Source organism: Heptranchias perlo, chromosome 24 (genome assembly GCF_035084215.1).
Source record: "Heptranchias perlo isolate sHepPer1 chromosome 24, sHepPer1.hap1, whole genome shotgun sequence".
Classification (NCBI taxonomy): Eukaryota; Metazoa; Chordata; class Chondrichthyes; order Hexanchiformes; family Hexanchidae; genus Heptranchias; species Heptranchias perlo.
Genome location: NC_090348.1, coordinates 50,446,170 through 50,734,527, shown reverse-complemented (window position 1 = coordinate 50,734,527; position 288,358 = coordinate 50,446,170). Strand labels below are relative to the sequence as shown.

The 288,358-nt window shown below is 45.4% G+C and overlaps 1 protein-coding gene across 8 annotated transcripts; it reads left to right on the top strand.

Moving 5' to 3' along the window:
* The first annotated feature begins 48,311 nt into the window (after positions 1 to 48,311).
* On the top strand, positions 48,312 to 284,404 carry dennd6b (DENN/MADD domain containing 6B). Of its 8 annotated transcripts, none has more exons than XR_010967118.1 (21): positions 48,312 to 48,491; positions 72,898 to 72,936; positions 74,310 to 74,352; positions 77,937 to 78,049; positions 93,679 to 93,759; positions 111,238 to 111,343; positions 130,502 to 130,581; positions 139,130 to 139,204; positions 153,246 to 153,301; positions 153,746 to 153,868; positions 179,489 to 179,584; positions 209,719 to 209,813; positions 222,778 to 222,843; positions 234,998 to 235,062; positions 240,928 to 241,017; positions 242,940 to 242,993; positions 244,972 to 245,081; positions 263,960 to 264,062; positions 268,093 to 268,114; positions 269,666 to 269,740; positions 283,970 to 284,059. XR_010967118.1 is itself a non-coding variant. In XM_068005276.1 (20 exons), exons 1-20 carry the CDS (start codon positions 48,345 to 48,347, stop codon positions 284,090 to 284,092), a joined length of 1,728 nt encoding a protein of 575 aa, XP_067861377.1. In that variant the 5' UTR covers positions 48,315 to 48,344; the 3' UTR covers positions 284,093 to 284,404. The 8 variants fall into 8 exon arrangements, 5 of the variants coding, with proteins under 5 accessions (XP_067861379.1, XP_067861380.1, XP_067861377.1 ...); XR_010967117.1 differs by having other exon boundaries at positions 268,090 to 268,114; XM_068005276.1 differs by lacking the exon at positions 268,093 to 268,114 and having other exon boundaries at positions 48,315 to 48,491; positions 139,130 to 139,192; positions 283,970 to 284,404.
* The last annotated feature ends 3,954 nt before the right edge of the window (positions 284,405 to 288,358 follow it).

Below are 288,358 nucleotides of genomic sequence, written 5' to 3'. Positions count from 1 at the left end.
CCAGGAGAAATACCACCAGGAAGACCCATTGTGTCAGACTGTGGTAGTGAATCCTACAGGATAGCAGAATACATTGACTCATTCCTAAACCCCTTATCACAGAAGCACCCTAGCTACATTAAAGACACTTACCACTTCATAGAAATAGTGAACTCACTGACCGTACCCCCGAACGCAATACTCTTTACCATGGACATTGAAAGCCTATACACAAACATAGAAACAGACAGAGGCATACAGGCAGTGGAAAATATCCTTAGAAAGTTCCCCCAACCCCACAGACCAGATGCAGCCATAATCCAGCTATTACACCTAGGACTAACAAAAAATGACTTTGAATTCCAGGAGCAATTCTACCTACAGATTAAGGGCACGGCTATGGGCAAGAAATTTGCCCCGGCCTACGCAAACATATACATGGCAGACTGGGAAAACACAGTCTTTGAAAAGTGTTCCAAGCTCCCGATGTGTTATTACAGATACCTGGATGACATATGGGGAGTCTGGACTCACACAGAAACAGAATTGCAAGAATTTGTAGGTATTCTCAACAGTCACCACCAATCTATTAAACTTAAAGTTACAACACATAGAGAAAGTGTGGATTTCCTGGACACCACAGTATTTAAATTACAACAGGAGAATAACAGCCACAAGCTAGCAACAAAGGTATTCTTTAAAGAAACAGACACACACACACTCCTGCACATAAACAGCCACCATCCAAAACATACCTTTCGGGGGCTGGTGAAGTCACAACTGACACGTTTTCACCGCATATGCACAAACGGAGAGGACTTTAGGGAAGCCACCACAACCCTATTTACTGCACTGAGACAGAGAGGTTACACAAAAAGGTTCCTCAGGCACCTTAAGTCTGATTTCCTGAGGGGACTGAATAGCCCACGGCCAAACAGAGAAGTAGCAAGACTACCACTGATAACGACATACGATACAATGACCAAACTAATACACGGAGTGATTAAAACCCAATTTGGGAAACTAAAAGAGGATGTTGACACACTTAGTCGATACCACATAACGTCGGCATACAAAAGAACTCGGAACCTTCGCGACATGCTGGTTCGGAGTAGGATAAGAAAACAGACAACCCAGAACTGCACAAACCCAAAATGTGGGACGTGTAAATACCTAATAATCCGCAAAATGATACAAAATAGACACACAGGAAAAGCAGCCCTAATTAAACAAAGAATTACATGTGAACAGCACAATGCTGTTTATGCAATTCGATGCAAACAATGCCACATCTTGTATGTAGGAGAAACAGGGAATAGTCTAAGGATGAGGCTCACAGGGCACCTCAGTGCTATTAGAACAAAGGATGTATACAAACCTACCTCCCGACACTTCATGGAGCATGGTCTTGAATCCCTGGAATTTATGGGGTTGGAGACCAACATGAACTGGACAACCTCACAAAGGAAGAGGAGGGAAAAACACTGGATAACAACCCTACAAACTCAGTTACCAAAGGGCTTAAATCAGATCTAAAATGGGGGAAATCCAACATCAAAAAACAAAACTGCCCCGACCTTAATTACCACAAATCCCAACCCCAACTTGATAAACCTCCCAAACCGCAACCACACCACACCCTACCCTAATCACAATAAACAGAGCTAACCCCTACTGTTTAAGCTAACCAAAACCACTAAACCCCACACTGCCCACAACAAACAGACCAAAGCCCCAACCCTAACTACAAACAGACCACATCCATATCCCAAATCCTAACTCCAAATGCACCCCACTCTACCCCTAAAGCCTAACCGTAACTCTAATACAGCAAACCTAATCTCCCACCCCACCCCTAAAATCTAAGCCTAACACACCCCACCCTACTCCTAAACCCTGACCCTCACTTAACCCTACCCCTAATGCAACCCTAACCCATAACTCCAACCCCCCAGCCCTGAATCTAATCACAACTCTCCAAATGCACCCCACTCTACCCCTAAAGCCTAACCGTAACTCTAATACAGCAAACCTAATCTCCCACCCCACCCCTAAAATCTAAGCCTAACACACCCCACCCTACTCCTAAACCCTGACCCTCACTTAACCCTACCCCTAATGCAACCCTAACCCATAACTCCAACCCCCCAGCCCTGAATCTAATCACAACTCTCCAAATGCACCCCACTCTACCCCTAAAGCCTAACCGTAACTCTAATACAGCAAACCTAATCTCCCACCCCACCCCTAAAATCTAAGCCTAACACACCCCACCCTACTCCTAAACCCTGACCCTCACTTAACCCTACCCCTAATGCAACCCTAACCCATAACTCCAACCCCCCAGCCCTGAATCTAATCACAACTCTCCAAATGCACCCCACTCTACCCCTAAAGCCTAACCGTAACTCTAATACAGCAAACCTAATCTCCCACCCCACCCCTAAAATCTAAGCCTAACACACCCCACCCTACTCCTAAACCCTGACCCTCACTTAACCCTACCCCTAATGCAACCCTAACCCATAACTCCAACCCCCCAGCCCTGAATCTAATCACAACTCTCCAAATGCACCCCACTCTACCCCTAAAGCCTAACCGTAACTCTAATACAGCAAACCTAATCTCCCACCCCACCCCTAAAATCTAAGCCTAACACACCCCACCCTACTCCTAAACCCTGACCCTCACTTAACCCTACCCCTAATGCAACCCTAACCCATAACTCCAACCCCCCAGCCCTGAATCTAATCACAACTCTCCAAATGCACCCCACTCTACCCCTAAAGCCTAACCGTAACTCTAATACAGCAAACCTAATCTCCCACCTCACCCCTAAAATCTAAGCCTAACACACCCCACCCTACTCCTAAACCCTGACCCTCACTTAACCCTACCCCTAATGCAACCCTAACCCATAACTCCAACCCCCCAGCCCTGAATCTAATCACAACTCTGACCCTGGACCCTAACCCTGATGCACCCTACCCTACCCCTAAACACCTAACCCTAACCCTGATGCACCCTACCCTACCCCTAAACACCTAACCCTAACCCTGATGCACCCAACCCTACCCCTAAAACATAACCCTAACCCCACCCCACCCCTAAACACCTAACCCTAACCCTGATGCACCCCAACCTAACCCCAATATAGCCCTGACCCTCACCTAACCCCAACACTAACCCCAGTGCAGCAACCCTAACCCTAACCTGAACCCCCCAACCTCAATACAACATAACCCTAACACTACGTAAAATAAAGGGTAGAGTTCCAACACCAATAATAATAACTAAATACGACATAGAGGCCATAAATTGGCAAAACCCAGGAACTGATTATAACCCCAGAGGGGGATCAAAGGATTACGGATCAAGAAATTACTAAGAAGCGATCGGCAAGAAAAAGAAGCCAGGTGGTAAGGTAAAGCGTGGGCCAACCAAAAGTGGCAGGTATAAGTGACAAGAAGCTCAAGGGATGAGTGAGAATACGAACACAAGAGGGTGTAACTACCCTCCTGCCCACACCATACAACCTAACCCTAACCCTAACCCTAACCCTAACCCTACCCTAACCCTAACCCTAACCCTAACCCTAACCCTAACCCTAACCCTAACCCTAATGCAGCGTAACCCTAACCCTAACCCTAACCCTAACCCTAACCCTAACCCTAACCCTAATGCAGCGTAACCCTAACCCTAACCCTAACCCTAACCCTAACCCTAACCCTAACCCTAACCCTAACCCTAATGCAGCGTAACCCTAACCCTAACCCTAACCCTAACCCTAACCCTAACCCTAACCCTAACCCTAACCCTAACCCTAATGCAACGCACTAAGGACTTGGTCTGTTTGTTTATAGCTCCCTGATGAGCCGCAAGATGGCGAAACCGGTCGGAGTGTTCCAAGAAGGAACGATGGATGGTACTTAAGGCTGCAGGACGGGACACATTCAGTAGTAGCCAAGCAGGAACTCTGGATGGTGCCTAAAGCTAAAGCACAAGGTGCATTCATTTGGACAACAGCGACAGTCTGAGGTGCGGGCCAGAACCAAGAGGCAGACAACATAGGGAGGGCGTTTCCCCCCTCTGCCCACCATTTTAAAACCTAACTTTTGCAAGTGACGCACTAAGGACTTGGTCTGTTTGTTTATAGCTCCCTGATGAGCCGCAAGATGGCGAAACCGGTCGGAGTGTTCCAAGAAGGAACGATGGATGGTACTTAAGGCTGCAGGACGGGACACATTCAGTAGTAGCCAAGCAGGAACTCTGGATGGTGCCTAAAGCTAAAGCACAAGGTGCATTCATTTGGACAACAGCGACAGTCTGAGGTGCGGGCCAGAACCAAGAGGCAGACAACATAGGGAGGGCGTTTCCCCCCTCTGCCCACCATTTTAAAACCTAACTTTTGCAAGTGACGCACTAAGGACTTGGTCTGTTTGTTTATAGCTCCCTGATGAGCCGCAAGATGGCGAAACCGGTCGGAGTGTTCCAAGAAGGAACGATGGATGGTACTTAAGGCTGCAGGACGGGACACATTCAGTAGTAGCCAAGCAGGAACTCTGGATGGTGCCTAAAGCTAAAGCACAAGGTGCATTCATTTGGACAACAGCGACAGTCTGAGGTGCGGGCCAGAACCAAGAGGCAGACAACATAGGGAGGGCGTTTCCCCCCTCTGCCCACCATTTTAAAACCTAACTTTTGCAAGTGACGCACTAAGGACTTGGTCTGTTTGTTTATAGCTCCCTGATGAGCCGCAAGATGGCGAAACCGGTCGGAGTGTTCCAAGAAGGAACGATGGATGGTACTTAAGGCTGCAGGACGGGACACATTCAGTAGTAGCCAAGCAGGAACTCTGGATGGTGCCTAAAGCTAAAGCACAAGGTGCATTCATTTGGACAACAGCGACAGTCTGAGGTGCGGGCCAGAACCAAGAGGCAGACAACATAGGGAGGGCGTTTCCCCCCTCTGCCCACCATTTTAAAACCTAACTTTTGCAAGTGACGCACTAAGGACTTGGTCTGTTTGTTTATAGCTCCCTGATGAGCCGCAAGATGGCGAAACCGGTCGGAGTGTTCCAAGAAGGAACGATGGATGGTACTTAAGGCTGCAGGACGGGACACATTCAGTAGTAGCCAAGCAGGAACTCTGGATGGTGCCTAAAGCTAAAGCACAAGGTGCATTCATTTGGACAACAGCGACAGTCTGAGGTGCGGGCCAGAACCAAGAGGCAGACAACATAGGGAGGGCGTTTCCCCCCTCTGCCCACCATTTTAAAACCTAACTTTTGCAAGTGACGCACTAAGGACTTGGTCTGTTTGTTTATAGCTCCCTGATGAGCCGCAAGATGGCGAAACCGGTCGGAGTGTTCCAAGAAGGAACGATGGATGGTACTTAAGGCTGCAGGACGGGACACATTCAGTAGTAGCCAAGCAGGAACTCTGGATGGTGCCTAAAGCTAAAGCACAAGGTGCATTCATTTGGACAACAGCGACAGTCTGAGGTGCGGGCCAGAACCAAGAGGCAGACAACATAGGGAGGGCGTTTCCCCCCTCTGCCCACCATTTTAAAACCTAACTTTTGCAAGTGACGCACTAAGGACTTGGTCTGTTTGTTTATAGCTCCCTGATGAGCCGCAAGATGGCGAAACCGGTCGGAGTGTTCCAAGAAGGAACGATGGATGGTACTTAAGGCTGCAGGACGGGACACATTCAGTAGTAGCCAAGCAGGAACTCTGGATGGTGCCTAAAGCTAAAGCACAAGGTGCATTCATTTGGACAACAGCGACAGTCTGAGGTGCGGGCCAGAACCAAGAGGCAGACAACATAGGGAGGGCGTTTCCCCCCTCTGCCCACCATTTTAAAACCTAACTTTTGCAAGTGACGCACTAAGGACTTGGTCTGTTTGTTTATAGCTCCCTGATGAGCCGCAAGATGGCGAAACCGGTCGGAGTGTTCCAAGAAGGAACAATGGATGGTACTTAAGGCTGCAGGACGGGACACATTCAGTAGTAGCCAAGCAGGAACTCTGGATGGTGCCTAAAGCTAAAGCACAAGGTGCATTCATTTGGACAACAGCGACAGTCTGAGGTGCGGGCCAGAACCAAGAGGCAGACAACATAGGGAGGGCGTTTCCCCCCTCTGCCCACCATTTTAAAACCTAACTTTTGCAAGTGACGCACTAAGGACTTGGTCTGTTTGTTTATAGCTCCCTGATGAGCCGCAAGATGGCGAAACCGGTCGGAGTGTTCCAAGAAGGAACGATGGATGGTACTTAAGGCTGCAGGACGGGACACATTCAGTAGTAGCCAAGCAGGAACTCTGGATGGTGCCTAAAGCTAAAGCACAAGGTGCATTCATTTGGACAACAGCGACAGTCTGAGGTGCGGGCCAGAACCAAGAGGCAGACAACATAGGGAGGGCGTTTCCCCCCTCTGCCCACCATTTTAAAACCTAACTTTTGCAAGTGACGCACTAAGGACTTGGTCTGTTTGTTTATAGCTCCCTGATGAGCCGCAAGATGGCGAAACCGGTCGGAGTGTTCCAAGAAGGAACGATGGATGGTACTTAAGGCTGCAGGACGGGACACATTCAGTAGTAGCCAAGCAGGAACTCTGGATGGTGCCTAAAGCTAAAGCACAAGGTGCATTCATTTGGACAACAGCGACAGTCTGAGGTGCGGGCCAGAACCAAGAGGCAGACAACATAGGGAGGGCGTTTCCCCCCTCTGCCCACCATTTTAAAACCTAACTTTTGCAAGTGACGCACTAAGGACTTGGTCTGTTTGTTTATAGCTCCCTGATGAGCCGCAAGATGGCGAAACCGGTCGGAGTGTTCCAAGAAGGAACGATGGATGGTACTTAAGGCTGCAGGACGGGACACATTCAGTAGTAGCCAAGCAGGAACTCTGGATGGTGCCTAAAGCTAAAGCACAAGGTGCATTCATTTGGACAACAGCGACAGTCTGAGGTGCGGGCCAGAACCAAGAGGCAGACAACATAGGGAGGGCGTTTCCCCCCTCTGCCCACCATTTTAAAACCTAACCCTAACCCTAACCCTAACCCTAACCCTAATGCAGCGTAACCCTAACCCTAACCCTAACCCTAACCCTAACCCTACCCTAACCCTAACCCTAACCCTAACCCTAACCCTAACCCTAATGCAGCGTAACCCTAACCCTAACCCTAACCCTAACCCTAACCCTAATGCAGCGTAACCCTAACCCTAACCCTAACCCTAACCCTAACCCTAACCCTAATGCAGCGTAACCCTAACCCTAACCCTAACCCTAACCCTAACCCTAACACTAACCCTAACCCTAACCCTAACCCTAACCCTAATGCAGCGTACCCTAACCCTAACCCTAACCCTAACCCTAACCCTAACCCTAATGCAGCGTAACCCTAACCCTAACCCTAACCCTAACCCTAACCCTAATGCAGCGTAACCCTAACCCTAACCCTAACCCTAACCCTAACCCTAACCCTAATGCAGCGTAACCCTAACCCTAACCCTAACCCTAACCCTAATGCAGCGTAACCCTAACCCTAACCCTAACCCTAACCCTAACCCTAACCCTAATGCAGCGTAACCCTAACCCTAACCCTAACCCTAACCCTAACCCTAACCCTAATGCAGCGTAACCCTAACCCTAACCCTAACCCTAACCCTAACCCTAATGCAGCGTAACCCTAACCCTAACCCTAACCCTAACCCTAACCCTAACCCTAATTCACTAACCCTAACCCTAACCCTAACCCTAACCCTAACCCCAACCCTAACCCCAACCCTAACCCTAACCCTAACCCTAACCCTAACCCTAATGCAGCGTAACCCTAACCCTAACCCTAACCCTAACCCTAACCCTAACCCTAATGCAGCGTAACCCTAACCCTAACCCTAACCCTAACCCTAACCCTAACCCTAATGCAGCGTAACCCTAACCCTAACCCTAACCCTAACCCTAACCCTAACCCTAACCCTAACCCTAATGCAGCCTAACCCTAACCCTAACCCTAACCCTAACCCTAACCCTAACCCTAACCCTAATGCAGACAACATAGGGAGGGCGTTTCCCCCCTCTGCCCACCATTTTAAAACCTAACTTTTGCAAGTGACGCACTCAGGACTGGGTCTGTTTGTTTGTAGCTCCCTGATGAGCCGCAAGATGGCGAAACCGGTCGGAGTGTTCCAAGAAGGAACGATGGATGGTACTTAAGGCTGGAGGACGGGACACATTCAGTAGTAGCCAAGCAGGAACTCTGGATGGTGCCTAAAGCTAAAGCACAAGGTGCATTCATTTGGACAACAGCAACAGTCTGAGGTGCGGGCCAGAACCAAGAGGCAGACAACATAGGGAGGGCGTTTCCCCCCTCTGCCCACCATTTTAAAACCTAACCCTAACCCTAACCCTAACCCTAACCCTAATGCAGCGTAACCCTAACCCTAACCCTAACCCTAACCCTAACCCTAACCCTAATGCAGCGTAACCCTAACCCTAACCCTAACCCTAACCCTAACCCTAACCCTAATGCAGCGTAACCCTAACCCTAACCCTAACCCTAACCCTAACCCTAATGCAGCGTAACCCTAACCCTAACCCTAACCCTAACCCTAACCCTAACCCTAATGCAGCGTAACCCTAACCCTAACCCTAACCCTAACCCTAACCCTAATGCAGCGTAACCCTAACCCTAACCCTAACCCTAACCCTAACCCTAACCCTAATGCAGCGTAACCCTAACCCTAACCCTAACCCTAACCCTAACCCTAACCCTAACCCTAATGCAGCGTAACCCTAACCCTAACCCTAACCCTAACCCTAACCCTAACCCTAACCCTAATGCAGCGTAACCCTAACCCTAACCCTAACCCTAACCCTAACCCTAACCCTAACCCTAATGCAGCAACAACAGCAACAGTCTGAGGTGCGGGCCAGAACCAAGAGGCAGACAACATAGGGAGGGCGTTTCCCCCCTCTGCCCACCATTTTAAAACCTAACTTTTGCAAGTGACGCACTAAGGACTTGGTCTGTTTGTTTGTAGCTCCCTGATGAGCCGCAAGATGGCGAAACCGGTTGGAGTGTTCCAAGAAGGAACGATGGATGGTACTTAAGGCTGGAGGACGGGACACATTCAGTAGTAGCCAAGCAGGAACTCTGGATGGTGCCTAAAGCTAAAGCACAAGGTGCATTCATTTGGACAACAGCAACAGTCTGAGGTGCGGGCCAGAACCAAGAGGCAGACAACATAGGGAGGGCGTTTCCCCCCTCTGCCCACCATTTTAAAACCTAACTTTTGCAAGTGACGCACTAAGGACTTGGTCTGTTTGTTTGTAGCTCCCTGATGAGCCGCAAGATGGCGAAACCGGTTGGAGTGTTCCAAGAAGGAACGATGGATGGTACTTAAGGCTGGAGGACGGGACACATTCAGTAGTAGCCAAGCAGGAACTCTGGATGGTGCCTAAAGCTAAAGCACAAGGTGCATTCATTTGGACAACAGCAACAGTCTGAGGTGCGGGCCAGAACCAAGAGGCAGACAACATAGGGAGGGCGTTTCCCCCCTCTGCCCACCATTTTAAAACCTAACTTTTGCAAGTGACGCACTAAGGACTTGGTCTGTTTGTTTGTAGCTCCCTGATGAGCCGCAAGATGGCGAAACCGGTTGGAGTGTTCCAAGAAGGAACGATGGATGGTACTTAAGGCTGGAGGACGGGACACATTCAGTAGTAGCCAAGCAGGAACTCTGGATGGTGCCTAAAGCTAAAGCACAAGGTGCATTCATTTGGACAACAGCAACAGTCTGAGGTGCGGGCCAGAACCAAGAGGCAGACAACATAGGGAGGGCGTTTCCCCCCTCTGCCCACCATTTTAAAACCTAACTTTTGCAAGTGACGCACTAAGGACTTGGTCTGTTTGTTTGTAGCTCCCTGATGAGCCGCAAGATGGCGAAACCGGTTGGAGTGTTCCAAGAAGGAACGATGGATGGTACTTAAGGCTGGAGGACGGGACACATTCAGTAGTAGCCAAGCAGGAACTCTGGATGGTGCCTAAAGCTAAAGCACAAGGTGCATTCATTTGGACAACAGCAACAGTCTGAGGTGCGGGCCAGAACCAAGAGGCAGACAACATAGGGAGGGCGTTTCCCCCCTCTGCCCACCATTTTAAAACCTAACTTTTGCAAGTGACGCACTAAGGACTTGGTCTGTTTGTTTGTAGCTCCCTGATGAGCCGCAAGATGGCGAAACCGGTTGGAGTGTTCCAAGAAGGAACGATGGATGGTACTTAAGGCTGGAGGACGGGACACATTCAGTAGTAGCCAAGCAGGAACTCTGGATGGTGCCTAAAGCTAAAGCACAAGGTGCATTCATTTGGACAACAGCAACAGTCTGAGGTGCGGGCCAGAACCAAGAGGCAGACAACATAGGGAGGGCGTTTCCCCCCTCTGCCCACCATTTTAAAACCTAACTTTTGCAAGTGACGCACTAAGGACTTGGTCTGTTTGTTTGTAGCTCCCTGATGAGCCGCAAGATGGCGAAACCGGTTGGAGTGTTCCAAGAAGGAACGATGGATGGTACTTAAGGCTGGAGGACGGGACACATTCAGTAGTAGCCAAGCAGGAACTCTGGATGGTGCCTAAAGCTAAAGCACAAGGTGCATTCATTTGGACAACAGCAACAGTCTGAGGTGCGGGCCAGAACCAAGAGGCAGACAACATAGGGAGGGCGTTTCCCCCCTCTGCCCACCATTTTAAAACCTAACTTTTGCAAGTGACGCACTAAGGACTTGGTCTGTTTGTTTGTAGCTCCCTGATGAGCCGCAAGATGGCGAAACCGGTTGGAGTGTTCCAAGAAGGAACGATGGATGGTACTTAAGGCTGGAGGACGGGACACATTCAGTAGTAGCCAAGCAGGAACTCTGGATGGTGCCTAAAGCTAAAGCACAAGGTGCATTCATTTGGACAACAGCAACAGTCTGAGGTGCGGGCCAGAACCAAGAGGCAGACAACATAGGGAGGGCGTTTCCCCCCTCTGCCCACCATTTTAAAACCTAACTTTTGCAAGTGACGCACTAAGGACTTGGTCTGTTTGTTTGTAGCTCCCTGATGAGCCGCAAGATGGCGAAACCGGTTGGAGTGTTCCAAGAAGGAACGATGGATGGTACTTAAGGCTGGAGGACGGGACACATTCAGTAGTAGCCAAGCAGGAACTCTGGATGGTGCCTAAAGCTAAAGCACAAGGTGCATTCATTTGGACAACAGCAACAGTCTGAGGTGCGGGCCAGAACCAAGAGGCAGACAACATAGGGAGGGCGTTTCCCCCCTCTGCCCACCATTTTAAAACCTAACTTTTGCAAGTGACGCACTAAGGACTTGGTCTGTTTGTTTGTAGCTCCCTGATGAGCCGCAAGATGGCGAAACCGGTTGGAGTGTTCCAAGAAGGAACGATGGATGGTACTTAAGGCTGGAGGACGGGACACATTCAGTAGTAGCCAAGCAGGAACTCTGGATGGTGCCTAAAGCTAAAGCACAAGGTGCATTCATTTGGACAACAGCAACAGTCTGAGGTGCGGGCCAGAACCAAGAGGCAGACAACATAGGGAGGGCGTTTCCCCCCTCTGCCCACCATTTTAAAACCTAACTTTTGCAAGTGACGCACTAAGGACTTGGTCTGTTTGTTTGTAGCTCCCTGATGAGCCGCAAGATGGCGAAACCGGTTGGAGTGTTCCAAGAAGGAACGATGGATGGTACTTAAGGCTGGAGGACGGGACACATTCAGTAGTAGCCAAGCAGGAACTCTGGATGGTGCCTAAAGCTAAAGCACAAGGTGCATTCATTTGGACAACAGCAACAGTCTGAGGTGCGGGCCAGAACCAAGAGGCAGACAACATAGGGAGGGCGTTTCCCCCCTCTGCCCACCATTTTAAAACCTAACTTTTGCAAGTGACGCACTAAGGACTTGGTCTGTTTGTTTGTAGCTCCCTGATGAGCCGCAAGATGGCGAAACCGGTTGGAGTGTTCCAAGAAGGAACGATGGATGGTACTTAAGGCTGGAGGACGGGACACATTCAGTAGTAGCCAAGCAGGAACTCTGGATGGTGCCTAAAGCTAAAGCACAAGGTGCATTCATTTGGACAACAGCAACAGTCTGAGGTGCGGGCCAGAACCAAGAGGCAGACAACATAGGGAGGGCGTTTCCCCCCTCTGCCCACCATTTTAAAACCTAACTTTTGCAAGTGACGCACTAAGGACTTGGTCTGTTTGTTTGTAGCTCCCTGATGAGCCGCAAGATGGCGAAACCGGTTGGAGTGTTCCAAGAAGGAACGATGGATGGTACTTAAGGCTGGAGGACGGGACACATTCAGTAGTAGCCAAGCAGGAACTCTGGATGGTGCCTAAAGCTAAAGCACAAGGTGCATTCATTTGGACAACAGCAACAGTCTGAGGTGCGGGCCAGAACCAAGAGGCAGACAACATAGGGAGGGCGTTTCCCCCCTCTGCCCACCATTTTAAAACCTAACTTTTGCAAGTGACGCACTAAGGACTTGGTCTGTTTGTTTGTAGCTCCCTGATGAGCCGCAAGATGGCGAAACCGGTTGGAGTGTTCCAAGAAGGAACGATGGATGGTACTTAAGGCTGGAGGACGGGACACATTCAGTAGTAGCCAAGCAGGAACTCTGGATGGTGCCTAAAGCTAAAGCACAAGGTGCATTCATTTGGACAACAGCAACAGTCTGAGGTGCGGGCCAGAACCAAGAGGCAGACAACATAGGGAGGGCGTTTCCCCCCTCTGCCCACCATTTTAAAACCTAACTTTTGCAAGTGACGCACTAAGGACTTGGTCTGTTTGTTTGTAGCTCCCTGATGAGCCGCAAGATGGCGAAACCGGTTGGAGTGTTCCAAGAAGGAACGATGGATGGTACTTAAGGCTGGAGGACGGGACACATTCAGTAGTAGCCAAGCAGGAACTCTGGATGGTGCCTAAAGCTAAAGCACAAGGTGCATTCATTTGGACAACAGCAACAGTCTGAGGTGCGGGCCAGAACCAAGAGGCAGACAACATAGGGAGGGCGTTTCCCCCCTCTGCCCACCATTTTAAAACCTAACTTTTGCAAGTGACGCACTAAGGACTTGGTCTGTTTGTTTGTAGCTCCCTGATGAGCCGCAAGATGGCGAAACCGGTTGGAGTGTTCCAAGAAGGAACGATGGATGGTACTTAAGGCTGGAGGACGGGACACATTCAGTAGTAGCCAAGCAGGAACTCTGGATGGTGCCTAAAGCTAAAGCACAAGGTGCATTCATTTGGACAACAGCAACAGTCTGAGGTGCGGGCCAGAACCAAGAGGCAGACAACATAGGGAGGGCGTTTCCCCCCTCTGCCCACCATTTTAAAACCTAACTTTTGCAAGTGACGCACTAAGGACTTGGTCTGTTTGTTTGTAGCTCCCTGATGAGCCGCAAGATGGCGAAACCGGTTGGAGTGTTCCAAGAAGGAACGATGGATGGTACTTAAGGCTGGAGGACGGGACACATTCAGTAGTAGCCAAGCAGGAACTCTGGATGGTGCCTAAAGCTAAAGCACAAGGTGCATTCATTTGGACAACAGCAACAGTCTGAGGTGCGGGCCAGAACCAAGAGGCAGACAACATAGGGAGGGCGTTTCCCCCCTCTGCCCACCATTTTAAAACCTAACTTTTGCAAGTGACGCACTAAGGACTTGGTCTGTTTGTTTGTAGCTCCCTGATGAGCCGCAAGATGGCGAAACCGGTTGGAGTGTTCCAAGAAGGAACGATGGATGGTACTTAAGGCTGGAGGACGGGACACATTCAGTAGTAGCCAAGCAGGAACTCTGGATGGTGCCTAAAGCTAAAGCACAAGGTGCATTCATTTGGACAACAGCAACAGTCTGAGGTGCGGGCCAGAACCAAGAGGCAGACAACATAGGGAGGGCGTTTCCCCCCTCTGCCCACCATTTTAAAACCTAACTTTTGCAAGTGACGCACTAAGGACTTGGTCTGTTTGTTTGTAGCTCCCTGATGAGCCGCAAGATGGCGAAACCGGTTGGAGTGTTCCAAGAAGGAACGATGGATGGTACTTAAGGCTGGAGGACGGGACACATTCAGTAGTAGCCAAGCAGGAACTCTGGATGGTGCCTAAAGCTAAAGCACAAGGTGCATTCATTTGGACAACAGCAACAGTCTGAGGTGCGGGCCAGAACCAAGAGGCAGACAACATAGGGAGGGCGTTTCCCCCCTCTGCCCACCATTTTAAAACCTAACTTTTGCAAGTGACGCACTAAGGACTTGGTCTGTTTGTTTGTAGCTCCCTGATGAGCCGCAAGATGGCGAAACCGGTTGGAGTGTTCCAAGAAGGAACGATGGATGGTACTTAAGGCTGGAGGACGGGACACATTCAGTAGTAGCCAAGCAGGAACTCTGGATGGTGCCTAAAGCTAAAGCACAAGGTGCATTCATTTGGACAACAGCAACAGTCTGAGGTGCGGGCCAGAACCAAGAGGCAGACAACATAGGGAGGGCGTTTCCCCCCTCTGCCCACCATTTTAAAACCTAACTTTTGCAAGTGACGCACTAAGGACTTGGTCTGTTTGTTTGTAGCTCCCTGATGAGCCGCAAGATGGCGAAACCGGTTGGAGTGTTCCAAGAAGGAACGATGGATGGTACTTAAGGCTGGAGGACGGGACACATTCAGTAGTAGCCAAGCAGGAACTCTGGATGGTGCCTAAAGCTAAAGCACAAGGTGCATTCATTTGGACAACAGCAACAGTCTGAGGTGCGGGCCAGAACCAAGAGGCAGACAACATAGGGAGGGCGTTTCCCCCCTCTGCCCACCATTTTAAAACCTAACTTTTGCAAGTGACGCACTAAGGACTTGGTCTGTTTGTTTGTAGCTCCCTGATGAGCCGCAAGATGGCGAAACCGGTTGGAGTGTTCCAAGAAGGAACGATGGATGGTACTTAAGGCTGGAGGACGGGACACATTCAGTAGTAGCCAAGCAGGAACTCTGGATGGTGCCTAAAGCTAAAGCACAAGGTGCATTCATTTGGACAACAGCAACAGTCTGAGGTGCGGGCCAGAACCAAGAGGCAGACAACATAGGGAGGGCGTTTCCCCCCTCTGCCCACCATTTTAAAACCTAACTTTTGCAAGTGACGCACTAAGGACTTGGTCTGTTTGTTTGTAGCTCCCTGATGAGCCGCAAGATGGCGAAACCGGTTGGAGTGTTCCAAGAAGGAACGATGGATGGTACTTAAGGCTGGAGGACGGGACACATTCAGTAGTAGCCAAGCAGGAACTCTGGATGGTGCCTAAAGCTAAAGCACAAGGTGCATTCATTTGGACAACAGCAACAGTCTGAGGTGCGGGCCAGAACCAAGAGGCAGACAACATAGGGAGGGCGTTTCCCCCCTCTGCCCACCATTTTAAAACCTAACTTTTGCAAGTGACGCACTAAGGACTTGGTCTGTTTGTTTGTAGCTCCCTGATGAGCCGCAAGATGGCGAAACCGGTTGGAGTGTTCCAAGAAGGAACGATGGATGGTACTTAAGGCTGGAGGACGGGACACATTCAGTAGTAGCCAAGCAGGAACTCTGGATGGTGCCTAAAGCTAAAGCACAAGGTGCATTCATTTGGACAACAGCAACAGTCTGAGGTGCGGGCCAGAACCAAGAGGCAGACAACATAGGGAGGGCGTTTCCCCCCTCTGCCCACCATTTTAAAACCTAACTTTTGCAAGTGACGCACTAAGGACTTGGTCTGTTTGTTTGTAGCTCCCTGATGAGCCGCAAGATGGCGAAACCGGTTGGAGTGTTCCAAGAAGGAACGATGGATGGTACTTAAGGCTGGAGGACGGGACACATTCAGTAGTAGCCAAGCAGGAACTCTGGATGGTGCCTAAAGCTAAAGCACAAGGTGCATTCATTTGGACAACAGCAACAGTCTGAGGTGCGGGCCAGAACCAAGAGGCAGACAACATAGGGAGGGCGTTTCCCCCCTCTGCCCACCATTTTAAAACCTAACTTTTGCAAGTGACGCACTAAGGACTTGGTCTGTTTGTTTGTAGCTCCCTGATGAGCCGCAAGATGGCGAAACCGGTTGGAGTGTTCCAAGAAGGAACGATGGATGGTACTTAAGGCTGGAGGACGGGACACATTCAGTAGTAGCCAAGCAGGAACTCTGGATGGTGCCTAAAGCTAAAGCACAAGGTGCATTCATTTGGACAACAGCAACAGTCTGAGGTGCGGGCCAGAACCAAGAGGCAGACAACATAGGGAGGGCGTTTCCCCCCTCTGCCCACCATTTTAAAACCTAACTTTTGCAAGTGACGCACTAAGGACTTGGTCTGTTTGTTTGTAGCTCCCTGATGAGCCGCAAGATGGCGAAACCGGTTGGAGTGTTCCAAGAAGGAACGATGGATGGTACTTAAGGCTGGAGGACGGGACACATTCAGTAGTAGCCAAGCAGGAACTCTGGATGGTGCCTAAAGCTAAAGCACAAGGTGCATTCATTTGGACAACAGCAACAGTCTGAGGTGCGGGCCAGAACCAAGAGGCAGACAACATAGGGAGGGCGTTTCCCCCCTCTGCCCACCATTTTAAAACCTAACTTTTGCAAGTGACGCACTAAGGACTTGGTCTGTTTGTTTGTAGCTCCCTGATGAGCCGCAAGATGGCGAAACCGGTTGGAGTGTTCCAAGAAGGAACGATGGATGGTACTTAAGGCTGGAGGACGGGACACATTCAGTAGTAGCCAAGCAGGAACTCTGGATGGTGCCTAAAGCTAAAGCACAAGGTGCATTCATTTGGACAACAGCAACAGTCTGAGGTGCGGGCCAGAACCAAGAGGCAGACAACATAGGGAGGGCGTTTCCCCCCTCTGCCCACCATTTTAAAACCTAACTTTTGCAAGTGACGCACTAAGGACTTGGTCTGTTTGTTTGTAGCTCCCTGATGAGCCGCAAGATGGCGAAACCGGTTGGAGTGTTCCAAGAAGGAACGATGGATGGTACTTAAGGCTGGAGGACGGGACACATTCAGTAGTAGCCAAGCAGGAACTCTGGATGGTGCCTAAAGCTAAAGCACAAGGTGCATTCATTTGGACAACAGCAACAGTCTGAGGTGCGGGCCAGAACCAAGAGGCAGACAACATAGGGAGGGCGTTTCCCCCCTCTGCCCACCATTTTAAAACCTAACTTTTGCAAGTGACGCACTAAGGACTTGGTCTGTTTGTTTGTAGCTCCCTGATGAGCCGCAAGATGGCGAAACCGGTTGGAGTGTTCCAAGAAGGAACGATGGATGGTACTTAAGGCTGGAGGACGGGACACATTCAGTAGTAGCCAAGCAGGAACTCTGGATGGTGCCTAAAGCTAAAGCACAAGGTGCATTCATTTGGACAACAGCAACAGTCTGAGGTGCGGGCCAGAACCAAGAGGCAGACAACATAGGGAGGGCGTTTCCCCCCTCTGCCCACCATTTTAAAACCTAACTTTTGCAAGTGACGCACTAAGGACTTGGTCTGTTTGTTTGTAGCTCCCTGATGAGCCGCAAGATGGCGAAACCGGTTGGAGTGTTCCAAGAAGGAACGATGGATGGTACTTAAGGCTGGAGGACGGGACACATTCAGTAGTAGCCAAGCAGGAACTCTGGATGGTGCCTAAAGCTAAAGCACAAGGTGCATTCATTTGGACAACAGCAACAGTCTGAGGTGCGGGCCAGAACCAAGAGGCAGACAACATAGGGAGGGCGTTTCCCCCCTCTGCCCACCATTTTAAAACCTAACTTTTGCAAGTGACGCACTAAGGACTTGGTCTGTTTGTTTGTAGCTCCCTGATGAGCCGCAAGATGGCGAAACCGGTTGGAGTGTTCCAAGAAGGAACGATGGATGGTACTTAAGGCTGGAGGACGGGACACATTCAGTAGTAGCCAAGCAGGAACTCTGGATGGTGCCTAAAGCTAAAGCACAAGGTGCATTCATTTGGACAACAGCAACAGTCTGAGGTGCGGGCCAGAACCAAGAGGCAGACAACATAGGGAGGGCGTTTCCCCCCTCTGCCCACCATTTTAAAACCTAACTTTTGCAAGTGACGCACTAAGGACTTGGTCTGTTTGTTTGTAGCTCCCTGATGAGCCGCAAGATGGCGAAACCGGTTGGAGTGTTCCAAGAAGGAACGATGGATGGTACTTAAGGCTGGAGGACGGGACACATTCAGTAGTAGCCAAGCAGGAACTCTGGATGGTGCCTAAAGCTAAAGCACAAGGTGCATTCATTTGGACAACAGCAACAGTCTGAGGTGCGGGCCAGAACCAAGAGGCAGACAACATAGGGAGGGCGTTTCCCCCCTCTGCCCACCATTTTAAAACCTAACTTTTGCAAGTGACGCACTAAGGACTTGGTCTGTTTGTTTGTAGCTCCCTGATGAGCCGCAAGATGGCGAAACCGGTTGGAGTGTTCCAAGAAGGAACGATGGATGGTACTTAAGGCTGGAGGACGGGACACATTCAGTAGTAGCCAAGCAGGAACTCTGGATGGTGCCTAAAGCTAAAGCACAAGGTGCATTCATTTGGACAACAGCAACAGTCTGAGGTGCGGGCCAGAACCAAGAGGCAGACAACATAGGGAGGGCGTTTCCCCCCTCTGCCCACCATTTTAAAACCTAACCCTAACCCTAACCCTAACCCTAACCCTAACCCTAACCCTAATGCAGCGTAACCCTAACCCTAACCCTAACCCTAACCCTAACCCTAACCCCTAACCCTAACCCTAACCCTAACCCTAACCCTAATGCAGCGTAACCCTAACCCTAACCCTAACCCTAACCCTAACCCTAACCCTAACCCTAATGCAGCGTAACCCTAACCCTAACCCTAACCCTAACCCTAACCCTAACCCTAACCCTAATTCACTAACCCTAACCCTAACCCTAACCCTAACCCTAACCCTAACCCTAACCCTAACCCTAACCCTAATGCAGCAACAACAGCAACAGTCTGAGGTGCGGGCCAGAACCAAGAGGCAGACAACATAGGGAGGGCGTTTCCCCCCTCTGCCCACCATTTTAAAACCTAACTTTTGCAAGTGACGCACTAAGGACTTGGTCTGTTTGTTTGTAGCTCCCTGATGAGCCGCAAGATGGCAAAACCGGTTGGAGTGTTCCAAGAAGGAACGATGGATGGTACTTAAGGCTGGAGGACGGGACACATTCAGTAGTAGCCAAGCAGGAACTCTGGATGGTGCCTAAAGCTAAAGCACAAGGTGCATTCATTTGGACAACAGCAACAGTCTGAGGTGCGGGCCAGAACCAAGAGGCAGACAACATAGGGAGGGCGTTTCCCCCCTCTGCCCACCATTTTAAAACCTAACTTTTGCAAGTGACGCACTAAGGACTTGGTCTGTTTGTTTGTAGCTCCCTGATGAGCCGCAAGATGGCGAAACCGGTTGGAGTGTTCCAAGAAGGAACGATGGATGGTACTTAAGGCTGGAGGACGGGACACATTCAGTAGTAGCCAAGCAGGAACTCTGGATGGTGCCTAAAGCTAAAGCACAAGGTGCATTCATTTGGACAACAGCAACAGTCTGAGGTGCGGGCCAGAACCAAGAGGCAGACAACATAGGGAGGGCGTTTCCCCCCTCTGCCCACCATTTTAAAACCTAACTTTTGCAAGTGACGCACTAAGGACTTGGTCTGTTTGTTTGTAGCTCCCTGATGAGCCGCAAGATGGCGAAACCGGTTGGAGTGTTCCAAGAAGGAACGATGGATGGTACTTAAGGCTGGAGGACGGGACACATTCAGTAGTAGCCAAGCAGGAACTCTGGATGGTGCCTAAAGCTAAAGCACAAGGTGCATTCATTTGGACAACAGCAACAGTCTGAGGTGCGGGCCAGAACCAAGAGGCAGACAACATAGGGAGGGCGTTTCCCCCCTCTGCCCACCATTTTAAAACCTAACTTTTGCAAGTGACGCACTAAGGACTTGGTCTGTTTGTTTGTAGCTCCCTGATGAGCCGCAAGATGGCGAAACCGGTTGGAGTGTTCCAAGAAGGAACGATGGATGGTACTTAAGGCTGGAGGACGGGACACATTCAGTAGTAGCCAAGCAGGAACTCTGGATGGTGCCTAAAGCTAAAGCACAAGGTGCATTCATTTGGACAACAGCAACAGTCTGAGGTGCGGGCCAGAACCAAGAGGCAGACAACATAGGGAGGGCGTTTCCCCCCTCTGCCCACCATTTTAAAACCTAACTTTTGCAAGTGACGCACTAAGGACTTGGTCTGTTTGTTTGTAGCTCCCTGATGAGCCGCAAGATGGCGAAACCGGTTGGAGTGTTCCAAGAAGGAACGATGGATGGTACTTAAGGCTGGAGGACGGGACACATTCAGTAGTAGCCAAGCAGGAACTCTGGATGGTGCCTAAAGCTAAAGCACAAGGTGCATTCATTTGGACAACAGCAACAGTCTGAGGTGCGGGCCAGAACCAAGAGGCAGACAACATAGGGAGGGCGTTTCCCCCCTCTGCCCACCATTTTAAAACCTAACTTTTGCAAGTGACGCACTAAGGACTTGGTCTGTTTGTTTGTAGCTCCCTGATGAGCCGCAAGATGGCGAAACCGGTTGGAGTGTTCCAAGAAGGAACGATGGATGGTACTTAAGGCTGGAGGACGGGACACATTCAGTAGTAGCCAAGCAGGAACTCTGGATGGTGCCTAAAGCTAAAGCACAAGGTGCATTCATTTGGACAACAGCAACAGTCTGAGGTGCGGGCCAGAACCAAGAGGCAGACAACATAGGGAGGGCGTTTCCCCCCTCTGCCCACCATTTTAAAACCTAACTTTTGCAAGTGACGCACTAAGGACTTGGTCTGTTTGTTTGTAGCTCCCTGATGAGCCGCAAGATGGCGAAACCGGTTGGAGTGTTCCAAGAAGGAACGATGGATGGTACTTAAGGCTGGAGGACGGGACACATTCAGTAGTAGCCAAGCAGGAACTCTGGATGGTGCCTAAAGCTAAAGCACAAGGTGCATTCATTTGGACAACAGCAACAGTCTGAGGTGCGGGCCAGAACCAAGAGGCAGACAACATAGGGAGGGCGTTTCCCCCCTCTGCCCACCATTTTAAAACCTAACTTTTGCAAGTGACGCACTAAGGACTTGGTCTGTTTGTTTGTAGCTCCCTGATGAGCCGCAAGATGGCGAAACCGGTTGGAGTGTTCCAAGAAGGAACGATGGATGGTACTTAAGGCTGGAGGACGGGACACATTCAGTAGTAGCCAAGCAGGAACTCTGGATGGTGCCTAAAGCTAAAGCACAAGGTGCATTCATTTGGACAACAGCAACAGTCTGAGGTGCGGGCCAGAACCAAGAGGCAGACAACATAGGGAGGGCGTTTCCCCCCTCTGCCCACCATTTTAAAACCTAACTTTTGCAAGTGACGCACTAAGGACTTGGTCTGTTTGTTTGTAGCTCCCTGATGAGCCGCAAGATGGCGAAACCGGTTGGAGTGTTCCAAGAAGGAACGATGGATGGTACTTAAGGCTGGAGGACGGGACACATTCAGTAGTAGCCAAGCAGGAACTCTGGATGGTGCCTAAAGCTAAAGCACAAGGTGCATTCATTTGGACAACAGCAACAGTCTGAGGTGCGGGCCAGAACCAAGAGGCAGACAACATAGGGAGGGCGTTTCCCCCCTCTGCCCACCATTTTAAAACCTAACTTTTGCAAGTGACGCACTAAGGACTTGGTCTGTTTGTTTGTAGCTCCCTGATGAGCCGCAAGATGGCGAAACCGGTTGGAGTGTTCCAAGAAGGAACGATGGATGGTACTTAAGGCTGGAGGACGGGACACATTCAGTAGTAGCCAAGCAGGAACTCTGGATGGTGCCTAAAGCTAAAGCACAAGGTGCATTCATTTGGACAACAGCAACAGTCTGAGGTGCGGGCCAGAACCAAGAGGCAGACAACATAGGGAGGGCGTTTCCCCCCTCTGCCCACCATTTTAAAACCTAACTTTTGCAAGTGACGCACTAAGGACTTGGTCTGTTTGTTTGTAGCTCCCTGATGAGCCGCAAGATGGCGAAACCGGTTGGAGTGTTCCAAGAAGGAACGATGGATGGTACTTAAGGCTGGAGGACGGGACACATTCAGTAGTAGCCAAGCAGGAACTCTGGATGGTGCCTAAAGCTAAAGCACAAGGTGCATTCATTTGGACAACAGCAACAGTCTGAGGTGCGGGCCAGAACCAAGAGGCAGACAACATAGGGAGGGCGTTTCCCCCCTCTGCCCACCATTTTAAAACCTAACTTTTGCAAGTGACGCACTAAGGACTTGGTCTGTTTGTTTGTAGCTCCCTGATGAGCCGCAAGATGGCGAAACCGGTTGGAGTGTTCCAAGAAGGAACGATGGATGGTACTTAAGGCTGGAGGACGGGACACATTCAGTAGTAGCCAAGCAGGAACTCTGGATGGTGCCTAAAGCTAAAGCACAAGGTGCATTCATTTGGACAACAGCAACAGTCTGAGGTGCGGGCCAGAACCAAGAGGCAGACAACATAGGGAGGGCGTTTCCCCCCTCTGCCCACCATTTTAAAACCTAACTTTTGCAAGTGACGCACTAAGGACTTGGTCTGTTTGTTTGTAGCTCCCTGATGAGCCGCAAGATGGCGAAACCGGTTGGAGTGTTCCAAGAAGGAACGATGGATGGTACTTAAGGCTGGAGGACGGGACACATTCAGTAGTAGCCAAGCAGGAACTCTGGATGGTGCCTAAAGCTAAAGCACAAGGTGCATTCATTTGGACAACAGCAACAGTCTGAGGTGCGGGCCAGAACCAAGAGGCAGACAACATAGGGAGGGCGTTTCCCCCCTCTGCCCACCATTTTAAAACCTAACTTTTGCAAGTGACGCACTAAGGACTTGGTCTGTTTGTTTGTAGCTCCCTGATGAGCCGCAAGATGGCGAAACCGGTTGGAGTGTTCCAAGAAGGAACGATGGATGGTACTTAAGGCTGGAGGACGGGACACATTCAGTAGTAGCCAAGCAGGAACTCTGGATGGTGCCTAAAGCTAAAGCACAAGGTGCATTCATTTGGACAACAGCAACAGTCTGAGGTGCGGGCCAGAACCAAGAGGCAGACAACATAGGGAGGGCGTTTCCCCCCTCTGCCCACCATTTTAAAACCTAACCCTAACCCTAACCCTAACCCTAACCCTAATTCACTAACCCTAACCCTAACCCTAACCCTAACCCTAATGCAACCCTAACCCTAACCCTAATGCAGCAACCCTAACCCTAACCCTAACCCTAACCCTAACCCTAATGCAGCGTAACCCTAACCCTAACCCTAACCCTAACCCTAATGCAGCGTAACCCTAACCCTAACCCTAACCCTAACCCCTAACCCTAACCCTAACCCTAACCCTAACCCTAATGCAGCGTAACCCTAACCCTAACCCTAACCCTAACCCTAACCCTAATGCAGCGTAACCCTAACCCTAACCCTAACCCTAACCCTAATGCAGCGTAACCCTAACCCTAACCCTAACCCTAACCCTAACCCTAACCCTAACCCTAATGCAGCGTAACCCTAACCCTAACCCTAACCCTAACCCTAACCCTAACCCTAATGCAACACTAACCCTAACCCTAACCCTAACCCTAACCCTAACCCTAACCGTAATTCACTAACCCTAACCCTAACCCTAACCCTAACCCTAACCCTAAACCCTAACCCTAACCCTAACCCTAACCCTAACCCTAACCCTAACCCTAACCCTAATGCAGCGTAACCCTAACCCTAACCCTAACCCTAACCCTAACCCTAACCCTAACTTTTGCAAGTGACGCACTAAGGACTTGATCTGTTTGCTTATAGCTCCCTGATGAGCCGCAAGATGGCGAAACCGGTCGGAGTGTTCCAAGAAGGAACGATGGATGGTACTTAAGGCTGGAGGACGGGACACATTCAGTAGTAGCCAAGCAGGAACTCTGGATGGTGCCTAAAGCTAAAGCACAAGGTGCATTCATTTGGGCAACAGCAACAGTCTGAGGTGCGGGCCAGAACCAAGAGGCAGACAACATAGGGAGGGCGTTTCCCCCCTCTGCCCACCATTTTAAAACCTAACTTTTGCAAGTGACGCACTAAGGACTTGATCTGTTTGCTTATAGCTCCCTGATGAGCCGCAAGATGGCGAAACCGGTCGGAGTGTTCCAAGAAGGAACGATGGATGGTACTTAAGGCTGGAGGACGGGACACATTCAGTAGTAGCCAAGCAGGAACTCTGGATGGTGCCTAAAGCTAAAGCACAAGGTGCATTCATTTGGGCAACAGCAACAGTCTGAGGTGCGGGCCAGAACCAAGAGGCAGACAACATAGGGAGGGCGTTTCCCCCCTCTGCCCACCATTTTAAAACCTAACTTTTGCAAGTGACGCACTAAGGACTTGATCTGTTTGCTTATAGCTCCCTGATGAGCCGCAAGATGGCGAAACCGGTCGGAGTGTTCCAAGAAGGAACGATGGATGGTACTTAAGGCTGGAGGACGGGACACATTCAGTAGTAGCCAAGCAGGAACTCTGGATGGTGCCTAAAGCTAAAGCACAAGGTGCATTCATTTGGGCAACAGCAACAGTCTGAGGTGCGGGCCAGAACCAAGAGGCAGACAACATAGGGAGGGCGTTTCCCCCCTCTGCCCACCATTTTAAAACCTAACTTTTGCAAGTGACGCACTAAGGACTTGATCTGTTTGCTTATAGCTCCCTGATGAGCCGCAAGATGGCGAAACCGGTCGGAGTGTTCCAAGAAGGAACGATGGATGGTACTTAAGGCTGGAGGACGGGACACATTCAGTAGTAGCCAAGCAGGAACTCTGGATGGTGCCTAAAGCTAAAGCACAAGGTGCATTCATTTGGGCAACAGCAACAGTCTGAGGTGCGGGCCAGAACCAAGAGGCAGACAACATAGGGAGGGCGTTTCCCCCCTCTGCCCACCATTTTAAAACCTAACTTTTGCAAGTGACGCACTAAGGACTTGATCTGTTTGCTTATAGCTCCCTGATGAGCCGCAAGATGGCGAAACCGGTCGGAGTGTTCCAAGAAGGAACGATGGATGGTACTTAAGGCTGGAGGACGGGACACATTCAGTAGTAGCCAAGCAGGAACTCTGGATGGTGCCTAAAGCTAAAGCACAAGGTGCATTCATTTGGGCAACAGCAACAGTCTGAGGTGCGGGCCAGAACCAAGAGGCAGACAACATAGGGAGGGCGTTTCCCCCCTCTGCCCACCATTTTAAAACCTAACTTTTGCAAGTGACGCACTAAGGACTTGATCTGTTTGCTTATAGCTCCCTGATGAGCCGCAAGATGGCGAAACCGGTCGGAGTGTTCCAAGAAGGAACGATGGATGGTACTTAAGGCTGGAGGACGGGACACATTCAGTAGTAGCCAAGCAGGAACTCTGGATGGTGCCTAAAGCTAAAGCACAAGGTGCATTCATTTGGGCAACAGCAACAGTCTGAGGTGCGGGCCAGAACCAAGAGGCAGACAACATAGGGAGGGCGTTTCCCCCCTCTGCCCACCATTTTAAAACCTAACTTTTGCAAGTGACGCACTAAGGACTTGATCTGTTTGCTTATAGCTCCCTGATGAGCCGCAAGATGGCGAAACCGGTCGGAGTGTTCCAAGAAGGAACGATGGATGGTACTTAAGGCTGGAGGACGGGACACATTCAGTAGTAGCCAAGCAGGAACTCTGGATGGTGCCTAAAGCTAAAGCACAAGGTGCATTCATTTGGGCAACAGCAACAGTCTGAGGTGCGGGCCAGAACCAAGAGGCAGACAACATAGGGAGGGCGTTTCCCCCCTCTGCCCACCATTTTAAAACCTAACTTTTGCAAGTGACGCACTAAGGACTTGATCTGTTTGCTTATAGCTCCCTGATGAGCCGCAAGATGGCGAAACCGGTCGGAGTGTTCCAAGAAGGAACGATGGATGGTACTTAAGGCTGGAGGACGGGACACATTCAGTAGTAGCCAAGCAGGAACTCTGGATGGTGCCTAAAGCTAAAGCACAAGGTGCATTCATTTGGGCAACAGCAACAGTCTGAGGTGCGGGCCAGAACCAAGAGGCAGACAACATAGGGAGGGCGTTTCCCCCCTCTGCCCACCATTTTAAAACCTAACTTTTGCAAGTGACGCACTAAGGACTTGATCTGTTTGCTTATAGCTCCCTGATGAGCCGCAAGATGGCGAAACCGGTCGGAGTGTTCCAAGAAGGAACGATGGATGGTACTTAAGGCTGGAGGACGGGACACATTCAGTAGTAGCCAAGCAGGAACTCTGGATGGTGCCTAAAGCTAAAGCACAAGGTGCATTCATTTGGGCAACAGCAACAGTCTGAGGTGCGGGCCAGAACCAAGAGGCAGACAACATAGGGAGGGCGTTTCCCCCCTCTGCCCACCATTTTAAAACCTAACTTTTGCAAGTGACGCACTAAGGACTTGATCTGTTTGCTTATAGCTCCCTGATGAGCCGCAAGATGGCGAAACCGGTCGGAGTGTTCCAAGAAGGAACGATGGATGGTACTTAAGGCTGGAGGACGGGACACATTCAGTAGTAGCCAAGCAGGAACTCTGGATGGTGCCTAAAGCTAAAGCACAAGGTGCATTCATTTGGGCAACAGCAACAGTCTGAGGTGCGGGCCAGAACCAAGAGGCAGACAACATAGGGAGGGCGTTTCCCCCCTCTGCCCACCATTTTAAAACCTAACTTTTGCAAGTGACGCACTAAGGACTTGATCTGTTTGCTTATAGCTCCCTGATGAGCCGCAAGATGGCGAAACCGGTCGGAGTGTTCCAAGAAGGAACGATGGATGGTACTTAAGGCTGGAGGACGGGACACATTCAGTAGTAGCCAAGCAGGAACTCTGGATGGTGCCTAAAGCTAAAGCACAAGGTGCATTCATTTGGGCAACAGCAACAGTCTGAGGTGCGGGCCAGAACCAAGAGGCAGACAACATAGGGAGGGCGTTTCCCCCCTCTGCCCACCATTTTAAAACCTAACCCTAACCCTAACCCTAACCCTAACCCTAATGCAGCGTAACCCTAACCCTAACCCTAACCCTAACCCTAACCTAACCCTAACCCTAACCCTAACCCTAATGCACTAACCCTAACCCTAACCCTAACCCTAACCCTAATGCAGCGTACCCTAACCCTAACCCTAACCCTAACCCTAACCCTAATGCAGCGTAACCCTAACCCTAACCCTAACCCTAACCCTAATGCACTAACCCTAACCCTAACCCTAACCCTAACCCTAATGCAGCGTAACCCTAACCCTAACCCTAACCCTAACCCTAATGCACTAACCCTAACCCTAACCCTAACCCTAACCCTAATGCAGCGTAACCCTAACCCTAACCCTAACCCTAACCCTAACCCTAATGCAGCGTAACCCTAACCCTAACCCTAACCCTAACCCTAATGCAGCGTAACCCTAACCCTAACCCTAACCCTAACCCTAGCCCTAACCCTAACCCTAATGCAGCGTAACCCTAACCCTAACCCTAACCCTAACCCTAATGCAGCGTAACCCTAACCCTAACCCTAACCCTAACCCTAACCCTAATGCAGCGTAACCCTAACCCTAACCCTAACCCTAACCCTAATGCAGCGTAACCCTAACCCTAACCCTAACCCTAACCCTAATTCACTAACCCTAACCCTAACCCTAACCCTAACCCTAATGCAGCGTAACCCTAACCCTAACCCTAACCCTAACCCTAACCCTAATGCACTAACCCTAACCCTCACTAACCCTAACCCTAACCCTAACCCTAACCCTAATGCAGCGTAACCCTAACCCTAACCCTAACCCTAACCCTAATGCAGCGTACCCTAACCCTAACCCTAACCCTAACCCTAATGCAACTAACCCTAACCCTAACCCTAACCCTAACCCTAATGCCTAACCCTAACCCTAACCCTAACCCTAACCCTAATGCAGCGTAACCCTAACCCTAACCCTAACCCTAACCCTAATGCACTAACCCTAACCCTAACCCTAACCCTAACCCTAATGCAGCGTAACCCTAACCCTAACCCTAACCCTAACCCTAATGCAGCGTAACCCTAACCCTAACCCTAACCCTAACCCTAATGCCTAACCCTAACCCTAACCCTAACCCTAACCCTAATGCAGCGTAACCCTAACCCTAACCCTAACCCTAACCCTAATGCACTAACCCTAACCCTAACCCTAACCCTAACCCTAATGCAGCGTAACCCTAACCCTAACCCTAACCCTAACCCTAATGCAGCGTAACCCTAACCCTAACCCTAACCCTAACCCTAATGCAGCGTAACCCTAACCCTAACCCTAACCCTAACCCTAATGCAGCGTAACCCTAACCCTAACCCTAACCCTAACCCTAACCCTAATGCAGCGTAACCCTAACCCTAACCCTAACCCTAACCCTAACCCTAATGCAGCGTAACCCTAACCCTAACCCTAACCCTAACCCTAACCCTAATGCAGCGTAACCCTAACCCTAACCCTAACCCTAACCCTAACCCTAATGCAGCGTAACCCTAACCCTAACCCTAACCCTAACCCTAACCCTAATGCAGCGTAACCCTAACCCTAACCCTAACCCTAACCCTAACCCTAACCCTAATGCAGCGAACCCTAACCCTAACCCTAACCCTAACCCTAACCCTAACCCTAATGCAGCACTAACCCTAACCCTAACCCTAACCCTAACCCTAATGCAGCGTAACCCTAACCCTAACCCTAACCCTAACCCTAATGCAGCGTAACCCTAACCCTAACCCTAACCCTAACCCTAATGCAGCGTAACCCTAACCCTAACCCTAACCCTAACCCTAATGCCCTAACCCTAACCCTAACCCTAACCCTAACCCTAATGCAGCGTAACCCTAACCCTAACCCTAACCCTAACCCTAACCCTAACCCTAATGCAGCGTACCCTAACCCTAACCCTAACCCTAACCCTAACCCTAATGCAGCGTAACCCTAACCCTAACCCTAACCCTAACCCTAACCCTAACCCTAACCCTAACCCTAATGCAGCGGCTCACAGGGCACCTCAGTGCTATTAGAACAAAGGATGTATACAAACCTACCTCCCGACACTTCATGGAGCATGGTCTTGAATCCCTGGAATTTATGGGGTTGGAGACCAACATGAACTGGACAACCTCACAAAGGAAGAGAAGGGAAAAACACTGGATAACAACCCTACAAACTCAGTTACCAAAGGGCTTAAATCAGATCTAAAATGGGGGAAATCCAACATCAAAAAACAAAACTGCCCCGACCTTAATTACCACAAATCCCAACCCCAACTTGATAAACCTCCCAAACCGCAACCACACCACACCCTACCCTAATCACAATAAACAGAGCTAACCCCTACTGTTTAAGCTAACCAAAACCACTAAACCCCACACTGCCCACAACAAACAGACCAAAGCCCCAACCCTAACTACAAACAGACCACATCCATATCCCAAATCCTAACTCCAAATGCACCCCACTCTACCCCTAAAGCCTAACCGTAACTCTAATACAGCAAACCTAATCTCCCACCCCACCCCTAAAATCTAAGCCTAACACACCCCACCCTACTCCTAAACCCTGACCCTCACTTAACCCTACCCCTAATGCAACCCTAACCCATAACTCCAACCCCCCAGCCCTGAATCTAATCACAACTCTCCAAATGCACCCCACTCTACCCCTAAAGCCTAACCGTAACTCTAATACAGCAAACCTAATCTCCCACCCCACCCCTAAAATCTAAGCCTAACACACCCCACCCTACTCCTAAACCCTGACCCTCACTTAACCCTACCCCTAATGCAACCCTAACCCATAACTCCAACCCCCCAGCCCTGAATCTAATCACAACTCTCCAAATGCACCCCACTCTACCCCTAAAGCCTAACCGTAACTCTAATACAGCAAACCTAATCTCCCACCCCACCCCTAAAATCTAAGCCTAACACACCCCACCCTACTCCTAAACCCTGACCCTCACTTAACCCTACCCCTAATGCAACCCTAACCCATAACTCCAACCCCCCAGCCCTGAATCTAATCCCCTACCCTGATGCACCCTACCCTACCCCTAAACACCTAACCCTAACCCTGATGCACCCTACCCTACCCCTAAACACCTAACCCTAACCCTGATGCACCCAACCCTACCCCTAAAACATAACCCTAACCCCACCCCACCCCTAAACACCTAACCCTAACCCTGATGCACCCCAACCTAACCCCAATATAGCCCTGAACCTAACTGCGACCCTGACCCTCACCTAACCCCAACACTAACCCCAGTGCAGCAACCCTAACCCTAACCTGAACCCCCCAACCTCAATACAACATAACCCTAACACTACGTAAAATAAAGGGTAGAGTTCCAACACCAATAATAATAACTAAATACGACATAGAGGCCATAAATTGGCAAAACCCAGGAACTGATTATAACCCCAGAGGGGGATCAAAGGATTACGGATCAAGAAATTACTAAGAAGCGATCGGCAAGAAAAAGAAGCCAGGTGGTAAGGTAAAGCGTGGGCCAACCAAAAGTGGCAGGTATAAGTGACAAGAAGCTCAAGGGATGAGTGAGAATACGAACACAAGAGGGTGTAACTACCCTCCTGCCCACACCATACAACCTAACCCTAACCCTAACCCTAACCCTAATGCAGCGTAACCCTAACCCTAACCCTAACCCTAACCCTAATGCACTAACCCTAACCCTAACCCTAACCCTAACCCTAATGCAGCGTAACCCTAACCCTAACCCTAACCCTAACCCTAATGCAGCGTAACCCTAACCCTAACCCTAACCCTAACCCTAATGCACTAACCCTAACCCTAACCCTAACCCTAACCCTAATGCAGCGTAACCCTAATGCAGCGTAACCCTAACCCTAACCCTAACCCTAACCTACCCTAACCCTAACCCTAACCCTAACCCTAATGCAACCCTAACCCTAACCCTAACCCTAATGCACTAACCCTAACCCTAACCCTAACCCTAACCCTAATGCAGCGTAACCCTAACCCTAACCCTAACCCTAACCCTAATGCAGCGTAACCCTAACCCTAACCCTAACCCTAACCCTAACCCTAATGCAGCGTAACCCTAACCCTAACCCTAACCCTAACCCTAATGCAGCGTAACCCTAACCCTAACCCTAACCCTAACCCTAATGCAGCGTAACCCTAACCCTAACCCTAACCCTAATGCAGCGTAACCCTAACCCTAACCCTAACCCTAACCCTAATGCAGCGTAACCCTAACCCTAACCCTAACCCTAATGCAGCCTAACCCTAACCCTAACCCTAACCCTAACCCTAATGCAGCGTTACCCTAACCCTAACCCTAACCCTAACCCTAATGCACTAACCCTAACCCTAACCCTAACCCTAATGCAGCGTAACCCTAACCCTAACCCTAACCCTAACCCTAATGCAGCATTCACTAACCCTAACCCTAACCCTAACCCTAATGCAGCTTTCACTAACCCTAACCCTAACCCTAACCCTAACCCTAATGCACTAACCCTAACCCTAACCCTAACCCTAACCCTAATGCAGCGTAACCCTAACCCTAACCCTAACCCTAATGCACTAACCCTAACCCTAACCCTAACCCTAACCCTAATGCAACCCTAACCCTAACCCTAACCCTAACCCTAATGCAGCGTAACCCTAACCCTAATGCAGCGTAACCCTAACCCTAACCCTAACCCTAACCCTAATGCAGCGTAACCCTAACCCTAACCCTAACCCTAACCCTAATGCAGCGTAACCCTAACCCTAACCCTAACCCTAATGCAGCGTAACCCTAACCCTAACCCTAACCCTAACCCTAATGCAGCGTAACCCTAACCCTAACCCTAACCCTAACCCTAACCCTAATGCAGCGTAACCCTAACCCTAACCCTAATGCAGCGTAACCCTAACCCTAACCCTAACCCTAACCCTAACCCTAATGCACTAACCCTAACCCTAACCCTAACCCTAACCCTAATGCAGCAACCCTAACCCTAACCCTAACCCTAATTCCCTAACCCTAACCCTAACCCTAACCCTAATGCAGCGTAACCCTAACCCTAACCCTAACCCTAACCCTAACCCTAATGCAGCGTAACCCTAACCCTAACCCTAACCCTAACCCTAACCCTAATGCAGCGTAACCCTAACCCTAACCCTAACCCTAACCCTAATGCAGCGTTAACCCTAACCCTAACCCTAACCCTAACCCTAATGCAGCGTAACCCTAACCCTAACCCTAACCCTTACCCTAACCCTAACCCTAACCCTAACCCTAATTCACTAACCCTAACCCTAACCCTAATGCAGCTTAACCCTAACCCTAACCCTAACCCTACCCTGACCCTGACCCTGACCCTGACCCTAACCCTAACCCTAACCCTAACCCTAATGCAGCCTAACCCTAACCCTAACCCTAACCCTAATGCAGCGCAACCCTAACCCTAACCCTAACCCTAACCCTAATGCAGCGTAACCCTAACCCTAACCCTAACCCTAACCCTAACCCTAATGCAGCGTAACCCTAACCCTAAACCTAACCCTAACCCTAATGCACTAACCCTAAGCCTAATGCAGCGTAACCCTAACCCTAACCCTAACCCTAATGCACCCTAACCCTAACCCTAACCCTAACCCTAATGCAGCGTAACCCTAACCCTAACCCTAACCCTAACCCTAATGCAGCGTAACCCTAACCCTAACCCTAACCCTAACCCTACCCTAACCCTAACCCTAACCCTAATGCAGCGTAACCCTAACCCTAACCCTAACCCTAACCCTAATGCAGCGTAACCCTAACCCTAACCCTAACCCTAACCCTAATGCAGCGTAACCCTAACCCTAACCCTAACCCTAACCCTAATGCAGCGTAACCCTAACCCTAACCCTAACCCTAACCCTAATGCAGCGTAACCCTAACCCTAACCCTAACCCTAACCCTAATGCAACCCTAACCCTAATCCTAACCCTAACCCTAACCCTAATGCAGCGTAACCCTAACCCTAACCCTAACCCTAACCCTAATGCAGCGTTACCCTAACCCTAACCCTAACCCTAACCCTAATGCAGCGTAACCCTAACCCTAACCCTAACCCTAATGCAGCTACCCTAACCCTAACCCTAACCCTAACCCTAATGCAGCACTAACCCTAACCCTAACCCTAACCCTAACCCTAATGCAGCGTTACCCTAACCCTAACCCTAACCCTAACCCTAATGCAGCAACCCTAACCCTAACCCTAACCCTAATGCAGCGTAACCCTAACCCTAACCCTAACCCTAATGCAGCGTAACCCTAACCCTAACCCTAACCCTAACCCTAATGCACTAACCCTAACCCTAACCCTAATGCAGCCTAACCCTAACCCTAACCCTAACCCTAATGCAGCGAACCCTAACCCTAACCCTAACCCTAACCCTAATGCAGCGTAACCCTAACCCTAACCCTAACCCTAATGCAGCAACCCTAACCCTAACCCTAACCCTAATGCAGCGTAACCCTAACCCTAACCCTAATGCAGCGTAACCCTAACCCTAACCCTAACCCTAATGCACCCTAACCCTAATGCAGCGTAACCCTAACCCTAACCCTAACCCTAACCCTAATGCAGCGTAACCCTAACCCTAACCCTAACCCTAATGCAACCCTAACCCTAACCCTAACCCCTAACCCTAACCCTAACGATAACCCTAATCCTAATGCAGCGTAACCCTAACCCTAATGCAGCGTAACCCTAATCCTAACCCTAATGCAGCCCTAACCCTAACCCTAATGCAGCGTAACCCTAACCCTAACCCTAATGCAGCGTACCCTAACCCTAACCCTAATGCAGCGTAACCATAACCCTAAACTAACCATAACCCCAACCCTAATGCAGCATTCACTAACCCTAACCCTAATGCACTAACCCTAACCCTAACCCTAATGCAGCCTAACCCTAACCCTAATGCAGCCTAACCCTAACCCTAATGCAGCCTAACCCTAACCCTAACCCTAATGCAGCTTAACCCTAACCCTAATGCAGTGTATCCCTAACCCTAATGCAGTGTATCCCTAACCCTAATGCAGTGTATCCCTAACCCTAACGCAGCATACCCTAACCCTAATGCAGCGTAACCCTAATCCTAATGACCCTAACCCTAACACTTATGCAACCTAACCCTAACCCTGACCCTGACCCTAACCCTAATGCAGCGTAACCCTAACCCTAACCCAAATGCAGCCCTGAACCTAACCGCAACCCTGACCCTCACCTAACCGTAACACTAACACTAACCCTAATCCTAATCTTAACACCCCAACCTCAATACAGCATAACCCTAACACTACTCCAAATAAACTAAAGGGTATGATTCCAAAACCAATAACAAAATAGAAAATATACAAGTAAGCAAATAATAACAACTACATCGAGACCATAAGTTGGCAAAACCCAGAATCTGTTTGTAACCCCAGAGAGGGATCAAAGGATTATTGATCAAGAAACTACTAAGAGATCGGCAAGAAAAATAAGACAGGTCGTAGGTAAAGCGTGGGCCAACCAAAAGTGGCGGGTGTAAGTGACAAGAAGCTCAAGGGCTGAGTGAGAATACGAACACAAGAGAGTTCAACTACCATCCTGCCCACACTCAACAACCTAACCCTAATGCACTAACCCTAACCCTAATGCAGTGTCACTAACGTAACGCAGTGTCATTAACCCTAACCCTACTCTAACCCTAATGCACCCTAACCCTAATGCAGCAACTCTAACCCTAATACAGCGTAACCCTAACCCTAATGCAGCATACTCCAGCCCTAACCCTAATGCAGCATACCCTAAGCCTAACGCAGTGAGAATACGAACACAAGAAGGTGTAACTACACATGAGCCCACACTAAACAACCTAACCCAAGTGCAGCGTACCCTAACCCTAATGCAGCCTAACCCTAACCCCGCATTTCCCTAACCCTAACGCAGCGTTACTCCAACCCCTAACCCTATTGTCACTAGCCCTAATGCAGCTTAACCCTAACATAGCATAACCCTAACCCTAATGCAGCGTACCCCCTCACCCTGTTCCCACCCATGCCCAAAATGCTAACCCTAACATTATGAGTGACACACTTTGGATTCGGCTTGTTTTTGTCTCTCCCTAATGAGCTGCAAGGGCGTCGAAACCGGTCGGAGCAGTTCCAGGAAAGAACAATGGATGATGCCCAAAACTACAGGTCAAGGTACATTCATTTGGACAGCAGGAACAATCCAAAGTGTGGACCAGTAGTCCACAATGGCAGACAACACAGGGCGGGCCTGTTCTCCCCCCACCCCGCCCAAAATGCTAACCTTAACCCTAATTCAGCGTAACCTTAATGTTGCATTGCCTCAACTCCAACCCAGCGTTCCCCCAATCCATTTTCAGCGAAACTGGTCAGAAAACTTCCAAGAAGGAGCAGTAATCAGTGCCTGAAGCTAAGAAAGGTACACTTATTTTGACAACAGGAAGAATCTGAAGTGTGGGCCAGTCACAGGAGGCAGACAATACAGGGAGGGTATTCCCTCATGCAGTGTCCCTAACCCTTAACACCCAGACCCTGGTTGTCCTTCATGTAGTCTCCTGGGAAGCACAGAGATCAGATAAGAACAGAGGGCCAATAACAGAGAAAATACTCTGGAAGGTTCCTCTCCAGCTGCTTCAAGTGATCAGGACTGGTTCAGGAGATCAGATTGATCATGTGTCAATCTCTGCCTCATTCAAGAACATTCCAGCTCTACCACATGATCCAGTCCTTTAATTATTTAATGCACCTCTGTTGATACTGCTGTTAAGAAGCCAAGGGATACCACGTCAATAACAATAATACAAGCAAACAACCACCATATATGGAGCCACAATTTGGTAAAACCCAGGAACAAGCCCAGCATCATAACCTCAGTGAATGATCAAAAGAACCACCGACTGAAGCTGCCAAGAGATCGGCAAGAAAAACAGGACAGGTGGTAATGTAAAGTGTGGGCCAACCAAAAGTGGCAAGAGTAAATGACAAGACGCTTAAGAGTTAAGTGAGAATACAAACACAAGAGGGCATAACCATCCTCCTGCCCACACTGAACAACCAAACTCCAACCAGCCACTTAAACCCATAATCTCATCGGAAGCAAAAATCAGAAAAACACCAAGGGCCATTAACAGAAAAAATATTCTGGAAAATTCTTCTCCAACCCCTCAGGCAATTAAAGCTAGTTCAGGAGATCATATTGGCTATGTTCTATCTATAAAATTAACTTCATTATGATCCAATCGCTGCCCCAATAAAAATCACACCACACTATCCAGCTCCTCAATTATTTTATGCACCTGTAAGTTTACACTGCTCTAAAGAAATCAAGGGACACAATTCCAACACCAATAATAAAAGACTAATATACAAACACTACCCTACCAACCGATAATAAGTATAAAGCACTCAATAGACAAAGACTAGCTGCCGAGAGCTATAATAAGTGTAAAACACTCAATACAAGCACTAACATACCAACAGCTATAATAAGTGTAAAACACCACTTTGCGCTTCCATTCTCGCCCCTCAGCCGACGCTCCGGTATAACTCCTGCCGGGGACAGGGCGGGCCCCTCCGAGTCGCGGCCTCAGCCTCCCGTTCAACAGGATAACAAATTCAGTAAGAACTAGGAGTCGGAAATAAACCACTTCCGCTCACACGGATGGTAAATTATTAAAAGCAAGCCCGCCTTTCTCGGGAAACGATTTTAAGAGTCGGCGTTTACTCACTTTCCGCAAAGCTCGAGCCTCACACGCAGCTGTCAGCGGGAAATTACCATCCACCAATGGGGGAGGAGTAAAGTACCCCACGTGACTCATCCCCGCTGCGCCGGCATCTGGTGTCCATCAATAGGGCTGCAGAAAGTAAACCACGTGACTCCACCTCAGCTTATCGACACCTGGTACTTCAGACATGTGCACATGGTGTGTTTTCTGGCCATTTGTGGAATACTTGGTAAACACTGGGCATGATCCAATTCCACCGAGCCCCAAATCAAAAAATGCACATACAACTAGGGTTGGCAAAGGCTCTGTATTTACCTTATACCTTGGGTTCCCTGTACAGAATCATAGAATGGTTACAGCACAGAAGGAGGCCATTCAGCATGTGGAGCCAGTGCCGGTTTTCTGCAAGAGCAATCCAATTAGTCCCACTCCCCTGCCCTTTCCCTGTAGCCCTGCAAATTTTTCCCCTTCAAGTACTTATTCAATTCCCTTTTGAAATCCACAATTGAATCTGCCTCCACCACCCTTTCAGGCACTGCATTCCAGGTCATAACCACTCTGCATAAAAAAGGTTTCCCTCACGTCGCCTTTGGTTCTTTTGCCAATCACCTTAAATCTGTAACATCTGGTTCTGGACCCTTCCGCCAATGGGAACAGTTTCTCTCTATCTACTCTGTTGAGTTTATTTGCCCCCATGAGCCCATGAAAAATATTTTTACTCACTGGCAGGGACGGACCGGGTATGAGGAAATCAGGAAATTTCCTGAGTGCCCTGTGAATGGTTTCCTAGCACCACCAAGCATTGTGCTCTCTGACCTACCCAACCATCACCCTAACAACAACAACTTTCATTTCTATAGCGACTTTAACATAGTAAAACACCCCAAGGTGCTTCACAAGAGCGATTTTCAAACAAAATTTGACACCGAGCCACATAAGGAGATATTAGGACAGGTGACAAAAAACCTGGTCAAAGAGGTAGGTTTTAAGGAGTGTCTTAAAGGAGGAGAGAGAGGTTGAGAGGTTTAGAGAGGGAATTCCAGAGTTTACAGCCTAAAATCGGGGATTCTCGAGGCAAGAATTGGGTGACTGCAGAGATCTCGGAGGACTGTAGGGCTGAAGGAGGTTACAGAGATAGGGAGGGGCGATGCCATGGACAGATTTGAAAACAAAGATAAAAATGTTAAAATCAAGCTGTTCCCGGACTGGGAGCCAATGTAGGTCAGTGAGCACAGGGGTGATGGGTGAATGGCTCTTGGTGCGATTTAGGATATGGGCAGCAGAGTTTTGGATGAGCTCAAGTTTAAGAACAGTGAAAGATGGGAGGCTGGCCAGGAGAGCATTGGAATAGTCAAGTCTAGAGGTAACAAAGGCATGGATGAGGGTTTTGGCACCAGATGAGCTGAGGCAGGGGCTGAGACAGGCGATGTTATGGCATCTCCGCCTCTCTCTTCTCCTTCAAGACACTCCTTAAAACCTACTTCTTTGACCAAATTTTTTGTCACCTGTCCTAATATCTCCTTATGTGGCTCGGTGCCATTACACGACTGGGTTTATCCTATAGGCCACCAACTAGTGGGAAGGATATAAGGAAACAAATTTGCAGGGAAGTTACAGAGAGGTGCATGAACCATAGAGTAATTATAATGGGGGACTACAATTATCCTAATATAGACTGCAATAGTAATAGTGTAAAAGGCAGAGAGGGGGAAGAATTTCTGAAGTGTGTTCAGGAGAACTTCCTTGATCAGTATGTTTCCGGCCCAACGAAGAAGGAGGCTTTGCTGGATTTGGTTCTGTCGAAAATAACTTAATTACCTATTATACACAATGCATTAACTCCAAAACACTTATTTTCAGACAAGTAAGAATTTATTACCAAGAAGCTTGTATACAAGGGAAGTCCACCTCAATCAAAGGTTGAGGCTACGACTTCGAAAGACAAAGGATTTAGCTTTCTTTTTATACACTTACTTTAGTAATGTTTGTCTATCATTGAATATAGGCGTACATGTACAATCTCATTGGTTCAAGTGTTTTAGTCAATCAAAAATAGGGACCCAACCCCCAGGCCCCCATCCCCCTCGGTGGCCTCTCACAGGATCTGGGAAAGGTACGTTGCTCTAGCAACACAGCTCCCTTATCAGTAGAGACTGTCTTGGTCTCAAGGTTATGTGGTCATTAATTTCTGTTAGTTAGACAGTTATCTCATAAGCAAAGACAATAGCCCTTCTCTGTGTCTTTGCTGGGGAAGTGTCTTTGCTGGGAAAGTGTACACTCCAAGCTTCTCATTATATTCAGCTGGTTAGCTAACATGGTCAACTTATTCCATCATGCTTTGCTTCTTTAATGGTTCAATATTTCTACATTAATATGGTCAGCTTTATGGTTTAAGTGTATTAGAAAGTCAATTTAGTAAGGCAAAGCTTATAGTTTTCCACAGTTCTGGGGAATGAGATGGGTCAAGTGGAACAAGTGTCAGTGGGGGAACATTTAGGGAACAGTGATCATAGGGTTTAGATTAGCTATGGAAAAGGACAAGGAGGTGTTATTTCAGTGGGTTGAGAATGAATCTGGACTGGTTAAATTGGAATCTAAGATTGGCAGGTAAAACTGTAATTGAATAATAGGCAGCCTTTAAAGAGGAGATGGTTCAGGTACAGTCTAGGTACATTCCCACAAGGGGGAAAGAGAGGGCAACCAAAGCTAGAGTTCCCTGGATGACAAAAGAGATAGAGAGTAAGATGAAGCAGAAAAAGGGGGTGTATGACAGATGTCAGGTTGATAATACAAGTGAGAACCAGGTTGAATATAGAAAGTTCAGATGGGAAGTGAAAAAGGAAATGAGAGGGGCAAAGAGAGAATATGAGAATAAACTGGCAACTAACATAAAAGTGAATACAAAAGTCTTCTATAGGCATATAAATAGTAAACTGGTAGTAAGAGAAGGGCTGCGGCCGATTAGGGACTAGGATTGCAACGGGATCTTGATAAATTGGGCCAGTGGGCCGATGAATGGCAGATGGAGTTTAATTTAGATAAATGTGAGGTGATGCATTTTGGTAGATCGAATCAGGCCAGGACCTACTCCGTTAATGGTAGGGCGTTGGGGAGAGTTAAAGAACAAAAAGATCTAGGAGTACAGGTTCATAGCTCCTTGAAAGTGGAGTCACAGGTGGATAGGGTGGTGAAGAAGGCATTCGGCATGCTTGGTTTCATTGGTCAGAACATTGAATACAGGAGTTGGGATGTCTTGTTGAAATTGTACAAGACAGTATTCCAAGTGTAAGGCCACACTTGGAATACTGTGTACAGTTCTGGTCACCCTATTATAGAAAGGATATTATTGAACTAGAAAGAGTGCAGAAAAGATTTACTAGGATGCTACCGGGACTTGATGGTTTGACTTATAGGGAGAGGTTGGATAGACTGAGACTTTTTTCCCTGGAGAGTAGGAGGTTAAGGGGTGATCTTATAGAAGTCTATAAAATAATGAGGGGCATAGATAAGGTCGATAGTCAAAATCTTTTCCCAAAGGTAGGGGAGTCTATAATGAGGGGGCATAGATTTAAGGTGAGAGGGGAGAGATACAAAAGGGTCCAGAGGGGCAATTTTTTCACTCAAAGGGTGGTGAGTGTCTGAAACGAGCTGCCAGAGGCAGTAGTAGAGGCGGGTACAATTTTGTCTTTTAAAAAGCATTTGGACAGTTACATGGGTAAGATGGGTATAGAGGGATATGGACCAAGTGCAGGCAATTGGGACTAGCTTAGTGGTATAAACTGGGTGACATGGACATGTTGGGCCGAAGGGCCTGTTTCCATGTTGTAAACTTCTATGATTCTATTCTATGATTCTAAAAAGGAGACCTACTCATAGAATCATCTGCCATTCATCGGCCCACTGGCCCAATTTATCAAGATCCCGTTGCAATCCTAGATAACCTTCTTCACTGTCCACAATGCCACCAATCTTGGTGTCATCTGCAAACTTACTAACCATGCCTCCTAAATTCTCATCCAAATCATTAATATAAATAACAAATAACAGCAGACCCAGCACCGATCCCTGAGGCACACCGCTGGTCACAGGCCTCTGGTTTGAAAAACAACCCTCTACAACCACCCTCTGTCTTCTGTTGTCAATCCAATTTTGTATCCAATTGGCTACCTCACCTTGGATCCCGTGAGATTTAACCTTATGGAACAACCTACCATGCGGTACCTTGTCAAAGGCTTTGCTAAAGTCCATGTAGACCACGTCTACGACACAGCCCTCATCTATCTTCTTGGTTACCCCTTCAAAAAACTCAATCAAATTCGTGAGACATGATTTTCCTCTCACAAAACCATGCTCACTGTTCCTAATCAGTCCCTGCCTCTCCAAATGCCTGTAGATCCTGTCTCTCAGAATAGCCTCTAACAACTTACCCACTACAGATGTCAGGCTCACCGGTCTGTAGTTCCCCTGCCGCCCTTCTTAAACAAAGGCACAACATTTGCTACCCTCCAATCTTCAGGCACCTCACCTGTAGCTGTCGATGATTCAAATATCTCTGCTAGGGGACCCGTAATTTCCTCCCTGACTTCCCATAACGTCCTGGGATACATTTCATAAGGTCCCGGAGATTTATCTACCTTGATGCGCGTTAAGACTTCCAGCACCTCCCTCTCTGTAATATGTACACTCCTCAAGACATCACTATTTATTTCCCCAAGTTCCCTAACATCCATGCCTTTCTCAACCGTAAATACCGATGTGAAATATTCATTCAGGATCTCACCCATCTCTTGTGGTTCCGCACATAGATGACCTTGTTGATCCTTAAGAGGCCCTACTCTCTCCCTAGTTACTCTTTTGCCCTTTATGTATTTGTAGAAGCTCTTTGGATTCTCCTTTGCCTTATCTGCCAAAGCAATCTCATGTCCCCTTTTTGCCCTCCTGATTTCTCTCTTAACTCTACTCCGACAATCTCTATACTCTTCAAGGGATCCACTTGATCCCAGCTGTCTATGCATGTCATATGCCTCCTTCTTCTTTTTGACTAGGGCCTCAATCTCCCGAGTAATCCAAGGTTCCCTACTTCTACCAGCCTTGCCCTTCACTTTATAAGGAATGTGCTTACCCTGAACCCTGGTTAACACACTTTTGAAAGCCTCCCACTTACCGGACGTCCCTTTGCCTGCCAACAGACTCTCCCAATCAACTTCTGAAAGTTGCTGTGTAATACCATCAAAATTGGCCTTTCCCCAATTTAGAATTTTAACTTTTGGGCCAGACCTATCATTCTCCATAACTATCTTAAAACTAATGGAATTATGATCACTGGTCCCAAAGTGATCCCTCACTAACACTTCTGTCACCTGCCCTTCCTTATTTCCCAAGAGGAGGTCAAGTTTTGCCCCCCTCTCTAGTCGGGCCATCCACATACTGAATGAGAAATTCCTCCTGAATACACTCAACAAATTTCTCTCCATCCAAGCCCCGAATGCTATGGCTGTCCCGGTCAATGTTGGGAAAGTTAAAGTCCCCTACTATTACCACCCTATTTTTCTTGCAGCTGTCTGTAATCTCCTTACATATTTGCTCCTCAATTTCCCGTTGACTATTTGGGGGTCTGTAGTACAATCCTATCAAAGTGATCTCTCCCTTCTTATTTTTCAGTTCTACCCATATAGACTCAGTGGGCGAACCCTCGGATATATCCCCTCTCACGACTGCCGTGATGTTCTCCCTAATCAAGAACGCAACTCCCCCTCCTCTATTACCTCCTGCTCTATCTTTCCTATAGCATCTGTACCCTGGAACATTGAGCTGCCAGTCCTGCCCCTCCCTTAGCCATGTTTTAGTACTAGCTGTAACATCCCAGTCCCATGTACCCATCAATGCCCTGAGTTCATCTGCCTTGCCCATCAGACTTCTTGCATTGAAATAAATGCAGTTTAATCTAGACTTCCCTTGGTCTTTGTCCTGCTTTCTCAGACCATCTGTCCGGTCATGTTTTGTACACTCTCCCTTACTGCCTTTTGTTTCTGTCACCACTTTACTTCCCACTGACTTCCTGCATCGGTTCCCATCCCCCTGCCACATTAGTTTAAACCCTCCCCAACAGCACTAGCAAACACTCCCCTTAGGACATTGGTTCCAGTCCTGCCCAGATGCCGACCGTCCAATTTGTACTGGTCCCACCTCCCCCAGAACCGGTTCCAATGGCCCAGGAATTTGAATCCCTCCCGCTTGCACCATCTCTCAAGCCACGTATTCATCCTAGCTATCCTGTCATTCCTACTCTGACTAGCCCGTGGCACTGGTAGCAATCCTGAGATTACTACCTTTGAGGTCCTACTTTTTAGTTTAACTCCTCACTCCCTAAATTCAGCTTGTTGGACCTCATCCCGTTTTTTACCTATATCGTTGGTACCTATATGCACCACGACAACTGGCTGTTCACCCTCCCCCTCCAGAATGTCCTGCAGCTGCTCCGAGACATCCCTGACCCTTGCACCAGGGAGGCAACGTACCATCCTGGAGTCTCGGTTGCGTCCGCAGAAACGCCTGTGTATTCCCCTTACAATCGAGTCCCCTATCACTATAGCTCTGCCACTCTTTTTCCTGCCCTTCTGTGCAGCAGAGCCAGCCACGGTGCCATGAACCTGGCCGCTGTCACCTTCCCCTGGTGAGCCATCTCCCCCAACAGCATCCAAAACGGTATACCTGTTTGAGAGGGGGATGGCCACAGGGGACCCCTGCACTATCTGCCTGCACCTCTTACTCTGCCTGGTGGTCACCCATTCACTTCCTGCCTGTACTCCCTTTACCTGCGGTGTGACCAACTCACTAAACGTGCTATCCACGAGTTTCTCTGCATCGAGGATGCTCCACAGTGAATCCATCCGCAGCTCCAGCTCCGAGATACGATCGGTCAGTAGCTGCAGGTGGACACACTTCCTGCACACATGGTCGGCAGGGACACTGGTAGTGTCCATGACTTCCCACATCTTGCAGGAGGGGCATATCACGGGTGCGAGGTCTGCTGCCATGACTTGCCTTAGCTTAGTTACCCCTTTTAAATTACGTTGAAATTAGAAAATGTTAACTATGCTAGGGACCTAGGTTCACCAAAAAAAAACACTACCTGCTATAAAACCTGCAGACCTTCCCTTTCTTATTACTTTACTTACAGTAAAATGGTAGAAATACTCACCTGAACCTACTCACCAATCAGCTCCGGTCTCACCAATCACCAACCCGCTTCACCTGTGACATCACTCTTTGATTTTTATCGGAACGCGGTCGTTCCACTCCCGCTCTCGCTGTGCGCTGTTTTTAACCTCGCTCCGCTCTCACTGTTTCCCGCCGCTCCGGTGAACTCCCGCTCTCGCTGTGCGCTGTTTTTAACCTCGCTCCGCTCTCACTGTTTCCCGCCGCTCCGGTGAACTCCCGCTCTCGCTGTGCGCTGTTTTTAACATCGCTCTGCTCTCACTGTTTCCCGCCGCTCCGGTGAACTCCCGCTCTCGCTGTGCGCTGTTTTTAACCTCGCTCTGCTCTCACTGTTTCCCGCCGCTCCGGTGAACTCCCGCTCTCGCTGTGCGCTGTTTTTAACCTCGCTCTGCTCTCACTGTTTCCCGCCGCTCCGGTGAACTCCCGCTCTCGCTGTGCGCTGTTTTTAACATCGCTCCGCTCTCACTGTTTCCCGCACTGGTCCCTCATGGAGGCAGAGGACATGGCCAAGCTACTAAATGAGTACTTTGCATGTGTCTTTACCAAGGAAGAAGATGCTGCCAAAGTCACAATAAAAGAGGAGGTAGTTGAGATACTGGATGGGCTAGAAATTAATAAAGAGGTGGTACTAGAAAGGCTGTCTGTAATTAAAGTAGATAAGTCACCAGGACCAGATGGGATGCACCCTAGGTTGCAGAGGGAAACATAGAAACATAAAAACTTAGAAGATAGGAGCAGGAGTAGGCCATTGGGCCCTTCGAGCTTACTCCGCCATTCAATATGATCATGGCTGATCCTTTATCTCAACACCATATTCCCGCTCTCTCCCCATACCTCTTGATGCCTTTTGTGTCTAGAAACCTATCTAGTTCCTTCTTAAATATATTCAGTGACTTGGCCTCCACCGCCTTCTGTGGTAGAGAAATCCACAGGTTCCCCACCCTCTGAGTGAAGAAATTTCTCTTCATCTCAGTCCTAAATGTCCTACCCCATATCCTGAGACTGTGACCCTTCATTCTGGACCCCCCAGCCAGGGGAAACATCCTCCCTGCATCCAGTCTGCCTAGCCCTGTCAGAATTTTATATGTTTCAATGAGATCCCCTCTCAGTCTTCTAAACTCGAGTAAATACAGGCCGAGTCGACCTAATCTCTCCTCATATTACAGCCCTGCCATCCCAGGAATCAGTCTGGTGAACCTTCGCTGCACTCCCTCGATGGCAAGTATATCCTTTCTTAGGTAAGGAGACCAAAACTGCACACAATACTCCAGATATGGTCTCACCAAGGCCCTGTGTAACTGCAGTAAGACATCCTTGCTCCTGTACTCAAATCCTCTTGCAATGAAGGCCAACATACCATTTGCCTTCCTAACTGCTTGCTACACCTGCATGTTTGCTTTCAGTGACTGGTGTCCAAGGACACCCAGGTCCCTTTGCACATCAATATTTCCCTATCTATCACCATTTAAATAATACTCTGCCTTTCTGTTTTTCCTTCCGAAGTGGATAACTTCACATTTATCCACATTATACTGCATCTGCCATGTATTTGCCCACTCACTCAACTTGTCTAAATCGCCTTGAAGTCTCTTTGCATCCTCCTCACATCTTATGATCCCGCCTAGTTTTGTGTCATCAGCAAACTTGTAAATATTACATTTGGTTCCCTCATCCAAATCATTGATATATATTGTGAATAGCTGGGGCCCAAGCACTGTTCCCTGCGGTACCCCACTAGTCACCGCCTGCCTGTTTCCTGTCTGTTATCCAATTTTGAATCCATGCCAGTATATTACCCCCAATCCCATGTGCTTTAATTTTGCACACTAACCTCTTATGTGGGACTTTATCAAAGGCCTTTTGAAAATCCAAATAAACTACATCCACTGATTCTCCCTTATCTACCAGCTACATCCTCAAAAAACTCCAGTAGGTTTGTCAAACATGATTTCCCATTCATAAATCCATGTTGACTTTGTCCAATCTGGCTGATATTTTCTAAGTGTCCTGTTATCACATCCTTTGTCATAGACTCCAGCATTTTCCCTACTACTGATGTTAGGCTAACTGGTCTACAGTTTCCTGTTTTCTCTCTCCCTCCTTTTTTAAATAGTGGGGTTACATTTGCCACCCTCCAATCTGCAGGAACTGTTCCATAATCTATAGAATTTTGGAAGATGACAACTAATGCATCCACTATTTCCGTGGCTACCTCTTTTAGTACTCTGGGATGCAGATTATCAGGCCCTGGGGATTTATTGGCTTTAAGCCCCATTAATTTCTCCAGCATTATATTTTTACTAATACTAATTTCCTTTAATTCCTCCTTCTCACTAGCCCGTTGGTTCCTTAACATGGCATGGCAGCCAGGAGCATGATTCCCAAAGGCTATGTTGCCTACCCAGTGCCAGGGTTAAGGACATCTCCTCCGGGCTGGAGAAGAACTTGGAGTGGGAGAGGGAGGATCTAGTTGTCGTGGTCCATGTAGGTACCAATGGCATAGGTAGGACTAAGAAAAAGGTTCTGCTGAAAGAGTTTGAGCAGCTAGGGACTAAATTAAAAAGCAGAACCACAAAGGTAATTGCAGAGGTACTGGCCATAATCTTCCAATCCTCTTTAGATACGATGGTGGTGCCAGAGGACTGGAAAATTGTAAATGTTATACCCTTGTTCAAAAAAGGGTGTAAGGATAAACCCAGCAACTACAGGCCAGTCAGTTTAACCTCGGTGGTGGGAAAGCTTTTACAAACAATAATCTGAGACAAAATTAACAGTCACTTGGACAAGTGTGGATCAATTAAGGAATGCCAACATGGATTTGTTAAAGGCAAATCGTGTTTCACTAACTTGACTGAGTTTTTTCATGAGGTAACAGAAAGGGTTGATGAGGGCAATGCGGTTGATGTGGTGTATATGGACTTCCAAAAGGCATTTGATAAGGTGCCATATAATAGGCTTGTCAGCAAAGTTGAAGTCGATGGAATAAAAGGGGCAGTGGCAGCATGCATATGAAATTGGCTAGGTGACAGGAAGCAGAGAGTAGTGGTGAATGGTTGTTTTTCGGACTGGAGGGAGGTGTACAGTGGTGTTCCCCAGGTGTCGGTACTAGGACCACTGCTTTTCTTGGTATATATTAATGACTTGGACTTGGGTGTACAGAGCACAGTTTCAAAATTTGCAGATGACACAAAACTTGGAAGTGTAGTGAACTGTGAGGAGGATAGTGATAGACTTCAAGAGGACATAGACAGGTGATGGAATGGGTGTACACATGACAGATGAAATTTAACGCAGAGATACATTTTTAGCAGGAAGAACGAGGCAAGGCAATATAAACTAAAGGGTACAAATTCTAAAGTGGGTGCAGGCATAGAGAGACCTGGGTGTATATGTGCACAGGTCGTTGAAGGTGGCATGGCAGGTTGAGAAAGCGGATAAAAAAGCATACAAGATCCTGGGCTTTATATATAGAGGCATAGAGTAGAAAAGCAAGGAGGTTATGATGAACCTTTATAAAACACTGGTTCGGCCACAACTGGAGTATTGCGTCTACTTCTGGGCACCGTACTTTAGGAAGGATGTGAAGGCCTTAGAGAGAGCACAGAAAAGATTTGCTGGAATGGTTCCAGGGATGAGGAACTTCAGTTACGTAGAGAAATATTGGGGCCAGTGTGTATACCCAAGCTACAATTTCATGTTCCACTCCAATCTCAGCATAAACAATTGGTGATGCTGAGATTGGAATTGAACATCTTCAGGCATCTGTTTTAACAGAAAAGGGACTGAATTGTGATGCCAAAATGTTGGAGAAAATCCAGCAAACCCATGTAATGAAACAAAGTGCAATTTATTTTGTCACCATTAATTAATAGCCTTGTATCAAATACTTAGATCCAGGGATGTTTTCGATCGGTTGGTTATTGATGTCAGCTTTCCTCATGTTTCTAGGTCTGCTTGATTCTGGTTTGTTTCGATTTTTTGATCTTGTTGGATGTGCTGTTTAATTATAATCTGTTATGCAAGTGACTTGAATCAACCGGATTGCAGTGCTGATGTTGCCTTCCCTTTGCACAGTACACAGGGGATGTCTAAAGTTGCTCGGAGACATTGCACTGCGGTTTCCGGCTGAACACCTCGCTCCGCCTCGCGCCTTTTTCCGTGCTCCAATGCTTAGTGCGACAGCATATACGCATGCGCCAACGGGCTGCCCTCCCACAGCGTGTGTTGCGTTCGGGGCTGCGAAGTCTGAAAGAGTTTGCGCATGCGTCAGTACTAGAACGCGGCGCCGTTGTCATGGAACTATTGGAGACTGGGGGCCGGGCTCGGAGGGTTAAACATTACCCGGCCTCGAGGCTAGCGCTTCCTTGGGACCGCTTCTCCGCCTGGCTCGAGTGCGTCTGTGTGGTCACATTCGACTTGGAGCTGGGACAAGCGATAGAGGTGAGGGTAGGCCGCGCCCAGAGCTCGGGCTGAGAGAGACGGTAACAGGCGGCGGGAGATGGAGCCCGAGGAGGGGCGGCGACTTGGGCCGTGGGATGTGGAGCCCGAGGAGGGGCGGTAACAGGTCATAGGAGATTGAGCCCGAGGAGAGGCGGTAACAGGCGGTGGGAGATGGAGCCCGAGGAGGGGCGGTGACCCGGGTGGTGAGAAATGGAGGTGGAGGAGGGGCAGTAGAAGACAAGAGAGGGGGCGGTACTGGACCTAATTCTAGGGAATGAGTCCGGCCAAGTGGAAGAAGTGCTAGTAGGTGAGCACTTTGGTGACAGTGACCATAATTCGGTGAGATTTAAGGTGGTCATGGAAAAGGACAGGGAGGGGCTGGAAATAAAGGTTCTAAATTGGGGGAAGGCTGATTTTAATAGGATAAGGCAGGATCTGGCCAAAATGAGCTGGGATCAGCTGCTTGTAAGAAAATCTGCATCGGAGCAATGGGAGTCTTTCAGAAGGGAGATTGAGACCATACAATGGCAACATGTTCCCGTAAAGGTCAAGGGTGGTTCCAAGAACTCCAGGGAACCTTGGATGTCAGGGGATATACGAGAATGGATTAGGAAAAAAAGGAGGGCTTTTGGCAGATACAAAAGGCTAAGGACGGAGGAAGCCCTAGAGGAGTACAAAAAGTGCAGGGGAATACTTAAAAAAGAAATTAGGAGATCAAGGAGGGGCCATGAAAAAACTCTGGCGAGCAAAATAAAGGAAAATCCTAAGATGTTTTATAAGTATATTAAGGGTAAGAGGATAACTAGGGAAAAAATAGGGCCCATTAGGGACAAAAATGGCAATCTGTGTGTGGAGCCGGAAGATGTAGGAGGGGTTCTAAATGAATTTTTTGCATCTGTTTTCACTATGGAGAAGGACGACGTAGACAGAGAAATACGACAGGGGGACTGTGATATACTCGAACATATTAACATCGAGCGGGAGGAGGTATTGGCGGTTTTAGCAGGCCTAAAAATGGATAAATCCCCAGGCCCGGACGAAATGTATCCCAGGCTACTGTGTGAGGCAAAGGAGGAGATTGCGGGGGCTCTAACACATATATTCAGAACCTCTCTGGCCACAGGGGATGTGCCAGAGGACTGGAGAACCGCTAATGTAGTACCATTATTCAAGAAGGGGAGTAGGGAAAAACCGGGGAACTACAGGCCAGTGAGCCTAACATCAGTGGTAGGAAAGTTATTGGAAAAAATTCTGAAGGACAAAATTAGTCTCCACTTGGAGAAGCAAGGATTAATCAGGGATAGTCAACATGGCTTTGTCAAGGGAAGATCATGTCTGACTAATTTGATTGAATTTTTTGAGGGGGTGACTAGGCGTGTGGATGAGTGTAACGCAGTGGATGTGGTATACATGGATTTCAGTAAGGCCTTCGATAAAGTCCCGCACAGGAGACTGGTCAAGAAGGTACGAGTCCAGGGTGCCGTGGCACTTTGGATTCAAAACTGGCTTAGTGGCAGAAGGCAGAGGGTGATGGTCGAAGGTTGTTTTTGTGACTGGAAGCCTGTGGCCAGTGGGGTACCACAGGGATCTGTGCTGGGGCCCTTGCTGTTTGTGGTCTACATTAACGACTTGGATATGAATGTAAAAGGTATGATCAGTAAGTTCGCTGATGATACAAAAATTGGTAGGGTGGTAAATAGCGAGGAGGATAGCCTCAGTCTGCAGGACGATATAGATGGGTTGGTCAGATGGGCGGAACAGTGGCAAATGGAATTTAACCCGGAAAAGTGCGAGGTGATGCACTTTGGAGGGACTAACAAGGCAAGGGACTACACAATGAATGGGAGGACCTTAGGCAAGACAGAGGGTCAGAGGGATCTTGGTGTGCAAGTTCACAGATCCCTGAAGGCGGCGGAACAGGTAGTTAAGGTGGTAAAGAAGGCATATGGGATACTTGCCTTTATTAGCCGAGGCATAGAATATAAGAGCAAGGAGGTTATGATGGAGCTGTATAAAACACTGGTTAGGCCACAGCTGGAGTACTGTGTGCAGTTCTGGTCGCTGCACTACAGGAAGGATGTGATCGTTTTGGAGAGGGTGCAGAGGAGATTCACCAGGATGTTACCAGGGCTGGAGCGCTTCAGCTATGAAGAGAGACTGGGAAGATTGGGTTTGTTTTCCTTGGAGCAGAGGAGGCTGAGGGGGGACATGATTGAGGTGTACAAAATTATGAGGGGCATAGATAGGATGGATACTCAGGAGCTTTTTCCCTTCGTTGAGGGTTCTATAACAAGGGGGCATAGATTCAAGGTAAAAGGCAGGAGGTTTAGAGGGGATTTGAGAAAGAACTTTTTCACCCAGAGGGTGGTTGGAGTCTGGAACTCACTGCCTGAGAGGGATGTGGAGGCAGGAACCCTCACAACATTCAAGAAGCATTTGGATGAGCACTTGAAATGCCATAGCATACAAGGCTACGGACCAAATGCTGGAATATGGGATTAGATTAGACTGGGCTTGATGGCCGGCGCGGACACGATGGGCCGAAGGGCCTCTATCCGTGCTGTATAACTCTAAGATGGAGCCCGAGGAGGGACGGTGACCCGGGCCGTGGGATATGGAGCCCGACGAGGGACCGTAACAGGCAGCGGGAGATGGGATCTCAAGGTGGGGTTGGTAACAGGCGGTAGGAGATGGGGCAGTAGGAGATAGAGCCCGAGGAGGGACAGTACCTTTTGCCATTCTGAGTAATTCCCCTTAACCCGTACTCTGTTTGTTTTCTGTTTCATAGCCAGCTTGCTATCCATTCTGCTACTTGTCCCCTGACTCCACCTTAGTCTACCATGCGGTATCTTATCGAAGGCCTTTTGAAAATCCAAATATATTGCATCTACTGCATTACCCTTGCCTACCCTTTCTGTTACTTAAAAGAATTCAATAAGGTTGGTCAAGCATGACCTTCCCTTTTGAAATCAGTGCTAGCTATTTATTACTTTTTCGGTTTCTATATCCGTTTTTCTATTACATCTTTGAGTAAGGATTCCATTATCTTTCCTACCACTGATGTTAAGCTAATTGGTCTATAGTTCCCTAAACTTGTTCTATCTCCCTTTTTAAATATAGGAATCACATTAGCTGTCCGCCAGTTTTCTGGCACTATTCCCTTTCCTAATGAATTTTTATATATATGTATATGTGTCTTCCCTAATTTTTTTTTTTAATATGCACGGATACAATTTATCTGGGCCAGGGGTTTTATCCTCTCGAAGATTGGCTAGTTTATCAATTTTCTCCCGTCTTTCTATCTTAAATATCTCTATCTTTTTGATCTCTTCTAATATCATACCCACCATGTTAGTCTCCCTGGTAAATACTGACGCAAAGTAATTATTTAATATTTTTGCCATTTCGCTGTCATTATTAGTGAGTTTATTGTGTGTATCCCATAGTGGCCCTATCCCTACCCTGATTTTTTTTTGTTATTTGTCTCTATACTTTATTTCTTTTTAATTTAATTTTGTAGCTTCTCTTTGTCTTCCTAATTGTTTTTTAAACTACTTTCCTAACCTTATCTTCCCTTTTGTTATCCTCTCCTTTGTTGTCTATTTACTTAGTGTATGCCTTTTTCTTTCATTTCAATTTTGCCCTTATTTCTTTATTCATCCATGTTGTATCATTTTATTGGCTAGTTTAGGAACAGAGGAACAGGAGTAGGCCATTCAGCCCCTCGTGCCTGCTCCACCATTTGATAAGATCATGGCTGATCTGTGATCTAACTCCATATCCCCGCCTTTGGCCCATATCCCTTAATACCTTTGGTTGCCAAAAAGCTATCTATCTCAGATTTAAATTTAGCAATTGAGCTAGTATCAATTGCCGTTTGCGGAAGAGAGTTCCAAACTTCTACCACCCTTTTGTGTGTAGAAATGTTTTCTAATCTCGCTCCTGAAAGATCTGTCTCTAACTTTTAGACTGTGTTCCCTACTCCTAAAATCCCCAACCAGCGGAAATAGTTTCTCTCTATCCACCCTATCTGTTCCCCTTAATAGCTTTTAAACTTCAATCAGATCACCCCTTAACCTTCCAAACTATAGAGAATACAACCCCAATTTGTGTAATCTCTCCTCGTAACTTAACCCTTGAAGTCCGGGTATCATTCCAGTAAACCTACGCTGCACTCCCTCCAAGGCCAATATGTCCTTCTGAAGGTGCGGTGCCCAGAACTGCTCACAGTACTCCAGGTGCGGTCTAACCAGGGTTTTGTATAGCTGCAGCATAAATTCTGCCCCCTTGTACTCTAGTCCTCTAGATATAAAGGCCAGCATTCCATTAGCCGCCTTGATTATTTTCTGCACCTGTTCGTGACACTTCAATGATCTATGTACCTGAATCCCAAAGTCCCTTTGGACATCCACTGTTTTTAACTTTTTACCATTTAGAAAGTACCCTGTTCTATCCTTTTTTGATCCAAAGTGGATGACCTCACATTTGTCTACATTGAATTCCATTTGCCACAGTTTTGCCCATTCACCTAATCTATCAATATCACTTTGTAATTTTATGTTTTCATCTACACTGCTTACAATGCCACCCATCTTTGTGTCATCGGCAAACTTAGATATGAGACTTTCTATGCCTTCATCTAAGTCGTTGATAAATATTGTGAATAATTGAGGCCCCAAGACAGATCCCTGTGGGACACCACTAGTCACATCCTGCCAATGTGAGTACCTACCCATTATCCCTACTCTCTGTCGCCTTTCGCTCAGCCAACTTCCTAACCAAGTCCGTAATTTTCCCTCGATTCCATTGGCTTCTATCTTAGCTAACAGTCTCTTATATGGGACCTTATCAAATGCCTTCTGGACCTTATCAAATGCCTTCTGGAAGTCCATATAAATTACATCCATTGACATTCCCCTGTCCCACTACTTTAGTCACCTCTTCAAAAAAATTCAATCAGGTTTGTCAGGCGCGACCTACCTTTCACAAATCCATGCTGGCTCTCTCTGATTAACTGAAAATTCTCGAGGTGTTCAGTCACCCTATCCTTAATTATAGACGCCAGCATTTTCCCCACAACAGATGTTAGGCTAACTGGTTTATAATTCCCTGGTTTCCCTCTCTCTCCTTTCTTAAAAAGCGGAGTGACGTGCAATGTTTGTTCTTGATTTTTTTTTCGGATATATTTCTCTTAGACTCTATTGATCGCTGTTTTAAATGTTTCCCACTACTGTTCTGTTTCTTTGTTTATCAGTAAATTTTTCCAGTTCATTTTCCCTAGTTCCATTCTCATCCCCTGAAAATCAGCTTTTTTCCAATTTATTACTTTGGTCTTTGTCTTACTTATGTCCTTCTCAATTTTTATCTTAAACCTTATTATGTTGTGATCACTGTTGCCTAAATGTTCCCCTATGCTTACTACTTTTATCTGTTCTGGTTGATTTCCCATTATCAGATCCAGCAGTGCTTCCTCTCTTGGGATTTTACATACTGGGTAAGAAAGGAGTCCTGCACTCATTGTAAAAACTCCATTCCCTGTATCCCTTTACCTACCTCCTCTTGCCAGTTTATTTGGGGATAGTTTAAAGTTTCCCATGATTACTATTCTATGTCCTTTACTCATTTCACATATTTGCTTACGTATTTCTTCCTCCACCTTCCAATATTAGGTGGCCTGTAGGCCTATTAGTGTGATCGATTCCTTATCTTCTATTTCAATCCATATGGATTCTGTTTTTATCCTTCTATTAGTTATGTCCCTTTTTCAAACATACAATGTATAATGTACTATGTAATACATATGCACTGGTGCTGCTCATGTTTGGCCTCTTCCTCATCTATATGCTGCCCCCTCGGTAACATGATTTGAAGACACGGGGTTAGGTTCCACATGTAAGCTGATGGCACCCAGCTCTATTTCTCCACTGTCTCTCATGACCCCTCCACTGCCTCTACGTTGTCAGACTGCATGTCTAGCATCTGGTACTGCTGAGTCGCAGTTTTCTCCAGTTAACATTTGTAACGGGCACCTTATCAAACGCCTTTTCCTACAATTTAATATTGGGAAGACGAAAGTTTTTGTCTTTGGCCCTCGCCACAAACTTCGTACCCTTGCCACTTCCATCCCCCTCCCCTGCTACTGTCTAAGGTTGAGAAAGACTGTTCACAATTTTGGCGTCCTATTTAACCCTGCGCTGAGTTCATGACCCCATATACTCTCCATCACAAAGACTGGCTACTGCCACCTCTGTAACATCGCCAATCTCCACCCCACCCCACTTCAGCCCATCTGCTGCTGAAATCCTTATCCATGACTTTGTCATCTCCAGACTCAACTATTCCTTCCATCCTCCAGCCTCCCTAAACTTCAGCTCATCCAAAACTCTGCTCTGTATTGTATTCCCCAAGTCCCATTCACCCATCACACCTATGCTCGCTGACCTACATTAGCTCCCCGGTCCCCCAAGGCCTCAAATTTAAATTTATAATCCTCCTGTTCACATCCATTCAGGGCCTTGCTCCTGCCTAACACTGTAACCTTTTCCAGCCCTACAATCCGCCGAGAACTCTGGTTCTTCCAACTCCAGCAAAATCCTTCCACCCCACCATTGGTGGCCATGCCTTTTAGCCTTCTAGGCCCAAAGCTCTGGAATTCCCTCGCTGCATCTCTCCGCCTCCCTCTCTTCCTTTAAGACCCTCATTAAAGTCCACTTCTGTCTAAGCTTTTCATCATCCCCTCCTAATATCTCCTCCTTTGGTTCGTTGTTGATTTGTGTTTGATTTCAATTCTGTGAAGGGCCTTGGGTCATTTTTCTATGTTAAAGGTGCTATATAAATCATAGAATCATAGAAGTTACAACATGGAAACAGGCCCTTTGGCCCAACATGTCCATGTCGCCCAGTTTATACCACTAAGCTAGTCCCAATTGCCTGCACTTGGCCCATATCCCTCTATACCCATCTTACCCATGTAACTGTCCAAATGCTTTTTAAAAGACAAAATTGTACCCGCCTCTACTACTGCCTCTGGCAGCTCGTTCCAGACACTCACCACCTGCAAGTTTCTTAGTTGTTTGCAAGTTGTTTTTGTCATAAACCTTTATAAAGGGGAAAAGGTATGCCAACACTTTAGAGAATAGGAAAAGCCTACCTGTCTGGCATGTTCTAGTTACAGACATCCCACCGCTGGTAGCACTGTGGTGCAAATCACACAAGTCCGTCCACCATTTATTTCTTCATTCAGCAATTTCTGCACTTAACTGGCCTTCAATTTTTTTGTTACAGTTTTTATACTTTTGGTCACTGCCTTTTTTCCTGATTTCCCACCCTCACTTCCATGCCCCCACTTTCAAATGTGACCATCCTCCTCTGTTGGTTCCCCATCCCACTTACCTCCAATTTGCCATTCTTATTCAAAACCTGACCTCATTCTGCCAGTCTTCTTTGCTAGCTTCCCACCCATCTGGGTGGTCCAGTTCAAGAAAGTTGAGAAGGATAAACTAAGAAACTATAGATCAGTTAGTCAAACTTCAGTTGTAGACAAACTTTTTTTAATCCAAAAAAAATCAGTAAGCATTTAGAAATGCATAAAATTGATCAAGGCTTTCCGTCACGCATTTGTTAAAGAAAAGTTGTGTTTGTTAAATTTAATGAATGTGTATGGATTTACAGATTTTTTAACGAGATAGCTCATAAAAACTCAGGTGTGTGGTGTGATACAAGAATAAATGTAGTACCATGGATAGAAAACTGGCTGGCGAACAGGAAACAAAGGGTTTTGCTTGGATTGGTGAAGGGTTGGAAGTGCGATATCCCAAGGCTACTACTGGGTTCCCTAACCCTAACCTTACATAATTCCCTGAGTGCAGGTAGACAGTCATAAAAAGGCCAAAAGCATTTTGGGGTTTATAAGTAGCGGTTCGGAATACAAAGGTTAAGAGTTAATAAATTTGTGCAAAGGCATGGATAGAATCATAGAAATTTACGGCACAGATGGAGGCCATTTGGCCCATCATGCTGGTCGAAAAAGAGCTATCCAGCCTTATCCCACTTTCCAGCTCTTGGTCCTCAGCCTTATAGGTTACGGCACCTTAAGTGCGCATCTAAGTACCCTTTAAATGCGATGAGGGTTTCTGCCTCTACCACCGTTTCAGGCAGTGAGTTCCAGACCCCCACCAGCCTCTGTGGAAAAAATTTCTCCTGATCTCCTCTGATCCTTCTTTCAATCACTTTAAATCTATGCCCCCTGGTTATTGACCCCTCTGCTAAGGGAAATAGGTCCTTCCTATCCACTCTATCTAGGCCCCACATAATTTTATACTCCTCAATTAAATCACCCCTCAGCCTCCTCTGTTCCAAAGAAAACAACCCCAGCCTTTCCAATCTTTCCTCATAGCTAAAATTCTTCAGTCCTGGCAACATCCTCGTAAATCTCCTATGTAGCCTCTCTACTGCAATCACATCTTTCCTGTAATGTGGTGATCAGAACTGTACGCAGTACTCACTGTGGCCTAACTAGTGTTTTAAACGGTTCAAGCATAACCTCCCTGCTCTTATATCCTGTGCCTCGACTGATAAAGGAAAGTATCCCGTATGCCTTTTTAACCACCTTATAAGAACATAAGAACATAAGAAATTGGAGCAGGAGTAGGCCAATCGGCCCCTCGAGCCTGCTCCGCCATTCAATAAGATCATGGCTGATCTGATCCCAACCACAAATCTAAAGAACACAAGAAGTCGGAGCAGGACCCGGCCACATAGCCCCTGGGCCCTCTCCGCCACCCACAGGGCATTGACCGATCCGAACTCAGCTTCATGTCCAATTTCCTGCCCGCTCCCCATAACCCCTAATTCCCTTTACTTCTAGGAAACTGTCTATTTCTGTTTTAAATTTATCTAATGATGTAGCTTCCACAGCTTCCTGGGGCAGCAAATTCCACAGACCTACCACCCTCTGAGTGAAGAAGTTTCTCCTCATCTCAGTTTTGAAAGAGCAGCCCCTTATTCTAAGATTATGCCCCCTAGTTCTAGTTTCACCCATCTTTGGGAACATCCTTACTGCATCCACCCGATCAAGACCCTTCACAATCTTATATGTTTCAATAAGATCGCCTCTCATTCTTCTGAACTCCAATGAGTAGAGTCCCAATCTACTCAACCTCTCCTCATATGTCCGCCCCCTCATCCCCGGGATTAACCGAGTGAACCTTCTTTGTACTGCCTCGAGAGCAAGTATGTCTTTTCTTAAGTATGGAGACCAAAACTGTATGCAGTATTCCAGGTGCGGTCTCACCAATACCTTATATAACTGCAGCAATACCTCCTTGTTTTTATATTCTATCCCCCTAGCAATAAAAGCCAACATTCCGTTGGCTTTCTTGATCACCTGCTGCACCTGCATACCAACTTTTTGATTTTCTTGCACTAGGACCCCCAGATCCCTTTGTACTGCAGTACTTTCCAGTCTCTCTCCATTAAGAAAATAACTTGCTCTCTGATTTTTCCTGCCAAAGTGCATAACCTCACATTTTCCAATATTATATTGCATCTGCCAAATCTCCGCCCACTCACCCAGCCTGTCTATATCCCCTTGCAGGTTTTTTATGTCCTCCTCACTCTCTACTTTCCCTCCCATCTTTGTATCATCTGCAAATTTTGATATGTTGCACTCGGTCCCCTCCTCCAAATCGTTAATATAGATTGTAAAGAGTTGGGGACCCAGCACCGACCCCTGTGGAACACCACTGGTTACTGGTTGCCAGTCCGAAAATGAACCATTTATCCCAACTCTCTGCTTCCTGTTCGATAACCAATCCTCCACCCATGCCAGAATATTACCCCCAATCCCGTGATTTTTTATCTTAAGTAATAATCTTTTATGTGGCACCTTGTCGAATGCCTTCTGGAAGTCTAAATACACTATGTCCACTGGTTCCCCTTTATCCACCCTATACGTTATATCCTCGAAGAACTCAAGCAAATTTGTCAGACATGACTTCCCCTTCATAAAGCCATGCTGACTTTGTCCTATTAAATTATGCTTATCTAAATGTTCCGTTACTGTCTCCTTAATAATAGACTCCAAAATTTTACCCACCACAGATGTTAAGCTAACTGGCCTATAATTTCCAGCCTTCTGCCTACTACCCTTTTTAAATAACGGTGTTACATTAGCAGTTTTCCAATCTGCCGGGACCTCTCCTGAGTCCAGGGAATTTTGGAAAACTATCACCAAAGCATCCACAATCCCTACTGCCACTTCCCTCAAGACCCTAGGATGGAAGCCATCAGGTCCAGGGGATTTATCCGCCTTGAGTCCCATTATTTTACTGAGTACCATCTCCTGAGTGATTTTAATCGTATTTAGCTCCTCCCCCCCGAGAGTCCCCTGTTTGTCCAGTGTTGGGATATTCTTAGTGTCCTCTACTGTAAAGACTGAAACAAAATATTTGTTCAGCATTTTTGCCATCTCCATGTTTCCCACCATTAATTTCCTGGTCTCATCCTCTAAGGGACCTATGTTTGCCTTAGCCACCCTTTTTCTTTTTATATAACTATAGAAACTCTTGCTATCTGTTTTTATATTTTTTGCTAATTTCTTTTCATAATCTAACTTCCCTTTCTTAATCAATCCTTTAGTTACTTTTTGCTGTCTTTTGAAGAATTCCCAATCTTCTATCCTCCCACTAAGTTTGGCTACCTTATATGTCCTTGTTTTTAGTCGGATACTATCCTTGATTTCTTTACTTAGCCACGGATGGCTGTCATTTCTTTTACACCCTTTTTTCCTCAGTGGAATATATTTATTTTGAAAGTTGTAAAATAACTCCCTAAATGAACACCACTGCTCATGTACCGTCTTACCCTTTAATCAATTCCGCTCTCATACCATCATAGTCTCCTTTATTCAAGCTCAGTACGCTTGTTTGAGAATCAACCTTCTCACCCTCTAATTGGATATGGAATTCAACCATGTTGTGGTCGCTCGTTCCAAGGGGATCCTTAACTAGGACATTATTAATTAATCCTGACTCATTACACAGGACCAGGTCCAAGGTTGCCTGCCCCCTTGTAGGATCAGTTACATACTGCTCAAGAAATCCATCCCTGATGCACTCAATGAACTCGTCCTCAAGGCTGCTCTGCCCAATTTGATTTGTCCAGTTAATATGATAATTAAAATCCCCCATAATTATGGCTGTTCCCTTATTACATGCCCCGACTATCTCCTGATTAATACTTCTTCCAGCAGAGTTGCAACTATTAGGAGGCCTATATACTACACCCACTAATGTTTTTTTTCCCTTATTATTCCTTATCTCCACCCAAACTGTTTCATTATCTTGATGCTTTGTCCCAATATCATTTCTCTGTATTACAGTGATTCCTTCCTTTATTAACATAGCCACCCCACCTCCCCTTCCTTCCTGCCTGTCCTTCCTGATTGTTAAATACCCTGGCATATTTAATTCCCAGTCGTTGTCACCCTGCAGCCATGTTTCTGTAATGGCCACAAGATCATACCCATACGTAGTTATTTGTGCCGTTAACTTGTCCATTTTATTACGAATGCTACGTGCATTCAGATAAAGAACTTTCAAATCTGTTTTGTGACGCTTAGTTCCTGCTTTTTCCTTTTTTAACACTTTACCTATTACTCCATACCTTCTGTCCCTTCCTGTTACGCTTTCCTCTCTCTCCCTGCTCAGGTTCCCAACCCCCTGCCACTTTAGTTTAAACCCTCCCCAACAGCACTAGCAAACACTCCTCCTCGGACAGCGGTCTACCAGTGCTGCTACCTTCAGGGATCTGTGGACATGCACTCCAAGGTCCCTCTGTTCCTCTACACTTCTCAGTATCTTCCCATTTATTGTGTATTCCCTTGCCTTGTTTGCCCTCCCCAAATGCATTACCTCACACTTCTCTGGATTGAACTCCACTTGCCACTTTTCTGCCCACCTGACCAGTACATTGACATCTTCCTGCAGACAGCTTCCTTCCTCACAATCAACCACATGGTCAATTTTTGTATCATCTGCAAACTTCTCAATCATGCCCCTTACATTTAAGTCTGAATCATTATAGGCATATAGATTCATCAGGATGATTCCAGGGATGGGAACTATATTTATGAGGAGACACTTGAGATAGTGGGAACATTTATACTGAAGCAAAGAAGGTGAATGAGATTTAATAAAGGTTAAAAAAATTATGAAGGGTTTTGATGGTGAATAAGGAAAGAATATTTCCTCTGGTAGGGGTGTCAGTGATGCAGAGTCATCAATTTTAAAATTGTCACTAAAAGAGTGAGAAATGGGGTTTGTTAGAACATAGATACATAAAAAATAGGAGCAGGAGTGGGCCATTCGGCCCTTCGAGCCTGCTCCGCCATTCAATATGATCATGGCTGATCCTCTATCTCAAAACCATATTCCCACTCTCTCCCCATACCCCTTGATGCTTTCTGTGTCAAGACATCTATCTCCTTAAAAATATGATGTGGAGATGCCGGTGATGGACTGGGGTTGACAATTGTAAACAATTTTACAACACCAAGTTATAGTCCAGCAATTTTATTTTAAATTCACAAGCTTTCGGAGATTTTCTCCTTCCTCAGGCAAATGTTTCAAGAGCTCCTTGAAGCCTACGCATTTATACATATTGAACAATACATGGTGTTTACAGACTGCCCCTGCAACTGCCCGTTGCCAAGGCAATCACCGTGTTCAGACAGAGAGGTGTCACCTGCAGAACCCCCGAATACACATTCAACAAAAAAACAAACAGGGAAAAAAAACAGAGAAAAAAACACAGAGAGAGGCAGAAACATCCGGAAGGCAGAGAGAGCCAGCAAATGACCCATTATATTAAAAACAGATAACATTTGTTCGCTGGTGGGGTAACGTGTAGCGTGACATGAACCCAAGATCCCGGTTGAGGCCGTCCTCATGGGTGCGGAACTTGGCTATCAATTTCTGCTCGACGATTTTGCGTTGTCGTGTGTCTCGAAGGCCGCCTTGGAGTACGCTTACCCGAAGGTCGGTGGATGAATGTCCATGACTGCTGAAGTGTTCCCCGACTGGGAGGGAACCCTCCTGTTTGGCGATTGTTGCGCGGTGTCCGTTCATCCGTTGTCGCAGCGTCTGCATGGTCTCGCCAATGTACCATGCTCTGGGGCATCCTTTCCTGCAACGTATGAGGTAGACAACGTTGGCCGAGTCACAGGAGTATGAACCATGCACCTGGTGGGTGGTGTCCTCTCTGGTGGGTGGTGTCCTCTCGTGTGAACAGCGTCCACGACGCCACACAACCCTGCCACGGTAACCTCTGCAAGACATGCCAGATCATCGACACAGATACCACCATCACACGAGAGGACACCACCCACCAGGTGCATGGTTCATACTCCTGTGACTCGGCCAACGTTGTCTACCTCATACGTTGCAGGAAAGGATGCCCCAGAGCATGGTACATTGGCGAGACCATGCAGACGCTGCGACAACGGATGAACGGACACCGCGCAACAATCGCCAAACAGGAGGGTTCCCTCCCAGTCGGGGAACACTTCAGCAGTCATGGACATTCATCCACCGACCTTCGGGTAAGCGTACTCCAAGGCGGCCTTCGAGACACACGACAACGCAAAATCGTCGAGCAGAAATTGATAGCCAAGTTCCGCACCCATGAGGACGGCCTCAACCGGGATCTTGGGTTCATGTCACGCTACACGTTACCCCACCAGCGAACAAATGTTATCTGTTTTTAATATAATGGGTCATTTGCTGGCTCTCTCTGCCTTCCGGATGTTTCTGCCTCTCTCTGTGTTTTTTTTCTCTGTTTTTTTTCCCTGTTTGTTTTTTTGTTGAATGTGTATTCGGGGGTTCTGCAGGTGATACCTCTCTGTCTGAACACGGTGATTGCCTTGGCAACGGGCAGTTGCAGGGGCAGTCTGTAAACACCATGTATTGTTCAATATGTATAAATGCGTAGGCTTCAAGGAGCTCTTGAAACATTTGCCTGAGGAAGGAGAAAATCTCCGAAAGCTTGTGAATTTAAAATAAAATTGCTGGACTATAACTTGGTGTTGTAAAATTGTTTACAACTTAAAAATATGTTCAGTGACTTGGCCTCCACAGCCTTCTGTGGTAGAAAATTCCACAGGTTCACCACCCTCTGAGTGAAGAAATTTCTCCTCATCTCAGTCCTAAATGTCCTAGCTCATATCCTGAGACTGTGACCCCTAGCTCTAGACCCCCCCCAGCCAGGGGAAACATCCTCCCTGCATCCAGTCTGACTAGCCCTGTCAGAATTTTGTATGTTTCAATGAGATCCCCTCTCATTCTTCTAAACTCGAGTGACTACAGGCCGAGTCGACCCAATCTCTCCTCACATGACAGTCCTGCCATCCCAGGAATCAGTCTGGTGAACCTTTGCTGCACTCCCTCGATGGCAAGTATATCCTTTCTTGGGTAAGGAGACCAAAACTGCACACAATACTCCAGGTGTGGTCTCACCAAGGCCCTGTATAACTGCTGTAAGACATGGAATACTTTAGCATCGAGAGTGGTTGAAGCAGAGACTGTTGCATTTTTAAGGGATAATTGGATAAATATTTGAAGCAGAGGAAGATAGAGTTATGGGAGAGACTGGGGTTTTGATTAGTTTCGGATTGATCTAGCAAAGTGTTGACACAGATGCAGTCGGCTGAATGGCCTCCTTCTGTGCAGTAAACGTCTACAGGAGGCAGGCAACAACTAGGAGAGGTAATGTATCCTCTAACTCCCTGTGGGCAATGCCACAAGTGTTTTTCCTGTAGTACTTTCAATGTCACACTTGGTTGATAAGACCCCCATTATTAAGACAATGTATTTTCCGAGTCATTGTGAGCAACACCATGGAGAATCCAATGTATGTGTGTTTTTTTAAACTCTCCTCCATGCTTTGTTTCACTTTCTCTTCTTCATTACCATACTCCTTCCTGCTCCCACCTCTTCCATCTATCTCTTATGCATTCAGCACCCAACTCTGTAACCCATATCTTTTAGAATCATAGAAAGGTTACAGCATGGAAGGAGGCCATTCGACCTATGAGTCCATGCTGGCTCTATGCGAGAGCAGTCTAGCTCGTCCCATTCCCTCACCCTCTCCCCGTAGCCCTGCAATTCTTCTCCTTTTGAAAGCCACAATTGAAACTGCCTCACCCACCTCCTTGGGCAGTGAATTCCATATCCTAACCACTCACTTTTTAAAAAAAAAGTTTTTCCTCGTGTCACCTTTCGTTGTTTTGCTAGTCACCTTAAATGTATGTCTTCTGGTTCTTGACCCTTCTGCCAATGGGAACAGTTTCTCTCTATCTATTCTGTCCAGACCCTTCATGATTTTAAATACTTCTATCAAATCTCCTCTCACTCTTCTCTGTTCCAAGGAGAACAACCCCAGCTTCTCCAGTCTATCCACTTAACGAAAGTCCCTCATCCCTGGAATCGTTCTAGTAAATCTTTTCTGCACCCTCACTAAGGCCTTCACATCTTTCCTAAAGTGCGGTGCCCAGAACTGGACACAGTACTCCAGTTGTGGTTGATCCAGTGTTTTATAAAGGTTCATCATGACTTCCTTGCTTTTGTACTCTGACTCTATTTATAAAGCCCAGGATCCCGTATGTTTTTTTAACTGTTTTCTTAACCTGCCCTGCCACCTTCAATGATTTATGCACATATACCCCCAGATCTCTCTGTTCATGTACCCCTTTTAGAATTGTGCCCTCTAGTTTATATTGCCTTTCTTCGTTCTTCCTACCGAAATGTATCACTTCGCATATTGGTGTTAAATTTCATCTGCCACGTATCCGACCATTTCACCAGCCTGCCTATATCCTTTTGAATTCTATCACTATCCTCATTGTTCACTACACTTCCAAGTTTTGTCATCTGCAGATTTTGAAATTGTACCATGTACACCCAAGTCCAAGTCATTAATATATATCAAGAAAAGCAGTGGTCCTAGTACCGATCCCTGGGGAACACCACTGTACACCTCCCTCCAGCCCAAAAAACAACTGTTCACCACTATTCTCTGCTTCCTGTCACTTAGCCAATTTTGCATCCATGCTGCTACTGCCCGCTTTATTCCATGGGCTTCAGACTTGATGACAACCCTATTATGCGGCATTTTGTCAAACACCTTTTGAAAGTCCGTGTACACCTCATCTACCCTCTCTGTTACCTCATCAAAAAACTCAATCAAGTTAGTTAAATACGATTTGTCTTTAACAAATGCGTGCTGACTTTCCCTAATCAACCCACACTTGTCTAAGCGACTGCTAATTCTGTCCCGGATTATCGTTTCTAAAAGTTTCCCCACCACGAGGTTAAACTGACTGGCCTGCAGTTGCTGGGTTTATCCTTACCCCCTTTTTTTGAACATAATCTTCCCTCTGGCACCACCCCTGTATCTAAGGATGTTTGGAAGATTATGGCCAGCACCTCTGCAATTTCCACCCTTACTTCCCTCAGCAACCTAGGATGCATCCCATTCGGACTGGGTGACTTATCTACTTTAAGTACAGCTAGCCTTTCTAGTACCTCTTTATCAATTTTTAGCCCATCCAGTATCTCAACTATATTTTCCTCTACTGAGACTCTGGCTGCATTTTCTTCCTTGGTAAAGACAGATGCAAAGTACTCATTTAGTACCTCGGCCATGCCCTCTGCCTCCATGAATAGATCTCCTTTTTGGTCCCTGATCGGCCCCACCCCTCTTACTACCCATATACCGTTCACATGCCTGTAGAAGACTTTTGGATTCCCTTTTATGTTGACCTCTCTGCCCCTCTTATTTCCTTTTTCACTTTCCCTCTGAACTTTCTATATTCAGCCTGGTTCTCACTTAACCTTTCACCCCTCCCCATAGTCATCCCAAACTCCAACTTGACCACTCGCTCATCACTACCAACCTGTTTTGCCAACCACTGCAAACCTCTCTGCAGCTCCATTACATAAAAACATAAGAACATAAGAAATAGGAGCAGGAGTAGGCCAATCGGCCCCTCGAGCCTGCTCCTCCATTCAATAAGATCATAGCTGATCTGATCCTAACCTCAAATCTAAATTCATGTCCAATTTCCTGCCCGCTCCCCGTAACCCCTAATTCCCTTTACTTCTAGGAAACTGTCTATTTCTGCTTTAAATTTATTTAATGATGTAGCTTTCACAGCTTCCTGGGGCAGCAAATTCCACAGACCTACTACCCTCTGAGTGAAGAAGTTTCTCCTCATCTGTTTTGAAAGAGCAGCCCCTTACTCTAAGATTATGCCCTCTAGTTCTAGTTTCACCCATCCTTGGGAGCATCCTTACTGCATCCACCCGATCAAGCCTCTTCACAATCTTATATGTTTCAATAAGATCGCCTCTCATTCTTCTGAACTCCAATGAGTAGAGTCCCAATCTATTCAACCTCTCCTCATATGTCCGCCCCCTCATCTCCGGGATTAACCGAGTGAACCTTCTTTGTACTGCCTCGAGAGCAAGTATGTCTTTTCTTAAGTATGGACACCAAAACTGTATGCAGTATTCCAGGTGCGGTCTCACCAATGCCTTATATAACTGCAGCAATACCTCCCTGTTTTTATATTCTATCCCCCTAGCAATAAAAGCCAACATTCCGTTGGCCTTCTTGATCACCTGCTGCACCTGCATACTAACTTTTTGATTTTCTTGCACGAGGACCCCCAGATCCCTTTGTACTGCAGTACTTTCCAGTTTCACGCCATTAAGATAATAACTTGCTCTCTGATTTTTCCTGCCAAAGTGCATAACCTCACATTTTCCAATATTGTATTGCATCTGCCAAATCTCCACCCACTCACCCAGCCTGTCTATATCCGCCTGTAGGTTTTTTATGTCCTCCTCACTCTCCACTTTTCCTCCCATCTTTGTATCATCTGCAAACTTTGATATGTTACACTCGGTCCCCTCCTCCAAATCGTTAATATAGATTGTAAAGAGTTGGGGACCCAGCACCGACCCCTGCGGAACACCACTGGTTACTGGTTGCCAGTCCGAGAATGAACCATTTATCCCAACTCTCTGCTTCCGGTTAGATAACCAATCCTCCACCCATGCCAGAATATTACCCCCAATCCAGTGATTCTTTATCTTGAGCAATAATCTTTTATGTGGCACCTTGTCGAATGCCTTCTGGAAGTCTAAATACACTTCATTCACTGGTTCCCCTTTATCCACCCTGTACGTTTTACCCTCAAAGAACTCAAGCAAATTTGTCAGACATGACTTCCCCTTCGTAAAGCCATGCTGACTTTGTCCTATTAAATTATGTTTATCCAAATGTTCCGCTACTGTCTCCTTAATAATAGACTCCAAAATATTACCCACCACAGATGTTAGGCTAACTGGTCTATAATTTCCAGCCTTCTGCCTACTACCCTTTTTAAATAAGGGTGTTACATTAGCAGTTTTCCAATCTGCCGGGACCTTTGCCGAGTCCAGAGAATTTTGGAAAATTATTACCAAAGCATCCACAATCCCTGCTGCCACTTCCCTTAAGACCTCCATTGTCTTTCCTCCCCTAGCACTTTGTACTTCCCAGCATTTAATCGAGCTCCCTAATCGTCCCACTCTCGATCACACGTCTAACTTCACACTTGCATAAACTCATCTCTGAAAAGAAATCTCCCTCTTAAACAATATATGTTAGTTTCCTGCCTCGTCACATACGTTGTCATTCACCAACATATACACAACCTTCACCCCAGCGCACAAACTAACATGCAAATACAAAGTTCTAGTAATGTTTTTATTTGTGTATATCAAATACATTAATTATATAAATCATTATATAGAACTGCTGAATAGGGAGTGATATTCAATTTCCAAATGCTTTGAAAACTCATATCAGGCTCCATCTATGCAAAATCCATTATAAAGTGTCAACATCCTACTACCTTTATGTGCAGTACCTATTACCTCAGGAAAGATATACTTGCCTTAGAGGGAGTACAATGAAGGTTCACTAGATTGATTCCTGGGATGAGAGGGTTGTCCCATGAGGAGAGACTGAGTAGAATTGGCCTATATTCTTTGGAGTTCAGAAGAATGAGGGGTGATCTCATTGAAACGTATAAAATTCTTAGAGGGCTTGACAGGGTAGATGCTGAGAGGCTGTTTCCCCTGGCTGGAGAGTTGAGAACTGGGGGTCATAGTCTCAAGATAAGGGGTTGGCCATTTAGGACTGAGATGAGGAAAAATTTCTTCACTCACAGGGTTGTGAATATTTGGAATTCTCTACCCCAGAGGGCTGTGGATGCTCAGTCGTTGAGTATATTCAAGGCTGAGATCAATAGCTTTTTGGACACTAAGGGAATCAAGGGATTTGGTAATAGGGTGGGAAAGTGGTTTTGAGGTAGATGATCAGCCATGATCTTATTGAATGACGGAGCAGGCTTGAGGGGCCGTAGGGCCTACTCCTGTTTCTATTTCTTATGTTCTTATGTCTGTGGATGGTGGTGTAATTGGCATTTATAATCTTAAGGAAGTTAAAAGAAGTTTCACGTACCCATTAGATGCACAATCTCTTACTTGTACTGTATGTTGGCCCTGAGACTCAGCATGTGAGTATGTATGCAGGTGGGTGGCAGTGCATGAATGTGTTTGCCTTTAGCAAAGATAATGAAGGCAAGGATTAAATGTAAGTCGTAAGTGAATTGCAAAGCTTCTTTCCACAGTGCAGCAAGATTTTTAGAGCCACCTTTCCCCCAGTGTCACATCACCAAACATCATTGTGCTTTGACAGTTAACTGCATTGCTGCTGCCTGTCTTTATACTCTCCCTCAGGTTCCCACACTGGCCTTGCACCTAGAATCTCCTCTGTGCTCTCTCTGGTGAATTTGGGTAACCCTCCGAAGCACAAGCCCCTGGAGTGTTTAAAAACAGCTTATCAGCTGTTTCCCTGGTTTATGCTTAGCAGATCCTGTCATGTCTCCTCACAACCATGTCCCTGGTTGTCAATTTGCACTCACCACCTTGTCGACGTTTGACCACTGAGCAGTCAACTCCCCAAGCCCCCCCACTCCACCCCCTCCCCTGTGCTGACAGTATTTATTGGCCTCACTCTGTCTCACTGCCATGCACCACTTCGCCTTGACGTTCTTGCATCCTTGGTATAGAGAAGGGCTGTAGGGTTGATCCCAGAACTTAAGGGCGTATCGTGAGGAAATAGAAAATACCCAGGGTAGTCACTATGTTGGAAAAGACGACCGAGAGGGGGTATAATAGAAATGTTTAGCATTATGTAAGGTTTGGACATTTTGGCCCCGCCATTAATGGAGAGGCGGGAAGGATGCGAGGGAGCGGGTGAAGAACCTGGTAAGGCCGGGGACATGGAGGCCCTGCCGATCTTAATGACAGGGCCTCATTTAAATAATTCTGTGCAGATCCCGTCCAACAGCAACCAGATTGATTGCCTGGCCGGTGGGCTTGTTGATCTGGATTCTTTTCCCTCAGTCTGGTTCAGCAAACACTGACTCGAACACACCTTCAGAATTAAACACATCTTTATTTTCCGCGGGGCTTTACTCTTGTGCACCCCAGTGACTCCTACCGGAGTCTGTAGAATCCAGCAGAGAAAGGCAAAGTTACATTCAATGTGTTGCATTCTTATACATTTACAGCTAGAACATTAGCATAACAGCAGATTATCAGGAGCCAATCATAAGCGGAGTCACGCCCCGGTTACATAGTTCAAAACACTTAAAGGTCAAGGTAATCATTAACCTGTTCCAGCTGCACAATGTCCTGTAAACAACTCAACCGGACAATCATCTCCAAACCACAGAATGTTCCAGTTGCACAATGTCTTATCAAGTCACCTGCACTGTTAGGACATAACAGGATACTTTATAATGAATGCTATTGTTCGACCCTCAGCATGTTGCAATACAGTGGTCGTGAACTATTTAGCATAGGGTAAGGTCAGCATTCTTTTAGGGTCCCTAAGCCTAAGGATTCTCAGGCTGGAGTGGAAATTTAGTGGCAGGAGGCTGCACCCGAGGGGTGAACAAATGTTATTTGAAGTGCACCAAGGGAATACTGCGGATAGGTGGGTTAGGTGGATCGGAGGTCTACTGCATGAAACTGTTAGTGAGACACTGTATCAAGATTAATAATGGAAAACTTCACTTTACTACTGATTCCCTACTTCTCCCCTCCTCTTCCTCTCCCCCTCATGGAACCATAGAATGATACAGCATAGAAACGGGTCTTTTTCAGGTTGGCAGTCTGTGACTAGTGGGGTACTGCAAGGATCGGTGCTTGGGCCCCTGCTATTCACAATCTATATCAATGATTTGAATGATGGGACCAAATGTAATATTTCCAAGTTTACTGATGACACAAAACTAGGTGGGAATGTGAGTTGTGAGGAGGATGCAAAGAGGCTTCAAGGGGATATAGACAGGCTAAGTGAGTGGGCAAGAACATGGCAGATGGAATATAATGTGGAAAAATGTGAAGTTATCCACTTTGGTAGGAAAAACAGAAACGCAGAATATTTTTTTAAATGGTGAGAGATTGGGAAATATTGATGTTCAAAGGGACCTGGGTGTCCTCATACACGAGTCACTGAAAGCTCACATGCAGGTGCAGCAAGCAATTAGGAAGGCAAATGGTATGTTGGCCTTTATTACAAGAGGATTTGAGTACAGGAGTAAAGATGTCTAACTGCAATTATATAGGGCCTTGGTGAGACCACACTTGGAGTATTGTGTACAATTTTGGTCTCCCTACCTAAGAAAGGATATACTTGCCACGGAGGGAGTGCAACGAAGGTTCACCAGACTGATTCCTGGGATGGCAGGATTGTCGTATGAGGAGAGATTGAGTAGACTAGGCCTGTATTCTCTAGAGTTTAGAAGAATGAGAGGTGATCTCATTGAAACATACAAAATTCTTACAGGGCTCAACAGGGTAGATGCAGGGAGGATGTTTCCCCTGGCTGGGGAGTCCAGAACCAGGGGTCACAGTCTCAGAATAAGGGGTAGGCCATTTTGGAGTGAGATGAGAAATTTCTTCACTGAGATTGGTGCATCTTTGGAATTCCCTACCTTAGAGGGCTGTGGAGGCTCAGTCATTGAGTACATACAAAACAGAGATCGATAGATTTCTAGATATTAAAGGCATCAAGGGATATGGGGATAGTGCAGGAAAATGGCTGAGGTAGAAGATCAGCCACGATCTTGTTGAATGACGGAGCAGGCTCAAGTGGTCAGATGGCCCACTCCTGCTTCCATTTCTTATGTTCATGGAAGGAGGCCATTTGGCCCATCATGCTTGTGCAGGCTTTTTGAAAGAGACATCCAATTAGTCCCAGTTCCCTGTCCTTTTCCCATAGCCCTGCAAATTTTTTCTCTTTAAGTATTTATCCAATTTTCTTCTCTTTTCAAAGTGATTATTTAATCTGCTTCTGCCACCCTTTCAGGAACACATTCCAGATCATCATGCGCTGTATAAAAAAATTTCTCCTAATCTCGCTTCTGGTTCTTTTGGCTATTCCTTTTAAATCTGTGTCCTCTGGTTTGTGTTTGTTGAAGTGGTGGGATAGAGTCTGGCGGTTTGCACACTGAAGTGAATTTGTAAGCTCGGCCCACTGTGGGAACAAGGGATCTTGCTCCTCCCTATCTGCTATAATTTGCACAGGGAGGGAACATCATACCGGCCTGCTCCTGATCACTGTTAGAAGCCAGTTACGGTGCTCAGGGGCAGGATAGATTGACATTGCCTCCCTGTGCAAGTTAGAACAGATAGGGAAGTGTAAGATATTTCTCGCTCCCACAGTCAGCTGACCTGAAGCATCGAGAGCATTTCAGTCAGGGATACACGACGGTTAGGAAATGGATGATAATATTTGTAAACTTTTTAAGATAGTATATTTTTGAAATTTTACAAATGTACAAGGAAGACAATAAAGCATCAACTTAAAACTATAAGACAAAAGAAAGAAAGACTTAGAATCATAGAATGCTACAGCATAGAAGGAGGCCATTTGGCCCATCGTGCCTGTGTCGGCTCTTTGAAAGAGCTATCCATTTAGTCCCACTCTCCTGCTCTTTCCCCATAGCTCTGCAAAATTCCCACTTCTAGTATTCAATTCACTTTTGAAAGTTATTATTGAATCTGCTTCTACCACCCTTTCAGGAAGTGCATTCCAGATCGTAACAACTCGCTGCGTAAATTTTTTTTCCTCATGTCACCTCTGGTTCTTTTGCCAGTCACCTTAAATCTGTATCCTCTGGTTACCGACCCTTCTGTCACTGAAAACAGTTTCTCCTTATTTACTATATTAAAACCCTTTGTGATTTTGAACACCTCTATCAAATCTCCCCTTAACCTTCTCTGCTCTAAGGTGAACAACCCCAGCTTCTCTAGTCTCTCCATGTAACTGAAGTCCTGCATCTCTGGTACCATTCTAGTAAATCTCCTCTGCACTTGCTCCAAGGCCTTGACAACCTTCCTAAAGTGTGGTGTCCAGAATTGGACACACTACTCCAGCTGGGATCTAAGCAGTGATTTATAAAGGTTGAGCATGATGTCCTTGCTTTTGTACTCTATGCCTCTTTTTATGAAGCCAAGGACCCCATATGCTTTTTTAACAACCGTCTCAACTTGTCCTACTACCTTTTTAAGATTTGTGTACGTACACATCCAGGTCACTCTGTTCCTGTACCCCCTTTAAAATTATACCATTTAGTTTATATTGCCTCTCATTGTTCCTTCCAAAATGCATCACTTTGCACTTCTCTGCAAATTTGCTCCTCTATCTCCTTCCTACTATTTGGTGGCCTATAGTATACACCCAGCAGCATAATAGCTTTCTCTAGTCCATAATTCTAACCAAATAGATCCTGCCTTTGAACCCTCAAGTACATCGTCCCTTTCCAGAGCTGTAACAGTATATTTGATCAATACTGCAACCCCTCCTTTATTTCCTTTCCTATTTTGAAAGTTTGTAGTCAGGAATATTAAGTTCCCAATCCTCATCTCTCCCCCTTGTGTACCCCCTTTCCCTTGAGCATGAAAACACTATTAACACTCCCACAATACTCTAATTAATAAAAACAGAATTAACTTATTGAATCACCATATTGAGTAGACCTATTAATATATTGTACGTTATATAGGATAAAGCAGTCTATATTATATAGGATAATGCATTGTATCTTCCAACTCACCATGAGCAATGCCATGGGATAGCAGCTTGTATAGATATAAATGTAAAGATTTAAAATGTTATTTTGAGGATAGAAGTTTCTAATATTTTGGACACGTGCAGAATTTATCCTGTTTTTATGAAAAATGTCTTCTGTTGAGCTGTTTGTATTTGTTTTTTTGGTCCTCAGCTTGTGTATCCCCATGATGTGCGACTTTCAGAACGGGAGGTAAGCTATTAAATCAGTGGAATTGCTATTCACTATATAGTAACATTGAAGCTCCTTATAGTTTGTCAGAACACTGCAACTGCTTTAGTTTTGCTTTAAAGAATTTGCATAAAATGCACAACTGCAACTAAACTTTCTGAAGTTGGAAAGCTATAAAACATAGATAAGTATTCTTAGAAAAGGTAAAGATCGTTCGGGCCAAATACAATTGTCCCTTTCTCAGGCAACAATCCAACTTACCATCTCACATCCATCAAACACCGGAGATAATTTTCACTTTTGGTGGGGCCGGAAAACTGAAGTCACTGGAAAGGAAAATCAGGCAGGGTGTATAACAGGCAGTCTATCCACTACCACCAGGCTTCCGTCTCCACCCAAAGTGAAAATGAGTCGTCATTTCTCTAAAAGTCCAGTTGACTCTTCAGCTCATTTGTACTATGCTTCAGTGGACTTTCCTGATAAGTTAGTGTTAGCTGAAGACCATTTGGTGACTGCTTTTACTGATGTTAATGCAGCTTTCTCACACAGTTGGGATCAGTAATTCTTCTGATGTTCTCAGCACTCAATATTGGAGCACATGTTCAAGATATTCATAAAAAACTAAAAGTAGAAAATACAAACCAGAAAGGATTCATTCATCAATTATTTTAGAGCCCTTTTCTTTTAAAGCAATTGTGATATTGGGAGACAGAAGCGGGGAGTGTGTGTTTGGGCATTTTGGAGCTGCAAGGGGCTGTGCCTCAAGCGGTAGAATGCAAGGTGATCCCTGAAATTCCTCACACAAGTGAGTTTCTGCTCGGGCATGCCATCCAGGGATGTGCTGAGTGGGGAGAGACATTTCTCCATTGGGGAAAAACAAAGTACTGTCATCCTCTGCAAGCTTTTTATATAGAAAGGGATTGGCAGAGACCTCACAGGAAGTTTCCTGTCTGTCCCTTCAGCTGGAAAGTAGCTTGTTGAGCCATAGGAAAGTAAAATAGAATATAAGTAGCTTTCATAGTAAAAGATGGCATTACGATGGTAGTACATCTTCTGAGTAATTGTTTCTTGTTTGGCTGTATTCATCGTATCTAAATGTGGGGTCAGTTGTTGTTGGAATATGGAATGGTGAAGGAGTTGAAAGTAAAGTTCAAATGCTTTTCAGGATACACGTAACATTCATTTCACTTCCAACCTTTAGGAAGTTATTCTAATATTCTGTTGTGTGGTGATTAGCTTAAATGTCAAGGAGACTTTCTAATCTGTTAAAATAAAGATATTTATTGGTTTGAAGAACTCAAGCTTTGAAACTTGCCTCATCTCTATCCCAGTCAATCTCATTAACTTCAAGTTTGATTTTTTTTTTCTCTGCTTTTGTTTTTCTTTATTTTCAGAAAACCAGCATCTGCTACCTATCCTTTCCAGATTCCTACTCGGGTAAGAAATCTACTTAAATGGGGCATACTTTTTCCTCATGCTTTTGTAGTGAGCTGTACTCATGCAGATCGTTCTATTCCATCCAGCAACATATTCAATTCTGGCCTTTTTACTGCTGTTACTATTCTCTTTTCAGACATTCTTGAAATAGGAATTAGTTTGGGAAGAAAGCAGACTATATAAAATCAGCGCAAGGAGGGTTTAAATTCAGCACAGGCAAGAATAGTCTCTTCATGTGCTAAAATGTTTCTGTTTCTAGGTTTTCAGTATGAGCACCCACTACTCATCCATTTAAATCTAGAAAATTCTTGGAATGCTGGCAAGGCTGCTTGTAATTACTCATCTCTACTTACCCTGAGAAGGTGGTGGTGAGCTGCCTCTTGAACTGCTACAGTCCTTGTTATGATCGTGCTTCCATAATGGTGTTAGGTCAGGAATTCCAGGATATTTCCTGTGATACTATAGACTATGACTTTGTAAATTGTAGGCTATGACTATTCTCAGCTTTACTATTTAACACCTGGAGTGTACAGGTCGAAATTTATGAAACCAAGAAAGGATGCAGAGTTCCTGGCAAAAACAGTGATTCACAGATCCAGGATGAGTGCGACCTGTGGGTTGGATCATCTGGCTGCCTGCCTGTCTTCCATGGCCTTGAGCGCACCCGGGTGGCACTGGAGAGGGAACGTGCGGTGATCATCGATATGCTTGAGGCCTTCCAAGACTGTTGGGCACCGCAGGACATACACTGTTTAATTGATATGGATAATAAAATTTATGATTTAACTTCGCTTGCTTTAATTGAGCCTTATGTTCAGAATACTTTATTAGTGGTGCCCCCTCAAATGAAGGGGTGTTGGTAGAGCTGTTTTTCTGGTTAGTGACACTGAGGCAATCCAGTGCCACCCTCGTTGGTCTAATCAGAATAGGTATGTCAAGTCTTGGGAATATGAGACAGTAGTTGATTTCAGTAACTGAATAGAGAAATAAGGAAGGAAATAGCAAATTAAAGAGAATGAGGGAGGATGAGGGAATGAGAGATAGGGAGAGGTTATCATTCATGTTTAAAGTCATTAGTTGGAAACAAAGCATGATAAGTCCCACTGATGAGCTAGGTTTCACAATATGTTGTAATTACAGTGAGACTATCAATGAGTGTAGCATGGATAGAGGATTGGTTAACGGACAGAAAACAGAGTAGGCATAAACAGGTCATTTTCAGGTTGGCAGTGGGGTGCCGCAAGGATCAGTGCTGGGGCCTCAGTTATTTACAATCTATTAATGACTTAGATGAAGTGACCTAGTGTAATGTATCCAAGTTTGCTGACGACACAAAGGTAGGTGGGAAAGTAAGCTGTAAGGAGGACACAGAGTCTGCAAAGGTATATAGACAGATTAAGTGAGTGGGCAAGAAGGTGGCAGATGGAGTATAATGTAGGAAAATGTGAGGTTATTCACTTTGGTAGGAAAAATAGAAGAATAAAAAAACAGAATATTTTTTAAATGGTAAGAAACTATTAATTGTTGGTGTTCAGAGGGATTTGGTTGTCCTTGTACACGAAACACAAAGTTACATGCAGGTGTACAGCAAGCAATTAGGAAGACAAATGGTACGTTGGCCTTTATTGCAAGAGGGTTGGAGTACAAGAGTAAGGAAGTCTTGCTGCAATTGTACAGGTCTTTGGTGAGACCACACCTGGAGTACTGTGTACAGTTTTGGTCTCCTTATCTAAGGTAGGATATACTTGCCTTGGAGGCAGTGCAACGAAGATTCACTAGATTGATTCCTGGGATGAGGGTTGTCCTATGAGGAGCGATTGAGTAGAATACTCCTATACTCTGGAGTTCAGAAGAATGAGAGGTGATCTCATTGAAACATATAAGACTGTGAGAGGGCTTGACAGGGTATATGTTGAGAGGCTGTTTCCCCTGGCTGGAGAGTCTAGAACTAGGGGGCATAGTCTCCAGATAAGGGGTCAGCCATTTAGGATTGAGATGAGGAGAAATTTCTTCACTGAGGGTTGTGAATCTTTGCAATTCTCTACCCAAGAGGGCAGTGATGCTCAGCCGTTGAGTGTATTCAAGGCTGAGATTGATAGATTTTTGAATTTTAAGGGATATGGGGTTTGGGCAGGAAAGTGGAGTTGAGGTCGAGGATCAGCCATGATCTTATTGAATGGCGGAGCAGGCTTGAGGGACCATGTGGCCTACTCCTCCTATTTCTTATTTTCTTATGTACTATTCTAATGCATATGTGAAATGTACTGCTGTTTGTTCATGTACGTTGTTTTTCTGGCTTTTGAACTTTGAAAGATTGACCACCCTTTACTTCAGTGTTGTGATTGGGTCCCCTAAGAGTTTTATTCATTGACCTCCATAAGAAAGAAGAAACAACTTGAACTTATTTAGAACCTTACCTGTTTTTGGATGTTCCAAAGCATTTCAAAGTCAATAAATTACTTTTGAAGCGCACACTGTTGTAAGCAAATGAGGCAGCTAATTTGCATACAACAGCATCCCACAAACAGTAAATGACTAGGTAATCAGTTTTTGGTGGCAATGATTGAATGTTGGCTAGGATACTGGGAGGACACACCTAGAGTACTGCGTACAGTTCTGGTGCCCTTATTTAAGGAAGGACATACTTGCATTGGAGGCAGTTCAGAGAAGGTTCACTAGGTTGATTCTGGGTATGGAAGGGTTGTCTTATGAGGAAAGATTGAACAGGTTGGGTCTATACTCATTGGAGTTTAGAAGAATGAGAGGAGATCTTATTGAAACATACACGATTCTGAGGGGACTCGATAGGGTAGATGCTGAGAGAATGTTACCCCTCATGGGGGAATCTAAAACTAGGGGGCATAGTCTCCGAATAAGGGGCCGCCCGTTTAAGACGGAAATGAGGAGGAATTTCTTCTCCCAGAGGGTCGTGAATCTTTGGAATTCTTTACCCCAAAAAGCTGTGGCGGCTGAGTAATTGAATGCATTCAAGGCTGAGTTAGACAAATTTTTGATCAAGGGAGTCAAAGGATATGGGGAAAGGGCAGGAAAGTGGAGTTGAGGTAAAAATCAGATCATCCATGATATTAAATGGCGGAGCAGGCTCGAGGGGCCAAATGGCCTACTCCTGCTCCTATTTCTTACGGACTTATGGTCTTATAGAACTCTCGGCTGCTCAAACAGTGCCACGGAATTTTTTATATCCACTTGAACAGGACTTTGGTTTAATGTCCCATCCACAAGACTGCGTCTTTGGCAATACAGTACACCCTCAGTACTGTGGTGAAGAGTCAGCCTGGATGTGCACATGTGCTCACATGCTTTCACATCTCGTGCTATCTCTGTAAATTCATCAAGCCTATCCCCTCCTGCCCCCTTCAGTTCTCAGACTGTGGTTTTTTGTGTACCCCTTCACTTCACCCTGTAATTGGTAGCAGAATGTTCAGGCACCCTTAGCCCTCCTAATCTCTGCTTCTATATTTAAATGCCTATTTCCTCATGTATTTCAATTTTTGAAGCACTCAGGAATGCTTTTTACCTTGCAGGCATTATATAAATGCAAGCTGTTTTTGTTCTTGCTGTAGGTTGCCTTGGAGACACACAATTCAGCTTTCGAATTCGACAGTCAGTGGGGCACAAGCTATCCATGTATGGAGAGGAGGATAAGTATAATCGCGATGCTCCAGTTGTTCTTCAGGTATGTTTTAGAATCATCCTGACACACATTTTACGTTTGAATGATTTATTTTTCAATAGCTAAAACTTCAGATCAGCCAGTCCAAAAATACATGGTAAAATATGCATTGACACGGTTCGGAATGGTTTCTCACTGTACTACCAGTTCTAGTCCGGAAGCATTATAGGAAAGATAATGGAATCCTTACTCAAAGATGTAATAGAAAAACATTTAGAAACCAAAAATATAATAAAGAATAGTCAGCACGGATTTCAAAAGAGCAGGTCATGCTTGATCAACCTTATTGAATTCTTTGAAGAAGTAACAAAGGGTAGTCAAAGGTAATGTAGTAGATGTAATATAATTGAAATTTCAAAAGTTCTTCGATAAGGTACTGCATAGTAGACTCATGACTAAGGTCAGAACGTGCGAACTAAGAGCAGGAGTAGGCCATTTGGCCCCTCAAGCCTGCTCTGCCATTTGATAAGATCATGGCTGATCTGATTGCGACCTCAACCCTACTTTCCCATCTACCTACTATGACCTTTGACTCCCTTGTTAATCAGGAATCTATCTAACTCAGCCTTAAAAATATTCAATGACCCTGCCTCCACTGCTCTCTGGGGTAGGGAGTTCCACAGAGAAAAAATTTCTCCTCATCTCAGTCTTAAATGGGAGACCCCTTATTTTTAAACTGTGGTCCCTAGTTCTAGTCTCTCCCGCAAGGGGAAACATCCTCTTAGCATCTACCCCTTCTAGTCCCCTCAGAATCTTATGTTTCAATAAGATCACCTCTCATTCTTCTAAACTCCAGTGTATACAGGCCCAACTTGTCCAAACTTTCCTCATAAGATAACCCTTTCAACCCAGGAATCAGTCGAGTGAACCTTCTCTGAACCGCCTCCAAAGCAGTTATGTCCTTTCTTAAATAAGGAGACCAAAACTGCACACTGTATTCTAAATGTAGCCTCATCAATGCCCTGTACAACTGTAGCAAAACATCTCTACTTTTATATTCCATTTCCCTTGCAATGAATGACAACATTCCATTTGCCTTCCTAATCACTTGCTGTACCTGCATACTAACTTTTTGATTCATGTACTAGGACACCCAGCTTCCTCTGTACCTCAGAGTTCTGCAATCTCTCCATTTAGATAATATACTGCTTTTCTATACCTCCTGCCAAAGTGGACAAGTTCACATTTTCCCACATTATACTCCATCTGCCAATTTTTTGCCCACTCACTTAACCTATCATTATCTCTTTGCAGACTCCTTATGTCCTCTTCACCACTTACTTTCCTACCTACCTTTGTGTCATCAGCAAATTGAGCAACCATACATTCGGTCCCTTCATAGAATCATAGAAGTTTACAACATGGAAACAGGCCCTTCGGCCCAACATGTCCATGTCGCCCAGTTTATACCACTAAGCTAGTCCCAATTGCCTGCACTTGGCCCATATCCCTCTATACCCATCTTACCCATGTAACTGTCCAAATGCTTTTTAAAAGACAAAATTGTACCCGCCTCTACTACTGCCTCTGGCAGCTCCTTCCAAACACTCACCACCCTTTGAGTGAAAAAATTGCCCCTCTGGACCCTTTTGTATCTCTCCCCTCTCACCTTAAATCTATGCCCCCTCGTTATAGACTCCCCTACCTTTGGGAAAAGATTTTGACTATCGACCTTATCTATGCCCCTCATTATTTTATAGACTTCAATAAGATCACCCCGAAACCTCCTACTCTCCAGGGAAAAAAGTCTCAGCCCATCCAACCTCTCCCTATAAGTCAAACCATCAAGTCCCGGTAGCATCCTAGTAAATCTTTTCTGCACTCTTTCTAGTTTAATAATATCCTTTCTATAATAGGGTGACCAGAACTGTACACAGTATTCTAAGTGTGGCCTTACTAATGTCTTGTACAATTTCAACAAGACATCCCAACTCCTGTATTCAATGTTCTGACCAATGAAACCAAGCATGCCGAATGCCTTCTTCACCACCCTATCCACCTGTGACTCCACTTTCAAGGAGCTATGAACCTGTACTCCTAGATCTTTGTTCTATAACTCTCCCCAACGCCCTACCATTAACGGAGTAAGTCCTGGCCCGATTCGATCTACCAAAATGCATCACCTCACATTTATCTAAATTAAACTCCATCTGCCATTCATCGGCCCACTGGCCCAATTTATCAAGATCCCGTTGCAATCCTAGATAACCTTCTTCACTGACCACAATGCCACCAATCTTGGTGTCATCTGCAAACTTACTAACCATGCCTCCTAAATTCTCATCCAAATCATTAATATAAATAACAAATAACAGCGGACCCAGCACCGATCCCTGAGGCACACCGCTGGTCACAGGCCTCCAGTTTGAAAAACAACCCTCTACAACCACCCTCTGTCTTCTGCCGTCAATCCAATTTTGTATCCAATTGGCTACCTCACCTTGGATCCCGTGAGATCTAACCTTATGTAACAACCTACCATGCGGTACCTTGTCAAAGGCTTTGCTGAAGTCCATGTAGACCACGTCTACTGCACAGCCCTCATCTATCTTCTTGGTTACCCCTTCAAAAAACTCAATCAAATTTGTGAGACATGATTTTCTTCTCACAAAACCATGCTGACTGTTCCTAATCAGTCCCTGCCTCTCCAAATGCCTGTAGATCCTGTCTCTCAGAATACCCTCCAACAACTTACCTACTACAGATGTCAGGCTCACCGGTCTGTAGTTCCCAGGCTTTTCCCTGCCGTCCTTCTTAAACAAAGGCACAACGTTTGCTACCCTCCAATCTTCAGGCACCTCACCTGTAGCTGTCGATGATTCAAATATCTCTGCTCGGGGACCCGCAATTTCCTCTCTAACCTCCCATAACGTCCTGGGATACATTTCATCAGGTCCCGGAGATTTATCTACCTTGATGTGCGTTAAGACTTCCAGCACCTCCCTCTCTGTAATATGTACACTCCTCAAGACATCACTATTTATTTCCCCAAGTTCCCTAACATCCATGCCTTTCTCAACCGTAAATACCGATGCGAAATAGTCATTTAGGATCTCACCCATCTCTAGTGGTTCCGCACATAGATGACCTTGTTGATCCTTAAGTGGCCCTACTCTCTCCCTAGTTACTCTTTTGCCCTTTATGTATTTGTAGAAGCTCTTTGGATTCACCTTTGCCTGATCTGCCAAAGCAATCTCATATCCCCTTTTTGCCCTCCTGATTTCTCTCTTAACTCTACTCCGGCAATCTCTATACTCTTCAAGGGATCCACTTGATCCCAGCTGCCTATGCATGTCATATGCCTCCTTCTTTCTGACTAGGGCCTCAATCTCCCGAGTCATCCAAGGTTCCTTACTTCTACCAGCCTTGCCCTTCACTTTATAAGGAATGTGCTTACCCTGAACCCTGGTTAACACACTTTTGAAAGCCTCCCACTTACCAGACGTCCCTTTGCCTGCCAACAGACTCTCCCAATCAACTTCTGAAAGTTCCTGTCTAATACCATCAAAATTGGCTGTTCCCCAATTTAGAATTTTAACTTCTGGGCCAGACCTATCATTCTCCATAGCTATCCTACAACTAATGGAATTATGATCACTGGTCCCAAAGTGATCCCTCACTAACACTTCTGTCACCTGCCCTTCCTTATTTCCCAAGAGGAGGTCAAGTTTTGCCCCCTCTCTAGTCGGGCCATCCACATACTGAATGAGAAATTCCTCCTGAATACACTCAACAAATTTCTCTCCATCCAAGCCCCGAATGCTATGGCTGTCCCAGTCAATGTTGGGAAAGTTAAAGTCCCCTACTATTACCACCCTATTTTTCTTGCAGCTGTCTGTAATCTCCTTACATATTTGCTCCTCAATTTCCCGTTGACTATTTGGGGGTCTGTAGTACAATCCTATCAAAGTGATCTCTCCCTTCTTATTTTTCAGTTCTACCCATATAGACTCCGTGGGCGAACCCTCGGATATATCCTCTCTCACTACTGCCATGATGTTCTCCCTAATCAAGAACGCAACTCCCCCTCCTCTCTTCCCTCCTGCTCTATCTTTCCTATAGCATCTGTACCCTGGAACATTGAGCTGCCAGTCCTGCCCCTCCCTTAGCCATGTTTCAGTAATAGCTATAACATCCCAGTCCCATGTGCCCATCCATGCCCTGAGTTCATCTGCCTTGCCCATCAGACTTCTTGCATTGAAATAAATGCAGTTTAATCTAGACTTCCCTTGGTCTTTGCCCTGCTTTCTCAGACCATCTGTCCGGTCATGTTTTGTACACTCTCCCTTACTGCCTTTTGTTTCTGTCACCACTTTACTTCATCCAAGTCATTGATATAGATTGCAAATAGTTGAGGCCCAAGCACTGATCCCTGTGGCACTCCACTCATTACACCTTACCAACCTGAAAATGACCCATTTATGCCTACTCTTTGTTTCCTGTTGGCTAACCAATCCTTTATCCATGCTAACATGTTACGCCCTACACCATGAGCTCTTATTTTGTGTAGTAGCCTTTGATGTGGCACCTTGCCAAAAGCCGTCTGGGAGTCCAAGTACACCACATCCACAGGATCCCCTTTATCCACGTTGCTTGTTATTTTCTCAAAGAACTCTAATAAATTAGTCAAACACGATTTCCCTTTCACAAAGCCGTGTTGACTCTGCCTGATTGCATTTAGATTTTTCTAAGTGCCCTGCTATAACCACCTTAATAATAGATTCTAACATTTTCCCTATGACAGATGTTAAATTTAACTGGCCTGTAGTTTCCTGCTTTCTGTCTCCCTCCTTTCTTGAATGGAGGAGTTACATTTGCTATTTTCCAATCTGATGGGATCCTTCCAGAATCTAGGGAATTTTGGAAAATTAATACCAATGCATCTACTACCTCTGCAGCCACTTCTTTTAAGACCCTAGGATGAAGTTCGTCAGGACCTGGGGACTTGTCAGCTTTCAGTTCTAATATTTTTTTTCAGAACCCTTTCCCTGGTGATAGTAAATGTTTTAAGTTCCTTCCTCCCCCCCTTTCACCCCTTGATTCACAATTATTTCTGGCATGTTATTTGTATCCTCTACAGTGAAGATGGATGCAAAATATCTGTTCAGTTCATCCGCCATTTCCTTATTCACCCTTATTAATTCCCCAGACACACTCTCTAGAGGACCAACGCTCACTTTACTTACTCTTTTCCTTTTTAAATACCTGTAGAAACTCTTACTATCTGTTTTATATTTCTAGCTAGCTTTCTCTCATACTCTAATTTCTCCCTCCTTATTATTCTTTTAGTCATTCTTTGCTGTTTTTTTATATTCTGCCCAATCTTCTGACCTGCCACTAATCTTTGCGGAATTGTATGCTTTATCTTTCAATTTGAAACTATTTTTAACTTCCTTAGTTAGCCATGGATGGTATGTCCTTCCCCTGGAGTATTTCTTTCTCACTGGAATGTATCTTTGAGTGTTATGAAATATCTCACTAAATGTCTGCCACTGCATCGCTACTGACCTATCCCTTAACCTAAGTTCCCAGTTCACTTCAGCCAGCTCTGGCTTCATGCCCTCATAATTGCCCTTATTTAAGTTTAAAACACTCTTTTCTCTCTCTCAAACGGAATGCAAAATTCAATCATATTGTGATCACTGCTACCTAGAGGCTCCTTTATAATGAGGTCATTATTTAATCCTGTCTCATTACACATGACCAAATCTAGAATAGCCTGCTCTCTGGTTGGTTCTAGAACGTGCTGCTCTAAGAAACTGTCCTGAAAGCACTCTATGAACTCGTCTTCCAGGCTACCTTTGCCAATCAGATTCTTCCAATCAATGTGTAGATTAAAATCACCCATGATTATTGCTGTTCCTTTCTCACAAGCCCCCATTATTTCTTCCTGTATATCCTGTCCTACAGTATGGTTACTGTTAGGGGGCCTATAAACTACTCCCACAAGTAACTTCTTGCCTTTACTATTTCTGATCTCCACCCAAACTGATTTTACATCTTGGTCTTTAGAACTAAGGTCATTTCTCTCTATTATACTCATGTCATCCTTAATTAACAGAGCTACCCCTCCACCTTTTCCTAGCTTCCTGTCCTTGTGAAATGTCAAGCACCCTTGAATATTCAGGTTCCAGCCTTTGTCATCTTGCAGCCATGTCTCTGTAATGGCTATCAGATTGTACATATTTATTTCTATTTGAGCTGTCAATTCATCCATTTTGTTATGAATGCTATGCGCATTCAGATACAAAGCCTTTAGTGCTGTCTTTTTACTATTTTTGCAACCTCTAGCCTTATCTGTTGGCGCACTCTTAAGTTTGCATGCTCTGTCCCTTCCTGCCACTCTCTGATTATCATTTCCCTTATTGCCACCTTGCTCTCTTGCCATGTCGTCTATCTTTAATTAATCACATCTTCCCTGACTTGATCTTTCGCCCCCACTATTTAGTTTAAAGCCTTCTCTACTGCCCTAGTTATAGAATCATAGAATCATAGAAGTTACAACATGGAAACAGGCCCTTTGGCCCAACATGTCCATGTCGCCCAGTTTATACCACTAAGCTAGTTCCAATTTCCTGCACTTGGCCCATATCCCTCTATACCCATCTTACCCATGTAACTGTCCAAACGCTTTTTAAAAGACAAAATTGTACCCGCCTCTACTACTGCCTCTGGCAGCTCGTTCCAGACACTCACCACCCTTTGAGTGAAAAAATTGACCCTCTGGACCCTTTTGTATCTCTCCCCTCTCACCTTAAATCTATGCCCCCTCGTTATAGACTCCCCTACCTTTGGGAAAAGATTTCGACTATCTACCTTTTCTATGCCCCTCATTATTTTATAGACTTCTATAAGATCACCCCTAAACCTCCTACTCTCCAGGGAAAAAAGTCCCAGTCTGTCTAACCTCTCCCTATAAGTCAAACCATCAAGTCCTGGTAGAATCCTAGTAAATCTTTTCTGCACTCTTTCTAGTTTAATAATATCCTTTCTATAATAGGGTGACCAGAACTGTACACAGTATTCCAAGTGTGGCCTCACCAATGCCCTGTACAACTTCAACAAGACATCCCAACTCCTGCATTCAATGTTCTGACCAATGAAACCAAGCATGCCGAATGCCTTCTTCACCACCCTATCCACCTGTGACTCCACTTTCAAGGAGCTATGAACCTGTACTCCTAGATCTCTTTGTTCTATAACTCTCCCCAACGCCCTACCATTAACGGGGTAGGTCCTGGCCCGATTCGATCTACCAAAATGCATCACCTCACATTTATCTAAATTAAACTCCATCTGCCATTCATCGGCCCACTGGCCCAATTTATCAAGATCCCGTTGCAATCCTAGATAACCTTCTTCACTGTCCACAATGCCACCAATCTTGGTGTCATCTGCAAACTTACTAACCATGCCTCCTAAATTCTCATCCAAATCATTAATATAAATAACAAATAACAGCGGACCCAGCACCGATCCCTGAGGCACACCGCTGGACACAGGCATCCAGTTTGAAAAACAACCCTCTACAACCACCCTCTGTCTTCTGTCGTCAAGCCAATTTTGTATCCAATTGGCTACCTCACCTTGGATCCCATGAGATTTAACCTTATGCAACAACCTACCATGCGGTACCTTGTCAAAGGCTTTGCTGAAGTCCATGTAGACCACGTCCACTGCACAGCCCTCATCTATCTTCTTGGTTACCCCTTCAAAAAACTCAATCAAATTCGTGAGACATGATTTTCCTCTCACAAAACCATGCTGACTGTTCCTAATTAGTCCCTGCCTCTCCAAATGCGTGTAGATCCTGTCCCTCAGAATACCCTCTAACAACTTACCCACTACAGATGTCTGTAGTTCCCAGGCTTTTCCCTGCCGCCCTTCTTAAACAAAGGCACAACATTTGCTACCCTCCAATCTTTAGGCACCTCACCTGTAGCGGTGGATGATTCAAATATCTCTGCTAGAGGACCCGCAATTTCCTCCCTAAACTCCCATAACGTCCTGGGATATATTTCATCAGGTCCCGGAGATTTATCTACCTTGATGCGCGTTAAGACTTCCAGCACCTCCCTCTCTGTAATATGTACATTCCTCAAGACATCACTCTTTATTTCCCCAAGTTCCCTAACATCCATGCCTTTCTCGACCGTAAATACCGATGTGAAATATTCATTCAGGATCTCACCCATCTCTTGTGGTTCCGCACATAGATGACCTTGTTGATCCTTAAGAGGCCCTACTCTCTCCCTAGTTACTCTTTTGCCCTTTATGTATTTGTAGAAGCTCTTTGGATTCTCCTTTGCCTTATCTGCCAAAGCAATCTCATGTCCCCTTTTTGCCCTCCTGATTTCTCTCTTAACTCTACTCCGGCAATCTCTATACTCTTCAAGGGATCCACTTGATCCCAGCTGTCTATGCATGTCATATGCCTCCTTCTTCTTTTTGACTTGGGCCTCAATCACCCGAGTCATCCAAGGTTCCCTACTTCTACCAGCCTTGCCCTTCACTTTATAAGGAATGTGCTTACCCTGAACCCTGGTTAACACACTTTTGAAAGCCTCCCACTTACCAGACGTCCCTTTGCCTGCCAACAGACTCTCCCAATCAACTTCTGAAAGTTGCTGTGTAATACCATCAAAATTGGCCTTTCCCCAATTTAGAATTTTAACTTTTGGGCCAGACCTATCCTTCTCCATAGCTATCTTAAAACTAATGGAATTATGATCACTGGTCCCAAAGTGATCCCTCACTAACACTTCTGTCACCTGCCCTTCCTTATTTCCCAAGAGGAGGTCAAGTTTTGCCCCCTCTCTCGTCGGGCCATCCACATACTGAATGAGAAATTCCTCCTGAATACACTCAACAAATTTCTCTCCATCCAAGCCCCGAATGCTATGGCTGTCCCAGTCAATGTTGGGAAAGTTAAAGTCCCCTACTATTACCACCCTATTTTTCTTGCAGCTGTCTGTAATCTCCTTACATATTTGCTCCTCAATTTCCCGTTGACTATTTGGGGGTCTGTAGTACAATCCTATCAAAGTGATCTCTCCCTTCTTATTTTTCAGTTCTACCCATATAGACTCAGTGGGCGAACCCTTGGATATATCCCCTCTCACTACTGCTGTGATGTTCTCCCTAATCAAGAACGCAACTCCCCCTCCTCTCTTCCCTCCTGCTCTATCTTTCCTATAGCATCTGTACCCTGGAACATTGAGCTGCCAGTCCTGCCCCTCCCTTAGCCATGTTTCAGTAATAGCTATAACATCCCAGTCCCATGTACCCATCCATGCCCTGAGTTCCTCTGCCTTGCCCATCAGACTTCTTGCATTGAAATAAATGCAGTTTAATCTAGACTTCCCTTGGACTTTGCCCTGCTTTCTCAGACCATCTGTCCGGTCATGTTCTGTACACTCTCCCTTACTGCCTTTTGTTTCTGTCACCACTTTATTTCCCACTGACTTCCTGCATCGGTTCCCATCCCCCTGCCATATTAGTTTAAACCCTCCCCAACAGCACTAGCAAACACTCCCCCTAGGACATTGGTTCCAGTCTCGCCCAGATGCAGACCGTCCAATTTGTACTGGTCCCACCTCCCCCAGAACCGGTTCCAATGTCCCAGGAATTTGAATCCCTCCCTCTTGCACCATCTCTCAAGCCACGTATTCATCCTAGCTATCCTGTCATTCCTATTCTGACTAGCCCGTGGCACTGGTAGCAATCCTGAGATTACTACCCTTGAGGTCCTACTCTTTAGTTTAACTCCTAACTCCCTAAATTCAGCTTGTAGGACCTCATCCTGTTTTTTACCTATATCGTTGGTGCCTATATGCACCACGACAACTGGCTGTTCACCCTCCCCCTCCAGAATGTCCTGCAGCCGCTCCGAGACATCCTTGACCCTTGCACCAGGGAGGCAACATACCATCCTGGAGTCTCGGTTGCGTCCGCAGAAACGCCTGTCTATTCCCCTTACAATCGAGTCCCCTATCACTATAGCTCTGCCACTCTTTTTCCTGCCCTCCTGTGCAGCAGAGCCAGCCACGGTGCCATGAACCTGGCCACTGCCACCTTCCCCTGGTGAGCCATCTCCCCCAACAGTATCCAAAACGGTATACCTGTTTTGGAGGGAGATGACCGCAGGGGACCCCTGCACTGCCTTCCTACTCTTCCTCTGTCTGTTGGTCACCCATTCACTATCTCCCTCAGTAATTTTTATCTGCGGTGTGACCAACTCACTGATCGTGCTATCCACGACTTTCTCAGCATCGCGGATGCTCCAAAGTGAGTCCATCCGCAGCTCCAGAGCCGTCAAGCGGTCAAACAATAGCTGCAGCTGGACACACTTCCCGCAGGTGAAGGAATCAGTGATACAGGAAGGATCCCTGAATTCCCACATCCCACAAGAGGAACATGACACGGCTGTGGGATCTCCTGCCATGACTTAACCCTTAAGTTAGCTTAACAACAACTACAATGTCAAGAGAAAAAAAAGGAAAGAAAAACTACTTACCACTCCCTTTAAGGAGTTTACTCCTTTAAATTGTTCTTAATTTAGAGAATGCTAATTACACTAGGGACCTTGATTCACTAAAAAATAAACGCTACTTCCTATAAGACCTGCAGACCTTCCCTTTCTTTTTACTTTAGTTACTGTAGATAAGTAGAAATACTCACCTGAACCTACTCACCAATCAGGTGCCTCCCCTGTGTCGCGTCCCTTTCTGATTCCTGACGTCACTTCGAACTCGGTCGCAGCTCCGCTCGGCTCGGCTCCTCTCAGCTGTTCTCAGCGCTCTGGAATCCCGCCTTTTATACGATTCACCAGAACACTGGACCCAGCACGGTTCAGATGAAGGCCATCCCAACAGTACAGCTCCTACTTTCCCCATTACTGGTGCCAGTGCCCCATGAATCGAAACCCATTTCTCCCACACCAATCTTTCAGCCACGAATTTAACACTCTAATCTATTTACTCTATGCCAATTTGCTTGTGGCTCAGGTAATAATCCAGAGATTATTACCTTTTGAGGTCTGCTTTTTAATTTAGCCCCTAGCTGCTCATACTCCCTAAGCAGAACCTCTTCCCTCGTCCTACCTATGTCGTTGGTACCTACGTGGACCACGACAACTGCATCTTCCCCCTCCCACTGCAAGTTCCTCTCCAGCCCAAAGCAGATGTCCCGACCCCTGGCACCGGGCAGGCAACACAACCTTCTGGTCTCTCGTTCTCTGTTGCAGAGAACTATACTGTCCCCGACTACCACTACATTCCTACTAACTCCCCCCGCTTGAATGGCTTCCTGTATCATGGTGCCACGGTCAGTTTGCTCATCCACCCTGAAGCCCCTGTTTTCATCCATACAGGCTTCAAGCACCTCAAACCTGTTGGACAATTGCAAAGGCTGAGGCTCCACCATTTCTACCTTCTTGATCCCCTTACCTGCCTCGCTCGCAGTCACACCCTCCTGTCCCTGACCACCGACCAATTTAGATGACCATATCCTAAGGGGTGAGACAAGTAGCAGAATGAATAGCGAGTTGGCTACAAAACAGGAAAGAGTAGGGGCTAAAGGTAGTTACTCAGGTGGGAAGTGGTGTTCCACAAGGATCGGTGCTGGCACCACTGTTGTTCACCATTGACATTAAAGATTTGGATGTGGGAATCAGAAGTACAATTTCAAAATTTGTGGATGACACCAAATAGGGGGCATAGTTAATACTGAGGAGGACTGCGACAAAATACAGTAAGTCATGAATAAACTTGCAGAATGGGCATGTAACTGGCAAATGAATTTCAATATAGATATATCACCCTGGCCGGCCGGACCCCCCTCTTCCACGCTCCCCGCCCCCCCCCCCCCCCCCCCCAAAGACTACTTGGCTGCTGGTGGGTGAGGCGTATTGGGGTTGTGTTGTCTAATTGCTATACAGCTGAATGGACAAGACGCGATGGACCAGATTGTGTGTGTCTGCCTCATTTTGATACCCCTGCTCAAAAAAGGGGATAGGGATAATCCTGGCAACTACAAGCCAGTCATCCTAAGGTCAGTGGTGGGGAAACTTTTGAGACCGTAATCCAGGACAAAATTAATTGGCACGTGGAAAGATATGGGTTAATAAATGAAAGCCAGCATGAATTTGTTAAATGATGTGGAGATGCCGGTGATGGACTGGGGTTGACAATTGTAAACAATTTTACAACACCAAGTTATAGTCCAGCAATTTTATTTTAAATTCACAAGCTTTCGGAGACTTCCTCCTTCCTCAGGTAAATGTTCAGGAGCTCCTTGAAGCCTACGCATTTATACATATAGAACAATACATGGTGTTTACAGAATGCCCCTGCAACTGCCCGTTGCCAAGGCAATCACCGTGTTCAGACAGAGAGGTGTCACCTGCAGAACCCCCGAATACATTCAACAAAAAAACAAACAGGAAAAAAAACAGAGAGAGGCAGAAACATCCGGAAGGCAGAGAAAGCCAGCAAATGACCCATTATATTAAAAACAGATAACATTTGTTCGCTGGTGGGGTAACGTGTAGCGTGACATGAACCCAAGATCCCGGTTGAGGCCGTCCTCATGGGTGCGGAACTTGGCTATCAATTTCTGCTCGACGATTTTGCGTTGTCGTGTGTCTCGAAGGCCGCCTTGGAGTACGCTTACCCGAAGGTCGGTGGATGAATGTCCATGACTGCTGAAGTGTTCCCCGACTGGGAGGGAACCCTCCTGTTTGGCGATTGTTGCGCGGTGTCCGTTCATCCGTTGTCGCAGCGTCTGCATGGTCTCGCCAATGTACCATGCTTTTGAATTTGTTAAAGGCAAATCTTGTTTGACTATCTTGATTGAGTTCTTTAATGAAGCAACAGAGAAGGTTGATATAGAAAGTGCAGAGGAGAAGTGAAAAAGGAAATGAGGGGCAAAGAGAGAATATGAGAATAGACTGGCGGCTAACATAAATGGGAATCTAAAAGTCTTCTATAGGCATATAAATAGTAAACGGGTAGTAAGAGGAGGAATGGGGCCGATGATGGACCAAAATGAAAATCTACGCATGGAGGCAGTGGGCATGGCTGAGGTATTAAACGAGTACTTTGCATCTGTTTTTACCAAGGAAGAAGATGCTGCTAAAGTTACAGTAAAAGAGGAGGTAGTTGAGATACCGGAAAGGCAAAAAATTGATAGGAGGTACTAGAAAGGCTGGCTGTACTTAAAATAGATAAGTCACCTGGTTCGGATGGGATGCATCCTAGGTTGCTGAGGGAAATGAGGATGGAAATTGCAGAGGTGCTGGTCATAATCTTCCAATCCTCCTCAGATATGGGGGTGGTGCCAGAGGACTGGAGAATTGCAAATGTTACACCCTTGTTCAAAAAAGGGTGTGAGGATAAACCTGGCAACTACAGGCCAGTCAGTTTAGCCTCTGTGGTGGGGAAGCTTTTAGAAACAATAATCTGGGACAAAATTAATAGTCACTTGGACAAGTGTGGATTGAGTGTGATTGAGTTTTTTGATGAGGTTACAGAGGGTTGATGAGGGTAATGTGGTTGATGTGTATATGGAATTTCAAAAGGTGTTTGATAAAGTGCCACATAATAGGGGGTTGTCCTACCTTTCCCCACAAGGGGGAAAGGTAGAGCAACCAAAGCTAGAGCTCCTTGGATGACAAGAGATAGAGAGTAAGATGAAGTAGAAAAAGGGGACATATGACAGATGTCAGGTTGATAATATGAGTGAGAGCCAAGCTGAATATAGAAAGTTCAGAAGGGAAGTGAAAAAGGAAATAAGAGGGGCAAAGCGAGAGTAAGATTAAACTGGCAACTAACATAAAAGGGAATCCAAAAGTCTTTAGGCATATAAATAGTAAACAGGTAGTAAGAGGAGGGGTGGGGCCGTTTAGGGACCAAAAAGGAGACCTACGCATGGAGGCAGAGGGAATGGGTGAGGTACTAAATGAATACTTTGCATCTGTCTTCACCAAGGAAGAAGAAGCTGCCAGTCACAGTAAAAGAGGAGGTAGTTGAGACACTGGATAGGTTAAAAATTAATAGAGGAGGGACTAGAAAGGCTGGCTGTACTTAATGTCACCAAGTCTGGATGGGATGCAATTTTTGGATACTGAGGGAAGTAAGGGTGGAAATTGCAGAGGCACTGGCCATAATCTTCTAATCATCCTTCGATACGAGGGTGGTATCGGAGGACTGATTTAAGGTAATTGGCAAAAGAACCAAAGGCGACATGAGGAAAAACTTTTTTTATGCAGCGAGTGGTTATGATCTGGAATGCACTGCCTGAAGGGGTGGTGGAGCTGGATTCAATCATTGCTTTCAAAAGGGAATTGGATACGTACTTGAAGGAAAAAAATTTGCAGGGCTATGGGGAAAGGGCGGGGGAGTGGAGCCAGCTGGATTACTCTTGCAGGGAGCTGGCATGGGCTCGTCGGACCAAAAGGCCCACTTCTGTGCTGTAACCATTCTATGATTCTAGACTTGTCAGCAAAATTGAATTCCATGGAATAAAAGGGGCAGTGGCAGCATGGATATGAAATTGGCTAAGGGGCAGAAAGCAGAGAGGAGTGGTGAACCGTTGTTTTTTTCAGACTGGAGGGCAGTATGCAGTGATGTCCCCCAGGGTTCGGTATAAGGACCACTGCTCTTTTTGATATATTAATTACCTGGACTTGGGTATGCAGGGCATAATTTCAAAGTTTGCGGATCGCACGAAACTCGGAAAAGTAGTAAACAGAGAGGAGGATAGTAGCAGACTTCAGGAGGTCAAAGACAGACTGGTGAAATGGGCAGACACATGACAGATGATATTTAATGCAGAGAAGTATGAAGTGCTTTATTTTGGTTGGAAGAATGAGGCAATATAAACTAAATGGTACAATTTTAAAGGGAGTGCAGGAACAGAGATCCCTAAGGATGTATATACACAAGTTTTTGAAGGTGGCAGAACAAGTTGATACGGCTGTTTAAAAAAGCATACGGGATCTTTGACTTTGTAACTAGAGGCATAGAGTAGAAAAGCAAGGAAGTTATGCTAAACCTTTATAATTACTGGTTAGGCCCCAGCTGGAGTATTGTGTTCAACTCTGGGCGCCACACTTTAGGAAGGATGTCAAGACCTTGGAGAGGGTGCAGAGGAGATTTACTCGAATGGTACCAGGGATATGAGACGAGAGAAGTTGGAATTGTTCAGAGCAGAGAAGATTAAGGGGAGATTTAATAGAGGCGTTCAAATCAAGAAGGGTTTTGATAGAGTAAATAAGGATAAACTGTTTCCACTGGCAGAAGGGTCAATATCCAGAGGGAACAGATTTAAGTTAATTGGCAGAAGAGCCAGAGGTGAGGTGAGAATTTTTTTTACGCAGTGAGTTATGATCTAGAATACACTGCCTGAAAGGTTGGTGGAAGCAGATTTAATAATAACTTTCAGAAGGGAATTGGATAAATACTTGAACTGGAGAAAATTTGCAGGGCTATGGGCAAAGAGCAGGAGAGTGAGATTAATTGGATAGCTCTCTAAGAGCCGGCACAAGCACTATGGGCCGAATAGCTGCTTTTTGTGCTGTGAGAATCTATGATGTGTTTCCTATGTTAACACATTCAAATTATTTTTTTCAGCGGGATCAAGCACATTATTATGGATTTGTCTACTTCCGACAGGTCAAGGATAGCACAGTTAAACGAGGGTATTTTCAAAAGGTAATGTGTCTTGCTTATTATATGAAACTGACTTGATTGTACATAGATAAGAGTCAACAAGTTTAACAAGAACATCAAGTTTGGTTAGTCTGACTCACTGCACTAATGAGAGATGATTGAGAGAAGAAAGACGCCAAGTTCCGTGATTTATTGAACTACCTTGTTGACATAAGGAGAAGCTTTGACACGCAAGTGCTCGGGTCGACAGCAGCAGGAAACTATTTTTAATTTATTTATTATGCCATAACAACACCTAGAAGTGTGAAAACGTTCAGCTTTTGATGCCTGTTCCTTACACAAGAAATGTACAATTGCCCTACAATGGATTCTGCAAAACCTAGCCTAGATTTTCTGATTGGTAATGCCCAATTGAGCAGAAAGTGGGCATTACCAATTGAGAAGTGGGGCAGAGATTTTCTGCGACAGCCATTAGAAGTGCTGTGCCTGTGGAGGAGTTTGGCTGTAACACAATTCTGTTAGTGTGTTCCTTGTAAATTGAAGCCTTTGTAAATCACGCGTATTTCCGGTGGGGAATTTGATGGGCACAGAAATAGGTGGCAATCTAATAATGTCCAGATGAACCTTTTGAAGGTGGTTGGACAAGTTGTTAAGGCTGTTGGAAAAAGCATACAGGATCCTTGGCTTTATAAATAGACATAGGGCCCAATTTTAGCACCCGCTATCGGGTGTGTTCTCGGCGGGGGGCCCCCGAAAATCCCGAAATCCAGGTGCGGGACTGGATCACGCCTCGATCCCGCCCACTTCCGGGTTCCGCGCTGACGTGCGGGGGTGTGTGCGCAGCCCCCGCTGGTGGGAATCCCGCAGGCAATTGAAGCCAGCGGGATGCCACTTGACAGTATTTACTTTGCTTGTTCAGGTCATTAACTGACCTGATTAAGGGACTGTGTGTGATTTTAGATAAACATGGGACTGTTTCACACACTGGGGGAAACACTCCCAGTTGAAATGGACGTGTTGCAGCTGTCAGCCTGTGGCAGCTGCAAAGGTCCATTTGACAGGTGGGGGGGGGATGGGGGGGAAGACCCTCACTCATTGCAGGAGGCCACTCTGTCACTTGGGACAGAGTTTGGCCTCCGCCGCCCTCCTCCTGACGGTCAAAGTCACCAACCTGCACACTTTCCCCGGGGTCCGGAGACATGTACCTACCTTGCGGACCCCCTCAGATGTACATCTTGCGGATGGGGGCCGCCGTAGCTGCAGTCATGACCTCCTCGGAGGGCGAACAGCCTCACCAGCCTCGCGATCCACGCCGTCCACCTCTGACACGTGGAGCTCCACAACAGAGTGCTGTGACACATCCACCTGTACAGCAGGAGGGAGGGCTACCGCAGAGAGGGATGCGTAGCAGAGGGCACTACCCTCGCCACTGGGTCCACAGACCGAGGTGCAGCTCCCCGGACCCCTCTGAGCAGCAGTGCACACGGAGGCTCAGAGTCACCCGACATGTAGTCGTGGACATCTGCAGCCTCTTTCATGCCGAGCTGCTCCTGGCTGGGCCCAGCACCATCTGCTTACCTGTCCCTGCCAAAGTCACCACTGCCCTCCACAACTTCTCCGCATCCTTCCAGGGTGCAACCGGGTACATCGCCTCTGTCGTCTGCGCAGAAGAGCCCTGCAAATACATCTGCACCCACTCTGCAGTAACACAATGGGTGGCATCAGTGGTGGGTCCTCATAGTGATACCCAGGAGCGGCCACTATTGCACAAACCAGACAGGATTCGCGGAGACATGGCAGTAGTGGTGCCAATGTAATGTGAGATGTGAGTTGTTCTGAAATTCAATATGAGTAACACCCATGACAATCCCTCAACCACCCCTGTGCATCCCCTTCATGCTCACGACACGGTTGCCTTACGCTGCCTACTGCACATATGTGATGCATGCCCTGTGGCTGCAGCACAGGTAGTGGCAGGTTGAGTGCGGCTGGCCGTGAGAGAGATGCACGAGAGGGTGAGTCTGGGATAGAGCCATGAGATTGTATGAGGATTGGGTTGCGTGGTAGTGGCAGGATGAGTACTGGCGAGGTGAGTAAGTGCAGGAACGATGAGGATGAGGTTTGAGTGGGTATGAGGGGTGATGTGGCAGAGTAGTGTTGGCAGTGCCGATGGAGATGTGGGGTGGGGGCAGCGCTGTGGCAGACGGAGTGTAGGGGAAAGACTACGTGTACTCACTGTGGCTGACCTACGGAGGTCATTGGAGTGCCTCCTGCACTGTATGCAGGTGGGCGATATGTTGGTGGTGCTGGTGACCTCCTCCTGCCACCTCGAGCCAGACCTTCCTGGTGGCGGAGGCAGGCCGCTTCCTCCCGCCCGCCGGGTGGAGGATCTCTGTCCTCCCCCTCCTACTTCCTACTCACCCCATCTAATGATACCTGGGGTGAGGCATCATTATACTGGGAGCAGCCTTCCTCCTGGGCTGCTCCATGCTGTAATTGTTGCTGTTTGTGGCAGCATCTGTCAGTGGAGGACTGCCCCTTTAAATAGAGTGCCTCCAGCTGACAGATCGTACTGCGCATGCGCAGCCCGCCCGATGCGCAGATCAGCAGCGGGGAACCCGGAGGAGCAGGTAAGTGGCTCCAATTAGTGGGTTGCCTGCTACGATCGCGCAGGAAACCCACTAATTTCACCGGGCGCGTTCCGCGCCCGCTGGCCCACCCGCCGAGAACCCGCACCCCTGGTAAAATCGGGCCCATAGAGTACAAAAGCGAGAAAAGTATGCTAAACATTTATAAATCACTGGTTAGGCCTCATATGGAGTATTGTGTCCAATTCTGGGCACCACACTTTAGGAAGGATGTCAAGGCCTTAGAGAGGGTGCAGAGGCAAGTGCGACCAATGAGCCAAAGCTGACTGGCAAGGACATACCCAGGAATAATGATGCAGGAGTCTGGGATGTTGCCTGATAGATATGGCTGTGTGCGTACAAGTGTGTCAGACTTTTACTTCTAGTCTATGAGATAGCTCTGCTAACTTGGCACCAGGGGGACTTTGCAGGGCCAGCTGGGATGAGATTGCCTAAGAGATATCCTGAAACAATCGGCGATGTGTCTGTTTGATCTTTTTGCTCTATTACTGAACTTTGTAATTGTTTACAGCATTAAAAGTCTACCACGTATTCTGGAGCTTTGAGTCGGGTTACGGGCTTTCTTACGTGAAGGACATTAGTGAATAAGTTGGATTTCTACGATAATCTGCCAGATTTCTTAAATGGAAAGAAAATAATTGCATGGAAAATGAAAGAGACCTGGGGTCCTGATTGACAATAAATTGAAGCTATTGCAACAATGCTTAATGGCAGTGAGTAAAGCAAATGAGATGTTGGGACGTATTAAAAGATCAATATTGAGCTGAAAGAGTGAGGTAGTCCTGCCACTTTATGATTTGGTGTGACTGCACTTAGAATACTGTACACAGTTCTGGTCACAAAAAGGATATTATAGTTAGAGAGCAACCAGAATGATTGAGGGGATGGAGGGATTAGATTATGAGGAGCAATTATGTAATATGGGCGTTTTCTCACTGGAAAAGAGAAGTTTGATGGCTGTTTTTAGGATTCTAAAAGGACTAGCAAATGTCGACCATGACGAGCTATTTCACGTTGTCTAGAACAGTAGAACCAGAGGACACGGTCTGCATTTGAAGAGGGGTAAATTCAAAATTAATCTGTGGGAACAATATTTGTGAGCGAGTGGCCAATCTATGGAACAGGCTCCATAGGGAGACGGTGGAAGCAGTTAGTATTGATTCGTTAAAATGCAAATTAGATACTTTCTGAAAGAAATCTAACATTTTGGGATGCAGTACGAGGATAGCTAAGGTAAAGGAGGGACCTATCAGGGATGATAAGGGTAACTTGTGTGTAGAAGCAGAGGATGTGGGTAGGGTTTTAAATGACTATTTTGTCTCTGTATTCACAAAGGAAAGGGATGATCCGGACACAGTAGTTAAAGAGGAGAGGTGTGAAATATTGGATAAGGTGAACATAATGAGAGAGGACGTACTAGAGAGACTGGAATCCTTAAAAGTTGATAAGTCACCAGGCCCGGCTGGATTGTTTCCTAGGCTATTGAAGGAAGCCAGGGAGGAAGTAGATGCTCTGAGAATCATTTTCCAATCCTCACTAGATACAGGGCGATACCGGAGGACTGGAAGACTGCAAATGTAGTACCATTGTTTAAAATGGGTACAAGGGAAAGGCCGAACAATTATAGGCCAGTCAGTTTCACCTTGGTGGTGGGCAAACTATTAGACTCAATACTGAGAGATAGGATAAATTGTCACTTGGAAAGGCATGGTTTAATCAAGGACAAATGTAAGGAATCTTACAACACCAGGTTATAGTCCAACTGTTTTATTTGAAAATCACAAGCTTTCGGAAGCTTTCTCCTTCATCAGGTGTCGCTCACCTGACGAAGGAGAAAGGCTCCGAAAGCTTGTGATTTTCAAATAAAACAGTTGGACTATAACCTGGTGTTGTAAGATTCCTTACATTTGTCAACCCCAGTCCATCACCGGCATCTCCACATCATAATCAAGGATAGTCAGCATGGATTTGTTCAGGGAAGGTCATGCCTTACAAATCTGATTAAATACTTTGAGGAAGTGACAAGGAGGATTGATGAGGGTAGTGCAGTGGATGTTGTATACATGAATTTTAGTAAAGCATTTAACAAGGTCCCACATGGCAGACTGGTCAGAAAGGTAAAATCCCATGGGATACAGGGAATTGTGGGAATTGGATCCAAAATTGGCTCAGTAACAAGAAACAAAGGGTAAAAGTCAATGGATGTCTTTGCGAATGGCAATCTGTTTCCAGTGGTGTGCCACAGGACTCTGTGTTGGAACCCTTGCTGTTTGTGATATATATTAATGATTTGGACTTGAATGTAGGGGGCATGATTGGCAAATTTGCAGACGACACAAAAATTGGCCATGTAGTTGATAGTGAAGAGGATAGCTGTAGACTCAAAGAAGATATCAATGGGTTGATGGAGTGGGCGGAAAAGTGGCAAATGGAGTTCAACCCGGAGAAGTGTGAGGTAATGCACTTAGGGAGGGCAAACAGTAAAAGGGAATATGCAGTAAACGGGAATATATTGAGAGGGGTAGAGGAAGTGAGAGACCTTGGAGTGCATGTGCACAGGTCCCTGAAGGTGGCAGTACAGGTAGATAAGGTTGTGAAGAAGGCATACGGAATGCTCTCCGTTATTAGCCGAGGTATAGAATACAAAAGCAAGGATGTAATGATAGAACTGTATAAAACGCTGGTAAGGCCACAGCTGGAGTATTGTATGCAGTTCTGGTCACCACATTACAGGAAGGACGTAATTACTGTGGAGAGAGTGCAGAGAAGATTTACAAGAATGTTGCCAGGGCTTGAAAACTGCAGCTATGAGGAGAGATTGGATAGACTGGGGTTGTTTTCCTTGGAGCAGAGGAGGCTGAAGGGAGACTTGATTGATGTGTATAAAATTATGAGGGTCCCAGATAGAGTAGACAGGAAGTACCTGTTTCCCCAAGTGGAGAGTTCAAGAACTAGAGGACATAGATTTAAACTGATTGGCGGAAGGGTTAGAGAGGACATGAGAAAAAACTTTTTTACCCAGAGGATGGTGGGTGTATGGAATTTGCTGCCCGAATTGGTGGTAGAAGCAGGGACCCTCAACTCTTTTTAAAAAGTACCTGGACCTGCACCTAAAGTGCTGTAAGCTTCAGGGCTACAGACCGGGTGCTGGAAGGTGGGATTAGAATGTGCACCTGGTTGTTCTTCGAGCTGGTGCGGACACGATGGGCCGAATGGCCCCCTTCTGCGCTGTATCTTTTCTATGGTTGTGTGGTTCAATGAGTAATTTGAGACATGACGTAAGTTAACATGCTTGGGAAGAACAGGTGACTTTGGACCTATGATTCCCAAAGCTCTCCACTACTGGGATTTTCCTCGCCTCATGCCTGGGTCTGTTGGAGACTAATTGATAAAGATCGATTTCAATGATTAGTCAACAACTCTACTATCGTTGTATCATGCGACTATCAGGATGGTAGAAGGCAAACTAGACCTTGGTCTTTGCTTGTCTAGCAATGCCTATGTTCCTATATTTCATAGTTATATTTTTTCTGGAACCAGCCCACAAATGACCATATTTATTGAATTCAATTTCACAAATTGCCATGGTAGGATTTGAACTCAAGATCTCTGGGTTGCACATCTATTCGACTTTGCAGCTTTGAGGCAAGTGCCGGGACCTTATAAAGGTATAAAAGTGAAAAAGAGGTATTATAGAGCACTATTTCAAGTTAAACCACAGCTGTAGGACAAGGAGACATATTGGTAAAAAGCAAGATTAGCACTAATGTCAGGAAGCACTTTACTCAGAATAATCAATGCCTGGAATGGTGGTCTGGGTAGAGTGGTGAAGCTGAAAATTCTAAATTGAGAGGAAGTTCGAGGCTGTGATGGTGGTACTGTGGGTTTCTATGGAAGATGAGCTAGATTACCAAATAGCCTTCCTCATTTGTACTTTTCTTTGTGAAGAATACTATGAAGGTTCTTCCAAACCTGTAAGATTATTAGTGAAGCTCAAGGGGGATGGGAACCTGAGTGGGGAGTCAGAAGGGAGTAAAGTTGAGAGCAGCAAGAGAGGGGAAGACCCAGGGGAAATTTACAATACAAATAGTACAAACAGTTGTTCAAGATCAAGTGAAAGGGAAAAGTGTAGAGCAGCAGAAAGAAAGTATACTTTAGACACTACAGATAAAGTGAAAACTAGAAGGCGTAAGGCGATTAACCCAGCATCAAAGCTGAAGGTCAGGCTAGGATGTGTGGCCCAACTAAGAGTTCTATATACAAATGCACGGAGTATAAGGAATAAATTAAGTGAACTACAGGTTCAAATTCAATTTGGACGGTATGACATAATAGCTATTACTGAGACATGGCTGCAGGATAGGAACTAAATATACCGGGTTATAAGATCCATAGGAGAGACAGGGAAAATGGAAGAGGGGGAGGAGTAGCCTTAATGATTAGAGATGAAATCACTTCAATGACAAAAGAGGATATAACCAGAGGTAAGCAGCCAACAGAGACCTTATGGGTTGAATTGAGAAATAGGAAAGGATCTAAGACTATAGTGGGAATTGTGTATAGGAGCCCTGGCAGCAGCTCTGAAGTGCTAGATTGTATAAATGCAGAGATTAGACAAGCGTGCAAGAAAGGCATAGTGGTCTTAATGGGGGACTTTAACCTTCAAATAGATTGGGAAAAGCAGACTAGCAACTGTCAGAAAGGTAGTGAATTTCTTGAGTGTGTCCGGGATAGTTTTCTACAGCAGTATGTCCTAGAGGCAACAAGGGGGCAAGCCATACTAGATTTAGTAATGAGTAATGAACCAGATTTAGTTAACGGCTTAACTGTATGCAAACATCTATCCAATAGCGATCATAACATGATCGCGTTCAATGTAGTGTTTGAAAGGGAAAAAAGTGCATCAGCTGTTAAGATTCTAGACTTGGGTAAGGCTGACTTCAATGGGATAAGACAGAGACTGTCCACAGTAAACTGGACAAATCTGTTAATGGGTAAAACGACTGATGATTAGTGGGAAATGTTTAAAGAAACATTTAATGTGATACAGAATCGGTTTATACCCCTGAGGGGCAAGAACTCTACTTGCCAAAAAAAACCAGCCATGGACAACTAAAGAGGTACGGGACAGTATAAGACATAAGGAAAGGGCATACAAAAAGGCAAAAAATGGCACAGATCCTGGCGAATGGGAAAGATACAAAGATCAACAAAGCGTCACAAAACAGATAGTAAGAGCTACAAAGAGAGTATGAAAATAAACTTGCAAGGGATATCAAAACCAATACGAAGAACTTTTATAGTTACTTTAGGAAAAGGAGGGTGGTCAGGAGCAGTGTTGGCCCCTTAAAAACTGAAAGTGGGGATATTGTCATTGACAATGGGGAAATGGCGGACATGTTGAATAATTACTTTGCGTCATTATTTACAGTAGAAAAAGAGGATAGCATGCCAGAAATCCCAAGAAAACTAATATTGAATCGGGGACAGGCACTTGTTAAAATTAACATAAGTAATGCAACATTAATGAAGAAAATAATAGCACTAAAGAGTGACAAATCCTCAGGACCAGATGGTTTCCATCCCAGCGTTTTAAAGGAAGTAGGTGAGCACATTGCGGATGCCCTAACTATAATCTTTCAGAGTTCTCTAGATTCAGGTACTGACCCTCTAGATTGGAAAATTGCACATGTCACTCTGCTTTTTAAGAAAGGAGAGAGAGGGAAACCAGGGAATTACAGACCAGTTAGTCTAACATCTGTTGTGGGGAAAATGCTGGAGTCTGTAATTAAGGATAGGGTGACTGAACATCTCGAATTTTCACTTAATCAGAGAGAGCCAGCATGGATTTGTGAAAGGTAGGTCGTGCCTGACAAACCAGATTGAATTTTTTGAAGAGGTGACTAAAGTAGTGGACAGGGGAATGTCAGTGGATGTTATTTATATGGACTTCCAGAAGGCATTTGATAAGGTCCCACATAAGAAACTGTTAGCTAAGATAGAAGCCCATGGAATTGAGGGAAAAGTACGGACTTGGTTAGGAAGTTGGCTGAGCGAAAGGCGACAGAATAGGGATAATGGGTAGGTACTCACATTGGCAGGATGTGACTAGTGGAGTCCTGCAGGGATCTGTCTTGGGGCCTCAATTATTCACAATATTTATTAACGACTTAGATGAAGGCATAGAAAGTCTCATATCTAAGTTTGCCGATGACACAAAGATGGGTGGCATTGTAAGCAGTGTAGATGAAAACATAAAATTACAAAGCAATATTGATAGATTAGGTGAATGGGCAAAACTGTGGCAAATGGAATTCAATGTAGACAAATGTGAGGTCATCCACTTTGGATCAAAAAAGGATAGAACAGGGTACTTTCTAATGGTAAAAAGTTAAAAACAGTGGATGTCCAAAGGGACCTAGGGGTTCAGATACATAGATCATTGAAGTGTCATGAACAGGTGCAGAAAATAATCAAGAAGGCAAATGGAATGCTGGCCTTTATCTAGAGGACTAGAGTACAAGGGGGCAGAAGTTATGCTGCAGCTATACAAAACCCTGGTTAGACCAGACCTGGAGCATTGTGAGCAGTTCTGGGCACCGCACCTTTGGAAGGACATATTGGCCTTGGAGGGAGTACGACGTAAGTTTACTAGAATGATACCCGGACTTCAAGGGTTAAGTTACGAGGAGAGATTACACAAATTGGGGTTGTATTCTCTGGAGTTTGGAAGGTTAAGGGGTGATCTGATCGAAGTTTATAAGATATGAAGGGGAACAGATAGGGTGGATAGAGAGAAACTATGGTTGGGGATTCTAGGAGTAGGGGGCACAGTCTAAAAATTACAGCCAGACCTTTCAGGAGCGAGATTAGAAAACATTTCTACGCACAAATGGTGATAGAAGTTTGGAAAACTCTTCCGCAAACAGCAATTGATACTAGCTCAATTGCTAAATTTAAATGTGAGATCGATAGCTTTTTGGCAACCAAAGGTATTAAGGGATATGGGCCAAAGGCAGGGATATGGAGTTAGATCACAGATCAACCATGATCTTATCAAATGGGCGGAGCAGGCACGAGGGGCTGAATGGCCTCCTCCTGTTCCTATGTTCATCAAATTAAGTCTATTATTCAAATCGACTGGCTGCATTCAATAGGTGAGCTTGCCATTGCCTCAGTGGTACAGGAATTATCATGTTCCATAGACTGTCTAAAAGTATGTTTATCATATGTTCTTGCTCAATTTTCAGTTAACAGAAATGTAGTTCTTCTGATGGCTCAGTAGGTATGGGTTCGAATCATACAGCAGGGAAGGAGGCCATTCGGCCCATCGAGTCCGTGCTGGCTCTGTCCATGAGCAATCCAGCTAGTTCCACTCCCCCACCCTATCCCTGTAGCCCTGCACATTTTTTCGTTCCAAGTACTTAACCTGTTCCCTTTTGAAGGCCGTGATTGAATCTGCCTCTACCATTCCCTCGGGCAGTGCATTCCAGATGCCGACCACTCGCTGCGTAAGAAAAGTTTCTCCTCGTGTCACTTTTGGTTCTTTTGCCAATCACCTTAAATCTATGCCCTCTGGTTCTTGACCCTTCCGCCAATGGGAACAGTTTCTCTCTATCTACTCTGTCTCGACCCTTCATGATTTTGAATACCTCAAATCTCCTCTCAACCTTCTCTGTTCCAAGGAGAACAATCCCAGCTTCTCCAGTCTATCCACGTAATTTAAGTCCCTCATCCCTAGAATCATTCTAGTAAATCTCCTCTGCACCCTCTCTAAGGCCTTCACATCCTTCCTAAAGTGCGGTGCTCAGGACTGGATACAATACTCCAGTTGTGGTCGAACCAGTGTTTTATAAAGGTTCATCATGACTTCCTTGCTTTTGTACTCTACGCTTCTGTTTGTAAAGGCCAGGACCCTGTATGCTTTTTTAACTGCTTTCTCAACCTGCCCTGCCACCTTCAACGATTTGTGCACATATACCCCCAGATCCCTCTGTTCCTCTTCCCCTTTTAGAATCGCGCCCTCTAGTTTATATTGGCTGTCCTCATTTTTCCTACCGAAATGCATAACTTCGCATTTTTCCGCGTTAAACTTCATCTACCACGTGTCCGCCCATGCCAACATCGTGTCTATATCCTCTTGAGGTCTATCACTATCCTCCTCACTGTTCACTACCCTGCCACGTTTTGTGTCATCTGCAAATTTTGAAATTGTGCCCTGTACTTCCAAGTCCACGTTATTAATGTATATCAAGAAAAGCAGTGGTCCCAGCACCGACCTCTGGGGAACACCACTGCACACCTCCCTCCAGTCCGAAAAACAACCGTACACCCGCTGCACTCTGTTTCCTATCATTTAGCCAATTCTGTATCCGTGTTGCTATTGCCCCCTTTATTCCATGTGCCGCAATCTTAATAGCAATCTTACCATGTGGCACTTTATCAAATGCTTTTTGAAAATCCATATACACCACATCACCTGCATTGCCCTCATCAAAAAACTCTATCAAGCTGGTTAAACACGATTTGCCTTCAACAAATCCGTGCAGGCTTCCCCTAATCAATCCACATTTGTCCAAGTGACTGTTAATTCTGTTCCGGATTATCGTTTCCAAAAGTTTCCCCACCACCAAAGTTAAACTGACTGGCCTATAGTGGCTGAGTTTATCCTTACACCCTTTTTTGAACAAGGGTGTAACATCTACAATTCTCTAGTCCTCTGGCACCACCCCCGTATCTAAGGATGTTTGGAAGATTATGGCCAGTACCTCCGCAATTTCCCCCCTTACTTCCCTCAGCATCCAAGGGTGCATCCCATCCAGACCAGGTGACTTATCTATTTTAAGTATAGCTAGCCTTTCTTGTACTTCTTAATTTTTAGCCCATCCAGTATCTTAACTATATCTTCCTTTACTGAGACTCTGGTAGCATCTTCTTCCTTGGTAAAGACCAATGCAAAGTACTCATTTAGTACCTCAGCCATGCCCACTGCCTCCATGAGTAGATCTCCTTTATGGTCCCTAATCGGCTCCACCCATCCTCTTACTACCCATTTACTGTTAACATATCTGTAGAAGACTTTTGGATTCCCTTTTATGTTGTCTGCTAGTCTATTCTCATACTCTCTCTTTACCCCTCTTATTTCCTTCTTCACTTCCCCTCTGAACTTTCTATATTCTCTCAGGTTGTTAACACAAGCATCAACCAGACAGCTGTCCTATGCTGCTTTTTTCCACTTCATCTTATTCTCTATCTCCTTTGTCATCCAGGGAGCTTTGGCTTTGGTTGCCCTACCTTTCTCCCTTGTTGGGATGTACTTTGTCTGTACCCGAATCATCTCTTTAAAGGCTGCCCAATGTTCAATTATAGTTTTGCCTGCCAATCTTTGATTCCAATTTACCCAGGCTGGATCTGTTCTCATCCCACTGAAATTGGCCCTCCTCCAATTGAGTATTTTTACTTCAGAGTGGTCAGAGTCCTTTTCCATAGCTATATTAAACCTTATGATACTATGATCGCTGCTCCCTAAATGCTCCCCAACTGACACTTGCTCCACTTGGCCCGTCTCATTCCGTAGAACGCTAGTCCTGAAGTCTGTTACTGAATCATAAAAAGGTTACAGCACGGGAAGAGGCCATTTGGCCCATCGAGTCCGTGCCGGCTCTATGCAAAAGCAATCCAGCTTGTCCCACTTGCCCGCCCTTTCCCCGTAGCCCTGCATATACCTCCAGATCTCTGTTCCTGTACCCCTTTCAGAGTTGTGCCCTCTAGTTTATATTGCCTTTCCTTGGTCTTCCTACCGAAATGTATCACTTTGCATTTTTCTGCGTTAAATTTCATCTGCTACGTGTCCGCCCATGCCACCAGCCTGTCTATCTCCTCTTGAAGTCCATCACTATCCTCCTCACTGTTTACCACCCTTCCAAGTTTTGTCTTCTGCAAATTTTGAAATTGTGACCTCTACTCCCAAGTCCAAGTCATTAATATATATCAAGAAAAGCGGTGTTTCCAGCACTGACCCCTGGGGAAACACCACTGTCCACCTCCCTCCAGTCCGAAAAACAACCATTCACCACTACTCTCTGTTTCCTGTCTCTTAGCCAATTCTGTATCTATGTTGCTACTGCCCTCTTTATTGCATGGGTTGCAATCTTGATGATAAGCCTACAGTGCGATATTTTATCAAACGCCTTTTACAAGTCCATATACACCACATCAACTGCATTGCCCTCATCTAGCCCCTCTGTTACCTCATCAAAAAACTCTATCAGGGTAGTTTAGCACAATTTGCCTTTAACAAATCCGTGCTGGCTTTCCCTAATCAATACTCATCCAAGTGATTGTTAATTCTGTCCTGGATTATCGTTTCTAAAAGTCTCCCCACCACTGAGGTTAAACTGACTGGCCTATCCTCCGGGTTGATCCTTGCATCCTTTTTTGAATAAGGGTGTAACATTTGCAATTGTCCAGTTCTCTGGCACGACCCCAATATCTACATACTTGCATTGGAGGCAGTTCAGAGAAGGTTCACTAGGTTGATTCCAAGTATGGAAGGGTTGTCTTATGAGGAAAGATTGAACAGGTTGGGTCTATACTCATTGGAGTTTAGAAGAATGAGAGGAGATCTTATTGAAACATACAAGATTCTGAGGGGACTCGATAGGGTAGATGCTGAGAGGATGTTACCCCTCATGGGGGAATCTAAAACTAGGGGGCATAGTCTCAGAATAAGGGATCGCCCGTTTAAGACGGAAATGAGGAGGAGTTTCTTCTCCCAGAGGGTAGTGATTTTTTGGAATTCTTTACCCCAAAAAGCTGTGGAGGCTGAGTCAATGAATACATTCAAGGCTGAGTTGGACAAATTTTTGATCAGCAAGGGAGTCAAAGGATATAGGGAAAAGGCAGGAAAGTGGAGTTGAGGTAAAAATCAGATCAGCCATGATCTCATTGAATGGCGGAGCAGGCTCAAGGGGCCGAATGGCCTACTCCTGCTCCTATCTCTTATGGTCTTATGGATGTTTGGAAGATTATGGCCAGTATCTCTGCAATTTCCCTCAGCAACCTAGGATGCATCCCATCTGGACTGGGTGACTTATCTACTTTAAGTACAGCTCGCCTTTCAAGTACCTCTATCAATTTTTAGCCCATCCAGTATCTCAACTATATCTTCCTTTACTGAGACTCTGGCAGCATCTTTTTCCTTGGTAAAGACAGATGCAACATTTGGTACCTCAGCCATCCCCTCTGCCTCCATGAGTAGATCACCTTTCCAGTCCCTAATCGGCCCCACCCCTCCTCTTACTACCCGTTTACCGTTTACATGCCTGTAGAAGACTTCTGGATTCCCTTTTATGTTGGCTGCCAGTCTATTCTCATACTCTTTCTTTGCCTCTTATTTCCTTTTTCCCTTCTCTGAACTTTCTATTTTCTGCCTGGTTCTCACTTGTGTTATCAACCTAACATCTGTCATATGCCCCTTCACATTGTTAATTATATTTCCGAGTTTCGTGTCATCTACAAACTTTGAAATTATACCCCCTATATCCAAGTCCAGGTCATTAATATATATCAAAAAGAGCAGTGGTCCTAATTCTACTCCCTTGGGAACACCACTATACTTCCCTCCTGAAAAACAACTGTTCACCACTACTCTTTGCTTTCTGTCCTTTAGCCAATTTTATATCCATGCTGTCGCTGTCACTGTCCCTTTTATCCCATCGGCTGTAATTTTGCTAACAAGTCTATTATGTGGTACTTTATTAAATGCCTTTCGAATGTTCATGTACATAACATCAACCACACTTCCCTCGTCAACCCTCTTCGTTACTTCATTAAAGAACTCAATCAAGGTAGTCAAACTCGATTTGCTTTTAACACATGTGGGCTGACTTTCATTTATTAGCCCATGCTTTTCCAAGTACCAATTAATTTTGTCCCGGATTATTGTGTCTCAAAGTTTCCCCACCACCGACGCTAGACTGACTGGCTGGCTTGTAGTTGCCTATTAGTAAAGTCTTGTTAATTTTATTCTCTTATGCCCCCATAGCAGTTTGTGCCTGTAGATCATCAATTTTATTTGGAATGTACTTTGCGCTTTTACATATATACTACTTAAACATCTCTGGCAATATTACTGTTTGCATTCCTCCTCCTTCTGATCTGTTCTTTATTACTCTTGTTTTTCTTCTTTATCTTGCCTACATCTCTTGAACCTTTTGCCTTCCTTTCTGCTTTCTTGTCTTGTTTATTCCTCTCTGCTTGTTATATTAGTTTAAACTTTCCTCCACAGCACTAGTTACTCCCTCAGTAAGGTCTTTGGTCTCAGTCCTGTTCAGATGAAACCTGCCCATTCCATACAGATCACTCGCGTCCCAGAACTGGCCTCAGTGTCCCAGGAATTTGAACCCTTCCCTCCTACATAATCTCTCCAGTGACACACATATACCTCCTTTCTCTTACCATTCCTATACTGATGCATGACACCAGCAGTAATTCCGAGATTGCTACCCTCGAGGTCCTGTTCTTCAGTCTATCACCTAATTCCTGACCGTCCCTTTGTAGCCTGAATTCCATTCCTTCCTATGTCATTAGCTCCACTGTAAACCATAACTTCAACCCCCACCCCACTCTGGGCAGGCGCTTGCTCCACTTGCCATGGTATTTCTCGTGGTCGCCCTCCTCTTCTGAAAAGTTGCCATCATCGCAGGTATTCGCTACAGGATACCTGTTTGTCAATTTAACACATTCAGGATCCCTGCACTGCCTCCTATCTTCTCTTTCTAGCATTGGCAGAAAGCCAAATTGTAGCCCCAGTCTATTCCATTAATAACATTGGTAAATTTTCAACAGAAAAAAGTCATTTTCTTTGGCAGCTTATCAAGCAGTAGGTAAATTCCAATCTAATTGAATGAGTGGAAATATCTTGTTAGCCAGTTACAGGCTAAAAATAACTACAGTATTTTACAAATTAAAAGAATATTGTAGGCACAAATGAAAGTGAGGAACTTTAAGTAATTAAGATTAGTAAAGAAGTAGTACTGGAGAAATTAATGGGATTAAAAGCCAACAAATCACCTGGACTTGATGGCCTACATCGTAGGGTTTTAAAAGAGGTAGCTGCAGAGATAGTGGATGCATTGGTTTTGATCTTTCAGAATTTCCTAGATTTTAGAACGGTCCCCATGGATTGGGAGGTAGCAGATGTAACCCCGCTATTCAAGAAAGGGGGGAAGAGAGAAAATGGAACTATAGGCCAGTTAGCCTGACATCAGTAGTAGGGAAAATGTTAGAATCTATTTTTAAGGATTTAGTAACGGGGCACTTAGATCATGTTATGATTAGGCAGCGTCAGCATGGGTTTATGAAAGAGAAATCGTGTTTGGCAAATTTATTAGATTTTTAAGGGTCTAACTGGCAGGGCAGATCAGGGGGAACCAGTGGATGTAATATATTTGGATTTTCAAAAGGTGTTTGATAAGGTGCCACACAAGAGGTTGTTACATAAGATTAGGGTTCGTGGGATTGGGGTAGTATATTAGCATGGATTGAGGATTGGTTAACGGACAGAAAACAGAGTGGGAATAAACGGGTCATTTTCAGGTTGGAGGTTGTAACTAGTGGGATGCCGCACGGATTAGTGCTTGGGCCTCAGCTGTTTACAATCTATGTTAATGACTTAGATGAGGGGACCGAGTGTAATGTATCCAAGTTTGCTGACGTTACAAAGGTAGGTGGGAAAGTAAGCTGTGAGGAGGATGCAAAAAGGCTGCAAAGGGGTATAGACAGGTTAAGTGAGTGGGTGAGAAGGTAGCAGATGGAGTATAATATAGGGAAATGTGAAATTATCCACTTTAGTAGGAAGAATAGAAAAGCAGGATATTTTTTAAAAGGTGAGAGACTAAGAAATGTTGGTAGTCAGAAGGATTTGGATGTCCTTGTACACACATCACAGAAAGTTAACATGCAGGTACAGCAAGTAATTAGGAAGGTAAATGGAATGTTAGCCTTTATTGCAAGGGAGTTCGAGTATAAGAGTAAGGAGGTCTTGCTGCAATTATATCGGGCTCTGGTGAGACCACACCTGGAGTACAGTGTACAGTTTTGGTCTCGTTACCTAAAGAAGGATATACTTGCCTTGGAGGAGGTGCAATGAAGGTTCACTAGATTGATTCCTGGGATGAGAGGGTTGTCTTATTAGGAGAGATTGAGTAGAATGGGTCTATACTCTCCGGAGTTTAGAAGAATGAGAGGTGATCTCATTGAAACATATAAAATTCTTAGAGGGCTTGACAGGGTAGTTGCTGAGAGGCCGTTTCCTCGGCTGGAGAGTCCAGAGCTGAGAGTCATAGTCTCAGGATAAGGGGTCGGGCATTTAGGACCAAGATGAGGAAAAATGTCTTCACTCAGGGTTGTGAATCTTTGGAATTCTTTACCCCAGAGGACTGTAGATGCTCAGTCATTAAGTATATTCAAGACAGATCGATAGATTTTTGGACACTAAGGGTGTTAATTGTATGATTTATATCAATGAGTCACAGGGTCATGATCACAGCCATTCCATTCAGCGTAAATTATTCTAGATGGAGCACGTGTCAATGCCTTACCCAAAATGCACTATGAATGTACAAAATACAATTATTCCACTAACATCAGAAACACATTATACACAGTTCAACACTGTTAGACAGTCCATCTTCTAGGAGGCATTAATTAGAGCAAAAATCTACATTTGAGCAAAAACAACTGACCATCGGGCAGGAACCTGCCACTATCTGGTGCTTAAAAAGATATTGTACAAAACAGTTAGATTTCTTAATAATAAACCAAAACCAGATTTGCATCGTAATGTGTTTATTTCTGTTTTTTCCTCCAGTCACTGGTGCTGATTTCTCGACTTCCTTTTGTGAACCTCTTCCATTCTCTGCTACAACTTGTTGCACCTGAATATTTTGAGAAGCTGGAGCCTTGTCTAGAGGCAGGTTAGAGCATTTCTGGGAATGTTATAATTATGACAAACAGCAAACTCAGACAATCCAACATAAAATTCAGGAGCCTGCCCTTCCAGGTGGCATGTTTTGTGTCTAGAACTTATCGTGTAGAAAATTTGCATGCCCCACTTAACTATCTAAGGGCAAAAGAACTTTTAGGAACTGGAAAAGACAATTAAGGCCACAAAGCCAACCTTCTCATCAAATCCCTCAATCCCTTTTCTCTGCAGAAATGCACCTAATTTCCTTATGAACCCATTTATACTGCCTACCTCGCCTTCTCTGCTAACTTTACACAGACAAATTTATACAGAATTTACAGCACAGAAACAGGCCATTTGGCCCAAGTGGTCTATGCTGATGTTTATGCTCCACTCGAGCCTCCTTCCACCCCTACTTCATCTCACATTATCAGCATATCTTTCTATTCCTTTCTCCCCCATGTGTTTATCTAGCTTCCCCTTAAATGCATCTATTGCTAGTCACCTCCACTACTCCTTGTGGTAGCAAGTTCCACATTCTAACCCACTCTCTGGGTAAAGAAGTTTCTCCTGAATTCTATATTGGATTTATTAGTGACTATCTTATATTTGTGAACCCTAGTTTTGGTCTTCCCCACAAGCGGCTGCAGGACATTCTGGAGGGGGAGGGTGAACAGCCAGTTGTCGTGGTGCATATAGGCACCAACGATATAGGTAAAAAACAGGATGAGGTCCTACAAGCTGAATTTAGGGAGTTAGGAGTTAAACTAAAGAGTAGGACCTCAAAGGTAGTAATCTCAGGATTGCTACCAGTGCCACGGGTTAGTCAGAGTAGGAATGACAGGATAGCTAAGATGAATACGTGGCTTGAGAGATGGTGCAAGCTGGAGGGATTCAAATTCCTGGGCCATTGGAACCGGTTCTGGGGGAGGTGGGACCAGTACAAATTGGACGGTCTGCATCTGGGCAGGACTGGAACCAATGTCCTAGGGGGAGTGTTTGCCAGTGCTGTTGGGGAGGGTTTAAACTAATGTGGCAGGGGGATGGGAACCGATGCAGGAAGTCAGTGGGAAATAAAGTGGTGACAGAAACAAAAGGCAGTAAGGGAGAGTGTACAGAACATGACTGGACAGATGGTCTGAGAAAGCAGGGCAAAGACCAAGGGAAGTCTAGATTAAACTGCATTTATTTCAATGCAAGAAGTCTGATGGGCAAGGCAGATGAACTCAGGGCATGGATGGGTACATGGGACTGGGATGTTATAGCTATTACTGAAACATGGCGAAGGGAGGGGCAGGACTGGCAGCTCAATGTTCCAGGGTACAGATGCTATAGGAAAGATAGAGCAGGAGGTAAGAGAGGAGGGGGAGTTGCGTTCTTGATTAGGGAGAACATCACGGCAGTAGTGAGAGGGGATATATCCGAGGGTTCGCCCACTGAGTCCATATGGGTAGAACTGAAAAATAAGAAGGGAGAGATCACTTTGATAGGATTGTACTACAGACCCCCAAATAGTCAACGGGAAATTGAGGAGCAAATATGTAAGGAGATTACAGACAGCTGCAAGAAAAATAGGGTGGTAATAGTAGGGGACTTTAACTTTCCCAACATTGACTGGGACAGCCATAGCATTCGGGGCTTGGATGGAGAGAAATTTGTTGAGTGTATTCAGGAGGAATTTCTCATTCAGTATGTGGATGGCCCGACTAGAGAGGGGGCAAAACTTGACCTCCTCTTGGGAAATAAGGAAGGGCAGGTGACAGAAGTGTTAGTGAGGGATCACTTTGGGACCAGTGATCATAATTCCATTAGTTTTAAGATAGCTATGGAGAAGGATAGGTCTGGCCCAAAAGTTAAAATTCTAAATTGGGGAAAGGCCAATTTTGATGGTATTAGACAGGAACTTTCAGAAGTTGATTGGGAGAGTCTGTTGGCAGGCAAAGGGACGTCTGGTAAGTGGGAGGCTTTCAAAAGTGTGTTAACCAGGGTTCAGGGTAAGCACATTCCTTATAAAGTGAAGGGCAAGGCTGGTAGAAGTAGGGAACCTTGGATGACTCGGGAGATTGAGGCACTAGTCAAAAATAAGAAGGAGGCATATGACATGCATAGGCAGCTGGGATCAAGTGGATCCCTTGAAGAGTATAGAGATTGCCGGAGTAGAGTTAAGAGAGAAATCAGGAGGGCAAAAAGGGGATATGAGATTGCTTTGGCAGATCAGGCAAAGGTGAATCCAAAGAGCTTCTACAAATACATAAAGGGCAAAAGGGTAACTAGGGAGAGAGTAGGGCCTCTTAAGGATCAACAAGGTCATCTATGTGCGGAACCACAAGAGATGGGTGAGATCCTGAATGAATATTTCACATCGGTATTTACGGTTGAGAAAGGCATGGATGTTAGGGAACTTGGGGAAATAAATAGTGATGTCTTGAGGAGTGTACATATTACAGAGAGGGAGGTGCTGGAAGTCTTAACGCGCATCAAGGTAGATAAATCTCCGGGACCTGATGAAATGTATCCCAGGACGTTATGGGAGGTTAGGGAGGAAATTGCGGGTCCCCTAGCAGAGATATTTGAATCATCCACCGCTACAGGTGAGGTGCCTGAAGATTGGAGGGTAGCAAATGTTGTGCCTTTGTTTAAGAAGGGCGGCAGGGAAAAGCCTGGGAACTACAGACCAGTGAGCCTGACATCTGTAGTGGGTAAGTTGTTAGAGGGTATTCTGAGGGACAGGATCTACAGGCATTTGGAGAGGCAGGGACTGATTAGGAACAGTCAGCATGGTTTTGTGAGAGGAAAATCATGTCTCACGAATTTGATTGAGTTTTTTGAAGGGGTAACCAAGAAGATAGATGAGGGCTGTGCAGTAGACGTGGTCTACATGGACTTCAGCAAAGCATTTGACAAGGTACCGCATGGTAGGTTGTTACATAAGGTTAAATCTCATGGGATCCAAGGTGAGGTAGCCAATTGGATACAAAATTGGCTTGACGACAGAAGACAGAGGGTGGTTGTCGAGGGTTGTTTTTCAAACTGGATGCCTGTGTCCAGCGGTGTGCCTCAGGGATCGGTGCTGGGTCCGCTGTTATTTGTTATTTATATTAATGATTTGGATGAGAATTTAGGAGGCATGGTTAGTAAGTTTGCAGATGACACCAAGATTGGTGGCATTGTGGACAGTGAAGAAGGTTATCTAGGATTGCAACGGGATCTTGATAAATTGGGCCAGTGGGCCGATGAATGGCAGATGGAGTTTAATTTAGATAAATGTGAGGTAATGCATTTTGGTAGATCGAATCGGGCCAGGACCTACTCCGTTAATGGTAGGGCGTTGGGGAGAGTTATAGAACAAAGAGATCTAGGAGTACAGGTTCATAGCTCCTTGAAAGTGGAGTCACAGGTGGATAGGGTGGTGAAGAAGGCATTCAGCATGCTTGGTTTCATTGGTCAGAACATTGAATGCAGGAGTTGGGATGTCTTGTTGAAGTTGTACAGGGCATTGGTGAGGCCACACTTGGAGTACTGTGTACAGTTCTGGTCACCCTATTATAGAAAGGATATTATTAAACTAGAAAGAGTGCAGAAAAGATTTACTAGGATGCTACCGGGACTTGATGGTTTGACTTACAGGGAGAGGTTAGACAGACTGGGACTTTATTCCCTGGAGAGTAGGAGGTTAAGGGGTGATCTTATAGAAGTCTATAAAATAATGAGGGGCATAGATAAGGTCGATAGTCAAAATCTTTTCCCAAAGGTAGGGGAGTCTATAACGAGGGGGCACAGATTTAAGGTGAGAGGGGAGAGATACAAAAGGATCCAGAGGGGCAATTTTTTCACTCAAAGGGTGGTGAGTGTCTGGAACGAGCTGCCAGAGGCAGTAGTAGAGGCGGGTACAATTTTGTCTTTTAAAAAGCATTTGGACAGTTACATGGGGAAGATGGGTATCGAGGGATATGGGCCAAGTGCAGGCAATTGGGACTAGCTTAGTGGTATAAACTGGGCGACATGGACATGTTGGGCCGAAGGGCCTGTTTCCATGTTGTAACTTCTATGATTCTATGATTCTATGATCTACTCTCTGTCTACCCTATCAAACCCTTTCATAATTTTAAAGACCTCTATCAGGTCACCCCTCAGCCTTTTCTTCCACAACTCAATTGCCTTTTGGATGAAAAACTTCCATTCTGCTACTACCAAACTTTGTAGTTTTTTTACTTGTGACATTTGGTATATGGGCCCTTCATCATAATGAACAATTTCCCTGCATCAGCTTTGTCAATTTCTTCGTAATTCTGAAAACTTCAGTTAGACCACGTTGAAGTTTCTTCACTTTCCAAAAAAAGACCAACCAGTCCTCATAATGTAAATTCTTGATACCCAGGATCATCTTTGCTTCCCTAAGTATCTTCTCAAGGGCAATAACATCCTTCCCATTCAACTCCTTGATCCTTTTCTGCCATTTAATGAGATCATGCCTGATCTGTACCTCAATTTCATTTATCTGACTTTGATGCATATCCCTTGATACACTTATCATAGAATCATAGAAGTTACAACATGGAAACAGGCCCTTCGGCCCAACATGTCCATGTCACCCAGTTTATACCACCAAGCTAGTCCCAATTTCCTGCACTTGGCCCATATCCCTCTATACCCATCTTACCCATGTAACTGTCCAAATGCGTTTTAAAAGACAAAATTGTACACGCCTCTACTACTACCTCTGGCAGCTCGTTCCAGACACTCACCACCCTTTGAGTGAAAAAATTGCCCCTCTGGACCCTTTTGTATCTCTCCCCTCTCACCTTAAATCTATGCCCCCTCGTTATAGACTCCCCTACCTTTGGGAAAAGATTTTGACTATCTACCTTATCTATGCCCCTCATTATTTTATAGACTTCTATAAGATCACCCCTTAACCTCCTACTCTCCAGGGAAAAAAGTCCCAGTCTGTCTAACCTCTCCCAAAAAGTCAAACCATCAAGTCCCGGTAGCATCCTAGTAAATCTTTTCTGCACTCTTTCTAGTTTAATAATATCCTTTCTATAATAGGGTGCTTAATAAAAAAAAATCTATTGACCTCAGTCTTGAAAATTTCAATTGACTCAGCATTCATAGCCATCTCGGGGTGGGGGTGGGGGGCGGGAGAGGAGTTCCAGATTTCCACTAGACTTCGTGAAAGTGTTTCCTGATTTCACTTATGAAATGCCTTCTGGAAGACCATTTGATAACATCCAAAGACACCCATCCCTGTCCACCATGTTAGTGACCGCCTCAAAAAATTCAACTAGACCTACCCTTCAGAAATCCATGCAGACTCTCTTTGATCAGCTCATACTTTTTCAAGTGTTTAGTCACTTTGTCCCTGATGATAGATTCCAGTAACTTCCCCATAATTGACGTTAAATTGACAGTTCTGAGGTTTCCTGCTCTCTCCTTTCTTAAATAATGGAGTGATATTTGCAATTTTCCAATCCAAAGGCACAATTCCTGAATCTAAAGAGCTTTGGAAAATTATGACTAATGCATCTGCAATTTCCCCACCTGTCTCTTTTAATACCCTCGGGTGGAAACCATCAGGTCCTGGAGGTTTATCTATCTTAAGTCCCATTATTTTCTCCATTATCATTTTCTGTCTTGTATTAAATACAATAAGTTCCTCCCCTTGACCTATGTTTAGGTTCTCTTGTACCGCTGGTATTTTGTCCCCTTCCTCCACTGTGAAAATGGATATAGAGTATTAATTTAACAATGGAGCAGGATTTTTTTTTTTATTCGTTCACGGGATGTGGGCGTCGCTGGCAAGGCCGGCATTTGTTGCCCATCCCTAATTGCCCTCGAGAAGGTGGTGGTGAGCCGCCTTCTTGAACTGCTGCAGTCAATGCAGGATGAATCTTCATACAACAAAAACAAACTCTTCGCATTTGTACTCTAAAGGGTAGAAGGTCCACAATCTGAGGGGGCAGAACTAGGGCTGATTCCAACAGGTATGTGCAATTTGGGGCAGAACAGAGATCCCCCTGATTTCTACCCTCTTAAAGACAATTGTGCTTGGGGGAGGGGAGTAGGCGCCTCTTAGGGCTACCCCACTTAATGTTGCAGAGTAACTTTGGGGCATATCAGGGTGTTCCTCTGCAGAATTCCTGGAAATCTATCCAGAGCCCCTCTAATAGGCCCAATGGGGCCTCTGCCTACGGAAGGCCCCTTCAAAGGATAAAACAGCAGTGATGAAATACTGTAACCAAGTTGGTCCTCTGTTCTCTGAGGGGATGCAAAAAATATTTTATGAACAATTTTATTCTGCTTGAGCTGGGCCTTGGGTGTGCCCTCCTGGGGTGGAAGGGTGCCACTCAGGTTTACCTCCTCAACAGGGCAGGTGGTTTTATTGCACCACTACAGACATGGGCAGCAGCTCCAAATATTGAAATGACCCATTTCTGAGAATTAATAACAGTCAATGGTAGGTTGCAGCAATGGGATGAAGTCGTACCCCACTGCACTTCCGCTTTCTCTGCCAGTTCTGCAGAATTTCTATCCCTATCTCTTTGGCAATGTTGCCCAATACTTCATTGGCTTTTTTTAATGCACTGTTTTAGAATTATCCACTATAATCCTCTTTTCTGATCAAAACTCTGAACCACTTTTCCATTTAACCACCTCACTCACTCATTTGTTCCTTTGCTCCAAAATTAATTATTGTACATTTATCCAGATTAAAAATGTGTGCACTTCTTGTCTACAAAACCTTACTTCCTATTATCACTTTATTGTCATAGTTTTGTGTCAACTTTTAAATTCCTACGTCCTCATTTATAATGGAAGATGCCTATGTAAACTTGTCATGCCGTAATTGCACAATCAAGCCACAGGGTGGTGGTGTGCAGTCTCTGATCATTTTCAGAGACTCCCCTTCTGAACATTTTCAGACACTGGCATGTTTTCGGTCCAGCTAAGTTTTAGTTTAAAATTTTAACTTTTTCATTACAAGTTAATGAAACTTGTAAAATTTTAAATTACCTCTGGATTCTGCTGCTCCTGCTGGCACTCACATTTGATTCTGATCATGGTGCCTCTCAGCACTCACATCCATGGCCCAAAATAGCTGTGCCATATTAAAATTTACTTACTTTTAATATTAGCATCCTGCTGGCTGCAGGTCTGTCTGGCAGTGTTGCTAAATGCTCTCCTGAAGCTGTGAAGAAATTGCACTGAACAAGGTTTCTAGGTAGTCTTGTATGGCAAATAAGCATATCTATAGCCATAAACATGCAGGTAACATTATTTACAATTTATACAGCAGCATTGTAGATTAGCCCTGGTCCATATCGGCAAAGACATGAGAGATCAAGTTTTTTGTTTAAAAAAGTTGTCTTTGTAGCCTCATATTTCAGCTTTCTGATTGGTTCGTTGTCAGATCACGTCTTAATTTTCTAATTGTTTTTCACAGAAACATTGAACAAATTGAATGATCAGGAAAAAACCTGTTCCTATTCAGCTGCAATTATAGCTGCTTGTTTCAACATCCACAGCAAACCCACAGAAACAAAAAAATACACATAAATAAGTCCTAACTTACCCTGACCGTTAACTAGCTCCTCTTTCCATTGTATGCATCCATCTCCCTGACCATGTCACCACCAGTGCCGTTCCAGTAGTAATCTGCTCCTTTTTGGTTTTAGGGGTTCCTTCTGCTAGATCCCCTGGTCTTCCTTTCTTTCACTGTCCTCCTTTGCCTGCCATTCACTTACCATCCAGCTTTGACCCTGCCCTCCTGTGCCTCCTTGATTCGAGAATATAATGGAATACCAAATGAATCACCGCACAGAAGGAAGCTGTTTAGCCGATTGGGCCTGTGCTGTTGCTAACTTTTCAGCTGCAGATACTATTCAAATCCCATCCAAAAGTCTTCTACAGCCATGTAAACATCAAATGGGTAATAAGAGGAGGGGTGGGGCCGATTAGGGACCATAAAGGAGATCCACTCATGGAGGCAGAGGGGATGGCCGAGGTACTAAATGAGTACTTTGCATCTGTCTTTACCAAGAAAGATGATGCTGCCAGAGTCTCAGTAAAGGAAGATATAGTTGAAATACTGGATGGGCTAAAAATTGAGAAAGAGGAGGTACTTGAAAGGCTAGCTGTACTTATAGTAGATAAGTCACTTGGTCCGGATGAGATGCAGCCTAGGTTGCTGTGGGAAGTAAGGGTAGAAATTGTGGAGGTACTGGCCATAATCTTCCAAACATCCATAGATACGGGGGTGGTGCCAGAGGACTGGAGAATTGCAAATGTTACACCCTTGTTCAAAAAATGGTGTAAGGATAGACCCAGCAACTATAGACCAGTCAGTTTAACCTTAGTGCTGGGGAAACCTTTAGAAACGATAACCCGGGACAGAATTAACAGTCACTTGGACGAGTGTGGATAGATTAGGGAAAACCAGCACGGATTTATTAAAGGCAAATTGTTTTAACTAACCTGATAGAGTTTTTTGATGAGGTAATAAAGAGGGTAGATGAGGGCAATGCAGTTGACCTGACGAAGGAGGAAGCCTCCGAAAGCTTGTGAATTTAAAATAAAATTGCTGGACTATAACTTGGTGTTGTAAAATTGTTTACAATTGTCAACCCCAGTCCATCACCGGCATCTCCACATCATGCTTTTCTTGAGAGAGAGAGAGAGATAAATATATAAATATATATATTATATATGTGGCCCTGGGTGTACAGGACACAATTGGCAGAGGACACAAATCTTGGAAGTGTAGTGAACAGTGATCTGAGTGTTTATGTGCACAAATCGTTGAAGGTGGCAGGGCAGGTTGAGAAAGCAGTTTAAAAAAGCATACGGGATCCTGGGCTTTATAAATAGAGGCATAGAGTACAAAAGTATGGATGTCATGATCCTTTATAAAACACTTGTTCGGCCACAACTGGAGTATTGTGTCCAGTTTTGGGCACTGCACTTTAGGAAGAATGTGAAGGCTTTAGAGAGGGTGCAGAAGAGATTTACTAGAATGATTCCAGGGATGAGGGACTTTAGTTATGTGGGTAGACTGGAGAAGCTGGGGTTGTTCTCCTTGGAACAGAGACCATTGCAAGTAGATTCGATAGAGGTATTAAAAATCATGAAGGGTCTAGTCAGAGTAGATAGAGAGAAACTGTTCCCATTGGCGGAAGGGTCAAGAACCAGAGGACATAGATTTAAGGTGATTGGCAAAAGAACCAAAGGTGACATTAGGAAGAACTTTTTTTACACAGCGAGTGGTTAGGATCTGGAATACACTGCCTGAGGGGGTGGTGGAGGCAGATTCAATCATGGCCTTCAAAAGGGAACTGGATAAGTACTTGAAAGGAAAAATTGTGCAGGGCTACGGGGAAAGGGTGGGGGAGTGGAACTAACTGGATTGCTCTTGCATAGAGCCGGCGTGGACTCGATGAGCTGAATGGCCTCCTTCCGTGCTGCAACCTTTCTATGATTTCCTTTTATATTTTTCAAATAATTGTCCAATTCCCTTTTAAATTATGGGATAGCCTCTGACTAAATGCCAAATTAGAGGGCGTTGTAAACTTTGAAGAAAATTGCAGCAGGATATAAACAGGTTAGTGGAGTGAGCAGATAGGTGTAGTTGTAATTCAGAGTGGAGAAATGGAGAACTTGGGGTACAGATATTTAGATCTTTAAAGGTGGAAGTGCAGTTACATAGACAAAAGTGACTGGAATTTATGCATGGGGCATTGAATATAAAAGTAAGGAAGTGATCTTGAATTGATTAGGCCATTGTTGAAATACTGTGTGCAATAGTTATGAAGAAAAGCTCAAAGAATGTTGTCTTTTCTCATGTGGACAGAGAAGATTAAAGAGTACCTGATAGAGGTTATAAAATTATGACAGGTTTTGAGAAGATGAGCAGTGAAAGATTGTTTCTATTGATTGGCAGAACAGTAACAAGAGGCACAGGCTCGATTACCATCAGAAGAACAAAGGTGGATGTGAAAGGAACTTTTTCACACAGGGTGATAGTGGCAGTTGAAGCAGACAATATTTTATACTGCTTTGCTGCTTCACTATACTTATTCATAATTCCTCAAGTACTCTGATTTGTGCCTCTCCTGCTTCATTAGTTTAAATCCTCCCACACTGTTTTATTTACACTACTCTCAATCATCAGCAAAGTGATGGAAGGTGTCGTCGACAGTGCTATCAAGCGGCACTTACTCACCAATAACCTGCTCACCGATGCTCAGTTTGGGTTCCGCCAGGACCACTCGGCTCCAGACCTCATTACAGCCCTGGTCCAAACATGGACAAAAGAGCTGAATTCCAGAGGTGAGGTGAGAGTGACTGCCCTTGACATCAAGGCAGCATTTGACTGAGTGTGGCACAAAGGAGCCCTCGTAAAATTGAAGTCAATGGGAATCAGGGGGAAAACTCTCCAGTGGCTGGAGTCATACCTAGCACAAAGGAAGATGGTAGTGGTTGTTGGAGGCCAATCATCTCAGCCCCAGGACATTACTGCAGGAGTTCCTCAGGGCAGTGTCCTTGGCCCAACCATCTTCAGCTGCTTCATCAATGACCTTCCCTCCATCATAAGGTCAGAAATGGGGATGTTCGCTGATGACTGCACAGTGTTCAGTTCCATTCGCAACCCCTCAAATAATGAAGCAGTCCGAGCCCGCATGCAGCAAGATCTGGACAACATCCAGGCTTGGGCTCATAAGTGGCAAGTAACATTCGCGCCAGACAAGTGCCAGGCAATGACCAACAAGAGAGTCTAACCACCTCCCCTTGACATTCAACGGCATTACCATCGCCGAATCCCCCACAATCAACATCCTGGGGGTCACCATTGACCAGAAACTTAACTGGACCAGCCATATAAATACTGTGGCTACGAGAGCAGGTCAGAGGCTGGGTATTCTGCGGCGAGTGACTCACTTCCTGACTCCCCAAAGCCTTTCCACCATCTACAAGGCACAAGTCAGGAGTGTGATGGAATACTCTCCACTTGCCTGGATGAGTGCAGCTCCAACAACACTCAAGAAGCTCGACACCATCCAAGATAAAGCAGCCCGCTTGATTGGCACCCCATCCACCACCCTAACCATTCACTCCCTTCACCACCGGCGCACTGTGGCTGCAGTGTGCACCATCCACAGGATGCACTGCAGCAACTCGCCCAGGCTTCTTCGACAGCACCTCCCAAACCCGCGACCTCTGCCACCTAGAAGGACAAGAGCAGCAGGTACATGGGAACAACACCACCTGCACGTTCCCCTCCAAGTCACACACCATCCCGACTTGGAGATATATCACCGTTCCTTCATTGTTGCTGGGTCAAAATCCTGGAACTCCCTTCCTAACAGCACTGTGGGAGAACCGTCACCACACGGACTGCAGCGGTTCAAGAAGGCGACTCACCACCACCTTCTCAAGTGCAATTAGGGATGGGCAATAAATGCTGGCCTTGCCAGCGACGCCCACATCCCGTGAACGAATAAAAAAAAACACTGTGGAGTTTGATGCTGGTTTTGTTTAGGTTAAGCCTGTCTTTTCTGTGGAGCTTCCCCTGCTCCATGCCAATGCCCTATGAATCTGCAACACCCCTTTCTGCACTGACTGGCAAGGTACACATTGATTTTTTTTAAATGCTTTTCTCTAACTGGCCCTAGTGCATGGCACTAGAAATTAATCCAGAGATTACCGCCTTTAAATCCTGCGATTTGCTGCTTTTTAATCTAACATCTATTTCTTCAATTTCCCTTTGCAAGACCTTTGTCCTGCTTTTCTGTATCATTGTTCCAGTGTGAACCATGTCTTCAGGCTGCTCAGCCTCTTTCCAAAGTATTCATAACCTTCACCATGATACCCCTTACCCTGGCATCTGGGAGACAACATATCATTTCGAGCGTTTGGTTGCAAGTACAGAAAATGCTAACCATCTGTCTAATAGAATACCACTACCACTAGCCTTTTATTGACATTATCACTTCTTTTCCACCTCCCTGGGTAAGCACTTGCTTGAGGGTGTCATAGTGTTGCTTGTGGTTGGCTTCCCTGTGTCACACTCCTTGCCTGCATCCTTATTATCCAGCATTGTAAACCTGATTGGCCATTGTTAAGGTGCACAGCATTAAAGAGAATGGCAGTATGGATAAGAAGTTTCCTAAAGGCTGTTGTCCAAAAAAACCTCATCTCTGTATTTTGTTATTTAGACAACTTTTTATCCATGCTAAAATAATAGAAAATACTGGAAGTAGACAGCGAGATATTTAGCATCTGTCTTTTAGTTCTGATGATGGGTACACGCCCTGAAATACCATAACTTGTCTTTTCTCGAATGCTGACTGATCTGTGTATTTCCAGCATTTTCTTTTAAGGACATAAGAAATAGGAGTAGGCCATACCCCCCCTCGAGCTTGCTCTGCCATTCACTAAGGTCATGGCTGATCTTCGACCTCAACTCCACTTTCTCGCCCGATCCCCATATCCCTTGATTCCCTGAGAGTCCAAAATTCTATTGATCTCTGTTGAATATACTCACAGCCCTTCCAAATATTCAAGACCCTCTAAGCAAAAAAAAATTCCTCCTCATCTGAGTCCTAAATGTCCGACCCCTTATCCTGAGACTTCGTCCCCTAGTTCTGGACTCCAACTCGTCAAGTGGTGCTACCGAGCTACTCTTGGTGATAATATTGAAGTCCCCCATCCAGAGTACATTCTGTACCCTTGCTACCCTCAGTGCTTCCTCCAAGTGGTGCTTAACATGGAGGAGTACTGATTCATTAGCTGAGGGAGGGCATTAGGTGGTAATCAATAGGAGGTTTCCTTGCCCATGTTTGACCTGATGCTATGAGACTTCATGGGGCCCAGAGTCAATGTTGAGGAGTTCCAGGGCCACTCCCTCCTGACTGTATACCACAGTGCCGCCACCTCTGGTGGGTCTGTCCTGTCCTGCTATGAGACTTCATGGGGTCCAGAGTCAATGTTGACCAGGCTTGACGAGTTTGCAGAGATATGGTGAGACAACACTAAAGCGGGATTTGAAGACAAGGACGAGGCCTTTTGAAAATCCAAATATATTACATCGACTGCATTATCCTTGTCTACCTTTTCTGTTACTTCCAAGAATTCAATACGGCTGGTCAAGCATAACCTTCCCTTTTGAAATCCGTGCTGACTAGTCTTTATTATATTTTCAGTTTCTAGATGCTTTTCTATTACATCTTTGAGTAAGGATTCCATTATCCTTACTCCATTATTTAGGGTACAGTAGCATAGTGGTTATGTTACTGGGACTAGTAATCCAGAGGCCTGGACTAATAATCTGGAGACATGAGTTCAAATCTCGCCATGGCAGCTGGAGAATTTAAATTCAGTTAATTCAATAAAATCTGGTATTCAGTAATGGTGATCATGAAACTAATGGATTGTTGTAAAAACCCATCTAGTTCACTAATGTCCTTTTAGGGAAGGAAACCTGCTGTCCTTACCCGATCTGGTCTATATGTGACTCCAGACCCACAGCAATGTGGTTGATTCTTAACTGCTCTCTGAAATGGCCTAGCAAACTACCCAGTTGTACAATCCCGCTGCAAAAAGACATAAGAATAAGCCCAGTCGACCCTGCAAAGTCCTCCTCACTAACATCTGGGGACTTGTGCCCAAATTGGGAGAGCTATCCCACAGACTAGTCAAGCAACAGCCTGCCATAGCCATACTCACAGAATCATACCTTTCAGCTAACGTCCCAGACTCCTCCATCACCATCTCTGGGTATGTGCTCTCCCACGGGCAGGACAGACCCGCCAGAGGTGGCGGCACTGTGGTATACAGTCAGGAGGGAGTGGACCTGGAACTCCTCAACATTGACTCTGGACCCCATGACGTCTCATAGCATCAGGTCAAACATGGGCAAGGAAACCTCCTACTGATTACCACCTACTGCCCTCCCTCAGCTGATGAATCAGTACTCCTCCATGTTAAGCACCACTTGGAGGAAGCACTGAGGGTAGCAAGGGTACAGAATGTACTCTGGATGGGGGACTTCAATATCCATCACCAAGAGTAGCTCGGTAGCACCACTACTGACCGAGCTGGCTGAGTCCTGAAGGACATAGCTGCCAGACTGAGCCTGCGGCAGGTGGTGAGAGAACCAACATGAGGGACAAACCTACCTGACCTCGTCCTCACCAATCTACCTGTCGCAGATGCCTCTGTCCATGACGGTATTCATGATGTGACGAAGGAGGAAGCCTCCGAAAGCTTGTGAATTTAAAATAAAATTGCTGGACTATAACTTGGTGTTGTAAAATTGTTTACATGACGGTATTGGTAGGAGTGATCACTGCACAGTGCTTGTGGAGACAAAGTCTGTCTTCACACTGAGGACACCATCTCTTGTGTTGTGTGGCATTACCCCCATGCTAAGTTAGATAGATTCAGAACGATCCAGCAGCTCAAAACAGCCATGAGGCACTATGGGCCGTCAGTTGCAGCAAATTGTATTCCACCGAAATCTGTAACCTCATGCCCCAGCATATCCCTCACTCTACCATTGCCAACAAGCCAGGGCATTAGCCCTGGTTCAGTGAGGCGTGTCGAAGAGCATGCCGGGAGCAGCACCAGGCATAGTTAAAAATGAGGTGCCAACCTGGTGAAGCTACAACACAGGACTACATGCATGCTAAACAGTGGAAGCAGCATGCTATAGACAGAGCTAAGCGATCCCACAATCAACTGATCAAATCAAAGCTCTGCGGTCCTGCCACATCCAGTCCTGAATGGTGGTGGACAATTAAACTAACGGGAGGAGGCGGCTCCCCATCCTCAATGATGGCAGAGCCTAGCACGTGAGTGCAAAAGACAAGGCTGAAGCATTTGCAACCATCTTCAGCCAGAAGTGCTGAGTGGATGATCCATCTCTGTCTCCTCCCGAGATCCCCACCATCACAGAAGCCAGTCTGCAGCCAATTCGATACACTCCACGTGATATCAAGAAATGGTTGTGCACTGGATGCAGCAAAGACTATGGGCTCTGACAACATCCCGGCTGTGGTGCTGAAGATTTGTGCTCCAGAACTAGCCGCGCCTCTAGCCGAGCTGTTCCAGCACAGCTTCAACACTGGCATCTACCTGACAAAGTGGAAAATTGCCCAGGTATGTCCTGTCCACAAAAAGCAGGACAAATCCAATCCGGCCAATTACTGCCCCATCAGTCTACTCTCAATCATCAGCAAAGTGATGGAAGGTGTCATCGACAGTGCTATCAAATGGCACTTACTCACCAATAACCTGCTCACCAATGCTCAGTTTGGGTTCCGTCAGGACCACTCGGCTCCAGACTTCATTACAGCCTTGGTCCAAACATGGACAAAAGAGCTGAATTCCAGAGGTGAGGTGAGAGTGACTGCCCTTGACATCAAGGCAGCATTTGACCGATTGTGGCAGCAAGCAGCCTTAGTAAAATTGAAGTCAGTGGGAATCAGGAGGAAAACTCTTCAATTGCTGAAGTCATACCTAACACAAAGGAAGATGGTAGTGGTTGTTGGAGGCTAATCATCTCAGCCCCAGGACATTGCTGCAGGAGTTCTTCAGGGCATTATCTTAGGCCCAACCATCTTCAGCTGCTTCATCAATGACCTTCCCTCCATCATAAGGTCAGAAGTGGGGATGCCTGCATGCAGCAAGACCTGGACAACATCCAGGCTTGAGCTGATAAGTGGTAAGTAACATTCATGCCACACAATTGCCAGGCAATGACCATCTCCAACAAGAGAGAGTCTAACCACTTCCCCTTGACATTTAACGGCATTGCCATTGCTGAATCCCCCACCATTAACATTCTGGGGGTCACCATTGACCAGAAACCTAACTGGACCAGCCACACAAATACTGTGGCTACAAGAGCAGGCCAGAGGCTGGGTATTCTGCGGTGAGTGACTCACCTCCTGACTCCCCAAAGTCTTTCCACCATTTACAAGGCACAAGGCAGGAGTGTGATGGAATACTCTCCACTTGTCTGGATGAGTACAGCTCCAACAACACTCAAGAACCTCGACACCATCCAGGTCAAAGCAGCCTGCTTGATTGACACCCTATCAACCACCTTAAGCATTTTCTCCCACCACCACCACCGGTGCACCGTGGCTGCAGTGTTTATCATCTACAAGATGCACTGCAGCAACTCACCAAGGTTTCTTCGACAGCACCTCCCAAACACACAACCTCTACCACTTAGGACAAGAGCAGCTGGCGAATGGGAACTCCACCACCTGTACGTTCCCCTCCAAGTCACACACCATCCCGACTTGGAAATATATCGCCGTTGCTTCATCGTCGCTGGGTCAAAATCCTGGAACTCCCTACCTGACAGCACTGTGGGAGAACCTTCACCACATGGATTGCAGCGGTTCAAGAAGACAGCAGGCGGCTCACCACCTTCTCATGGGCAATAAATGCTGGCCTTGCCAGCGATGCCCACATTCCATGAATGAATAAAAGAAATCCTTCCTACCACCTAATTAATATTGTGTGGCTGGGGGTTGACTGACCAGTTGAAACTCGTGTGTATCTGAAAGGTATTTAGTAGAGGGCATATCTGCAAGAGCACAGAGTAAACTGCTGAGTTAGTGAACTGCTAAACTGAGTGGTTTAGCAGTTTTAAGAGGCACATGTGCTTAAGATATGGAGATCCACTGCAGATAAGGAGGCTTACAGTAAGTTTGGGTGGGGGGGAGCACTGGCAACAGTGGGTGGGAGGGGGTGTGGGGAGGAGAACACCGGCACCAGGCCTACAGTAAGTCTGGGGAGGTGGGGGGACCGGCACCAGGCTTATAGTAAGCCACGGGGGGAGGTGGGGACACACCAGCACCAGGCCTACAGTAAGTCCCGAGGGGAGGGGGTGGGGACACACATACATTGGCATCAGGCCTACAGTAAGTTGCCGGGCGTGGGGTGGGGCAGGTTTGTGGTGGGGCAGGTTGTGGGGGGTGGGGGTGGTGTTGTGGTGGGGACATACCAGCACCAGGCCTACAGTAAATCTTGGGGGAGAGGTTGGGGGGCACTACAGGCGCTATTCCAATTTCTAGGTCCAAGAGCATATCAATACCAAATTGTTGGTGTCTTCCTGTTTGGTCAGACATTGCTAATGAATGGGCTATTGCTTTGGATTTGTTCAAAGCAGCTGCTTAACCACATTTAAATCACCTTTATCAAAGTGTGTTTTATGGAAAAAATGGCCACAGAATCCCAAACCATGAAAAACACAATGAACAAATTATGAAAACAGCCAATCTTCAAATGATCAATCAGGAGAATCTGCCCATAAATGTCAAAACAATTTCACCCCGGGCCACCTTCTAGTGCTGCTAGAGCTTAGATGTTGCCCCTCCCCTACCCTGTACTGCTGGGCTCAACCTTCAGAGGACTCCCTCAACGTTGGTGGATACTGAGAACCCCCTCTCCGGTGCTGGCACAGAGATTCTGTGCCTAATATGCCCCCCAGTGCTCCTATGTCTTGGATACACCCCACCCCCAAAATGCTGCCATTCCCCAGGATTTCTCCCCCACCCATCCAACTAATATCAGGGCCTTCTGACCCCAGGTATGTGCACACTCCAAGAACTGTACCTCCTCCAGTGCTCCAGACTACATTTCTCTTTGCCACATTCCTTGATCCTCCACCCCAATGCTGATAGACCCTGGTACTTTCCCTTAATGCTTCCAGACCTTATAGGCATTCTCCAGTGTTGCAGAATCCTACATTCTCCAATTGCAGTGCCATTAAAGCTCAGGGCCATGCCCTCGGTGCTCCATGACCAAGACCGCCTACTTCCACCTCCGTAACATCGCCTGCCTCCGCCCCTGTCTCAGCTCATCTACTGCTGAAACCACCATCCACGCCTTTACCTCCAGACTTGACTGTTCCAAAGCTCTCTTGGCCGGCCTCCCATCTTCCACCCTCCATAAACTTGAGCTGCCCATATCATAACTCGCACCAAGTCCCGTTCATCCTTTACCCCTGTGCTCGCTGACTCTCGGTTCAGGAATGCCTCGATTTAAAAATTCTCATCCTTGTTTTCAAATAACCCCATTGCCTCGTCCCTCTCTATCTTTGTAACCTCCTCCAACCCTACAACCGTCCGAGATCTCTGCACTCCTCCAATTCTAGCCTCTTGCGCATCCCCGATTTTAATCACTCCACCATTGGTGGCCGTGCTTTCAGCTGCCCATGCCCTTAGCCCTGGAATTCCCTCCCTAAACTTCTCTGCCTCTCTACCCCTTTCTCCTCCTTTAAGATGCTCCTTAAAACCTACCTCTTTGACCAAGCTTTTGGTCACCTGTCCTAATATCTCCTTATGTGGCTCGGTGTCACATTATGTTTGATAACGCTCCTGTGAAGCGCCTTGGGATGTTTTACTCCATTAAAGGCGCTATATAAGTACTTGTTGTTGTTGTTGTTGTTGCTAAAACTCATTTTATTTTCTCCTATCATCCAAGTTGTACTTTTTGCAGCTCTGTGAAGAAAGAAGATTCTCCCCAGTTCAGATTGAGTTTTCCAGATTTATCTTGTGCCGTTTGCAATACTTCTAAGTCTATCCAAACATTTCTAGAACTTTTTCCAAAGGCTTTGATTAGCTTCTAACTGTTGGAGGGGGGCATGGGGAAGGGACAAAGGTATAGAATGATAAAGCACAGGAGGTCATTTGGTCCATCGTGCCTGTGCTGCCGGCTTTTTGAAAGAACTGTCCAATTAATCCCACTCCCCTGCCCTTTCCCCATAGCCCTGCAAATTTTTTCTCCTCAAGTATTTATCCAATTCACTTTTGAAAGTTATTATTGAATCTGCTTCCGCTACCCTTTCAGGCAATGCATTCCAGATCATAACTCACTGCATAAAAAATGTTCTCCTCATCTTGCCTCTGGCAAGAATCTGGGATTCCATTAATTACCTGGCATTGTTGCGCTTGCATGTCATTTGAGGTTATAAGTTCCATTTAGAAACTTTAATGGCCCACTCTTGAATTCATGATTTTATCCTTTGGGTTATTGAAGACATTATAGTGGGAACAATTCTGGGAAAAAGTATAGTTGAAGAAAATAGTTGCAGAAGATTGCTTTCAATGTTTGCATTCTGAATACAGTCAAGCTTCTTCTGTCTTTTTTGCAGTTTGTAATGAGGTAGACCAATGGCCAGCACCAGTCCCTGGAAAAACACTGAGCCTGCCCGTCATGGGAGTGGTCATTCAGGTATGAATGGGCAGAACTTTGCAACACGGGATATTTGGAGTTTGATGGGAAGAAACCCAGATGTCTTGCAGCTGTTTCGGCCTCAAAAACTCAGGAAGGGACTGTTGTGTGGAATAATTAGACTGCAACTTCTTTCAGGCTCTTTCTGAGAGACAAAACACGACTCCATCCTTCTGGGGTGGATTTGAAGCTAGGGCTCCAGAGATGAAAGGAGATTATTTTAACCCAACCTCGCTGCTTGGACCCTGTATGTAGAAATGTCCATAGGAATTTATCTCTCCTAAAATGCGTCATTTCTAACTGCCTTTGTTTCTCTTTTCTTTAAATTTAATTTTAATTAAATTTAATTTTTTAATTCGGATTTGAGGTCTTGCTTTCTACACAGCCTTTTAGATGTTGCTCAATTGCCCACAAGATAGAGAATCCGTATCCTTAGAATTGTTACAGCGCAGAAGGAGGCCATTCGGCCCATCGAGCCTGTGCTGGCTCTTTGTAAGAGCAATCCAGTTAGTCCCATTCCCACGCTCTTTCCCCATAGCCCTGCAGATTTTTTCACTTCAACTATTTATCCAATTCCTTTTTGAAAGCTACAATTGAATCTGCTTCCACTACCTTTTCAGCAACGCATTCCAGATAACTACTCGCTACGTAAAAAAGTTTTTCCTCATATCACCTTTTGGTTCTTTTGCCATTCTGTGTCCTCTGGTTCTCAACCCTTCTGCCAATGGGAATAGTTTCTCTCAAATCTCCTCTTAACCTTTCCTGTTCCAAGGAGAACAACCCCAGCTTCTCCTGCCTATCCACCTAATTGAAATCCCTCATCCCTGGAACCATTCTAGTAAATCTTTTTTGCACCTTCTCTAAGGCCTTCACATCCTTCCTAAAGTGCGGTGCCCAGAATTGGACGCATTACTCCAGCTGTGTCCGAACCAGTGATTTCTAAAGGTTCAACATAACTTCCTTGCTTTTGTACTCTATGCCTTTATTTATAAATTGTAAACAATTTTACAACACCAAGTTATAGTCCAACAAATTTATTTTAAATTTCACAAGCTTTCGGAGGCTTCCTCCTTCCTCAGGTGAATGTTGTGGAAATGAAATCTTCGAATCCTTCGCATTTATAAATCACAGAACAATGCCTGGTGATTACTGCCCGTTGCCAAGGCAATCACAGTGAGCAGACAGAGAGGTGTCACCTACAAGGCCACCGAATATACAAACCCCCCAAAAAAAAGAGAGAGAGGCAGAGACATAGAGACATCCGGAAGGAAGACAGCAAATGACCCGTTATATTAAAAACAGATAACATTTGTTCGCTGGTGGGGTTATGTGTAGCGTTTAACTTTATAAAGCCCAGGATCCCGTCAGCTTTTTTAACCCCTTTCTCAACCTGTCTTGCTACCGTCAAAGATTTGTGCACATCTACCCCAGGTCTCTCTGTTCCTGCACCCCCTTTAGAATTGTACCATTCAGTTTATAATGTCTCTCGTCATTTTTCCTGCCAAAATGTATCACTTTGCACTTCTCTGTGTTAAATTTCTGTCCTTGACCCCTCAAGGATGTCCTCTCTCTCTTGCAATATTCTCCTTAATCAATATTGCAACCAACTTCCTTTTTTTCCTTCCCTATCTTTCCTGAACACCTTGTATCCAGGAATGTTTAGTATCTAATGCTGCCCTTTTTTAAACCAGGTCTCTGTTATTGCCACTACATCATATTCCCATGTGGCTATTTTAGCCTGCAGCTCACCAACCTTAATTACTACGCTTCGTGCACTCTAAATATATCTTAGATCTTCTTATATTCTCTTAGCCTGATCCCACCTAATACTGTACTATTTCTTACTCTAATGCTATATGTCGCTCCCAATCCTTTATACACCTCATTTCTCCTTTCTAATGCTACGTCTTGGTGCCTTTTCCTCTGACCATTTGACATTTTTTCCAACTTGACAACATTAAGCCCAATATTCATTGATTCCATGATGTTCGGCTCCTTGTCATCTTTTTTGTAATCCAGCACAGTGATGAGAATTTCTGCTCTTCTTCAGTGTTGGTCCAAGATGCTCAAAACGCATACCTGAGTAGAGCATAATACACATACTATTCCCAGGTTAGATAAGTAGCCTAGAGTTTTGCTTCAGGCAAGAGATACATTTTGTAGAACCTTCCTCAAGGAATTAAATAAATGGATAGAATCCATAATAGGGCTGTTTGCCTACTGTTGATCCTTTTCTGGGCTCCTAATTTTACATCATATAGAAACATAGAAAATAGGAGCAGGAGTAGGCCATTCGGCTCTTCGAGCCTGCTCCACCATTCAATATGATCATGGCTGATCCTCTATCTCAGTACCATATTCCCACTCTCTCCCTATACCCCTGGATGACTTTGAAGAAATTTCTCCTCATCTCAGTCCTAAATGTCCTACCCCGTATCCTGAGACTGTGACCCCTCGTTCTGGACCCCCCAGCTAGGGGACTCATCCTTCCTGCATCCAGTCTGTCTAGCCCTGTCAGAATTTTATATGTTTCAATGAGATCCCCTCTCATTCTTCTAAACTCGAGTGAATACAGGCTGAGTCGACCCAATCTCTCCTCCTACGACAGTCCTGCCATCCCAGAAATCAGTTTGGTGAACCTTCGCTGCACTCCCTCGATGGCAAGTATATCCTTTCTTAGGTAAGGAGACCAAAACTGCACACACTACTCCAGGTTTGGTCTCACCAAGGCCCTGTATAACTGCAGTAAGACATTCTTGCTCCTATGCTCAAATCCTCTTGCAATGAAGGCAAACATACCATTTGGCTTCCTAACTGCTTGCTGCACCTACATATTTGTTTTCAGTGACTGGTGTACAAGGACACCCAGGTCCCTTTGTACATCAACATTTCCCAATCTGTCACCATTCAGATAATACTCTGCCATTCTGTTTTTCCTTCCAAAGTGGATAACTTCACATTTATCCACATTATACTGCATCTGCCATGTATTTGCCCACTCACTCAACTTGTCTAAATTGCCTTGAAGCCTCTTTGCATCCCCCTCACAACACACGATCCCACCTAGTTTTGTGTCGTCAGCAAACTTGGGAATATTACATTTGGTTCCCTCATCCAAATCATTGATATATATTGTGAATAGCTGGGGCCCAAGCACTGATCCTTGCGGTACCCCACTAGTCACTGCCTGCCACCCCGAAAAAGACCCGTTTATTCCTACTACTCTGTTTCCTGTCTGTTAACCAATTTTCAATCCATGCCAGTATATTACCCCAATCCCATGTGCTTTAATTTTGCACACTAACCTCTTATGTGGGACTTTATCAAAGGCCTTCTGAAAATCCAAATAAACCGTATCGACTGGTTCTCCCTTATCTATTCTACCAGTTACATCCTCAAAAAAAACTCCAGTAGGTTTGTCAAACATGATTTCCCGTTCATAAATCCATGTTGACTTTGTCTAATCCTGTTGATATTTTCTAAATGTCCTGTTATCACATCCTTTATAATAGACTCTAGCATTATCCCTACTACTGATGTTAAGCTAACCGGTCTGTCGTTCCCTGTTTTCTCTCCCTTTTTTAAATAGTGGGGTTACATTTGCCACCCTCCAATCTGCAGGAACTGTTCCAATATCTATAGAATTTTGGAAGATGACAAATAATGCATCCACTATTTCCATGGCTACCTCTTTTAGTACTCTGGGATGCAGATTATTAGGCCCTGGGGATTTATCGGCTTTCAGTCCCATTAATTTCTCCAGCACTATTGTGTAACTAATACTAATTTCCATTTCATATGGGCAATGTCCTATAAATCGAGTGCAATAAAGTAAGATATCAAATAGTGCAATGAATCCTTTTTTAATTTAGGGATTTTGAGAGTCTTGGGGGGAGCAGGTGGGAGTGAAAGTATAAATGATTTGAGGGAAAACAGCAACAGTATTGGGACTGCAATAAGCTTGGAGAGGGACAAAACAATATTGGACAATGCAGTTTTCCTCATGATTACAAACTGGTGTATTTGTTTAGAACCACAGAAAAAGTACAGCACAGAAGGGGGCCATTCAGCCCATCATGTCCGTGCCGGCTCGAAGAACAACCAGGTGCCCATTCTAATCCCACCTTCCAGCACCCGGTCTGTAGCCCTGCAGCTTACAGCACTTTAGGTGCAGGTCCAGGTACTTTTTAAAAAGAGTTGAGGGTCCCTGTCTCTACCACCAATTTGGGCAGCAAATTCCATACACCCACCACCCTCTGGGTTTAAAAAAAAAGTTCTTCCTCATGTCCCCTCCAATCCTTCCGCCAATCAGCTTAAATCTATGTCCTCTAGTTCTTGAATTCTCCGCTAGGGGAAACAGGTACTTCCTGTCTACTCTATCTGGGCCCCTCATAATTTTGTACACCTCAATCAAGTCTCCCATCAGCCTCTTCTGCTCCAAGGAAAACAGCCCCAGCCTATCCAATCTCTCCTCGTAGCTGCAATTCTCAAGCCTTGGCAACATTCTTGTAAATCTTCTCTGCCCTTTCTCCAGAGCAATTACGTCCTTCCTGTAATGTGGTGACCATAACTGCACACAGTACTCCAGCTGTGGCCGTACCAGGGTTTTATACAGTTCCATCATTACATCCCTGCTTTTGTATTCTATACCTCAGCTAATAACAACAGAGAGCATTCTGTATGCTTTCTTCACAACCTTAACTACCTGTACTGTCACCTTCAGGGACCTGCGCACATACACTCCAAGGTCTCATTTCCTCTACCCCTCAGTATTATCCCGTTTACTGCGTATTCCCTTTTACTGTTTGCCCTCCCTAAGTGCATTACCCCACACTTCTCCGGGTTGAACTCCATTTGCCACTTTTCTGCCCACTCCACCAACCCATTGATATCTTCTTGGAGTCTACAGCTATCCCCTTCAGTATCAACTACTTGGCCAATTTTTGTGTCATCTGCAAATTTGCCAATCATGCCCCCCTACATTCAAGTCCAAATCATTAATATATACCACAAACAGCAAGGGACCCAACACTGAGCCCTGTGACACACCACTAGAAACGGATTTCCATTTGCAAAGGCATCCATCGACTTTTACCCTTTGTTTCCTGTTACTGATCCAATTTGCTACATTTCCCTGTATCCCATGGGCTTTTACCTTTCTGACCAGTCTACCATGTGGGACCTTGTCACATGCCTCACTAAAATCCATGTAGACAACATCCACTGCACTACCCTCATCAATCCTCCTTGTCACTTCCTCAAAGTATTTAATCAGATTTATAAGGCATGACCTTCCCTGAACAAATCCATGCTGACTATCCCTGATTAAACCGTGCCTTTCCAAGTGACAGTTTATCCTATCTCTCAGTATTGATTCTAATAGTTTGCCCACCACCGAGGTGAGACTGACTGGCCTATAATTGTTTGGCCTTTCCCTCGTACCCTTTTTAAGCTTTGATACTACGTCTACAGTCTTCCAGTCCTCCGGTACCTCTACTGTATCTAGTGAGGATTGGAAAATGATTCTCAGAGCATCTGCTATTTTCTCCCTGGCTTCCTTCAATAGCCTAGGAAACAATCCATCCGGCCCTGGTGACTTATCAACTTTCAAGGATTCCAGTCCCTCTAGTACTTCCTCTCTCGTTATGTTTACCTTATCCAATATTTCACACCTCTCTTTAACTACTACGTCCGGATCATCCCTTTCCTTAGTGAATACGGAGACAAATTATTCATTTAAAACCCTACCCACATCCTCTGCTTCTACACACAAGTTACCCTTATCATCTCTGATAGGTTCCACCTTTTCCTTAGCTATCCTCTCGTTCTTAATGTACTTAATCTTACTAGCTAATATTTTTTCATGCCCTCTCTTTGCTTTCCCTATTTCCTTTTTTACATCGTCCCTGGACTGTCTATACTCCTCTAGGCTTTCTGCAGTATTTAGTTTTCTGTGACAGTCATAAGCTTTCTTTTTCTGCTTTATCTTGCCCCGTATACTGCTGGACAACCAGGGGGCTCTAAATTTGGCAGCGCCACCCTTTTTCTTTGAGGGGACTTGTTTGCATTGTACCCATAGAATTTCACTTTTTAGTACCTCCCACTGGCTTGCCGCTGATTTCTCCTCAAGTAGTTGTGTCCAGTCCACTTCTGCCAAATCACCTCTTAGTTCTGTAAAATTTGCCTTCCCCCAATTTAAAACGTTTACTCCTGATTTAACTCTGCCCTTTTCTATAATTATGCTAAAACTAACTGAATTGTGGTCACTATCCCCAGTGTGGTCACCCACTGTCACTTCACCCACTTGCCCATCTTCATTTCCCAGGACTAAATCTAGAATTACAACCCCTCTTGTCATGTACTGGACACCGATCAAGAATTTTGCGCCCTTTGTGCCCCTCACACTGTTTGAATCCCAGTTGATGTTAGGGTAGTTGAAGTCCCCTACTATTATTGCCCTCTTATTTTTGCATTCAGAAATTTGCCTACATATTTGTTCTTCTATCTCCCTTTCGCTACTCGGGGGTCTATAGTACACTCCTAGTAGTGCGACTGCCCCTTTTTTACACCTTAGCTCAACCCATTTGGCCTCGATTGATGATCCATTTAGCATATCATTCCTTCTTACAACTGTAATTGATTCTTTAACCGATAATGCTACCCCCCTTCCTTTTTTATCACCCACTCTATCCTGCCTGAAAACTCTATATTCAGGGATATTGAGCTGCCAATTATCCCCCTCTTTAAGCCAGGTTTCCGTTATAGCAATGATGTCATGCTGCCATGTGTCTGTCTGTGCCCTTAGCTCATCTGCTTTGCTTGTGATACTCCTTGCATTGAAGTATATACCCTTTAACCCCGTCAAATTCCTGTGCTGAACATTATTTAACCTTTGCTTCTTTTGCCTTTCTGAGTCGCTAACTACGTCACTAACTGCTTTTCTACTTCCTGTTTCCTGGTCTGAATTTGTCCTATCTGTACCTGCCCCTTGGTTCCTATCCCCCTGCCATACTAGTTTAAACCCTCCCCAACAGAACTAGCAAATGCCCCCGTGAGGATATTGGTCCCGTTTCTGCTTGGGTGCAACCCTTCCTGCTTGTACAGGTCCCGCCTTTCCCAGAATCTGTCCCAATGCCTCAGGAATTTAAACCCCTCCCTCCTACACCACCTCTCAAGCCACGCATTCATCTGGTCTATTCTCCTATTTCTGTTCTCGCTAGCACATGGCACTGGGAGTAATCGAGATTACTACCTTAGAGGTCCTGCTTTTTCATTTATTTCCTAACTCCCTATATTCTGCTTGCTGGACCTCATCCCTTTTTTTTGAACCAATGTCATTGGTACCGATATGGACCACGACCTCTGGCTGTTCACCCTCCTCCTTCAGAATGTCCTGCAGCCGCTCCGTGACATCCTTGACCCTAGGACCATGGAGGCAACATACCATCCTGGAGTCACGTCTGCGGCTGCAGAACCGCCTATCTGTTCCCCTTACGATGGAATCTCCTATCACTATTGCTCTCCCATTCTTTTTCCTCCCCTCCTGTGCAGCTGAGTCACTCGTGGTGCCACGGTTTTGGCTTTTGCTGCACTCCCTGATCAGCCATCTCCCCCAACAATATCCAAAGCGGAATATCTGTTTGAGAGGGAGATGGCCCCAGGGGACTCCTGCTCTACCTGCCTAGTCCTTTTACTCTGCCTGGCAGTCACCCATTTCCTTTCTGCCTGCGCAATCTTTACCTGTGGTGTGACCACCTCACTGAACGTGCTATCCACAATAATCTCAGCATTGTGGATGCTCCACAGTGAATCCACCCGCAGCTCCAGCTCCGAAATGCGGTTAGCCAGTAGCTGCAGCTGGACACACTTCCTGCACACATGGTCGCAAGGGTCACCGGTAGTGTCCATGACTTCCCACATAGCGAAGGAGGAGCATATCACAGGTGTGAGCTCTGCTGCCATGACTTGCCTTAGATTAAGCTCCTTAGTTACTCCCTTTGAGGAGTTTACTCCTTTGAATTACTCTTAATTTAGAGAATGTTAACTACACTAGGGACCTTGATTCATTAAAAAACGCTACTTGCTTTCAGAGCTGCAGACCTTACCTTTCTTTTTACTTTAGTTGCACTGTAGAATAGTATAAATACTCACCTGAACCTACTTATCAATCAGCTGCCTCCCCTGCGCCGCGTCACTTTTTCACTGGTGACGTCACCTCTTGACCTCCGCCGCTGGTCTCAGTGAGGGTCTCGGTGTAGGCCTCGCCGCTTTTAAACTTGGCGCCGCTCTGGTGCTCCTCCCAGGTCTGCTCCCCACCAGTTCTGTAGGCCTCTCCGCTGCCTCGCCGCTTTTAAACTTGGCGTCGCTCTGGTGCTCCTCCCAGGTCCGCTCCCCACCGGTTTAAAAGTTTAATTTTCTATTTATCAAGTTGTAATGAAGTTTGTGAATCCTTGGATAGTTTACATATTCTTAGTCTTGGATTTTTATTATGTGTTTAGGATTGTTTCCTTTTTCTGTTTTAAGTTTTGCATTTTCTGCTCATCTGTAGGTGCGGATTCCATCCAAGAATGACAAGCTTGGAATGAGCCCTCTCAAACAGTCCAACCAGGAGGTATGGCAAAAGGTGCAAACTATTGTTATAAAGTATGATGATGGCCCACAGCTAGACTTTCCTCAATGGGTGGTGGAAGCTGTTTTGATGGCAAAACGCAAAGATTTTGCAAGGTTGTAGGGCTGGTGATTATAGAGATAGGGAGGGCTGAAGCCATGGAGAGATTTGAATGCAGGATGAAAATTTTAAATTCGAGGCATTGCTGGACTGGAAGCCAATGTAGGTCAGCGAGCACAGGGGTGATGGGTGAACAGGAATTGGTGTGAGTTAGGATACGAGCAGCAGAGTTTTGGATGAGCTCAAGTTTCTGGAGGGTGAAAGATGGGAGGCCGGCCAGGAGAGCCATGGAATAGTTGAGTTTGGAGGTAACAAAAGCATAGATGAGGCTTTCAGCAGCAGATGAGTTGAGGCAGGGGCAGAGACGGGCAATGTTACGTAGGTGGAAATAGGCAGTCTTGATGATGGGGAGGATTATGGGGTCGGAAGCTCAGTTCAAGCTCAAATAGGATGCCACATTTGCGAACAGTCTGGTTCAGCCTCAGACAGTGGCCAGGGAGCAGGATGGAGTTGGTGGCTAGGGAGCGGAGTTTGTAGTGGGGGCCGAAGACAATGGCTTTGGTTTTTCCAATGTTTAATTGGAGGACATTTTTGTTCATCCAAGCGGACAAGCAGCGTGACAAATCATAGGCAGTGGAGGAGTTGAGAGAGGTGGTGGCGAGGCAGAGCTGGGTGTCGTCAGCGTACATGTGGAACCTGACGAGTTTTCGGATGATGTCGACGAGGGTCAGCATGTAGATGAGAAATAGGAGGGGACCAAAGATAGATTCTTGGGGGACTCCAGAGGTAATGGTGCGGGACTGGGAAGAGAATCCATTGCATGAGGCTGGATAGATGAGAATGGAACCAGGCCAAGGCATTCCCACTGAACTGCACAACAGAGGAGAGAGGCATTGGAAGAGGATGGTGTGTTCAACCATGTCAAAGGCTGCAGGCAAGTCGAGAAGGATGAGGAGGGATAGTGCACCATGGTCACAGTCACATAGGATGAAATTTGTGACTTTGATAAGGGCCGTTTCAGTGCTGAGGCAGGAGCGGAAATCTGGTTGGAGAGCAACACACAAGTGAATATAGGATGAAAAATAAACTCTACAAATGTTGCAGGAGAAAAATGAGAGCGCCCATTCGGAAGAATATTTTTTAATATCAGAAGCATTAAAAGTGTGAGACGTGAGACAAAAGATCGTAAATGAGGATAGCTGCAGAAATAAACCAGTAACAAATTCTTTCCGTACAGTAACTGTAAAAGGGCAGTCAGAAAAGAATTGAGACCCTTAAAAGATGCTGACAGGACAGAGTCAAAGGGTGAACGTTAAATGGTTAATAAACTAAATGTTTACTTCCTCCAAGTATTCACCACTCCAAGTATATACCAGTGAAGACATGAACAATAAGAAACAATCCAAGTTAAATTAATGACTGATATAAATGAGATGGAGACTTTAGACAGACTGAAGGGCTCAAACCAAAACAAATCTCCAGGATTAGTATCCTGCGGCACTAAGAGAGACAAGGGATGTGGGGTTTTGACTATTTTAAGGGAGTTGGTGAATGCTGACGAAGTTCCACTAGACTGGGAACAAGTTAACATGACACTCATTATCAAAAAAAAGTTGATGAAACAGACCCAGGTAACTACAGATCCATTAGACTCAGCAACACGAGGTAAAATAATGGAATTGATAATCAGGAATAAATATAAAGAAGTATTTGTAAATAATATGGATTCAGAAGGGAAAGTTTCTGCCTGACTAATCTCCTTGACTTTACTGAAAAAGTGACATCGAAAGTGGATAGCGGAAAGCTGTAGAACATAATGTACTTAGAATTTCTAAAAGCTTTTGACAAAGTTTCAAATGAATGGACTCTATTTAAGGTAAAATTTGGGAATGGCTAAGAAATTAGCTAAAGGATAAGAAACAGTTAGCAGAGTGATATCAGGGTGGAGGGAGAGACAAAATTCTGAGTGGAGTGTCCCAAAGATCAGTCATGGGACGCCTGTTTATAATTTATATTGACAACTTGGATTCAGAAACTCAATGCAAACTGATCGGATTTGCCGACGATACCAAACCTTGGAAGGGGGAGAAACAGAAGAGAGAGAATGAACAAATGGATCCAAGGGTACAGACACACAAATCACTAAAAGTAGTGACCCAGGTTAATAAGGCCATATGTAAGGAATCTTACAACACCAGGTTATAGTCCAACAGTTTTATTTGAAAATCAAAAGCTTTCGGAGGCTTTCTCCTTCGTCAGGTGTGTGTAGGATTCCTTGAAAGTTACCGCATATATAGTCAGAGAACAATGCCTGGTGATTACAGATAATCTTTCCAACTGCCCGTTATCAAAGGAATTGAATAGTACAACGCAAAATCGTCGAGCAGAAATTGATAGCCACGGCCTCAACCGGGATCTTGGGTTCATGTCACGCTACATGTAACCCCACCAGCGGAAAAAAAAGTTATCTGTTTTTAATACAACTGGTCATTCTCTCTCTTTCTCTTCCTTTCGGATGTTTTTCTCTCTCTCTCTGTCTTTGGTTCTGGCCATTTGTATATTCAGTAGTCTTGTATCTAATGTCTCTCTGTCTGAACACTATTCAATTCCTTTGATTACTTTGATAACGTGCAGTTGGAAAGATTATCTGTAATCACCAGGCATTGTTCTCTGACTATATATGCGGTAACTTTCAAGGAATCCCACACACACCTGACGAAGGAGAAAGCCTCCGAAAGCTTGTGATTTTCAAATAAAACTGTTGGACTATAACCTGGTGTTGTAAGATTCCTTACATTTGTCCACCCCAGTCCATCACCGGCATCTCCACATCATGGCTACTATCGACACCACAAACTGCCGGCTCACAGTGGAGAGGATCTCCAAGAAGATCGCGCATATCGACACAGCCATCAAGTTTTTACAGAGCTGCAAGAAAGCAGACAAGATCCCGAAAGGACTACAGATCACGAACCCACTCAAGTCGACACACAACTCAGATTACGCTGAGAGACTCTGCCGTCGTACCTCTCGCACACTCCGCAACCATCTCGTACACCAACTCTACAGCAGACGCCGCAACCTCGAAACCAAGATAGAGTACATACTCTCAACCTGTACTCAGGACACAGCAGACCAGCTGCGAGACACCGCCAAACAGACGAGGCAATGGAACTACGCTGCCTACATGAAAACCAAGAGCAGGAAGCTTGAGAAACTCTGCATCACCACCAGCATCAACCAAGCCTCCCCCGGTACCACGGTTGCAACCACAGGGAAGTCTATCGTCAATTTGTCCGACCACACCCTTCAACCAGACGAAATCGAAGTTCTCAGCCGAGGGCTCAATTTCTGCCCCACCACCAAAATGGACCCCATCGGTCTCGCGGCGGACACAGAGGAATTCATCAGGAGAATGAGACTCCGGGAATTCTTCCACAAATCCCAAGATTTCAGCAGCGAACCCAATGAGACAATCAACGATCCAGAACAGCAGACAGGGATCCGCGGTACAGCAACGGAAGAAGAGTGAATCAAACTGGACTCCTCCGGAGGGTCGCTGCCCTCAGCTTGACACGTATGCTCAAGCTGTCAGGAGATGCGTCAACGCCAGATTCATCAGCCGCACTCACAAGACAGTCCAGAATGTCACCCGAGCACAACGCAACGCCATTGACGCTCTCAAGACCAACCGCAACATCGTCATCAAACCAGCGGACAAAGGAGGAGCCATCGTCATACAGAACAGAACGGACTATTGCAAAGAAGCATACCGACAACCAGGAACAGTACAGACGGTTACCTGCAGATCCGACCAAAGAACACACCCACCAGCTCAACAAACTGATCAAGACCTTCGACCCAGACCTTCAAAGCATCCTACGTGCTCTCATCCCACGTACTCCCCGCGTGGGAGACTTCTACTGCCTCCCAAAGATACACAAAGCCAACACACCCGGACGTCCTATCGTATCAGGCAACGGAACCCTGTGTGAGAACCTCTCTGGATACGTCGAGGGCATCCTGAAACCCATCGTACAGGGAACCCCCAGCTTCTGTCGCGACACTACAGACTTCCTACAAAAACTCAGCACCCACGGACCAGTTGAATCAGGAACACTTCTCACCACGATGGATGTCTCGGCACTCTACACCAGTATCCCCCACGATGACGGCATCGCCGCAACAGCCTCAGTACTCAACACCAACAACAGCCAACCTCCAGACGCCATCCTACAACTCATCCGCTTCATCCTGGATCACAATGTCTTCACCTTCGACAACCAGTTCTTTACCTAAACACACGGAACAGCCATGGGGACCAAATTCGCACCCCAAAAAGCCAACATTTTCATGCACAAGTTCGAGCACAACTTCTTCACTGCACAGGACCTCCAACCAACACTACACACCAGATACATCGATGACATTTTCTTCCTATGGACCCACGGCGAAGAATCACTGAAGAGACTACACGATAACATCAACAAGTTCCATCCCACCATCAAATTCACCATGGACTACTCCTCAGAATCGGTTTCTTTCTTGGACACACGAATCTCCATCAAAGACGGGCACCTCAGCACCTCACTCTACCGCAAGCCCACGGACAACCTCACGATGCTCCACTTTTCCAGCTTCCACCCTAACCACGTCAAAGAGGCCATCCCCTATGGACAGGCCCTGCGAATACACAGGATCTGCTCAGACGAGGAGGAACGCGATGGACACCTACAGACGCTGAAAGACGCCCTCGTAAGAACGGGATATGACGCTCGACTCGTCGATTGACAGTTCCGACAGGCCACAGCGAAAAATCGCATAGACCTCCTCGGAAGATTAACACGGGACGCAACCAACAGAGTACCCTTCGTCGTCCAGTACTTCCCTGGAGCGGAGAAACTACACCATGTTCTCCGCAGCCTTCAACATGTCATCGATGACGACGAACACCTCGCGAAGGCCATCCCCACGCCTCCACTACTCGCCTTCAAACAGCCACCCGCCTTCAAACAGACCATTGTGCGCAGCAAATTACCCAGCTTTCAGGAGAACAGCGTCCACGACACCACACAACCCTGCCACGGCAACCTCTGCAAGACATGCCAGATCATCGACACAGATACCACCATCACACGAGAGGACACCACCCACCAGGTACATGGTTCATACTCCTGTGACTCGGCCAACGTTGTCTACCTCATACGTTGCAGGAAAGGATGCCCCGGAGCATGGTACATTGGCGAGACCATGCAGACACTGCGACAACGGATGAACGGACACCGCGCAACAATCGCCAGACAGGAGGGTTCCCTCACCGGCATCTCCACAATAAGGCCATAGAAAAGGCAAACCAAGCACTGAGGATCATTTCTGGAAGAATAGAATTGAAAAGCAGAGAAGTTATGTTAAACTTGTACATAACCTTGGTTAGACCATACTTGGAGTACTGTGCACAGTTTTGGTCTCCATATTATAGAAAGGATATAGAGGCATCAGAGAAGGTGCAAAAAAGATTCACAAGGATGATACCAGAACTCAGAGGATTTAGTTATCATGAAAGGCTGAACAGGCTAAGGCTCATTTCTCTCGCAAAGAGAAGACTGAGGGGTGAGTTTTTTTTATTCGTTCATGGGATGTGGGCGTCGCTGGCGAGGCTGGCATTTATTGCCCATCCCTAATTGCCCTTCAGAAGGTGGTGGTGAGCCGCCTTCTTGAACCGATGCAGTCCGTGTGGTGACGGTTCTCCCACAGTGCTGTTAGGAAGGGAGTTCCAGGATTTTGACCCAGCGACGATGAAGGCACGGCGATGTATTTCTAAGTCGTGACTTGGAGGGGAATGTGCAGGTGGTAGCGTTCCCATGTGCCTGCTGCCCTTGTCCTTCTAAGTGGTAGAGGTCGCGGGTTTGGGAGGTGCTGTCGAAGAAGCCTGGGCGAGTTGCTGCAGTGCATCCTGTGGATGGTACACACTGCAGCCACTGTGCGCCGGTGGTGAAGGGAGTGAATGTTTTAGGGTGGTGGAAGGGGTGCCAATCAAGCGGGCTGCTTTGTCCTGGATGGTGTTGAGCTTCTTGAGTGTTGTTGGAGCTGCACTCATCCAAGCACGTGGAGAGTATTCCATCACACTCCTGACTTGTGCCTTGTAGATGGTGGAAAGGCTTTGGGGAGTCAGGAAGTGAGTCACTCGCCGCAGAATACCCAGCCTCTGACCTGCTCTCGTAGCCACAGTATTTATATGGCTGGTCCAGTTAAGTTTCTGGTCAATGGTGACCCCCAGGATGTTGATGGTGGGGGATTCGGTGATGGTAATGCCGTTGAATGTCAAGGGGAGGTGTTTAGACTCTCTCTTGTTGGAGATGGTCATTGCCTGGCACTTATCTGGCGCGAATGTTACTTGCCACTTATGAGCCCAAGCCTGGATGTTGTCCGGGTCTTGCTGCATGCGGGCTCGGACTGCTTCATTATCTGAGGGGTTGCGAATGGAACTGAACACTGTGCAGTCATCAGCGAACATCCCCATTTCTGACCTTATGATGGAGGGAAGGTCATTGATGAAGCAGCTGAAGATGGTTGGGCCTAGGACACTGCCCTGAGGAACTCCTGCAGCAATGCCCTGGGGCTGTGATGATTGGCCTCCAACAACCACTACCATCTTCCTTTGTGCTAGGTATGACTCCAGCTACTGGAGAGTTTTCCCCCTGATTCCCATTGACTTCAATTTTACTAGGGCTCCTTGGTGCCACACTCGGTCAAATGCTGCCTTGATGTCAAGGGCAGTCACTCTCACCTCACCTCTGGAATTCAGCTCTTTTGTCCATGTTTGGATGAAGGCTGTAATGAGGTCTGGAGCTGAGTGGTCTTGGCGGAACCCAAACTGAGCATCGGTGAGCAGGTTATTGGTGAGTAAGTGCCGCTTGATAGCACTGTCGACGACACCTTCCATCACTTTGCTGATGATTGAGAGTAGACTGATGGGGCGGTAATTGGCGGGATTGGATTTGTCCTGCTTTTTGTGGACAGGACATACCTGGGCAATTTTCCACATTACATAAGAACATAAGAACATAAGAAATTGGAGCAGGAGTAGGCCAATCGGCCCCTCGAGCCTGCTCCGCCATTCAATAAGATCATGGCTGATCTGATCCCAACCACAAATCTAAAGAACACAAGAAGTCGGAGCAGGACCCGGCCACATAGCCCCTGGGCCCTCTCCGCCACCCACAGGGCATTGACCGATCCGAACTCAGCTTCATGTCCAATTTCCTGCCCGCTCCCCATAACCCCTAATTCCCTTTACTTCTAGGAAACTGTCTATTTCTGTTTTAAATTTATCTAATGATGTAGCTTCCACAGCTTCCTGGGGCAGCAAATTCCACAGACCTACCACCCTCTGAGTGAAGAAGTTTCTCCTCATCTCAGTTTTGAAAGAGCAGCCCCTTATTCTAAGATTATGCCCCCTAGTTCTAGTTTCACCCATCTTTGGGAACATCCTTACCGCATCCACCCGATCAAGACCCTTCACAATCTTATATGTTTCAATAAGATCGCCTCTCATTCTTCTGAACTCCAATGAGTAGAGTCCCAATCTACTCAACCTCTCCTCATATGTCCGCCCCCTCATCCCCGGGATTAACCGAGTGAACCTTCTTTGTACTGCCTCGAGAGCAAGTATGTCTTTTCTTAAGTATGGAGACCAAAACTGTATGCAGTATTCCAGGTGCGGTCTCACCAATACCTTATATAACTGCAGCAATACCTCCTTGTTTTTATATTCTATCCCCCTAGCAATAAAAGCCAACATTCCGTTGGCTTTCTTGATCACCTGCTGCACCTGCATACCAACTTTTTGATTTTCTTGCACTAGGACCCCCAGATCCCTTTGTACTGCAGTACTTTCCAGTCTCTCGCCATTAAGAAAATAACTTGCTCTCTGATTTTTCCTGCCAAAGTGCATAACCTCACATTTTCCAATATTATATTGCATCTGCCAAATCTCCGCCCACTCACCCAGCCTGTCTATATCCCCTTGCAGGTTTTTTATGTCCTCCTCACTCTCTACTTTCCCTCCCATCTTTGTATCATCTGCAAATTTTGATATGTTGCACTCGGTCCCCTCCTCCAAATCGTTAATATAGATTGTAAAGAGTTGGGGACCCAGCACCGACCCCTGTGGAACACCACTGGTTACTGGTTGCCAGTCCGAAAATGAACCATTTATCCCAACTCTCTGCTTCCTGTTCGATAACCAATCCTCCACCCATGCCAGAATATTACCCCCAATCCCGTGATTTTTTATCTTGAGTAATAATCTTTTATGTGGCACCTTGTCGAATGCCTTCTGGAAGTCTAAATACACTACGTCCACTGGTTCCCCTTTATCCACCCTATACGTTATATCCTCGAAGAACTCAAGCAAATTTGTCAGACATGACTTCCCCTTCATAAAGCCATGCTGACTTTGTCCTATTAAATTATGCTTATCTAAATGTTCCGTTACTGTCTCCTTAATAATAGACTCCAAAATTTTACCCACCACAGATGTTAAGCTAACTGGCCTATAATTTCCAGCCTTCTGCCTACTACCCTTTTTAAATAACGGTGTTACATTAGCAGTTTTCCAATCTGCCGGGACCTCTCCTGAGTCCAGGGAATTTTGGAAAACTATCACCAAAGCATCCACAATCCCTACTGCCACTTCCCTCAAGACCCTAGGATGGAAGCCATCAGGTCCAGGGGATTTATCCGCCTTGAGTCCCATTATTTTACTGAGTACCATCTCCTGAGTGATTTTAATCGTATTTAGCTCCTCCCCCCCGAGAGTCCCCTGTTTGTCCAGTGTTGGGATATTCTTAGTGTCCTCTACTGTAAAGACTGAAACAAAATATTTGTTCAGCATTTTTGCCATTGTCGGGTAGATGCCAGTGTTGTAGCTGTACTGGAACAGCTTGGCTAGAGGCGCAGCTAGTTCTGGAGCACAAGTCTTCAGCACTACAGCCGGGATGTTGTCGGGGCCCATAGCCTTTGCTGTATCCAGTGCACTCAGCCGTTTCTTGATATCACGTGGAGTGAATCGAATTGGCCGAAGACTGGCTTCCGTGATGGTGGGGATATCGGGAGGAGGCTGAGATGGATCATCCACTCGGCACTTCTGGCTGAAGATGGTTGCAAACGCTTCAGCCTTGTCTTTTGCACTCACGTGCTGGATTTCGCCATCATTGAGGATGGGGATGTTTGCAGAGCCTCCTCCTCCCGTTAGTTGTTTAATTGTCCACCACCATTCGCGACTGGATGTGGCAGGACTGCAGAGCTTTGATCGGATCCGTTGGTTGTGGAATCGCTTAGCTATGTCTATAGCATGTTGCTTCTGCTGTTTAGCATGCATGTAGTCCTGAGTTGTAGCTTCACCAGGTTGGCATCTCATTTTTAGGTACGCCTGGCACTGTTGCTGGCATGCTCTTCTGCACTCCTCATTGAACCAGGGTTGATCCCCTGGCTTGTTGGTAATGGTAGAGTGAGGAATATGCCGGGCCATGAGGTTACAGATTGTGCTGGAATACAATTCTGCTGCTGCTGATGGCCCACAGCGCCTCATGGATGCCCAGTTTTGAGCTGCTCGATCTGTTCTGAATCTATCCCATTTAGCACGGTGGTAGTGCCACACAACACGTTGGATGGTGTCCTCAGTGCGAAGACGGGACTTCATCTCCACGAGGACTGTGCGGTGGTCACTCCTACCAATACTGTCATGGACAGATGCATTTGCGACAGGTAGATTGGTGAGGACGAGGTCAAGTAAGTTTTTCCCTCGTGTTGGTTCGCTCACCACCTGCCGCAGGCCCAGTCTTGCAGCTATTTCCTTCAGGACTCGGCCAGCAGTGGTGCTACCGAGCCACTCTTGGTGATGGACATTGAAGTCCCCCACCCAGAGTGCATTCTGTGCCCTTGCTGCCCTCAGTGCTTCCTCCAAGTGGTGCTCAACATGGAGGAGGACTGATTCATCAGCTGAGGGAGGACGGTAGGTGGTAATCAGCAGGAGATTTCCTTGCCCATGTTTGACCTGATGCCATGAGATTTCATGGGGTCCAGAGTCAATGTTGAGGACTCCCAGGGCCACTCCCTCCTGACTGTATATCACTGTACCGCCACCTCTGGTGGGTCTGTCTTGCCGGTGGGACAGGACATACCCAGGGATGGTGATGGAAGAGTCTGGGACATTGGCTGAAAGATATGATTCTGTAAGTATGGCTATGTCAGGCTGTTGCTTGACTCGTCTGTGGGACAGCTATCCCAATTTTGGCACAAGTCCCCAGATGTTAGTAAGGAGGACCTTGCAGGGTCGACTGGGCTTGGTGTTTTGCCGTTGTCGTGTCCGGTGCCTAGTGGTCCGATGCCGGGTGGTCCGTCCGGTTTTATTCTTCTTATGACTTTTCGTAGCGAGATTTTACAACTGAGTGGCTTGTTAGGCCATTTCAGAGGGCAATTAAGAATCAACCACATTGCTGTGGGTCTGGAGTCACATATAGGCCAGACCGGGTAAGGGCGGCAGGTTTCCTTCCCTGAAGGACATTTGTGAACCAGATGGGTTTTTACGACAATCCGGTAGTTTCATGGCCATCATTACTGATACTCGTATTTTAATTCCAGATTTTTATTTAATTAATTGAATTTAAATTCGCCAGCTGCCGTGGCGGGATTTGAAGTCATGACTCTGGATTTTAGTCCAGGCCTCTGGATTACTAGCCCAGTAACATAACCACTATGCTACCGTTTAGTATGCATGTAGTCCTGGGTTGTAGCTTCACCAGGTTGGCACCTCAATTTTAGGTACGCCTGGTGCTGCTCCTGGCACGCTCTTCTACACTCCTCATTGAACTAGGGTTGGTCCCCTGGCTTGTTGGTAATGGTAGAGTGAGGAATATGCCGGACCATGAGGTTACAGATTGTGCTGGAATACAATGCTGCTGATGGCCCACAGCACCTCATGGATGCCCAGTTTTGAGCTGCTCGATCTGTTCTGAATCTATCCCATTTAGCACGGTGGATGGTGTCCTCAGTGCGAAGACGGGACTTCGTCTCCACGAGGACTGTGCGGTGGTCACTCCTACCAATACTGTCCTGGACAGATGCATTTGCAACAGGTAGATTGGTGAGGACGAGGTCAAGTCAGTTTTTCCCTCGTGTTGGTTCGCTCACCACCTGCCGCAGGCCCAGTCTTGCAGCTATGTCCTTCAGGACTCGGCCAGCTCCGTCAGTAGTGGTGCTACTGAGCCACTCTTGGTGATGGACATTGAAGTCCCCCACCCAGAGTACATTTTGTGCCCTTGCTATCCTCAGTGCTTCCTCCAAGTGGCGCTCAACATGGAGGAGGACTGATTCATCAGCTGAGGGAGGACAGTAGGTGGTAATCAGCAGGAGGTTTCCTTGCCCATGTCTGACCTGATGCCATGAGATTTCGTGGGGTCCAGAGTCAATGTTGAGGACTCCCAGGGCCACTCCCTCCTGACTGTATATCACTGTACCGCCACCTCTGGTGGGTCTGTCCTGCCGGTGGGACAGGACATACCCAGGGATGGTGATGGAAGAGTCTGGGACGTTGGCTGAAAGGTATGATTCTGTGAGTATGGCTATGTCAGGCTGTTGCTTGATTAGTCTGTGGGACAGCTCTCCCAATTTTGGCACAAGTCCCCAGATGTTCGTGAGGAGGACTTTGCAGGGTCGACTGGACTTGGTTTGCCGTTGTCATGTCCGGTGCCTAGTGGTCCGTCTGGTTTTATTCTTATTGTGACTTTTTTTTAGCAAGATTTTACAACTGAGTGGCTTGCTAGGCCATTTCAGAATCAACCACATTGCTGGAGTCACATATGGGCCAGACCAGGTAAGGATGGCAGGTTTCCTTCCCTAAACGACATTAGTGAACCAGATGGGTTTTTACAACAATCCGGTAGTTTTATGGCCACCATTACTGGTGCTAGTATTTTAATTCCAGATTTTTATTTAATTAATTGAATTTAATTAATTGAATTTAAATTCCCCAGCTGTCGTGGCAGGATTTGAATTCATGACTCTGGATTATTAGTCCAGGCCTCTGGATTACTGGTCCAGTAACATAACCACAATGCTACCGTACCTGATAGCCTGATAAAGGTCTTTAAGATAATGAAAGGGTTTGATAGGGTAAATATAGAGAAAATGTTTCCACTTGTGGGGGAGCCCAAAACTAAGGTCATAAATATAAAATAGTCACTAATAAATCCAATAGGAAATTCAGGAGAAACTTCTTTACCCAAAGAGCGGTAAGAATGTGGAACGTGCTACCACAAGGAGTAGTTGAGGCAAATAGCATGGATGCATTTAAGGGGAAGCTAGATAAGCACACGAGGGAGAAAGGAATCTAAGGGTCTGCTGATAGGGTGAGATGAAGGAGGAGGGAGGAGGCTCGTATGGAGCATAAACGCCAGCATCGACCAGTTGGGCCAAATGGCCTGTTTCTGTGCTGCAGACTTGATGTAACAAGGGTTGTCTCCCCTGAAACTTTACTTTCTGGAAAAGTGAAAGATGAAGAAAGATTTGACAGAATTCTTTGATATTTTCATGAGTATTGAGAATTTGGATCCAGGAAAGTTCTTGGGTTAGGTACACGATTCAAGGACTGGAGGACACAGTTTAACGTTAAGGGTACAACAAAAAATAGTAGGTAACTTTTTTTTTTCAATAATAGGCTGAAAATGGTAGAGCAGATTACCAGTGGGGTTCGTGGAACAGAAAACCATGGCAGATTTTAAAAGGACTGGATGAATTCCACTTTGCGAAGAAGATATAGGGATGTTAGCTATAGAATCACGGTAAAGAGACTGTCTGGAAGTATGGAAGGGTACGCTAAGTGGACCAAAAGTAGTTGTCTCCTGCTCACAATGTTACTGTGTTGCTATATATAGCCTTTAGGAAGTAATGTTTTGAATTCCTTCTTGGATGATGAACCTGGATTGTATTGTACCTGGGACCCTTAAGGTGAAAGACATTGTGTGGTGAAGAATGTTGAACCCTGATTGTATCTGAGACACTGTACGGTGAAAGACATAATAATGGGGATGTGGGAAGGGAGCGGGGGAAAGATTTAGCGGCTGGGAAACCCGGAAATACAGGATTCCCGGAATTCGGCAGGACCCGATCTAAATTTTTCGAATCAGTTTCCTGGCCAGCCAGGCATATTGAGAGGCTAGCTTGCTATTGGGCGGGTAGGCAGCCAGGGAGCAGAGTGGAGGTGAGTCAAACATGGGGCGAGGCGGGAGGGAGAGGAGGAGTCAGACATCAGTGGGTGGGGTGGGGTGGGCGGGGAGTCTGCACACCGGACGTTTGTTGGGGTGGGGGGGGGAGCGGAAGGAGTCAAACGGTGAGGTGGGGGGGGGGTGGGGAAGGAGTCGGAGGGTGGGGTCGGGGGTGGGGGAGAGAGTCGGACGAGTCGGAGGTTCAATTGCGGGGTTGTTCAGATTGTGGGGTGGTTTACTGGGTAGCCTGGTGGGCTGGGGGTAGGGCTTCTGCTCCTTCTGTCCCACAAGCAGTGCTGGAAAGGCACTTACTTGTTCCATCCAGCTGTTCTTGCCTTTCTTCAGCTGCTGGGTTTCCCAAGGCCTGGGAAACCTGGCCCCCAGGTATTAAATGTGAAACAGAGATTAAATTTGAGACAAGCAGCCTCATTAAAACATTTTAAGGATGGACCCGCCCCGGAGAGCAGGTTGGTCGCCCACCCCCAACCCACCTCCGTTAAAACCGGAACAGGGCGTGTTGGATGCGGGTTGGGGTCACTTTTTTTATCTTTACCCCTTTCCTGCTGTCCTGGGGGGTTCAAATTACCCCATTGTGTGTGGTGAAGGATATTGAATCCAGATTGTATCTGACACACTATGTGTATCTGTAATATTCTTTGATCCCTTTTCCATAAAATTAAAAAAAACATACTTTTTTGAAAATTGAAGAGCTTTGCTTTCTTTTTCTTCAGAATCTGTTGCCAGCGCCAATGGTCATCCCCACGGTAAACGAGCTGGATCTCTTCAGGTAAAGAGCTGTTTCAGTGCAGGCAATGGACTTTAATGAATTGTGATGCTGCAGTATGAATATTCAGATACTTTAGAAATGTTAACGGTAAAAATGTATTGGTGAACTGAAAAAAAACCCTCTGCAGTATTTGGAACAGCCACCTTGAGTTCTGACAAATAAATGTTCCATCTACAGCTATTTATTCTTTTTGGGGGAGGTTAATCTGTAAAATATCAACTGTGATTAAGATTTAGGCCATTGAAGTAGACGATATGAATGGATTAAGAGACAACTGGATGTGTTTTGGAAAGAGGAATTGAGAGATATGAGATGGATGGGTGGGATTGAGAGTATCACGGGCTTCTTGGATCCAATGGCCTTTTCTTATACCTATTTTAAAAAGGATTTAAGTCCTGTGCTCCACCCCTGTTCTGTTTTACTAATGAATTCTTTTTGTGTCAGGTGTTTCCAGCCAATCCTGATTCATATCCAAATGCTTTGGGAGCTGATGTTGCTAGGAGAGCCAGTTATTGTTATGGCAACAAACCCCACAGTTTCTTCAGATACTGTGCTAGCACTGACCAGGTGAGTAGTGAACTATATACAGTAAATCTCTCTCATGGCTCAAGCTAAATTTTTAAGATACTCTTGTATATTGTAATTCAGGTTTAGAGAACTGAATTAATTGACTGAATATGAAATTTAGCATTAGTGATATTCAGTTGGGCCAAAGCTTATTCAAGATAAACTTGGACAGATACTTGTCCAATTTGACCTTGGAGATCTCGGCTACTTGCCCCCACAACCTTCCAAGGTAAACTATTCCATTAGCCAACCACCTCCTCATTGAAGTAATACTTTTTTTCATATCATCTGAATCTATCCCTTTTCAACTTATACACATGTCCCCTTGTTCTGCTATCAAATCAAATGCCCCTGACTGATTGTAAACTTTCTTGAACTTTATTAACTTGAATATCCTCCTCAATCTTTTCCTTTCCGACGAGAAGAGTCCCAGTTTTGAGAGATTATCCTAATGTGTTTTATTCTCTGGTCCTCTAACCCTTATTAGCTCTTATTGTACTTTATCCAGCTCAGCTACACCCTTCCTGTAATGAGGGTTCCAGACCTAAACTTTGTACAGTGGCAAGATAATGTCCTTTGATCTATCCTGTTCCTTATTTTGTATAACCTGACGGAAGATAGACACTGGCTTGGCTTGATGGCTTGACGTCTTGAGGGATCTGTCTAATATGACTCCCAGATCTCATACCTGATTTGTTTTTGTCAGTATTTTCGCATTAATCCTATAATCTCTGCTTATTTTGTATCCCTAAGTGTATGACTTCATAGTTATCTACATTAAACCACACCTGCCAATTGCCAGCCAGCCTACCTCCCTGAACAATCTAAGTCCCTCCTTGGCTTGTCCCAATCTTCTACAGTGTTTACTACCCCTGCTAATTTGTTGTCATTCACAAACTTTGAGATGAAACTACTAATACCCTTTTCTAGATCATTTATGAAAATATTGAATCATGAAGTAGCTTGAGTGCATCGGATTGTCTGATCACAATTCAGTTGAAGGCACTGAATGTTAGTTCCGGGTTTCGTGTCTCCGTGCTGCGCAGCGGGTGTACTGCGCACCCGCATGACGCGATTTAAAGCCCACTATTTAAAAACCAATGTAAAAATGGATTTTGAAGGAGAAAGGAGTAAAATGCGAAATGGAAGGACATAGAGGAAAGTCAGCATCCAGGTTCTTAGACGTCTCTCTTGAGATACAACTTGCTGCTGTGAGAAACAGGAGGGAGGTGTTCTACTGCCACCAAGAAGGCATGGCTGGAGGTGGCAGGAGCATGGTGCCCAGGTCTTGGCTGCAGTGCAGGTAGTGTTTTAATAACCTAACTAGGTCAAGAAGAGTGAGTACATTTGCTGATTCACCCACATCCTGTGTTGTGCAACATCCCTCTCCCCCACCTCCCCCCCCCCCACTCCTCACTCTGTGTTGGCCTACTCCATCACATCACTCCTCACACCCAGTTAAGTTTCAGCATCAGCCATCCTTCACTTTCTATGTACTTCCTCAACTCCCCATTTATGCACCCACCATTGCCACTCACCCCAGCCCTGATGCAATGTGATGCATCTGTCTGATGGTCATCCTCTGATGCATGTTTCATTGTCAGCCTCATCCACAGGAATGCATTCCAAGGGTGAAAACGTCACCTTCAGTCATTCACAGGTCTGTTCTTTCTCCCCTTGGAGGAGAAGAGAGCACAAAACACAAGGGAGAGGACGAGGACTGGAGGTGGCCTTCCACAAATAGTCCAGCTGACCGATGTAGAGGAAGAGGCCATGGAAATAAGTGGGACAGCGACATCCCTATCCATCGGCGATGAAGAGACTGGGAACCTGCATATGCCTGGTGACAGAACCTAAACATCTTTCACACACATGACTTTATTTCATCAATGACTGAACTATGAGAAACCTGAGTATGGGCATTGGAAAGATTGTCACTTTTCCGATGAATAATTCATAACATTTTCTGTTGTCTTCCAGGGCCTTCACGACTTCAAGAACAATCAAAGGAAATGGAAGACATCAATTCCTCAGAGGAGCTCATTCCTTCTGAGGGTGCACCGTCACAGGACATACAGCCATGCACCAGTGCAGATACTCGCACTTTGGTGGGTCCTGTTAGACAGATAGTTGGGTTGTCACCTGGCGATACACCACTCACAAGTGTGCACGAGCAGACACTGGTGGAAGGGGCAGCTGTGAAGAGTCCCTGTCTGGGGGGCGCACTCCTCGCCAAACTGGACACAGATGCTGAACCCTGGGGGTCATCGTTGAGAAGGAGAATGATTGAGGTACAGCTGCACCTTTTGTGAGGTACTGGAAAATGTGCCACGCATACTCTCCACAATAGCGGAGAGGATGAAAGAGTCCAACTCCATCACTAGTGGATTGTTGTTGCAGGTTATGTGCAAGAATGTCTGCAATGGAGAGTGTGGAACCTCCAGTGAGCTTTAAGCATGGCTCTCAAATGAGTCTATGCAGGCCGTGACAACGTCCTTGCAGATTCTGGATGCCAACATGTCTGCTGCCTTAAACAGGATGGCAGATATCCATGGCCTTACATAACAACATTATTGCATCCTATCTGTGAAGTTGCCCTTTCGTTTGCCGCCTCATGAATGCCAAGACATGATGACACCCATTGGGCAGGTGTGCAATGGGTGTATGCCTGATTGAAGGACTGTTTTTAGTGCAAAGGAAGGGGTGGGGTTGGTGGTGGTGCTGGCGGTTGTTGTTCCAGGTGGCCTCAGTATGGCAAATGTGCGCGGCTGCTCTGGCGATGGGCTCCCATCTTCATTTTCCTCCTCCTCCTCCTTTCCAATGATGGAGCTAGCAGAAGATGCTTGCTGAGCGCATTGACCTGCTCCACCTGTAACCCCCTCTGCTACGCTATGTTGTGCAGGACGCAGTGCATGACGATTATTCTGAACACCCTCGCTGGAGAGTACCGAAGGGCTCCCCCAGATCAATCCAGGCACCTGAAGCGCATCTTCAACATGCCTATGGCTTGCTCAGTGACACATCTGGTGGTGATGTGGCTCTGGTTGTACCGCTGCTGTGCCTCGTTGGTGGGGTTTCTCACAGGTGTCATGAGCCACGTCTGCAGGGGGTATCCCTTGTCTCCAAGGAGCCAGCCCGTAAGCCTGTCTCCTGTCTGGAAGTGGTCCGGGAAGTTGGACTCGTGCAAAATGAATGAATCAGGACAGCTGCCAGGGAACCTGGAGGACAGCTGCCAGGGAACCTGGAGTACAGCTGCAGAAATCTCTTCTGGTCATTGTACATCAGCTGTGCATTGATGGAGTGATAGCCCTTTTGGTTTATAAACACACCTGGCTCATGTGGAGGTCCTTGGATTGCTACATGTGTGCAATCGATTGTGCCCTGCACCTGTGGGAAGCCAGCCAGAGAGTTGAAACCCACTGCCCTCTCAGTCTGGCTAATGTTGTCGCGGGGGGAAGTTCACGTAATTGGATGCTCTGGCAAACAAGCCATCCATGACTTATTGTATACACTTGTGTGCAAACGACTGACACACCCTGCAGATGTCACCAGTGGCGCTCGGAAGGATCTGGAGGCAAAGAAATTCAGGGCCGTTGTGACTTTAATTGTGACGGGCAATGCGTGGCCACCAGGTCCACCCGGGAGCAGCTCTTTCTGAAGGCGACTGCAGATGTCTGCGACCACTTGCTGACTCAATTGCAACCTGCGTAGGCACTGCTTCTCAGAGTGGTCCAGCATGCTCAGCCTCCGCCTGTAGACACTTTCATGTGGGTAGTGCCTCCTGCAACGTTGGCCCCTCTGTTGGTCCCCTTTCTGCTCTTCTCCAGGTCCTTGTGGTGTTCCTCTGGGATCTGCAGGTGCACGAGACAGAACTGCACAACCTGCCTGCTGCGCATGGTGATAGTCCTCCTCCTCAGATGTATTGTGGAATACATCCATTGCGTCCCCCATCCTGATATCAGTTTGAGGAGCTCCAAATTATTGGTAAATTTGTGTGAACACAAGAATTCTCGGTCTCAACAAGGAACTCTCCATCTAAGCACAAAGATCTCCCAGCCAAACATTTGCTTGAGAGAACTGAGTGCCCAGCCACAATATCTCACCTTTCATTGAGATGTGTTGATCATCGGTTTAAAGGGCTGCATCACGCCTCCGTTTCAGTGGTGTGTTTCACAAGCCATGGGAGCGACGTTCAGGAGAATTTAATTCCGTTTCTGTTGCAGAATCCAGAAAAAGTTAAGTACCTTAAATGTGTAAACTACCTAAATTGCCCCTTTTAAGTATTGGCCCACCGGCTTTAAGTGGGGGTGGGACTTCTGGATTTCTGTTATGCATGCATCCTAATGCTTCTGGGTTAAACCCAGAAGTGGGTGCGTTGGAACCGGGATGTGGTCCTGCTCCAAAAATGAACTATTTTTACTGCCGTCCCCCAACCACCCATTCTGAGGCGGAGAAGGAGCGGCCCATAAAAAGGCGGGATTCGGAGCACGGAGATCAGCTGAGGCGGGGAAGCAGAGGAGAGGCGGAGCCGGAGCGTGAGGGAGAGAGGAAAAAAAAACAAAGTGATGTTAGCACCGGGTAAGGAGCTGATTGGTGAGTAGCTGGTGAGTGATTTTTTAAGTCTTAAAGTTTATTTCTATTAAGTTTATTTAATAAAATAATAAATGGAGAAATTGAGGCATGGCAGGGCAGCTCAGTCCCATGGAATGCACATCTTGTGCTATGTGGGAACTCCAGGATACTTCCCGTGTCCTGGACAACCACAGGTTCAGGAAGTGTCGTCAGCTGGAGGAGCTCGAGCTGTGGATTTCAGAGCTTGAGCAGCAGCTGGCATCACTGCAGTGCATCCGTGAGGCTGAGAGCTACGAGGATAGCACATTTCAGGAGGTGGAGACCCCACAGCTTGAGAGTGTAGGCAGAGAGGGACTGGTGACCGCCAGACAGACAAGAAGGAGTAGGCAGGTAGTGCAGGAGTCCCCTGAGGGCATCTCACTTTCCAACTAGTATTCAGTTCTGCGGAGTGGAGCCAGAGCCAAGACCATAGCACCGTAGGTGGACCAGCGGTACGGGGGGGGGGGGGGAGGAGAAAGGTCAGGAGAGCTCTAGTGATAGGGATTCCATAGTTAGGGGAGCAGACAGACATTTCTGCGGCTGCAGACGTGATTCCAGGATGATATGTTGCCTCCCTGGTGCCAGGGTCATGGATGTCACTTAGCGACTGCAGAACATTTTTTGGGTGGGGTGGGGTGGTGGTGGCGGTGGGGAGAGGGGAGAGGGGAGAGGGTAAATAGCCAGAGGTCGTGGTCCATATCAGTACCAACAACATAGGTAGAAAGAAGGATAAGGTCCTTCAGGCAGAATTTAGGGAGTTAGGAAAGAGATTAACAAGCTGGACCTCGGGTAATAATCTCCGGATTATTCCCAGTGCCATGCGTTAGTGAGTATAGAAATAGGAGTATAGAACAGATGAATGCGTGGCTGGAGAGATGGTGCAGGAAGGAGGGCTTTAGATTCCTGAGGCATTGGGACCACATCTGGGGGAGGTGGAACCTGTTGAGGTGCAAGCCGGACGGGTTGCACTTCAACAGGGCCGGGACCAGTATCCTTGAGGGGAGGTTTGCTAGTGCTGATGGGGAGGGTTTAAACTAACTTGGCAGGAGTATGGGAACTTGAGAGGAGATTCAGAAGGGAGAGTAACAAAGCTGGAAGTGGAAGGCAGAAAAGTAGTAAGTGAAATTGGAAGGCAACGGAAACAATGGCCAGCAGCAAATAAGGTCAAAATAGGAAAAAACGTTAAAAGGCAAAATTAAAGGCACTTCATCTGAATGCACGCAGCATTCGCAACAAGGTAGATAAATTGACGACACAAATAGAAGTAAATAGGTATGATCTAATTGCCATTATGGAGACGCGGCTGCAGGGTGACCAAGGCTGGGAACTGAATATTCAAGGATATTTGACATTTAGGAAGGACAGGCAAAAAGGAAAAGGAGGTGGAGTAGCCATAAAGGACAAGATCAGTACAATAGTGAGAAAGGATCTTGGCTCAGAAGATCAAGATGGTAGAATCAGTTTGGGTAGAGCTAAGAAACAGCAAGGGGCAGAAAATATTGGTGGGAGTTGTTTATAGGCCACCAAACAGTAGTGGTAATGTAAGGCACGGTATAAAGCAGGAAATTAGAAGTGCATGTAACAAGGGTAATACAGTAATCATGGGGGACTTTAATCTACATATAGATTGGGCAAACCAAATTAGCACTAATACTGTGGAGGACGAAATCCTGGAATGTATACGAGATGGTTTTCTAGATCAGTATGTTGAAGAAGCAAATAGGGAACAGGCTATTTTAGGTCTAGTATTGTGCAGTGAGAAAGGGTTAATTAATAATCTTGGTGTAAAGGAGCCTTTAGGGAAGAGTGACCATAATATGATAGAATTCTTCATTAAGTTTGAAAGCGATGTAGTTCAATCCAAAACTAAGGTCTTAAATCTAAACAAAGGAAACTACGAAGGTATGAGGCGCAAGTTGGCTGTGGTTGATTTGGGGGACTACATTAAAAGGTATGATGGTAGACAGGCAATGGCTGGCATTTAAAGAATTAATACATAATTTGCAACAAATATATATTCCTTTAAGGCACAAAAACCCAACAGGAAAAGTGGTCCAACCGTGGCTAGCAAGAGAAATTAAAGATAGTATTAAATCAAAGGAAGAGGCATATAAAGCTGCCAGAAAAAGCAGTAAGCCTGAGGATTAGGAGCATTTTAGAATTCAGCAAAGGAGGACCAAGAAATTGATAAAGAAAGGGAAAATAGAATATGAGAGTAAACTAGCGAGAAACATAAAAATGGACTGTAAAAGCTTCTATAGGTATGTAAAAAGGAAAAGACTGGAGAATTTATAATGGGGAATAAGGAAATGGCAGAGAAATTAAACAAATACTGTGTGTCTGTCTTCATGGAAGAAGACACAAAAAACCTCCCTGGGTACGGTAGCATAGTGGTTATGTTACTGGGCTGGTAATCCAGAGGCCTGGACTAAAATCCAGAATCATGAGTTCAATTCCCGCCACGGCAGCTGGCGAATTTAAATTCAATCAATAAAAATCTGGAATTAAAATACTAGTATCAGTGATGATGGCCATGAAACTACCGGATTGTCGTAAAAACCCATCTGGTTCACTAATGTCCTTTAGGGAAGGAAACCTGCCGTCCTTACCCGGTCTGGCCTATATGTGACTCCAGACCCACAGCAATGTGGTTGATTCTTAATTGCCCTCTGAAATGGCCTAACAAGCCACTCAGTTGTAAAATCTCGCTACGAAAAGTCATAATAAGAATAAAACCGGACGGACCACCCGGCATCGGACCACTCGGCACCGGACACGACAACGGCAAAACACCAAGCCCAGTCGACCCTGCAAGGTCCTCCTTACTAACATCTGGGGACTTGTACCAAAATTGGGATAGCTGTCCCACAGACTAGTCAAGCAACAGCCTGACACAGCCATACTCACAGAATCATATCTTTCAGCCAACGTCCCAGACTCTTCCATCACCATCCCTGGGTATGTCCTGTCCCACCGGCAGGACAGACCCACCAGAGGTGGCGGTACAGTGATATACAGTCAGGAGGGAGTGGCCCTGGGAGTCCTCAACATTGACTCTGGACCCCATGAAATCTCATGGCATCAGGTCAAACATGGGCAAGGAAACCTCCAGCTGATTACCACCTACCGTCCTCCCTCAGCTGATGAATCAGTCATCCTCCATGTTGAGCACCACTTGGAGGAAGCACTGAGGGTAGCAAGGGCACAAAATGTACTCTGGGTGGGGGACTTCAATGTCCATCACCAAGAGTGGCTCGGTAGCACCGAGCTGGCCGAGTCCTGAAGGACATTTCAGTAAGGCCTTCGATAAAGTCCCCCACAGGAGACTGGTCAAGAAGGTACGAGCCCATGGAATCCAGGGTGCCTTGGCACTTTGGATACAAAACTGGCTTAGTGGCAGAAGGCAGAGGGTGATGGTCAAAGGTTGTTTTTGTGACTGGAAGCCTGTGGCCAGTGGGGTACCACAGGGATCGGTGCTGGGTCCCTTGCTGTTTGTGGTCTACATTAATGACTTGGATATGAATGTAAAAGGTATGATCAGTAAGTTCGCTGATGATACAAAAATTGGTAGGGTGGTAAATAGCGAGGAGGATAGCCTCAGTCTGCAGGACGATATAGATGGGTTGGTCAGATGGGCGGAACAGTGGCAAATGGAATTTAACCCGGAAAAGTGCGAGGTGATGCACTTTGGAGGGACTAACAAGGCAAGGGAATACACAATGAATGGGAGGACCCTAGGCAAGACAGAGGGTCAGAGGGATCTTGGTGTGCAAGTTCACAGATCCCTGAAGGCGGCGGAACAGGTAGATAAGGTGGTAAAGAAGGCATATGGGATACTTGCCTTTATTAGCCGAGGCATAGAATATAAGAGCAAGGAGGTTATGATGGAGCTGTATAAAACACTGGTTAGGCCACAGCTGGAGTACTGTGTGCAGTTCTGGTCGCCACACTACAGGAAGGATGTGATCGCTTTGGAGAGGGTGCAGAGGAGATTCACCAGGATGTTACCAGGGCTGGAGCGCTTCAGCTATGAAGAGAGACTGGGAAGATTGGGTTTGTTTTCCTTGGAGCAGAGGAGGCTGAGGGGGGACATGATTGAGGTGTACAAAATTATGAGGGGCACAGATAGGATGGATACTAAGGAGCTTTTTCCCTTCGTTGAGGGTACTATAACAAGGGGACATAGATTCAAGGTAAAAGGCGGGAGGTTTAGAGGGGATTTGAGAAAGAACTTTTTCACCCAGAGGGTGGTTGGAGTCTGGAACTCACTGCCTGAAAGGGTTGTGGAGGCAGGAACCCTCACAACATTCAAGAAGCATTTGGATGAGCACTTGAAATGCAATAGCATACAAGGCTACGGACCAAATGCAGGAATATGGGATTAGAGTAGACAGGGCTGATGGCCGGCACGGACACGATGGGCCGAAGGGCCTCTATCCGTGCTGTATAACTCTATGACTCTATGACTCTATGACATAGCTGCTAGACTGGGCCTGCGGCAGGTGGTGAGCGAACCAACACGAGGGAAAAACTTACTTGACCTTGTCCTCACCAATCTCCCTGTCGCAAATGCATCTGTCCATGACAGTATTGGTAGGAGTGACCACCGCACAGTCCTCGTGGAGATGAAGTCCCGTCTTCGCACTGAGGACGCCATCCAACGTGTTGTGTGGCACTACCACCGTGCTAAATGGGATAGATTCAGAACGGATCTAGCAGCTCAAAATTGGGCATCCATGAGGCGCTGTGGGCCATCAGCAGCAGCAGAATTGTATTCCACCACAATCTGTAACCTCATGGCCCGGCATATTCCTCACTCTACCATTACTAACAAGCCAGGGGATCAACCCTGGTTCAATGAGGAGTGCAGAAGAGCATGCCAGGAGCATCACCAGGCGTACCTAAAAATGAGGTACCAACCTGGTGAAGCTACAACTCAGGACTACATGCATGCTAAACAGCGGAAGCAACATGCTATAGACAGAGCTAAGCGATTCCACAACCAACGGATCAGATCAAAGCTCTGCAGTCCTGCCACATCCAGTCGTGAATGGTGGTGGACAATTAAACAACTAACAGGAGGAGGAGGCTCTGCAAACATCCCCATTCTCAATGATGGCGGAGTCCAGCACGTGAGTGCAAAAGACAAGGCTGAAGCGTTTGCAACCATCTTCAGCCAGAAGTGCCGAGTGGATGATCCATCTCAGCCTCCTCCCGATATCCCCACCATCACGGAAGCCAGTCTTCGGCCAATTCGATTCACTCCACGTGATAGCAAGAAACGGCTGAGTGCACTGGATACAGCAAAGGCTATGGGCCCCGACAACATCCCAGCTGTAGTGCTGAAGACTTGTGCTCCAGAACTAGCTTCGCCTCTAGCCAAGCTGTTCCAGTACAGCTACAACACTGGCATCTACCCGACAATGTGGAAAATTGCCCAGGTATGTCCTGTCCACAAAAAGCAGGACAAATCCAATCCCGCCAATTACCGCCCCATCAGTCTACTCTCAATCATCAGCAAAGTGATGGAAGGTGTCGTCGACAGTGCTATCAAGCGGCACTTACTCACCAATAACCTGCTCACCGATGCTCAGTTTGGGTTCGGCCAGGACCACTCGGCTCCAGACCTCATTACAGCCTTGGTCCAAACATGGATAAAAGAGCTGAATTCCAGAGGTGAGGTGAGAGTGACTGCCCTTGACATCAAGGCAGCATTTGACCGAGTGTGGCACCAAGGAGCCCTCGTAAAATTGAAGTCCATGGGAATCAGGGGGAAAACTCTCCAGTGGCTGGAGTCATACCTAGCACAAAGGAAGATGGTAGTGGTTGTTGGAGGCCAATCATCTCAGCCCCAGGGCATTGCTGCAGGAGTTCCTCAGGGCAGTGTCCTAGGCCCAACCATCTTCAGCTGCTTCATCAATGACCTTCCCTCCATCATAAGGTCAGAAATGGGGATGTTCGCTGATGACTGCACAGTGTTCAGTTCCATTCGCAACCCCTCAAATAATGAAGCAGTCCGAGCCCGCATGCAGCAAGACCTGGACAACATCCAGGCTTGGGCTCATAAGTGGCAAGTAACATTCGCGCCAGATAAGTGCCAGGCAATGACCATCTCCAACAAGAGAAAGTCTAACCACCTCCCCTTGACATTCAACGGCATTACCATCGCCGAATCCCCCACGATCAACATCCTGGGGGTCACCATTGACCAGAAACTGAACTGGACCAGCCATATAAATACTGTGGCTACGAGAGCAGGTCAGAGGCTGGGTGTTCTGCGTCGAGTGACTCACCTCCTGACTCCCCAAAGCCTTTCCACCATCTACAAGGCACAAGTCAGGAGTGTGATGGAATACTCTCCACTTGCCTGGATGAGTGCAGCTCCAACAACACTCAAGAAGCTCGACACCATCCAAGATAAAGCAGCCCGCTTGATTGGCACCCCATCCATCACCCTAAACATTCACTCCCTTCACCACCGGCGCACTGTGGCTGCAGTGTGTACCATCCACAGGATGCACTGCAGCAACTCGCCAAGGCTTCTTCGACAGCACCTCCCAAACCCGCGACCTCTACCACCTAGAAGGACAAGAGCAGCAGGCACATGGGAACAACACCACCTGCACGTTCCCCTCCAAGTCACACACCATCCCGACTTGGAAATATATCGCCGTTCCTTCATCGTCGCTGGGTCAAAATCCTGGAACTCCCTTCCTAACAGCACTGTGGGAGAACCGTCACCACATGGACTGCAGCAGTTCAAGAAGGCGGCTCACCACCACCTTCTCGAGGGCAATTAGGGATGGGCAATAAATGCTGGCCTCGCCAGCGACGCCCACATCCCGTGAACGAATAAAAAAAAAATACTTGAGAACCAAGGGTCTGGCGAGAATGAGGAACTGAAAGAAATTAGTATTAGGTAAAAAAAATAGTACTAGAGCAATTAAAGTGTCTGAAAGTCGATAAATCCCAAGGACCTGATGATCAACAACCCAGGGTTTGAAAGAGGTGGTTATAGAGGTAGTGGATGCATTGGTTGTCATCTTCAAATTCTATAGATTCTGGAACGGTTCCTGCAGATTGCAGGATAGCAATGTAACTCCACTATTTAAGAAAGGAGGGAGAGAGAAAACAGGGAACTACAGACCTGTTAGCCTGACATCAGTGGTAGGGAAAATGCTAGAATCTATTATAAAGGATGTGATAACAGGACACTTCGAAAATAATAATAGGATTTGATAGAGTCAACATGGATTTATGAAAGGGAAATCATGTTTGACAAAGCTATTGGAGTTCTTTGAGGATGTAACTAGTAGAACAGATAAGGGGGAACCAGTGGATGTGGTGCATTTGGATTTTCAGAAGGCTTTCGATAAGGTCCCACACAGGAGGTTGGTGATCAAAGTTAGAACACATGGAATTGGGGGTAATATACTGGCGTGGATTGAGAATTGGTTAACAGACAGAAAACAGAGTAGGAATAAACGAGTCTTTCTTAGATTGGCAGACTGTGACTATTGGGGTACTGCAGGGATCAGTGCTTGGGCTCCAGCTATTCACAATCTTTATCAGTGATTTGGATGAAGGGACCAAATGTAATATTTCCAAGTTTGTTGATGACACAAAACTAGGTGGGAATGTGAGTTGTGAGGGGGTTGCAAAGAGGCTTCAAGGGTATATAGACAGGCTAAGTGAGTGGGCAAGAACAAGGCAGATGGAATATAATGTGGAAAAATGTGGTTATCCACTTTGGTAGGAAAAACAGAAATGCAGAGTATTTTTCAAATGGTGAGAGATTGGGAAATGTTGATGTTCAGAGGGTCCTGGGTGTCCTTGTACATGAGTCACTGAAAGCTAACATGCAGGTGCAGCAAGCAATTAGGAAGGCAAATGGTATGTTGGCCTTCATTACAAGAGGATTTGAGTACAGGAGTAAAGATGTCATACTGCAATTATTTAGGGCCTTGGTGAAACCGCACCTGGAGTATTGTGTACAATTTTGGTCTCCCCACCTAAGAAAGGATATACTTGCCATAGAGGGAGTGCAATGAAGGTTCACTAGACTGATTCCTGGGATGGCAGGATTGTCGTATGAGGAGAAATTGAGTAGACGAGGCCTGTATTCTCTAGAGTTTAGAAGATTGAGAGGTGATCTCATTGAAACATACAAAATTCTTACAGGGCTCAGTAGGTTGGATGCAACGGGAGGATGTTTCCCTTGGCTGGGGAGTCCAGAACCAGGGGTCACAGTCTCAGAATAAGGGGTAGCCCATTTTTAAAAATTTATTCGTTCATGGGATGTGGGCGTCGTTGGCGAGGCCGGCATTTATTGCACATCCCTAATTGCCCTTGAGAAGGTGGTGGTGAGCCGCCTTCTTGAATCGCTGCAGTCCGTGTGGTGACGGTTCTCCCACAGTGCTGTTAGGAAGGGAGTTCCAGGATTTTGACCCAGCGACGATGAAGGAACGGCGATATATTTCCAAGTCGGGATGGTGTGTGACTTGGAAGGGAACGTGCAGGTGATGTTGTTCCCATGTGCCTGCTGCTCTTGTCCTTCTAGGTGGCAGAGGTCGCGGGTTTGGGAGGTGCTGTCGAAGAAGCCTTGGCGAGTTGCTGCAGTGCATCCTGTGGATGGTACACACTGCAGCCACAGTGCACCGGTGGTGAAGGGAGTGAATGTTTAGGGTGGTGGATGGAGTGCCAATCAAGCAGGCTGCTTTATCTTGGATGGTGTCGAGCTTCTTGAGTGTTGTTGGAGCTGCACTCATCCAAGCAAGTGGAGAGTATTCCATTACACTCCTGACTTGTGCCTTGTAGATGGTGGAAAGGCTTTGGGGAGTCAGGAGGTGAGTCACTCGCCGCAGAATACCCAGCCTCTGACCTGCTCTCGTAGCCCCAGTATTTATATGGCCGGTCCAGTTACATTTCTGGTCAATGGTGACCCCCAGGATGTTGATGGTGGGAGATTCGGCGATGGTAATGCCGTTGAATGTCAAGGGGAGGTGGTTAGACTCTCTCTTGTTGGAGATGGTCATTGCCTGGCACTTGTCTGCAGCAAATGTTACTTGCCACTTATGAGCCCAAGCCTGGATGTTGTCCAGGTCTTGCTGCGTGCGGGCTTGGACTGCTTCATTATTTGAGGGGTTGCGAATGGAACTGAACACTGTGCAATCATCAGCGAACATCCCCATTTCTGACCTTATGATGGAGGGAAGGTCATTGATGAAGCAGCTGAAGATGGTTGGGCCCAGGACACTGCCTTGAGGAACTCCTGCAGCAATGTCCTGGGGCTGAGATGATTGGCCTCCAACAACCACTACCATCTTCCTTTGCGCTAAGTATGACTCCAGCCACTGGAGAGTTTTCCCCCTGATTCCCATTGACTTCAATTTTACCAGGGCTCCTTGGTGCCACACTCGGTCAAATGCTGCCTTGATGTCAAGGGCAGTCACTCTCACTTCACCTCTGGAATTCAGCTCTTTTGTCCATGTTTGAACCAAGGCTGTAATGAGGTCTGGAGCCGAGTGGTCCTGGCGGAACCCAAACTGAGCATCGGTGAGCAGGTTATTGGTGAGTAAGTGCTGCTTGATAGCACTGTCGACGACACCTTCCATCACTTTGCTGATGATTGAGAGTAGACTGATGGGGCGGTAATTGGCGGGATTGGATTTGTCCTGCTTTTTGTGGCAGGACATACCTGGGCAATTTTCCACATTGTCGGGTAGATGCCAGTGTTGTAGCTTTACTGGAACAGCATGGCTCGAGGCGCAGCTAGTTCTGGAGCACAAGTCTTCTGCATTACAGCTTTTTTTTTTATTCGTTCATGGGATGTGGGCGTCGCTAGCGAGGCCAGCATTTATTGCCCATCCCTAATTGCCCTCGAGAAGGTGGTGGTGAGCCGCCTTCTTGAACCGCTGCAGTCCGTATGGTGACGGTTCTCCCACAGTGCTGTTCGGAAGGGAGTTCCAGGATTTTGACCCAGCGACAATGAAGGAACGGCGATATATTTCCAAGTCGGGATGGTGTGTGACTTGGAGGGGAACGTGCAGGTGGTGTTGTTCCCATGTGGCTGCTGCTCTTGTCCTTCTAGGTGGTAGAGGTCGCGGGTTTGGGAGGTGCTTTCGAAGAAGCCTTGGCGAGTTGCTGCAGTGCATCCTGTGGATGGTACACACTGCAGCCACAGTGCACCGGTGGTGAAGGGAGTGAATGTTTAGGGTGGTGGATGGGGTGCCAATCAAGCAGGCTGCTTTATCTTGGATGGTGTCGAGCTTCTTGAGTGTTGTTGGAGCTGCACTCATCCAAGCAAGTGGAGAGTATTCCATCACACTCCTGACTTGTGCCTTGTAGATGGTGGAAAGGCTTTGGGGAGTCAGGTGGTGAGTCACTCGCCGCAGAATACCCAGCCTCTGACCTGCTCTCGTAGCCACAGTATTTATATGGCTGGTCCAGTTAAGTTTCTGGTCAATGGTGACCCCCAGGATGTTGATGGTGGGGGATTCGGCAATGGTAATGCTGTTGAATGTCAAGGGGAGATGGTTGGACTCTCTCTTGTTGGAGATGGTCATTGCCTGGCACTTATCTGGCGCGAATGTTACTTGCCACTTATGAGCCCAAGCCTGGATGTTGTCCAGGTCTTGCTGCGTGCGGACTTGGACTGCTTCATTATTTGAGGGGTTGCGAATGGAACTGAACACTGTGCAATCATCAGCGAACATCCCCATTTCTGACCTTATGATGGAGGGAAGGTCATTGATGAAGCAGCTGAAGATGGTTGGGCCTAGGACACTGCCTTGAGGAACTCCTGCAGCAATGTCCTGGGGCTGAGATGATTGGCCTCCAACAACCACTACCATCTTCCTTTGCGCTAAGTATGACTCCAGCCACTGGAGAGTTTTCCCCCTGATTCCCATTGACTTCAATTTTACGAGGGCTTCTTTGTGCCACACTCTGTCAAATGCTGCCTTGATGTCAAGGGCAGTCACTCTCACCTCACCTCTGGAATTCAGCTCTTTTGTCCATGTTTGGACCAAGGCTGTAATGAGGTCTGGAGCCGAGTGGTCCTGGCGGAACCCAAACTGAGCATCGGTGAGCAGGTTATTGGTGAGTAAGTGCCGCTTGATAGCACTGTCGACGACACCTTCCATCACTTTGCTGATGATTGAGAGTAGACTGATGGGGCGGTAATTGGCGGGATTGGATTTGTCCTGCTTTTTGTGGACAGGACATACCTGGGCAATTTTCCACATTGTCGGGTAGATGCCAGTGTTGTAGCTGTACTGGAACAGCTTGGCGAGAGGCGCAGCTAGTTCTGGAGCACAAGGCTTCAGCACTACAGCTGGGATGTTGTCGGGGCCCATAGCCTTTGCTGTATCCAGTGCACTCAGCCGTTTCTTGCTATCACGTGGAGTGAATCGAATTGGCCGAAGACTGGCTTCCGTGATGGTGGGGATATCGGGAGGAGGCAGAGATGGATCATCCACTCGGCAGTTCTGGCTGAAGATGGTTTCAAACGCTTCAGCCTTGTCTTTTGCACTCATGTGCTGGACTCTGCCATCATTGAGGATGGGGATGTTTGCAGAGCCTCCTCCTCCCGTTAGTTGTTTAATTGTCCACCACCATTCGCGACTGGATGTGGCAGGACTGCAGAGCTTTGATCTGATCCGTTGGTTGTGGAATCGCTTAGCTCTGTCTATAGCATGTTGCTTCTGCTGTTTAACACGCATGTAGTCCTGAGTTGTAGCTTCACCAGGTTGGCACCTCATTTTTAGGTACGCCTGGTGCTGCTCCTCGCATGCCCTTCTGCACTCCTTATTGAACCAGGGTTGATCTCCTGGCTTGTTGGTAATGGTGGAGTGAGGAATATGCCGGGCCATGCGGTTACAGATTGTGCTGGAATACAATTCTGCTGCTGCTGATGGCCCACAATGCATCATGGATGCCCAGTTTTGAGCTGCTAGATCTGTACTGAATCTATCCCATTTAGCACGGTGGTAGTGCCACACAACACGTTGGATGGTGTCCTCAGCACGAAGACGGGACTTTATCTCCACGAGGACTGTGCGGTGGCCACTCCTACCAATACTGTCATGGACAGATGCATTTGCGACAGGTAGATTGGTGAGGACGAGGTCAAGTAAGTTTTTCTCTCGTGTTGGTTCGCTCACCACCTGCCGCAGGCCCAGTCTGGCAGCTATGTCCTTCAGGACTCGGCCAGCTCGGTCAGTAGTGGTGCTACCGAGCCACTCTTGGTGATGGACATTGAAGTCCCCCACCCAGAGTACGTTTTGTGCCCTTGCTACCCTCAGTGCTTCCTCCAAGTGGTGCTCAACATGGAGGATGACTGATTCATCAGCTGAGGGAGGACGGTAGGTGGTAATCAGCAGGAGGTTTCCTTGCCCATGTTTGACCTGATGCCATGAGATTTCATGGGGTCCAGAGTCAATGTTGAGGACTCCCAGGGCCACTCCCACCTGACTGTATATCACTGTACCGCCACCTCTGGTGGGTCTGTCCTGCCGGTGTGACAGGACATACCCAGGGATAGTGATGGAAGAGTCTGGGACGTTGGCTGAACGGTATGATTCTGTGAGTATGGCTATGTCAGGCTGTTGCTTGACTAGTCTGTGGGACAGCTCTCCCAGTTTTGACACAAGTCCCCAGATGTTAGTAAGGAGGACCTTGCAGGGTCGACTGGGCTTAGTTTGCCGTTGTCGTGTCCGGTGCGTAGTGGTCCGATGCCAGGTGGTCATAAGAACGTAAGAAATAGGAGCAGGAGTAGGCCAATCGGCCCCTCGAGCCTGCTCCGCCATTCAATAAGATCATAGCTGATCTGATCCTAACCTCAAATCTAAAGAACACAAGAAGTTGGAGAAGGGGCTTGGATGGAGAGAAATTTGTTGAGTGTATTCAGGAGGAATTTCTCATTCAGTATGTGGATGGCCCGACTAGAGAGGGGGCAAAACTTGACCTCCTCTTGGGAAATAAGGAAGGGCAGGTGACAGAAGTGTTAGTGAGGGATCACTTTGGGACCAGTGATCATAATTCCATTAGTTTTAAGATAGCTATGGAGAATGGTAGGTCTGGCCCAAAAGTTAAAATTCTAAATTGGAGAAAGGCCAATTTTTATGGTATTGGACAGGAACTTTCAGAAGTTGATTGGGAGAGTCTGTTGGCAGGCAAAGGGACGTCTGGTAAGTGGGAGGCTTTCAAAAGTGTGTTAACCAGGGTTCAGGGTAAGCACATTCCTTATAAAGTGAAGGGCAAGGCTGGTAGAAGTAGGGAACCTTGGATGACTCGGGAGATTGAGGCCCTAGTCAAAAAGAAGAAGGAGGCATATGACATGCATAGACAGCTGGGATCAAGTGGATCCCTTGAAGAGTATAGAGATTGCCGGAGTAGAGTTAAGAGAGAAATCAGGAGGGCAAAAAGGGGACATGAGATTGCTTTGGCAGATAAGGCAAAGGAGAATCCAAAGAGCTTCTACAAATACATAAAGGGCAAAAGAGTAACTAGGGAGAGAGTAGGGCCTCTTAAGGATCAACAAGGTCATCTATGTGCGGAACCACAAGAGATGGGTGAGATCCTGAATGAATATTTCACATTGGTATTTACGGTTGAGAAAGGCATGGATGTTAGGGAACTTGGGGAAATAAATAGTGATGTCTTGAGGAGTGTACATATTACAGAGAGGGAGGTGCTGGAAGTCTTAACGCGCATCAAGGTAGATAAATCTCCGGGACCTGATGAAATATATCCCAGGACGTTATGGGAGGTTAGGGAGGAAATTGCCGGTCCCCTAGCAGAGATATTTGAATCATCCACCGCTACAGGTGAGGTGCCTGAAGATTGGAGGGTAGCAAATGTTGTGCCTTTGTTTAAGAAGGGCGGCAGGGAAAAGCCTGGGAACTACAGACCGGTGAGCCTGACATCTGTAGTGGGTAAGTTGTTAGAGGGTATTCTGAGGGACAGGATCTACAGGCATTTGGAGAGGCAGGGACTAATTAGGAACAGTCAGCATGGTTTTGTGAGAGGAAAATCATGTCTCACAAATTTGAGTGAGTTTTTTGAAGGGGTAACCAAGAAGATAGATGAGGGCTGTGCATTTGACGTGGTCTACATGGACTTCAGCAAAGCCTTTGACAAGGTACCGCATGGTAGGTTGTTACATAAGGTTAAATCTCATGGGATCCAAGGTGAGGTAGCCAATTGGATACAAAATTGGCTTGACGACAGAAGACAGAGGGTGGTTGTAGAGGGTTGTTTTTCAAACTGGAGGCCTGTGACCAGCGGTGTGCCTCAGGGATCGGTGCTGGGTCCGCTGTTATTTGTTATTTATATTAATGATTTGGATGAGAATTTAGGAGGCATGGTTAGTAAGTTTGCAGATGACACCAAGATTGGTGGCATTGTGGACAGTGAAGAAGGTTATCTAGGATTGCAACGGGATCTTGATAAATTGGGCCAGTGGGCCGATGAATGGCAGATGGAGTTTAATTTAGATAAATGTGAGGTGATGCATTTTGGTAGATCGAATCGGGCCAGGACCTACTCCGTTAATGGTAGGGCATTGGGGAGAGTTATAGAACAAAGAGATCTAGGAGTACAGGGTCATAGCTCCTTGAAAGTGGAGTCACAGGTGGATAGGGTAGTGAAGAAGGCATTCGGCATGCTTGGTTTCATTGGTCAGAACATTGAATGCAGGAGTTGGGATGTCTTGTTGAAGTTGTACAGGGCATTGGTGAGGCCACACTTGGAATACTGTGTCCAGTTCTGGTCACCCTATTATAGAAAGGATATTATTAAACTAGAAAGAGTGCAGAAAAGATTTACTAGGATGCTACCGGGACTTGATGGTTTGACTTTTTGGGAGAGGTTAGACAGACTGGGACTTTTTTCCCTGGAGAGTAGGAGGTTAAGGGGTGATCTTATAGAAGTCTATAAAATAATGAGGGACATAGATAAGGTCGGTAGTCAAAATCTTTTCCCAAAGGTCGGGGAGTCTATAACGAGGGGGCATAGATTTAAGGTGAGAGGGGAGAGATACAAAAGGGTCCAGAGGGGCAATTTTTTCACTCAAAGGGTGGTGAGTGTCTGGAACGAGCTGCCAGAGGTAGTAGTAAAGGCGTGTACAATTTTTTCTTTTAAAAAGCATTTGGACAGTTACATGGGTAAGATGGGTATAGAGGGATATGGGCCAAGTGCAGGAAATTGGGACTAGCTTGGTGGTATAAACTGGGCGACATGGACATGTTGGGCCGAAGGGCCTGTTTCCATGTTGTAACTTCTATGATTCTGTGATTCTTTCAGGACCCGGCCTCTCCGCCACCCACAGGGCCTTGACCGATCCGAACTCAGCTTCATGTCCTATTTCCTGCCCGCTTCCCGTAACCCCTAATTCCCTTTACTTCTCGGAAACTGTCTATTTCTGCTTTAAATTTATTTAATGATGTAGCTTCCACAGCTTCCTGGGGCAGCAAATTCCACAGACCTACTACCCTCTGAGTGAAGAAGTTTCTCCTCATCTCAGTTTTGAAAGAGCAGCTCCTTATTCTAAGATTATGCCCCCTAGTTCTAGTTTCACCCATCCTTGGGAACATCCTTACCGCATCCACCCGATCAAGCCCCTTCACAATCTTATATGTTTCAATACGATCGCCTCTCATTCTTCTGAACTCCAATGAGTAGAGTCCCAATCTACTCAACCTCTCCTCATATGTCCACCCCCTCATCCCCGGGATTAACCGAGTGAACCTTCTTTGTACTGCCTTGAGAGCAAGTATGACTTTTCTTAAGTATGGACACCAAAACTGTGTGCAGTATTCCAGGTGCGGTCTCACCAATACCTTATATAACTGCAGCAATACCTCCCTGTTTTTGTATTCTATCCCCCTAGCAATAAAAGCCAACATTCCATTGGCCTTCTTGATCACCTGCTGCACCTGCATACTAACTTTTTGATTTTCTTGCAGTCCGTCCAGTTTTATTCTTATTATGACTTTTTTTAGCGAGATTTTACAACTGAGTGGCTTGCTAGGCCAGTTCAGAGGGCAAATAAGAATCAACCACATTGCTGTGGGTCTGGAGTCACATATAGGCCAGACCGGGTAAAGACGGCAGGTTTCCTTCCCTGAAGGACATTAGTGAACCAGATGGGTTTTTACGACAATCCGGTAGTTTCATGGCCACCATTACTGATACTAGTATTTTAATTCCAGATTTTTATTTAATTAATTAATTGAATTTAAATTCGCCAGCTGCCGTGGCGGGATTTGAACTCATGACTCCGGATTTAAGACTGAGATGAGGAGAAATTTCTTCACTGAGGATTGTGAATCTTTGGAATTCTCTACCTCAGAGGGCTGTGGAGGCTGTTATTGAGTTCATTCAAAACAGAGATCGATAGATTTCTCGATATTAAAGGTATCAAGGGATATGGGGATAGTGCAGGAAAATGGCATTGAGGTCGAAGATCAGCCATGATCTTGTTGAATGGCGGAGCAGGCTTGAGGGGTCGGATGAGCTACTCCTGCACCTATTTCTTGTCGAAACATGGAAAATAGGAGCAGGAGTAGGCCATTCGGACCTTCAAGCCTGCTCCGCCATTCAATATGATCATGGCTGATCCTCTATCTCAATACCATATTCCTGCTTTCTCCCCATACCCCTTGATGCCTTTTGTGTCTAGATATTTATCTAGCTCCTTCTTAAATATATTCAGTGACTTGGCTTCCACAGCCTTCTGTGGTAGAGAATTCCACAGGTTCACCACCCTCTGAGTGAAGAAACTTCTCCTCATCTCAGTCCTAAATGTCCTACCTCGTATCCGGAGACTGTGACCTCTCGTTCTGGGCCCCCCCCCAGCCAGGGGAAACATCCTCCCTGTGCATCCAGTCTGTCTAGCCCTGTCAGAATTTTATATGTTTCAATGAGATCCCCTCTCATTCTTCTAAACTCGAGTGAATACAGGCCGAGTCGACCCAATCCCTCCTCATGTTACAGCTCTGCCATCCCAGGAATCAGTCTGGTGAACCTTCGCTGCACTCCCTCGATGGCAAGTATATCCTTTCTTAGGTAACGAGACCAAAACTGTACACAATACTCCAGGTGTGGTCTCACCAAGGCCCGGTATAACTGCAGTAAGACATCCTTGCTCCTGTACTTAAATCCTCTTGCAATGAAGGCCAACATACCATTTGCCTTCCTAACTGCTTGCTGCACCTGCATGTTTGCTTTCAGTGACTGGTATACAAGAACACCCAGGTCCCTTTGTACATCAACATTCCCCAATCTATCCCCATTTAAATAATATTCTGCCTTTTTCTTTTTCCTTCCGAAGTGGATAACTTAAATTTTTTGAGGAGGTACCAAGGAGGGTCGATGAAGGTAGTGCGATTGATGTCGTCTATGTGGATTTTAACAAGGCTTTTGACAAGGTCCCACATGGCAGACTAGTCAGGAAAGTAAAAGCCCATGGGATTCAAGGGAAAGTGGCAATTTGGATCCAAAATTGGCTCAGTGGCAGGAAGCGAAGGGTAATGGTTGACTGGGTGTTTTTATGACTGGAAGGCTGTTTCCAGTGGGGTTCCGCAGGGCTCAGTACTAGGTCCCTTGGTTTTTGTGGTATATGTTAATTTAGATTTAAATGTGGGGGGCATGATTAAGAAGTTTGCAGATGATACAAAAATTGGCCGTGTGGTTGATAGTGAGGAGGAAAGCTGCAGACTGCAGGAAGATTTCAATGGACTGGTCAGGTAGGCAGAAAAGTGACAAATGGAATTCAATCCAGAGAAGTGTGAGGTAATGCATTTGGGGAGGGCAAACAAGGCGAACGGAATAAATGGGAGGATACCGAGACGTGTAGAGGAACAGAGAGGGAGCTTGGAATGCATCTTCACTGATCCCTGAAGGTAGCAGGACAGGTAGATAAGGTGATTAAGAAGGCATATAGGATACTTTCCTTTATTAGCCGAGGCATAGAATATAAGAGCAGGGAGGTTTTGCTAGAACCGTATGAAACATAAGAACATAAGAAATAGGAGCAGGAGTAGGCCAATCGGCCCCTCGAGCCTGCTCCGCCATTCAATAAGATCATGGCTGATCTGGTCCTAACCTCAAATCTAAAATCATGTCCAATTTCCTGCCCGCTCCCCGTAACCCCTAATTCCCTTTACTTCTAGGAAACTGTCTATTTCTGTTTTAAATTTATTTAATGATGTAGCTTCCACAGCTTCCTGGGGCAGCAAATTCCACAGACCTACTACCCTCTGAGTGAAGAAGTTTCTCCTTATCTCAGTTTTGAAAGAGCAGCCCCTTATTCTAAGATTATGCCCCCTCGTTCTAGTTTCACCCATCCTTGGGAACATCCTTACCGCATCCACCCGATCAAGCCCCTTCACAATCTTATATGTTTCAATAAGATCGCCTCTCATTCTTCTGAACTCCAATGAGTAGAGTCCCAATCTACTCAACCTCTCCTCATATGTCCGCCCCCTCATCCCCGGGATTAACCGAGTGAACCTTCTTTGTACTGCCTCGAGAGCAAGTATGTCTTTTCTTAAGTATGGACACCAAAACTGTATGCAGTATTCCAGGTGCGGTCTCACCAATACCTTATATAACTGCAGCGATACCTCCCTGTTTTTATATTCTATCCCCCTAGCAATAAAAGCCAACATTCCGTTGGCCTTCTTGATCACCTGCTGCACCTGCATACTAACCTTTTGATTTTCTTGCACTAGGACCCCCAGATCCCTTTGTACTGCAGTACTTTCCAGTTTCACGCCATTGAGATAATAACTTGCTCTCCGATTTTTCCTGCCAAAGTGCATAACCTCACATTTTCCAACATTGTATTGCATCTGCCAAATCTCCGCCCACTCACCCAGCCTGTCGATATCCCCTTGTAGGTTTTTTATGTCCTCCTCACTCTCTACTTTCCCTCCCATCTTTGTATCATCTGCAAACTTTGATATGTTACACTCGGTCCCCTCCTCCAAATCGTTAATATAGATTGTAAAGAGTTGGGGACCCAGCACCGACCCCTGCGGAACATCACTGGCTACTGGTTGCCAGTCCGAGAATGTACTATTTATCCCAACTCTCTGCTTCCTGTTAGATAACCAATCCTCCACCCATGCCAGAATATTACCCCCAATCCAGTGATTCTTTATCTTGAGCAATAATCTTTTATGTGGCACCTTGTCGAATGCCTTCTGGAAGTCTAAATACACTACATCCACTGGTTCCCCTTTATCCACTCTGTACGTTATATCCTCAAAGAACTCAAGCAAATTTGTCAGACATGACTTCCCCTTCGTAAAGCCATGCTGACTTTGTCCTATTAAATTATGTTTATCCAAATGTTCCGCTACTGTCTCCTTAATAATAGACTCCAAAATTTTACCCACCACAGATGTTAGGCTGACTGGTCTATAATTTCCAGCCTTCTGCCTACTACCCTTTTTAAATAACGGTGTTACATTAGCAGTTTTCCAATCTGCCGGGTCCTTTGCCGAGTCCAGAGAATTTTCAGGCAGTAGTTAGGCCACAGCTGGAGCACTGCGTACAGTTCTGGCCGCCACATTACAGGAAAGATGTGATTGCACTAGACAGGGTACAGAGATTTATGAGGATGTTGCCAGGACTGGAGAATTTTAGCTGTGAGAAAAGATTGGATAGGCTGGGGTTATTTTCTTTGGAACAGAGGAGGCTAAGGGGAGATTTAATTGAGGTGTGTAAAATTATGACGGGCCTAGATAGAGTGGATAGGATGGACCTATTTCCCTTGGCAGTGAGGTCAATAACTGGGGGCATAGATTTAAAGTAATTAGTAGGAGGATTAGAGGGGAGGAAAAATTCTTTCACCTAGAGGGTGTTGGGGGTGTGGAACTCACCGCCCGATAGGGTTAGTCGAGGCAGGAACCCTCATCGCATTTAAAAAGTACTTGAATATGCCATTTGAAGTGCCGTAACCTACGAGGTTACGGACCAAGAGCTGGAAAGTGGGATTAGGCTGGATAGCTCTTTTTCGGCCAGCACAGACACGATGGGCCGAATGGCCTCCTTCTTTGCCGTAAAATTATATGATGGTTGAGTGGTTCTCCATGCGCGTTAGGATAGGGGCAGCAGAGTTTTCGATGCGTTCAAATTAATGGAGGTTTTAGGATTGGAGGCCAGCCAAGAGATCATTGGAATAGTTGAGTCTGGAGATGACAAAAGCATGGATGAGGGTTTCAGCAGCAGATGGGTTGAGGCATGTGTGGAGACGGGATGTTACAGAGAGAAGTTACAAAGGTGGAAGTTGGCACATTTTGTGATGGCGGGTATATGGGATAGAAAACTTAACTCTGTTCAAATAGAATGCCAGATAAGCCCACCTCCTCCATTCTAATTGATCTCAGCTCCACCTTCCTCAAGCTCCTCTCTCAGCAACTTTGGTGAGCAGAATTTATCAAAAAGCTATTTTCATTTACATTTACAAAAAACTTAGTCTCAATTATTCATTATACCCTTCAAGATTGCTGCAAACAAAATATTCTGTAGCTTGTTTAAAAAAAACTCCAGCTAACTAGCAACATCTGCCTAAGTACCTGACCATCTCTAATTACACCAGTTTATTTGGATATTGAGTATATCAATAGAATATACAGGGGAAACTCCAGTACCTGATTGTTTTGTTAGAGAGCTATCAAAGCATTTATTATGCAAACTATATGAAATTCCTCTTCACTCTTCATGTCATAATAGATAAGCAGTCAATAGGAATTGCTGAGTGGCCTGACGCAATACATTATTAGTTTATATTTTACATTCAGGAAATTCTACTCCGTGTTATCAGGTAAGTAGAGTGGATTGAGCAAGGAAAGGTTTGATGTGTCTGTTAACTGATTTCTATTTGGTATGTTTAAGGGCTACTTTTTGTTGAATCTGTCCATACCTCTTTCACAGAGAATTTGTACATATGAGCGCAGTACACAGATTTGTTGTCAGTGTATGTGTTTTCTGTTGTAGTTGCATTGCACCCCTGAGATACTGCTGTGACTATCGACCTTACTTCACCATCCATGACACTGAATTTAAAGAGTACACAACACGAACGCAGGCACCGTAAGTTAAAGCATCATAGAATGTTTGTATTTGTGTTTGTTGAAGTGGTGGGATGGATCATAGAATCATAGAATGATACAGCACTGAAGGAGGCCATTCTGTCCACCTTTGCCGGCTCTTTGAAAGAGCTGCACTATTAGTCCCACTCCCCTGCTCTTCTCCATAGCCCTGCAATTTTTTCCACTTCAAGTATTTATCCAATTCCCTTTTGAAAGTTATTATTGAATCTGCTTCAACCAGCCTTTCAGGCAGTGCATTCCAGACCATAACAACTCGCTGGGTAAAATTTTTTTCTTAGTGTCGCCTCTGGTTCTGCCAATTACCTTAAATCTGTGTCCTCTGGTTACCAACCCTTCTGCCACTGGAAACAGTTTCTCCTTATATACTCGTTCAAAATCATATTGCAAGGGGTTGGAGTACAAGAGTAAGGAAGTCTTGCTGCAATTCTATAGGGCTTTGGTGAGATCACATCTGGAGTACTGTGTGCAGTTTTGGTCTCCTTACCTAAGGAAGGATATACTTGCCTTAGAGGCAGTGCAACGAAGGTTCACTAGATTCTTGGGATGAGTGGGTTGTCCTATGAGGAAAGATTGAGTAGATTGGGCCTATATTCTTGAGTTTAGAAGAATGAGAGGTGATCTCATTGAAACATATATAAGATTCTAAGAGGGCTTGACAGGGTAGATGCTGAGAGGATGTTTCTCCTGGCTGGAGAGTCTAGAACCAGGGGACATAGTCTTAGCATAAGGGGTCGGACATTTAGGACTGAGATGAGGAATTTCTTCACTCAGAGGGTTGTGAATCTTTGGAATTCTGTACCCCAGAGGGCTGTGAATGCTCAGTCATTGATAATATTCAAGACTGGGATCGATGGATTTTTGGACTCTAAGGGAATCAAGGTATATGGGGATCGAGTGGGAAAGTGGAGTTGAGGACGAAGATCAGCATTATCTTACTGAATGATGAAGCAGGCTCAAGGGGCCGTATGGCCTACTCCTGCTTCTATTTCTTATGTTCTAATGTAGCATAACTTCCTTGATTTTGTACTCTATGCCTCTGTTATAAAGCCAAGGATCCCGTATGCCTTAACAGCCTTCTCAACCTTCAAAGATATGTACACACATTCCCAGGTGTCTCTGTTCCTGCACCCCCTTTAAAATCGTAACATTTAGTTTATCTTGCCTCTCCTCATTCTTCCTACCAAAATGAATCACTTCATCTGCCATGTTTCAGCCCATTTCACCAGTCTGTCTATGTCCTCCTCAAGTCTGTTACTATCGTCCTCACTGTTCACTACGCTTCCGAGTTTCGTGTCATCTGCAAACTTTGAAATTATGCCCAAGTCCATGTCATTAATATATTTCAAAAAGAGCAGTGGTCCTAATACCAACCCCTGTGGAACACCACTATATACTTCCCCTCCAGTGTTAAGAACAACCGTTCACCACTACTCTCTCCTTTCTGTCCCTTAGTCAATTTTGTATCCATGCAGTAACTGCCCCTTTAATCTCATGGGCTTCAATTTTACTAACAAGTCTGTTATGTGGTACTTCAAACGCCTTTTGAAAGTCCATATACACAAAGTCAACTGCACTACCCTCATCAACCCTCTCTGTTACTTCATGAAAGAACTCAATCAAGTTAGTCAAACACAATTTGCCTTTAACAAATCCGTGCTGGCTTTCATTTATTAACCCATATTTTTCTAAGTGCCAATTAATTTTGTCCCGGATTAATGTCTCTAAAAGTTTCCCCACCACCAATGTTAAGCTGACTGGCCAGGAATATTAAGTGCCCAATCCTCCCCTTGTTTGAGCCAGGTCTCCGTTATTGTTGTTATATCATAATCCCATGTGGTTACTTGAGCCGGCAGCTCATCAACCTTATTTACCATGCTCCGTGCATTTATGCACATGCACTCCAAACTCATCTTGGTCTGCCTTGCTTGTCTTCCCCCACCCCACTGTCTGATCCCTCCTATTTCTAAACTACTCTATTCTAATGCCATTTGTCTCTCCCAGTCCTCTGTGCACCTTATACCTTCTCTCTAATGCTTCATCCTGGTGCCCCTCCCCCTGCCAAATTAATTTAAATCCTCCCCCACGGTACTAGTTGACCTACCCACGGGGACTTTGGTCCCAGGCTTGTTGAGGTGCAACCCGTCCATCTTGTACAGGTCCCTCCTGCCCCAAAGTTGGTCCCAATGCCCAGGAATCTGAAGCCTTCCCTCCTGCACTATTTCTCCAGCCATGTGTTAACCTGTCTTCTCTTACTGCACCTATACTCTCCAGCACGTGGCACTGGGAGTAATCGAGATTACTACCTTTTGAGGTCTTGCTTTTCAACTTCCTCCCTAGCTCCTGAGACTCTGTCTGTAGGACCTCAACCCTTTTCCTTCCTATGTCATTGGTTCCAACATGGACGACGACTTCTGGCTGTTCCCCTTCCCTCCGCGAAATGTTCTGCACTCATTCAGTGATGTCCTTTACCCTAGCATCAGGGAGGCAACACATCATGCAAGACTCACGGCGGTTTCAGAAACGCCTGTCTATCCCCTGTATTTATATAGCGCCTTCCACGACCGTAGACATCTCAAAGCGCTTTACAGCCAAAAGCTTTACTTTTGAAGTGTAGTCACTGTTGTAAGGTAGGAAGCGTGGCAGCCAATTTGTGCACAGCAAGGTCGCACAAACAGCAATGAGATAATGACCAGAACCTACACTTCTCTATCTGCTGTAACTTGCACAGGGAGGGAACTTCATCCTGGCCTGCTCCTGATCACTATAGAAGCCAGTTACAGTGTTCAAGAGCAGGGCAGATTGACGTTACCTCACTGCAAGTTAGAGCAGATAGGGAAGTGTAAGATCCCTCTTCCACTGTCAGCTGACCTGAAGCATCGAGAGCATCTCAGTCAGGGATACTCGATGGTTAGGAAGAGGATGATAACACTTGCAAAATTTCAAAAATAAACTTTAAAATGTTTACAAGTACAGAACCAGGAAGACACATCATCACCTTAAAACTTTAAGACAAAAGAAAGAAAGACTTGTATTTCCATAGCACCTGTCAAGATCTCAGGGCGTCAAAAGCGCTTTACAGCCAATTGAGTACTTTTGAAGTGTAGTCACTGTTGTAACGTAGGAAACACGGCAGCCAATTTGTGCACAGCAAAGGTCCCACAAACTGCAATGAGATCATGATCAGATAATCTGTTTTAGTAATGTTGGTTGAGGAATAAATGTTGGCCAGGGCACTGGGGAAACTCCCCTGCTGTTCTTTGATGGGATCATTTATGTCCATCTGAGAGGCAGATGAGGCCTCGGTTTAATATCTCATCCGAAAGACGGCCCCTCCGACAGTGCCTCGGTCCGGTCCCTCCGACAGTGCCGCGCTCCCTCGGTCCGGCCCCTCCGACAGTGCCGCGCTCCCTCGGTCTGGTCCCTCCGACAGTGCCGCGCTCCCTCGGTCTGGTCCCTCCGACAGTGCCTCGGTCTGGTCCCTCCGACAGTGCCGCGCTCCCTCGGTCTGGTCCCTCCGACAGTGCCGCGCTCCCTCGGTCCGGTCCCTCCGACAGTGCCGCGCTCCCTCGGTCCGGCCCCTCCGACAGTGCCGCGCTCCCTCGGTCCGGTCCCTCCGACAGTGCCGTGCTCCCTCGGTCCGGTCCCTCCGACAGTGCCTCGGTCCGGCCCCTCCGACAGTGCCGCGCTCCCTCGGTCCGGTCCCTCCGACAGTGCCGCGCTCCCTCGGTCTGGTCCCTCCGACAGTGCCGCGCTCCCTCGGTCCGGTCCCTCCGACAGTGCCGCGCTCCCTCGGTCCAGTCCCTCCGACAGTGCCGCGCTCCCTCGGTCCGGTCCCTCCGACAGTGCCGCGCTCCCTCGGTCCTGCCCCTCCGACAGTGCCGCGCTCCCTCGGTCCGGTCCCTCCGACAGTGCCGCGCTCCCTCGGTCCGGCCCCTCCGACAGTGCCGCGCTCCCTCGGTCCAGTCCCTCCGACAGTGCCGCGCTCCCTCGGTCCTGCACTTGGGTGTCGGCCTAGATTTTGTAAATTCCAACAGGAATCCTTTCTATGAATAAATAGGCAATAAAAATGAGAAATGTAAGTAGGGACTGAAGAACATCTATAAAGACATACTCATTAATGCCCCATGGCATTGCACCAAGGGAGTCGAGACCATGGATAGTCTTCAGGTGAGGCAGGTGATAATTTTCCACACCTTTGCTTCTCCAATCTTTCAGCAAACCGGCTGTTTACATTTTAGCAAGATGAGGCTAGAAAGAGTCATTAAGCTATTTTATTTTTCAGACAGCACAGGAACATACACAGCAACAGATATGCTTGGAATCAATTCAGTTAATACAGCTCATTCATTATTTTGTAACAAAACAAAATAATGAACATGCTATGCCTCCCCAAACAAGTGGGTTGTCTTACTTGACTTAAAATAACTTCTAACTGCATCCCAGCCTTCTGCATTTGGGCAATAGCTTGCCGTAGTGGCTTTCTATTTAAAATGCTGACTTCAGTGTGTATTTATCTCTATGTTCACAACTGGAAAGGAGGGACTGTGCCACACAACCCCTGGTGAGTACTCAGGACCAGGGACTGCATAATACAATCTTTGTGAGGTGTTTATCAATTAGCAGGACAGACTAATGAATTGCTTATATAAAAACAGAAAATGCTGGGAATAGTCAGCAAGTCAGGCAGCATCTGTAGAGAGAGAGTTAACGTTTCAGGTCGATGACCTTGCGTCAGAACTGGAAGAAGTTGAAGATTTAACAGTTTTTAAGCAAGTACAGAGCCAGGGAAAGGGGGTAAGAAGGGGAGGGGAGGAAATAGTGGATGCATTGGGGATCATCTTCCAAAATTCTATAGACTCTCGAACAGTTCCTACAGATTGGAGGGTGGCAAACGTAACCCCACTATTTAAAAAAGGAGGGAGAGAAAAAACAGGGAATTACAGACCAGTTAGCCTAACATCAGTAGTGGGGGAAAATGCTAGTGTCTATTATAAAAGATGTGATAGCAGAACAGTTGGAGGGCATTAACTGGATTGGACAAAGTCAGCATGGGTTTATGAAAGAGAAATCATGCTTAACACATCTATTGGAGTTTTTTGAGGATGTAACTAGTAGAATAGATAGGGGAGAACCAGTGGATGTGGTGTTTTTGGATTTTCAGAAGGCTTTTGTTAAGGTCCCACACAAGAGGTTAGTGTGCAAAATTAATGCACATGTGATTGTGGGAATATACTGGCATGGATTGAGAATTGGTTGACAGACAGGAAACAGAGAGTTGGAATAAATGGGTCTTTTTCAGTTGGCAGGCAGTGACTAGTGGGACCATAAGACCATAAGAGATAGGAGCAGGAGTAGACCATTCGGCCCTTCGAGCCTGCTCCGCCATTCTATGAGATCATGGCTGATCTGATTTTTACCTCAACTCCACTTTCCCGCCTTTTCCCCATATCCTTTGACTCCCTTGCTGATCAGAAATGTGTCTATCTCAGCCTTGAATGTATTCAATGACTCAGCCTCCACAGCTTTTTGAGATAAAGAATTCCAAAGATTCACGACCCTCTGGATGAAGAAATTCCTCCTCATTTCCATCTTAAATGGGCGACCCCTTATTCTGAGACTATGCCCCCTAGTTTTAGATTCCCCCATGAGGGGTAACATCCTCTCAGCATCTACCCTATCGAGTCCCCTCAGAATCTTGTATGTTTCAATAAAGTCTCCTCTCATTCTTCAATGAGTATGGACCCAACCTGTCCAATCTTTCCTCATAAGGCAACCATCCATACCCGGAATCAACCTAGTGAACCTTCTCTGAACTGCCTCCAATGCAAGTATGTCTTTCCTTAAATAAGGGCACCGGAACTGTACGCAGTACTCCAGGTGCGGTCTCACCAGCACCCTGTACAGTTGTAGCATGATTTCCCTGCTTTTATACTCCATCCCCCTAGAAATAAAGGCCAATATTTTGTTTGCCTTCCGGATTACCTGCTGCACCTGTATGTTGACTTTTTGTGATTCATGTACAAAGACACCCAGATCCCCTCTGTAAAGCAGCATTTTGTAGTAACGCAGGGATCGGTGCTTGGGCCCCAGCTATTCACAATATATATCAATGAACTAAATGTAACATTTCCAAGTTTGCAGATGACACAAAGCTGGGGTGGAATGTGAGCTGTGAGGAGGATGCAAAGAGGTTCCAAGGTGATTTAGACGAGTTGGGTGAGTGGGCAAGAACATGGCAGATGCAGTATAACGTGGTTAAATGTGAGGTTATCCACTTTGGTTGTAAAAACAGAAAGGCAGATTATTATCTGAATGGTGATAGATTGGGAAAAGGGGAGGTGCAACGAGACTTGGGTGTCCTTGAACACTAGTCGCTGAAAGCGAGCATTCAGGTGCAGCAAGCAGTTAGAAAGGCGAATGGTATGTAGACCTTCATTGCAAGAGGATTTGAGTACAGGAGCAGGGATGTCTTACTGCAGTTATACATGGCCTTGGTGAGACCACATCTGGAGTATTGTGTGCAGTTTTGGTCTCCTTATCTGAGGAAGGATGTCCTTGCCATGGAGGGAGTGCAACGAAGGTTTACCAGACTGATTCCTGGTATGGCAGGACTGACGTATGAGGAGAGATTGGGTCGACTAGGCCTGTATTCACTAGAATTTAGAAGAATGAGCGGTGATCTCATCGAAACATATAAAATTCTAACAGGACTAGACAAACTAGATGCAAGGAGGATGTTCCTGATGGCTGGTGAGTCCAGAACCAGGGTCACAGTCTCAGGATATGGGGTATGCCATTTAGAATGAGGAGAAATGTCTTCACTCAGAGGGTGGTGAACCTGTGGAATTCTCTACCACAGAAGGCAGTGGAGGCCAAGTCATTAGATGTATTCAAGAAGGAGATGGATATATTTCTTAATGCTAAAGGGATCAAGGGATATGTGGAAAAAGCGGGAACAAGGTACTGAGTTAGATGATCAGCCATGATCATTTTGAATGGCGGAGCAGGCTTGAAGGGCAGAATGGTCTACTCTTGCTCCTATTTTCTATGTTTCTATGTAAAAGGGAAGGTCTCTGATAGGGTGGAGGCAAAAGGGATGATGGTGCAAGGCAAGGAGGGTGGTAATTGGACAAGTAAAGAAACAAAAGATGGATCTAGAGGAGCTGTAAATGGCAACAGCAGGACCATTACCAGCACCTGCTGTCTGAAAAAATGGGAGCAGTGGTTATGATAAGTTATTGAAATCAGTGTTGAGTCCAGAAGGTTGTAAAGTGCCTAATCGAAAGATGATGTGCTGTCCCTTGAGCTTCTGTTGAGCTTCATTGGATCAGTGTAAGAGGCTGAGGACAGAGAGATCAGAGTGGGACGGAGAATTAAAATGGCAAGCAACCGGAAGGTCAGGGTCATGCTTGCAGACTGAGCAGAGGTGTTCAGCAAAGCATTCACCCAATCTGCGTTTGTTCTTCCCAATGTAGAGGAGACAGCGTTGTGAGCAGTGAAGACAATATACTAAATTGAAATAAGTACAAGTAAATTGCTGTTTGATTACTATTTTCGATGTCTAGCTTATTAGTATTTTAACCACCTTTTGTCTTGCTGTTAAGCCCGACATTTAAACGTAACTTAATGCCGAAATCTTTTCTGCAAAGAAATCATAAAACACGACAGGAGGCACGGTTGTTACTCGGACTTCTCTCAATTCCCAGACTCATGACACTGCATATATAAAAACAAGGGTATCATGTCTACCAACAAGAGAACAGGTCATCTTAGATTTAGTAATGAGTAATAAGCCTGCATTGGCCAATAATCTAACACTAAGGTAACACCTAGTTAACAGTGACCATAATATGATTAAATTCAATTTTAGGTTTGAGAGGGAGAAGGGTGTGTCTTGAACCAAGGTTTTAAATTTAGGTAAGGCTGACTTTGGAGGGAGGAGGTAGGAATTGACCACAATAGACTGGGCAGAACTACTAACAGATAAAACTACGGATGAACAGTGGGAAGTGTTCAGAAAAGCATTTGGTACAAGACAAGACCTGTACATGCCACTAAAGGGCAAGAGCTCTACTTGTGCAATTAAACAACCTTGGTCAACAGGGAAGTGAGAGATAGTATAAAACTAAAAGAAAGGGCTTTTATGAAGGCAAAGAACAGTAGAGGTCCTGTGGACTGGGAGAGAGATAAATAACAGCAAAGGGATACACAGAAAGTGGTAAGTGTGGTAAAGAATATGAGAAAAAGCTTGGCAAGGACATCAAGTATAACGCTAAAGGTTTTTACTAATATATTAAGAGAAAAAAGGTAGCTAAGAGTAATGTGGGTCCCTTAATGACACATGCAGGTGATATTGTAATTGGAAATCAGGAAATTAAGAAGGGAGGCAGGGAAAAGCCTGGGAACTACAGACCGGTGAGCCTGACATCTGTAGTGGGTAAGTTGTTAGAGGGTATTCTGAGAGACAGGATCTACAGGCATTTGGAGAGGCAGGGACTGATTAGGAACAGTCAGCATGGTTTTGTGAGAGGAAAATCATGTCTCACGAATTTGATTGAGTTTTTTGAAGGGGTAACCAAGAAGATAGATGAGGGCTGTGTAGTACATGGACTTTAGCAAAGCCTTTGACAAGGTACCGCATGGTAGGTTGTTCCATAAGGTTAAATCTCACGGGATCCAAGGTGAGGTAGCCAATTGGATACAAAATTGGCTTGACGACAGAAGACAGAGGGTGGTTGTAGAGGGTTGTTTTTCAAACTGGAGGACTGTGACCAGCGGTGTGCCTCAGGGATCGGTGCTGGGTCCGCTGTTATTTGTTATTTATATTAATGATTTGGATGAGAATTTAGGAGGCATGGTTAGTAAGTTTGCAGATGACACCAAGATTGGTGGCATTGTGGACAGTGAAGAAGGTTATCTAGGATTGCAACGGGATCTTGATAAATTGGGCCAGTGGGCCGATGAATGGCAGATGGAGTTTAATTTAGATAAATGTGAGGTGATGCATTTTGGTAGATTGAATCGGGCCAGGACCTACTCCGTTAATGGTAGGGCATTGGGGAGAGTTATAGAACAAAGAGATCTAGGAGTACAGGTTCATAGCTCCTTGAAAGTGGAGTCACAGGTGGATAGGGTGGTGAAGAAGGCATTCAGCATGCTTGGTTTCATTGGTCAGAACATTGAATACAGGAGTTGGGATGTCTTGTTGAAGTTGTACAAGACATTAGTAAGGCCACACTTGGAATACTGTGTACAGTTCTGGTCACCCTATTATAGAAAGGATATTATTAAACTAGAAAGAGTGCAGAAAAGATTTACTAGGATGCTACCAGGACTTGATGGTTCGGCTTATAGGGAGAGGTTGGATAGACTGAGACTTTTTTCCCTGGAGAGTAGGAGGTTTAGGGGTGATCTTATAAAAGTCTATAAAATAATGAGGGGCATAGATAAGGTAGATAGTCAAAATCCTTTCCCAAAGGTAGGGGAGTCTATAACGAGGGGGCATAGATTTAAGGTGAGAGGGGAGAGATACAAAAGGGTCCAGAGGGGCAATTTTTTCACTCAAAGGGTGGTGAGTGTCTGGAACGAGCTGCCAGAGGCAGTAGTTGAGGCGGGTACAATTTTTTCTTTTAAAAAGCATTTGGACAGTTACATGGGTAAGATGGGTATAGAGGGATATGGGCCAAGTGCAGGCAATTGGGACTAGCTTAGTGGTATAAACTGGGCGACATGGACATGTTGGGCCGAAGGGCCTGTTTCCATGTTGTAAACTTCTATGATTCTAAATGACAGACTTACTAAATAGCTACTTTGTATCGATCTTCACAGTAGAGGATGAGGATAAAATGCCAGAAATAAGGGGAAAACTAAAAACAAATCAAGAGGAGGAACTACCTATGTCCTACAACATAGGTAGGACTAAGAAAAAGGTTCTGCCAAGAGAGTTTGAGCAGCTAGGTACTAAATTAAAAAGCAGAACCTCAACGGCAATAAGAACATAAGAAATAGGAGCAGGAGTAGGCCAATTGGCCCCTCGAGTCTGCTCCGCCATTCAATAAGATCATGGCTGATCTGATCCTAACCTCAAATCTAAATTCATGTCCAATTTCCTGCCCGCTCCCCGTAACCCCTAATTCCCTTTACTTCTAGGAAACTGTCTATTTCTGTTTTAAATTTATTACCTGAGCCACGAGCAAATTGGCATTGGGTCAATAGGATCAGGAAGATGAATGCGTGGCTCAAAGTTTGGTGTGGGAGAAGTGGGTTTCGGTTTGTGGAGCACTGGCACCAGTACTGGGGAAAGAGAGAGCTGTCACGTTGGGACTACCTACACCTGAACCATAACGGGACCAGAGTTCTAGCGAATCGAATAACTAGGGAGGTATATAGGGCTTTAAACTAAATAAGTGGGGGGACGCACCAAGGGGCAGAAAACACTGGTGGGAGTTGTCTATAGGCCTCCAAACAGTAGTGGTAATGTAGGGGATGATCAAACTGGAAATTAGAGGTGCATGTAACAAGGGTACTACTGTAATCATGGGTGACTTTAATCTACATATAGACTGGCCAAACCAAATTAGCAATAATACTGTGGAGGATGAATTCCTAGAGTGTGTACAAGGTGGCTTTTTAGACCAGTACATTGAGGAGCCAACTAGGGAACAGGCTATTCTAGATTAGATATTGTGCAATGAGAAGGGGTTAATTAATAATCTTCTTGTCTGGGGTCTTTAAGGGAAGAGTGACCATAACATGATAGAATTCTTCATTAAGATGGAAAGTGAAGTAGTCCAATCCGAAACTAGGGTCCTAAATCTAAACAAAGGAAACAATGAAGGTATGAGAAGTGAGTTGGCTATGATAGATTAGGGCGTTACATTAAAAGGTGCATTAGGGTTAGGGTTAGGCATTGGCTAGTATTTAAGGAATGAATGCATGAACAGTTATACATTCCTTTCTGGTGCAAAAACACAAAAAGAAAAGCGGCTCAACCATGGCTAACAAAAGAAATTAAGGATAGTATTAGATCCAAAGAGCAGTCAAATAAAGTTGCCAGAAAAAGTAGCAAGCCTGAGGATTTAGAATTCAGCAAAAAAGGACCAAGAGATTGATTTAAGAGGGGAAAAATAGAGAATGAGAGTAAACTTGCAGGGAACATAAAAGCGCACTGTATAAGCTTCTATAGAAAAAGATTAGTGAAGACAAATGTAGGTCCCTTACAGTCAGAAACGGGAGAATTTATAAAGGGGAACAAGGAAATGGCAGAGCAATTAAACAAATACTTTGGTTCTGTCTTCACGGAAGAGGACACAAATAGCTTCCCAGAAATGCTAGGGAATCAAGGGTCTAGTGAGAAGGAGGAATTAAAGGAAATTAGTATTAGTAAAAAAAATAGCGCTAGAGAAATTAATGGGACTGAAAGCTGTTAAATCCCCAGGGCCTGATTATCTGCATCCCAGAGTACTAAAAGAGGTAGCCATGAAAATAGTGGATGCATTGGTTGCCATCTTCCAAAATTCTATAGATTATGGAACAGTTCCTGCAGATTGGAGGGTGGCAAATGTAACCCCACTATTTAAAAAAGGAGGGAGAGAGAAAACAGGGAACTGCAGACCGGTTAGCCTAACATCAGTAGTAGGGAAAATACTAGAATCTATTATGAAGAATGTGATAACAGGATACTTAGAAAATATCAGCGGGATTAGACAAAGTGTTTGACAAACCTACTGGAGTTTTTTGAGGATGTAGCTGGTAGAATAGATAAGGGAGAACCAGTGGATGTGGTGTATTTGGATTTTCAGAAGGCCTTTGATAAAATCCCACATAAGAGGTTAGTGTGGAAAATTAAACCACATGCGATTGGGGTAATATACTGGTATGGATTGAAAATTGGTTAACAGACAGGAAACAGAGAGTAGGAATAAATGGGTCTTTTTCGGGGTGGCAGGCGATGACTAGTGGGGTACCGCAGGGATCTGTGCTTGGGCCCCAGCTATTCACAATATATATCAATGATTTGGATGAGGGAACCAAATGTAATATTTCCAAGTTTGCTGTTAACACAAGACTAGGTGGGATTGAGAGTTATGTGGAGGATATAAAGAGGCTTCAAGGTGATTTAAACAAGTCGAGTGAGTGGGCAAATACATGGCAAATGCAGTATAATGTGGATAAATGTGAAGTTATCCACTTTGGAAGGAAAAACAGAAAGGCAGAGTATTATTTAAATGGTGATAGATTGGGAAATGTTGATGTACAAAGGGACCTGGGTGTCCTTGTACCCCAGGGATATGTACTGGGGCTGCAGCTTTTCACGATAATTATAAATGACTTGGGTGAAGGAATAGAGAGCCATATAAATAAGTTTGCTGATGACACTAAGTTAGGTGGCACAGTAAATAGTGAAGATGGGAGCAGAAAGTTGCAAAGGGCATTGATAGATTAACAGTGGGCGAAACTGTAGGAGATAGAATTCAATGTGGGAAAGTGTGAGGTGATCCATTTTGGACCTAAGATAGATCACAGTATTTTCTAAATGGCAAGAAGCTAGGAACTGTGGATGAGCAGAGAGATTTAGGGGTCCAAGTACAGAAATCACTAAAAGCTAGTGGACAAGTATAAAAAATAATTAAAAAGGCTAATGGAATGTTGGCCTTTATCTGGAGGTGGCTGGAATACAAAGGGGTGGAAGTCATGTTACAGCTGTACAGAAACTTGGTCAGACCCCATCTGGAGTACAGCATTCAGTTCTGAGCAACGCACCTCAGGAGGGATATATTGCCCTTGGAGGGGGTGCAGCGCAGATTCACCAGAATGATACCGAGGCTGATAGGGTTAAATTATCAGGACAGGTAGTATAGACTAGGCTTGTACTACCTCAAATATTGACTATTAAGGGACAATCTAATTGAGGTGTTTAAGATGATTAAAGGATTTGATAGGGTCGATAGAGAGAAACTGGTGGGGGAGTCCAGAACAAGGGGGCATAACCTTCAAATTTAGAGCTAGGCCATTCAGGATGTCAGGAAGCACTTCTTCACACAAAGGGTAGTGGAAAACTGGAACTCTCTTCTGAAAAGGTGTTGAGGCTGGAGATCAATTGAAAATTTCAAAACTGAGATTGATAGATTTTTGTTAAGCAAGGGTATTAAGGGTTACGGAACCACAGAATCATAGAAAGGTTACAGCACGGAAGGAGGGGAAAGGGTGGGAAAGTGAAGTTGAGGTAAAAATCAGATCAGCCATGATCTCATTAAACGGCGGTGCAGGGTCGAGGGGCCGAATGGCCTACTCCTGCTCCTATCTTTTATGGTCTGATGGCGACCATTCGCCCCATCGAGTACGTGCCGGCTCTATGCGAGAGCAACCCAGTTAGTCTCACTCCCCTGCCCTATCCTCGTAGCCCTGCAAATTTTTTCCTTTCAAGTACTTATCCAGTTCCCTTTTGAAAGCCACGATTGAATCTGCCTCCACCACCACCCCCTTGCAGTGCATTCCAGATCATAACCACTCGCTGTGCAAAAACGCTTTTCCTTATGTCACCTGTGGTTCTTTTGCCAATCACTTCAAATCTATATCCTCTGGTTCTTGACCCTTCTGCCAATGGGAACAGTTTCTTTCTATCTATTCTGTCTAGACCCTTCATGATTTTAAATACCTCTATCAAATCTCCTCTCAATCTTCTCTGTTCCAAGGAGAACAACCCCAGCTTCTCCAATCTATCCACGTAAGTAAAGTCCCTCATCCCTGGAATCATTCTAGTAAATCTTTTCGGCACCCTCTCTAAGGCCTTTACATCTTTCCTAAAGTGCGGTGCCCAGAACTGGACACAATACTCCAGTTGTGGTCGCACCAGTGTTTTATAAAGGTTCATCATGACTTCCTTCCTTTTGTACTCTATGCCTCTATTTATAATGCCCACGATCCCATATGCTTTTTTAATCGTTTTCTCAACCTGCCCTGCCACTTTCAATGATTTGTGCACATATACCCCCAGATCTTTCTGTTCCTGGACCCCTTTTAGAGTTGTGCCCTCTAGTTTATATTGCCTCTCCTCATACTTCCTACCGAAATGTATCACTTCGCATTTTTCTGCGTTAAATTTCATTTGCTACGTGTCCGCCCATGCCACTATCCTGTCTATATCCTCTTGAAGTGTATCACTATCCTCCTCACTGTTCGCTACACTTCCAAGTTTTATGTCATCTGCAGATTTTGAAATTGTGCCCTGTACACACAAGTCGAAGTCATTAATATATATCAAGAAAAGCAGTGGTCCTAGTACCGATCCCTGGGGAACACCACTGTACACCTCCCGCCAGTCTGAAAAACAACCATTCATCACTACTCTCTGCTTCCTGTTACTTAGCCAATTTTGTATCCATGTTGCTACTGCCCCCTTTATTCCATGGGCTTCAATCTTGATGACAAGTCTATTTATGCGCACTTTATCAAACACCTTTGGAAAGTCCATATATCCCACATCAACCGCATTGCCCTCATCTACCCTCTCTGTTACCTCATCAAAAAACTCCATCAAGTTGGTTAAACATGATTTGCCTTTAACAAACCCGTGCTGGCTTTCCTTAATCAATCCACTCTTGTCCAAGTGACTGCTAATTCTGTCCCGGATTATTGTTTCTATAAGTTATCCCACCACCGAGGTTAAACGAACAGGCCTGTAGTTGCTGGGTTTATCCTTTTTTGAACAAGGGTGTAACATTTGCAATTCTCCAGTCCCCTGGCACCACCCCCGTATCTAAGGATGTTTAGAAGATTATGGCCAGTACCTCTGCAATTTCCACCCTTACTCCCCTCAGCAACCAACGATGCAGCCCATCCGGACCGTGTGACTTATCTACTTTAAGTCCAGCTAGCCTTTCTCGTACCACCTCCTCATCAATTTTTAGCCAATCCAACATCTCAACTACATCTTCCTTTACTGAGACTCTGGCAGCATCTTCTTCCTTGGCAAAGACAGATGCAAAGTACTCATGTAGTACCTCGCTCATGCCCTCTGCCTCCATGAGTAAATCTCCTTTTTGGTCCCTGATCATAGAATCATAGAAAGTTAGGGCACAGAAGGAGCCCATTCGGCCCATCGTGTCCGTACCTGCCGAAAAAGAGCTATCCAGCTTAATCCCGCTTTCCAGCACTTGGTCCGTAACCCTGTAGGTTACGGCACTTCACAAGTGCATATCCAAGTACTTTTTAAATGAGTTGAGGGTTTCTGCCTCTACCGCCCTTTCAGACAGTGAGTTCCAGACCCCCATCACCCTCTGAAATAAATTCTCCTCAGCTCCCTTCTAATCCTTCTACCAATTACTTTAAATCTATGCCCCCTGGTCACTGACCCCTCTGCTAAGGGAAATAGGTCCACCCTATCCACTCTATCTAGTCCCATCATAATTTCATTTGCCTCAGTTAAATCTCCCTTCAGCCTCCTTTGTTCCAAAGAAAACAACCCCAGCCTATCCAATCTTTTGTCATAGCTAAAATTCGCAGTACTCCCTTGCCTTGTTTGCCCTCCCCAAATGCATTAACTCACACTTCTCTGGATTGAATTGTATTTGCCACTTTTCTGCCCACCTGATCAGTCCATTGCTATCTACCTGCAGTCTACAGCTTTCCTCCTCACTATCAACCACACGGCCAATTTTTGTATCATCTGCAAACTTCCTGATCAAGCCCCCCACATTCAAGTCCGAATCATTAATATATGCCTCAAAAAGCAAGGGACCTAGTACTGAGCCTTGTGGGTCTCCAGTGGAAACGTCCTTCCAGTTGCAAAAACACCCATCAACCATTACCCTTTGCTTCCTGCCACTGAGCCAATTTTGGATCCAACTAGCCACTTTCCCTTGGATCCTATGGGCTTTTACTTTTTTGACCAGTCTGCCACGTGGGACCTTGTCAAAAGCCTTGTTAAAATCCATGCAGACTACATCAAAAGCTTTACCCTCATCGACACTCCTTGTTACCTGCTCAAAAAATTCAAATCAAGTTAGTCAGACACGACCTTCCCTTAACAAATCCATGCTGACTGTCCTTGATTAACCCATGCCTTGCTAAATGACTATTTATGCTGTCCCTCAGAATCGATTCCAATAATTTGACCACCACTGAAGTTAGACTGACAGGCCTATAATTACTTGGTCTATCTCTTTCTCCCTTTTTAAACAACGGTTCAACATTAGCAGTCCTCCAATCCTCTGGCACCGCACCTGTAGCCAGGGAGGATTGGAAAATGATGGTCAGAGCCTCCGCTATTTCCACCCTTGCTTCTCTTAGCAGCATGGGATACATTTCATCCAGGCCTGGCGATGTATCTACTTTCAAAGATGCTAATCCCTTAATACTTCCTCTCTCACTCTGTTTATCCCATCCAATATTTCACACTACTCCTCCTTAACTACAACTCTGCGTCGTTCCCCCTCTTGTGAATTGAGACTCAAACTATTCATTAAGAACCATACATCTTCCGCCTCCACACGTAGGTTACCTTTTTGGTCTCTAATAGGCCCTACTCTTTCCTTAGTTATCCTCTTGCTCTTTATGTATTTATGAAACATTTTTGGGTTTTCCTTAATTTTACTTGCCAGTATTTTTTCATGCCCTACCCTTTGCTTTCCTAATTTCCTTTTTAATTTCACCCCTGCACTTTCTATACTCCTCTAGGCTTTCTGCAGTATTGAGCTCTTGTCTGACATAAGCTTCCCTTTTTTTGCCTTATCTTATCCTGTATGCTTCTTATCATCCAGGGGGCATGATCGGCCCCATCCCTGCTCTCACTACCCGTTTACTATTTACATGCCTATAGAAGACTCTTGTATTCCCTTTTATGTTTGCCGCCAGTCTATTCTCATACACTCTCTTTGCCCCTCTTACTTCCTTTTTCACTCTTTCCCCCCCCCCCCCCACCCCCTGAACTTTCTATATTCTGCCTGGTTCTAACTTGTGCTATCAACCTGACATCTGCCATATGCACCTTTTCTCTGCTTCATCTTACTCTCTATCTCTTTTGTCATCCAGGGAGCTCTGGCTTTAGTTGCCCTACCTTTCTCCCGCGTGGGAATGTACCTAGACTACCTGAACTATCTCCTTAAAGGCCACCCATTGTCCAATTACAGTTTTGCCTGCCAATCTTTGATTCCAATTTACCCGGGCCACATCTGTTCTCATTTCACTGAAATTTGCCCTCTAATTGAGTATTTTTACTTTAAAGTGGTCCATGTCCTTTTCCATAGCTATTCTAAACCTTATGATATTACGATCGCTGTATCCTAAATGTTTCACCATTGACACTTGCTTCACCTTATTCCCCACAACCAAGTCCAGAAATGCCTCCTTCCTCGTTGGGCCGGAAACGTACTGGTCAAGAAAGTTCTCCTGAACACACGTTGCAAATTCCTCCCCCTCTTTGCCCCTTACAGTATTACTATCCCAGTCTATATTAGGATAGTTGAAGTCTCCAGTTATCACAACTCTACGGCTTTTGCACCTCTCTGTAATTTCCCTGCAAATTTGCTCCTCTATCTCCTTCCCACTAATTGGTGGCCCATAGAATATACCCAGTGGTGTAATGGTACCTTTGTTGTTTCTTAACTCTAACCAAATAGATTCTATCCTTGACCCCTCCAGGAAATGCTCTCTCTCCAGCACTGCAATATTCTCCTTAATCAATACTGCCACCCCTCCTCCTTTCTTCCCTTCTCCATCTTTCCTGAACACCTTGTATCCAGGAATATTTATCCAATCCTGCCCTTTTTTGAGCCAGGTCTCCGTTATCGCCACAACATCATATTCCCATGTGGCTAATTGCACCTGCAGCTCACCAACCTTGTTTAACACGCTTCATGCGTTTACAAAAATGCATTGTAAATCTATCTTCGACTTTCTTGTACTCTCTCTGTCTGGTCCCATCTACTACCGTGCTATTTCTCGCTCTAGTGCTATCTTTCTCTCCCAATACTTTGTACATCTTGCTTCTCCTTTCCAATGTTACATCTTGGTGCCCAACCCCCTGCCAAATTAGTTTAGACCCCCTACACCCCCCCCCCCTCCACAACAGCACTCGCGAACATCCCCGTGAGGACATTGGTCTTAGCTCTGTTGAGGTGCAACCCATCCGGGCTGTACAGGTCTCACCTCCCCCAGAACTGGTCCCAATGCCCCAGGAACCTAAAGACCTCCCTCCAGCCACACATTCATCTGCTCTATCCTCCTGTTTCTATACTCACCAGCGCGTGGCACCAAGAGTAATCCGGCGATTACTACCTTTGAGGTCCCAACTCCTTAAAATCTGCCTGCAGGACTTCATGCCTCCTTCTGCCTATGTCATTGGTACCGATATGGACCATGACCTCTGGCTGTTCACCCTCCCCCTCCAGAATGTTCTGCAGCCGCTCAGTGACATCCTTGACCCTGGCACCAGGGAGGCATCATACCATCCTGGAATCACATCAGCCGCAGAAACGCTTGTCTGCTTCCCTAACTATAGAATCCCCTATCACTATTGCTCTCCTGACCTTTCTCCTCGCCACCCCCTGAACAGCTGAGCCACCCAAGGTGCTATGGTCTTAGCTCTGGCTGAACTCTCCAGAGGAACCCTCACCAGTATTCGGAACTGAATACTGGTTAGAGAGTGAGATGCCCTCAGGGGACTCCTGCACTACCTGCCTGGTTCTCCTTGTCTGTCTGGCGGTCACTCAGTCCCTCTCTGCCTGCACTCTCTCAAGCTGTGGGGTGACCACCTCTAGAAACTTCCTATCCAGGTAGCTCTCAGCCTCATGGATGAGCTGCAGTGACACCAGCTGCTGCAAGGCGGATAGATGGAGATAAGATACAGATCAGCTATGATCTAATTGAATGGTGGAACAGGCTCGAGGGGCTGAATGGCCTACTCCTTTTCCTGTGTTCCTTCCTATGATGTGGAAGTGTGATGAGTTTTATAGAGGAAATGAGTTTAATGAGGACTGGGTGGATGAAGGAGAGATTACAAAGTAATGTAATGGAGCTGTAGTGTGAAGAGGGCTAATGGGATTGTGTGCAGGAGATGAGAATAAGGCAGCTTAGTGGATCGTCTTAATCTTTGAGGTTAAAAAAAAATCTATGACCTCATGACAGTTGATGTTGGAGGCGAGGATAGAGTGGAGGAAGTGGTGGGGGGGTTGCAGTTTGCAATTGAGAGGAGTCGGGAATTGCCCTTGCCTTTCAGGATAGTCTTGGAGTTGTAGGAGGATTTAGCTGTAGAGAAGGAAACATGATATTACTTAAGGTAATCCAACCAGATACTGCAATGAAGTACTAGATCAGTCGTGCACCTAGTGCATTCAAGCTTGCAGCTCAGGCAAGAATATGAAGGTGGCGACTATCCCAGAGAACAGCAGACTGTAAGAAACTTGGGGTCAAGGGTGACAAAAGTGAAAATGAGACCTGTTCAGGTGAACAGCAGTACCATTGGTATGGCAAGTGGAGAGCTAAAGGACAGGAAGTGGAAGATAGATAAAGTGATGGAGAGAAAGTTGGGGGTAGTTTGTTCAGGGGTGGAAGGTGATGTTGAAATGAGCAGGGAAGTATGGATACTGAGGGAAATGAGGAAGTTCAGAGATGGATTTGTTAGTAACCAGAACTTCAGAGATGACAAAGCTTTGTGTGATAGTGAGGTTTGGGGTTCAAATGCTGGACTCCTGTGCACATGATGGAATGTCTGACATGGTTAAAATGGAGCTTGGCTATGCTGCCTGCACAGATTCACTGTCCAGGCTCACTATGAACAATGGCACTTGGGCAAGGTACTAGAAGGTGCTGACACTTGTGGATCTGTACTGCAGCACAAGATTCAGGAGATATGGGGAGAAAAATGGCGAAGAAAAGATGAGATTATTATTATTTTAGACCTGCAGAATAGCGAACTACTGCTCACTCGTTCTGGATTCAGGAAGACAATGTACGTCTGTAAAATTTGCATATGATAAACTGGAGGTGGGCAACAGAGTCTGAAGCAGCCATAAAGATACAGAAAGATATAAACAAAATTTGCAAGTGGGAAAAACCATGGCTGATGACTAACAGGACTAGACAGAATAGATGCAGGGAGGATGTTCCCGATGGCTGAGGAGTCCAGAACCATGGGTCACAGTCTCAGGATATGGGGTATTCCATTTAGAACCGAGATTTTTTTTTTTATTCGTTCACGGGATGTGGGCATCGCTGGAGATGCCAGCATTTATTGCCCATCCCTAATTGCCCTCGAGAAGGTGGTGGTGAGCCGCCTTCTTGAACCGCTGCAGTCCGTGTGGTGACGGTTCTCCCACAGTGCTGTTAGGGAGTTCCAGGATTCTGACCCAGCGACAATGAAGGAACGGTGATATATTTCCAAGTCGGGATGGTGTGTGACTTGGAGGGGAACGTGCAGGTGGTGGTGTTCCCATGTGCCTGCTGCTCTTGTCCTTCTATTGTAAACAATTTTACAACACCAAGTTATAGTCCAGCAATTTTATTTTAAATTCACAAGCTTTCGGAGGCTACCTCCTTCCTCAGGTGAACGATGCGGAAATGAAGTCCTCGAAATGAAGTCGCATTTATAATTCACAGAACAATGCTGGTGATAACAGACAGTTTTTTCAACTGCCCGTTGCCAAGGCAATCAGTGTGCAGACAGACAGGTGTTACCTGCCAGGTCTCAGAATATACAAATCACCAAAAAAAACAAACAAAAAAAAACAGAGATAGAGAGGTAGAAACATAGAAAAGACAGCAACTGACCCGTTATATTAAAAACAGATAACATTTGTTCGCTGGTGGGGTAACGTGTAGCGTGACATGAACCCAAGATCCCGGTTGAGGCCGTCCTCATGGGTGCGGAACTTGGCTATCAATTTCTGCTCGACGATTTTGCGTTGTCGTGTGTCTCGAAGGCCGCCTTGGAGTACGCTTACCCGAAGGTCGGTGGCTGAATGTCCTTGACTGCTGAAGTGTTCCCCGACTGGGAGGGAACCCTCCTGTTTGGCGATTGTTGCGCGGTGTCCGTTCATCCGTTGTCGCAGTGTCTGCATGGTCTCGCCAATGTACCATGCTCTGGGGCATCCTTTCCTGCAACGTATGAGGTAGACAACGTTGGCCGAGTCACAGGAGTATGAACCATGCACCTGGTGGGTGGTGTCCTCTCGTGTGATGGTGGTATCTGTGTCGATGATCTGGCATGTCTTGCAGAGGTTACCGCGGCAGGGTTGTGTGGTGTCGTGGACGCTGTTCTCTTGAAAGCTGGGTAATTTGCTGCGAACGATGGTCTGTTTGAGGTTGGGTGGCTGTTTAAAGGCGAGTAGTGGAGGTGTGGGGATGGCCATAGCGAGGTGTTCGTCGTCATTGATGACATGTTGAAGGCTGCGGAGAACATGGCGTAGTTTCTCCGCTCCGGGGAAGTACTGGACGACAAAGGGTACTCTGTTGGTTGCGTCCCGTGTTAGTCTCCTGAGGAGGTCTATGCGATTTTTTGCTGTGGCCCGTCGGAACTGTCGATCGATGAGTCGAGCGTCATATCCCGTTCTTACTAGGGCGTCTTTCAGCGTCTGTAGGTGTCCATCGCGTTCCTCCTCGTCTGAGCAGACCCTGTGTATTCGCAGGGCCTGTCCATAGGGGATGGCCTCTTTGACGTGGTTAGGGTGGAAGCTGGAAAAGTGGAGCATCGTGAGGTTGTCCGTGGGCTTGCGGTAGAGTGAGGTGCTGAGGTGCCCGTCTTTGATGGAGATTCGTGTGTCCAAGAAAGAAACTGATTCTGAGGAGTAGTCCATGGTGAGCTTGATGGTGGGATGGAACTTGTTGATGTTATCGTGTAGTCTCTTCAGTGATTCCTCGCCGTGGGTCCATAGAAAGAAAATGTCGTCGATGTATCTGGTGTATAGTGTTGGTTGGAGATCTTGTGCAGTGAAGAAGTCCTGCTCGAACTTGTGCATGAAAATGTTGGCGTATTGGGGTGCGAATTTGGTCCCCATGGCTGTTCCGTGTGTTTGGGTAAAGAACTGGTTATCGAAGGTGAAGACATTGTGATCCAGGATGAAGCGGATGAGTTGTAGGATGGCGTCCGGAGATTGGCTGTTGTTGGTGTTGAGTATTGATGCTGTCGCAGCGATGCCGTCATCGTGGGGGATACTGGTGTAGAGTGCCGAGACGTCCATCGTGGTGAGAAGTGTTCCTGGTTCAACTGGTCCGTGGGTACTGAGTTTTTGTAGGAAGTCTGTAGTGTCGCGACAGAAGCTGGGGGTTCCCTGTACGATGGGTTTCAGGATGCCCTCGATGTATCCAGAGAGGTGCTCACACAGGGTTCCGTTGCCTGATACGATAGGACGTCCAGGTGTGTTGGCTTTGTGTATCTTTGGGAGGCAGTAGAAGTCTCCCACGCGGGGATTACGTGGGATGAGAGTGCGTAGGATGCTTTGAAGGTCTGGATCGAAGGTCTTGATCAGTTTGTTGAGCTGGTGGGTGTGTTCTTTGGTCGGGTCTGCGGGTAACCGTCTGTAGTGTTCCTGGTTGTCCAGTTGTCGGTATGCTTCTTTGCAATAGTCCGTTCTGTTCTGTATGACTATGGCTCCTCCTTTGTCCGCTGGTTTGATGACGATGTTGCGGTTGTTCTTGAGAGCGTTGATGGCGTTGCGTTGTGCTCGGGTGACATTCTGGACTGTCTTCTGAGTGCGGCTGATGAATCTGGCATTGACGCATTTCCTGACAGCTTGAGCATACATGTCCAGCTGAGGGCAGTGACCCTCTGGAGGAGTCCAGTTTGACTCTTTCCTCTTCGGTTGCTGTACCGCGGATACCTCTGTCTGCTGTTCCGGATCGTCAATTGTCTCATTGGGTTCGCTGCTGAAATTTTGTGGTTTGTGGTAGAATTCCCGGAGCCTCATTCTCCTGATGAATTCCTCTGTGTCCGCCGCGAGACTCGTGGGGTCCATTTTGGTAGTGGGGCAGAAATTGAGCCCTCGGCTGAGAACTTCGATTTCGTCTGGTTGAAGGGTGTGGTCGGACAAATTGACGATAGACTTCCCTGTGGTTGCAACCATGGTACCAGGGGAAGCTTGGTCGATGCTGGTGGTGATGCCGAGTTTCTCAAGCTTCCTGCTCTTGGTTTTCATGTAGGCAGCGTAGTTCCGTTGCCTCGTCTGTTTGGCGGTATAACGTAGCTGGTCTGCTGTGTCCTGAGTACAGGTTGAGAGTATGGACTCTATCTTGGTTTGAAGGTTGTGGCGTCTGCTGTAGAGTTGGTGTACGAGATGGTTGCGGAGTGTGCGAGAGGTACGGCGGCAGAGTCTCTCAGCGTAATCCGAGTTGTATGTGGACCTGAGTGGGTTCGTGATCTGGAGTCCTTTCGGGATCTTGTCTGCTTTCTTGCAGCTCTGTAAAAACTTGATGTCTGTGTCTAAATGCGCGATCTTCTTGGATATCCTTTCCACTGTGAGCCGGCAGTTTGTGGTGTCGATGGTAGTCATGATGTGGAGATGCCGGTGATGGACTGGGGTTGACAATTGTAAACAATTTTACAACACCAAGTTATAGTCCAGCAATTTTATTTTAAATTCACAAGCTTTCGGAGGCTACCTCCTTCCTCAGGTGAACGATGCGGAAATGAAGTCCTCGAAATGAAGTCGCATTTATAATTCACAGAACAATGCTGGTGATAACAGACAGTTTTTTCAACTGCCCGTTGCCAAGGCAATCAGTGTGCAGACAGACAGGTGTTACCTGCCAGGTCTCAGAATATACAAATCACCAAAAAAAACAAACAAAAAAAAACAGAGATAGAGAGGTAGAAACATAGAAAAGACAGCAACTGACCCGTTATATTAAAAACAGATAACATTTGTTCGCTGGTGGGGTAACGTGTAGCGTGACATGAACCCAAGATCCCGGTTGAGGCCGTCCTCATGGGTGCGGAACTTGGCTATCAATTTCTGCTCGACGATTTTGCGTTGTCGTGTGTCTCGAAGGCCGCCTTGGAGTACGCTTACCCGAAGGTCGGTGGCTGAATGTCCTTGACTGCTGAAGTGTTCCCCGACTGGGAGGGAACCCTCCTGTTTGGCGATTGTTGCGCGGTGTCCGTTCATCCGTTGTCGCAGTGTCTGCATGGTCTCGCCAATGTACCATGCTCTGGGGCATCCTTTCCTGCAACGTATGAGGTAGACAACGTTGGCCGAGTCACAGGAGTATGAACCATGCACCTGGTGGGTGGTGTCCTCTCGTGTGATGGTGGTATCTGTGTCGATGATCTGGCATGTCTTGCAGAGGTTACCGCGGCAGGGTTGTGTGGTGTCGTGGACGCTGTTCTCTTGAAAGCTGGGTAATTTGCTGCGAACGATGGTCTGTTTGAGGTTGGGTGGCTGTTTAAAGGCGAGTAGTGGAGGTGTGGGGATGGCCATAGCGAGGTGTTCGTCGTCATTGATGACATGTTGAAGGCTGCGGAGAACATGGCGTAGTTTCTCCGCTCCGGGGAAGTACTGGACGACAAAGGGTACTCTGTTGGTTGCGTCCCGTGTTAGTCTCCTGAGGAGGTCTATGCGATTTTTTGCTGTGGCCCGTCGGAACTGTCAATCGATGAGTCGAGCGTCATATCCCGTTCTTACTAGGGCGTCTTTCAGCGTCTGTAGGTGTCCATCGCGTTCCTCCTCGTCTGAGCAGACCCTGTGTATTCGCAGGGCCTGTCCATAGGGGATGGCCTCTTTGACGTGGTTAGGGTGGAAGCTGGAAAAGTGGAGCATCGTGAGGTTGTCCGTGGGCTTGCGGTAGAGTGAGGTGCTGAGGTGCCCGTCTTTGATGGAGATTCGTGTGTCCAAGAAAGAAACTGATTCTGAGGAGTAGTCCATGGTGAGCTTGATGGTGGGATGGAACTTGTTGATGTTATCGTGTAGTCTCTTCAGTGATTCCTCGCCGTGGGTCCATAGAAAGAAAATGTCGTCGATGTATCTGGTGTATAGTGTTGGTTGGAGATCTTGTGCAGTGAAGAAGTCCTGCTCGAACTTGTGCATGAAAATGTTGGCGTATTGGGGTGCGAATTTGGTCCCCATGGCTGTTCCGTGTGTTTGGGTAAAGAACTGGTTATCGAAGGTGAAGACATTGTGATCCAGGATGAAGCGGATGAGTTGTAGGATGGCGTCCGGAGATTGGCTGTTGTTGGTGTTGAGTATTGATGCTGTCGCAGCGATGCCGTCATCGTGGGGGATACTGGTGTAGAGTGCCGAGACGTCCATCGTGGTGAGAAGTGTTCCTGGTTCAACTGGTCCGTGGGTACTGAGTTTTTGTAGGAAGTCTGTAGTGTCGCGACAGAAGCTGGGGGTTCCCTGTACGATGGGTTTCAGGATGCCCTCGATGTATCCAGAGAGGTTCTCACACAGGGTTCCGTTGCCTGATACGATAGGACGTCCAGGTGTGTTGGCTTTGTGTATCTTTGGGAGGCAGTAGAAGTCTCCCACGCGGGGATTACGTGGGATGAGAGTGCGTAGGATGCTTTGAAGGTCTGGATCGAAGGTCTTGATCAGTTTGTTGAGCTGGTGGGTGTGTTCTTTGGTCGGGTCTGCGGGTAACCGTCTGTAGTGTTCCTGGTTGTCCAGTTGTCGGTATGCTTCTTTGCAATACATCAGCCGCACTCAGAAGACAGTCCAGAATGTCACCCGAGCACAACGCAACGCCATCAACGCTCTCAAGAACAACCGCAACATCGTCATCAAACCAGCGGACAAAGGAGGAGCCATAGTCATACAGAACAGAACGGACTATTGCAAAGAAGCATACCGACAACTGGACAACCAGGAACACTACAGACGGTTACCCGCAGACCCGACCAAAGAACACACCCACCAGCTCAACAAACTGATCAAGACCTTCGATCCAGACCTTCAAAGCATCCTACGCACTCTCATCCCACGTAATCCCCGCGTGGGAGACTTCTACTGCCTCCCAAAGATACACAAAGCCAACACACCTGGACGTCCTATCGTATCAGGCAACGGAACCCTGTGTGAGAACCTCTCTGGATACATCGAGGGCATCCTGAAACCCATCGTACAGGGAACCCCCAGCTTCTGTCGCGACACTACAGACTTCCTACAAAAACTCAGTACCCACGGACCAGTTGAACCAGGAACACTTCTCACCACGATGGACGTCTCGGCACTCTACACCAGTATCCCCCACGATGACGGCATCGCTGCGACAGCATCAATACTCAACACCAACAACAGCCAATCTCCGGACGCCATCCTACAACTCATCCGCTTCATCCTGGATCACAATGTCTTCACCTTCGATAACCAGTTCTTTACCCAAACACACGGAACAGCCATGGGGACCAAATTCGCACCCCAATACGCCAACATTTTCATGCACAAGTTCGAGCAGGACTTCTTCACTGCACAAGATCTCCAACCAACACTATACACCAGATACATCGACGACATTTTCTTTCTATGGACCCACGGCGAGGAATCACTGAAGAGACTACACGATAACATCAACAAGTTCCATCCCACCATCAAGCTCACCATGGACTACTCCTCAGAATCAGTTTCTTTCTTGGACACACGAATCTCCATCAAAGACGGGCACCTCAGCACCTCACTCTACCGCAAGCCCACGGACAACCTCACGATGCTCCACTTTTCCAGCTTCCACCCTAACCACGTCAAAGAGGCCATCCCCTATGGACAGGCCCTGCGAATACACAGGGTCTGCTCAGACGAGGAGGAACGCGATGGACACCTACAGACGCTGAAAGACGCCCTAGTAAGAACGGGATATGACGCTCGACTCATCGATCGACAGTTCCGACGGGCCACAGCAAAAAATCGCATAGACCTCCTCAGGAGACTAACACGGGACGCAACCAACAGAGTACCCTTTGTCGTCCAGTACTTCCCCGGAGCGGAGAAACTACGCCATGTTCTCCGCAGCCTTCAACATGTCATCAATGACGACGAACACCTCGCTATGGCCATCCCCACACCTCCACTACTCGCCTTTAAACAGCCACCCAACCTCAAACAGACCATCGTTCGCAGCAAATTACCCAGCTTTCAAGAGAACAGCGTCCACGACACCACACAACCCTGCCGCGGTAACCTCTGCAAGACATGCCAGATCATCGACACAGATACCACCATCACACGAGAGGACACCACCCACCAGGTGCATGGTTCATACTCCTGTGACTCGGCCAACGTTGTCTACCTCATACGTTGCAGGAAAGGATGCCCCAGAGCATGGTACATTGGCGAGACCATGCAGACACTGCGACAACGGATGAACGGACACCGCGCAACAATCGCCAAACAGGAGGGTTCCCTCCCAGTCGGGGAACACTTCAGCAGTCAAGGACATTCAGCCACCGACCTTCGGGTAAGCGTACTCCAAGGCGGCCTTCGAGACACACGACAACGCAAAATCGTCGAGCAGAAATTGATAGCCAAGTTCCGCACCCATGAGGACGGCCTCAACCGGGATCTTGGGTTCATGTCACGCTACACGTTACCCCACCAGCGAACAAATGTTATCTGTTTTTAATATAACGGGTCAGTTGCTGTCTTTTCTATGTTTCTACCTCTCTATCTCTGTTTTTTTTTGTTTGTTTTTTTTGGTGATTTGTATATTCTGAGACCTGGCAGGTAACACCTGTCTGTCTGCACACTGATTGCCTTGGCAACGGGCAGTTGAAAAAACTGTCTGTTATCACCAGCATTGTTCTGTGAATTATAAATGCGACTTCATTTCGAGGACTTCATTTCCGCATCGTTCACCTGAGGAAGGAGGTAGCCTCCGAAAGCTTGTGAATTTAAAATAAAATTGCTGGACTATAACTTGGTGTTGTAAAATTGTTTACAATTGTCAACCCCAGTCCATCACCGGCATCTCCACATCTTGTCCTTCTAGGTGGTAGAGGTCGCGGGTTTGGGAGGTGCTGTCGAAGAAGCCTTGGCGAGTTGCTGCAGTGCATCCTGTGGATGGTACACACTGCAGCCACAGTGCGCCGGTGATGAAGGGAGTGAATGTTTAGGGTGGTGGATGGGGTGCCAATCAAGCGGGCTGCTTTATCTTGGATGGTGTCGAGCTTCTTGAGTGTTGTTGGAGCTGCACTCATCCAAGCAAGTGGAGAGTATTCCATCACACTCCTGAATTGTGCCTTGTAGTTGGTGGAAAGGCTTTGGGGAGTCAGGAGGTGAGTCACTCGCCACAAAATACCCAGCCTCTGACCTGCTCTCGTAGCCACAGTATTTATATGGCTGGTCCAGTTAAGTTTCTGGTCAATGGTGACCCCCAGGATGTTGATGGTGGGGGATTCGGCGATGGTAATGCCGTTGAATGTCAAGGGGAAGTAGTTAGACTCTCTCTTGTTGGAGATGGTAATTGCCTGGCACTTATCTGGCGCGAATGTTACTTGCCACTTATGAGCCCAAGCCTGGATGTTGTCCAGGTCTTGCTGCATGCGGGCTCGGACTGCTTCATTATTTGAGGGGTTGCGAATGGAACTGAACACTGTGCAGTCATCAGTGAACATCCCCATTTCTGACCTTGTGATGGAGGGAAGGTCATTGATGAAGCAGCTGAAGATGGTTGGGCCTAGGACACTGCCCTGAGGAACACCTGCAGCAATGTCCTGGGGCTGAGATGATTGGCCTCCAACAACCACTACCATGAGGAGAAATTTCTTCACTGAGGGTGGTGAACCTGTGGCATTCTCTACCACAGAAGGCAGTGGAGGCCAAGTCATTAGATGTATTCAAGAAGGAGATAGATATATTTCTTAATGCTAAAGGGATCCAGGGATATGGGGGAAAAGCGGGAACAGGGTACTGAGTTAGACGATCAGCCATGATCATTTTGAATGGCGGAGCGGGCCTGAAGAGCCGAATGGCCTATTCTTGCTCCTATTTTCTATGTTTCTATGTAATACAGGTGGGTCCATGGTGTTAGATATTGGAAGAAGACATGGGGACATACTTAATGAATAACGTTGAACTGGATAGGAGAGAGGCTGAAAGAGATGTGGAAATGTCGAGTCATTGTGAATCAGCCATCACCAAAGCAAAACACAATGTTGAGCTATATTGCCAAATCAGTGGAGTGTAAGTCTAAAGCTGTCATACTGTAGTTGCATATTACTCTGTTTAATCCACATCCTGAGTGTTGCATTTAATTTTGGTCATCAAGATGCAAGGTAAGCAGTCAAGCCCTTAAAGTGGGGCAGAATAGGGCCCAAGAGGCCGATCTGTAGTGTCAAAGGACTGAGCTCTGAGGAAGGTTAGGAAAACTGATTTTTTATGCTTGAAAGAAAGTGAATGAGAGAAGACCTTATAGTGTGCAAGATACTTAGTAGAATAGGAAAAGTTTATCTGGAACATTATTCAAGTTAAACCATGTCTACAGGACAAAAGGACATACATACAAACTGGTAAAAAATATAAATTCGGAACTGATTTCAGAAAGTATTTCTTCACTCTGAGGGATTAATACCTGGAATGGAATGGAGTTAGAAATTCTGAAATCATTAAGGGGAAGTTAGATAAACACATGAGGCCGAAGGGATAGAAGGCTATGTTGATAGGGTTAGATGAAGCAGGGTGGGAGGAGGCTCAGGTGGAGCACAAACACCGGCATGGACCTGTTTGGCCAAATGGCCTGTTCCTGTGCTGTACATTCTTTGTAGTTCAAGTGATAGTTGGCTGCTGTGTGCAATCTTAGAGAGGTGGGAGACAAATGCTTCCTGGAAGTGATTGGAGGACAGAAGGAAAATTGGAGGAAGAACTATCAATAAATCATCAATATACACCTTCCAGCAGCTGACTCAATAGCGACAGATAGAAGTCTTGGAGTAGGTTGCTCCCTCCACTATGTTTGTGCATGTGAAAGGGAGAAGAAAGGGGGTTATGTACATTCACATACACCAATACTAATTAAGGGATTTCCTGACATGTTAATACTAACCAAATCCTTTCTATGTTTTTAACTAGGTGTTCAGGGCTAGATGCAATAATCTACCCTGTGTGTGTTCCCCACTGCATTAATCGTATAGCACTATACCTAGAGTGGGGTTATTTTCATTACTGACTTAGGTGTTGTGATTTTGTTGACTAGGCCTAATGTTGTCCTGGGAGTGACCAATCCTTTCTTCATCAAAACGTTCCAGCACTGGCCGCACATTATCCGTATTGGAGAAGTCAAAATGTCAGGTAAGGAAGGAATGATAAGCATAACTTGGTGTTGTAAGACACAGTTCACAAATACGTAGGGGATGATTTTAAACCCCATGAATGGGTGGGTTGGGGACGGGTGGGAGTTGAAAATAATTTTTTTTGAGTCGCAACCGCAAAATTTTCAGACTTTGCATTCCCAGTGGGAAGCCTGTACCTTTTATGCGCCGACGTTAAACCCGGAAATAAAGCTGGGTTGTGGTCGCGACCCAAAAAACAACTATTTTCAACTCCCACCCGCCCCAACACCCCTGCTCTTGGGGGTTAAAATCACCCCCGTAGAGTGCTGTGTTCATGAAAGAGGGTTTGGCATAACTTTTCTTTGAGGGAGATGAGTTATGGCATCATGTGCAAATAATGTGATGATTAAACTTATTTTCATGAATTCGTAAGAACATATGAGCCAGAGTATGCCATTCAGCCCCTCAGTCCTGTTCCGTCAATAAAATTAGGTGGAAATCTTACAAAACTGTAAGAATTAAAATGCAAAAGCTGCACTGAAACAGATCTTTCAAATAAAGACAGAGAGTATTCTTTTCCAAACATCTTATTTGGCACTTAAGAGCAATAGGAACAGCCCCTCGAGCCTGTTCTGCCATTCAGTTAGATCTCAAAATGGCTGGAAAAGAATCTGGAAAGGTAGAGGGAGGGTCCAGTTGTTGTGATCCACTTCAGAACCAATGTCATAGGAAAGAATAGGGAGGAGGTCCTGCTAAAGGGAATATCAGGAGTTAGGAACTAAATTGAAAAGCAGGGCCTCTAGGGTAGTAATCTCAGGATTATTACCTGATCCACGTGCAAACTGGCATAGGGACAAACAGATCAAGAAAGTAAACATGTGGCTGAAGGTTTGGTGTGGGAAAGAGGGGTTCCTTTTCATGGGACACTGGCACCAGTGCTGGGATAGGAAGGAGATGAACCGTTAAGACGGGCTGCACCTGAACCAGGACCAATAGGATGGTTAATAAGACTTTAAATCGATAAAGTGGGGGGAGGATTCAGGCAAAATTATTAAAATGTTAGTAAAAAAGAGAAAACAAGAGTAAGAAAAAGGGACCAGAGTAAAGTCCAGGCCAGTGTTGTTAAAACCATAAATACTCCAGGTCTGGAAAATTAAAAGCAGCGATAGCACAGCGAGAGCAGTGGGGATATAAAGCGTGGCGGCAACGGAGGCCCGAGATTAAAAACGGTGAGAGCGGTGGGTATATAAAGCACGGCGGCAACGGAAGCCTGAGATTAAAAGCAGCAAGAGCACAGTGAGAGCGAGACCAACTCAACCACAGGTAGAAATTTGAAAGAGTGACATCAGAATGAGTACAGAGAGAAAGGAGCGGTGGAACCCAAGGAAATTAAAGTAAGGATCTAGGATAAAGAACTAGAATAAGGATGTAGGATAATAAAAAAAATTAAATTAAAAAGCATTAATTTAAAACAAATAAAAACTAGAAATGGCAGAACAGGTTATGTGTTGGGATTGCAGTATGTGGGAGTTCGTGGACAGCGATTCTGTTCCAAATTGCCATATCTGCAGTAAATGTCTTTGGCTTGAGACACTCCGGCTCAGAGAATTTGAGCTAGAGTGCAAGTTAGAGACACTCCGACATATAAGGAAGGGGGAGGAATACCTGGACAGTTTTCTGCAGAATCCAGTCACACCTCAGAGGATAGCACAGGTACAGGAGGGGGAGATTGTGATTGGTAATCAGCAGGATAGTGAGAACAGAGGGGGAGATAGAGGAGGTAGAACATAAGAGCTTAATTGTAAACAATTTTACAACACCAAGTTATAGTCCAGCAATTTTATTTTAAATTCACAAGCTTTTGGAGGCTTCCTCCTTCCTCAGGTGAATGTTGTGGAAATTTCCACAACATTTCCACAACATTCACCTGAGGAAGGAGGAAGCCTCCGAAAACTTGCGAATTTAAAATAAAATTGCTGGACTATAACTTGGTGTTGTAAAATTGTTTACAATTGTCAACCCCAGTCCATCACCGTCTCCACATCATAAGAGCTTAAAAAATAGGAGCAGGAGTAGGCCATTCGGCCTCTCGAGGCTGCTCCGCCATTCAATAAGATCACGGCTGATCTTCTACCTCAACTCCATTTTTCCCGTCCTATTCCCATATCCCTGTTTCCCTTAGTGTCCAAATATCCATCAATCTCAGTCTTGAATATGTTCAATGACTGACCATCCACAGCCCTCTGGGGTAGAGAATTTCAAAGATTCACAACCCTCTGCGTGAAGACATTTTTCCTCATCTCGGCCCTAAATAATTAACCCCTTATCTTGAGACTATGACCTCTAGTTCTAAACTCTCCAGCCAGAGGTAACAGCCTCTCAGCATCTACCCTATCAAGCCCTCTAAGAATTTTATACGTTTCAATGAGATCCCTGTCATTCTTCTAAACTCTAGAGAATATAGACTCATTCTACTCAGTCTCTCCTCATAGGACAACCCTCTCACCCCAGGAATCAATCTAGTGAACTTTCATTGCAAACCCTCTAAGCAGGTATATACTTCCTTAGGTAAGGAGACCAAAACTGTACACAGTACTCCAGGTGAGGTCCCACTAAAGCCGTGTATAATTGTAGTAAGACTTCCTTACCGTTGTACTCCAGCCCCCTTGCAATAAAGGCCAACATGCCATTTGCTTTCCTAATTGCCTGCTGTACCTGCACGCTAACATTTTGTGTTTCTGTACCAAGTCTCTCTGGACACCAACATTTAATAGTTTCTCACCATTTAAAAAAATATTCTGTTTTTCTATTCTTCCTACTAAAGTGAATAACCTCACATTTTCCCACATTATACTTCATCTGCCACCTTCTTGCCCACCCACTTAACCTTTATAATCCTTTTGCAGACTCTGTGCCTCCTCACAGCTTACTTACCCACCTAGCTTTGTATCATCAGCAAACTTGGATACATTACACACTGTCCCTTCATCTAAGTCATTAATATAGATTGTAAATAGCTGAGGCCCAAGCACTGATCCTTGCAGTACCCCACTAGTTACATACACCCTGCCAACATGAAAATGACCCATTTATCCCTACTCTGTTTTCTGTCCGTTAACCAATTGTCTATCCATGCTAATATGCTACCCCCAACCCCATGAGCCCTTATCTTGTGTAGCAACTTCTTATGTGGCACCTTATCGGGTGCCTTTTGAAAATCCAAATATACTACATCAACTGGTTCCCTTTTATTTACCCTGCTAGTTACATCCTCAAAAAACTCTAATAAATTTGTCAAACACAATTTCCCTTTCATGAAACCATGCTGACTCTGCCTAATCATATTATGATGTTCTAAGTTCCCTGTTACCTCTTCCTTAATAATGGATTCCAGCATTTTCCCGACGACTGATGTCAGGCTAACTGGCCTATAGTTCTCTGTTTTCTCTCTCCCTCCTTTCCTGAATAGCGGGGTTACATTTGCTACCTTCCAATCCGCTGGGACTGTTCTAAAATCTAGGGAATTTTGGAAGATCATAACTAATGCGTCCACTATCTCTGCAGCCTCCTCTTTTAGAACTCTCTGATGTAGGCCATCAGGTCCAGGGGATTTATCAGCTTTTAGTCCCATTTGGTTTCTCAAGTACTTTTTCTTTACTAATCTTAATTGCTTTAAGTTTCTCACTCTTCTTAGACCCTTGGTGCCCCACTATTTCTGGTGTGCTTTTTGTGTCTACTACTGTGAAGACAGATACAAAATATTTGTTTAACTTCTCTGCCATTTCCTTATTCCCCATTATAGTTTCTCCTGTCTCTGCCTCCAAGGGACCCACGTTTACATTTTCTAATCTCTTCCTTTTTATATACAGTCTGTTTTTATAGTTTACTGTTATATTCAATTTTCTCTCTCTTTACCAATTTCTTGGTCATCCTTTGCTGATTTCTAAAACCCTCCCAATCCTCAGGCTTACTACTCTTTTTGGCAACATTGTAAGCATCTTCTTTTAATCTAATACTGTCTTTAACTTCTCTAGTTAGCCACAGTTTGATCACTTTTTTCCCGTGGAGGTTTTATTCCTCAAGGGAATCTATATTCGTTGAGAATTATTAAATATTTCTTTAAATGTTCACCATTGCTTATCTACTGTCGTATCTTTTAATCCAATTTCCCAATCTACCGTAGCCAGTTCACTTCTCATACCTACATAATCAGCTTTGTTTAAATTTAAGACCTTAGTTTCAGACTTAACCTATATCACTCTCAAACTTAGTATAAAATTCTATCATATTTTGATCACTCTGCCCCAGAGGATCCTTAACTATAAGATTACTAATTAACCCTGTCTCATTACACAATACTAGATCTAAAATAGCCTGTCCCCTAGTTGGTTCCTCGACATAGTGTTGTAGAAAACTGTTTTGAATGCATTCTATGAACTCATCCTCCAAACTACTTTTGCCAATATGGTTTGCGCAGTCTGTATGAAGATTAAAGTCCCCCACGATTATTGCATTATCCTTGTTGCATGCTTCTCTAATTTCCTGATTTATACTCTGACCAACACAATAACTACTGTTAGGGGGCCTGTAATATACTCCCACCAGTGTTTTCTGTCCCATGCTATTTCTTAACTTCACCCATACTGATTCTACATCCTGATTTTCTGAGCAAAGATTCTTTCTTACTACTGCCTTTTTCTCATCCTTTATTATCAGGGCATACCCCCCCATTCTTTTCCATTTTGTCTATATTTTCTAAACGTCAAGTACCCTGGAATATTTAGTTCCCAAATTTGATCACCCTGCAACCATGCCTCAGTAATAGCTACTAGATCAAACCCATTTATCTCTATTTGTGCCATTAATTCATCTATCTTGTTACGAATGCTTCACGCATTCAGATATAGCGCCTTTAATTTTAACTTTTTACTACTTTTCCCTGACATGACCTTAGTCACTAATGCCCTGTTACCTTTGCTAAACTTTCTGTCCCTTCCTGACGCACTCTGCTTGTTTTTACCCATTGCACTATTCTGCCTTGACTTTTCTCTTTAGACTTATACATTTACCCTAACCCTCGCGCCCCCCCCTCCTCCTTATTAGTTTAAAGCCCTATCTACCGCCCTAGTAATTTGATTTGCCAGGACACTGGTCCCAGCCCAGTTTAAGTGGAGCCCATCCCAACGTAACTGCTCCCTCTTTCCCCAGTACTGGTGCCAGTGCCCCATGAATTGAAACCCGTCTCCCACACCACTCTTTCAATCACGCACTTAACTATCTAATCCCTTTGCCAATTTGCATGTGGCTCAAGTAGCGGCTGCAGGGCATTCTGGAGGGGGAGGGTGAACAGCCAGCAGTCGTGGTCCATATCGGTACCAACGACATAGGTGAAAAAAGGGATGAGGTCCTGCAAGGTGAATTTAAGGAGTTAGGAGATAAATTAAAAAGCAGGACTTCAAAGGTAGTGATCTCAGGATTACTACCAGTGCCACGTGCTAGTGAGTATAGGAACAGGAGAATAGATAGGATGAATGCGTGGCTGCAGGGATGGTGTAGGAGGGAGGGATTTAGATTCCTGGGACATTGGGACCGGTTCTGGGGAAGGTGGGACCTGTACAAGTGGGACGGGTTACACCCGAGCAGGACCGGGACCAATGTCCTCGCGTGGTGTTTGCTAGTACTGTTGGGGAAGGTTTAAACTAGAGTGGCAGGGGGATGGGAACCTGAGCGGAGAGTCAGAAGGGAAGAAAGTTGAGAGCAGCAAGAGAGGGGAAGACCCAGGGGAAATTTACAATACAAATAGTACAAACAGTTGTTCAAGAACAAGTGAAAGGGAGAAGTGTAGAGCAGCAGAAAGAAAGTGTACTTTAGACACGACAGATAAAATAAAAACTAGAAGGCGTAGAGCGATTAACGCAGCATCAAAGCTGAAGGTCAGGCTCGGGTGTGTGGCCCAACTAAGAGTTCTATATACAAATGCACGGAGTATAAGGAAGAAATTAAATGAACTACAGGTTCAAATTCAAATTGGAGGGTATGATATGATAGCTATTACTGAGACTTGGCTGCAGGATGGTCAGGATTGGGAACGAATTATACCGGGTTACAAGGTCTACAGGAGAGATAGGGAAAATGGAAGAGGGGGAGGAGTAGCCTTAATGATTAGAGATGAAATCACTTCAATGATAAAGGGGGATATAACGAGAGGTAACCAGCCAACAGAGACCTTATGGGTTGAATTGAGAAATAGGAAAGGATCTAAGACTATAGTGGGAGTTGTATATAGGAGCCCTGGCAGCAGCTCTGAAGTGCTAGATTGTACAAATGCAGAGATTAGACAAGTGTGTAAGAAAGACATAGTGGTCTTAATGGGGGACTTTAGCCTTCACATAGATTGGGAAAAGCAGACTGGCAACTGTCAGAAAGATAGTGAATTTCTTGAGTGTGTCCAGGATAGTTTTCTACAGCAGTATGTCCTAGAGGCAACAAGGGGGCAAGCCATACTAGATTTAGTAATGAGTAATGAACCAGATTTAGTTAACGGCTTAACTGTACGTGAACATCTATCCAATAGTGATCATAACATGATCGAGTTCAATGTGGTGTTTGAAAGGGGAAAAAGTGAATCAGCTGCTAAGATTCTAGAGTTGGGCAAGGCCGACTTCAATGGGATGAGACAGAGATTGTCCACAGTAAAATGGGCAAACCTGTTAATGGGTAAAACGACTGATGATCAGTGGGAAATGTTTAAAGAAACATTTAACGTGATACAGAATTGGTTTATACCCCTGAGGGGCAAGCACTCTACTTGCCAAAAAAAACAGCCATGGACAACTAAAGAGGTAAGGGACAGTATAAGACATAAGGAAAGGGCATACAAAAAGGCAAAAAATGGCACAGATCCTGGCGAATGGGAAAGATGCAAAGATCAACAAAGGGTCACAAAACAGATAGTCAGGGCTACAAAAAGAGAGTATGAAAATAAACTTGCAAGGGATATCAAAACCAATACGAAGAACTTTTATAGTTACATTAGGAAAAAGAGGGTGGTCAGGAGCAGTGTTGGCCCCTTAAAAACTGAAAGTGGGGATATTGTCATTGACAATGGGGAAATGGCGGACATGTTGAACAATTACTTTGCGTCAGTATTTACAGTCGAAAAAGAGGATAGCATGCCGGAAATCCCAAGAAAACTAATATTGAATCGGGGACAGGGACTCGATAAAATTAACATAAGTAAAGCAACAGTAATGAAGAAAATAATAGCACTAAAGAGTGACAAATCCCCAGGACCAGATGGTTTCCATCCCAGGGTCTTAAAGGAAGTAGGTGAGCACATTGCGGATGCCCTAACTATAATCTTTCAAAGTTCTCTAGATTCAGGAACTGTCCCTCTCGATTGGAAAATTGCACATATCATTCTGCTTTTTAAGAAAGGAGAGAGAGAGAAACTGGGGAATTATAGACCAGTTAGCCTAACATCTGTTGTGGGGAAAATGCTGGAGTCTATAATTAAGGATAGGGTGACTGAACACCTCGAGAATTTTCAGTTAATCAGAGAGAGCCAGCATGGATTTGTGAAAGGTAGGTCGTGCCTGACAAACCTGATTGAATTTTTTGAAGAGGTGACTAAAGTAGTGGACAGGGGAATGTTAGTGGATGTTGTTTATATGGACTTCCAGAAGGCATTTGATAAGGTCCCACATAAGAGACTGTTAGCTAAGATAGAAGCCCATGGAATCGAGGGCAAAGTATGGACTTGGTTAGGAAGTTGGCTGAGCGAAAGGCGACAGAATAGGGATAATGGGTAGGTACTCACATTGGCAGTATGTGACTAGTGGAGTCCCACAGGGATCTGTCTTGGGGCCTCAATTATTCACTATTTATTAACGACTTAGATGAAGGCATAGAAAGTCTCATATCTAAGTTTGCCGATGATACAAAGATTGGTGGCATTGTAAGCAGTGTAGATGAAAACATAAAATTACAAAGCGATATTGATAGATTAGGTGAATGGGCAAAACTGTGGCAAATGGAATTCAGTGTAGACAAACGTGAGGTCATCCATTTTGGATGAAAAAAGGATAAAACAGGGTACTTTCTAAATGGTAAAACGTTAAAAACAGTGGATGTCCAAAGGGACTTAGGGGTTCAGGTACATAGATCATTGAAGTGTCATGAACAGGTGCAGAAAATAATCAAGAAGGCTAATGGAATGCTGGCCTTTATATCTAGAGGACTAGAGTACAAGGGGGCAGAAGTTAGACCTCACCTGGAGCACTATGAGCAGTTCTGGGCACCGCACCTTCGGAAGGACATATTGGCCTTGGAGGGAGTGCAGCGTAGGTTTACTAGAATGATACCCGGACTTCAAGGGTTAAGTTACGAGGAGAGATTACACAAATTGGGGTTGTATTCTCTGGAGTTTCGAAGATTAAGGGGTGATCTGATCGAAGTTTATAAGATATTAAGGGTAACAGATAGAGTGGATAGCGAGAAACTATTTCCGTTGGTTGGGGATTTTCGGAGTAGGGGGCACAATCTAAAAATTAGAGCCAGACCTTTCAGGAGCAAGATTAGAAAACATTTCTACACACAAAGGGTTGTGGAAGTTTGGAACTCTCTTCCGCAAACGGCAATTGATACTAGCTTAATTGCTAAATTTAAATGTGAGATCGATAGCTTTTTGGCAACCAAAGGTATTAAGGGATATGGGCCAAAGGCAGGTATATGGAGTTAGATCACAGATCAGCCATGATCTTATCAAATGGCCTACTCCTGTTCCTATGTTCTAATCCAGAGATTATTACCTTTGAGGTTCCGCCTTTTAATTTGGACACTAGCTCCTCAATCTCCCTCAGCAGAACCTCATTCCTAGTTCTACCTATGACATTGGTTCCTTCGTGGACCGTGACAACTTGATCCTCCTGCTGCTTTAAGTTCTTCTCCAGCTGCGAGGAGATATTCTTAACCCTGCCACTAGGCAGGCAACACAGCCTTTAGGACTCCTGGTCATGGCTGCAGAGAATCGTATCTATCACCTAACACTACCACCTTCCTTTTCGCTTCTCCCTTTTGAATGGCCTCCTGTACAACGGTGCTGTAGTCAGTCTGCCCATCCTCCTTGCAGTCTTTGTTTTCATCCACACAGGTAGCAAGTACCTTGTACCTGTTGGACAAGTACAAAGGCTGAGGCTTCTCCACCACTGCACCTGGGGTCCCCTTACCTGCCTGACTCAGTCACGTCCTCCTGTCCCTGACCACTAACCAAATCTAAACCACTGTCTAACCTAAGGGGTGTGACTGCCTCCCGGCTCAAAGTGTCCAGATAACTCTTCCCCCTCCCTGATGCATCGCAATACCTGCACCTCGGACTCCAGCTCAACAACTCTGAGCAGGAGTTCCTTGAGTTGCAGATACTTACTGCAGATGTGGTTGCCTGGGATCACATTGCTGTCTACAAACTCTCACATGCTGCAATTAAGGCACACCACCTGTACTACCAGCTCTATCTAATCTTGTTTTATTTATTTACTTAAAGTTTTTATGTAATTAATTCACTTGGTTTATTTTTAGTTATTTTTAAATTAATTTATCTAGTTTGTTATTAATTTAATAAAGTATTAATAAGTTATATGTTCCTAATTTAAACCACTCTCCTTGCTTAGAGAGCAAAAAAATATATTACTCACCAACCAGTCACTGACCTGCGGTCCTCTGATGTCACTCTTTCAAACTTCTGTCTGTGTTTGAGTTGGTCTCAGCTTTATGTCCCCGCTCTGCACTCGGTCGCTGATCCCACTCCTTCTGTTCTTGGGCCTCCGCTCCTGCTCCTTTTATCCCCAATAACCACTAAAAACATTAACCAATGAACTTAAATACGTACTGGCTTAACCTCGGTGCTGCTCTTTGCCTTGTTTTGATTCCTCATGCGGCTCCCTTTATGCTGCACTCAGTCTTAATCTAAATCACTCAGCACTTCCTTTTCCCTCTGCACCTAATTCCCACGATCACCAAATTCCCAGTTGAATGTCCTCGCTCTATTAACGCTTCACTGTGTTACAGGTTCACTCTCTGTCTTTCCCAACCTCTGTGCTCTAGCTCTGCTTTTGCAAAGATCCTTGTACTATATACACCCGAAAAGTCACCTGGTCCGATGGCATGCATCCTAGGTTGCTGAGGGAAGTAAGGGTGGAAATAGCGGAGGCTTTGGCCACAATCTTCCAGTCCTCCTTAGATATGAGTGCCGGAGGACTGGAGGATTGCAAATGTTACACCCCTGTTCAAAAAAGAAGAGAGGGATAAACCTGGCAACTGCAGGCCAATCAGTCTAACGGTAGTGGGGAAACTTTTAGAGACAACTATCCGAGACAAAATTAATTGTCACTTATAGAGTCATAGAGTTATACAGCACGGATAGAGGCCCTTCGGCCCATCGTGTCCGCGCCGGCCATCAAGCCCTGTCTACTCTAATCCCATATTCCAGCATTTGGTCCGTAGCCTTGTATGCTATGGCATTTCAAGTGCTCATCCAAATGCTTCTTGAATGTTGTGAGGGTTCCTGCCTCCACAACCCTTTCAGGCAGTGAGTTCCAGACTCCAACCACCCTCTGGGTGAAAAAGTTCTTTCTCAAATCCCCTCTAAACCTCTCGCCTTTTACCTTGAATCTATGCCCCCTTGTTATAGAACCCTCACTTAGAAAAATCTGGGTTGATAAATGACAGCCAGCATGGATTTGTTAAAGGCAAATCATGTTTGTCTACCTTGATTGAGTTCTTTGATGAAGGCATTTGATAAAATACCACATAATAGACTTGTAAGCAGAATTGAAGCCCATTGGATTAAAGGGACAGCAGCAATGTGGATACGAAATTGGCTAAGGGACAGAAAGCAGAGAGCAGTGGTGAACGGTTTTTTTTAGACTGGAGGGAGGTGTACAGTGGTGTCCCCCAGGGGTCAGTATTAAGACAATAACATCAACTGCTTGCATTTATATAGTGTCTTTAATGTAGCAAAATGTCACAAGGCGCTTCACAGGAATGTTATCAAATGAAATTTGACACTGAGCCACTTAGAGATATTAGGACAGGTGACCAAAAGCTTGGTCAGAGAGGTAGGTTTTAAGGAGCACCTTAAAGGAGGAGAGAGAGGCAGAGAGGTTTAGGGAGGGAATTCCAGAGCTTAGGGCCTAGGCAGCTGAAGGCATGGCCACCAGTGGTTGAGCAATTAAAATCGGGGATGTGCAAAAGGCAAGAAGTGGAGGAGTGCAGAGATCTTGGAGGGTTGTAGAGCTGGAGGAGGTTACAGAGATAGGGAAATGGAGGCCATGGAAAGATTTGAAAACAAGGATGAGAATTTTAAAATCGAAGCGTTCCCGGATGGGGAGTCAGTGTAGGTCAGCAAGCACAGTGGTGATGGGTGAACGGGACTCGGTGCGAGTAAGGATACGGCAGCAGAGTTTAGATGAGCTCAAGTTTATGGAGGGAGGAATGTGGGAGGCCAGGAGAGCATTGGAATAGTCAAGTCTCTTTTTGATATATAGTAATTACCTGGACTTGGGTATACAGGTCATAATTTCAAAGTTTTCAGATGACACGAAATTTGGAAATGTAGTAAACAGTGATGAGGATAGTAACGGACTTTAGCAGGACATAGACAGGCTGGTGAAATGGGCAGACATATGGCAGATGAAATTTAATGCAGAGAAGTGTGAAGTGATTCATTTTGGTAGGAAGAATGAGGAGAGGCAATATAAACTAAATGGTACAACTTTAAAAGATGCAGGAACAGAGAGACCTGGGGGTGTACATGCACAAACAAGTCTTTGAAGGTGGCAGGACAAGTTGCGAAGGCTGTTAAAAAAGCATAAAAGTTAAGGGGAGATTTGATATAGGTGTTCAAAATAGGGAGAAACTCTTTCCAGTGGCAGAAGGGTCGGTAACCAGGGGTGACAGATTTAGGGTAATTGGCAAAAGAACCAGAGACAACATGAGGAAAAAAAAATTTACGCAGCGAGTTATGATCTGAATGCGCTGCCTTAAAGGGTGGGGGAAGCAGATTCATAACTTTTAAAAAGGAATTGGATAAATACTTGAAGGGGAAAAATTTGCAGGGCTATGGGGAAAGGGCAGGGAGTGGGACTAATTGGATAGCTCTTGGATAGCACAATATGCCAAATGGCTTCCTTGTGTGCTGTATCATTCTATGATTCTATGTCAGAAAACCGCTATTGAGCACCCAGGACCAGGAACCTACAACACAATGGGATGTTTATCGATTACTGAGACAGGATTATTATTTTCAGTCTTTAGGGAACGAACTTCTGCGTGTAGCTTATTTGCATTTTTAACCACCTTTTGTCTGGGTGGTTTTTTTAAACTTGTGTGAATACACTTTGCTTTTAAAATCCCAACTTTCAAATACAAATCTTTTCCAAATCCTTTCTGTATAAAAATAGTCAAAAAAATTTGAAAATGCGGCATAAATATATAAACCCAATTGAGAATATTAGAAAGAAAGACTTGCATTTCTAAAGCGCCTTTCACAACCTCAGGACATCCCAGAGCACCTTACAGCTAATGAAGTACTTTTGAAGTGTAGTCTCTGTTGTGATGTCAGAAACGCAGCAGCCAATTTGCGTACAGCATGGTCCCAAGCTGTACAAAGTAGTAACATTTCTTGCTTAATTGCTTTTGATAAATCACTCAAGCTGTTTTCTTGTGGTCTGGTGTTAGAAGCCCAGAATGTGTAACTGCCTTGTAACGCCTGTGTTATTCTACCTGAGCTGTGCTTCCTCTATTACCCTATATGCACAGTAGGTTTGTTCTGTTTTATGTGTATTACCTATTGTCATTGGTCTAACATCTAACCTCATTTAAGCACGAGCTCCATGTTCAATTGTTTCTTGAGTCCCCTCTGAAGCATAAAGTGCAGATCCAGCAATCATAGGTTATTCAATCTCATTCTGATTTTTGTTTTTCAGGTGATTTACCCAAACAAATAAAAGTGAAGAAACTGATGAAGCTTAGGACACTGGACACAAAGCCAGGTACTAGAAGTCCGGCTTTCACTTTGGGATCCGTCTCAAGTCACGCCTGCAGTTTATTAGACTATAGAAGGATCACTTTGTGTGTTGTCGGAAGTCTCTGAAAGTTAAGATGGATTGGCATAGACAGCCAGACACTGTCGTTTCACTTCTGAAACTTGAGTTCAAATCCAGCCCAGATGCATATCTGGGTAGTGCAGTGAGACAAACACTGTCCTATCATCTCCCGGACCCCTCTCTGATGGGTCTGCTTTCTCCTTAGGAGATCTAGTAACTGAATCAACAGGACACAAGAGGGTTGCAAAGAAGAATTCACAGAAGTTACGAAAGAACTTCCTGTGCCATTTGTATCTAGTGACAAATGAGTTAGATAACATTTTAACAACAGAAGTAGTGACACCTCTAGATGATTGTAAACAATTTTACAACACCAAGTTATAGTCCAGCAATTTTATTTTAAATTCACAAGCTTTCGGAGGCTTCCCCCTTCGTCAGGTGAACGATCACCTCTAGATGACAGTGACCTTAAAATGAACACATTTGACATGATCCTGGAATAAACCAATACTCAGGTGTATAACATTAAAAGGGCTATTCGAAATAATGAGGGAAGTGCTTAAACAAATGAACTGGAGGATAATATTTTTTAAAAAAAACCTCAGCTGAGGTCAAATGGAATACCTTTCAGAATATATCACTGAGCAAGCAGGATAAGAAAATGCCATGGGCTAATAAGCACGAATTAAAGATATGTGACCCTACGGAGCCTTACTTAAATATTATAATCACAGACACGCCTCTCCAGAACGGGTTACTCGGTCGGCCCCCCAACCCGCCCCGTTAAACCAAAAGTAGGAGCATTCGTAGTGGGTTAGGGTCGGGTTTCACATAGAGTCATAGAGTCATAGAGTCATACAGCACGGATAGAGGCCCTTCGGCCCATCGTGTCCGCGCCGGCCATCAGCCCTGTCTACTCTAATCCCATATTCCAGCATTTGGTCCGTAGCCTTGTATGCTATGGCACATATTTACTGATTTAACCCCACCCCCACTCGACGCACTCCTGCCCATCGTGGAGGGGGTGGGTTAAAACTAAACCCCTGTGTAATTCTATGCAAGGTAATTGTTGAGGAATAAATATTGGCCAGGACACTGGAGTGAACTATCGAATAACTAGGGCAGTAGGTAGGCCTTTAAACTAACGAGGTGGGGGGGCATGGGGGGTTCAGGTAAGGGTAAATTTATGTCTAAAGAGAAAAGTCAAGGCTATGGAGCAGAACAGTGATTTGGGTAAAAACAAGCAGTGTGTTTCAGGAAGGGACAGAGAGTTTAACAAAGGTAATAGGGCATCAGTGACTAAGGTAACGTCAGGGAAAAATAGCAAAAAGTTCAAATTGAAGGCGCTATATCTTAATGCATGAAGCATTCGTAACAAGATAAATGAATTTATGGCACAAATAGAGATAAATGGGTTTGATCTAGTAGCCATTACTGAGGCATGGTTGAAGGGTGAACAAGGTTGGGAACTAAATATTTCAGGGTACTTGACTTGTAGAAAAGATAGGCAAAATGGAAAAGGAGGAGGGGGGTAGCTCTGATAATAAAGGATGAGATAAAGGCAGTAGTAAGAAAGGATCTTAGCTCAGAAAATCAGGATGTAGAATCAATATAGGTAGAATTAAGAAATAGTAAGGGGCAGAAAACACTGGTGGGAGTAGTTTATAGGCCCCCTAACAGTAGTTATAATGTTGGACAGAGTATAAATCTAGAGGAGCATGTAACAACAGTAATGCAATAATCGTGGGGGTCTTCAATCTTCATATAGACTGGGCAAACCAAATTGGCAAAAATAGTTTGGACGATGAGTTCATGGAATGCATTCGAGTCAGTTGTCTAGAACACTATGTCGAGGAACCAACCGGAGAACAGGCTATTTTAGATCTAGTATTGTGTAATCTTATAGTTAAGGATCCTCTGGGATGAGTGATCATAATATGATAGAATTTCATATTGAGTTTGAGTGATGTAGTTAGGTCTGAAAGTAGGGTCTTAAATTTAAACAAAGTCAAAGTACATAGGTATGAGGGGCGAGTTGGCTAAGGCAGATTGCAAAATTGGATTAAAGGGTATGGCGGTGGATAAGTAACGGCAAACATTTAAAGAAATAATTCATAATTCTCAATGAATATAAATTCCCTTCAATAAAAACTGTACTGGAAAAATGACTAGAGAAGTTAAGAATAGTATTAGATTAAAAGAAGAGGCTTACAATGTTGCCGAAAAGAGTAGTAAGCCTGAGGATTGGGAGGGTTTTAGAAATCAGCAAAGGATGATCAAGAAATTGATAAAGAGGGAGCAAAATGAATATGAGAGTAAACTAGCAAGAAATATAAAAACAGATTGTAAGAGCTTCTACAAGTATGTAAAAAGGAAGAGATTAGTGAAAGTATGCATGGGTCCCTTGGAGGCAGAGACAGGAGAAACTATAATGGGGAGTAAGGGAATGGCAGAGACTTTAAACAAATATTTTGTATCTGTCGTCATGGTAGAAGACACAAAAAGCATACCAGAAATAGTGGGGAACCAAGGGTCTGATGAGAGTGAGTTACTTGAGGAGGGAGAGAAAAAACCGGGAACGATAGGCCAGTCAGCCTGACAGTAGTAGGGAAATGCTAGAATCAATTATTAAGGACATAGTAACAGGGCACTTAGTAAATTATAATATAATTAGACAGAGTCAACATAGTTCTATAAAAGGGAAATCGTGTTTGACAAATGTATTAGAGTTTTTTGAAGGTGTAACTGGCAGAGTAGATAAGGGGGAACCAGTGCATGTAGTAGTCAAGGACAGAATCTATTTGGTCAGAGTTAAGAAATGAAAGCGGTGCCATTACAATACTGGGTGTATTCTATAGGCCACCAACTAGTAGGAAGGATATAGTGGAGCAAATTTGCAGAGAAATTACAGAGAGCTGCAAAAGCTAAAGAGTAGTGATAACTCAGGACTATCCCAATATAAACTGGGATAACAATAATAATATAAGGGGCACAGAGGGGGAGGAATTTTTGAAATGTGTCCAGGACAACTTTCTTAACCATTATGTTTCCAGCCCAACGAGGAAGGAGGCATTGCTGGACTTGGTTATAGGGAATGAGATGGGCCAAGTGGAGCAAGTGTCAGTGGGGGAACATTTAGGGACCAGCGATCATAGTATCATATGGTTTAGAATATCTATGGAAAGGACATGGATCACTCTAAAGTAAAAGTATTCAATTGGAGGAGGGCCAATTTCAATGGGATGAGAACAGATCTGGCCCGGGTAAATTGGAATCGAAGTTTAGCAGGCAAAGGAGACAGTAACGGAACATTTAGATAAACATAATTTAAAAGGACAAAGTCAGCATGGCTTTATGAAGGGGAAGTCATGTCTGACAAATTTGCTTTGAGCTCTTTGAGGACATAACGTACAGGGTGGATAAAGGGGAACCAGTGGACGTAGTGTATTTAGACTTCCAGAAGGCATTCGACAAGGTGCCACATAAAAGATTATTGCTCAAGATAAAGAATCACTGGATTGGGGGTAATATTCTGGCATGGGTGGAGGATTGGTTATCTAACAGGAAGCAGAGAGTTGGGATAAATGGTTCATTCTCGGACTGGCAACCAGTAGCCAGTGGTGTTCCGCAGGGGTCGGTGCTGGGTCCCCAACTCTTTACAATCTATATTAACGATTTGGAGAAGGGGACCGAGTGTAACATATCAAAGTTTGCAGATGATACAAAGATGGGAGGGAAAGTGGAGAGTGAGGAGGACATAAAAAACCTACAAGGGGATATAGACAGGCTGGGTGAGTGGGCAGAGATTTGGCAGATGCAATACAATATTGGAAAATGTGAGGTTATGCACTTTGGCAGGAAAAATCAGAGAGCAAGTTATTATCTTAATGGCGAGAAACTGGAAAGTACTGCAGTACAAAGGGATCTGGGGGTCCTCGTGCAAGAAAATCAAAAAGTTAGTATGCAGGTGCAGCAGGTGATCAAGAAGGCCAACGGAATGTTGGCTTTTATTGCTAGGGGGATAGAATATAAAAACAGGGAGGTATTGCTGCAGTTATATAAGGCATTGGTGAGACCGCACCTGGAATACTGCATACAGTTTTGGTGTCCATACTTAAGAAAAGACATACTTGCTCTCGAGGCAGTACAAAGAAGGTTCACTCGGCTAATCCCGGGGATGAGGGGGTGGACAAATGAGGAGAGGTTGAGTAGATTGGGACTCTACTCATTGGAGTTCAGAAGAATGAGAGGCGATCTTATTGAAACATATAAGATTGTGAAGGGGCTTGATCGGGTGGATGCGGTAAGGATGTTCCCAGGGATGGGTGAAACTAGAACTAGGGGGCATAATCTTAGAATAAGGGGCTGCTCTTTCAAAACTGAGATGAGGAGAAACTTCTTCACTCAGAGGGTAGTAGGTCTGTGGAATTTGCTGCCCCAGGAAGCTGTGGAAGCTACATCATTGAATAAATTTAAAGCAGAAATAGACAGTTTCCTAGAAGTCAAGGGAATTCGGGGTTACGGGGAGCGGGCAGGAAATTGGACATGAATTTAGATTTGAGGTTAGGATCAGATCAGCCATGATCTTATTGAATGGCGGAGCAGGCTCGGGGGGCCGATTGGCCTACTCCTGCTCCTATTTCTTACGTTCTTATGCTAGTTTAATTCCTTCCTCTTTGCAATGATATTAGAACCAATCCAGTTTAAGTGAAGCCCATCATGTCTGAAGTGCTTTACCATCGCAAAAGTTGTCCTAATAATCCAAGGAATCTGGAACCCTCCCTTCTACATATCTTTCTAGCCATGTGTAGTCTGGCCTCTCAGGTGGATGCAGAAGGTCCCATGCTACTATTCGAAGAAGAGCAACAAAGTTCTCCCGGTGCCCTGGCCAACATTTATCCCTCCACCAACATCGCTAAAGCAGATAATCTGGTTATTTACCTCACTGCTGTTTATGGGATTTTGTTGTATGCAAATTGGCTGCCACATTTCCCTACAAATTACAACAGTGACTACACTTCAAAAGTACATCATTGGCTGTAAAGTGCTTTGATATGTCCTGAGGTTACAAAAAGTACTATATAAATGCAATTTTTTTCTTTTCATATCTAATCTGTTTTTCCCTAAATTGCTGCAATCCTCTAGTACAATCCTCAGATTACTCTCCTTGAGATCTTCCTAACCTAACTTCTCAAACCCCCTTGAGTTTAGAAGATTAAGGAGTGATCTAATTGAGGTGTTTAAAATGATAAAGGGATTCAATAGGGTAGACACAGAGAAACTATTGTCTCTGGTGGGGGAATCCAAAATAAAGGGGCATAATTTTAAAATTGGAGATAGGAGTGAAATCAGGAAGCACGTTTTCACACAAAGGGTTGTGGAACTGCCTCCTCCAAAATGCTGTGGATGTTGGGGGTCAATTGAAATTTTTAAGACTGAGATCGATAGATTTTTGTTGGGTAAGGGTACCAAGGGATAAACAGCTAAGGCAGGTAAATGGGGTTGAAATACAGTTCAGCCATGATCTGATTGAATGGCGGAACAGACTCAAGGGGCTGTTCCTATGTTCCTATTGCGCTTAAGTGGCACAGTAAGTAGTTTAGATTGGAGCAGGAAGTTGCATAGGGGCATTGATAGATTAAGTGAGTGAGCAAAACTATGGCAGATGGCGTTCAGTGTAGGGAAGTGAGGTCATCCACTTTGGACCTAAGAAAAATAGATCAGAATATTTTCTAAGTGGAGAGAAGATAGGAACTGTGGAGGAGCCAGAGAGATTTAGGGGTCCATGTACAGAAATCACTAAAAACTAATGGACAGGTACAAAAAATAATTAAAAAGGCGAATGGAATGTTGGCCTCTATCTCAAGGGAGCGGGTATATAAAGGGGTGTAAGTTATGCTACAGTTATATAAAGCTCTGGTTAGACCGCATCTGGAGTACTGTGTTCAGTTCTGGGCACCACACCTCAAGCAGGATATAACTGCAGTAAGACACCCCTGCTCCTGTACTCAAATCCTCTTGCAATGAAGGCCAACATACCATTCGCCTTCCTAACTGCTTGCTGCACCTGAATGCTCACTTTCAGCGACTGGTGCACAAGGGCACCCAGGTCTCGTTGCACCTCCCCTTTTCCCAATCTATCACCATTCAGATAATAATCTGCCTTTCTGTTTTTACAACCAAATGATAACCTCACATTTATCCACATTATACTGCATCTGCCATGTTCTTGCCCAACTTGTCTAAATCACATTGGAGCCTCTTTGCATCCTCCTCACAGCTCACATTCCACCCCAGCTTTGTGTCGTCTGCAAACTTGGAAATGTTACATCTGGTTCCCTCATCCAAATCATTGATATATATTGTGAATAGCCGGGGCCCAAGCACTGATCCCTGTGGTACCCCACTAGTCACTGCCTGCCACCTGGAAAAAGACCTGTTCACTCTCTATTTCCTGTCTGTCAATCAATTCTCAATCCATGCCAGTATATTCCCCCCAATCCCATGTGCTTTAATTTTGCACACTAACCTCTTGTGTGGGACCTTATCAAAAGCCTTCTGAAAATCCAAATACACCACATCCACTGGTTCTCCCCTATCTATTCTACTAGTTACCTCCTCAAAAAACTCCAGTAGATTTGTTAAGCATGATTTCCCTTTCATAAACCCATGCTGACTTTGTCCAATCCTGTTAATGCCCTCCAAGTGTTCTGTTATCACATCTTTTATAATAGACTCTAGCATTTTCCTCACCACTGATGTTAGGCTAACTGGTCTGTAATTCCCTGTTTTTTCTCTCCCTCCTTTTTTAAATAGTGGGGTTACATTTGCCACCCTCCAATCTGTAGGAACTGCTCCAGTGTCTCTAGAATTTTGGAAGATGATCACCAATGCATCCACGATTTCCAGGGCCACTTCCTTTAGTACTCTGGGATGTAGATTATCAGGCCCTGGGGATTTGTCAGCCTTTAGCCCCATTAATTTCCCTAGCACTATTTTTTTTTCACTAATACTGATTTCCTTCAGTTCCTCCCTCTCACTAGACCCTTGGTTCCCTAACGTTTCTGGCAGATTATTTGTGTCGACAGAACTAAAGTATGTGTTTAATTGTTCTGCCATTTCTTTGTTCCCCATTATAATTTCCCCCATTTCTGACTGTAAGGGGCCTACATTTGTCTTCACTAATCTGTGAGTGAAGACAAATGTACTAGAGTGTGTGGGATAATTAGATCAGGGTAGATAGATGTAATTCAGTCCCTATTGTATAGTCATATGTTCTGTCATTATTATAAAATACTTAGATTTAACATTATTATTCTGAGAAAGTTGACACAAAAAGTGTGACAAAATTGTGACAACAGAAAGTAATGTTTGTAGATAAAAGTGCACATGGGCATAAGGTTTTTAATTTATTACTAGTAGATGTCCCATGGTGCTCATACAAACATTACAGCACAGAAGGAGGCCATTCAGCCCATTGTGCCAATGCCAGCTCTTTGAAAGAGCTACCGAATTAGTCCCGTTCCCCTGCCCTTTCCCCATAGCCCTGCAATTTTTTCCCTTTCAAGTATTTATTCAATTCCCTTTTGAAAGTTGTAATTGAATCTGCTTCTACCACCCTTTCAGGCAGTGCATTCCTGATCATGACTACTCCTGCGTTAAAAAAAAATTCTCATCTCCCCTCTGGTTCTATTGTCAATTACTTTAATCTGTGCCCTCTGGTTACCAACCCTCCTGCCAGTGGAAACAGTTTCTCCTTATTTACTCTATCAAAACCCTTCATGATTTTGAATATCTCAATTAAATCTGCCCTTAACCTTCTCTGCTCTAAGGAGAACAACCCCAGCTTCTCTAGTCTCTCCATGTAAATGAAGTCCTGCATTCCTGATACCATTCTAGTAAATCTCCTCTGCACCCTCTCTAAGCCCTTTACATCCTTCCTAAATTATGGTGCCCAGAACTGGACACAATACTCCAGCTGAAGCCTAACCAGTGATTTATAAAGGTTTAGCCTAAATGGTGTTGCTTTTACTGAGTAGGACATTTTATAATAACGGTGGTATTATGCAAAATAGTGTTAGCAGGGACACTGACTTCAATATTGGGAATCTTACAACACCAGGTTATAGTCCAACAATTTTATTTTAAAATCACAAGCTTTCGGAGATTATCCCCTTCGTCAGGTGAATGAGTGGAAGGTTCTCAAATCGCATATCTTATATTAGGCTGGGACAGCATCACACCAATCAAAAGGTGTCGTTGTTGTTCAAACAGGCCAGTCACATAGAACAGCACGTCCCAGCACATTGGATATACATTGTGTCAATTACACAGACAGAAAGAAAGAGACCCTAATGGCAGAGAGAGAGAGAATATTAAAACACATAATTTTTTTTTTCCCTTTTTGCTGGTGGGGTTACGTGTAGCGTGACATGAACCCAAGATCCCGGTTGAGGCCGTCCTCATGGGTGCGAAACTTGGCTATCAACTTCTGCTCGACGATTTTGCGTTGCCGCGTGTCTTGAAGGCCGCCTTGGAGAACGCTGACCCGCAGATCGGTGGCTGAATGTCCTTGACTGCTAAAGTGTTCCCCGACTGGGAGGGAACCCTCCTGTCTGGCGATTGTTGCGCGGTGTCCGTTCATCCGTTGTCGCAGTGTCTGCATGGTCTCGCCAATGTACCATGCTCCGGGGCATCCTTTCCTGCAACGTATGAGGTAGACAACGTTGGCCGAGTCACAGGAGTATGAACCATGTACCTGGTGGGTGGTGTCCTCTCGTGTGACGGTGGTATCCGTGTCGATGATCTGGCATGTCTTGCAGAGGTTGCCGTGGCAGGGTTGTGTGGTGTCGTGGACGCTGTTCTCCTGAAAGCTGGGTAATTTGCTGCGAACGATGGTCTGTTTGAGGTTGGGTGGCTGTTTGAAGGCGAGTAGTGGAGGCGTGGGGATGGCCTTCGCGAGGTGTTCGTCGTCATCGATGACATGTTGAAGACTGCGGAGAACATGGTGTAGTTTCTCCGCTCCGGGGAAGTACTGGACAACGAAGGGTACTCTGTTGGTTGAACCAGGAACACTTCTCACCACGATGGACGTCTCGGCACTCTACACCAGTATCCCCCACGATGACGGCATCGCTGCAACAGCCTCAGTACTCAACACCAACAATAGCCAATCTCCAAACGCCATCCTACAACTCATCCGCTTCATCCTGGATCACAATGTCTTCACCTTCGATAACCAGTTCTTTACCCAAACACGTGGAACAGCCATGGGGACCAAATTCGCACCCCAATACGCCAACATTTTCATGCACAAGTTCGAGCATGACTTCTTCACTGCACAGGATCTCCAACCAACGCTATACACCAGATACATCGACGACATTTTCTTCCTATGGACCCACGGCGAAGAATCACTGAAGAGACTACACGATAACATCAACAAGTTCCATCCCGCAATCAAACTCACCATGGACTACTCCTCAGAATCGGTTTCTTTCTTGGACATACAAATCTCCATCAAAGACGGGCGCCTCAGCACCTCACTCTACCGCAAGCCCACGGACAACCTCACGATGCTCCACTTTTCCAGCTTCCACCCCAACCACGTCAAAGAGGCCATCCCCTATGGACAGGCCCTATGAATACACAGGATCTGCTCAGACGAGGAGGAACGCGATGGACACCTACAGACGCTGAAAGACGCCCTCGTAAGAACGGGATATGATGCTCGACTTGTCGATCGACAGTTCCGACGGGCCACAGCGAAGAATCGGATAGACCTCCTCAGAAGACAAACACGGGACGCAACCAACAGAGTACCCTTTGTCGTCCAGTACTTCCCCGGAGCGGAGAAACTACACCATGTTCTCCGCAGCCTTCAACATGTCATCGATGACGACGAACACCTCACTAAGGCCATCCCCACGCCTCCACTACTCGCCTTCAAACAGCCACCCAACCTCAAACAGACCATCGTTCGCAGCAAATTACCCAGCTTTCAGGAGAACAGCGTCCACGACACCACACAACCCTGCCACGGCAACCTCTGCAAGACATGCCAGATCATCGACACGGATACCACCGTCACACGAGAGGACACCACCCACCAGGTACATGGTTCATACTCCTGTGACTCGGCCAACGTTGTCTACCTCATACGTTGCAGGAAAGGATGCCCCGGAGCATGGTACATTGGCGAGACCATGCAGACACTGCAACAACGGATGAACGGACACCGCGCAACAATCGCCAGACAGGAGGGTTCCCTCCCAGTCGGGGAACACTTTAGCAGGCAAGGACATTCAGCCACCGATCTGCGGGTCAGCGTTCTCCAAGGCGGCCTTCGAGACACACGACAACGCAAAATCGTCGAGCAGAAGTTGATAGCCAAGTTCCGCACCCATGAGGACGGCCTCAACCGGGATCTTGGGTTCATGTCATGCTACACGTAACCCCACCAGCAAAAAGGGAAAAAAAAAATTATGTGTTTTAATATTCTCTCTCTCTTTCTCTGCCATTAGGGTCTCTTTCTTTCTGTCTGTGTAATTGACACAATGTATATCCAGTGTACTGGGACGTGCTGTTCTCCGTGACTGGCCTGTTTGAACAACAACGACACCTTTTGATTGGTGTGATGCTGTCCCAGCCTAATATAAGATATGCGATTTGAGAACCTTCCACTCATTCACCTGACGAAGGGGATAATCTCCGAAAGCTTGTGATTTTAAAATAAAATTGTTGGACTATAACCTGGTGTTGTAAGATTCCTTACATTTGTCCACCCCAGTCCATCACCGGCATCTCCACTTCAATATTGGGAGCTGCCTTGGAATCTGGCAGTACTAAGATGTGCTCCCAGGGAGCCCAGGAGTGGAGTGCCAAGGTTTTGATAGCATTGAATAGGGAGATTGTAGGAATATATGATTAGCTCCTGGGATTTGGGATAGCTGAGAATGAGATCCTGGGATCTGGGGGAATTGGGGAGGGAGATTTCAAGGTTTGGGAACATTGGGGCAGTTATGTGATAAGGTGCACTGAGAATGTGGTCTAGAGCTTTGTGAGCACTGACAGAGGGGTACAATGGCTAGAAGATTCGGGGGAAGGTGGAAGTATGAGGAGGGAGGACCTGAGATCCAGTAGGACATTGGGAGAGGGGTCCAGAAGAATTTGACCCAAACTCCTTTCAAAGCGTCAAGCCTCCACACCCCATGTATTCCAACGTCAGGTACTGCCACTTTATCCATGGTCAGCTTGTTCTTATCTTTATGTTCTTGCTTTAAAGCATTTAAGCATAAATTTTCTGCTTGTTAAAATCATCGGATCAACAAATCAGGGACTGGGATGCACAATTTCCTAATATGCACCCCCAGCGTGTGCTGGGAATGCGCTATTGGTAAGTTTCCCAACTCGTGCAGCTTTAATAAACATAAGTTTCGAAAAACAAATAAAAATGCTCAAGTGCAATTTTCAAGTTTTTATATTAATAGAATTGTTAGGCTCAAAAATAGTTCAGGAGAGATTTTCAATTGAATTGACAATAAAATCCATTCTCTGTAAATAATTTCTGTTTGCTCAGAATGCACAGATGTGATTGAAAGCTCTCTCTCAATTGTGAGGTAAAGATATCCTGTCGAAGACCAGGCTTTTGGGAGTGGCAGAGACCTTCAAGTAAAAGCTTTATTGAAGCCATTAAAAGACACAAATGATAATACAATGGATACATTTAATCATATTATCCTGAGATAAATAACTTTATTTTTGTTTTGTTTTAAACCTTTATTTAGGACATTAGAAATTTCAGTTACTGAGAAAAAATGGTAGATGAAAATTTAAAGTGATCTGTGGTAACTTGGTAGCCAGATTGCACAATCGAAGTGAGGACTTCATGTAGGCAAAACACATTACAAGCATGGACATAGGAATGTATAATGAGAAAAAGTTGACACGAAAAGTGTAACAAAACGCAACAACGGGAAGTCAAATTGTGGCAAACACAAAGTGAGCAGAGATGAAAGATTTTTAGTTATGATAGATGTATTCTCCTCAAAGAAAATAAAGAAAAGCCATTTAAAACAGATTTCCTCTACTTTTTGTGCAGGTATCTACACGTCTTACAAAACCTTTCTGTACAAGGACAAGGCTCTTATTAAACGACTTTTAAAGGTAAATCATAATTGTTTTAATGTGTGAGGGCGGGTCAATGATCTCGGCTTGTATCATGGATCCCTTTGAGAAGATGCGAGAACCCTTGACTATTGATTTTATTTATTTCCCTTTCCTCCCAAGCCTAGAGGGTGCTGAGGCTCCTACCACTGTGCTATAGAATCATAGTTTACAGCACAAAAGGAGGCCATTCAGCCCATCATAAGAACATAAGAAATAGGTGCAGGAGTAGGCCATACAGCCCCTCGAGCCTGCTCTGCCATTCAATAAGATTATGGCTGATCTTTAACCTCAACTCCACTTTCCCACCCGATCCCCATATCCCTTGATTCCTCTGGAGTCCAAAAATCTATCTATTTCAGCCTTGAACTTATCAACGACTCAGCATCCACAGCCCTCTGGCATATAGAGAATTCCAAAGATTCACAACCCTCTGAATGAAGAAATTCCTCCTCATCTCAGTCTTAAATGGCCAACCCCTTATCCTGAGACTATGTGCCCTAGTTCTAAATTCTTCAGCCAGGGGAAACATCCTCTCAGCATTTACCCTGTCAAGCCCCCTCAGAATCTTGTATGTTTCAATGATCATGGTTATGCCAATTCTTTGAAAGAGTTGTCCATTTAGTACCATTCCCCTGCCCTTCCCCATACCATTTTAAATTGTGCTTCTTCAGATATTTATTTGTGAATTCAGTTTCCATCATTGTTTAGGACATTCTGTGAAAACCAAAGCAAAGTATTCATTTAATATCTCTGCCATTTCTTCACTCCCATATGCAGATTTCCTTTTCCATCTCATAGATCCTACTGTATTTTTAAATATTCTTTTTGTTTTATGTGTTTAGAAAATCCTTCACTCCCTGGCACCTTTCTTAACCTTTCTAGTCGTCTTTGCGTCACCTTTATATTTTCTATATTCTGTTCCATTATTAGCTATAGAATTGTCTCATAGCTTTTTAAGCCTCAATTTCATTTGCTCCATTCATTTAACAAAATCCAGCTTTTGCTGCACCCCATTTACTACTTATGCAAATATGTCTTGTTTGTACCTCATTCTCCTATTTGAAAGTTTTTCATTTTTTGTCCACTGTCTTGTCTGTCAACATGAACACAAGAGCTAAATGCCAGAGGAGAGGGGAGAGTAGCTGCCCTCGACATCAAGGCAGCATTCAACCAGGTATAGCACCAAGGAGCCCTAGAAAAACTGAAGTCACAAGGGGGTTCAAAAGGAAAACCCATCAGTGGCTGGAGTCATACCAGAAGAAAAGGAAGTTGGTGTGGTTGTCAATCGTCACAGCCCAAAGACATCACTGCAGGAGTCCTTCAAGGAAGCATCCTCAGCCCAACCATCTTCAGCTGCTTCATCAATAACCTTTCCTCCATTATAAGGTTAGGAGAGGAGATGGTCGTTGACATTCCATACCGTTCAGCTCCATTCACAATCTGCCAATGATGAAGCAGCCCATACCAGTTCACAGCAGGGCCTGGATAACATCCATGCTTGGCCTGAGATGTAGCAGGTAACATTTTCACTGTGTAAGTCCCAGGTAATAACTAGTCACCTCCAACGGCACCACCATCACCAGGTCTCCTACCATCAACATTTGGGGATCACCATTGACCAGAAGCTGAACTGGATCAGCCATATCTACATCATGACTACAAGTTCAAGGCAAAGACTAGAAGTGGCTCACCACCTGTCCCCTCAAAGCTTCTCCACCATCTACTAGGCTCAAGTCAAGAATATGATGGAATACTCACTACTCACCTGGATGGGTGCAGCAGTAACAACATTCAAGAAGCTTGGCACCATCCAGGACAGAGCAGTTTGCTTGGTTGGTGCCCCTGCCACTGGACTGAATGTGCACCAGCTCCACTACTGGTGCTCTAACCAAGGTTACTTCAACACTGAGAAGATCAAGAGCAGCAATATCATGAGAACACCACCACCTCAAAAGTTCTCTAGATATTTTTCTGACCATACATTATCTAATTGTACCACTTCATTTCCTAAAACTACATCCAGCACTGCCTTGTTTCTTGTTGGATGAAAAAAATACTGATCTGGAAAGTAGTGTTCGACACATTGTAGAAACCCCTCCCCTTCTTCATTGCCTAGAGTACCGTTACCCTAGTATATTTTTGGATAACTAATATCCTAACTTGGTTAGGCCACAGCTTGAGTACTGTGTACAGTTTTGGATCTACATCAAAAGGTATGATGATAGACAGGCAATGGCTGGCATTTAAAGAATGAATACATAATTTGCAACAAATATATATTTCTTTAAGGCACAAAAACCCAACAGGAAAAGTGGTCTAACCGTGGCTAACAAAAGAAATTAAAGATAGTATTAAATCAAAGGAAGAGGCATATAAAGTTGCCAGAAAAAGCAGTAAACCTGAGGATTGGGAGCATTTTAGAATTCAGCAAAGGAGGGCCAAGAAATTGATAAAGAAAGGGAAAATAGAATATGAGAGTAAACTAGTGAGAACATAAAAATGGATTGTAAAAGCTTCTATAGGTATGTAAAAAGGAAAAGACTGGTGAAGGCAAATGTGGGTCCCTTGCAGACAGACGGAAGAATTTATAATGAGAAATAAGGAAATGGCAGAGAAATTAAACTAATACTTTCTGTCTGTCTTAACGGAAGAAGTCACAAAAACCTCCCAGAAATACTTGAGAACCAAGGGTCTGGCGCGAATGAGGAACTGAAAGAAATTAGTATTAGTAAAAAAAAATAGTACTAGAGAAATGAATGGGACTGAAAGTTGATAAATTCCAAGGACCTGATCTACATCTCAGGGTTTTGAAAGAGGTGGCTATGGAGGTAGTGGATACATTGGTTGTCGTCATCCAAAATTCTATAGATTCTGGAACGGTTCCTGCAGATTGGTGGGTAGCAAATGTGACCCCGCTATTTAAGAAAGGAGGGAGAGAGAAAACAGGGAAAATACAGACATGTTAGCCTGACATCAGTGGTAGGGAAAATGCTAGAATCTATTATAAAGGACGTGATAACAGGACACTTAGAAAATAATAATAGGATTTGATAGAGTCAACATGGATTTATGAAAGGGAAATCATGTTTGACAAAGCTATTGGAGTTCTTTGAGGATGTAACTAGTAGAATAGATAAGGGGGAACCAGTGGATGTGGTGTATTTGGATTTTCAGAAGGCTTTCGATAAGGTCCCACACGGGAGGTTGGTGAACAAAGTTAGAGCACATGGAATTGGGGGTAATATACTGGCATGGATTGAGAATTGGTTAACAGACAAAACAGAATGTAGGAATAAACGGGTCTTTTTCAGGTTGGCAGTCAGATCTAGTGGGGTCCCGCAGGGATCGGTGCTTGGGCCCCAGCTATTCACAATCTATATCAATGATTTGGATGAGGGGACCAAATTCTTTTTTTATTTATTTGTTCATGGGATGTGGGCGTCGTTGGCGAGGCCAGCATTTATTGCCCATCCCTAATTGCCCTTGAGAAGGTGGTGGTGAGCCGCCTTCTTGAACTGCTGCAGTCCGTGTGGTGACGGTTCTCCCACAGTGCTGTTAGCAAGGGAGTTCCAGGATTTTGACCCAGCGACGATGAAGGAACGGCGATATATTTCCAAGTCAGGATGATGTGTGACTTGGAGGGGAACGTGCAAGTGGTGTTGTTCCCATGTGCCTGCTGCTGTTGTCCTTCTAGCTGGTAGAGGTCGCGGGTTTGGGAGGTGCTGTCGAAGAAGCCTTGGCGAGTTGCTGCAGTGCATCCTGTGGATGGTACACACTGCAGCCACTGTGCGCCAGCGGTGAAGGGAGTGAATGTTTAGTGTGGTGGATGGGGTGCCAATCAAGCGGGATGTTTTATTTTGGATGGTGTCGAGCTTCTTGAGTGTTGTTGGAGCTGCTCTTATCCAAGCAAGTGGAGAGTATTCCATCACACTCCTGACTTGTGCCTTGTAGATGGTGGAAAGGCTTTGGGGAGTCAGGAGGTGAGTCACTCGCTGCAGAATACCCAGCCTCTGACCTGCTCTCGTAGCCACAGTATTTATATGGCTGGTCCAGTTAAGTTTCTGGTCAATGGTGACCCCCAGGATGTTGATGGGGGATTCGGCGATAGTAATGCCGTTGAATGTCAAGGGGAGAGGGTTAGACTCTCTCTTGTTGGAGATGGTCATTGCCTGGCACTTATCTGGCGCGAATGTTACTTGCCACTTACAAGCCCAAGCCTGGATGTTGTCCAGGTCTTGCTGCATGCGGGCTCGGACTGCTTCATTATTTGAGGGGTTGTGAATGGAACTGAACACTGTGCAATCATCTGCGAACATCCCCATTTCTGACCTTATGATGGAGGGAAGGTCATTGTTGATGACACAAAACTAGGTGGGAATGTGAGTTGTGAGGAGGATGTAAAGAGGCTTCAAGGGGATCTAGACAGCCTAAGTGAGAGCAGGAACATGGCAGATGGAATATAATGTGGAAAAATGTGAAGTTATCCACTTTGGTAGGAAAAACAGAAATTTTTTAAATGGTGAGAGATTGGGAAATATTGATGTTCAAAGGGACCTGGGTGTCCTTGTACATGAGTCACTGAAAGCTAACATGCAAGTGCAGCAAGCAATTAGGAAGGCAAATGGTATATTGGCCTTTATTTCAAGAGTATTTGAGTACAGGAGTAAAGATGTCTAACTGCAATTATATAGGGCCTTGGTGAGACTGCACCTGGAGTATTGTGTACAATTTTGGCCTCCTTACCTAAGAAAGGATATACTTGCCACAGAGGGAGTGCAACGAAGGTTCACCAGACTGATTCCTGGGATAGCGGGATTGTCGTAGGAGGCGAGATTGAGTAGACTAGGCCTGTATTCTCTAGAGTTTAGAAGAATGAGAGGTGATCTCATTGAAACATACAAAATTCTTACAGGGCTCGATAGGGTAGATGCAGGGAAGATGTTTTCCCTGGTTGGGGAGTCTAGAACCAGGGGTCACAGTCTCAGAATAAGGGGTAGGCCATTTAGGACTGAGATGAGGAGAAATTTCTTCACTCAGAGGGTGGTGAATCTTTAGAATTCTCTACCCCAGAGGGCTGTGGAGGCTCAGTCATTGAGTTCATTCAAAACAGAGATCGATAGATTTCTAGATATTAAAGGCATCAAGGGATATGGAGATAGTGCAGGAAAATGGTGTTGAGGTGGAAGATCAGCCGTGATCTTGTTGAATGGCGGAGCAGACTCGAGGGCCGGATGGCCTACTCCTGCTCCTATTTCTTATGTTCTTATGGTCAGCACATTACGGGAAAGATGTGATTGCACTAGAGAGGGTACAGAGGAGATTTACGAGGATGTTGCCAGGGCTGGAGAATTTTAGCTATGAGAAAAGATTGGATAGGCTGGGGTTGTTTTCTTTGGAACAAAGGAGGCTGAGGGGAGATTTAATTGAGGTATATAAAATTATGACTGGACTAGATAGAGTGGATAAGGAGGAGCTATTTCCCTTGACAGAGGAGTCAGTGACCAGGGGGTGTAGATTTAAAGTAATTGGCAGAAGGATTAGAGGGGAGCTGAGGAGAAATGTTTTCACCCAGAGGGTGGTGGGGGTCTGGAACTCACTGCCTGAAAGGGTGGCAGAGGCAGAAACCCTCAACTCATTTAAAAAGTATTTGGATATGCACTTGAAGTGCCATAACCTACAGGGCTATGGAACAAGTGCTGGAAAGTGAGATTAAGCTGGGTAGCTCTTTTTCAGCTGGCACGGACACGAAGGGCCGAATGGCCTCCTTCTGTACCATAACTTTCTATGATTCTTTAAATGTTAAAATGTCTAGACACTGATGACTTTTTTTGCTATTCTTTTTCTGTCTCTAATTTATTCCAGGGTATTCAAAGAAAGCGTCCATCAGAAGTGCAGAGTGCCATTCTCCGACGCCACTTACTGGAGCTGACCCAGAGCTTCATTATTCCACTGGTGTGCAATTCATTCTTTTTTGAGATTGTAAAAATGTCTGCATGAATTTATTAATTTCAGTAACTTCACTTTCTGAACTTGTGTCCGAAACATCTATTTTCCATTGCAAATTCTAATAGAGAGCTGACTTAATAATATGCATGTAGGTTTATATAATTCCCCCTCTCATCTCCCCCCTCCCAGTTTTTTGCCTTCCCTCCTCTTGTGGAGTTGCTGATACCTGCTAGAGCAGCGTACCATGGGTGCCAGCCCAGAGCACCACACCATGGAACATTTATGATCTGTGGATTAATTTGCCACTGTTTTAAACTAGCTGAGCCCATCTGTGAGCTCCTGAGGGAAGTTTTAAGTATCATAATAAGTACAGCATAGGAGAAGGCCATTCGGCCCATCGTGCCTGTGCCGGCACTTTGAAAGAGTTATCCACTTAGTCCCATTCCCCTGTTCTTTCCTCATAGCCCTGTGAATTTTTTCCCTTCAAGTATTTATCCAATCCCCTTCTGAAAGTTGCTATTGAATCTGCTTTCACCGCCCTTTCAGGCAATGGATTCCAGATCATTACAACTCACTGCGTAAAAATATTTCTCCTCATCTCGCCTCTGGCTGTTTTGCTGATCACCTTAAATCTGTGTCCCCTGGTTACCGACCCTTCTGCCACTGGAAACAGTTTCTCCTTATTCTATCAAAACCATTCATGTCTTTGAATACCGATATCAAATCTCCCCTTAACCTCCTCTGTTCTAAGGAGAACAACCCCAGCTTCTGCAGTCTCTCCACATAATTGAAGTCCCTCATCCCTGGCACTATTCCAGTAAATTTCTTCTGCACCCTCTCTAAGACCATGATATCCTTCCCAAAGGGCACAATACTCCAGCTGGGGCCTAACCAGTGTTTTATAAAGGTTTAGCATAACTTCCTTGCTTTTGTACCCCATGCCTCCGTTTATAAAGCCAAGGATCCCATATGCTTTTTTAACAGCCTTCAAAGACTTGTGTATGTGCACCCCCAGGTCTCTCTGTTCTTGCACTTCCTTTTAAATTGTACCATTTAGTTTATATTGCCTCTCCTCACTGATCCTACCAAAATGCATCACTTCACACTTCTCTGCATTAAATTTCATCTGTCATATGTCTGCCCATTTCACCAGTCTGTCTCTATCCTCCTGAAGTCTGTTACTATCCTCCACATTGTTTACTGCATTTCCAAGTTTTGTGTCATCGGCAAACTTTGAAATTATACCCAAGTGAAGGTCATTAATATATATCAAAAAGAGCAGTGGTCCTAATACTGACCCCTGGGGAACACCACTGTATACTTCCGTCCAGTCTGAAAAACAACTGTTCACCACTACTCTCTGCTTTCTGTACCCTAGCCAATTTTGTATCCATGCTGCCACTGTCCCTTTAATCCCATTGGTTTTAATTTTGCTAACAAGTCTATTATGCAGTACTTTATCAAATGCCTTTTGAAAGTCCATGTACACAACATCAACCGCATTACCCTCATCAACCCTCTCCGTTACTTCATCAAAGAACTCAATCATGTTAGTTAAACATGATTTTCCTTTAACAAATCTGCGCTGATTTCCATTTATTAGCCCATATTTCCTAGTGCCAATTTATTTTGTGCCGGATTATTGTCTCTAAAAGTTTCCCCACTACTGACATTAGGATAACTGGCCTCTAATTGCTTGGTTGGATCCCTCTCCACTTTTTTGAATAGGGGTGTAACATTTGTAGTCCTCTGGCACCATCCCCATATCTGAGGAGGATTGGAAGATTGTGGCCAGAGGCTCCGCAATTTCCAGCCTTACTTCCTTCAGTAACCCAGGATGCATCCCATCTGGACCGAGTGATTTTTCTCCTTTGATGTGTAGGAAATAGAAGTTTAAGCAGTCCATAATTGTTTTCCTTTCCCTTCAGGAGAGATATGTAGCCAGTCTGATGCCACTTCAGAGAACCATCACGGCATGGAAGGTAAAACGGAGTATTGCACTGTTATCCTTGCTGATAAACTGTGGTGTTCACATTCAATTTGTTGGCTTACAAACACTGAGCTTCACCACAACAAGATCAAATCCCTGAAATAAAAGGGATGTCCTGCTGTTGAAAGATCGGGTTAAACCTGCTGCTATCTTGAAGGTTAGAATTTTAACCTTGAGCCTCTATAAAGAACACCTGATTAATAACTGTAAAATGGTAGCACATCAGCGTGGTGTACTGCTGCATGGAACATAGGAACAGGAGGAGGCCATTCAGCCGCTCGAGCTTGCTCCGCAATTCAATTAGATTATGGCTGATCTGTATCTTAACTCCATCTACCCGCCTTGCTTCCGTAACCCTTAATACCCTTGCCTTACAAAGATCTATCAATCTCAGTTTTGAAAATTTCAATTGACCTCCAACCTCAACAGCTTTTTGGGGGAGGAGAGTTCCAGATTTCCACTAGCCTTTGTGTGAAAAAGTGCTTCCTGACATCCTGAATGGCCTAGTTCTAATTTTAAAGTTATGCCCCCTTGTTCTGGACTCTCCCACCAGAGGAAATAGTTTTTCTCTATCTACCCTATCAAATCCTTTAATCATCTTAAACACCTCAATTAGATCACCATTTAAGCTTCCATATCCAAGGAAATACAAGCCTAGTCTATGCTACCTGTCCTCATAATTTAACTTCTTCAGCCCCGGTATCATTCTGATGACTCTGCGCTGCACCACTGTCCAAGGCCATTATATCCTTCCTGAGGTGCAGTGCCCAGAACTGAATGCAGTACTCTAAATGGGGTCCGACCAGAGCTCTGTACAAATGCTGGAATATGGGATTAGAGTAGACAGGGCTGATGGCCGGCGCGGACACGATGGGCTGAAGGGCCTCTATCCGTGCTGTATAACTCTATGACTCTATGACTCTATGACTCTAAATTCCACCCCATTGTATTCCAGCCCTCTTGAGGTAAAAGCCTATATTCCATTAGCCTCCACTAGATTTTAGTGATTCCTGTACTTGGAACCCTAAATCTCTCTGCTCCTCCACAGTTCCTAGCTTCTCAACATTTAGAAAATACTCCAATCTATCAGGTCCAAAGTGGATGACCTTATACTTCCCCACATTAAACGCCATCTGCCACAGTTTTGCCCACTCTTCATCTATCAATGTCCCTTTGCAACTTTCTGCTTCCATCTACACTATTTACTGTGCCACCTAACTTGGTGTCGTCAGCAAACCTAGATATACGGCTCTCTATTCCTTCATCCAAATTCTTTATAAATATAGTGAAAAGCTGAGGCCCCTGGGGGACAACACTAGTCACATCCTGCCATTTTGAGTACATACCCATTAACCCTACTGTCTGTCTCCTACCTCCTAACTAAGTCTCTACCCATGTTAATATGTTGCCTCCAATTCCATGCGCTCTCATTTTTGTTAACAGTCTCTTTTGTGGAACCTTATCGATTGCCTTCTGGAAGTCCATATAAATAACATCCATAGATACTCCCTTATATATCGCATTAGTTACCTATCCAAAAAATTCAACTAGGATCGTTAGACATACTTACCCTTTACAAATCCATGCTGGTTCTCTCTGAGCAGCTCATATTTGTCCATATGCTCAGTCACTCTGTCCCTAATCCAGTGTTAAAAGGTGTAGCAATGCATGGAGTGATGTGGCACGGTAGGTTGATGCACTGCTGCATGAACTGCTAGTGCAAGGATTTGCAACTGCTCTGTGTTCTACATCACTTGGTGGATTGAGGCAAAAGTCAGGAGCTCAGAGTTCTGTAGTGGAGGAACTTAGGATGGTCAATCTTTGAGTTGCTCCCAAAGAGTGACAGTAGCAGAGCACAGGGGACAGGTAATTAGACAATGTTAAGAGTTCAGAAGGTTTTCGAGTGCGAAAGGCAATGCCCTTCCCGGTAGAAAGCAAATTCCATTATTTCTACTGCATGTTTCTTACAGAATCCACCTCAGATCCGTGCCTTTATTCAAGAGGAATTCATGAAGACACTGGAATATGCTGGACCACAACTGACCTCGGTGCTGAAAGGAGATTGGTTGGGACTATACAGGTAGAACGTGACTTTAAATCTAACTGCAAACCTGACTGTTTAAGTGAGGGAGCTATAAAGTATTGAAATCTTTTATTTTGGGGCGGTGGGTGGGTGGGGGGGTAGGGGGAGAAATCACTTTGGTTTGAAAATCAGTGACGAGATCAAAGCCGTTTTGTATGATCCCATCCCCTTTCCCACACGCCTGCTCAAGCTCGATCCAGCAGTACACAACCTTGACTTGCTGCTCTACCCTGAGTTGAACTGGAAATCCAAGACGGCCAACTTCTGCCTCCAAAACTTTGATCATCTCTGTTCCCATGTTGTCCCTGCTGCTGCTGAAACCCTCATCCACATCTTCATCTCTAGACTCTGGTTTTCAATTACATCCTTGCTGCCCTGAGCTCCACCTTACATAAACTCCAACTCATCTGGAACTCAGCAGCATGCATTCTATCGCACAAAGTCCTACTCACCTGTCTCCCCGTCCTTGCCAACCTATCCTTCAGCACATTGATTTCAAAATCCTTGTCATTGAATCCTTCCATGGACTTTGCAACCGGGTATGGTAGCATAGTGGTTATGTTATTGGACTAGTAATCCAGAGGCCCAGGCTAATATTCCGGAGTCATAAGTTCAAATCCTGCCACGGCAGCTGGGGTATTTAAATTCAATTAATTAAATAAAGTCTGGAATAATAAAAAAACTAGTATTAGTAATGGTGGCCATGAAACTACCGGATTGTCGTAAAAACCCATCTGGTTCACTAATGTCCTTTAGGGAGGGAAACCTGCCATCCTTACCCAGTCTGGCCGAGATCTGACTCCAGACCCATAGCAATGTGATTGATTCTTAATCGCCCTCTGAAATGGCCTAGCAAGCCACTCAGTTGTTAAGAAGGCAGCTCACCACTACCTTCTTGAGGGCAATTAGGGATGGGCAACAAATGCTGGCCTTGCCAGTGATGCCCACATCCCATGAACAAATAAAAAAAAACTTCCCACCTGCCCAGTGTCAATGCCAGCCACCTCCATTCTCTCAATTCTGATCTACCACAAGATTCCTCTCTTCCTCCCCACTCTATTACTGTGGCAGAGCTTGCAGCCATCTTGCCTCACATTCTGGAACTCCTCTCTATACTCCTCCTTGCTACACCTTTTCCCACCTTCAAAAGCTTCCTTAAATCCTACCACTATGACTGCACTTTTGTTCACATCCCATAATTTCAGAGGGTCTAATTTGTATCAGCTGCAATTACATGGATCTTGAACCTATGTCAATAGCTTGATATATGGATTAAAATTTGAAATCATAGAATCATAGAATTATGGATTGATACAGTGCAGAAGGGGGCCATTCAGCACATTATGCCTGTGCTGGCTCTTTGAAAGAGCTAACAATTAGTTCCATTCCCCAGCCTTTTCCCCATAACCCTGCAAATTTCCCCTTCAAGTATTTATCCAATTACCTTTGAAAGTTATTATTGAATCTGCTTTCACCACCCTTTCAGGCAGTGCATTCCAGATCATTACAACTCGCTGCATAAAAACATTTCTCCACATGATATCTCCTCATGGTATGATATAGTTGTGATTACGGAGACATAGCTGCAGGGTGACCAAGGATGGGAACTGAACATCCAGGGGTATTCAATATTTAGGAAGGACAGGCAAAAAGGGAAAGGAGGTGGGGTAGCGTTGTTAGTAAAGGAGGAAATCAATGCAATAGTGAGGAAGGATATTGGCTCGGAAAATCACAATGTGGAACTAAGAAACACCAAGGGGCAGAAAACGTTGGTGGGGGTTGTCTATAGGCCCCCAAACAGTAGTGGAGATGTAGGGGAGGGCATTAAACAGGAAATTAGAGACCCATGCAAGAAGGGTACAGCTATATTCATGGGTGACTTTAATTTACATTTAGATTGGTCAAACCAAATTAGCAATAATACTGTGGGGGAGGAATTCCTGGGGTGTGTACGTGATGGATTTCTAGACCAATATGTTGAGGAACCAACTAGAGAACAGGCGATCCTAGACTGGGTATTGTGCAATGAGAAAGGATTAATTAACAATCTTGTTGTGCGGGGTCCCTTAGGGAAGAGCGACCATAACATGATAGAATTCCTCATTAAGATGGAGAGTGAAGTAGTTGAATCCGAAACTAGGGTCCTGAATCTAAATAAAGGAAATTATGAAAGTATGAGGTGCGAGTTGGCTATGATAGATTGGGGAACTTTACTAAAAGGGATGTCGGTGGATAGGCAATGGCTAATATTTAAAGAACGTGTGCAGGAATTACAACAATTCATTCCTGTCTGGCGCAAAAATAAAACAGGAAAGGTGGCTCAACCGTGGCTTACAGAAGAAATTAGGGATAGTATTCGATCCAAAGAGGAGACACACAAAATTGCCGGAAAAAGCGGCAAACCTGAGGATTGGGAGCAGTTTAGAATTCAGCAAAGGAGAACAAAGAGATTGATTAAGAGGGGAAAATAAAGTATGAGAGTAAACTATCAGGGAACATAAAAACCGACTGTAAAAGCTTCTATAAATATGTCAAGAGAAAAAGATTAGTGAAGACAAATGTAGGTCCCGTACAGTCAGAAATGGGGGAAATTATAAATGGGGAACAAAGAAATGGCAGAACAATTAAACACATACTTTGGTTCTGTCTTCACAAAGGAGGACACAAATAACATCCCGGAAATGTTAGGGAACCAAGGGTCTAGTGAGAGGGAGGAACTGAAGGAAACCAGTATGAGTAAAAAAAAATAGTGCTAGGGAAATTAATGGGGCTAAAGGCTGACAAATCCCCAGGGCCTGATAATCTACATCCCAGAGTACTAAAGGAAGTGGCCCTGGAAATAGTGGATGCATTGGTGATCATCTTCCAAAATTCTAGAGACTCTGGAACAGCTCCGACAGATTGGAGGGTGGCAAATGTAACCCCACTATTTAAAAAAGGAGGGAGAGAAAAACCAGGGAATTACAGACCAGTTAGCCTAACATCAGTAGTGAGGAAAATGCTAGAATCTATTATAAAAGATGTGATAACAGAACACTTGGAAGGCATTAACGGGATTGGACAAAGTCAGCATGGGTTTATGAAAGGGAAATCATGCTTAACAAATCTACTGGAGTTTTTTGAGGAGGTAACTAGTAGAATAGATAGGGGAGAACCAGTGGATGTGGTGTATTTGGATTTTCAGAAGGCTTTTGATAAGGTCCCACACAAGAGGTTAGTGTGCAAAGTTAAAGCATATGGGATTGGGGGGAATATACCGGCATGGATTGAGAATTGGTTGACCGACAGGAAACAAAGAGTAGGAATAAACGGCTCTTTTTCCGGTGGCAGGCAGTGACTAGTTGGGTACCGCAGGGATCAGAAGATGTTCCCTATGGCTGGGGAATCCATAACCAGGGGTCACAGTCTCAGAATACGGGGTATGCCATTTAGAACCGAGATGAGGAGAAATGTCTTCACTCAGAGGGTGGTGAACCTGTGGAATTCTCTACCACAGAAGGCAGTGGAGGCAAAGTCATTAGATGTATTCAAGAAGGAGATAGATATATTTCTTAATGCTAAAGGGATCAAGGGATATGGGGAAAAAGCGGGAATAGGGTACTGAGTTAGACGATTAGCCATTATCATTTTGAAGGGTGGAGCAGGCCCGAAGGGCCGAATGGCCTACTCTTGCTCCTATTTTCAATGAAATCAAGTCTGATCCTTCTGCAGATTGTGTAGGATCTACACAATTATTTACTGTTCCACCTATTTAAACTTCTGGGAGAAAGCTCTGCATAAACAGTGGATGTCCAAAGGGACCTAGGGGTTCAGGTACATAGATCATTGAAGTGTCATGAACAGGTGCAGAAAATAATCAGTAAGGCTAATGGAATGCTGGCCTTTCTATCTAGAGGACTAGAGTACAAGGGGGCAGAATTTATGCTGCAGCTATACAAAACCCTGGTTGGACCGCACCTGGAGTACTGTGAGCAGTTCTGGGCACTACACCTTCGGAAGGACATATTGGCCTTGGAGGGAATGCAGCATCGGTTTACTAGACTTCAAGGGTTAGGTTACGAGGGGAGGTTACACAAATTGGGGTTGTATTCTCTGGAGTTTCGAAGGTTAAGGGGTGATCTGATCGACGTTTATAAGATATTAAGGGGAACAGATAGGGTGGATAGAGAGAAACTATTTCCGCTGGTTGGGGATTCTAGGAGTCGGGGGCACAGTCTAAAAATTAGAGCCAGATCTTTCAGGAGTGAGATTAGAAAACATTTCTGCACACAAAGGGTGGTAGAAGTTTGGAACTCTCTTCCGCAAACAGCAATTGATACTAGCTCAATTGCTGAATTTAAATCTGAGGTAGATAGCTTTTTGGCAATCAAAGGTATTAAGGGGTATGGGCCAAAGGCAGGTATATGGAGTTAGATCACAGATCAGCCATGATCTTATCAAAAGGCGGAGCAGGCACGAGGGGCTGAATGGCCTACTCCTGTTCCTATGTTCCTTTAAATACACCTCAATCCCTAAAAGCAATTATAAGAATTTTCAAGTATCTATCCTTCCATATTCCCTATATTTAACCTTGCCCACTGCTCTTTGTAAGATGACAGCACCACACCCAGCCTTAACAACTCAATTTATACATATCTCATAATCTTCAGTCTTGCTCCTAATCAGATGTTTATCAGCTGTTTTTTTTCCTTGACTGAGCTAACACCGTAGCATTATGGGAGGGGGTGGTGGGATAATACTCCACTTCAGTGTCTGGTTCTCCCATCTCATTGAGGAGAATTGTTTTAAGTCAGTCTAAAGTGCAGTTCCTTATTGCTCTTCATAAAATTACATTTATTATAGTCTCCCATCTCTAGGAGATAAAATGGAAGGAGTAACCTCCCGAGGGGCGGCAATTAGTGGGTACATACAATTCAGAAGGAAAAGCAGAGGAAACAAAATGTGAGAAGACAAAAAACAAATTTCTGACATATAATAGCCACCAAATGTATAATAATCAACATAACTAATATTTCTGCTCGTTTTAGTTACCTATTAGCTGTAGTCTTTTATGCCATTGAGCTGTATTTGGAAAATAACTTGTAAATCTTGGATTTGGAGCACCAATTAAATCCAATAACACAAATAGGTCATAGAGAGTCATAGAGTCATAGAGTTATACAGCACGGATAGAGGCCCTTCGGCCCATCGTGTCCGCGCCGGCCATCAAGCCCAGTCTAATCTATTCCCATATTCCAGCATTTGGTCCGTAGCCTTGTATGCTATGGCATTTCAAGTGCTCATCCAAATGCTTCTTGAATGTTGTGAGGGTTCCTGCCTCCACAACCCTCTCAGGCAGTGAGTTCCAGACTCCAACCACCCTCTGGGTGAAAAAGTTCTTTCTCAAATCCCCTCTAAACCTCCCGCCTTTTACCTTGAATCTATGCCTCCTTGTTATAGAACCCTCAACGAAGGGAAAAAGCTCCTGAGTATCCATCCTATCTATGCCCCTCATAATTTTGTACACCTCAATCATGTCCCCCCTCAGCCTCCTCTGCTCCAAGGAAAACAAACCCAATCTTCCCAGTCTCTCTTCATAGCTGAAGCGCTCCAGCCCTGGTAACATCCTGGTGAATCTCCTCTGCACCCTCTCCAAAGCGATCACATCCTTCCTGTAGTGCGGCGACCAGAACTGCACACAGTACTCCAGCTGTGGCCTAACCAGTGTTTTATACAGCTCCATCATAACCTCCTTGCTCTTATATTCTATGCCTCGGCTAATAAAGGCAAGTATCCCATATGCCTTCTTTACCACCTTATCTACCTGTTCCGCCGCCTTCAGGGATCTGTGAACTTGCACACCAAGATCCCTCTGACCCTCTGTCTTGCCTAGGGTCCTCCCATTCATTGTGTAGTCCCTTGCCTTGTTAGTCCCTCCAAAGTGCATCACCTCGCACTTTTCCGGGTTAAATTCCATTTGCCACTGTTCCGCCCATCTGACCAACCCATCTATATCGTCCTGCAGACTGAGGCTATCCTCCTCGCTATTTACCACCCTACCAATTTTTGTATCATCAGCAAACTTACTGATCATACCTTTTACATTCATATCCAAGTCGTTAACGTAGACCACAAACAGCAAGGGCCCCAGCACAGATCCCTGTGGTACCCCACTGGCCACAGGCTTCCAGTCACAAAAACAACCTTCGACCATCACCCTCTGCCTTCTGCCACTAAGCCAGGTCCTATGAGGAATGTAAGCAGTTTGTCAAATTAGTACATGAGCAAATCAACAGGTTAATCAATTCCCTCAACTCCCATTGACTACCAAATAGATCTTGTAGAATTAGGAAAGGGGTCCCATCTGAGATATTTTCCATCAGTAAAATGTTTATGGGTTGGTAAATTGTTTTAACCTTATATTAATACCATTATCACTTCCCTAAGAGAGTACATTTGAAACTTGTTTCTTTATTTGTAAAGCTACCAAAATGTATTAATAAATATTGATTTATCAATGATAGGCAGCTTTAAATTAAATTAATGTGGGTTTTATAAAATCAACAAGGTTATCTTTGTTTCAGTGTTTTTAAAATGGATTAGTAACTGAGATTGTGTTGTGGAGACAACAGTTATTGTCTAATTTTGCAAAGGCATTACCTGGTACTGGCTAGACTGACAGTAATGGATTATTGGTTTAAAAACCACTAGGTCAGGACATGATGACAATGTAGGTAGTTTAGGGTAATCAGGGCTCCTTCACCTACGGAATCCAGATTCCTCTGGTTTAATCCAACTAAGATCCAACTTTTTTTTTCTTTGGAACATAGGAGGCTGAGGGGAAATTTAAGTGAGGTATGTAAAATTAGAGTGGATAGGGAGGACCTATTTCCCTTAGTTGAGGGGTCAGTGACCAGGGGGCATAGACTTAAAGTAATTGGTAGAAGGATTAGAGGGGAGCTGAGGAGAAACTTTTCACCCAGAGGGTGGTGGGGTGGTTGGAACTCACAGGGTCAAAATCCTGGAACTCCCTTCCTAACAGCACTGTGGGAGAACCGTCACCACACGGACTGCAGCGGTTCAAGAAGGCGGCTCACCACCACCTTCTCGAGGGCAATTAGGGATGGGCAATAAATGCTGGCCTCGCCAGCGACGCCCACATCCCGTGAACGAATAAAAACAAAAAAAAACCTGAAAGGATGGTAGAGGCAGAAACCCTCAACTCATTTAAAAAGTACTTGGATGAGCACTTGAAGTGTGTAACCTACAGGGCTACGGACCAAGTGCAGGAAAGTGGGGTTAAGCTGGATAGCTCTTTTTTGGCCGGCACAAACACAATGGGCCAAATGGCCTCCTTCTGTGCCATAACTTTCTATGATTCATCTCGACTCTGGTTCTTTTGCCAATTACCTTAAATCTGTGTCCTCTGGTTACCCACCTTTCTGCCACTGGAAACTGTTTAGAACATAAGAAATAGGAGCAGGAGTAGGCCAATCGACCCCTCGAGCCTGCTCCGCCATTCAATAAGATCATGGCTGATCTGGTCCTAACCTCAAATCTAAAATCATGTCCAATTTCCTGCCTGCTCCCCGTAACCCCTAATTCCCTTTACTTCTAGGAAACTGTCTATTTCTGTTTTAAATTTATTCAATGATGTAGCTTCCACAGCTGCCTGGGGCAGCAAATTCCACAGACCTACCACCCTCTGAGTGAAGAAGTTTCTCCTCATCTCAGTTTTGAAAGAGCAGCCCCTTATTCTAAGATTATGCCCCCTCGTTCTAGTTTCACCCATCCTTGGGAACATCCTTACCGCATCCACCCGATCAAGCCCCTTCACAATCTTATATGTTTCAATAAGATCGCCTCTCATTCTTCTGAACTCCAATGAGTAGAGTCCCAATCTACTCAACCTCTCCTCGTATGTCCGCCCCCTCATCCCCGGGATTAACCGAGTGAACCTTCTTTGTACTGCCTCGAGAGCAAGTATGTCTTTTCTTAAGTATGGACACCAAAACTGCATGCAGTATTCCAGGTGCGGTCTCACCAATACCTTATATAACTGCAGCAATACCTCCCTGTTTTTATATTCTATCCCCCTAGCAATAAAAGCCAACATTCCGTTGGCCTTCTTGATCACCTGCTGCACCTGCATACTAACTTTTTGATTTTCTTGCACTAGGACCCCCAGATTCCTTTGTACTGCAGTACTTTCCAGTTTCTCGCCATTGAGATAATAACTTGCTCTCCGATTTTTCCTGCCAAAGTGCATAACCTCACATTTTCCAATATTGTATTGCATCTGCCAAATCTCCACCCACTCACCCAGCCTGTCTGTATCCCCTTGTAGGTTTTCCATGTCCTCCTCACTCTCTACTTTCCCTCCCATCTTTGTATCATCTGCAAACTTTGATATGTTACACTCGGTCCCCTCCTCCAAATCGTTAATATAGATTGTAAAGAGTTGGGGACCCAGCACCGACGCCTGCGGAACACCACTGGCTACTGGTTGCCAGTCCGAGAATGTACCATTTATCCCAACTCTCTGCTTCCTGTTAGATAACCAATCCTCCACCCATGCCAGAATATTACCCCCAATCCAGTGATTCTTTATCTTGAGCAATAATCTTTTATGTGGCACCTTGTCGAATGCCTTCTGGAAGTCTAAATACACTTCATCCACTGGTTCCCCTTTATCCACTCTGTACGTTATATCCTCAAAGAACTCAAGCAAATTTGTCAGACACGACTTCCCCTTTGTAAAGCCATGCTGACTTTGTCCTATTAAATTATTTTTATCCAAATGTTCCGCTACTGTCTCCTTAATAATAGACTCCAAAATTTTACCCACCACAGATGTTAGGCTAACTGGTCTATAATTTCCAGCCTTCTGCCTAATACCCTTTTTAAATAACAGTGTTACATTAGCAGTTTTCCAATCTGCCGGGACCTTTGCCGAGTCCAGAGAATTTTGGAAAATTATTACCAAAGCATCCACAATCCCTACTGCCACTTCCCTCAAGACCCTTGGATGTAAGCCATCAGGTCCAGGGGATTTATCCGCCTTGAGTCCCATTAATTTACTGAGTACCAATTCCTTAGTAATTTTAATCGTATTTAGCTCCTCGCCCCCTAGAGCCCCCCGTTTGTCCACTGTTGGGATATTCTTAGTGTCCTCTACCGTAAAGACTGAAACAAAATATTTGTTCAGCATTTTTGCCATCTCCATGTTTCCCACCATTAATTTCCCGGTCTCATCCTCTCAGGGACCTACGTTTGCCTTAGCCACCCCTTTTCTTTTTATATAACTGTAGAAACTCTTGCTATCTGTTTTTATATTTTTTGCTAATTTATTTTCATAATCTATCTTCCCTTTCTTAATCAATCCTTTCGTTACTTTTTGCTGTCTTTTGAAGACTTCCCAATCTTCTATCCTCCCACTAAGTTTGGCTACCTTATTTGTCCTTGTTTTTAGTCGGATACTATCCTTAATTTCTTTATTAGCCACGGATGGCTGTCATTTCTTTTACACCCTTTTTTCCTCAGTGGAATATATATTTTTTGAAAGTTGTAGAATAACTCCTTAAATGAACACCACTGTCCATGTACCGTCTTACCCTTTAATCTATTTTCCCAGTCCACTTTAATCAATTCCGCTCTCATACCATCATAGAATCCTTTATTCAAGCTCAGTACGCTTGTTTGAGAACCAACCTTCTCACCCTCTAATTGGATATGGAATGTAACCATGTTATGGTCACTCATTCCAAGGGGATCCTTAACTAGGACATTATTAATTAATCCTGGCTCATTACACAGGACCAGGTCCAAGGTTGCTTGCCCCCTTGTAGGATCAGTTACAGACTGCTCAAGAAATCCATCCCTAATACACTCAATAAACTCTTCCTCAAGGCTGCCCTGCCCAATTTGATTTGTCCAGTTAATATGATAGTTAAAATCCCCCATAATTATAGCTGTTCCCTTATTACATGCCCCGACTATTTCCTGATTAATACTTCTTCCAGCAGAGTTGCAACTATTAGGAGGCCTATATACTACGCCCACGAGTGTTTTTTTCCCCTTATTATTCCTTATCTCTACCCAAACTGTTTCATTATCCTGATCCTTTGTCCCAATATCTTTTCTCTGTATTACAGTGATTCCTTCCCTTATTAACATAGCCACCCCACCTCCCCTTCCTTCCTGCCTGTCCTTCCTGATTGTTAAATACCCTGGCATATTTAATTCCCAGTCGTTGTCACCCTGCAGCCATGTTTCTGTAATGGCCACAAGATCATACCCATACGTAGTTATTTGTGCCGTTAACTTGTCCATTTTATTACGAATGCTACGTGCATTCAGATAAAGAACTTTCAAATATGTTTTGTGACACTTAGTTCCTGCTTTTTCCTTTTTTAACACTTTACCTTTTTCTCCATACCTTCTGTCCCTTCCTGACACGCTGTCTCCCTGCTCAGGTTCCCAACCCCCTGCCACAGCTTTGATGCTGGGTTAATCGCCTTGCACCTTCTAGTTTTTATTTTATCTCTCATGCCTAAAGTACACTTTCTTTCCGCAGCTCTACGCTTTTCCCTTTCACTTGTTCTTGAACAACTGTTTGTACTATTTGTATTGTAAATTTCCCCTGGGTCTTCCCCTCTCTTGCTGCTCTCAACTTTATTCCCTTCTGACTCCCCGCTCAGGTTCCCATCTCCCTGCCACTCTAGTTTAAATCTTCCCCAACAGCACTAGCAAACACCCCCGCGAGGACATTGGTCCCGGTCCTGCTCGGGTGTAACCCGTCACGCTTGTACAGGTCGCACCTTCCCCAGAACCGGTCCCAATGCCCCAGGAATCTAAATCCCTCCCTCCTACACCATCCCTGCAGCCACGCATTCATCCTGTCTATTCTCCTGTTCCTATACTCACTAGCACGTGGCACCGGTAGTAATCCTGAGATCACTACCTTTGAAGTCCTGCTTTTTAATTTATCTCCTAACTCCTTAAATTCACCTTGCAGGACCTCATCCCTTTTTTTACCTATGTCGTTGGTACCGATATGGACCACGACTACTGGCTGTTCACCCTCCCCCTCCAGAATGCCCTGCAGCCGCTCCGTGACATCCTTGACCCTAGCACCAGGGAGGCAACATACCATCCTGGAGTCACGTTTGCGGCCGCAGAAACGCCTATCTGTTCCCCTTACAATTGAATCCCCTATCACTATAGCCCTGCCACTCTTCTTCCTCCCCTCCTGTGCAGCAGAGCCACCCGTGGTGCCCCGAACCTGGCTCTTGCTGCTTTACCCTGATAAGCCATCTCCCCCAACAGTATCTAAAGCAGAATATCTGTTTGAGAGGGAGATGGCCCCAGGGGACTCCTGCTCTACCTGCCTAGTCCTTTTACTCTGCCTGGCGGTCACCCATTTCCTTTCTGCCTGCGTATTCTTTACCTGCGGTGTGACCACCTTATTTACTTTATCAAAGTCCTTCATGATTTTGAACACCTCTATTAAATCTCCCCTTCACCTTCACTGTTCTAAGGTCCACTCTCCCAGCTTCTCAAGTCTCTCCACATAACTGAACTCCCTCATCCCTGGTACCATCCCTGGTAAATCTCCTCTGCACCTTCTCTAAGGCTTTGACATCCTTCTTAAATTGTGGTGCCCACAATTGGACATACACCTCCAGCTGGGGCCTAACCAGTGATTTATAAAGGTTTAGCATAATTTCCTTGCTTTCGTACTTTTCGCCTCTGTTTAAAAAGCCAAGGATCCCCTATGCATTTTTAACAGCCTTCTCAACTTGTCCTGCCACCTTCAAAGACTTGGTTATGTGCACCCCAGGTCTCTCTGTTCCTGCACCCCCTTTAAAATTGTACCATTTAGTTTATATTGCCTCTCCTCATTCATCCTGCCAAAATGCAGCACTTCACACTTCTCTGCGTTAAATTTCATCTATGTGTCTGCCCATTTCACCAGTCTGTTACTATTCTCCTCACTGTTTACTACATTCAGAGTTTCCTGTCATCTGCAAACTTTGAAATTATGCCCTTTATATTTTTACGCAGCGAGTTGGATATGCACTTGAAGTGCCGTAAACTACAAAGCCACGGACCAAGAGCTGGAAAGTGGGATTAGGCTGGATAGCTCTTTTTCGGCTGGCACAGACACAATGGGCTGAATGGCCTCCTTCTGCACCATAAACTTCTATAATTCTATTCTATGAGTTGTAATAATCTGGAATGCACTGCTTGAAAGGGTGGTGGAAGCAGACTCAGTAGTAACTTTCAAAAGAGAATTGGAAAAATACTTGAAGGAAAAAAATTTATAGGACTATGGGGAAAGAGCAGGGGAATGGGACTAATTGGATAGCTCTTTCAAAGCTCTTTCACAGGCATGATGGGCTGAATGGCCTCCTCCTGTGCTGTACCTACTATCATACCCAAGTCCAGGTCATTAATATATATCAAAAAGAGCAGTGGTCCTAGTACCGACTCCTGGGGGACACCACTGTATTCTTGCCTCCAGTCTGAAAAACAACCGTTCACCACTACACTCAGCTTTCTATCTCTTAGTCAATTTCATATCCACACTGCCACTGTCCCTTTAATTCCATGGGCTTCAATTTTGCTAACAAATCTATTGTGTGGTACTTTATCAAACACCTTTGAAATTCCATATACACATCAACAGCACTACCCTCATCAACCCTCTTCGTTCCTTCATCAAAGAACTCAATCAGGTTATTTAAACACAATTTGCCTTTAACAAATCCTTGCTGGCTGTCATTTATTAATCCATATTTTTCCAAGTGACAATTAATTTTGTCTCAAAGCTTCCCCACCACCGACGTTAGGCTGACTGGCGTCTAGTTACCAGGTTTATCCCCCTCCCCTTTTTTGAACAGAGGTGTAACATTTACAATCCTCCAGCCCCCTGGCACCGCTCCTATATCTGAGGATTGGAAGACTCTGGCGAGAACCTCCGCTATCTCCATCCTTACTTTCCTCAGCAACCTGGCATGCATCCCATCTGGACCAGGTGACTTTTCTACTTTGATCACTGCCAACCTTTTAAATACCTCCTCTTTATCTATTTTTATCCTATCCATTTTCTCTACTAACTTCTTCTTTACTGTGACATTGGCAGCATCCTCTTCTTTGGCGAAGACAGGTGCAAAGTACTCTTTTACTACCTCAGACATGCTCTCTGCTCCACAAGATCTCGTTTTTGGTCCCTAGTTGGCCCCACCCTTCCTTTGACTATCCTTTTACTATTTATATGTTTATAAAAGACTTTTGGGTTCCCTTTTTATCTTACATGCTAATCTCTTCTCATACACTCTCTCTGCCCCTCTTATTTCCTTTTTCAGTTCTCCTCTGCACTCTCTGAATTCAGCTTGTTTTTTTTGCTGTATTATGAGTCTGACATTTATCATAAGCCTCCTTTTTCTGTTTCATTTTAATCTCTATATCTTTAGGCTTACAGGGAGCCCTAGGTTTGGGTGCCCTTTCTTTCCTCCTGGTGGGAATGTGTTTAGTCTATACATAAACTCCAGAACTAGATGCGCCTCTAGCCAAGCTGTTCCAGTACAGCTACAACACTGGCATCTACTCGACAATGTGGAAAATTGCCCAGGTATGTCCCGTCCACAAAAAGCAGGACAAATCCAATCCCGCCAATTACCGCCCCATCAGTCTACTCTCAATCATCAGCAAAGTGATGGAAGGTGTCATCGACAGTGCTATCAAGCGGCACTTACTCACCAATAACCTGCTCACCGATGCTCAGTTTGGGTTCCGCCAGGACCACTCGGCTCCAGACCTCATTACAGCCTTGGTCCAAACATGGACAAAAGAGCTGAATTCCAGAGGTGAGGTGAGAGTGACTGCCCTTGACATCAAGGCAGCATTTGACCGAGTGTGGCACCAAGGAGCCCTAGTAAAATTGAAGTCAATGGGAATCAGGGGGAAAACTCTCCAGTGGCTGGAGTCATACCTAGCACAAAGGAAGATGGTAGTGGTTGTTGGAGGCCAATCATCTCAGCCCCAGGACATTGCTGCAGGAGTTCCTCAAGGCAGTGTCCTAGGCCCAACCATCTTCAGCTGCTTCATCAATGACCTTCCCTCCATCATAAGGTCAGACATGGGGATGTTCGCTGATGACTGCACAGTGTTCAGTTCCATTCGCAACCCCTCAAATAATGAAGCAGTCCGAGCCGGCATGCAGCAAGACCTGGACAACATTCAGGCTTGGGCTCATAAGTGGCAAGTAACATTCGCGCCAGATAAGTGCCAGGCAATGACCATCTCCAACAAGAGAGAGTCTAACCACCTCCCCCTGACATTCAACGGCATTACCATCACCGAATCCACCACCATCAACATCCTGGGGGTCACCATTGACCAGAAACTTAACTGGACCAGCCATATAAATACTGTGGCTACGAGAGCAGGTCAGAGGCTGGGTATTCTGCGGCGAGTGACTCACCTCCTGACTCCCCAAAGCCTTTCCACCATCTACAAGGCACAAGTCAGGAGTGTGATGGAATACTCTCCACTTGCTTGGATGAGTGCAGCTCCAACAACACTCAAGAAGCTCGACACCATCCAAGATAATGCAGCCCGCTTGATTGGCACCCCATCCACCACCCTAAACATTCACTCCCTTCACCACTGGCGCACTGTGGCTGCAGTGTGTACCATCCACAGGATGCACTGCAGCAACTCGTCAAGGCTTCTTCGACAGCACCTCCCAAACCCGCGACCTCTGCCACCTAGAAGGACAAGAGCAGCAGGCACATGGGAACAACACCACCTGCATGTTCCCCTCCAAGTCACACACCATCCCGACTTGGAAATATATCACCGTTCCTTCATTGTCGCTGGTTCAAAATCCTGGAACTCCCTTCCTAACAGCACTGTGGGAGAACCGTCACCACACGGACTGCAGCGGTTCAAGAAGGCGGCTCACCACCACCTTCTCGAGGGCAATTAGGGATGGGCAATAAATGCCGGCCTCGCCAGCGACGCCCACATCCCGTGAACGAATAAAAGAAAAACTAGCTCCTCTTTGAAGGTCTCCTGTTGCTCATTTACCTGCCAGTCTTTGATTCCAGTCCACCTGGGCCGGATCCCTTTTCAACTCACTGAAACTAGCCCTCCTCCAGTTGAGTATTTTCATGTTTGATTTTTTCTTGTCCTTTTCTATAACTACTCCAAACCTAATGATATTGCGATCACTGTTCCTCAAATGCTTCCCTTGCCCCACTTCGCTCCCCAGAACTAGATCCAGCACTGCTTCCCTCCTCGTTGGGCTGGAAACATACGAATCAAGAAAGTTCTCTTGCCCTTTACACTGTTACTATCCCAGTCTATATTAGGATAATTGAAGTCCCCCATTATCACTTCTATAGTTCTTGCATCTTTCTGAAATTTGCCTGCAAATTTGCTCCTCTATCTCCTTCCACTATTTGGTGACCTATAGTATACACCCAGCAGTGTAATAGCACCTCTATAGTCCCTATTTCTAACCGAATAGATTCTGTCTTTGAACCCTCAACTACATAGAATCATAGGAAGGTTACAGCATGGAAGGCCATTCGGCCCATCGAGTCCGCGCCAGCTCTATGCAAGAGCAATCCAGCTAGTCCCACTCTCCCGCTTTTCCCCGTAGCCCTGCAAATTTTTTCCTTTCAGGTATTTATCCAGTTCACTTTTGAAGGCCATGATTGAATCTGCCTCCACCACCTCCTCGGGCAGTGCATTCCAGATCCTAACCACTCGCTGTGTAAAAAAGTTTTTCCTCATGTCACCTTCGGTTCTTTTGCTAATCACCTTAAATCTATGTCGCCTGGTTCTTGACCCTTCCGCCAATGGGAACAGTTTCTCTCTATCTACTTTGTCTTGACCCTCCATGATTTTGAATACCTCTATCAAATCTCCTCGCAACCGTCTCTGTTCCAGGGAGAACAACCCCAGCTTCTCCAGTTGACCCACGTAACTGAAGCCCCTCATTACTAGAATCATTCTAGTAAATCTCCTCTGCACCCTCTCTAAGGCCTTCACATCTTTCCTGAAGTGCGGTGCCCAGAATTGGACACAATACTCCAGTTTTGGCCGAACCAGTGTTTTATAAAGGATCATGACTTCCATACTTTTGTACTCTATGCCTCTATTTATAAAGTCCAGGATCCCGTATGCTTTTTTTAACCACTTTCTCAACCTGCCCTGCCACCTTCAATGATTTGTGCACATATACCCCTAGCTCTCTGTTCCTGTAACCCCTTTAGAGTTGTGCCCTCTAGTTTATATTGCCTCTCCTCGTTCTTCCGACCCAAATGTATCACTTCGCATTTTTCTGCATTAAATTTCATCTGTCATGTGTGCGCCCATACCGCCAGCCTGTCTATATCCTCTTGAAGTCTATCACTATCCTCCTCACTGTTCACTACACGTCCAAGTTTTGTGTCTTCTGCAAATTTCAAAATTGTGCCCTGTACACCCAAGTTCAAGTCATTAATATATATAATGAAAAGCAGTGGTCCCAGCACTGACCCCTGGGGAACACCGCTGTACACCTCCCTCCAGTCTGAAAAACAACCGTTCACCACTACTCTCTGTTTCCTGTCCCTTAGCCAATTCTATATCCATGTTGCTACTGCCCCCTTTATTCCATGGACCACAGTGTTGATGATAAGCCTACCGTGCGGCACTTTATCAAATGCCTTTTGAAAGTCCATATACACCATATCAACCACATTGTCCTCATCTACCCTCTCTTACCTCATCAAAAAACTCTATCAAGTTAGTTTTACACGATTTACCTTTCACAATTCCGTGCTGGCTTTCCCTAACCAATCCACCCTCATCCAAGTGACTGTTAATTCTATCCCGGACTATCGTTCCTTAAAGTTTCCCCAGCACTGAGGTTAAACTGACAGGCCAATAGTTGCTGGGTTTATCCTTACACCTTTTGTTGAACAAGGGTGTCACATTTGCAATTCTCCAGCCCTCTGGCACCATCCCCGTATCTACGGATGTTTGGAGGATTATGGCCAGTACCTCCACAATTTCCATGCTTACTTCCCTCAGCAACCTAGGATGCATCCCATCCAAACCGGGTGACGTATCTACTTTAAGTACAGCTAGCCTTTCAAGTACCTCTTCTTTATCAGTTTTTAGCCCATCCAGTATATCAACAATGTCTCTCTTTACTGAGATTCTGGCAGCATCTTCTTCCTTGGTAAAGACAGATGCAAAGTACTCATTTAGTACCTTGGCCATCCCTTCTGCCTCCACGAGTAGATCTCCTTTATGAACCCTGATCGGCCCCACCCCTCCTCTTACTACCCGTTTACTGTTTACATGCCTGTAGAAGACTTTTGGATTCCCTTTTATGTTGGCCGCCAGTCTATTCTCATACTCTCTTTTTGCCCCTCTTATTTCCGTTTTCACTTCCCCTCTGATCTTTCTATATTCTGCCTGGTTCTCACTTTTTTCCCGTTTCATCTTACCCACTATCTCTTTTGTCATCCAGGGCGCTCTGGCTGACATCATCCCTTTCTAGTGTTGTAACTGTATCTTTGATCAATACTGCCATCCCCCTCCTTTTTTTCCTTCCCTATCTCTCCTGAATACTTTGTAGCCAGAAATATTAAGTTCCCAATCCTACCCTTGAAATAAAAGATATAACTTGTTGATAAAAATTACACCCCACTTTTTTTTAACTCTTAATTTTTCCCCTCAAAATTTTTGTTGAAGATTGATTTTTGGAGTTCATAGTAGGTATAGCCCAAGAGGAGGCCATTCGGAGTTGTAATGTATCTTGGATTAGAAAGACCATATTCTTGGGTTCACATTTGAAATGATGAATTTTTATGTTTCTAGATCTAGAAAATTGCACAACTTGCGTTCCATCTTTAAAAACATTTCAGAGGAGCATGTCCAAATAAACAGCTTAATCTTTCAAAGAAAGTCATTTTTTTGCCTCCAAAATGCTTCAAATGCAAGAGTGCTGGGTGCTTCAACCCTGGGTTCCTCGAGCAGGCTCCCGACTCCCCACAGGTTTTAGAGAGGCCATCTCGTTCATTTCAATACTTAAAGATTGACATCTCTGCATCAACAAGGCTCCAATAACAAGTTTTAAAAGTATGATTCAAATATTTAGCACCAGAGATTAGGTCTGTGTTGTCCTGGGTGCAGTGATAATGGTCAGCGCACACCTCATGCAACCACCAATTACTCAGCAGTCTTGTATATTATGTTTCTTGTATGAAACTGCTGGCAGAGAGTGACAATCTGTACAGGGCATGGTTTATGCTCAATAATCCTTTGTCAGCCCTTTGCAGGTAGCAGTCAACAGGGAAACAAAAGGGATGCAGTTTAATAATCTATGTAAGTGGGTACCTTTCTTATCAGGAGCCTGTTTAGGCTGGGGAACACTTCTTTGGCTAATTGAGAATTAATATATTAGTGCACCTGGCGATGGGTGAGGTGGTTAGTTGTTGCCGAATGCAGCAACTGCTGTACAAAACTTCAGTTTCTAGCTTGCCCCCCTGTGCAGTAAAAGCTTAGTTATGGAAGCTTCCATTTTCTCATTTGCGCTGTATTTTCCAGCATCTCAGAAGCTTTCTTAGCATTGTGCTTATTTTGGTGCTTGTTGCAGTGACAGTATTTTATTTGGACAGTTCTTATATATAGAAGCATTTTTTTTACAAAAATAAAAATGCTTTTCTTCATTTCATTGAGTGTATACAATGATACTAGATATTTATGTCTATTATAGAGTTTACACCTTTTTAGAGTTGAGGACCTTTGTGCTCAAGTGTCTTTTAAGTTCGAGGTTCTATTGTATTAGGCTACTGGTCTGAGCAGAATTTGTTTTCTTGAATTGACAGACGTTTTTTTAAATCTCCTAACTTTGATGGTTGGTTTCGTATGAGATACCAGGAGATGTGCAAGAAGCTGGAGATTCTTCACCTTGAGGTGTTGTGTGAGGCAGTAAGTATCAGAAATTACAAGATAGGTTTGGATGAGGATGGCTATTAAATCCATTTGATCCCATCCTTCCAGAATACCAACCTTACCATTACAGTGTCTACTACAACAACAACTTGCATCTAAATAGTACCTTTAGATTGTTTGAAGATTAGTGAAGACAAATGTAGGTCCCTTACAATCAGAAATGGGGGAAATTATAATGGGGAACAAAGAAATGGCAGAACAATTAAACACATATTTTGGTTCTGTCTTCACAAAGGAGGATACAAATAATCTGCCAGAAATGTTAGGGAACCAAGGGTCTAGTGAGAGGGAGGAACTGAAGGAATCCAGTATTAGTAAAAAAAAAGTGCTCGGGAAATTAATGGGGCTAAAGGCTGACAAGTCCCCTGATGATCTACATCCCAGAGTACTAAAGGAAGTGGCCCTGGAAATAGAGGATGCATTGGTGATCATCTTCCAAAATTCTAGAGACTCTGGAACAGTTCCTACAGATTGGAGGGTGGCAAATGTAACCCCACTATTTAAAAAAGGAGGGAGAGAAAAACCAGGGAATTACAGACCAGTTAGCCTAACATCAGTAGTGGGGAAAATGCTAGAGTCTATTATAAAAGATGTGATAACAGAACAGTTGGAGGGCATTAACGGGATTGGACAAAGTCAGCATGGGTTTATGAAAGGGAAATCATGCTTAACAAATCTACTGGAGTTTTTTGAGGAGGTAACTAATAGAATAGATTGGGGAGAACCAGTGGATGTGGTGTATTTGGATTTTCAGAAGGCTTTTGATAAGGTCCCACACAGGAGGTTAGTGTGCAAAGTTAAAGCACACGGGATTGGGGGAATATACTGGCATGGATTGAGACTTGGTTGACAGACAGGAAACAAAGAGTAGGAACAAACAAGTCTTTTTCTGGGTGGTAGGCAGTGACTAGTGGGGTACCGCAGGGATCAGTGCTTGGGCCCCAGCTTTTCACAATATATATCAATGATTTGGGTGAGGGAACTAAATGTAACCTTTCCAAGTTTGCAGACGACACAAAGCTGGGGTGGAATGTGAGCTGTGAGGAGGATGCAAAGAGGCTCCAATGTGATTTAGACAAATTGGGTGAGTGGGCAAGAACATGGCAGATGCAGTATAACTTGGATAAATGTGAGGTTATCAACTTTGGTTGTAAAAATAGAAAGGCAGATTATTATCTGAATGGTGATAGATTGGGAAAAGGGGAGGTGCAACGAGAACTGGGTGTCCTTGTACACCAGTTGCTGAAAGCGAGCATTCAGGTGCAGCAAGCAGTTAGAAAGGCGAATGTATGTTGGCCTTCATTGCAAGAAGATTTGAGTACAGGAACAGGGATGTCTTACTGCAGTTATACAGGGCCTTGGTGAGACCACATCTGGAGTATTGTGTGCAGTTTTGGTCTCCTTAATCTGAGGAAGGATGTCCTTGCCATGGAGGGAGTGCAACGAAGGTTTACCAGACTGATTCCTGGGATGGCAGGACTGACGTATGAGGAGAGATAGGGTCGACTAGGCCTATATTCACTCGAGTTTAGAAGAATGAGAGGTGATCTCATCGAAACATATAAAATTCTAACAGGACTAGACAGACTAGATGCAGGGAGGATGTTCCCGACGGTTGGGGAGTCCAGAACCAGGGGTCACAGTCTCAGGATACGGGGTATGCCATTTAGAACCGAGATGAGGAGAAATTTCTTTACTCAGAGGGTGGTGAACCTGTGGAATTCTCTATCACAGAAGGCAGTGGAGGCCAAGTCATTAGATGTATTCAAGAAGGAAATAGATATATTTCTTAATGCTAAAGGGATCAAGGGATATGGAAAAAGCTGGAACAGGGTACTGAGTTAGACGATCAGCCATGATCATTTTGAATGGCTGAGCAGGCCCGGAGGGCCGAATGGCCTACTCTTTCTCCTATTTTCTATGTTTCTATGTTTCTTGGGAGAAGAGGGGTGTCCTATGAAGAAAGATTAAGTAGAATGGGCCTATACTCTCTGGAGTTTAGAAGAATGAGAGATGATCTCATTGAAACATATAAGATCCTGAGAGGGCTTGACAGCTTGTTTCGCCTGGCTGGCTGGAGAGTCTAGAACTAGGGGGCATGGTCTCAGGATAAGGGGTTGGCCATTTAAGACTGAGATGAGGAGGAATTTCTTAATTCAGAGGGTTGTGAATCTTTGGAATTCTCTACCCCAGAGAGGTGTGGATGCTGAGTCGTTGAGTATATTCAAGGCTGAGATCGATAGATTTTTGGACTCTAAGGGAATCAAGGGATATGGGGATCGGGAGAGAAAGTGGAGTTGAGGTCGAAGATCAGCCATGATCTTATCGAATGGCAGACCAGGCTCAAGGAGCATATGGCCTACTCCTTCTATTTCTAATGTTCTTATGTTAACATCGAAGATGTCCCAATGCACTTTACGGAAGGGGAAGAAAACAAATTAGCTGTGGAGGGAGAGATACAGAGGGGTGACTGAAAACAAAGTTGAAAAGATGGGTTTTGAGAAGGCTTCTTAAAAATGAAGAGACAGAAGGGTTGAGGTAGGATTTCCAGAGAAAAGGACCAAAATCACTAAAGGCTTTGATGCCAGTGGTGGGGTGATTGGAGATGCATGCAAAAAGGCTAGAGTTGGAGGACCAATGGGTGCGGGTTGCTGGAGAAACTTGAAATCGGATGGAGCTAGGCTGTGGAGAAATTTGAAAATGAAGCCAAGGATTTTAAATTTAATGTTATGGGATTGGGCATCAGTGTTGGTCAGTGAGGAAGGGAGTGATGAGTGACTGGAATCTAGTGGCTGAAATTTGGATCAGATGGAGTTTAAGTGGTGAAGGATGGAAGTCCAGTGTCACATTTTTGGATCTTTTCTACCGTTCTAGATTATTTAGGCTCTTGTATCTGAGATCACTCTTTTGGGCAAGTCCCAACTCCCCATACCTTTGAAAGTATCTATTATAGCCTTGAGATCTAGGTAAGCTTTCAATAACGATCTCAGTATAATGAACAGCAAACCCTATCAGTTAGCTATTTTTAAGCAGCTGGACTTTATCCTATGTCTTCACAGGATTTCTGTCCACTCTTTGATAGTGGTAGGGCATAACATCACACCTTATTTAAATTTAAAATAGTGTGAATTTATTAAACCGTTAATGAACAAATGAACAATTTAACAGTCGCCATCTTTTTCGTACCTAGCAGCATGACACCACCTGTTTCTATCACTGCTTTCTAACCAGGAGATTGAGCTCTGGGTTGTTTCCGTAACAATGTCCTTTCTTACATGGTCAGATGGTTAGCCTGATTCATAACTCCCTACCAGAAGAACTGGCTAGATGTGATGGGGGCGGGGGTTACTCCACTCCCATCGAAAGTCAGTATCTCGTTGGATGTCAACTCAATATTCGGAAACCAGAACTCCTATTTCTGCTTGCTGAGACTGCCTGGAGTGGGGTTCGATCCCATAACCTTCCAACTCACAGGCGGGAATGAAACCACTGAGCCAGGACTCACTCCCAATCTAACAGTGATATAATAGTTATATATTTATAGTAGAAACTTTCTTTTATAGATAACTTTTATATGTGTGTAATTTTTTCTGACTACAATAACAACATATTGCATTTATATAGTGCCTTTAATGTTGTAAAACTTCCCAAGACGCTTCACAGGAGCGATTATCAAACAAAATTTGACACCGAGCCACATAAGGAGATAGTAATTCAGGTGACCAAAAGCTTGGTCAAAGAGGTAGGTTTTAAGGAGCGTTTTAAAGGAGGAGAGGTTTAGGGAGGGAATTCCAGAGCTTAGGGCCTAGGCAGCTGAAGGCATGGCCACCAATTGTCTGTCATGTTTTTAACTGAACAAATCGCACAATCTGTGTGAACAACAGCTAGAACACCGGTTACTGTTGGACTACCTTCATACAGCTGCATTAATGTCATTCATGCTAAGTTTATATTAAAATAATTTGCAGTTACTACTAGGAAACATTTTTTTTTTATTTATTAGCAGATCTCTCAAGGGATAACTCATGGTGAGTTGAAGGATATGCAGTTTTATAAGAATGAAGGTATTATGCCATATAATACATCTTGTATTATTATCAGACACTACTTTACGGTGAGGAATAAGTCAAATTATTTTCTGTCAAATGAAGTTAGGCAGGAAGTGCAAGCCTGGAGAAGATTTCTAATAATATTCCAGCCAATTTCCTGTGGTATTGCGCACAGAAAGTCGAGACCAAGTCATGATCCAGGTGCAACCGGTGTGGAGTAACTTGAGCAACAGCACAGCACGCAGACCTCATTCAGTGACTGGCACCAATGGAATGGAACCCCAGCAACAAATTTATGGGTAGAAATTCTGCGGAGTTCCCCCGATCTACCACCTTAGTAACAGTGCAAACAACCATAGAATCAGAGAATCTTACAGCACAGGAGGAGGCCATTTGGCCCATCATGGCGACTCTTTGAAAGAGCTATCCAATTAGTCTCATTCTCCTGCTCTTTTCCCTTAGCCCTGTAAATTTTTCCTTTTCAATTTAATATTCAGTTCCCTTTTGAAAGTTACTATTGAATCTGCTTCCACCATCCTGGTTCTTTTGCCAATTATCTTAAATCTGTGTCCTTTGGTTATCAACCCTCCTGCCAGTGGAAACAGTTTCTCCTTATCTACTTTTATCAAAACTCTTCATAATTTTGAACATCTCTATTAATTCTGCTCTAAGGAGAAAAATCCCAGCTTGTCCAGTCTCTCACATAACTGAAGTCCCTCATCCCTGGTACCATTCTGGTAAATCTCCTTTGCACCCTCTCTATGGCCTTGACAACTTTCCTGTTACGTGGTACCCAGAAATGGACAGAATACTCCAGCTGAGGCCTAAGTGATTTATAAAGATTTACCATAACTTCTTTGCTTTTGTACTCTGTACCTCTGTTTATAAAGCAGGATCCCGTATACCTTTTTAACAGCCTTATCAATTTGTCCTGCCACCTTCAAAGACTTGTGTACGTACACCCCCAGGTTACTCTGTTCCTGCACTCCCTTTAAAATTGTACCATTTACTTTATATTGCCTCTTCTCATTCTTCCTTCCAAATGCATCACTTCACACTTGTCTGCATCAAATTTCATATGCCATGTATCTGCCCATTTCACCAGTCTGTCTATGTCCTCCTGAAGTCTGCTACTATCCTCCTCACTGTTTACTACATTTCCAAGTTTTGTGTAATTTGAAATTGTGCCCGTATACCCAAGTTCAGGTCATTAATATATATCAAAGAACACGGTCCAGTGATTGGGTCATTAAAACGCCATTCTGTACCAATGGTTCCAGTAAATGGGTCATTAAAACACCATTCTGTACCAATGGATCTGATAGTAAATTGGTCATATAAAGCACTCAAACTAATCAACAAACCTATGGAAACAGGATCAATATAACATGATATCCAAAAACAATCACAGTTGTAGAAACACAAACAGAATTCAAGAGTTTGCCTAGAATTTTACTGCATTTAGCACAGTTACTTACTTTAAGAGTGAAAACCTATTTGTGTTTTACATTAGCCTTCTTTTTTCTCTAGGATCTGCTGATGTGGGTTAGAGAAAAGTCTGAAGTGGAAATTGTGGACCTGGTTCTAAAACTGCGTGAGAAATTGGTAATGTTTCCCTTTGCTGTTGTACTTCTCTCTATTAATTGGACTGTGTTCACTTCTATGGGTAGTCACCACAGTGTAAGGAAAATCATAAAAAAAACTTTTTTTTATCCTCTATACACCTCAGAATAGATCTATTGACTAAAAGTAGAATGGAATCAGAGGGACTGTGTCCCTTGGCTCACGAATCTTCTCCTATGATTCCCGACCAATCACTTATTTTAATCTCGACATGGCCGGTATTATCTTTCTCTTGCTCTTCCAGTAGAAATCTGGGGGTGTACGTATACCAATCTTTGAAGGTGGCTCATAAGTTGAGAAGGCTGTTAAAAAGCATACTGGATCCGTAGCTTTATAAGCAGAGGCATAGAGTACAAAAGCAAGGAAGTTATGCTAAACCTCTATAATTCATTGGTTAGGCGCCAGCTGGGGTATTGTGTCCGATTCTGGGCACCACAATTTTTAGGAAGGATATCAAAGCCTTAGAGGTGGTGCAGATTTACTACAATGGTACCAGGGATGCGGGACTTCAGTTACGTGGAGAGACTAGAGAAGCTGGGGCTGCTCTCCTTAGAGCAGAGAAGGTTAAGGGGAGATTTAACAGAGGTGTTCAAAATCATGAATAGTTTTGATGGAGTAAATAAGGAGAAACTGTTTCCAGTGGCAGATGGGTCGGTAACCAAAGTCAAAGATTTAAGATTATCGGCAAAAGAACCAGAGTCGAGATGAGATTTTTTTTATGCAGCGAGTTGTTATGATCTGGAATGCACCGTCTGAAAGGGTGGTGGAAGCAAATTCAGTAATAACTTTCAAAAGGGAATTGGATAAATACTTGAGGGGAATGATTTGCAGGAATATGGGGAAAGGGCAAGGAAGTGGGACTACTTGGATTGCTCTTTCAAAGAGCCAGCACAGACCGACGGGCCAAATGGCGGCCTCCTGTGCTGTATCATTCTATGATTCTGAGATTCTAAGAGTGATGGGTGAATGGGACTTGGTGTGGGTTAGTATACGGGCAGCAGAGTTTTGGATGAGTTCAAGTTTATGGAGGGTGCAGGATGGGAAGCCGGCTAGGAGCGCATTGGAGTAGTTGAGTCTAAAGGTAACAAAGGCTATGAGAGTTTCAGCAGCAGATGAGTTTGAGGTAGTGGCAGGCAATGTTATAGAGGTGGAAGTAGACAGTTTTTGGGGATAGAGAGGATCTGGGGTCGGAAGCTGAGCTATGGTCATATATGATGTTGTGACTGTGAACAGTTTGGTCCAACTCAAAAAAAATGATCGGGGAGGGGGATGGAATTAGTGGCGCGGTACAGAGTTTGAGGCGGGGATCGAAGGCAATGGCTCTGGTATGCTCAATATTTAACTGTGGGAAATTGCAACTCATCCAGTACTGGATGTTGGACAAGCAGTCTGACAACACAGAGGCAGTGGAGGGATTGAGAGAGGTGGTGGAAAGGTAGAGTTGGGTGTCATCAGCATACATGTGGAACCTGACCCCCATTTCTTCGAATGATGTTGCCAATGGGTAGAGGGTAGATGAGGAAGAGGAGGAAGCCAAGGATAGATCCTTGGGGGACTCCAGAGGTAATGGTGCGAGAGCAGGAAGGGAAGCCATTGCTGAAGATACTCTGGCTACAACTGGATAGGTAAGAGTGGAACCAGCTGAGGGCCATTGAGCTGGACAACTGAGGAGAGGCATTGGAGGAGGATGGTGTGGTCAATTTATGTCAAAGGCTGCAGAGAGGTCGAGAAAACGAGGTGGGATAGTTTACCACAGTCACAGAGGATGTTATTTGTGACTGATTAGGGTCGTTTCAGTGCTATGGCAGGGATAGAAATCTGATTGGAGAGATTGTAACCAGGAGTTGCAGGAAAGATGGGCAAGAATTTGGGAGGAGGGGATGATGACTGCTGTTTTGAGAGGGACAGTAGTTGAGGAGAGGAATCATTTACAATTATCAGCTAGCATGAGGACCAGGAGGGGATGTTGGGTGGTCAGCAGCATAATGGGAATGGAGTCAAGGGAATTGGAGGTGGATCTCATGGACAAGATGAGCTTGGAGATGGTACAATGGGAGATAGTAGAAAAGCTAGAAAAAATGCAGGCTAGGGCAGTGGGGAGCCTTGGGGGAGGTTTAGTTTGGTGGGCAAGGGGAAGGCCTGATAGTGCTTGATGTGATCCAGCCAGATCTGGAGATGGATGGCTAAACTAGTTGTGTGTCAGATACGCACAAGTTTGTGTCTCGTGCACATGAAGGAACGAAAATGGGGGCCATACCAGAGAGAACAACCAGGATGCAAGAGAGTACAAATGAAGATGGGCAGGAAAAGGCCCTCTGGTCCATCCAGCCTGTCCCACACAATTGTGATACTTTGTGTATCACAATATATACATTCCCCACCCCTCACCATGTGATCTTCTGGGAGAGGCCAAAAAATATTAAAAACCCAGGCCAATTTGGGGGGAAAAAAATCTGGAAAATTCCTCTCCGACCCCTTTGCCAATCAAAACTAGTGCAGGAGATCACTCTGGCTCTGATAATTCTTTGCAGTACATTACCGTCCTTTTGTAAGAGGTGATCTCCGCTCTAGCCAGAAACAGGTCCAGCTCTCGTTTGAAGGAATTCAACGAATCAGCGTCCACCCCACGAGTGGGCAGCCTGTTCCAGAGGTCCACTATTCTCCGGGAGAAGAACCACCTCCTGACATCTAACCTCAATCTGATCTTGTGCAACTTAAAATTGTGACCCCTGATCCTCCCAAATGTATTTAATTGGAACAAACTGTCAACTGGAATGCAATCTATTCCTTTCAGTAAGGGTTTTACTGGGGCCAAGGACATCAAAGGTGATGGGTGGTGAGGGAGCGGCTGAGGAAATCGATAGCCTCAGAAGTATCACGGTGAATGGAGGGCCAAAGACAAGACAGTAGGGAGTTTGGAAATACAGTTGTAAGTTTTACATTAAATGGTATAATGAAAGGTGTAGAGGAGCAGAGACTTGGGAGTTCATGGATGCAACTCTAAGAGCGGGAAGACATGTTGATAAAGCTGTGAAAAAAAAAGCATACGGGATCCTTAATTTTATAAATAGCAGCATAGTGTACAAAGGTAAAGAGTAAAGCTAAACTATATAATTCATTGGTTAGGCTAAACTACAAGATTATGTCCAGTTTTCGCTGCGTTACTTTAGGAAGTATATGAAGGCCATGGGAGGGTGCAGAAGAGATTCAGTAAGATGGTACTAAGAATGAGAAGTTTTAGTTATGAGGAAACTGGGACTCTCTTCATTAAAATAAAGAAGGTAAGAGGAGACTTGATGGGGGTGTTCCAAATGTTGAAGGGTTTTGATAAGGTAAATCAGGAAAAACTATTTCCACTGGTCAGAGGTCAGTAACTAGTGGGCATAAATTTAAGATCATCAAAAGAATGAAAAAGGGTAGGAGAATTTTTTTTTTAACACAAAAGATTGTTAGGACATAGAATTCCCTACCAGAAACAGTGGTGGAAGCAGGGCCAATCTCAGTGGGCTGAGAACGGATCTGGCCCAGGTAAATTGGAATCAAAGATTGGCAGACAAAACTGTAATCGAACAATGGGTGGCCTTTAAAGAGGAGATGGTTCGGGTACAGTCTAGGCACATTCTCACAAGGGGCAAAGGTAGGGCGACCAAAGCCAGAGCTCCCTGGATGATGAAAGAGATAGAGAGGAAGATGAAGCAGAAAAAGGGGGCTAATGACAGATGTCAGGTTGATAATACAAGTGAGAACCAGGCTGAATATAGAAAGTTCAGAGGGGAAGTGAAAAATGAAATAAGGGCAAAGAGAGAGTATAAGAATAGACTGGCAACTAACATAAAAGGGAATCCAAAAATCTTCTACAAGCATATAAACAGTAAACAGATAGTAAGAGGAGAAGTGGGGCCGATTAGGGACAAGAGTAAAAGGACTAAGCAGGTAGAGCAGGAGTCCCCTGGGGCCATCTCCCCCTCAAACAGATATACCGTTTTGGATACGGTTGGGGGAGATGGCTTATCAGGGGAAAGTAGCAAGAGCCAAGTTCGTGGCACCACGGGTGGTTCGGCTGCACAGGAGGAGAGGAATAAGAGTGGCAGGGCTGTATTGATAGGGGATTCAATTGTAAGGGGAACAGATAGGCATTTCTGCGGCCGCAAATGTGACTCCAGGATGGTATGTTGCCTCCATGGTGCTAGGGTCAAGGATGTTGCGAAGCGGCTGCAGGGGGAGGGTGAACAGCCAGTAGTCGTGGTTCATATCTGTACTAACGATATAGGTAAAAAAAAAGGTTTGAGGTCCTGTAAGGTGAATTTAAGGAGTTAGGAGATAAATTAAAAAGCAGGACCTCAAAGATCTCAGGATTACTACCAGTGCCACGTGCTAGTGAGTATAGGAACAGGAGAATAGACCAGATGAATGCGTGGCTGCAGGGATGGTGTAGGAGGGAGGGATTTAGATTCCTGGGACAATGGGACCGATTCTGGGGTAGGTGGGACCTGTACAAGCGGGACGGGTTACACCCGAGCAGGACCGGGACCGATGCCCTCGTGGGGGTGTTTGCTAGTGCTGTTGGGGAAGGTTTAAACTAGAATGTCAGGGGGATGGGAACCTGAGCAGGAAGACAGAGGAGGGGGAAACAAGGATAGAAACAAAAGGCAGTAAGGGAAGAAGCAATAGTGGAAGGCAGAGAAAACAAATAGGGCCATAGTGCAAAATAAAACTAAGACTACTAGCAATCTTAAAAAGACAAGTCTAAAGACATTGGGCTCGAATTTAGCAGGCCTGCGGGTTCCCAGCGGGTGGTCCTCCGGGAGCGTGGTCAACACGCTCGGCGAAATTAGTGGGTTGCCCGCGCGATCGTAGCAGGCAACACACTAATAGGAATCAATTACCTGCTCCTCCGGGGTCCACGCTGCTGGTCTGCGCGTCGGGCGGGCTGCGCATGCGCAGTACGATCTGTCAGCTGGAGGCTCTCTAGTTAAAGGGGCAGTCCTCCACTGACAGATGCTGCATCCAATGGAACAAATTGCAGCATGGAGCAGCCCAGGGGGAAGGCTGCTCCCAGTTTAATGATGCCTCACCCCAGGTATCATCAGATGGGGTGAGGAGGGGGAGGACACAGATCTTCCCCCCGGCGGGCGGGAGGAAGCGGCCTGCCTCTGCCACCAAGAAGGTCTGGCTCGAGGTGGCAGAGGGGGTCACCTGCGCCACCAACATATCGCCCACCTGCATACAGTGCAGGTGGCGCTCCAATGACCGCAGTAGGTCAGCCACAGTGAACACGAAGTCTTTCCCCTACACTCCGTCTGCCACAACACTGCCCCCACCCCACATCTCCTTCGGCACCGCCAACACTACTCTGTCACATCACCCTTCATACCCACTCAAACCCCATCCTCATCTTACCTCCACCTACTCACCTCGCCAGTACTCATCCTGCCACTAACACGCAACCCAATCCTCATACAATCTCATTGCTCCATCCCATACTCACCCTCTCGTGCATCTCCCTCACGGCCAGCCTCACTCAACCTGCCACCACCTGTGCTGCAGCCACAGGGCATGCATCACATATGTGCAGTAGGCAGCGTAAGGCAAACGTGTCGTGAGCATGAAGGGGGTGCACAAGGGTGTCTGAGGGTTTGTCCTGGTTGTTACCTATATTGAATTTCAGAGCAACAAACAGCACACATTATATTGACACCACCACTGCCATGTCTCCGCGAATCCTGTCCGTTGTGTCCAATAATGCCCGCTCCTGGGTATCACTATGAGGACCCACCACTGATGCCACCCATCGTGTTACTGCAGAGTAGGTGCAGGTGTATTTGCAGGGCTCTTCCGCGCAGACGACTGAGAGACATCGGCGGTGTAGCCGGCTGCACCCTGGAAGGATGCGGAGGAGAAGTTGTGGAGGGCAGTGGTGACTTTGACAGCGACAGGTAAGCAGTTGGTGCTGGGGCCAGCCAGGAGCAGCTCGGCATGAAAGAGCCTGCAGATCTCCACGACTACGTGTCGAGCGAATCTGCGCCTCCCTGTGCACTGCTGCTCGGAGAGGTCCGGGGAGCTGCGCCTCGGTCTGTGGACCCTGTGGCGAGAGTAGTGCCCTCTGCGATGCGTCTCTCCCTGCGGTAGCCCTCCCTCCTGCTGTGCAGGTGGGCGTGCAACAACACCCTGTTGGGGGGCTCCACGTCTCTGCGGCGGACGGCGTGGACTGCGAGGCTGCTGGGGCTGGTCATGCTGTTCGTCCCCCGAGGGTGTCCACGCACCACCCATCTGGCAGGTGTTGGTCTGAGGGGTTGTGCAGGGTAGGTGGGTGGTTCCTCGCACTAGGGCTGCGGTTTCGTGTCGGTCTGTCCTCTGGCTTGGCGGGGGGTGGTGGAGGGCAGGGGTTGCCCTATGTGACGCGGTGGCCTCCTGTGTGGGTGAGGGCTCTCCCCCGTGGAGTGCACCTTGGCACCTGCCACAGGCTGCTGGCTGCAACACGCCTGGTTGGAGAGAGACTGTTTCCCCCAGTGTGTGAAACTCACTACCTTGAACCTAAAATCCCACACTTCCTCTTTTGACAGCTGCTTCAGCTCATTAACTGACCTCAACAAGTAAGGTAAGTACTCTCAAGTGGAACCCCGCTGGCTTTAATTGCCTGCGGGATTCCCACCAGCGGGGCTTGCGCGCGCAGCCCCGCACGTCAGCGCGGTACCCGGAAGTGGCCGGGATTTCGGCGCGATCCGGTCACGTGACCGGATATCGGGATTTTCGGGGCCCCCCGCTGGAAACCCGACGCGAAAATCGAGCCCATTGTGTCTAAATGCGCGGAGCATTCGCAATAAGCTAGATGAATTAACAGTGCAGATAGATATTAACGGTTATGTTATAGTTGCGATTACGGAGACATGGCTGCAGGGTGACCAAGGATGGGAACTGAACATCCGGGGTATTCAATATTTAGGAAGGACAGGCTAAAAAGGGAAAGGAGGTGGGGTAGCATTGTTAGTAAAGGAGGAAATCAATGCAACAGTGAGGAAGGATATTGGCTTGGAAAATCACGATGTGGAATCTGTATAGGTGGAGCTAAGAAACACCAAGAGGCGGAAAACATTTGTGGGGGTTGTCTATAGGCCCCCAAACAGTAGTGGAGATGTAGGGGAGGGCATTAAACAGGAAATTAGAGATGCATGCAAGAAGGGTACAACTATAATCATGGGTGACTTTAATCTACATATAGATTGGTCAAACTAAATTAGCAATAATACTGTGGGGGAGGAATTCCTGGAGTGTGTACGTGATGGTTTTCTAGACCAATACGTTGAGGAACTAACTAGAGAACAGACGATCCTAGACTGGGTATTGTGCAATGAGAAAGAATTAATTAACAATCTTGTTGTGCGGGGTCCCTTAGGGAAGAGCGACCAAAACATGATAGAATTCCTCATTAAGATGGAGAGTGAAGTAGTTGAATCCGAAACTAGGATCCTGAATTTAAATAAAGGAAATTATGAAAGTATGAGGTGCGAGTTGGCTATGATAGATTGGGGAACTTTACTAAAAGGGATGACGGTGGATAGGCAGTGGCTAATATTTAAAGAAGGTGTGCAGGAATTACAACAATTATTCATTCCTGTCTGGTGCAAAAATAAAACAGGAAAGGTGGCTCAACCGTGGCTTACAGAAGAAATTAGGGATAGTATTAGATCCAAAGAGGAGGCATATAAAATGGCCAGAAAAAGTGGCAAGCCTGAGGATTGGGAGCAGTTCAGAATTCAGCAAAGGAGGACCAAGAGATTGATTAAGAGGGGAAAAATAGAGTATGAGAGTAAACTAGCAGGGAACATAAAAACTGACTGTAAAAGCTTCTATAAATATGTCAAGAGAAAAAGATTAGTGAAGACAAATGTAGGTCCCGTACAGTCAGAAATGGGGGAAATTATAATGGGGAACAAAGAAATGGCAGAACAATTAAACACATACTTTGGTTCCGTCTTCACAAAGGAGGACACAAATAACCTCCCAGAAATGTTAGGGAACCAAGGGTCTAGTGAGAGGGAGGAACTGAAGGAAACCAGTATGAGTAAAAAAAATAGTGCTAGGGAAATTAATGGGGCTAAAGGCTGACAAGTCCCCAGGACCTGATAATCTACATCCCAGAGTACTAAAGGAAGTGGCCCTGGAAATCGTGGATGCATTGGTGATCATCTTCCAAAATTCTAGAGACTCTGGAACAGTTCCTACAGATTGGAGGGTGGCAAATGTAACCCCACTATTTAAAAAAGGAGGGAGAGAAAAAACAGGGAATTACAGACCAGTTAGCATCAGTAGTGAGGAAAATGCTAGAGTCTATTATAAAAGATGTGATAACAGAACAGTTGGAGGGCATTAATGGGATTGGACAAAGTCAGCCATGGGTTTATGAAAGGGAAATCATGCGTGGGAAATCTACTGGAGTTTTTTGAGGAGGTAACTAGTAGAATAGATAGGGGAAAACCAGTGGATGTGGTGTATTTGGATTTGCAGAAGACTTTTGATAAGGTTCCACACAAGAGGTTAGTGTGCAGAATTAAAGCACATGGGATTGGGTGGAATATACTGGCATGGATTGAGAATTGGTTGACAGATAGGAAAGAGAGAGTGAGAATTATCAGGTCTTTTTCTGGGTGGCAGGCAGTGACTAGTGGGGTACCGCAGGGATCAGTGCTTGGGCCCCAGCTTTTCACAATTTATATCAATGATTTGGGTGAGGGAACTAAGTGTAACCTTTCCAAGTTCGCAGACGACACAAAGCTGGGGTGAAATGTGAGCTGTGAGGAGGATGCAAAGAGGCTCCAATGTGATTTAGACAAATTGGGTGAGTGGGCAAGAACATGGCAGATGCAGTATAACGTGGATAAATGTGAGGTTATCCACTTTGGTTGTAAAAATAGAAAGGCAGATTATTATCTGAATGGTGATAGATTGGGAAAAGGGGAGGTGCAACGAGACCTGGGTGTCCTTGTACACCAGTCGCTGAAAGCGAGCATTCAGGTGCAGCAAGCAGTTAGGAAGGTGAATGGTATGTTGGCCTTCATTGCAAGAAGATTTGAGTACAGGAGCAGGGATGTCTTACTGCAGTTATACAGGGCCTTGGTGAGACCACATCTGGAGTATTGTGTGCAGTTTTGGTCGTCTTATCTGAGGAAGGATGTCCTTGCCATGGAGGGAGTGCAACAAAGGTTTACCAGACTGATTCCTGGGATGGCAGGACTGACATATGAGGAGAGATAGGGTCGACTAGGCCTATATTCACTAGAGTTTAGAAGAATGAGAGGTGATCTCATCGAAACAGATAAAATTCTAACAGGACTAGACAAACTAGACGCAGGTAGGATGTTCCCAATGGCTGGGGAGTCCAGAACCAGGGGTCACAATCTCAGGATACGGGGTATGCCATTAGAGCCGAGATGAGGAGAAATTTCATCACTCAGAGGGTGGTAAACCTGTGGAATTCTCTACCACAGAAGGCAGTGGAGGCCAAGTCATTAGACGTATTCAAGAAGGAGATAGATTTCTTAATGCTAAAGGGATCAAGGGATATGGGGAAAAAGCGGGAACAGGGTACTGAATTAGATGATCAGCCATGATCATTTTGAATGGCGGAGCAGGCCCGAAGGGCCGAATGGCCTACTGTTGCTCCTACTTTCTATGTTTCTATGTAAAACGAGACCTACTCATGGATGAATCAGACCTCTTCCATGTTGAACACCACTTGGAGGAAGCACTGAGGGCAGCAAGGGCACAGAATGTACTCTAGGTGGGGGACTTCAATGTCCATCGCCAAGAGTGCCTCGGTAGCACCACTACTGACCGAGCTGGCCGAGTCCTGAAGGACATAGCTGCCAGACTGGGCCTGCGGCAAGTGGTGAGTGAACCAACACGAGGGAAAAACCTACGTGACCTCGTCCTCACCAATTTACCTGTCGCAAATGCATCTGTCCATGACAGTATTGGTAGGAGTGACCATCACACAGTCCTCGTGGAGACGAAGTCTCGTCTTCGCACTGAGGACACCATCCACTATCACCGTGCTAAATGGGATAGATTCAGAACAGATCTAGCAGCTCAAAACTGGGCATCCATGAGGCACTGTGGGCCATCAGCAGCAGCAGAATTGTATTCCAGCACAATCTGTAACCTCATGGCCCGGCATATTCCTCACTCTACCATTACCAACAAGCCAGGGGATCAACCCTGGTTCAATGAGTGTAGAAAAGCATGCCAGGAGCAGCACCAGGCGTACCTAAAAATGAGGTGCCAACAAGAGCAGGTCAGAGGCTGGGTGTTCTGCGGCGAGTGACTCACCTCCTGACTCCCCAAAGCCTTTCCACCATCTACAAGGCACAAGTCAGGAGTGTGATGGAATACTCTCCACTTGCCTGGATGAGTGCAGCTCCAACAACGCTGAAGAAGCTCGACACGATCCAGGACAAAGCAGCCTGCTGGATTGGCACCCCATCCGGCACCCTAAACATTCACACCCTTCACCACCGGTGCACTGTGGCTGCAGTGTGTACCATCCACAGGATGCACTGCAGCAACTCGCCAAGGCTTCTTCGACAGCACCTCCCAAACCCACGATCTCTACCACGTACAAGGACAAGGACAAGGACAAGGGCAGCAGGCACATGGGAGCCACACCACCTGCACGTTCCCCTCCAAGTCACACACCATCCCGACTTGGAAATATATTGCAATTCCTTCATCGTCGCTGGGTCAAAATCCTGGAACTCCCTACCTAACAGCACTGTGGGAGAACCTTCACCACACGGACTGCAGCAGTTCAAGAAGGCGGCTCACCACCACCTTCTCAAGGGCAATTAGGGATGGGCAATCAATGCTGGCCTTGCCAGCGATGCCCACATCCCATGAACGAAAAAAAAGGCAGAGGTCATGGCTGAGGTACTAAATGAGTACTTTGCATCTTTCTTTACCAAGGAAGATGCTGCCAAAATCACAGTAAAAGAGGAGGTAGTTGAGATACTGGAAGGGCTAAAAATTGATAGAGGGTGGTACTAGAAAGGCTGCCTGTACTTAAAGTAGATAAGTCACCAGGTCCTGATGAGATGTATCCTAGGTTGCTGAGAGAAGTAAGGGTGGAAATTGCAGAGGTAGTGGCCATAATCTTCCAATCATCCTTAGATACGGGGGTGGTGCCAGAGGACTGGAGAATTGCAAATGTTATACCCTTGTTCAGAAAGGGGTGTAAGGATAAACCCAGCAACTAGAGGCCAGTCAGTTTAATCTCTGTGGTGGGGAAGCTTTTAAGAAACGATAATCTGGGACAAAATTAACAGTCACTTGGACAAGTGTGCATTCATTAAGGAAAGCCAGCATGGATTTGTTAAAGGCAAATCGTGTTTAACTAACTTGAGAGTTTTTTGATGAGGTAACAGAGAGGGTCGATGCAGTTGATGTGGCGTATGCGGATTTCCAAAAGGCGTTTGATAAAGTGCCACATAATATGCTTGTCAGCAAAGTTGAAGCCCATGGAATAAAAGGGGCAGTAGCAGCATGGATACAAAATTGGCTAAGTGACAGGAAACAGAGAATAGTGGTGAACAGTTGTTTTTCGGACTGGAGGGAGGTGTACAGTGGTGTTCCCCAGGGGTCGGTACTAGGACCACTGCTTTCCTTGGTATATATTAATGACTTGGATTTGGGTTTACACGGCACAATTTCAAAATTTGCAGATGACACAAAAGTTGGTAGTGTAGTGAACAGTGAGGAGGGTAGTGATAGACTTCAAGAGCACATAGAGAGGCTGGTGGAATGGGCGGACACGTCGCAGATGAAATTTAATGCAGAGAAGTGCGAAGTGATACATTTTAGTAGGAAGAACAAAGAGAGGCAATATAAACAAAAGGGTACAATTCTAAAGGGGCTGCAGGAACAGAGAGACCTGGGGTATATGTACACAGGTCTTTGAAGGTGACAGGGTAGGTTGAGTAAGTGGTTAAAAAATCATACGGGATCCTGGGCTTTATAAATAGAGGCATAGAGTACAAAAGCAAGGTGGTTATGATGAACCTTTATAAAACACTGGTTCAGCCACAGCTGGAGTATTGTGTCCAATTCTGGGCACCGCACTTTAGGAAGGATGTGATGGCCTTAGAGAGGGTGCTGAAAAGATTTACTAGAATGCTTCCAGGGATGAGGGACTTCAGTTACGTGGACAGACTGGTGAAGCTGTGGTTGTTCTCAGAGCAGAGAAAGTTGAGAGGAGATTTGATAGAGGTGTTCAAAATCATGAGGGGTCTAGAGAGAGTAGATAGAGAGAAACTGTTCCCATTGTTATTATCTTAATGGCGAGAAACTGGAAAGTACTGCAGTACAAAGGGATCTGGGGGTCCTAGTGCAAGAAAATCAAAAAGTTAGTATGCAGGTGCAGCAGGTGATCAAGAAGGCCAACGGAATGTTGGCTTTTATTGCTAGGGGGATAGAATGTAATAACAGGGAGGTATTGCTGCAGTTATATAAGGTATTGGTGAGACCACACCTGGAATACTGCATACAGTTTTGGTGTCCATACTTAAGAAAAGACATACTTGCTCTCGAGGCAGTACAAAGAAGGTTCACTCGGTTAATCCCGGGGATGAGGGGGTGGACATACGAGGAGAGGTTGAGTAGATTGGGACTCTACTCATTGGAGTTCAGAAGAATGAGAGGCGATCTTATTGAAACACATAAGATTGTGAAGGGGCTTGAGCGGGTGGATGCGGTAAGGATGTTCCCAAGGATGGGTGAAACTAGAACTCGGGGGCATAATCTTAGAATAAGGGGCTGCTCTTTCAAAACTGAGATGAGGAGAAACTTCTTCACTCAGAGGGTAGTAGGTCTGTGGAATTTGCTGCCCCAGGAAGCTGTGGAAGCTACATCATTAAATAAATTTAAAACAGAAATAGACAGTTTCCTAGAAGTAAAAGGAATTAGGGGTTACGGGGAGCGGGCAGGAAATTGGACATGAATTTAGATTTGAGGTTAGGATCAGATCAGCCATGATCTTATTGAATGGCGGAGCAGGCTCGTGGGGCTGATTGGCCTACTCCTGCTCCTATTTCTTATGTTCTTATTGGCAGTAGGGTCGAGAACCAGAGGAGACAGATTTAAGATTAATGGCAAAAGAACCAAAGGCGACATGAGGAAAATCTTTTTTATGCAGCGAGTGGTTATGATCTGGAATGCACTACCTGAAAGGATGGTGGAGGCAGATTCAATTGTGCATTTCAAAAGGGAATTGGATAATACTTGGAGAAAAAAATTGCAGGGCTATGGGGTAAGGGTGGGGGAGTGGGACTAGTTGGATTGCTCTGGCAGAGAGCTGAATGGCAGCCTCCTGTGCTGTAATCATTCTATGACTCTATAATCATAATAGTTTTTAAAAGGGAACTGGATAAATATTTGAAAAAGAAAAATTTAAAAATGTTTGAAAGATCTATCCATTTAGTCCTACTCCCCTGCTTTTTCCCTCAAACAGGTCGAATGGTCTCCTTGGGTGCTGTAAAATTCGATGATTGTGTAAAGGACTTAAACCCAGTTTTGATTCACCAGGATAATGCCACTTGAGATACTGGGACTATTTCTAGTGATCAGAGAAGGCTGAGAGGAGATTTAATAGACTTTTTTTAAATTGTGAAGGATTTTGATAGTGAATAGAGAAAGACTAGTTCCTCTGGTTGGAGATTAAGTGATGAGGAGTCACCAATTTAAAATGAGTGAGGAATTGAGAAATGTCTTTATGCAGAAAGTGTTAAAACATTGAATGCTTTGCCATAGGGAATAGTTGAGGTAGAGAACATTGTATCTTTTAAGGGAAGTACAGAGAAACTTTTGAAGCAGAGGAAGATACAGATCTAAGCAAGCCAGTGGGGTTAGTTTTAGATGCTATAACAAAGCTGCCATAGACAAAAAGGGTTGAATGGCCTCCTGTGCTGTAAACTTCTGTGGTTCTATAGTTTTTTCAATTATTGAGTCAGAAAGTTGAGCAAATGAGTGCGATCTTATCCTGAATCCAAACGAGATAGTATTACAGACCATTTACAATTTCTGCCTAAAATTGTTTTGAGTTTCATTATAATGCCTAAATTCTATCTGCCACATGTATTGAAAGTCAAGCACAGTTTAGTCCATGAATATATTTCATACCAGCCCTTTTTAATTTAATGTGTGTTTTTCTGTTTATCTGTCCAGATAAAAGCAAGGGTACAACAGCTTCCAGTCAGAGAAGAATTATTACAGAAGCTGGACTTGTATGTGGAAACAGTAATCAGTTCTCTCCCAGATGATCTACAGATGGTGTTGCACCGACATTGATCTGAACAACAGTGACCTACAGGCAGCTCAGTCCTTGAAAGGAACGCAGCAAAGAGAAGTCACATGTTAACACCAGACACCATCTGTCACATTTTGAAACTTCCATTGTACGAAGACACTGAGGGACATCAGTTGGGTGTAGTAGTAACGTTGTACCAGAGTGTGAAAGCTTGGATTCTGCAGCCAGACTTAATTGCAAATGATGAACTGTAATGTGGCCTGGTTTGCATGTGCTCGTGCACATTGAGAGGACCATGCTACTAGTTTTAAAAAGGTATCACATGATTAAATTAGACAGTTTTAAACCCATAATGTTGCTTGTTTCATGTGTTGTAAAATGTAACTTGTGGTCAGTCACTAAATGTGGGAGTGCATCCTGGAGCAATCAGCACTGCGCGACTTCCAACAGGAGCTCAGCGACATGATCCATTCTGTTGGATGTGTAGGATTACAGACCTGGCTGGTGCAAGATAAACTCTGCTGTTACTTTCTCTCCAACATGAGGCAACTGTGATGGAAATTAAATTGTTATAAAATCCATTGCACCAAGGTTGGCAGAACAGTTCGCTGATTGAAAGGTTAGATTGTGCCTGACCTTAAGGTGTTGTTGAATGCTACTTCTGTTTTAACAAAACTTGTTGGGACAAAAACAAAAGCTAGAAGGAAAGCTCATTGAGGTTGAAGGACATGTGGAGATACTAAATAAGTAGTTTGCCTCGTTCTTTAAGAGTGTGATAGTAAAAATATAGAGGTCAAGCAACTGGATAGGATAACTGTAGTTAAGGAAGTAATGAAGAAGCTAGTGGGACTTGAAGGAGAAAAAGCCCTGGGCCCTGATGGCATTCATCCTAGAATTCTGAGGCAAGTCAGAGGACTGACCACAATCTTTAAAACACCTTGGATTTGGAAGTTGTGTCAATGAACCGGAAGATTGCTAATGCAGCACCTCTGTTCAAAAACTGAGAAAGGGATAAATAAGGTAACTATAGACCAACCAGAATAACATCCGTGGGTAAGATCTTGAGGTTATAATACAAAATGAAATGATTAAGGATGGCCAGTGTGGATTTATAATAAAAGGCAAAGTATGTGACAAATGTAATAGCGTTCTTTGAGGAAGTAATGTTACACTAAGTCTACAGCACAAAAACAAGCCATTGGGCTCAACTAGTCTATGACTGCATTTATGCTCCACACGAACCTCCTCCCACCCCTCTTCATCTAACTTTATCAGCATAACTTTCTATTCCTTTCTCCCTCAAGCACTTCTCTAACTTCCCCTTAAATGCATCTATGCTAATTGCCTCAACTACTCCTTGTGGAAGTGAGTTCCACATTCTTACTGCTCTTGGTGTAAAGAAGTTTCTCCTGAATTCCCTATTGGATTTATTAGTGACTATTTTATATTTATGTTCTCCAGTTTTGAATTCCCCCCACAGTGGAAACATTTTCTCTACGTCTACCTTAGCAAGCCCTTTCATAATCTTAAAGAACTTTATCAGGTCACCCCCTCAGTCTTTTTTCTAGAGAAAAGAGCCCAGCCTGTTCAGCCTTTCCTGATAAGTAAATTGGATAAATATTTGAAGGGGAACAATTTGCAGGGCTATGGGGAAAGAACAGGGGAATGGGACTAATTAGATAGTTTTCAAAGAGCTGGCAGAATGGGCCAAATGCCTCTTTCTGTGCTGTACTAATCTATGATTCGATGATATCCTCTCAGTTCTGGTGTCATCCTTGTGAATCTTCTCCAGTGCCTCTATACCCTTTTGTTTTAATAATATGGAGACCAGAACCGTGCACAGTACTCTGTCATAATGAAGTCTATTGAGGAAAGAAATTGTGAATTTTGTGTATGTAGATTTTCAAAAGGTGTTTGATAAAGTCTTGAAAAATTGGGCCCATTTCCATTAGAACAGGGAAGATTATGGAGTGATTCGATAGAGCTGTTTAAAATTACTGAAGGAGGGTCAGAGTCGATCGACACAGACTGTTTTCAGTGAGTGAGAGACCAGTCCTTGGGATTATGACAACTGCCCATAATTCCTAGTTTCCTCCCTTTGAAAAAGTTTTTAAACCTAATTTGTTACCTATACCCCCAATACTATATCCCTTAATCATCTTCAATTGTCCCCTATGCAGTACCTTGTCAAAAGCTTTCTGAAAATCCACGTACATCACATCCACTATATCTGTCACCTCTTCGAAGGTCAGGTTTGTCGAGCACAATCTTCCTTTCTGAAATCCGTGTTGGCTGCTTCTAATTATTTTCTCCTTTTCCAGGCCCTTCGTCCTCCTTTACCTTAACTGGGCAGGACTGGAACCAATGTCCTAGGGGGAGTGTTTGCCAGTGCTGTTGGGGAGGGTTTAAACTAATGTGGCAGGGGGATGGGAACTGATGCAGGAAGTCAGTGGGAAGTAAAGTGGTGACAGAAACAAAAGGCAGTAAGGGAGAGTGTACAAAACATGACCGGACAGATGGTCTGAGAAAGCAGGGCAAAGACCAAGGGAAGTCTAGATTAAACTGCATTTATTTCAATGCAAGAAGTCTGATGGGCAAAGCAGATGAACTCAGGGCATGGATGGGTACATGGGACTGGGATGTTATAGCGATTACTGAAACATGGCTAAGGGAGGGGCAGGACTGGCAGCTCAATGTTCCAGGGTACAGATGCTATAGGAAAGATAGAGCAGGAGGTAAGAGAGGAGGGGGAGTTGCGTTCTTGATTAGGGAGAACATCACGGCAGTCGTGAGAGGGGATATATCCGAGGGTTCGCCCACTGAGTCTATATGGGTAGAACTGAAAAATAAGAAGGGAGTGATCACTTTGATAGGATTGTACGACAGACCCCCAAATAGTCAACGGGAAATTGAGGAGCAAATATGTAAGGAGATTACAGACAGCTGCAAGAAAAATAGGGTGGTAATAGTAGGGGACTTTAACTTTCCCAACATTGACTGGGACAGCCATAGCATTAGGGGCTTGGATGGAGAGAAATTTGTTGAGTGTATTCAGGAGGAATTTCTCATTCAGTATGTGGATGGCATGACGAGAGAGGGGGCAAAACTTGACCTCCTCTTGGGAAATAAGGAAGGGCAGGTGACAGAAGTGTTAGTGAGGGATCACTTTGGGACCAGTGATCATAATTCCATTAGTTTTAAGATAGCTATGGAGAATGATAGGTCTGGCCCAAAAGTTAAAATTCTAAATTGGGGAAAGGCCAATTTTGATGGTATTAGACAGGAACTTTCAGAAGTTGATTGGGAGAGTCTGTTGGCAGGCAAAGGGACGTCTGGTAAGTGGGAGGCTTTCAAAAGTGTGTTAACCAGGGTTCAGGGTAAGCACATTCCTTATAAAGTGAAGGGCAAGGCTGGTAGAAGTAGGGAACCTTGGATGACTCGGGAGATTGAGGCCCTAGTCAAAAAGAAGAAGGAGGCATATGACATGCATAGACAGCTGGGATCAAGTGGATCCCTTGAAGAGTATAGAGATTGCCGGAGTAGAGTGAAGAGAGAAATCAGGAGGGCAAAAAGGGGACATGAGATTGCTTTGGCAGATAAGGCAAAGGAGAATCCAAAGAGCTTCTACAAATACATAAAGGGCAAAAGAGTAACTAGGGAGAGAGTAGGGCCTCTTAAGGATCAACAAGGTCATCTATGTGCGGAACCACAAGAGATGGGTGAGATCCTAAATGAATATTTCACATCGGTATTTACGGTTGAGAAATGCATGGATGTTAGGGAACTTGGGGAAATAAATAGTGATGTCTTGAGGAGTGTACATATTACAGAGAGGGAGGTGCTGGAAGTCTTAACGCGCATCAAGGTAGATAAATCTCCGGGACCTGATGAAATGTATCCCAGGACGTTATGGGAGGTCAGGGAGAAAATTGCGGGTCCCCTAGCAGAAATATTTGCATCGTCGACAGCTACAGGTGAGGTGCCTGAAGATTGGAGGGTAGCAAATGTTGTGCCTTTGTTTAAGAAGGGCGGCAGGGAAAAGCCTGGGAACTACAGACATCTGTAGTGGGTAAGTTGTTAGAGGGTATTCTGAGAGACAGGATCTACAGGCATTTGGAGAGGCAACAGTCAGCATGGTTTTGAGAGAGGAAAATCATGTCTCACGAATTTGAGTTTTTTGAAGGGGTAACCAAGAAGATAGATGAGGGCTGTGCAGTAGACGTCGTCTACATGGACTTTAGCAAAGCCTTTGACAAGGTACCGCATGGTAGGTTGTTACATAAGGTTAAATCTCACGGGATCCAAGG

What these genes read in the sequence shown, in the direction of transcription:
- dennd6b (XM_068005275.1), top strand. Translation starts at nt 48,345, where the DNA reads ATGGAACTATTGGAGACTGGGGGCCGGGCTCGGAGGGTTAAACATTAC. An exon ending in CTTTCCAGATTCCTACTCGG is followed by an intron (nt 74,353 to 77,936) that starts GTAAGAAATCTA and finishes TTCTTGCTGTAG; the next exon opens with GTTGCCTTGGAGACACACAA. An exon ending in TTGAGGTGTTGTGTGAGGCA is followed by an intron (nt 264,063 to 269,665) that starts GTAAGTATCAGA and finishes TTTTTTCTCTAG; the next exon opens with GATCTGCTGATGTGGGTTAG.